The following is a 288358-nucleotide window of genomic DNA, read 5'->3' on the forward strand; positions in this document are numbered from 1 at the left end:
GATGAAAAAACACCAGTTTTGTGACTTTTAATGGCCATGTCCCATGCCATCCTCATCACCCCTCACCTCCCCAGAGATTGTTTCATTAGTTTGACAAGTGGAATGTTGTGGTTTTTAATATGTTTTTACCGTGATTTGCACAGACATCGGTGGCTGTCCGCAAATCCAACATTGTGGGCAGTTAAAAAATATGATGCGCTTTATGCTTTTACCATCCAATGAGCGGGCACATCCGATGTCCGACCAAATAGGGAAGTGGGTCAGCGAACCGAAACCAGATATCACTTATTTTTTTGTGCCTACTTTTTGGCCGTTTTAAAAAACTTCTGGACAAATTTACACCAACTATACAAAAGCACGCTTCCGGGACCAAGCCGTAGTTCCTGCCACAAATTTGGTGAAAATCCATACAGCGCTTTGGGTTTTACGCGTGAGCAACATTTCTTTTCCATTGAGTCTATGGGAAAAAACACACATTTTAGGACCCCCCTATAACTTTGCCCCCTTCTGCACTCAACCTCACCAAACTTCCCAGAATGAATCTGACTGGGCCATATACTTATTTTGCACGGTTGTCGAGGATTCGTCCAGGAGGGGCAAAGTTATAAACCTCCCAAAAAGTGTTCTTCCTAATTAGAGGGCCTGCAGTACCGGTCCTGTAGTTTTGGTTAAGTTGCTCACCCATAGGAAGAGCACTTTTTGGGTGGTGTATAACTTTGCACCCCCCCGGATGAATCCTCATGAAACTTTGCAAAAAAAGTATATGGCCCTGTCAGATGAATCCTGCACAGTTTGGTGAGGTTTCGTCTAGTCAGGAGAAAAGTTATAGGGGGTTCTCAAAATGTGTGGTTTTCTTTCCAAGAGATACTAAGCTGTGTATGAAACCTGTAAGCTTACAGATATTTTTGGTACTATCTGCATTGTACCTTAGAAGCATTAGTATGCCACATTGGCTATGTGAGTTTATTTGTATGGTGGAACAACTATCTGAATGGCAAAAAGGGCATAATATGCCATGATTTGCTTTCTGCAGAAGTTGGTGAAATGGAATGGGTTCAGAATTTGGTATGGATACATATACACATTGGCCATTAGGGCTGTGGTCTTGAGAAACATAGTTGCAGAGATAGTGCATGAATGTTTCCACGTGTTTGAAATCTGAAAGATTTAATTTATAGGGATGTTTTTGGTTTGTAGTAAGTAAATTAGGAATTTTTGTGGATCATCCTGTTTGTTTATGGTACATTTGACCATTCCTGCACTATAGTCCAATTTGTGCCTTATACATGAGACACTGTAAGTTTTGTCTGTGTTATTTCTGGCATTTCTGTGAAGGGGGAGCATAAGTAAACGCAACTGGTCTGAGCTGCTATAGCTTCTGTTTCTATTATTTGTATTTTAAAAGGTTTCATTTTTTAATGTACAGGGTACATATCTAGATGGGGGGTATATCGTGCCCATACCCTGTTGTATTCCAGGATGCAAGGAATGTCGACATTGACTTTGTTTACATCAAAGTTAACTAGGAATAGACCATTGAGTGTTCAGAGATGTGAAATTGCTACGTAACACATACCTTCTTTAAAGACCGTGCTGCCAATGTTAATCAATGTTTGGTCTAGGGTTAGAACTTGTGATATGTGGAAGAATGACAGCATATGCAAGAGATAGAGAAAGTTGAGCGTACATGTCTTTGAAAAGAAGGAAAAGTCTGATTGACCGGCCAATTCTTTTTAAGTTTTAACTTCTACAAGTTTGTCAAAGTAGATATTTACAAACTGAATGTTGTTGGCATGCGGATATGTTTGGAAGCCAACAACTGTACCAACTGCACCATTGACTCAGCCTTGTTCTACTTCAAGGTTACGTTTTAGAAATACTCTGCAGTTCAGACACAAATTCAGTATTTACTCCAATCTGGCTGTGTTGGAAATACATTTTTTTAAGCTATTTAGTCATGCTGTTGCTTGTTGACACATAGGAAGCCTCATACCGTGCACTTCTAGTTTGTCTGTGGAGCTGATATGCAGTATGAGTTGCTTTTCTTTTTTCAACATTGTCTTGTTGAATTGACTACAGCTTGCAAGGGTTGGCGTTAAGGACATACATTTTAGATTTTGTTGAGTTAATTGTTCCATGACATCAGGAGTAGATGTGTTTCACTCATATAGCTCATGGATTAGTCTACTATTTAAGATGGATTTAGCATCTTTAGTGAGCAGACCAGTTCTAATGCTTTTTAAAATGTTAGCATGTGTGAGGTCTGCAGACTGGCTCATGTTTTGAGTTAGTTCTCTGTAGTGAAAGTGTTGCCAGAGATTTACATTTCCAATGCTGATGAGAGTATTGCGGCATTCTTTGTGTCCTAATGTTTTGAAAATAGGTTGCCCTTTCACTGACGTTAACTGTAGGAGGTATCCGAAAACAATAACATGTTTTCCTCCAAACAGTTCTTCATAGTTGGTTTTTAGGACTTTTTGCATTCTGAGATGAATTAAAGCCAGCATGAGGTTGGACACCATGCTTACTTCATCTATCAGGAGCACTTTCATTTGTTTTAGAATTCTGCGTACCTCTGTAACAGCTTCTGCTGACAATACGTGGTATTGTAATTTGTTTTGGTGTTCTATGTGGAGGAGTAGTAGTCGGTGTAAAGTTACACCACCTAAACCTGTGGGGGTTGTAACTACAACCAAAAGGTAATTGTTTGTTAAGTTTTGTAGCAATTTGCTGATTATTTTAATTAAGAATGTTTTGCCAGAACCAGCTATGCCATTAACATACAGGAGCAGAGGTTTATAATTTTACAGCTACATATTTTAGTTTCATGTTTCAAACCATGTTCAATTTCTTGAGTGACTTCTAGCTAAATGGTGAGTTGTTCATCATTTAGCTGAGATTCCAGAACTGACAAGTCTTCCTCAGATTGTTTATATTGATACATGGTATTTTCTACCTCAGTCATGGATATTTCTGCTTCATTTAGAATGAATGGTTCTCCAACTTGGTCTTGTCTTCCTGTAAGGGAAGGTTGACTGCCCCCAGTAGTGTCTTTGTCTTTGTCCAATTGAACTTCAATTTCTTCCTCTTGTTGGTGTTCATTGTCCAACATTTGCTTTATTGTTTGAAATTGTCATTTGTTAAACTGCTTTCATTTGCTTTGAATGCAGCTCCAAATGAGTCATAGTCATCTAATAATAATTTTTCTTTTCTCCAAAGTTTAAAAAGTTGGAGTAGGGCCATGTAATACAGTTCTCTGTGTTGTGGAGATTCAAATGATAACTTTAAATGATTAATTAGACTGGGTTTGGTGAGTTTTACTAGGCTTCCTTCACAAGTTGAAAGTGAATATTTTCCTGTTGTCTCATTTGGTGTGACATTGTTTTTGTAGGTGTAGTTTTGGACAATGTCAAACAGACACGTTTTCCACAGCAGTATTTCTGTTTGTGTATTATGTGTCAAGTACATTGTTTTTAAAATGCCCTGGCTGTTGGGATCATTTGTGGTTATGTTTTCTATCGCTTAGTAGGATGTGAGTACTCTTTTTCAGGATGAAGCTGCTCCAAGGTTCAGCCAGACTATGTGTTCAGATTTGCAATATAAGACTGTACCAGTTAAACGGTCTGTAGCTTTGTAGGACCTGCATTCTCTAAGGGAGAGCATTTGCATACCGAAGCTGTACAATTTCTGTGATAGTGTTTTGTCAGATGATATGCCATCCTATAGGTCCTTTAGCTCTGTTTGCTGAGCTTTGGTGAGACAGGCTGTGACATATCTTGCAACTGTAGTGGCATTGTCTGCAATGTATTGCTTGTCTATGTTTGCATTCCACAAGAAGGCAATGATTGCATTATAATCAATGATGTACTTGGATGCTTTGTCCCTTTTAATGTTGTATGTATTTTTAGGGGATTTGCTTTTTTACACTGGTTTTAACAGAAGACATCAAGCTATTTACTTGCCCTTTTTTGCAAACTGGTCTAGAGAAGCCAAAGCAACAGTTGGTATATTATTTTCCTTTGTTTTTATATCTACGTCAGCAGTATTTGCCACATTTATGTTTTTGGAAGTGTAAACCTTGTGTATGTAGGTCGCTATCTGTGGTTTCTGAAGGGATGTCGCAGGTAAAGTATTTTTCAATAAACTGTAAAACAGTGGTGTCACTATCATGGGCACATTTTGGAGTATATTTTATCCACAAAAGCATGTGGGTTTGTGGTGCTTCTCTGAATTGATATTCTTTTCTCCAAAAGAAGTGTTGCACTTCTCAGAGCAGAGGGGTAGTTTTATTGAAGATAAAATTCAGCATAGCATGGAAGAGATGGTAAAAGTACCTTGATACATTTACAGGGTCAAGACAACAGCGTTCTCCTGGTGTTTTTATGTCTATTCTTTCTTTATTATGGTTTGCAGTGCATATGAAGTTGTGCAAGTCATCCCTTGCGTACTCTGACAACTTAAACTAACAAACCATGTGGGTGGGTCTAGGATCCGTAGCATACATTGTACATCCACGTGACATCGGAACCAGTATTCTTTTGTACCACGCTTATTTGCCAAGAGATTTATGATACTTGACTTCAAAATGGGTAGCGGATATGTTTAAAAGGTTTGTCTGTTTTTAATGTGTGTGCAACTCCATAACATAGCTATTTAACTTTCGAAGAGGAGGTGGAAAATGTATTTGACATTTTGTCTGAATCTGGGGTCTTCAGAATATATACGTAAAGAGCGATATTCTGATGCACGAATGTGTATGGATCTTTCATAATATTTTACTCCTTTTCCTGTAGGAAAGAGTAGAGAAAAAGAATGTGCTTCTACACTTTTTCCTGTATGCTCATTGGGGATCCTTTGGCTTGATGCATTTTGTATGTTTCCAATGCACCATCAATTATGTCTTTGGAGTGCACTCGGTGAATGTTATACTGGTCTAAAATGTTGGCTGCTGTAACAGGATCTATACGTTCAAACTGGCCAGTTTCTGTTGACTCTTGAACAATGTGGGTGGTTTCTCTTACATTTTCCTGTATGTTTATAACTTTGTAGTATTCATTGTTTTCTTTCAGATACTGTAGGGCTTGTCTAACTCTGTTTAAGTCAACTAGTTGTTGTCAAATTCTTTTGTCTTTTGTTGGTTCAGCATTAACTAGTACAATCAAAGATTGATCTATTGGCTGTTGCAGTCCTAAAATTTCAACATTTTCTTTTAGATCCACTTGTAAATATACTACTTTGCCATGGATGCCCTTTAGTAGCTCAGATGGAGCTAAGTTGGCTAATTTTGGTTCAAGGTGTATTATATCTTGAAATGGGTGCACTGTTTGTATTATGTTGCTCTTGTACAAGTTAAGATTGAGGGAGAGCTTTTGGAAGTGGGAATATTTCTAAATTATTAGTGATAGCATGTGTTGGCATTTGGTTATTGTCAAGCTTTGTGTTGCAGTATGTGCACACTCTTGATGGGTTAGTTATTTTGTATTTACCTTCTGCTGTTAGATATTAAGCTAATTGGAAACATTGGGATTCTTCATTATCTTCTATTTTGTAAGCTAGATCAAATATTTGTGTGCTCTTTTTATAACATGTACTATGGTAATAGATACATATTTGGTCTGGTATTTCAGCACATGTGTTTTGAAACTTAGCTATTTCTTTTTTTGTATGTCTTTATTAGGACATTGGTGCTTATGAGGTTTCTGGCAATGTTTCCTAAAGGTACAGAATTTTCTAAGTCAGCTTCAGTTCCTAAGTATTTACGTTGTATGTGCTCTATTTCTTGAAGGAGTACTTTGGGTGTCCCGTGTAGGAGAATGTTATTTCAATTTTGCAGTTCTAGAGCAGGACCTTTTGCACAGTATAGTCGATGCACAAGATTCCGTATAGTAGAATGGTGTGTGTCGCTAACATTTTGATGTGATGGGAACTGCTTTTGCAAGCAGTTTCTAAAATGCAGGCCAATGAAGGTCCTCGTAGACCAGTGTGGCTGCGCACTGGACAGGTGTCTATGGTTTGTAAAGTTTTCATTTTAATTTTGTCTTTTAGTTTGACATAGTGATTGAGGAACTGTCATACAGATTTAAAGGATTGTTGGTGTACATTACACATTGAGCTACATGTCCATTTGTACACTGAACGGTTTGTTTGGGTGAAAGGAGCATTTGGGTCAAAGTTTGTTGGGAAAGTTTTTTCTATAGGGGTTTCTTTTGCCATAATGGTTTGTTCCACCATTTCATACACTCGACCACTATTGTCTATGGCAATTGTTTTTTGTTGTTTTTGAAGTATGGTTCTGTGCTACTTGTGTGAATCCATTTACCATCACTGAAGTTTGAAAAGGTCTCTATATTGACACAGCACATGTTTAGAAGATCTTGTTGCAATTTATTGATTAATTTAGTTAATGGTTTCATTCTATTTAAAATCAATACAAAAATGTTCTGTTGAGTAGAAAAGCACTGCCAATTAGAGCTTGCAGGATTACTCTTCTGTGGTAGTTTTTAAGGGAAGATTGTGACTTTCAGATGTTTTTTAAAAATATTGCGAAGTACTCTACGGTGGAAACATGTTTATAACATCATTTTTTGGATTGCTTTCCTGTGACTACGTTAACACTGGCTGATAGAGGATTGGGTTCGTTAGTAGGTCAGCTTTTCTTTGTACATAATGTTTTACTTTTTGTTTTTGCAAGAGTGCCGTTACTTTCTTTAGGTGTGGCTAGTTTAGTTTTGTTCGGTGAGGTTACTAGCTCTTTTTTTTTAATTTTTTCTATACATTGCTTTAGAGGTGGATGACTATGGGGTGTACTTTTAATCTTATCTGCTTCTCTTTTTCTTTCTTTTCTACAGAGTTGCTGGTTAGTAAGCATTTTGTTGTGTCTGTTGGGAAAAGAAAAAGGTTGCGCTGTAAAGTTGTGCAATGTATACGCATGTATGGTGCATCGATGTGTGGGTGTGATTGTAGAGATGAATCCTGTGCTGTTTGATTGTAAGGTGGTATATTAGGTGTGGGTGGGAAGGCTTTGAGAATACGAGTGTACAGAGGTGTGATGGTGTTGGGTTAGTGAGGAAGGCAGTGGTGTTGTGATGGAATATGTATGGTGATTGTGCTGTTTTGAGGAACAGAGTGGGGGTTGCAATGGTAGTGTGCAGATGGGAATAGAAGGAGTGTGAATGGTGGAATATAATGGGATAGAGTGAAAAAAATGTTGGTTTGAAAAGAGTAGTCTGGGGTAATATGTATAGTGGTACTGTACTGCTATATTTACATACATATACCTGGTACATTAATGTACTTACTTTGTCGGATGCAAAGGGTATTCATTTTTCGGTTGTTGATTGCAGTGATGTGCTTCTTTCCTGTAATTAGAAAAGAAAGTCAGTGGGGATATGTGGAAATGGCAAAGTACTTTTACAATGGAAGGAGGAGTGGTGGGGAAAAAGTTAATGAAATTGGTGGATGGTTAAAAATGGTTGCTTTTAGGAGTATTTTCATGAAAGTTAAGAAATGTGTATGTGCATTTGCAGAAGCTTTGTAACATTTTGTAAAAGAAAGGAAAAGTTGATGGAAGATATTTTTAGTACACTTTTTAATGGCAGACGGTGTCTAGAAGTTTAATGTGTGTGGAGTATATGCATAATTGACAACATGATGCATTCTAGTCTGTAAGTGTTTATGTAGTCCGAGATTTTTGTTTGCATTATGGGACTTGTAATTTCAATTTTTCCATTGTGAAAGTTGGAGTACAAGTCACAGAACGTAGAGAAAAAAGTATGACTGCATAAGCAGCTGAAGATTGGGATGGGTTATGTTAGGAAGCATACATGTACTGTTAATATATTAAACTGGCACACATTGAGTGCCAATTACAAATGGTGTGCAAATCTATGTTTTCTGCTATTACTTTTATTTATTTATTTATTTATTTGAAATATACTAATGGCCAAAAAGGTTTCGTATATACAAGAAAAAAGTCAAACACAATGGGCCTCATTACGGGTCTGACGGTAAGACTGCCGGTGATACTGGCGGCTTGCCACCAGACCCGAAAAGAATTTCCAGCACCTGACTTCCCGGTAACACCGGGGTATTACAACCCTAGCGGCCGGGACCATGGAAGCCCCGGCACTGTTAATAACAGTGCCGGGGCTTCCATAAATCTCTGTGGGCAGGTGCTGATCCACCCGCAAGGTCTCACCCTGGTGGACGGGACGGCACCCACCCACAGAGTCGTACTGTGCCGGTCCGGTAAGAACAGTGCTGGTGGGCTTAACGGCACCATTGTTACCGGACTGGCACAGTTATAATAATCAAAAACGACTTATAATTTGACAAAAAGATACATATTACAACACACATTTAAAACAATTTAGTGATTACACACTACTAAAATTAAATTACTCTAAAATAATCTAGCCATGGATAAGATTAATGCTATTTTATTCAATATTAAAACTCAATTAGATAATATTTTTTATCTTCTGCACATTTCCAGTCGAATTTTACCATATGGTAAATCAAATTATGGTCACACCCGCTCATAAACAACACCCACAGTGCAGTTAGGTTATTAGAATTAAAATGGTTATTATAGCTTTTAATACAGCTGTTTAGTAAATGTTGGAAACTTCTACACTCCATCAATAAATGTTCAATAGTTTCTATTGCCCAGGAGCCACATAAGCCACAGAAACGTGCTTCTCGTGCGAGGCCTATATGGGCACCTTGTGTAATCAATGCCTCATATTACTGAAAGCACAAGACAAAATCAAGAAGGAGGCCCTGGTGCCCTCCCTACCAGCTCTGACCTCTAACCAAAACCCAATTGAGACACAAGAAATTTATGACAATCCCTTAACAAAATTGTTAAATTAGAAGTCAGTAATTACAACTCAATTAGAGCAGCCCACCGGGTTCAGGTTTAAGGATCTACCATATCTGAAATGCTTAACATACTTAAAAACATGCAACCTGCTAGCTGTCCGGGAGAATTACTCCCGTCAAAGTATATCTTGGAACACATGGACTTGTTTGTTCCCTTTCTTTGTAGATTTGTGAACTCGTCTTTCCGAACAGGCGTTATCCCCCAGTCTATAAAGAGCGTGGCAGTTACATAGTTGCTAAAAGAAAGTAGGACCGGAACCTACTGAGGCAGCTAACTTAAGACTTATTACCAACATCTTTTTTTTTCTTAAGCTTGTTGATAAAGCGGCTACCATAAAGTTACAGTCCAACGTCCAGGCAGCTGGCATACTGCATGCAAAACAGTCAGGGTTCGGGAGCTACCACGGTACAGAGATTGCATTTCTGTACTTACAGACGCACATGCTCTCCAAGTTGGAGTATAGCAAGTTAGGGCTGCTGATACTGTTAGATCTATCAGCAGCCTCTGACTTGCTAGATCACAAAATACTATTAGATCGGATGTCAACTGTCGGCGGTCTCTCTAAGGAGGACATTACCTGGCTTCGATCATTCCTAGAGGGCCGCCAGTCAAAAGTGCATTGGGGCGACAGTGCCTCTGACTCACAAATTATAACATGCAGAGTGCCACAGGGGGCGTGTCTTTCCCCCTTGTGATTCAATATCTATATCCTCCCTCTATGTGGTGATCTAGGACGATATCAGCTTTTTTTTGTAATTATGCTGATGATTTCCAGCTGGTTCTAGATATTACTGGTGATCATGAGAAGGACCAACAGATGTTGAACATGGAATACCATACGATAAAATGTTGGAAGTCCACTAATGGGCTCTGTTTGAACGCGGCCAAGACAGAGCTTATGCTTTCTGGCCCTCGGCAGGCACAAACCAATTTAGATCAGAGATATGTTAATTTTATTATTGATGGTAGCCAAATCAAGGTAGTACAGAAGGTGAAGACGTTGGGCACAGACATGGAAGCAAACTTAGATTGCGAAGCCCACGTATCAGCTATTACTACCAGCATCAATTATCACTTTAAAGTACTTTAAATTGATTTCAATGGAAAACCGTACTAAACTCGTGAGAGCAGTCCCACGTGTTGATTATTGCAACAGACTCTTAGGAGGTGCAAGTAAGGCCGAAGTCCAACAGTTGCAAAAAATTCAAAATGCAGCCATACGTATCATCTTTCAGATGAAAAGATCAGAGCCAACGACCACAGCAAGGAAAAAGGTACATTGGCTCCCTGGGGCAGCTAGAATTCAGTTTAAACTGTTATACATATACCACAAGTGCATTTTATGGTAATGCCCCAGCCTACTTGAAGGACAAGGTCAATCTTTACCAACCTAAGAAAAATGTAAGATCAGCTGAGGGCTCCATACTGGAACTTCATCGGGTAAAATGAGCCTGAGCTTTTGGTCAGGCCTTCCATATCCGGGGGCCAGGGCATGGAATGCCTTGCCCTTACAGCTGCGCAAAATGGAGAATCATCTCACTTTTCAAAAGCAACTGAAGACGATCCTCTTTAACTAGCATAAATGTTCCTCAACTCTCCTTCTGCACACAACTATCTCTTGGCGCCTGGATCCCCACAGGCTTTGGCGCGGTATAAGCTCAATAACATAACATAACATAACATGTTAAATTTCAAAAGCATGTACTGTCTGGCTACTGGACTATTAGGATAGGCTACAAGGTAAGTTGGTTTAATTAAGTGGGCACCAATATATTCACAAAATTACATGCTGTTTTGTTTTGTATGCAAATAGTTAAGGTTTTCATTTTGACTCAATGTTATCAGCCTTTTTTTCAAACGAAATTTAACCATGTGTGTCACGCCTCCGAATGATAAGTTACTACACCCAACCTGCCATTGTGAATGGAGGGAACAGAGGCCCCCTAATGTTCCCATTGACTTGCAGTTGTCAATAGCAAGAAATGCATTTATAAAGCCCACCATCATTGTGCCGTTGTTCAGTTTTTGTAATGTATCATAGAACATTTTCATAATGAAATCTTGCAGAATAGTGTTAAATTAAAATTCAAGATACAGGTGTTCGATTGGTAATGTTTGTGGGATGTGGAACAGTCTGTGTATTATCAGGCTTTCAAAACGTTTCATTTCAATTTCTAAATGATGCCACCATATCTCAACTCCCTAACATATAATTGGTCAGATGTTTGTAGAATAAAGGAGCAAGATAGTCATTACAGAAACTCCTCCTTGTCGTTGTATAAATTGGCAGATTGCTTGGACTGTTTTGTTACATTTCGTTTTCGGTTCCGACCAATGCTTGGCCCACTTCAGTGAATATTCTACATGCAACCCGAGGTACTTATAAGAGTATACACTTTCCATTTGGATGCCATTTAGTTTGCAGGTAATGTTCTTGCGCTTGTTAGGATTAGGGGGAACGTCATGATTTTACTTTTCTCTATATTAATTGTGATGCCATTTGTGGCGGCGTATATTCCCAATGCAGAGAACAAGTTTTGAAGTCCTTTTGCCGAATGATCGATTAAAAGCAAGTCGTCAGCATAGGCTAACCAACTTGTACTATGCTGGGTCATTCTTACAGGGCACACTTGTAGATCGATAAAGGCAGTCCAAAGATCTGCTAAATACAGATTAAATAGAGTGGCGGCCACAATGCACCCCTGCTTAACCCCACAATGTGTTGGCATTGAAGTGGAAAGTCTACCCTCAGCATCTATCCTTATCTTGACAAAGGTATTTGCATACAATAACATCAGCATCCTAAATAAGCCTAAAGGGATGTTCCATTGGGATATTTTATGCCATAGTTTGCTTCGTATAGCAGAGTCAAATGCGGCCAAGAAATCGACAAATGCACAGTAAACAGGAGTGGCTCGGTACTTCCAGGCATATTCTATAGAGGCTACCAAAATTATTACGTTATGAGACGTACTTGCTTTCCTTATAAAAGCCATTTGATTTGGAGGGAGTATATTGTGTTCTGTTATCCATTGGTTGGAGCAGGATTTTCGCAAACAGCTTTGCAGGAACATCTAAAATTGCCAGCATCCTGTAATTGGTTGCTAGGTTCCAAGAGCCCTTTATATACACAGGTATAATATGGCTTTCATGCCATGTTTCTGTTATATGGCCAGACACGCCTATATGGGTAAACAGCAAGTGAAGCGCATGTGCCCACATTCCGGGAGATTGTTTTACTAGGGTGTTACAAATGCTGTCAGGGCCAGCTGTTCTCGAACTGTTTAAGTGCTCTATGGTGTGGATTAGATCTAAGGTGGATGCTTTACAGGACCAAGGGCAGTCCGGAAGAGGGAAAGGATTGTCATTCGGAAGGACAATGCCCAGGGTAGAGGCAATATGGAGGACCCAATCAGGTTCTATTACACCATTTATTGTTGTCTTTCGTGTTTCAGTGGCCCTCAAGCTAGACCATATATTGGTATTATCTTTTTTGAATAGCTAATTGGGCGATTGATTTCCACTTGTCAGCATTACATTTTAACTTGTACTCATGTACCCATTTGCGATGGATTTGCTTTGATTTTTTTTTGTATTGGGTGATCTCAGCAGGGGGAAGGGATATAAACTGATGTATAGTACTTCACTTATGGTGCGTCACAGTTGCCATTTGGCTCGAGCTATAGTTGGGTCAAAGTTCACCCAGTTGGTGGTGGATAGAATTGTACGCTCCTCTGCAGATCTATAGCTTCTCTGTGGTTCTATTGATTCTTTCAGTTGGGTTAGTATGTCAGAGAAAATGTTAATCGTGAGGCACACGTTGTTCTTTTCCCATACACAAAGTATTCATTTTCGATAAAGCAACCGCTTCGGTCGCACAGTGATTTCCAAGACGTCGACATGAACTTCGGCCTACACGACCATAAAAGATGTTATGTTACTCCTAAGCGCCAGTGCAGCGTAGGGACACAAGGGGCCTCTGCGATCGTCCCACAAAACAGTCACAGTTAGGCAGCCGGTCACGAGTACGTGCATTTGGCGTGCAAAAAAACCATCACTTGGCATCTGGAAGCAATGGCAATCACAGTAAGGCAGGATGTATCTGTTCAGAAAACATAACAGAAAATATGTATCAATACCCAACCTTTACCAAACAATTTCAAAAAAGACAAAAGGAACGTGAAAGGTAGTCCTTCAGTCACATTGCCAAAATTAATTTTCAGGTAATAAAAAATTAAATCTCGTGATTTCAAAAAAGACAAAAAGATCGGGGAAACTGATACACAAATCGATATGGTCATACATGACATTTTAAAGAAATATTAGCATTGAACATGGGTGAATCTAGTGATAGCCTACAAACGCCAAGAATCTGCACTCTCCATAAGTAAAAAAAAAATGACAACTACACAGAAAGATAGCACGTCGGTTACATTGGCAAAAATAATGTTCTGGTAATAAAAAATAAAATCTCGTTCCGGTGTAGAGTCGTCAAAAGTAAACTTACACGATATTCACTGTCTCCATTGTCTTCATAAAACTAACACAGCACTGTACTTGCACCAAAGAATCTTCTTGAACTGATATTACATGTGCCTTACAAACGTTTTGAATACATAACCTTATGAAATGGTATTTTTTGCAAACTTTCCCTCCCCGCATTCTTACTGAATGTTCCCTTTCGCTCAAGGTCAAAAAACAATTGACCCTTATGGGTTCAGTCAGATGCGTGGGCCTACTGAGCTTGCAACCAAAAAACCAAAGCAAGTGACCTTCGCTCAGAATGCAAATACATTCTGACTTTTCAACAACATGTCTCAACGCATTCATGAGAAGTGCTACTCCCATATACTTGCAGACCCGTTGTTTCCATCAAACACTGCAGGTGGCTGCCTCAGATTTCAAACTCTAGGACGCCAGTCAGACTGCAATATTATTTTAAATGCATTGTAACACAGACGCAGTAAATCTTCGCCTGTACTTAATGGACACTATATTGAGCAGCAACTTCCAATTTACCGTATGACTTTGGTGACAAGAAAACACCATTTTTTGCCTAGCTGCTGCCACATCCCATCCCAGCCTCATTAACCCTCACCTTCCAAGACAGTATTTCATAAGTTTAACAAGTGCAATGTTGTTTTCTTTTATATGTGTTAGCGGCGATGTCCGCGTACACCAAAACACAAATGAAAGATGGCGGGCACAACGAAACAATCTGATGCACTTTACGCTGTTCAACATCCAATCAGTGTACACGTCACATGTCCGCGGACATGACGCTATGGATTAGCCAATCGGTATCTTGTCCGCGGAGCGAACAGGAAAGCCTGACCGTGGGGTGGACATAGATATCACTAATTTTTTCAGACATACTTTTTGGTCGTTTTAAAGAAAAGTACTGGACGGATTGGCACCAAATTTACAAAAGCACGCTTTCGGGACCAAGCTCCTGCCGCCAATTTGGTAAAAATCCGTCCAGTGGTTTGGGCTGTAGCCGTGCGCAAAGTTTTTCCCCCATTCAGTCTATGGGAAAAAAGACGTTTTGGGACCCCCTATAACTTTTCCCTCCCTTGACCAAACATCACCAGACTTTGCAGAATAATTCAGAGTGCCCCATTTACTTTTATTGCAAAGTTTGGTGAGGATTCGTCCAGGGGGAGAGAAGTTACAAGTCTCCCAAAAAGTGCTCTTCCTATGAAAACAACAACTCAACCATAACTACATATTTGTGAAACAGGTCAAGAACACTTTCTTTAAAAAATATAAGCATACCTGTACTATATTTTGTTACATGCTGATCTTGTTGAATCTGGAAAGAGAAATCTTGGGTAGCTGCACAGTAGTTTTTGATGCAGGTGTCTTTCATTGACAGGACATATGTACTCTGAGAGTTCAAGTGTACATCTGAAGTGTTGCAGTGAGATCACAGGGTTAGGTGTAGAGGTTTTGGATGTGATTGGTGGATGGATGTGTGACTCTTTGAAAGTAGCCAATGAGGGAGTGTTAAGAACATGAAAGTGGAAAGGATGGAAGGGCTGACACTGTGATATGGGGGTTTGTGGACATGGATGGCATGTGCCACATCCAGGTCTTTTGAGGATGCCTGGAGACTGTGGGGATCGGCCAATCGGGTTGGCTGGGTGTGGTGTACAGGAAGAGAGGGTAGTAGGAGTTTTGGTTGCATGAGTTGTGAGAGCAGTGACAATGATTATGGCTATGCATCTGAGAAGACAGACTGTGTGGATTCTGGGGGCTTCTTCAATTCAGTCATTGAAGGTGTATGTTGATAATCATGGCATCCTTGGAAATATTGGATTGCCAGAAGTGGGCGTTTTCCTGGCATGCTCGATGTAGCTTAAACTGGGCAAGCTTGCTTTCATTCTGTGACAGTATGGCTCACTTTAAATGTCCAGACATTGTGATTGTCCATTGTGCAGGGGACAGTTTGGGGTTTGTGACTCCAGTTTCTTTGCAAGTTGCCGCTGAAGGATTTTTAAAAAAGCTTAATGCAACTGTTTCCTGCTGCTCAGATTATGTTTTCAGAAGTAAATCAGAGGCGCACATGGAGATGTCCAACACATTTTTTTAGTCCTCAAATTGAACAATCAAGGCAGATTGTCAATAAAGTTGAAACTGCTTTTTTATTTGCTACAGGAATGTCATCTTTTGAGAATTATAATATCAGTTCTCATGGTGTGAATTTTTTATCCCGATGGAGTACACTTTGCAGATGTCAGAGATGTAATTTTTCTTTACAGTCTTAGGAATGTATTGAAGAAGTTCCTGTAAGGAACTTGTCAAGGAAGATGTAGAGTGTACAGTACTATTGTGCATAAAAGCAAAAAAAAGGAAAAAAGGTGTTTGTTAACAAAAGCCCCACTAAAGATAAAATAACTTAAATTGGGCCTCATTACGGCCCAGGGGCTAATGGATTAACGGCGCCGTAAAAGGCTGCGGCGCCGTTAACCTATTAGCGCCTAATTATGAGGTCCCTTTGCGGGACCCGACCTTAACGGCTGGTGTAGACCAGCCGCTAAAGTAGGGACCCGCAAAGGGACCTTGGTGCTAATTACGGTGCCGCAATTTGCGGCACTGTACTTAGCGCCTTCCCCATTCCCATTGAGCCCTATGGGGCAAAATTGGGAATGGGGAAGGGCCATGGAGGAAGGGGGAATTACCGCCCCGCCAACCTTGTAATGGGGTGGTAATTCCTCCTTTCTCCATGGCGGAGTCGGTAATTTACCGGCATGGACCATGGTGCTAATAGCACCATGGTCTTCCGCCAGGGTCGTAATGAGGCCCATTGTGTTTAATTCTCACCCTTCCTTTTGATTGGCCGCGACTTCCATGGACACCTTGGTTGTCTGCAGACGGCACATGCCACATTCAGGTCTTTAAAGGTTGCCTGGCATGGGAAGGGCACCATGGGGATTAGCCAATGAAGTGTTTTGGTTGTGGTTTACAGGAAGAGAGGGTAGTAGGTGTTTTGATTGTTGTGTGTAGGGAAGATGAATGTGGCTAGTGCTCAAGAAAAGCTCACTGTGTGGATGGTGAGAGATTGTTGGGTGAATAATTTAAAAAGGTGTACTGAGTTTTGTGGCATCTCTGGTACTATTAGTTTGGAGGGAGTAGAGGTTTGCTGGTATACAATGTCTGGACTAAACTGGGTGAGTCTACTATCATTGTGTAAGAGTATGGCTCACTTTCAATGCCCACATATTATTGTTCTTCTTTTTGCATTTTGAAGGAAATAGTTTGGGATACGTTACTATGCTATATTTACAGGTTGCATTAAAAGATATGTGCCAAGGGTTAATGGAACTATTTCCATGTGCAAAGGTAATTTATTTCAGAAATACATCCAAGGGAACTGTGGAGATACCCAAATGTATTTTGTACACAACTAGAACATGGTACACACCTTGTAAATAAAGGTGTATGTGCTTTTTTGAATGGTGTGGGCATGGCATCTTTTGAAAATGAAAACATGTAGGTGGATACTGCAAACAATGTTCTGAGTGGTGGAGTGAATTTTACTGATTATGGGAATCAGATGTTCCTTGTAAATATTCAAAATGCACTGAGAAGAGGTGTATGTGAAACACAAGTATAGTGCATATGTAAACATTTGTAAGTAGTTTTAGGAAATAAAAATCAGAAAAGCAAAGAAAAAATCTAAACTGAAAAAAACAAAAAAGGGTTCATTTAAGAGCCACCAGTGTACAATAAATTGTTTAAATTAAGTGGGAACCGCCCCACCCCCATCAATTGGACAATCTGTCCGTGGACACTGCTGGAGTCCACGGGCGGCACCTGCCACATCCGGGTCTTTTGAGGTTGCCTGCCATGGAAAGGGGACTCTGTAGGCCGCGGACAGTCGAGGTGTCCACGGAGATCAGGGGATCAGCAGGTTTCTTGGTTGTGGTGTACAGGAAGAGAGGGTAGCAGGTGTTTTGTTAGTAGGAGTTATGAGAGGATTGAAAATGGCCAGGGCAATGTCTTTCAGCAGGCATAGTGTTTAGATTTTGGGAGACTCTTCGGTCCACTGGGTGAATTTGTATGCTGAACATTGTGGAATAGCCAAAATTCTTAGATTCCCTGAATTGGAAGTGTTCTGCTATAGAGTGCGTGGCATCAAGTGGGTGGATTTGCTCCCATTTTGTGCAAATATTGTTCAATTGAAACATCCGGACTTTATTATCATTCATTGTGGTCGGGAACAGTTCGGGGAACGTGACTGGAATTTCTTTGCAGTTTGCAATGAAGGAGACATTGGAAAAGTTGAAGGAAATAATGCAATAACGCATAACGCAGACACAGATGTGGATGTGTTCTAGTTCATTTGGTCCACAAATGGAAAAAGGAAGGTGCAACGTAAAAAAAGCTGCGTGTGCTTTTGTTTGCGATGTTTGCAAGACATTGTTTCACAATGAGAACATTACATTTGATAGGTGCAACATTTTTCGGCATGATGGAGTAAATCAAACTAATGTGGGGTAATCAGATTTTTGTGGAAAACATTCAAAATGCTTTGAAGCAGTTTTTGTGAAAGTGAGAAGAAAAAATGAAAATTAGCTAAATGTTTTCTTAGTTCAGTTTGTAAAACCAAAAATAAAGAAAAATATATAAAAGCAAAAAACCAAACCCGTTAAGAGCAACCCTTTTTGAAAGTAAAACAATTAAAATGATTCCAATTGTTCCACGCCCGAAATCTTTGGATATCCGCGAACTACTGCGCTGTCCGCAGACTTTGCAGGATGCACAGGGGTCAGCAATCTTTTACCACACTCTATTTTTTAACTGTGAAAGGTGGCTTCTAAGTTAACCTTTGTACTTTTTCAATTTTGTATTTTTTTTATCATTTTTTCTAAAGAGTGGTAAGGGACTGAAGGGGAGGCACGGAAGGGGCACCAACCACAGAGACAAAGGGGCAGGTGGAGAGAGGAAGATGTTGGACGGGCCTTAATCAGGTAGGTGGCAGTGTTTCTCATGCTCCTTCACCGCAGCCTCGAAAGCACTCTGAAATTGCTCCCCCCTACAGAGCAGTGCTTTACAGTACATGCATTCCAGACAGACCCTTATCGACATACTCTTTGTTATTCCCTCTCCAGACATATGGACTGACATATAGTCTCTGTTGTCTCTCCTTTTCCTCTTCTCCTATTACTGGTGGCACCCAGTGGGAGGCCCTCATGGCCCCTTTCCACTCCTCTAAGACCAACATTAATGTCTACTTGAATGGCACCGTCTTGGTGCAGGGCCCTCAGGCCAATCTCCTCCTCCTTGATAGATGCTTCCTGCGCCTTATCAACTTCCTTTCCTCTCATGCTATCCCTTTTTACCCCTCTCTTGCTCCTCTGCTACCTCCTTCCTCTGCCACCTCTTCAGAACCCCCTGATGCTTCTCTAGCCACCCTGTATCCTCCCTCCCGTGCCACCCCTCTGGCAGTCTCTTATCCCTCTCTGATTACCCTTCCTTCTCTTCCTCCCTCCTCTGCCCATCCTCTGGCATTTCTAACACTTCTGCAGGATGTACCTCTGTCCTGCACTCCTACCCGGAAGTCCTTCAAATGTGGCAATCTGCTCCACGTCGCTACTCTCAACTCTTGTTCAGCTGTCAAGCACTCCTCTGACATCTACCATCTTCTGGAAAAGCTTGATTGGGATGTACTCGGTCACACCGAGACTTGGTTCATGGCCAGCTCTGTCACGAGTTTTGACACTCTCCTTCCTGGTGGCTACAAGATCCTCTCTGAATCCAGAACCAACCGTCCCGACAGGGGTGTACCATTGATTTACGCAGAGTGTATCCCTGCTTCTATTATTCCAATGCAGCACTACACCTCCTTTGAATGCCTGGTCTGCAGGCTCTCCAACTCTCCTGGCCTCTCTCTCACTGTGGGCACTATCTACAGTCCACCTGGCCAGGTTGCCCTCTTCCTCTCTGAGTGGGCTGACCTCTCCTCCTTGCTCCTGGCCTCTATCTCACAACTTCTGCTCTGAGACTTGAACACCCACCTGGATGCTACCTGCCCTTTTTCAGGACTCTTTCACAAGCTCTGTGATTATCTCTCGCTCCCTACCTCTCTTTCTCTCTCTCTCTCTCCCTCTCTCTCTCTCTCTCTTCCTCTCTCTTTCTCTCTCTTGTTCCCTCTGGCCTGACTCACTCTGCAGGGCACACCCTGGATGTTCTGATCTCCTCAGACCTCCACTTCTCTAACCCTCTCACCACTCCTCTCTCTTGGAGAGATCACTTTCTCCTTTCGTCCCACCTTTCTCTCTCTTCCCTGCAGGTCAGGCCGACTCCAGCACTGCCACCTACCTTTTCGGGCATCTGACCCATGAAGCGTGTGTCAGTTGAGGCGTTTGTTGCTACTTTCTCTCCTCCTCCTGCACCTTTGGCTGACTCCCACCCGGACACATCCCTCTCTACCCTTCATCTCTCTATCTCTAACACTCTAGATGTCCTTAGCCCTGTCACGAGGATCCACTTGAAGCCCAAATCCAAGTGCAACTCTTGGTACGATTCCAACTTCACCATACTTAAACACAAGTATAGGGCAGCAGAGAGGAAGTGGAAGGCCTCAGGTGCACCCCCTGCCAAACTGGCCTGCTGCTTGCTCCAGAGGCAGCACAGACACTCTGTCCTCTCTAAGAAGAGAGCCTACATCCAAGCCCGCATCTCTGAAGCATCTAACAACTCAGCCAAGCTTTTCAAAATCTGCAAGGAGCTGGCCAATCCTGCTGCAGTCTCTACCTCTCCTGTTCCCTCCCAGGCCCTCTGCACTGCCGTGGCCTCTCATTTCACTACTAAAACTCAGGACAGGACCTGTCCACCCTCTCTTGCTCTACCTCCTCTTCCTCCTCCTCAACCACTCCTGGCCTGTGTGAGGCCGTCTTTCCTCCTCCCTTCCCCTGTTCACCCCTAACAATGTTTCTAGACAAGTCCGATTTATGAAAGTCTCATCATAGCAGGTTCTCCCCTGCATCCAGAACTATCAAGGACCACATCAACACCTTTGCTTAAGCCTTGGCTAATTTCTGCAATCACTCCTTTGCCACTGGAACTTTCCCCTCCCCCTTAAGCACTCTCTTATGCACCCCCTTCTAAAGAAGCCCTTGGCCAATCCTTCCTATCCGGCTAACTATTGCCCAAGCTCCATCTCTCCTTTCCTGGGCAAACTCTTGGAAATGCTGGCTATCTCCCAGCTTTATCTACATACTGAATCTGTTGGTTGCCTCCATAACCACCAGTCTGGCTTCAGAGCTTCCAGAAGCACAGAAACTGCTCTCCTGAATCCCTGTGTAGACTTGTTCTCCAATCTTGTCTCTAATCTCCCTTCTGTCCTCATTTTTCTTGATATATCCTCTGCTTTGGACACGGTCAACCATGCCATCCTGCTCAATCGTCTCTGGGACAACCTTGGTATTACTGATCAGGCCCTGGACTGGTTGACCTCCTTTCTCACCGACCGACCCTCTTAGTCCATCTGGGGTCTTTCCTCTCTTCTATCTCTCTCTCTCTACTTGTGGTGTTTCCAAGGGGTCTAACCTCTCTCCCTGGCTCTTCAACAACTAGCGGGCACCTCTTGCCCACTGCATCGCTACTTTCTGCTCCAATTTTCAATGTTATGCGGACGACACTCAGCTCTCTTTCAGGCTCCCCTAATCCAGCTCTGCTTCTTCTCTCATACAAGACTGTCAAGAATGGTGTTCCGCCAATGATCTCTGCCTTAATGCCAGTAAGACTGAGATCCTCCTCATTGGGACACCAGCTCCCTCCTTTCCTCTCTCTCTCTCTCTCTCTCTGGACACCCACTCTGGGCCCTCTTCCTTCTCCTTTCTGTGAGGCTAAGAACCTTGGTGTCATCTTCGACTCCACCCTCTCCTCTCTCCTCACATCTCTGACATCTCTAAGAAGTCAAACTATCAGCTGCACCTCCTCAGAGGTATTCTTTTTGTCACTTTCCCCCAGAAGCTCACGGTCTCCAGAGCTCTGGTCCTCTCTAGGCTGGACTATAGCAACAGCCTCTTTCTAAATCTTCCTGCCTCTACTCTTTGCCCTTTACAACTTATCCAGAACAGGACTGCAAGACTTGTTCCTGGCCTCATGCACAGGTATTGTATCTTTCCAGCTCTGAAATCTCTTTGCTGGCTCCCAATGGCTGTGAGGATCTACTTTAAGACCCTCTGCATTGTCCACAAGGCTTTCTGGGGCCTGGGACTGCTCTACCTCCAAATTTCTCTTCCCAAACATCTTCCTTCTCGAGTTCTCTGCTCATCCACCTCCAACTCTCTGAGGTTCAGACGCTACTTCAAGCAGAGAGTTGGGGGCACATCTATATCCTCGGATGTGGCATCCCTCTGAAACAGCCTCCCTGCCACTCTGAAACTTGAGTACAACCACCTCCGGTTCCGGAAGCAACTCAACACCTTCCTTTTTGCTTCAGCTTTCTCTCTTCCTCTCCCCTGCTGATGCACTTGACTGCTCCACGCACTTGTCACCTCGTCACCCTCTGAACTCGGGCACAGGGTCCTGCATGTCCAGTTGCCCTCGCACTGCCTCCGGGCTCCCCAGCACTTACGGGTCTGTATCTGCAACCCTACAGCCCCTTCTCTCTGCACTTATGAGCCACCTGCTCGTTGCACTTGTGAGTTAACTGCACTTCCCCCTTCCCCTCCCCCTGGCACTTCTCCCTTTCCCTCTTCCCTGCAATTGCACGATCTGAATGACACATGGCCTAGTAAGATCTTTAGTTTGTCCTCTCTTGTTTCCCCCTCCTTGTCTTGTCATGCCCAGAAACACTTGTGTACAGGCACGTTATAAATGCCACATCATATCATATCGTAGCACTCTGACCCTCGAAAGGTAAGGGTCAACAGCATTCTGTATGGCTTGTGAAGCCACAGCTGGGATCCTCTGCCCAAAAGGAGTATCATTTGTGGTGACAGGAGCAGATGAAGATAATGGGGTGGAGGAGGTCAACCTGCGCTTACCTGAGAAAGGTATTGCCTTCATCAGAGCACTCCGTTGGGCCGATTTGGTGTGGCGCCTCATAGAAGTAGTCCCATAGACATACAAGCCAGGATTCCCATGACTGAGTACAACTTTGCACTCAGTGCATCAAACCTTGCTTGCACGAGCCTTTGCGACATTTCGAACAGTCGTGAAGCATTGCCACACCCAGAACTCACTCAGAGTACTGGTGACAGGGACTTCCTCCACTTCATCCTCTTCTTCTTGATCCTCCTCTGTATCACCGTGCCTTTTCCCCTCTCCAGGCCCTCCAGGTTGTTGAGGTGGTGGTGGTGGGGGTTGGCTGGGAAGGAGGAATGGCCCTAGCAGATGCCATTTTCAGCAAGATTGCATATCTCTCTAATAGCTTTCCAAAGCAGGTGCTGTCTCCTGGATAGCCAGATTAAGAATGAGGAAAAGTAATGGGTGGGTCCCTTTAGCGGAACCGTCCATGGACAATGGATAATACATGGTATTATGTGGGGACTACCGAGTCGCAAAAAGGCCTTGAAAAGTTGTAGAAAGTTGCCAGATCAACGTAGAATGTGTCTGAAAGCTGTGCAAGGGCAACATTTCTACTTGCAAGACCCTAGATTGGCTGGAAAACCACTTTTAAACTGTCCGCGGCCTCGGACACCATTTGCAGACACCGCCGTCATGCCGCACAGGCGCGGTCACATGATGATGTCCTTGGACATCCGTAGGCACGACGTCCCTCCCTGGATACCCTCCAGCCAGTAATTGCAGTGTGCATGCACAGGATGTCTGTAGAACAGGCATGGTGTCTGCAGACTAATTAAAGGTGCGTCACACAAAATCAGACATGTCCAGGCATCCTGCCTGTCCGGGCCCACCTCCATTTTTAGTGCGGACACCGCCAGGTAGCCATACTGTCCACAGGCTAATTAAAAATGTACCACACGAAAACTGACATGTCTGGACGGTGTGCCTGTCCGGGAGCACCTCCATTTTGAGTGCGGACAGCCCGGACAGTCGCATAGTCCATCGACTCATAATGGGAGTTGTAAAAAAAGAAGGTAATACCACACAACAATAAACAAAGCATTTGTAGTACAAAAAATATATTTATTTAAGAAAGGGATGGGGTATCAGTATGGGAAACATAAATGGGAGAATTAAGAATTTGTGTACAATAGGTTCCATCAAATCGTCTTTGATTAAAATGTTCAGAATTTGATGGGGCTGATTGTTGGTGACAATGGGTATAGGTGCACTGACAGTGGTAGGGAACATTTTTAATGACATAATTTTTGACGTACTGTAAAGATCGCTTAAAACCATTACTTAGTTCATCCAATTTTTTAGACAAGTTCATCATTTGAGTATTTACAGTTGGGGATAGGTGTCATACCGCCGAGTTCCTGGCGTCTATGGAGCCGCTGGCGACGCGGAACTTAGCTCCGTTCGCTTCGGCCACGCCCCCTGTTTCCTGGTTTCTCTTCCTCCGATTCTTATTGGTTGGGCGCTCTGCGGCCCGGTGTTTTAACTGGCCACTTCCGGGTCACGGATGCGTCGCAACGCTTCCGGTTTCGTCCGTTAGCTCTGAGTTGCTTGCTGCCTGTGGCTATCTTCCGAGTTTCTCGCTTGTCTGTTGGTCGGGTCCTCGTACCCTGTCCGGCCCCCTCTGTACTTCCTTCCTCCTTCCGCCAGTCCTATCTGCCTTTCTCTCACTCCCTTGGTTTTGCGTTCATTCGCCCGCCTCCCTTGCCCTCCTTCCAACTTGCTTACCCTCCCTCCTTCCCATCTTCACTTACCGCTTTTTCTCCTCTTGTCTGTTCGGCTTATTCCGCTCTTCTGTTTCCTTCTTCCTCTCGCTCTGCTCCGTTCCTTCCGTGTTCCAGTACCCTGCCTTGTCCTGTGGTCTTCCCTCGCCTACCTTCAGTATTGCTTGCTGTGACCTTCCGTGTACCAGACTCTGGCCTGTTCCCCTGGACTGCCTTTGCTTGCTGTATTTGTTACTTCCACTTCTAGCCTTGTGTACCAGATCCTCGGACCGCTTACTGGACTGCCTGTGTTCTGGAGTACTGTCAGGTTTCCTTCTCTTATTCAAGTTTCCTTTTTATCATTTATCCTTTTCAGATTAGCTTTGTGTGGGTGGGAAGTTTTCCATTATAGTTGGTTAGGCTTTAACTTGCTGATTCAGAATCCTGGTTCTGACCCAAGGCAAGATGGAGCCTCACAGTGACAGCTCTGATTGGCTAGAAGACAATGCTGAACAACAATGAACATTCTAAACTGTCACTCTGTGCCTTTCATCATCAAAACCCCATCTGAGAGGACGTGTTTAGTGGCTGCTCCTGCTTTAATCTTAGGCCTGGTGGATTTTATCCTTCAGATCTCAGCAGTTGAGCGGCTACTTTCTTGGGGGTTACAGGAGAAGTCATCAGCTGGCAGGAATTCGTTTTTGAAGATAGGAAAAGCAGGAAATCTTTGTGAATTCGCTCAGGAGATAAGTGACTTTATTTTTACTGTAAATCCGTTCATCTTAATAACATTCTCCTTGAAAATTCGTTAAAAGTAGTGTTTCTACTAAAACTATTGAACTCCCGGAGTGCGCTTGTGTTTCCAGTGCGGTGTTCCTTAGCGCGAGATTTTGACTGTCGCGTGCGAATTCAAGTGAGCGCGTGCTTTCTAGCGTGTGTATTCCGAGCGCGAGTAGATGTTGGTCTCGTGCAATTTTAAACGCGCGTGTGTTTTATAGCGCGGGTGATCCTTTGCGCGAAAAGCTATACGCTGCGTGTGAACTAAAGAGCGTGTGCGATTTCATAGCGCGGGTGATCCTTAGCGCGAGAAACTATACGCTGCGTGAGAACTACAAAGCGCGTGTGAAATACAAAGCGCGTGTGATTTTTAGCGCGGGTGTTCAAAGCGCGAAAATCTGTTCGTCGCGTGCCATGTGAGTGCGCGTGTATTTCCTAGCGCGAGCGTTTCTTCGTGTGAGTATCAATTTGTCGCGTATGGAACAAGGATCGCGTGTGTTTTTTCCAGCGCGAGTGATTTTGCGCGTGAGAATCACTTCGTCGCGTTTGAACTCAATAGCGCGGGTGTTTTTATTTCGCGTGTCTCGCAGGAGAACATTATTGCGCGTGTGGACTATTGCGCGTGTGGATTATAGCGCGTGTGGATTATTGCGCGTGTGGATTTTTGCGCGTGTGGATTATTTTGATCGCGCGTCTACATCCGTTTGCGCGTGTTCTTCAACCAGGAAGATTTCTATGTGAAGTTCATCGATAATTTAAATGGAAATAACCTGCGTGTGCATTTAGCACGTGCTTCCTCTTTCTTCAAGGATTCAAAGACTCAAGATAATTATAAATAGTTTGAAAAGTTTTGAAATGACAAGAAAGAAAATTTTAAAGACAATCTAATTGTACTACCATTGCATGTTGGAAAAAAGACAAACAAAGAACTAAGACTTCCAGTTTGCCTAATGTAAGAAGTTGCTGTGAATTTCAAGTATCTCAAGTAAGAGAGATTTTCAGCTTCTTATCTGCTTCTCAAGAAATTTCAAGAGAAGAACCAGGTATGATTCTTAATTATTAGTTAAGGATTAATGTCTTCCCATTCATAAGGTTAAGTAAGTGAATTAAGGAAGTGTATATGCTATTCTTTATCCTCTGCAGGTTCAGCACTGATTAGCCTTGACGCAGTCTGCCTGGTGTTGTTTTGTTATCCCATTCCCCCTTTCCCTTTGGGGTGTAGTTTACAGAGCTGAATTGAAAACTAGTTCTGGGAAATACATCTCAGGGGGATTGTCGGGGGTTCAGCAGCTTCCGCGGATACAGGACCTCTCAGCCTGACAGAATGAAAGGCCAATAATTTAGTCCGCCCGAGCTGTCATGAACCCCGATGAATCCATGGAGATGTTAGGATCTTTGATTAGGGAGTTACGGGAGGAGTTGAAAATTTCTCGGGATGAAAATGCCTTACTTAGTCAAAAGGTAGATGACTTAAGTGCTAAAGTTACACAAATTCAACAGAGGGGAGAAAGGAGAGAGGATGAGGTTTCAGGGGGCGCAGGTTCTCCACCTGAGTTAGAAAGAGAAGATCAGTTACCACACATACAACGGGCGCCTTCAGTGGCAGAAGGGGTAAGGAGTATAATTATGCCAGTTCCTTTGGCGCCCCCAGAACGTTATTATGGGGATTCCAAGAGATTTAGGGTGTTTTTAACACAATGGCCCTCATTACGACCCTGGCGGAGTGGGTTTACGCCAGCGTTATTCGCGGCGGACCCGTCCGCCCTACTACGAGTTCCCGTAGTGCCATGGAACGTTTTCCGCCTGGTTTTTCCGGGCGGAGAAATCCATGGCGCTACGGGACCTTGATGTTAATTACGCCACCGTATTTTGCGGTGGCGCAATTAACGCCTTCCCCACTCCCATTATACCCTATGGGGCAAAAATGGGAATGGGGAAGGGTAAAATGGGGAATGGGGATTTACCGCCCCGCCAAGGTCGGCATGGGGCGGAAAATCCGCCAACCTCCATGGCGCTATCGGCAGCTTTCCGCCGTGCTCCGCGGTGCATTTAGCACCGCGATTTCCGCCAGGGTCGTAATGAGGGCCAATGTGAATTACATTTTATGAGTAGACCAGAATTATTTCCATCGGATGCTTCTAAGATAACATTTATGTTGTCATATCTTTCTGGGGAGGCATCTGCTTGGGCTGGGTTGTTGGTGAGTCAAAAGAGTGCGGTTTTAGAAAATTATACCAGTTTTTTAGAGATATTCCGAAAAATGTTTGATAGAAGACAGTTATCTCTGGAAGTAGATGGTGAACTTTTAGAATTAAAACAAGGTAATGGAGACTTGATTGCTTATATAACACAATTTAAGTCCCTTGTGTTAGAAAGCAAGTGGCCCGAGGTTAAACAGGCCTCGTTGTTTTATCGGGGCCTTAGAGATGAGTTAAAGGATGCTTTGTCTGGAGTAGTTGAACGCCCTCCTACTTGTGAAGGTCTGATTGATTTGGTTATTCAATTGGACTTCCGTTTGAGTGAAAGGAAGGCAGAGAGACGTCATGGTCAGAGTGATGTAAAGTCTATACTTATAGTAGATAGACCTAAAATAGAGAGTAAATCCAAAGGGAATAATTCATCTCCAAGAATCAGAGGCCCGTTAACAGTGGAGGAAAAGACTAGGAGGAGAGATAATAATCTGTGTTTATACTGTGGAAGAGGTGGGCACTTTTTAGGAAACTGTCCTTACACTCCCAAGAAGACTTCTTCCTCAGCAGTCAAGGTACAACAGATCGCTAATACGGTGCAGACAGCGGTTCCTCATATAACCATAAATGTATCCTTATTTTTTGATTTGGAGTGTAAGGGAAATGGTCCTGTAATGATTGACTCGGGTGCGACTGGGAATTTCATGGATTGGGGTCTGGCCAAATCGTTGGGAATTCCAATTATTCTGAAGGAGGTTGTAGAGCAGGCTAGGGCTGTTGATGGTACATGTTTATCCTCTGGTCCTATTACTCATAGAACTGGTTCTTTAACTTTGGAGTTATCAGGAGGTCACAGAGAGATAATTTCGTTTGAGTTAATTGATGCCCCTTTGTTGAAGATTATCTTGGGCATGCCTTGGCTTACTCTCCATAATCCCCTAATTGATTGGAGTGCTAGGACAATTGACATGCAATCCGATTTTTGTAAAGAGAATTGCTTTTCAGGAAGTCTCTTAGAGGAAGAGGTAAAACAAAGTAATTCCGTGTCTAGTTTTCTGGCTGAGACTGGAATTGGAGGTCATGATGTGGGAGCTGTAGTGGGTCAACTTCCCCAGTGTTACAAAGATTTCTGGGACGTATTTGATGAGAAAGTGGCAGGAGAATTACCACCCCATAGATCCTTTGATTGTAAAATTGAACTGGAGCCAGGAACAATTTTGCCTAGTAGTAGGGTATATGCTCTTACTGAGAAAGAGAATGATTATTTAAAAGAATATTTGTCAGAAAATTTGGCCAAAGGATTTATTCGTCATTCTAAGTCACCTGCGGCCTCTCCTTTATTTTTTGTACCAAAACCGGATGGCTCGCTTAGAACTTGCATAGATTATCGAGCAGTTAACAAAGTCACTATTAAGAACCGGTATCCTCTTCCTCTCATCTCAGAAATGCTTAATCAAATACAAGGAGCAAATATTTTCTCAAAATTAGATCTGAGAGGAGCTTACCATCTTGTACGTGTGCAGGAAGGGGATGAATGGAAGACAGCGTTTAAGACCAGATTTGGGCTGTTTGAATATCAAGTTATGCCATTCGGTCTATGTAATGCTCCAGCGGCTTTCCAATTTTTCATTGATGAGGTTTTTAGAGAATACTTGGATATTTTTGTTGTCGTTTATATCGATGATATTTTGATTTTCTCTTCTGACCTAGATCAACATCAGAAACATGTGCGCTTGGTGTTACAAAAGTTGCGAGAAAATCATTTGTTTGCCAAATTGGAAAAAAGTCAATTCCATACCGATTCTGTGGAGTTTTTAGGTTTTATAATTTCACCTAAGGGTTTAGAAATGAATCCTAAAAAAGTGCAAGCCGTTCTTGAATGGCCCCCTCCTACTAAGGTTAAGGAAATACAAAGTTTCTTAGGGTTTGCCAATTTTTATAGGAGATTTATAGAAGGTTTTTCTCGGCTGGTTGCTCCTATAACGAGGCTTTTAAAAAAAGGAGTGAAATTTGACTGGGACCTTGAAGCAGAAAAGGCTTTTCAAGAGTTAAAACAAAGATTTACTTCTAGTCCAATTCTAATTCATCCAGATCTTTCTAAACCTTTTTTTGTGGAGGCGGACGCTTCAAATTTAGCGTTGGGGGCGGTGCTTTCTCAAAGGAATGAAACTACTGGTCAAATACATCCAGTTGCATTTTTTTCTAGAAAGTTTTCTGCTGCTGAAGTGAACTACACAATTGCTGATCGGGAACTGTTAGCAATAAAGTCCGCTTTTGAAGAATGGAGACATTTTCTTAAAGGAGCAAGACATACAGTAACGGTCCTTACTGATCACCGAAATTTATTGTTTTTAAAATCTGCAAGAACTTTGTCTCCACGACAACTTCGTTGGTCTTTGTTCTTTGCAGATTATGATTTCATTGTGACTTTTAAACCCGGAAGTCAAAACAAAAAAGCTGATGCGTTATCTCGCCAATTTCCTGGAAGTGAAGACAAAGAGATTATAGAACCAGAACCTATAATTGCTCCAGAATGTTTTTTGTTAGCTGGAGCCATTAAAGAAATTGATTTTTTGAATGAAGTTCGTCAAAATATGTCCTTGTAGAAGATGGAGGAGTGGGTGAGACTGGATCCAGCTAGAAAGTTGAAAGACAATCTTCCTTTTTTTGATAACAAGCTTTATGTACCTACTGATGAGTTGAGAGAAAAGGCTTTGAGAAATTGTCATGAATCCATTTTAGCAGGACATCCTGGGTTCAGAAAAACTCTGGAACTGGTTCGAAGGAATTTTTGGTGGGAAAAAATTCGCCAAGACACATTGAATTTTGTTAAAACTTGTGTAGTCTGTGCACAAGCGAAAAGTCAAGTTGGGAAGCCGCATGGTTTATTGGAGCCGTTACCTGTTCCTCCTCGTCCTTGGCACACAATTTCTATAGATTTCATAGTTGATCTCCCTCAAGATAAGGGTTGTACTACCATTCTTGTTGTGGTCGATCTTCTTACTAAAGAAGCACATTTTTTACCAATAGAGGGAGAGGTTACCGTGGAAAAACTGGCTCATAGTTTTTTGCAAGGTGTAGTTAGACTACATGGACTCCCAAGTCAAGTTATCTCTGACAGGGGATCTCAATTTATTTCAAAATTCTGGAGGGCCTTCTGTAAGAAACTTGGAGTGGAAGTTAGTTTGACTTCTGGGTATCATCCGGAAAGTAATGGACAAGTGGAGAGAGTAAATCAAGAATTGGAGAAGTTTTTAAGGTGTTATTTACAAGCTAGAGAGGAATGGGTGGATTTGGTGTGGTTGGCAGAATTCTCTTACAACAATTGTGGAAAAGATGCTACTTCTATGTCCCCTTTCTTGTTGGGTCGTGGGTTTCATCCTCGTTTTCTAAGTTTTGAGGTGTTGGAGGAAGATTCAGGGAATCCTAGAGTGGAAGATCGTTTGTTGATCATGAAAAATAACTTGGATAGAGCAAAAAAGGTTCTGGGAGAAAATAAGTTGAAATATAAGAGATATGCCGATTTGAGAAGAAAAACTGGACCTGAATATAAGGTGGGAGACTTAGTTTGGCTTTCTACCCGATACCTGAAAATTAAGGGGAAGAATAAGTTCAGTACAAGATTTGTGGGCCCTTTTGAGGTAGAGAAAATCATCAACCCTGTGGCAGTACGATTGAAATTACCCAAGCAGTTGAAGGTACATCCTACTTTTCATGTTAGTCTTTTAAAACCAGTTTGTTCAGGAACTAGATTCAGAACACCACCTTCCCCTGTGATTTTGGAGGATTCATCTGAGGAATTTGTGGTTAAACAAATTTTGGATTCTAGGAAAGTGAGGGGAAGGTTGCAGTATTTGATTGATTGGGAGGGATATGGACCGGAGGAACGATCTTGGGAAGATTCAGTTGATGTACATGCCCCCCGTTTAGTGGCTAAGTTTCATGCTAAAAACCCACACAAGATATGCCCAGAGACTGGGCATTAGGAGGGGGGTACTGTCAGGTTTCCTTCTCTTATTCAAGTTTCCTTTTTATTATTTATCCTTTTCAGATTAGCTTTGTGTGGGTGGGAAGTTTTCCATTATAGTTGGTTAGGCCTTAACTTGCTGATTCAGAATCCTGGTTCTGACCCAAGGCAAGATGGAGCCTCACAGTGACAGCTCTGATTGGCTAGAAGACAATGCTGAACAACAATGAACATTCTAAACTGTCACTCTGTGCCTTTCATCATCAAAACCCCATCTGAGAGGACGTGTTTAGTGGCTGCTCCTGCTTTAGTCTTAGGCCTGGTGGATTTTATCCTTCAGATCTCAGCAGTTGAGCGGCTACTTTCTTAGGGGTTACAGGAGAAGTCATCAGCTGGCAGGAATTCGTTTTTGAAGATAGGAAAAGCAGGAAATCTTTGTGAATTCGCTCAGGAGATAAGTGACTTTATTTTTACTGTAAATCTGTTCATCTTAATAACATTCTCCTTGAAAATTCGTTAAAAGTAGTGTTTCTACTAAAACTATTGAACTCCCGGAGTGCGCTTGTGTTTCCAGTGCGGTGTTCCTTAGCGCGAGATTTTGACTGTCGCGTGCGAATTCAAGTGAGCGCGTGCTTTCTAGCGTGTGTATTCCGAGCGCGAGTAGATGTTGGTCTCGTGCAATTTTAAACGCGCGTGTGTTTTATAGCGCGGGTGATCCTTTGCGCGAAAAGCTATACGCTGCGTGTGAACTAAAGAGCGCGTGCGATTTCATAGCGCGGGTGATCCTTAGCGCGAGAAACTATACGCTGCGTGAGAACTACAAAGCGCGTGTGAAATTCAAAGCGCGTGTGATTTTTAGCGCGGGTGTTCAAAGCGCGAGTATCTGTTCGTCGCGTGCCATGTGAGTGCGCGTGTATTTCATAGCGCGAGTGTTTCTTCGTGTGAGTATCAATTCGTCGCGTATGGAACAAGGATCGCATGTGTTTTTTCCAGCGCGAGTGATTTTGCGCGTGAGAATCACTTTGTCGCGTTTGAACTCAATAGCGCGGGTGTTTTTATTTCGCGTGTCTCGCAGGAGAACATTATTGCGCGTGTGGACTATTGCGCGTGTGGATTATAGCGCGTGTGGATTATTGCGCGTGTGGATTTTTGCGCGTGTGGATTATTTTGATCGCGCGTCTACATCCGTTTGCACGTGTTCTTCAACCAGGAAGATTTCTATGTGAAGTTCATCGATAATTTAAATGGAAATAACCTGCGTGTGCATTTAGCACGTGTTTCCTCTTTCTTCAAGGATTCAAAGACTCAAGATAATTATAAATAGTTTGAAAAGTTTTGAAATGACAAGAAAGAAAATTTTAAAGACAATCTAATTGTACTACCATTGCATGTTGGAAAAAAGACAAACAAAGAACTAAGACTTCCAGTTTGCCTAATGTAAGAAGTTGCTGTGAATTTCAAGTATCTCAAGTAAGAGAGATTTTCAGCTTCTTATCTGCTTCTCAAGAAATTTCAAGAGAAGAACCAGGTATGATTCTTAATTATTAGTTAAGGATTAATGTCTTCCCATTCATAAGGTTAAGTAAGTGAATTAAGGAAGTGTATATGCTATTCTTTATCCTCTGCAGGTTCAGCACTGATTAGCCTTGACGCAGTCTGCCTGGTGTTGTTTTGTTATCCCATTCCCCCTTTCCCTTTGGGGTGTAGTTTACAGAGCTGAATTGAAAACTAGTTCTGGGAAATACATCTCAGGGGGATTGTCGGGGGTTCAGCAGCTTCCGCGGATACAGGACCTCTCAGCCTGACAAGTATTCACTCCACGTGTTGCCTCCAGACACTTTCCACCAGCTCTTACCTTTCAAGTATTCCTGGTTCCAAGCCTCCAAGACACCCAACGATAATACAGGGGTTTTTTGTGCCTAAGGGCTTTTTCCCCTCTTGGTCGATCCCGGGGGAGGGGCCCCCTGGTCTCCCCTCTTGGGGGGGGCACGGTGGCTTCCTTCCGGGGTCATCCCTATCTACATAAAAAAAAGGTGCCAGCTCGAAGAAAGGAAAAGAAGGGTTCTTGGAAGGAAGAAGAAGGTGAGGAGTCGGGGGAGGGGGAGATTTCAGAATCCACACTTTCGGACGAAGATATCACCGACCCCGGTGACAGTTTGCGACGCCAAAAAGAGATGGCCACCCGACAGCAGGTACAAGAACTCGTAGCCGCTGTACAAAGTCTAAGTCTGGAGATGCAGAACCTTAAGACAGCTAACGCCACCCTTCAACAGCGTCTGACAGACAGGGAAAGACCTTTAACCGATTTACCTCCACTTCCCCTAGTATCGTGGAAGTTCGATGGATCCCCAAAGAAGGCTAAGGAGTTCCTGGACGCATGCAATCTTCATTTTTCCTTTCGCCCTCAGACCTTTGCCTCAGACCACGCCAAGGTGGGGTTTATGATCACCCACATGACCGGGAATGCCCTGGCTTGGGCTACCCCTCTAGTAAACCAGCCAGACCCGGTTTTACAGGACTACAATGCCTTTAAGGCCATGATTCAACAAACCTTTCTGTGAACAGAGAGTACATACTTGGCCTCGGAGGACCTCCTTGACATCCGTCAGGGGAATTCTGATCTACTGACATACATCACCACTTTCAAACAGGTGGCAGCTGAGGCAGGTTGGCAGGAGCAGGCTCAGTATGCCATATTTCGGCGAGGTTTAAGGGAGGAATTGAAGGACGAACTAGCCCGAATAGAAAGACCGGTGTCTTTTGCCGAACTCCTGACAGCTACCCTCCGAATTGACTTCAGAATGACGGAAAGACGTCAAGAAAAGAAGAAGACCAGGTTAAGTGTACCCCCTCTCGTGGAGACTCACTCACCCGCATCTGTACCCTTCCAACGGACAGCTAAAGAAGAACCCATGCACCAGAGCCCCGCTCAAACCAGAAGAAAGGAAACGGCGCAGGGAGGGTTCCTTGTGTATGTACTGTGGATCTTCATTACATTTATTAAGAGATTGTCCGGAGGTACCGCCCAGAAGGTCGGGAAACGCTCGCCCTCGGTAAACATTGGGACGCATTACCGAGGCGTTGCTCTTAGTCCCTACGCGCCTCTTTCTGTATCCTCTACAGAAACATCTGAGGACTCCCGGTTGATGGTGCTCACAGTTTCTCTCAGAGTAGGCCCCAAGGAAGTAACCACTTTAGCCCTACTCGACTGTGGAGCAGCAGGGAACTTCATGGATACCCATTGGGCAGAACGACATGGAGTCAAGAGGATAGCCAAACGAGAAGATCAAAAGGTGGAAGGAGTTGATGGCGAACCTTTGAGCTCGGGTTTGATCACTCACACCACTGAAGCACTTACTTTGTCCATCCAACAACACACCGAAAGTATCACATTCGATATCATCAGGGCTGCTCACTTCCCTCTTATCCTGGGTATCTGTTGGCTACGCAGACACAACCCCAGTATTGACTGGTCTAGAAACTTACTTAGTTTTCAGTCCTCACTATGCAAATCGGAATGCTTGCCAGAACCAAGATTCGAGACCGTCAAGACCACAAATAGCTGCGAAGTCAGAACGGTACATTGTCTCCCACACTACCTGAAGGAGTTCAATGAAGTGGCAACTGAAAAGATACCCGTCGAGCTCCCTCCACACCGGCCTGAAGACTGTTGTATTGACCTCACCCCAGGTGCATTGGCACCCTTCGGTAGGATGTTTCCACTGTCATTAGAAGAAAAACAATACCTCCGAACGTACCTGGACAGCAACATGGAAAACGGGCTCATAAGGCCTTCAAAGTCCCCTGCAGGGGCATCCCTGTTCTTCATCTCTAAAAAGGATTCAAAGGAGTTGAGGCCGTGAATAGATTATCGCGGTCTAAACAAGGTTACCATAAAGGACCGGTATCCTATGCCATTGATAACCGATATCCTACAGGCTGTACAGGGTGCTACCATCTTTACCAAACTCGACCTGAGGAATGCTTATCACCTACTCCGGATGCAGAAAGGAGACGAATGGAAGACAGCATTCCGGACTCCTTTCGGACTTTTTGAATACCAGGTAATGCCGTTCGGGTTGGTAAACGCCCCGTCGGTATTCCAACGGTTTATGGACAGACTATTCTCCGATCTCCTGTGCCAAACCACATTGGTTTATTTAGATGACATTCTGATATACTCTCGCACTCCTGAAGACCATGTGGAACATGTCAGGGAAGTATTCAGAAGGCTACAGAGAAATCAGTTGTCTGTTAAGCTCGCCAAATGTGTGTTTTAAGCCTCCTCCATTCCTTATTTAGGATACATTCTGTCAGACCACGTTATCACCTAACAAGGTGTCTTCCATCATTGAATGGCCCTCACCCACCTCAGTCAAAGAGATACAGAAATTCCTGGGGTTAGCAAACTTCTACCGGAGATTCATCCCTAATTTCTCTCAAAAGATACTACCCATCACCTCACTCTTAAAGAAGTCTGCAACTCCATTCAAATGGTCAGCGGAGGCGGAAGACAGCTTTGGTAATCTTAAGGAAGCCTTCTGTTCGGCACCCATTTTACAACAACCAAACCAACATCTACCCTTCGTTCTAGAGACGGACGCTTCTTCAGCCGCAATAGGGGCGGTGCTTCTTCAAGAGATCCAGGGTACAGAACATCCGGTGGCTTATTTCTTGAAGACCCTAAACTCCAGTCAAAGGAACTACTCGGTATTTGAGCGAGAGCTTCTAGCCATGAAGGCGGCATGTGTAGAATGGCGCCATCTGCTTCAAGGAGGAAGGTTCCCGTTCACCATAAGGACCAATCATAAGAACTTGCAGGTTCTCAAACAGTTTGAGTGCTACAATACTCGACAGGCCCGATGGGCTCACTTCTTCGCCCAATTCGAATTCCACATAACCTACATCCCTGGCAAAACAAATGTTGTAGCCGACTCTCTTTCCCGCCGGAGTGATTACCTGCCAGAGACAGAGACGCATCTTGAACGGATGGTTCCCCAGTCCAGGACTATTGGAATTATTTCTAAATTCCTTCAGCAGGTACAGGAGGATTCTGGAGGTCGTTTTGAAGTTGAAAGACATTCTAAAGATCTGGCCTATGAAATCAGGAACAGCCTTTACCTTGTAGGAGGAAAACTCTATCTACCCACTCTGGCTTTTCGTACGACCGCACTTGTCTGGTGTCATGATTCCAAACTAGGAGGACACAGGGGAGTGGCTGGCACTCACGACTATCTTCAAAGATATTTCTACTGGCCTACAATGAGAAGGGATGTAGAGCGGTACGTTCAGTCATGTATCGTCTGTCTGAGGAGTAAGTCATCCCGTAAACAACCAAATGGTCTACTGGAACCAAGTGCTGTACCCAAGGGTCCCTGGAGCATGATTTCTACTGATTTTATAGTAGATTTGCCCCGTCTCAAGGATGCACCTGTGTCATGGTAATAGTGGATTCATTTACCAAATTGGCTCACTTCTCCCCATTGCCTGGCGTCCCTACTGCAGCCAAGATGGCGGAAGTGTTTCTCCAAGACATATTCCGGTTACACGGTCTACCTAACAAGATAATTTCAGACCGGGGTAGTCAGTACACCTCGGAGTTCTGGAAGGCCCTGTGTGTCAGACTAGGTATCGAAAGAGCTCTCACCTCTGGATTCCATCCACAATCCAATGGGCAAACCGAACGCCTGAACGGAACCCTGGAACAGTACTTAAGGTGCTTTATCAACTCCCAACAAGACAACTGGTGCACGCTACTCCCTCTAGCTGAATTCTCTTACAATAACTCCACACATGCCGCTCTGGGGTTCAGTACTTTTTTTGGTACTTATGGTTTTCACCCTCGCTCCATTCTTCCTGTCTCGGGCCTCTCTACTAACGTACCATCAGTAGATTCTTCCCTCTCCCTCCTTAGAGAGACACACAAGAAGGTAGAGGAAGGCCTTAAGTCAGCCCAAGCCTGATATTGCATTCAAGCCAACAAACATCGTAGACCTGTACCAGGATGGGATGTGGGTACCAAAGTCATGCTCTCCACTAGATATTTACCTCGCTGGGTACATCCCTCCAAGTTATCTCCCAAGTATCTAGGGCCATATGAGATCATACAGAAAATCAATCCTGTGGCTTTTCGCTTAAAACTACCCAACAACCTCAAAAGGGTCCACCCTGTTTTCCATGCTTCCCAACTCAAGTCATTTCATGCTGACACATGGGCACGACAGGTTAGACAGGCCCCGATTCCTCAGGGTTCCACTCGGGCTGAATATGAGGTCGCCCAACTCTGTGACTCCAGGTATCATAAGGGCAGGCTGGAATATTTAGTTAAGTGGAAGGGCTACCTTTCCTCGGAAAACTCTTGGGAACCCATCACACACATTAATGCTCCTGTCCTACTTCGCAAGTACCACTTGTTTCATCCAGGGAAACCAGGGGGAGGAGCTTATAGGAGGGGGCACACTGTCATACCGCCGAGTTCCTGGCGTCTTTGGAGCCGCTGGCGACGCGGAACTTAGCTCCGTTCGCTTCGGCCACGCCCCCTGTTTCTTGGTTTCTCTTCCTCCGATTCTTATTGGTTGGGCGCTCCGCGGCCCGGTGTTTTAACCAGCCACTTCCGGGTCACGGATGCGTCACAACGCTTCCGGTTTCGTCCGTTAGCTCTGAGTTGCTTGCTGCCTGTGGCTATCTTCCGAGTTTCTCGCTTGTCTGTTGGTCGGGTCCTCGTACCCTGTCCGGCCCCTTCTGTACTTCCTTCCTCCTTCCGCCAGTCCTATCTGCCTTTCTCTCACTCCCTTGGTTTTGTGTTCATTCGCCCGCTTCCCTTGCCCTCCTTCCAATTGCTTACCCTCCCTCCTTCCCATCTTCACTTACCGCTTTTTCTCCTCTTGTCTGTTCAGCTTATTCCGCTCTTCTGTTTCCTTCTTCCTCTCGCTCTGCTGCGTTCCTTCCGTGTTCCAGTACCCTGCCTTGTCCTGTGGTTTTCCCATGCTTGCTGTGACCTTCCGTGTACCAGACTCTGGCCTGTTCCCCTGGACTGCCTTTGCTTGCTGTATTTGTTACTTCCACTTCTAGCCTTGTGTACCAGATCCTCGGACCGCTTACTGGACTGCCTGTGTTCTGGAGTATTCACTCCACGTGTTGCCTCCAGACACTTTCCACCAGCTCTTACCTTTCAAGTATTCCTGGTTCCACGCCTCCAAGACACCCAACGATAATACAGGGGTTTTTTGTGCCTAAGGGCTTTTTCCCCTCTTGGTCGATCCCGGGGGAGGGACCCCCTGGTCTCCCCTCTTGGGGGGGGGCATGGTGGCTTCCTTCCGGGGTCGTCCCTATCTACATAAAAAAAAGGTGCCAGCTCGAAGAAAGGAAAAGGAGTGTTCTTGGAAGGAAGAAGAAGGTGAGGAGTCGGGGGAGGGGGAGATTTCAGAATCCACACTTTCGGACGAAGATATCACCGACCCCGGTGACAATAGGACTTCTCGTTCTGATTTTTTGTGAATGAGGCATGGGTCTTCATGAAAACTAGGTACTGTAAGAGAAATACAAATTATTATTTTAGTATGGTGTGTACAAAATACATTATTTAGTGACATTACAATATCTATTGGTGTCCAGTTAAAGTTTAGAAAACAAAAGGGTTGAATTTTTTTTTTTTATACATTTTTTTTTTGGGTTCCGTTTTTGTAAAAAAAAGTGCTTTTTACCACAAAATAGAAAAAAAATAATTTTTGGGTTCCGTTTTTGTAAAAAAAGTGCTTTTTACCACAAAATAGGGGGTTTTGGCGGGACCCCCCCAAAAACAAAATAATAATAATAATAATAATTCGACCCTTTGGTTTTCGGTCCTTTTGATTCGACCCTTTTGTCATTCGACCCTTTTTTTTTCTATTCTTTGACCTACAGCCATATCCATTGTATACCATTGGAGATGTTATCATCGCTCATTTCTTCTTTTGGGAAGTTCTCTTCTAACCATTCAAGTGTACTTGCCGTTTCTGTGAGAAAAAAAGAGCTTATGTCTTAAACACATGTTTATGTAATGAAAGCTAATAAAACAAAAATAAATACAATGCGCTTACTATTTAGTGGGGATGTGTTGTCCAATAAGCGCCTGGTATTTCTTAATCTGTAGAAGGAGTTGTAGTGAGGAAATGATATGAAGTGTACAATTATGGTTTTTGATTGGTGCATTCCATTATAATGTGTGTTATATAAAAAGTAATTGTTATTTTTGAACGTGATTGTACAAAAAGGTATTTTTACATGTTGTATACAGTAGTTGTGATTTTAGGTATATCTCTTTGTTGGTTTATGGGTACATCTTTTTTAGGTCTCCCCTATGATTCTGAGCCTTGTTAATGCCACCCAACATTTGCGTACTACCGTGCTGTCCTTGGACTGTATACATGCCATATTGGGGCAAGGGGTGTATGATATAGGGAACTTGTAGCAGATTAAAGAGGCACTAGTAAAAACCCATGAATGGGACATTATGGTTAAGTTGCACTAATAAAAACATATGAAATTCAATGAAAAAAAGTTAAAGGGACATTAGGGGTATATGCAAAACTGAAAAACCTCGGAAATTCGCCAGTTATGGTAAGTTAAGCAACCATAACTTGCGCCACCACTGTGCACTGCTAATACTAACACCATGGACATCAAAGATGACATCACAAATGTAATTGATGACAACAATGATGACATTGCATATGAAATTAATTTTTGATGAAAAGTCCCTACAAGGGGTTGTGTTCATAATATTGGTAACAAGATGTTAGGGGTGATCGGGAGACCTATTACAAACTACTCAATCTACAAAAGAATGTACTCACATAAGCAAAACATTATATATATATTAGAGTGTTGTTGTTAATACAGGAACCTAATCATACTTAAACATAGGCAATAGCTGCAGCATGCACCATAGAAGTACAATATTTATAATCTTGTAATTTTGGATAGTAAAATGAATAATGAATGCTACCTTATCAGAGTTTGGAGTAATGTTAAACATGTTATAACTAGCTAACAATTCAAGACTTACTACACACTTGTGCTAGTACAACCAATACGTATGAAGACCCACAATTCATAAAAATCAGAGGCACGTACAGGGAAACTAAAGTAAAGAAGAAAGAAACAGCATCACCAGAAAATGTTAATAAAAAAAGTGTATCTTCATGTATATAAATACATTGTGTGTTTGAGGCTTGCTTATTGCCCCATGTATGTGCGCCATGAGCTTAGATCAAACCCTAAGGAAAGTACTTTAAGAACATATAAAAAGGTTAATGTGTAGATATATAGCACCTTTTAAACTTTGGAAATTCTCATTGTCAGTAAAAACAATAAACTAGCCTAATCATGTCAGTAAACAAAAATAAGTGGCCCAGATATGTGATCTCATCAGTGATGCCATCAATTACATTTGTGATGTCATCTTTGATGTCCTGGGGGTTTGGTTTAGCAGTGCACTGTGGTGACGAGAGCTATGGTTGCTTAGTTTACCATAACTGGTGAATCTGTGAGGTGTTTCGGTTTTACTTGTAACCATAACGTCCCTTTAACAAAGTTTTCTCATTGAATATATAAATATTCGATGAAAACACTTTGTTTAAGGGATGTTATGGTTAAGTTGCAATACTAAAAACCTATGAAATTCAGTAAAAAATGGTTACAAGTAAAATTGAAAACCCCCTGAAATTCGCAAGTTATGGTAAGCTAAGCAACCATAACTTGCGCCACCACCGTGCACTGCTAAGACTAACACCCAGGACATCAAAGATGACATCACAAATATCATTGATGACACCACTGTTGACATCACATGTGCATTTACTTTTCATACAAGGGGTTGTGAATGTAATGTTGGCAAACAAAGTATCAGGACTTATCGGGAGATGCGTACTAAACTACATACTTCATTGTGCAATGTAGTGTTCTAAAGAACATTCCATTGCAGTGTTCTTTCTAGTACAGGAACCTACTCATACAGAAATGTAGGTATTGGCTGCAGCATCCACCATAGAGGTGAAATATTTGTAATTTTCCAAAGTTATATAATGAAACGGTGAATGCTTCTGTATCAGACTTTTCTCTACTGTGAAACATATACTAAGTAGCTAATAATGCATCACTTACTACATATTTCGACTAATACACACAAAACATAAATAGACTACAATGCATACAAATATGGGGCTTATATATGGAGAGGAAAGTAAGCAAACAAGAGGCAGTATCATTAGTAACTGTGTATAACCTACATGATTGTATTACCGCACACAAATTATTGCTGTGTTTCAGGCCTGCTTTTTCCCCTATATATCTACATCATAAGATGCGATTTAATTCTAAGGAAAGTAGTCTAAGAACATGTGAGAATAGCAACATCTAGAAATGTAATACCTTTTGAATGTTAAGTTTTTGACTGTTAGTAAATAAAACCACCTGGCCTAGATATGTCAGTGAACAAAAAAGAAGGGGCTAAACATATGATGTCATCAGTGATGTCATCAATGATATTTGTGATGTCATCTTTGATCTTAGCAGTGCACGGTGGTGGCGCGAGTTATGGTTGCTTAGCTTACCATAACTGGTGAATTTCAGGGGGTTTTCAATTTTATTTGTAACCATAACATCCTTTTAACAATGTTTTTCATTGAATTTCATAGGTTTTTATTAGTGCAACTTAACCATAATGTTCCTGTAACAAAGTTTTTCACTGAATCTACATATATAGATAATGTAAATTTGATAAATGTTTACTAGGATGCCCTTAGTTTATATACATATAACATAGAACATACCGCGGACCATGCGCCTGTTCGCGGACAGACTCAGACAACATCAACACTATCCAAAAACTCAGGAGGTATCTGACATTGTTATATCATCCAAATAAAACACTAAACATGTTTAAAAAGCAGCACATAAAAAAATTACATTCAATAATAAATAAGAAGTGAAACTGTGTATGTAAGACACTAACAGTCCAATTACATAGCATAAGCAACATAGTGGAATATGCCAAAACACACAGTAAATATGCCTCCAACAGAATTACCTCACAGAAATTGCACAGCAAAAATCAACAAGACACTTATGGAGCAGTAACAGCAAAATTTAGCAAGAAACTAGTGAGTACACTACATATATTGTATATATTTATAAACTTTCTGTATTAGGTACACTAAAACTAATATTTTTTTTTACACAGAAATGTCTAGTACTTTGGAATGGCTGGAAGAAACTTTTCCTCCGGATGAAATGAGTCAAGACAGTGATACGAATGGTAGACACTACACTTCTCTATATAAGCCAATCAATAACCATTACTTTATGTGCACTTAACAATTTTTTTTTAACAGACCATACAAACATTAAAAATAATATACCAAGAGAGACGTTAGACAATCCTCTGCAGCGAATGGAGTTAAAAATGGATCTCTTAATGAAAAATGTTATTATTATAAAAAACTTTGTGGAGGACCATATAAAAGAAAAAATTAAATAGCACTGTCCCACATGTACCTATTCCCCCTCTCCATGTCCCAACCAACTATCCCCAAACCCTCCCCAGCAAGAAAAACATTACGATGAGACTTCCATCCCTTCCTCCCCTCCCATCCATCATGTCCAAACCCCTATTTCCGCTGCATTTGTTTCAGTTTCTGCTTCCCCCTCGCTTTCATAATTTTTATACTGTTATACAATAATAAAATATTAAGTGTGTTGTTAGTATATTCCTCTGTGTCTCATTTTTTAAAAAAAAGACATTTAGGGTGTCCGCGGGCTGCGCAGCTATCCGGAATGTCCTCAATTAAACAAAAGGTGGGTGTCCCAAGGACACTATACCTGTTCGTATTGTTGGCAATCAAAATGAAGGTGTCCCTAGGACACACAAGATGTCTGCCTGTCCGTAATTAACCAAAATGGGGGTATCCTAAGGACACTATACCTGTTTGAATTGGCCGTAGTCAAAATAGGGGTATCCGCAGAACACTAAAGATGTCTGCATGTTTCTAGCTATGCAAAATAAAGTGTCCTAAGAACATTTCCCCTGTTCGCAATGTCCATAACCAGAATGAATAGGTCCTCAGAACACAAAGCCCACCCGCCTGTCCGCAAAGTTCTGAAGCACACATTTGTTTTGTTCGGGGACACGCGTAGCACACCCTTGCCCTTACGAACATCGTGCCTGTCCGCAACTGTCCGCCGCACGTGTGTCGCACTTTTAATTAGTTCGGGACTGGAACACTGTCCATAGAACACCTGCACGCATGCGTAGACCCGACCCCGCGCATTTGGTGTCCTATGGACAGCCGTCCCATTCAACAACGTGTCCTCGATGTCATGATGTGAGCGCACCCGCGCTAAGCGTAACAAACACTGTCCGGGCCCGGACATCTAAAAAAGTTTTTTTCTCAGCAATCCAAGGTATTCTCCTGGGAATGTTCACCCTTTCACATGTCCCACACTATGTCCCTGGTGAACTGCATACTTTTTGGAATTTATTTAGCCCTTTCTTGGTGTTCGAAATGTCCAGGGACAGCGCAGATGTCCGCGGACAAATCGTAAAATCTGAGCGTGGGGAATTAAAATTGAAATAGTGTGCCCCATTTCCCTTCTGAGGTTGGCTTTGAAAAGAACCTTTTTTGGGTTTTTTGCAGATGCTTCATACACACCTTTTATTTCATATTTTGGTGTGTTTATTTCCATATTTTCCTCCAAAAATCTTTACATTAGCTTCTCCAAAGCAACCCTTATGTTCCAAAACAGCATGGCATTTCCCATAAAAGGTAAAGACATGCCATCTTCTTTAAAGTAATCAATATTACCAGAGTCAATGCTGTCATTGTTCCAAAAGAACATGCCAGCTCTAAGCATAAAAGCAAACATGCCTCGGTTGATTAAACACCTACCAATATTTTGCTGAGGACAAAAAACAGAACTGTTGTCCCATATTGCCCTAGGTACCAATCCAGAAAAAAATACCTTGGCATTTGGAAGTAGTTTCATTACTGCCTGAACCAAGTTTTCTAGATCTTTTAAAAAAGTAGGTTTACTGACATAGCCCAAATGCAAAACACCACAGTGCAGGACAACCACATGTGGACTGTTAACCCTAGCCATATCTTGGCACATTTCTACCATTGCCTGCAAATTGAAACCAGGCACAGTGCTCCACTCCACCGCCACTCCTTTTACATCAAAATTGTTTTCCACACATTTTGCATACTGCTCCAAACCATTCACGAACATATCTCCAAGCACCACCATCCTGTCTTTCTCCACCTCTGCCATCTTCACTACACACAGCCTCTCTCAATACAAAGCAGAACCTCAATACCTGATTGGCTAATCCTCAAAATACAAACCCATTTCATGCTCCGATGCCCCAAAAAATGCATGTCCTGTCTGCGAACAGCCACGCTGTCCGCTGAGCGCGTAAGTAACACTGGGGCAGCCCTTCTACCCTTTCCACTTTCCTCTCTGCACCATTCCCTCATTGGCCACTGTTAGGCAGTCACACAACCATCCACCAATCACATGCAAGACCTCTACATCTAGCTCGATCATCACAATTCAGCACTTTACATGTACTGTTGATCACTTCGAGTACAATTGCGCTGTAACTGCAAAGCACCTACAGCAACTACTAGTAAACTCTCCAACATTTCTACTTGCAGATTCATGCACATCCACATGCATGAACACAAAGTACAGGTATGAATATTTTTTGCACAGTACATCATACATGCCAACATTCCGACCCACCTGGAAGGGACATTTCCTCTGAAAAATCGGGAGACAACAGTTGTGTCATAAGAATGCATTGGACAAAAATGTATTTTCGGCGGGACAACGTGAAAAAAATAACAATATTTTTCACGGACAAATCGGGAGTCTCCCACCAAAATCGGGAGGATTGGCACGTATGGTACATGTACTTCTCTTCTATAAATGCATATAAACAGAGTAACTGCCACTTACCCTGTGCAACCTGTAAAACAAGCTTACTGTCATTTTTCCCATCTGCTATGATCAAGTGTCACTGGCAAAGTTATCTGCTCTCCAAATTTGTATTTACCCATATTATTAACTGCAATGTGCAAACTGTTATTTTCTTCATTCATTCTATAATTTCTGTAACCACTGCCACTTATTTAACCACATTACAAGCATGATAGCATTTCATGCATTGTAATTCATAAGATGTACATACATTTTCCTTTCTATACATTCTGCATATTTCAATACATTCTATCATTTCAACTTCCTTTACAAATGACTATATTAGTAATCAGACACAACACACACAGCTATCTAACAATAGCCTTTGGCCATGCACCCAAGACTCTAGACCCTGGCCACAACCACCACAGCATAACACACCCATGGAAACAAACACCTAACAAATGACCACAAACCAAAAAAATAATACATCCAACTCAAAACTATCCACTTCAATTAACATTCTAAAAAATAATTACAACCGACGTACAAACTCTTCAATACATACCCTCTTCACCCAATGCTCTTTTACTGACCCAAAACCAACATCATACCAAAGTAAAATAGCCAGTAGTGTGCCCAGTGTTAGTATGTCTGAGTGTTAGTAGGTCCGCGGAGAACCGCAGTGACTACGGACATCGCAAACACATCATGACCTTCTCCCACCTAAACAAATACAGCATTTGACCCATCTCTTACTCCCCCACCCTCTCCAAGCACTCATACACACTAACACACTCCCCAAAATTGGATTTATGCTCCCTTCCAGCTCATGTCCGCGCATCCATTATGCCAGGCACATCGAAACTATTTGACGCACCTCACGCCTCATCCCAGCCAATCAGACAACACGTCACGTGTTCGCAGACATGACGCAAGCCGTTTATCCATTTGGTGTCATGTCGCGGAGCGAACAGGGAAGTGTGTCCGCGGAGCGGAGAAAGATATCACTAATCTTTTTGCCTTATATTTTGTTTGTTTAAAAAAAATACTACTGGACAGATTTACACCAAATTAACAAAAATAATTTTTTTCCCATTATGTCTATGGGAAAAAAAAATATTTTGGGACCCCCCTATAACTTTGCCCCCCTTAACCAAACCTCACTAAACCTTGCAAAGAAATTCCGATTGGCCATATACTTTTTTTGCAAAGTTTGGTGAATATTCGTCCAGGGGGAGTGAAGTTATAGCCTGCTCAAAAAGTGCTCTTCCTATGGGTTTAGCAACTTAACCATAACTACACGGCCACTATCGTGGGCCGTATAATATATATATATATTACACAGACCACGATAGTGGCCGTGTAGTTATGGTTAAGTTGCTAAACCCTTAGGAAGAGCACTTTTTGGGTGGCTTATAACTTAGCTCCCCCTGGACAAATCCACACAAAACTTTGCAAAAAAAGTATATGGGCCACTCCGAATTTTGGTGAGGTTTGCTCCAGGGGGGGCAAAGTTATAAGGGGGTCCCAAAATTTATTTTTTCCCATAGACTGAATGGGGAAAAACTTTGCTCACGCCTACACCCCAAAACCACTGGACAGATTTTCACCAAATTTGCGGCAGGAGCAGCGGCTTGGTCTCAGAAGCGTGCTTTTGTAAAAATTGGATAAAATCTGTCCAGTCGTTCTTTTTAAAATGACCAAAAAGTAGGTCACAAAAAATTAATCATATCTATGTCCGCTCCGCACTTCCCTGTTCGCTCCGTGGACAAGACACCGATTGGTTAATCGGCTTGCGTCATGTCCACGGACATGCAACGTGTTCGCTGATTGGATGGTGAAGAGCGTGAAGTAGCGTCAGATTTTAGGAAACGTCCGCCATTTTGGATTCACGGACAGTGGCCGGTGTCCTCGGACATCGTGGTAAAAACATATTAAAAAACACAACATTGCACTTGTCAAACTTCTCAAATAATCTCTGGGGAGGTGAGGGGTGATGAGGATGGATGGGATATGGCTGCAGGAAGCAAAAACAATGGGTGTTTTTGCCGCAAAAGTTTGCGATCAGTTCGGATGTTCGCGAACAGTCCTGAAAAGTTTACGAAGACCTCAGCATTACAGGGTTGGTGAAATGCAGTTCTTGGGTGGCTTATAATTTTGGCGCCACTTAATGGAGCTGCATGAAATTTTGCATGTATATTCCTGACCTGATTCCGAGTGAGAATGCAACGTTTGGTGGGATTCTGTCATGAGGGGGCAAAATTAGAGGGAGAGTCCCAAAATAATGTAAAGGCTTATAAATGAGGTGCTATTTGACAAATCTACTCTAAATTGGGGAAACTGATAACACATTTAGATATACATGTTTATGCAAATTTGGTGGGATTCTGTCAAGAGGGAGCAAAATTAGAGGGGGGGTCCCAAAATATTGTAAAGGCTTATAAATGTGGTGCCATTTGACAAATCTACACAAAGGTTTGCAAAACGATTATAGATCTAGATATAGATGTTTTCGTAAAGTCTGAATGGATTTTGTCAAGTGGGGGCTAGGTTATATGGTGATTGTCTGTGCATACATTTGACACTTTTGAAAAAATAAAACATGGGTGGATTTTCAGCAAACCTGCGTAAGGAGCATAGGCAAGGACCTACAAGCATGGTTTTGCAAATGTGCCAGTGTTTTATTATTTGACAAGTGTCATAATGTAGCTACAAAAAATAGCGGTATACCTTTAGTGACTGAGGGGTAGCTTGTGGCCATGGGCAGTGGCCAGATTGTCCGGTTCATGGAATAAGGTCATGATCCGGACAATCTGGCTACTGGCCATGACCACAAGGGACAAAACATAGGATTAAAGTGGCCATGTCCACCTGGGACTGGCTTTTTGGTAAAGTTATTCGAAATTAGGATAGATCTGAAAGGGAAGAAAAATGTGCTTGTGGTAATATGGTCATAGGGTTCTCTTTTTGCCTTCTGCAGGCTGCCATGGAAAGTGAAGAGGGGCCCTGTATGGAACCCTCGCCTTCCCTTTCCATGGTGGCCATCTTGGAAAAGGATTTTCCTTCCTAACTCGGGATGCCGGAGGCGTCCCGGCGTAGGAAGAAAAATCCTCTTTTTTAGCACCCCGGGTTCCCTCTTTGGGAACCTAGGGTGCTAATGGCCTTCATCCCCCATTTCAGGGGCTGGAATGGGGGGTAATGGTCCAGAGACCTCGTTATCCACCCTCGCTACGCTTGGGCTGATGACTTGGGCTGCTGGGCCGGTATCCACCGTTCCAGTCCCTGGAACAGAGGATGAACGCCACAATATTCCCATTAGCATAACACAAAATGTAAATGGAAATGTTGGAAAATCTTATTGAGTCCATGTACTTTACTGAGAAATATAAAGTAGATGGAGTCTATACGTGTTTTTTAAGTTCTATTTTTTAACTGTGAAAGGTGGCTCCTAAAGGAATATGTCTTTTGTTGTTTTTGGATGTATTTTTTTTTGGCAGGAGAGCTGAGAACAAAAGGTGGGGAGGGAAATGAGGGAAGAGAACCAAACACTAATATGGAGAGGTAGGTAGACAAGGGAAAATGTTGAGCGTGTGTCATTTCTAAGGTAGGGGGCAGTGTTTCTCATGCTCCTTGATTACAGCAGTGGTGGTGGCTCTTGGGGAGGAGGGATGGCATTAGCTGATGCCATTTTAAGATAAATAGCAGTTTTGCTAAAAGTATGTATTGTGTACTAGATTGATAATGGATAATGAGTAGGAATAGGTGTTGGAGCTGTGCAAGGGAAATTTTGAAGTTGAAAGTTGCTAGATCAGTAGAAAATGCAGTTCTGAACTGTCCACGAAGCAGAGATCTTATCGTGAAGTGCGGACGGGTTCTTGGACATGTCATCATGCCGCACGCCAGCGTATGGTCATGTGGCAATGTCCGTATGGTCCACTATGAAGTCAGATGTACGTGGACGTATACGGATACAAAAATAGTTGAATTAGTTGCAAAAAGTGTATAGAAGTGTTAAAAATGATTCCAGAAGGTGGGAAATGGCAGGGTTTTAAGGTGACAATTTGTAAATAGGACACAAATATTGCTATATTGAGTAAGTATGATATTAGTAAGGTGTAGGAAAATAGCATGCACTCTTAAAAACCCATGAAATTCACTGAAAAAACGTTGTTAAAGGGGTGTTATCGTTAAGTTGCATTAATAAAAACCTATGAAATTCAATGAAAAACGTTGTTAAAGGGACGTTATGGTTTCAAGTAAAACCGAAAAACCCCAGAAATTCGCCAGCAGAGATCTTGTTTTGAAGTGCGGACGGGTTATCGGACATGTCATCATGCCACGCGCCAGCGTATGGTCATGTGGAACTTTCCGGAAGGTCCGCTATGAAGTCAGATGTTCGTAGAGATCTACGGATGCAAAACTAGTTGAAATAGTTGAGAAAAAGTGTATGGAAGTGTTAAAAATTATTCCAGAAGGTGGGAAATTGCAGTTTTAAGGTGACACTTTGTAAATTGGACACAAACATTGCTATATTGGGTAAGTATGATATTAGTAAGTAGTAAATATGGGGCTTATATATGGAGAGTAAAGTAAGCAAACAAGAGGCAGTACCATTAGCAAAGGTGTATAATCTACATGATTGTATTCACGCACAAAAATGATTGCTGTGTTTCAGGCCTGCTTCTACCCCTATATATGTACATCATAAGATGCGATTACATTCTAAGGAAAGTAGTGTAAGAATATGTGAGAATAGCAATATCTATAAATGTAATATCTTTAGAAAGTTAGGTTTCTGACTGTCAGTAAATAAACCCACATGGCCTAGATATGGCAATGAACAAAAAAGAAGGGGCTAGACATGTGATGTCATCAGTGATGTCATCAATGATATTTGTGGTGTCATCTTTGATGTCCTGGGTGTTAGTCTTAGCAGTGCATGGTGGTGGCGTGAGTTATGGTTGCTTAGCTTACCATAACTGGCCAATTTCAAGGGTTTTTCTGTTTTACTTGGGACCATAACGTTCCTTTAACAAAGTTTTTTCACTGAATTTCATAGGTTTTTAGTAGCACAACTTAACCATAACGTCCCTTTAACAAAGGTTTTTCACTGAATTTCATAGGTTTTTAGTAGCGCAACTTAACCATAACGTCCCTTTAACAAAGTTTTTTCATTGAATTTCATAGGTTATTATTAGTGCAACTTAACCATAACGTCCCTTTAACAAAGTGTTTTCATTGAATTTCATAGGTTTTTATTAGTGCAACGTAACCATTACGTCCTTTTCAATAGATGAAGACCACTAGCATCCTAGGTCCTCAAAGTGGGAACCAAGGGTGGTAAAAAAAGGATTTTTCTTCCCAAACCGGGACGCCTGCGGCATCCCGGTGTAGGAAGGAAAATCTTTTACCAAGATGGCCACCATGGAAAGGGAAGGCGAAGTGTATAAAGAGAACACAACAGGGCATCAGCGGGGCGTGTGGGGAACAAGAGGTCAAAAAGGGGCATCATAGGAGGGGGGACAAGAGGAAGACACAGGGCTTGAGCGGAGGGAGAACAGGAGGAAGACACGGGGCATGAGCGGGGGTGGGGGGAACAGGGAAGAGACACGGGACATGAGCGTGGGTGGGGGGACAGGAGGGAGACACGGGGCATGAGCGTGGGTGGGGGGAACAGGGCAGACACGTGGCATGAGCGGGGGGTGGGGGGGACAGAAGGGAGACATGTGGCATGAGCGGGGGGTGGGGTGAACAGGGGAGACACGAGCATGAGCGGGGGGTGGGGGGGACAGGAGGGAGACACAGGGTATGAGTGGGGGGTGGAGGGTACAGGAGGGAGACACGGGACATGAGCGGGGGGTGGGGGGTACAGGGGGAGACACAGGGCATTAGCGGGGGTGGGGGGAAAGAAGGGAGACACGGGGCATGAGCAGGCGGTGAGGGGGAAAGAAGGGAGATACGGGGCATGAGTGGGGGTGGGGGGAAAGAAGGGAGACACAGGGCATGGCGGGGGGTGGGGGGGAAGAATGGAGACACGGGGCATGAGCGGGGGGTCGGGGGGAAAGAAGGGAGACACGGGGCATGAGCGGGGGTGGGGGGAAAAGAAGGGAGACATGAGGCATGAGCGGGGGGTGAGGGGGGAAAGAAGGGAGACACGGGGCATGAGCAGGGGGTGGGGGGAAAGAAGGGAGACACGGGTCATGAGCGGGAGTTGGGGGGGAAAGAAGGGAGACACGGGGCATGAGCCGGGGGTGGGGGGAAAGAAGGGAGACACGGGGCATGAGCAGGGGGTCGGGGGGAAAGAAGGGAGACACGGGGCATGAGAGGGGGGTGGGGGGGAAAGAAGGGAGACACGGGGCATGAGTGGGGGGTGAGGGAAAAGTTCGGAGACACGGGGCATGAGCGGGGGGTGGGGGGGAAAGAAGGGAGACACGGGGCATGAGCAGGGGGTGGGGGAAAGAAGGGAGACACGGTCATGAGCGGGGGTTGGGGGGAAAGAAGGGAGACATGGGGCATGAGCGGGGGGTGGGGGAACACGAGGGAGACATAGGGCATGAGCGGGGGCTGGGGGGTACACGAGGGAGACATGGGGCATGAGCGGGGGGTGGGGGGAACAGGGCAGACACGGGGTATGAGCAGAGGGTGGAGGGGAAGAAGGGAGACACGGGGCATGAGCGGGGGGTGGGGGGTACAGGGGAGACACGGGGCATGAGCGGGGGGTGGGGGTGAACAGGGGAGACACGGGCAATGAGCGGGGGGGACAGGAGGGAGAAACAGGGCATGAGCGGGTGGTGGGGGGTACAGGCGGGAGACACGGGGCATGAGTGGGGGGTGGGGGAACAGGAAAGAGACACGGGGCATGAGTGGGGGTGGGGGGACAGGAGGGAGACATGGGGCATGAGTGGGGGTTAGGGGGTACACGAGGGAGACATGGGGCATGAGCGGGGGTGGGAGGAACAAGAGGGAGACACGGGGCATGAGCGGGGGGTGAGGGACGAAAGAAGGGAGAACCGGGGCATGAGCGGTGGATGGGGGTGAACAGGGGAGACACGGGCCATGAGCGGGGGTGGGGGGAAAAGGAGGGAGACAGACACGGAGCATGAGCGGGGGTGGGGGTGAACAGGGGAGACACGGGGCATGAGCGGGAGTGGTGGGTAACACGACAGAGACACGGGGCAGGAGCGGGTGGTGGGGGGAACAGGGAAGACACGGGGCATGAGCGGGGGTGGGGCAAACATGGGGCATGAGCGGGGGTGGGGGGGACGTGAGGGAGAGAGACAAGTAGCATGAGCGGGGGGTGGGGGGTACACGAGGGAGACACGGGGCATGAGCGGGGGGTGGGGGGAACAGGGCAGACACGGGGCATGAGCAGGGGGTGGGGGTGAACAGGGGAGACACGGGGCATGAGCGGAGGTGGTGGGTAACACGACAGAGACACGGGGCATGAGCGGAGGTGGGGGGGACATGGGGCATGAGCGGGGGGTTTTGGGGGACAAGAGGGAGAGAGACAAGTGGCATGAGCGGGGGGTGGGGGGTACACGAGGGAGACACAGGGCATGAGCGGGGGGTGGGGGGAACACGAGGGAGACACAGGGCATGAGCGGGGGTGGGGGGTACAGGGGAGACACGGGGCATGAGAGGGGGCTGGGGATGAACAGGGGAGACACGGGCCATGAGCGGGGGTTGGGGGGAAAAGGAGGGAGACAGACAGGGAGCATGAGCAAGGGGTGGGGGGAACAGGGCAGACATGGGGCATGAGCGGGGGGTGGGGGGACATGAGGCATGAGCGGGTGGTGGGGGGACACAAGGGCATGAGCGGGGGTGGGGGGAAAAAGGAGACACGGGGCATGAGCGGGGCATGGTGGGGAAAGAAGGGAGACACGGGGCATGAGCGGGGGGTGGGGGGAAAGAAGGGAGACACGGGGCATGAGCGGGGGGTGGGGGTGAACAGGATAAACACGGACCATGAGCGGGGGGTGGGGGGAAAAGGAGGGAGACAGACACGGAGCAGGGTGTGGGGGTGAACAGGGGAGACACGGGGCATGAGCAGGGGTGGGGGGAACACGAGGGAGACACGGGGCATGAGCGGGGGGGTAACACGAAAGAGACATGGGCATGAGAGGGGGGTGGGGAGGAAAGAAGGGAGGCACGGGGCATGAGCGGGGGGGTGGGTAACACGACGAAGACACGGGCATGAGCGGTGGGTTGGGGCGGAAAGAAGGGAGACACGAGCATGAGCGGGGGATGGGGGAACAGGGCAGACATGGGGCATGAGCGGGGGGTGGGAGGGACACGGGGCATGACCGGGGGGTGGGGGGTACACGAGGGAGAGAGACATGGGGCATGAGCAGGGAGTGGGAGGTACACGAGGGAGACACGGGGCATGCGCGGGCGGTGGGGGGAACAGGAGGGAGACACAGGGCATGAGCGGGGGTGGGGGAACAGGGGAAACACGGGCCATGAGCGTGGGGTGGGGGGAAAAGGAGGGAGACATGGGGCATGAGCGGGGGGTGGGGGGAACACGAGGGAGACACGGGCATGAGCGGGTGTGGGGGGAACAGGGCAGACACGGGGCATGAGCAGGGGGTGGGGGGAACAGGAGGGAGACACAGGGCATGAGCGGGGGGTGGGGGGAACAGGGCAGACACGGGGCATGAGCGGGGGGTGGGGGTGAACAGGGGAGACACGGGGCATGAGCGGGGGTGGTGGGTAACACGACAGAGACACGGGGCATGAGCGGAGGTGGGGGGGACATGGGGCATGAGCGGGGGGTTGGGGAGGCACGAGGGAGAGAGACAAGTGGCATGAGCGGGGGGTGGGGGGTACACGAGGGAGACACAGGGCATGAGCAGGGGGTGGGGGGAACACGAGGGAGACACGGGGCATGAGAGGGGGCTGGGGATGAACAGGGGAGACACGGGCCATGAGCGGGGGTTGGGGGGAAAAGGAGGGAGACAGACAGGGAGCATGAGCAGGGGGTGGGGGGAACAGGGCAGACACGGGGCATGAGCGGGGGGTGGGGGGACATGGGGCATGAGCGGGTGGTGGGGGGACACAAGGGCATGAGCGGGGGGTGGGGGAAAGAAGGGAGACACGGGGCATGAGCGGGGGCTGAGGGGGAAAGAAGGGAGATACGGGCCATGAGCGGGGCGTGGTGGGGAAAGAAGGGAGACACGGGGCATGAGCGGGGGGTGGGGGGAAAGAAGGGAGACACGGGGCATGAGCGGGGGGTGGGGGTGAACAGGATAAACACGGACCATGAGCGGGGGGTGGGGGGAAAAGGAGGGAGACAGACACGGAGCAGGGGGTGGGGGTGAACAGGGGAGACACGGGGGATGAGCAGAGATGGGGGGAACACGAGGGAGACACGGGGCATGAGCGGGGGTGGGGGGTAACACGACAGAGACATGGGCATGAGAGGGGGGTGGGGAGGAAAGAAGGGAGACACGGGGCATGAGCGGGGGGTGTGGGTAACACGACGAAGACACGGGCATGAGCGGGGGGTGGGGGGGAAAGAAGGGAGACACGGGCATGTGCCGGTGATGGGGGAACAGGGCAGACATGGAGCATGAGCGTGGGGTGGGAGCTACACGGGGCATGAGCGGGGGGTGGGGGGGTAGACGAGGGAGAGAGACATGGGGCATGAGCAGGGAGTGGGAGGTACACGAGGGAGACACGGGGCATGCACGGGGGTGGGCGGAACAGGGGAAACACGGGCCATGAGCGTGGGGTGGGGGAAAAGGAGGGAGACATGGGGCATGAGCGGGGGGTGGGGGGAACACGAGGGAGACACGGGCATGAGCGGGTGTGGGGGGAACAGGGCAGACACGGGGCATGAGCAGGGGGTGGGGGGTAAACGAGGGAGAGAGACACGGGGCATGAGCGGGAGGTGGGGGGTACACGAGGGAGACACGGGGCATGAGCGAGGGGTGGGGGGAACAGGAGTGAGACACGGGGCATGAACAGGGGTGGGGGGAACAGGAGGGAGACACAGGGCATGAGCGGGGGGTGGGGGGAACAGGGCAGACACGGGGCATGAGCAGGGGGTGGGGGTACAGGAGGGAGACACGGGGCATGAGCGGGGGGTGGGGGGAACAGGGCAGACACGGGGCATGAGCGGGGGGAGGAGGGTAACACGAGGGAGACACGGGGCATGAGCAGGGGGTGGGGGAATACGAGGGAGACATGGGGCATGAGCAGGGGGTGGGGGGTACAGGAGGGAGACACGGGGAATGAGCGGGGGGTGGGGGGAACAGGGCAGACACAGGGCATGAGCGGTGGGGTGGGGGGGATGGCATGAGCAGGGGTGGGGGGAACAGGTGAGACACGAGGCATGAGCGGGTGGTGGGGATAAAGGAGGGAGACACGGGGCATGAGCGGGGGTGGGGGGAACAGGAAAGAGACAGGGGGCATAAGCGTGGGTGGGGGACCAGGAGGGAGACACGGGGCATGAGCGGGGGATACATGAGGGAGACATGGGGCATGAGCGGGGGATGGGGGGAAGAAGGGAGTCACAGGGCATGAGCGGGGGTGGGTGGGAAAGAAGGGAGACACGGGGCATAAACGGGGTGTGTGGGGGAAAGAAGGGAGACACGGGGCATGAGCGGGAGGTGAGGGGGAAAGAAGGGAGACACGGGGCATGAGCGGGGCATGGTGGGGAAAGAAGGGAGACACGGGGCATGAGCGGGGGGTGGGGGAAAAGAAGGGAGACACGGGGCATGAGCGGGGGGTGGGGGTGAACAGGATAAACACGGGCCATGAGCGGGGGGTGGGGGGAAAAGGAGGGAGACAGACACGGAGCAGGGGGTGGGGGTGAACAGGGGAGACACGGGGCATGAGCAGGGGTGGGGGGGAACACAAGGGAGACACGGGGCATGAGCGGGGGGTGGGGGTAACACAACAGAGACATGGGCATGAGCGGGGGGTGGGGAGGAAAGAAGGGAGACACGGGGCATGAGCGGGGGTGGGGGGTAACACGACGAAGACACGGGCATGGGGGATCAGGGCAGACATGGGGCATGAGCGGGGGTGGGAGATACACGGGGCATGAGCAGGGGGTGGGGGGGTACACGAGGGAGAGAGACATGGGGCATGAGCAGGGAGTGGGGGGGTACACGAGGGAGACACGGGGCATGCGCGGGGGGTGGGGGGAACAGGAGGGAGACACAGGGCATGAGCGGGGGGTGGGGGGAACAGGGGAAACACGGGCCATGAGCGTGGGGTGGGGGAAAAGGAGGGAGACATGGGGCATGAGCGGGGGGTGAGGGGGAACACGAGGGAGACTCGGGCATGAGCGGGTATGGGGGGAACTGGGCAGACACGGGGCATGAGCAGGGGGTGGGGGGTAAACGAGGGAGAGAGACAGGGGTCATGAGCGGGGGTGGGGGGTACACGAGGGAGACACGGGGCATGAGCGGGGGGTGGGGGGAACAGGAGGGAGACACGGTGCATGAACGGGGGTGGGGGAGCAGGAGGGAGACACAGGGCATGAGCGGGGGGTGGGGGGAACAGGGCAGACACGGGGCATGAGCAGGGGGTGGGGGGTACAGGAGGGAGACACGGGGCATGAGCGGGGGGTGGGGGGAACAGGGCAGACACGGGGCATGTGCGGTGGGTGGGGGGTAACAGGAGGGAGTCACGGGGCATGAGCGGGGTGTGGGGGAATACGAGGGAGACATGGGGCATGAGCAGGGGGTGGGGGTACAGGAGGGAGACAGGGGGAATGAGCGGTGGGTGGGGGGTAACAGGAGGGAGTCACGGGGCATGAGCGGGGTGTGGGGGAATACGAGGGAGACATGGGGCATGAGCAGGGGGTGGGGGTACAGGAGGGAGACACGGGGAATGAGCGGGGGTGGGGGAACAGGGCAGACATGGGGCATGAGCGGTGGGGTGGGGGGGATGGCATGAGCGGGGGTGGGGGGAACAGGGGAGACACGAGGCATGAGCGGGGGGTGGGGGTGAACAGGGGAGACACGGGGCATGAGCGGGGGTGGGGGGGACAGGAGGCAGACACGGGGCATGAGCGGGGGGTGGGGGGATCAGGAAAGAGAACAGGAAAGAGACACGGGGCATAAGCGCGGGTGGGGGGGACAGGAGGGAGACACGGGGATGAGCGGGGGTGGGGGGGTACACGAGGGAGACATGGGGCATGAGCGGGGGATGGGGGAAGAAGGGAGTCTCGGGGCATGAGCGGGGGTGGGGGAAAGATGGGAGACACGGGGCATAAGCGGGGTGTGGCGGGGAAATAAGGGAGACACGGGGCATGAGCGGGGGGTGTGGATGAACAGGGGAGACATGGGCCATGAGCGGGGTGTGGGGGGAAAAGGAGGGAGACAGACACGGAGCATGAGCGGGGGTGGGGGTGAACAGGGGAGACAAAGGGCATGAGCGGGTGTGGTGGGTAACACGACGGAGACACGGGGCATGAGCAGGGGGTGGGGGGAACAGGGCAGACACGGGGCATGAGTGGGGGGTGGAGGGGACACGGGGCTTGAGCGGGGCGTGGGGGGGACACGAGGGAGAGAGACACGGGGCATGAGCGGGGGGTGGGGGAACACGAGGGAGACACGGGGCATGTGCGGGGGTTGGGGGAACACGAGGGAGACACGGGGCATGAGCAGGGGGTGGGGGGTACAAGAGGGAAACACGGGGCATGAGCGGGTGGTGGGGGGAACAGGGCAGACACGGGGCATGAGCGGGGGGGGGGGGGAAGAAGGGAGACACGGGGCATGAGCGGGAGGTTGGGGGGTACAGGGGAGACACGGGGCATGAGCGGTGGGTGGGGGTGAACAGGGGTGACACAGGCAATTAGCAGCGGGTGGGGGGGACAGGAGGGGGACACGGGGCATGAGCGGGGAGTGGGGGGTACAGGAGGGAGACACGGGGCATGAGCGGGTAGTGGAGGGTACAGGAGGGAGACACGGGGACACGGGACATGAGCAGGGGTGGGGGGTACAGGAGGGAGACACGGGGCATGAGCAGGGGGGTGGGGGGGAAGATGGGAGACACGGGGCATGAGTGGGGGTGGGGGGAAAGAAGGGAGACACGGGGCATGAGCGGGGGGTGGGGGGAAGAAGGGAGACACGGGGCATGAGCGGGGGGTGGGGGGAAGAAGGGAGACACGGGGCATGAGTGGGGGTGGGGGGAAAGAAGGGAGACACGGGGCATGAGCGGGGGGTGGGGGGAAAATAAGGGAGACACAGGGCATGAGCGGGGGTGGGGGAAAGAAGGGAGACACAGGGCATGAGCAGGGGTGTGGGGGGAGAAGGGAGACATGCGGCATGAGCGGGGGGTGGGGGAGAAAGAAGGGAGACACGGGGCATGAGTGGGGGGAAAGAAGGGAGACACAGGGCATGAGTGGGGGTGGGGGGAAAGAAGGGAGACACGGGGCATGAGCGGGGGTGGGTGGTAACACGACAGAGACATGGGCATGAGCGGGGGGTGGGGGGTGACACGACGGAGACACAGGCATGAGCGGGGGGTGGGGGGGAAAGAAGGGAGACACGGGGCATGAGCGGGGGGTGGGGGGAAAGAAGGGAGACATGGGGCATGAGTGGGGGGTGGGGGGGAAAGAACGGAGACACGGGGCATGTGCGGAGGTGCGGGGGAAACAAGGGAGACACAGGGCATGAGCGGGGGGTGGGGGGGAAAGAAGGGAGACACGGGGCATGAGCGGGGGTGGTGGGGAAATAAGGGAGACACGGGGCATGAGCGGGGGTGGGGGGGAAAGAAGGGAGACACGGGGCATGAGCGGGGGTTTGGGGGGAGAAGGGAGACACGGGGCATGAGCGGGGGGGTGGAGGGGGAGAAGGGAGACACGGGGCATGAGTGGGGGGTGGGGGGAAGAAGGGAGACACAGGGCATGAGCGGGGGGTGGGGGGAAAGAAGGCAGACACGGGGCATGAGCGAGGGGTCGGGGGGGAAAGAAGGGAGACACGGGGCATGAGCGGGGGTGGAGGGAAAAGAAGGGAGACATGGGGCATGAGCGGGGGGTTGGGGGGAAGAAGGGAGACACGGGGCATAAGCGCGGGTTGGGGGGAAAGAAGGGAGACACGGGGCATGAGCGGGAGGTGGGGGGAAAAGAAGGGAAACACGGGGCATGAGCGGGGGGTGGGGGGTAACACTACGGAGACATGGGCATGAGCGGGGGGTGGGAGGGAAAGAAGGGCAACACGGGCATGAGCGGGGGATGGGGGAACAGGGCAGACACGGGGCATGAGTGGGGGGTGGGAGGGACACGGGGCATGAGCGGGGGGTGGGGGGTACACGAGGGAGAGAGACACGGGGCATGAGCAGGGGGTCGGGAGGTACACGAGGGAGACACGGGGCATGAGCAGGGGGTGGGGGGTAAACGAGGGAGAGAGACATTGGGGCATGAGCAGGGGGTGGGGGGTACACGAGGGAGACACGGGGCATGAGCGGGGGGTGGGGGGAACAGGAGGGAGACACGGGGCATGAACGGGGGGTGGGAGGAACATGGCAGACCCGGGGCATGAGCGGGGGGTACAGGAGGGAGACACGGGGCATGAGCGGGGGGTGGGGGAACAGGGCATACACGAGGCATGAGCGGGGGTTTGGCGGGGAAAGAAGGGAGACACGGGGCATGAGCCGGGAGTCGGGAGGAACAGGGGGAGACACGGGGCATGAGCAGGGGGTGGGGGTGAACAGGGGAGACACGGGGCATGAGCAGGGGGTGGGGGGGACAGGAGGGAGACACGGGGCATGAGCAGGGGGTGGGGGGTACAGGAGGGAGACACTGGGCATGAGCGGGGGTGGGGGGAACAGGGCAGACACGGGGCATGAGCGTGGGGGTGGGGGAAAGAAGGGAGACACGGGGCATGAGTGGGGGTTGGGGGGCACAGGAGGGAGGCACGGGGCATGAGCGGGGGGTGGGGGAACAGGGCATACACGAGGCATGAGCGGGGGTTTGGCGGGGAAAGAAGGGAGACACGGGGCATGAGCCGGGAGTCGGGAGGAACAGGGGGAGACACGGGGCATGAGCAGGGGGTGGGGGTGAACAGGGGAGACACGGGGCATGAGCGGGGGGTGGGGGGGACAGGAGGGAGACACGGGGCATGAGCAGGGGGTGGGGGGTACAGGAGGGAGACACTGGGCATGAGCGGGGGTGGGGGAACAGGGCAGACAAGGGGCATGAGCGTGGGGGTGGGGGAAAGAAGGGAGACACGGGGCATGAGTGGGGGTTGAGGGGCACAGGAGGGAGGCACTGGGCATGAGCGGGGATGGGGGAACAGGGGAGACATGGGGCATGAGCAGGGGGAGGGGGAAAGAAGATAGACACGGGGCATGAGCGGTGGGTGGGGGAGAAGGGAGACACGGGGCATGAGCGGGGGTGGGGGGAGAAGGGAGACACGGGGCATGAGCGGGGGGTGGGGGGGAAAGAAGGGAGACATGGGGCATGAGCGGGGGTGGGGGGAAGAAGGGAGACAGACACGGAGCAGGAGGGGGGCCGGGGGTGTACAGGGGAGACACGAGCCATGAGCAGGGGGTGGGGTGAACAGGGGAGACACGGGCCATGAGCGGGGGTGGGGGGAAAAGGAGGGGGACAGACACGGAACATGAGCGCGAGGTGGGAGGGAACAGGGAAGACACGGGCCATGCCATGAGCGGGGGGAAAAAAAAATGTGGGACCCCCCCTATAACTTTGCCCACCCTGGTCCAAACCTCACCAAACTTTGCAAAAGAATTCAGAGTGGGCCATATAGTTTGATGTGGATCCGTCCAGGGGGAGCGAAGTTATAAGCCGCCCAAAAAGTGCTCTTCCTATGGAAACAGCAACTTAACCATAACTATATATATATATATATATATATATATATATACATATATATATATATATATATATATATATGGTCCATCAGTAGTTCTCAAAACATAAAGCAAATGAACAATTGTTATGTGGTTCACAAATGATCATCAGTAGCCTCTGATGGAGAACCTATGTGTTTCCTCTTTATTAGACACGTTTCGGTCGGTAGTCCGTCATCAGAAGTGTTTGAGGCTAAAAATTAAATCAACCATGAAACCAGAGTAAGGCTATTCAATTAAACATATTTGAGTTCACAAAAACAAGACTTGCATCCACCATTTGTGTCCTTTCGACAATGTGGTCGTCACCCATGAACTCTGGGTGATGTAATACAGCAAAGGAAACCGGGATTTTCCAGGATTTCAAAGGCAGTGTGTTGCGGCTGAAACCACAAATCTGCACTGTGCCACCTGCACAGATTCTCCTCACCACACACACACACCATGCACTGATGGGCCTTGCATGGAGTGAGTGTGCAGTCCGAACAGTGGAGTGATCACAAGTGGATGCGGCCCTATCCTTCAGACTGGAAACGGTCCGTCCTGTTCTGGTTTGTTATGGGGCAAAAGTTAAGCTTCCCGCGCCCCACCGTCAAACACTAGGAGCATGTAAGCACTGAGCAACTGCCAGTCCAAGCAACAGGAACATGGGATCTCTCCTAACCTAAGCTCATCATTAATTCTCATGCACTTAATGCCACTTCGGGAGGAAGAAATGGGGCTATGCTGTGCTCTGGCAATGCCCAGAGAAAATACAGTAAATGTCTCCTACTTCATTTCTGAGTGTCAAACAGCCTTCAATGGCCCAGTTCCACTGGCAGGCAAATTAAAAGGAAAGAAGTACATTCAACATACTCTAGAAGAGCATAGCATGGCACAAATGTATAACCTAGCGTAGCATAGCATAACAACATAACATTGCATAACAGAAACAAACATAACATAGCAGAGCACATCAAACATAACAATAGATGCCCATAAAGCATTACACAACATACCTGCATTTAACTTTATAGTAAGGTAAGTTACAGCTAAGTGATGAAGACTCATTCCCATTCAACAACTTTATCTACATTTGGAAAAAAGCAGTGTCAAAAGACTAGTGTACACACGAGAGCCACGCCTTTCCCTGCCACCACTGCATGCATTATGTCTGCCTTTGAGCAGGCCGTTTTAATCTCCATCTATCTCTTTTCCCATAGAGCACCAGACCTGTTTATGATGTTTTAATGTGATCACCAAAAGAGACAAATGAATGTAGGACTTAGGAATGAATTGCAGGTGACCATGAGACAAAATTTAGTGAAGTTAATTTGTCACCTCTTGCTCTTTCGGTGACACCAACCAACCCCAACATTTCCCAGTTTTCATATCGATTAGACTTCTTCAGGGTCAAAGCTTATGGTGTAATTTGGGTTCTTGTCCCTAGGGAAAACTCTGGAATCTCCTCCCTGTCAACACCAGACCCCTAGCTTTTACATTTCAGGAAGGTGCTTTAGACCCAATGTGAGGAATTCGACCATCCGCACAGGGAGAGTGCACTCGCCTGGGCTATTTGATTTTTTGTTTATTTCAAAGAATCTATGGTGGGAGATCAACCTCCGGAAAATATGTGGGGCCATTCCCACTGGGGAACTGTCGAGAGAGGGGCGCCTGCTACCTTTGCAAACCATTCCCACACATATTTTCCTCGCTCACCGCACAGCAGAAAAATAGCCATGTACTCTGGGAGGACACAACTTACTAGTGCCACCCTCCACTGTCATGTGTAGCTGACACCTGAGAGCTGTGGGTACATCAAACGCCTCTGGCTGTGGGCAGCCTTATTAGCATTTCAAGGCCCCATGGATTTGCATCTCTATTGTTGCACCTTGCTGGTGCTGGCAAATACTGAAGAATGTTAATTAGAAGCCCTCTGGGAAGACCTCGGTGCAGGAAGTGACAATGCAGACCAGAGACCAACACCTCTTTGTAATGCAATGTGTCAACTTGGTACCAACACCCCTCCTTGGTATGAAAGGGCAGTGAATGTCCTGTCTGGAACCACTCCTTTCAGAGGAGGGAAGTATTGAATTGCAGGAGACGAAGGTCTGCCTGCAACCCCCTACTTGAAAGGAGGCCCATGTTGTGACCAAGTGCCGGATAACACTCAGGTAATTAGGGAGACACTTTGATGTACAGCAGACAGGAAGATGGGTGGGACTTAGAAGTATATGTTGTCATCCTTCCCTTGTTTGTTGCCAAGTGCTCTGATTCTGACCTGAAGCATCACTGAAGATTGTTGGTGGGGACTCAGGATTGGTCCATTAAGGTGGGCTTGGCCTACATCAATTGCTGGGGCCCATTTGGCTTTAAAAGAGGGCTGAACCACCCACTGATCAGATCATCTGAAGACTTTGCAAGGAGTAAGAAGAATGACTCATTTTGACCTGAGCTGAAGTTACAGTCTACGTTACATCTTCCGCCAGTGAAGGAAGGGCAGGATTGCCAAGAAGGAAGCAAGATCCCTCCCCTAAACATCTCCCAGGGAATAGAGGGAGATACCAGTCCAGCAACTCCAGAACCGGTACCCAGCCAACGCACAGCATGCCCTGTTAGGTTCTGACAGCAAGCTTCCTAGGTGGGAAGTGTCAGAGAGTCTCTGGACACAGGACAAGGCTGTTGCTGCAATTACTGTCCTGAGCTTTGGGCCGTCCACCTTGAAAGGACACGGGCCCTGCGAAGAGTCTAGGAGGAGTGCAACACAAGCATCATCCAGCGTCCATCTTTTTAAGGACAATTTCGAGACGTCAAGTCCTCGAACCACTTACGGCTGCACTGCCGACTGTTGTCATGCCACAGTCACCAGAGCCGTCCGATGTGCCTTGACCAGCATTCCAGATCGCCAACCAGCACAGAGACAGCCTGCAGACGTCCGTCCAGCCTCGTTTGCTGAACTGCCTGCTGCCTGGTTACCGCAGCTGTCTCCCGCCACTAACTCTGTCTCACGTGCTGCAAAGCACCCTGGAACTGCCTTGACGCTGTCGAGCACCAAGATCTTCTTCAGCACCAGGTACATTGTGATTCTGCCTCCATGGTCCTTCTCTGAAGGCCCTTAGAGACAGTTATAACCCTTTGCCCCTTTGGTGTTGAAACCAAATAATCTTGAACTATTAGACTGATTACTTTACCAACTACCCTCCTGTCAGTATCCAGAGTGCATCCCTTTCCTTTGTGAAACTGACTGTCCTCTGTGTTCCTTTACAGTGTGGGTTGTAATTGTAGTGTGCTAGAACTGTCTGTTGTAGTAATAGTAAAGCAGATATTTGTATTTTTAGCAGTGTTGCAACTAACCAACGATCCATGACCTTGTAAAAATAAGCCTGCTGTTCTGTCTACATTACCAAAATTGGTCAAGGAGGTCGTATCATTTACTTGTATTCCAATCTTTTCGGACCCCTTCTGGTGTACTAGAGGTGTGGGGGTTGATTGATGGTTTAGGAACCGATATTCATCCCTGGACCATTTGTGCCCCAGAAGTTGATTTGTAACACCCACTTATGATCTACTCCCCACCCCTGTTTTCTCCCCTGGTTGCTCGTAGATCTCTTGCTGCCTAATTGCCCGGCCTTGCAGATGTTAGCTCCTCGCTCCTTGTATTGATCCATTGCAATCTACTTCCCTTGCAGTGCACTTCCTCCTATGAATTGTAAAGTGCTCCTTTATTTCGCAAAGCTTGGTAGGTACATGCTCAATAAAAACCATAACACAAATAATAACAATAATAAAAACAATAATTATCATCAGGGCCCTACTTATTTTTAATTCACTGCATGAGTTATGAGCTATTTTCTGCTGCATGGCAGCTGCCGCGTAGCCTTCTCTGTTCAGTGGTAGAGAACTGATTCACGCCAGTGGAATCCACGATGACTGCCTGCTTGCTCCACCCTAGCAGGCAACTCTCACTAGTGTGGGAAACACTGTGTCTGGCAGGTCAGCTGAAGCTGGCAATCCCTGGAATGGAATGTTCCAGGAGGATACATATGAAGGAATTTCCAAATTCAGGTCATGAGCTGGCAGAAACTCTAAGGAGCAGATGATTAAAGCGCAAGTGCTCACGTGGAACGTACGCGTCAGACACAACACATGAGTGTGTACATAAGACGCATTATATATGTCCATGGTGACCGTGTAACTCCGATTCACCGGGGACGCCACTTTCCTAGTGCTGACGCTTTCATTTCACAATCCATTTCAGTTTGGCACTTTAGTTAAAAATGAGGCAAAACGTTCATTCCTGAAATGCATTATTTTCTTAAATGAAAGGTCAGGGGTGAAAACACTGTGTCCCTCTGATATAGCACCATCCAGGGGCGGACTGGTACCTAGAAATGGCCTTGGAAATGATGTTCAAAGTGGCCCCATTTGCCACATTCTGGGCAAACCCAACACTTTGCCTATGAGAACATTTAGAAATAAAATAGGTTACCACCCGAAAGAGGCCCTGGGTGTGCAGGCCTAGCAGGAAATCTCCAGAGTTTGCTATAGGCCAGTCCACCCGTGGCGCTTTTTGGACATACTAATATACAGAGGAGACCTCGATGCTAGTTTTCTGACAGGTTATGTTAATCGTTATTTATACTGTGCCAATCACCAACCCAGAGGTCTCAAGGCGGTGAAGCGCGTGCGAGTAGTGGCTTATTGTGCTCCTGCCCATGGTCACCAGGCCATGGTCTGAGGTAGAGGAGAACTGGCAAAGATGAGAGAAAGGCTACCAATAGACAGACCCATGGAAAGCCACAATGTGGATGAGAGAAAGGGTATTTGATTTTGGGAGTGCGCGTGCAACCATTGGTAATGGATGGGACAGTTTGCTGGTCGGAGGAAATGGACTAAACCCGCCCAATAAAGCTAAGCCTTTCCTGTAAGGGTAGATTGTAGTTCCTTGCAGAGTAGTGCTCGAGTTGGTCAGATCATGGGTGTGCTATAGACTCAAGATGTGCTCAAGTGTGCCCTCGAAGTGTGGAGGCTTCCTCACTAGATAACCTTTATAAACATCCCGTGGCTCAGAGAGAGAGGATAAGCTGGGAGCCGTCAAGAAGAGTGACAGGAGAGCTTCTGTCACTCTGCTTGACGGCTCCCAGCTTGTCCTCTCTCTGTCACTCTGCTTGACGGCTCCCAGCTTGTCCTCTCTCTGTCACTCTGGTTGACGGCTCCCAGCTTGTCCTCTCTCTGTCACTATGCTTGACGGCTCCCAGCTTGTCCTCTCTCTGTCACTCTGCTTGACGGCTCCCAGCTTATCCTCTCTCTGTCACTCTGCTTGACGGCTCCCAGCTTATCCTCTCTCTGTCACTCTGCTTGACGGCTCCCAGCTTGTCCTCTCACTGTCACTCTGCTTGACGGCTCCCAGCTTGTCCTCTCTCTGTCACTCTGCTTGACGGCTCCCAGCTTATCCTCTCTCTGTCACTCTGCTTGACGGCTCCCAGCTTGTCCTCTCTCTGTCACTCTGCTTGGCTCCCAGCTTGTCCTCTCTCTGTCACTATGCTTGACGGCTCCCAGCTTGTCCTCTCTCTGTCACTCTGCTTGACGGCTCCCAGCTTGTCCTCTCTCTGTCACTCTGGTTGACGGCTCCCAGCTTGTCCTCTCTCTGTCACTCTGCTTGGCTCCCAGCTTGTCCTCTCTCTGTCACTATGCTTGACGGCTCCCAGCTTGTCCTCTCTCTGTCACTCTGCTTGACGGCTCCCAGCTTATCCTCTCTCTCTGAGCTGGGGGATATTTATAAAGGTTATCTGGTGACAGCACCAAGGACTGGCCATGTGCAGGTGGGTGACGTGACCACAGAAGGTAGAAAGGCAGAGGGGAAGACGGTGGGTCCGTATCTTCCAAGGACCACACCTGCTTTCCCCCGGGGTGATGTAGACAGTTAGATGGAGTCTATCATATGCAGAGGGGATTGGTTGGAGTGACTCGACATGATCTGTTATATATTATAATCCTCAATAAATAGAAAATAAGACCCTTGCCATCCCTGCCTCACTTGTCACTAAAGGCCTGGGGAACCTGCGAGTGAATAAATGTAGGGTTGACTACTTACTCCCCATTTGCCCCATTTCACATGTTTGTTCTTATTTTGCAATTATAGCCTAGGGTCAGAGCCAAGGGCAGAAGGAGTGGATGCCAGTGCTCTAATTGGCTACCGACATTCAAATCCAAAGGTATGAAGGGACGCATTTCAGCCAAACCCAACCACATTTAAAGCTGTCACAAACCCTTTTAAACTTGTCTTCTATTTGGTTTAACAGAGGTTTAGTTTACAGCATCAATCATGGCCTCGGGGTTGGGCGTTTGCTCTCCGTTAATGGGCTTGTGGGGTGGATCAAACTTTCCAGAAAAGAAGCATCTTCACTTGAGTCTACGATGCTTTTAATTTAGATGACCAGGGGGCTGGGCTATGTTGTGGTGAGATGGCACTACTTGGATTACTTGGAAGGAGCCCTGCTTAGCGTGGTTAAGTGAGGATATGTATCACCTGTGCTTCAGTATGCTCTGGCCAGGAATGGAGGTGCCACCAGTATTTGGGACTGAATCGCCAGAGCTCATCTACTTCCCAATCGCTATCCGGGCACATGCATCTCGCTTTTTCTCTACACATTCATTGGCGAGCGGTGCCCAGGATAAGTCCGTGTGTGCTCTACTGCTGTTGCGCTAGGAAGTGCTGTGTTAATGTCTACACCCTGGAGTTGGGCCCAGACTCTGGAATGACCAGGGATCATTGACTTCCTGTTCCCCTTTCAGGATCCCACACTTTCCATATCCATGCAGTGGCAGACGGTGCCCAGGAGGATAATTCCCTGATTTTTCCATCAGAACTCTACGGCTAATGCGGGAGGAAGTGCTGTGTTAAGGTCCAGACTCTGAAATGGCGTCCGGCTCAATGTCAGCAAGGAAGACCATCATGCGAAGTTTCAGGAGATCACTAAAACTAGGCTGTTCAGACGAATCTTTGGCAACTTAGATCAACTCATACCACTGGACACTTGAGAACAATGATCTACAGCGTGGTGTTAATTGCTAAGGCCATGATTACTAATGCAAATGGTTGTGTTGTCCCCTATCTCTTCTCTGGCTCATCGTTTCCTTTCCCTTTACTCCTCTTTCCCCGTTTTTGATAGGCTTGCCTCCCACCACCTACCCTTATGTCCCCGCAAGGCAAATTGTCACCTGCAGACACCTTACATTTTACCTTTAAATAAATAAACAATGAATAAGCAAACATAAGTAAATCAAAACTACTTTCCCTGGGGTGGTTATTATGGCTTTAACAGCCCCAAGGTCAATGGGGCCTGATGGCCAACATCTCCTTGAATAGCCGTTCTCAGCAAGCCTAGGGTGAAGCTTACATTCCTGGTGCATCAATATTTAGCCAAACTGGTGCCCAGGGTCCGCGCTGTTTCTCTGAAGTTCTTGGCTACTCGGGCACTTGAGGGCCATTTCACTCGGTTGTGACCAAGCGCCCATAAAGCAGGAAGTGCAAATGGTGAGTTGCCCAAAACACAGCATTTCGGCATTTCTTTGGCCATCAAAGTAGCAGTTCCCCAAACACACACAGGCGTAATATACAGGTTTATATTGCTTCCTTCGTCCTGCGATGGGAGCTAGAAAGCAGAGCATGATGGGGGAAAGGGCCGGGGGCTGAAACTGAATTTGAAAGATAGTGGAGGCAAGCTCCCTGCGAGTCGGGGCTCTAGATGAGGTAAGAAGAGGAGGAGTGCAGGGGGCAGTAAGTCATACTATCTGGTGCTGGAGGTGGGGGCATCAACCTGCTGTACTGATCGGCTGATGGAGAAAGCCTGGCTGGCACACGTGGGGGCTGATGGTGGAAGAAGCTCTTGAGAACACTGACACCCTGCAAAGAGCCTGAGAGGGCCACTGAGAAACCTGGCATAGCACAGAGCCTGAGAGGGCCACTGAGAAACCTGGCATAGCACTTATAGACTGAGAGTGTACTGTGAACCCTGACATAGCACAGAGCCTGAGAGGGCGACTGAGAAACCTGGCATAGCACAGAGCCTGAGAGGGCCACTGAGAAACCTGGCATAGCACTTATAGACTAAGAGGGCCCTGAGAAACCTGGCATAGCACTTATGGACTGAGAGTGCACTGTGAAACCTGGCATAGCACAGAGCCTGAGAGGGCGACTGAGAAACCTGGCATATCACTTAGAGACAGAGAGTGCCACTGTGAAACCTGGCATAGCACAGAGCCTGTGAGGGCCACTGAGAAACCTGGCATAGCACAGAGCCTGAGAACACTTATAGACTGAGAGTGCACTGTGAAACCTGGCATAGCACACTGCCTGAGAGGGCGACTGAGAAACCTGGCATATCACTTAGAGACAGAGAGTGCCACTGTGAAACTTGGCATAGCACAGAGCCTGAGAGGGCCCTGAGAAACCTGGCCTAGCACAGAGCCTGAGAGGGCCACTGAGAAACCTGGCATAGCACTTAGAGACGGAGAGTGCTACTGTGAAACCTGGCATAGCACAGAGCCTGAGAGGGCGACTGAAAAAACTGGCATAGCACAGAGCCTGAGGTGGCCACAGTGAAACAAGGCATAGCACAGAGCCTGAGAGGGCCACTGAGAAACCTGGCATATCACTTAGAGCCAGAGAGTGCCACTGTGAAACCTGACATAGCACAGACCCTGTGAGGGCCACTGAGAAACCTGGCATAGCACAGAGCCTGAGAGGGCCACTGAGAAACCTGGCATAGCACTTAGAGACGGAGAGTGCTACTGTGAAACCTGGAATAGCACAGAGCCTGAGAGGGCGACTGAAAAACCTGGCATATCACTGAGAGACAGAGAGTGCTTCTGTGAAACCTGGCATAGCACAGAGCCTGAGAGGGCCCTGAGAAACCTGGCATAGCACAGAGCCTGAGAGGGCGACTGAGAAAGCTGGCATATCACTTAGAGACGGAGAGTGCCTCTGTGAAAGCTGGCATAGCACAGAGCCTGAGAGGGCCCTGACAAACCTGGCATAGCACTTAGAGACGGAGAGTGCCACTGTGAAACCTGTCACAGCACAGACCCTGAGAGGGCCACTGAGAAACCTGGCATAGCACTTAGAGACTGAGAGTGCCACTGTGAAATCTGCAAGGCACCTAGCACCTTTGAAGGGCACTGAGAAGTTTCAGAAAGTGCCTACTACCTCACATAGGCGCTAAGTAGTCTGAAAAACCCCTGGAACTTCTTGAAGGGCACACATCATGATGGGCAAGGTAAGAAAGAGCGGCAATATCTGTGTTGTGCCATGTCAGTGAAGACGCACACTGGTGTTCGAGGCATGCCTGACCACCCTGCCTTGGACATGGATTGTTTTTCTGCGATTTATTAACATGCATTGAACTGGGGAGTCAATAGAGCAGCCATGAAATTATATCTTACAACAAATTATTCCAATGGACTATAAATTAGGAAGCGACAGACTGGCGGCTCAGAAATAGGACAGCCTCCTTTATTCTGCAATGCAGGCGTGCATCTGTTTGCAGAGCAGTTTGCAAAAAAATTACGAATGTGTCTTTCATGTGCAAAAGCCTTGAGCAAAACGGTCCTTTTTGCGCAATTATCCTTCCTATTAGGGTTCATGCCGACCTAATTTTAGGCGCCTTATTTGCCCATTTGTAAACGGAGCCCTCTTTCTGTAATGGAAGACGACTGCAGTGTTCCTCGCCACAGGCCAACGCGGTGACGGTTCTAATCTACGGCTGCAATCAATGTTTCATGAGGCGGTGTGGATTCGGCTGCTGGGCGGGAGACCAGACACCGGATCTGAATTATGCATCGCACTGAGGGGGGCATTGCACACCTGAAGGATTCATTCAGCAAGATGGCTTTGGGGGAGCATCTGCTCTGAGCCTGAATCCGAGGAACACACTTGCAAGGATGCTCGGCCAGAGGTACGATGCCAGACCCCGCAAAGTCAGGTTTAAGGTATCATCGGCCTACAGCGGGCGCGTGCTGAGGCAGGTCTATGAAGATGGCCAGGAGCTGGCGTCCCCCGAGGAAGACTACCCTCACACCTTCATCCAGAAGTGCTTTGACCCAGCCGACCACCTTTTCAGTGGCAGAGGTGCCCCGGATGCCAATTTCTACCCCACAGCGAGCCTCACCGCCCAGAGGATAAGTGTCTTCAGACAGGGGAGCTCCTACACCCTGGCTGGTGGTCCATCGCTCTTCCCAGAGTACCCAGGAAATGACCAGAAGGTAGGCCAGACATCTGCCTCCCAGAAAAACTGTTTTGGACATTTATTGTAATTACTTAAAATGAAGGGACAACTGCCACCTCCATGACACCGACCAGGAGCACTTGTTTCTGATTCTATGTTCCTTCATCGCCAGTTTTTTTTTTTCCGCCGCTTTTCTTGCCAAAAATGCAGCAAAGTTTTTTTTTTTATGTGGGGGGTGTTCCCCCAAACCCTCTCCCCTATTATTTATTCCCTATACGCCCCTCCATATTTTTTCGATGATTTCTTCGGCAAAAAGTGCAGCGGGCGATGGATGAACATTGTACCCTTTTTATCATGAAACCATTTCCAAAGTCAAACTAGCAGTTATCAATTATCTAGACAGACTATTAGGGCTAGAAGGAGAAAAGGCTAAGAGAGAGCTGAGACGTTGAGTGATCAATTATGACAAGAGAAAAATTGAAAGTTTTCTTTTTTGTAAATTATTTTTGAGGAGTTGTAAATTTGGCATGTAGTATGAGAGTTTTCTTTTAGTGACAAAGTTTTGTAAAAAAAGTTTCACTTGAAACTATGACAATTAAAAACAAAAAGTCAAACTGTAAGTAGGGCTTAAGGGAAACATGGAAAAGAGCTTTCTTTTAGAGAGGCTTAAAAGATGTTGCAGTTGGGTTTAGGCCAGATTTGGTCTAGGGCAAGGGTGCAAAAACGATGGGCATGCACAGTTGGCCGCAGGACCGTCATACTTTCCAGGCACAGAGACCGAGAATCCATGGTTTGGCAAGAAGAGCCGCCTCCTATGACCTTATGCGACACCTTAGATCATAAACATATCCAACTATCCATTGCTCGTGTATTCATCTCCTATTTCTGGGGCACATTCATTTTAGTTGCAAGAAGGCACCTCTATATTTTGCATGATAAGTAATGAAAGTCAAGCAAAAAAAAAAGAAAATCCAAATAGGGAAAGTAGGGAAAATAAGTTCTTCCAGCAGAACCAGAAGAGTGTGGGGAGACTTGATGCGCAGGTGTAGAGGGAGTGAGTTCCACACCACTGAAGAATTAAGGGTTCTATGTCATTTCATCGCCAGTCATTTTTAGGACTGGAATTTTTATGAATACATTTTGCTGAAATAAGTCATCAACATTTTTTTTTTTTACTTTTGGAGGGTTCCAAACCCCCTTGCTCCACCTATTTTTAACTATTCCAGACACCCCCAATCCCTTATCTGCCATTTCCCACACCCCGCCAAAATTTCAATGAATTATTTTGGCAAAGTTCGTCCCAGGGGATAGCTCAGTGGCAACGTGCTCGCCTTGGAAACAAGACGGCATGAAGCAACACAGGTTCGATCCCCGGGTCTGCTCTTGGAAACCTCTGGGTATTAAGCGCATTATAAATATGAAACTAAGACATATTCCTCTAACAGCGCCTTGATGCCCCCAGGCTGTGTGGGTGCTTTAAAAATGCAAACAAATAAAATAAATAAATAAGATAAAGTGTACTTGTAAAAAAAAGAGTCGGACCAACGACGACTGTCGATGAAAGAACGATATACCGAATGAAGGACCTCCTAAAAGCAGGAGAAACATCACGGGTCTGTGTGTAAGGACAATCGTTGAGGATGTCAGACTGTAGTCACTGACCACATGCAGAGCTTGCAAGGTGCAAACAGAAAGGCAGAGCACCCGGCAAACACCGGAAGGCCAACATGGCTAGCTCGAATCTCCCACCTAAGAACCCAAGTAACTAATGCAGTTTAGGCCAGAGTGGTAGATGGGTGCTGAACGCCAGAGATGTGTCTCAGGACCCGAGCCGCTGCCTTCTGCACTGGCTGCAGCCGTCCTGTCGGGTATGAGAGTACACTGATGCATGAACCACTCAAGTGGTCCAGTCGGGGTGACGCAAAGTCATGCAACAATGATTTCTAGTCCGATCCGCAATAGTGCCTGTACATCCTTGAGCGTTTCTATAGAAACAAACGGTTCTAGCAGCTGCGACTCAATAAGATTGCATGTCTAGACCAGCGCTAAAGGTGACGCCGAGGTTGGCCACGTAAGTGATGTGGAGCGGATGTAAAACTTTAGCTCACATGGTAGCTCCCACTCCTCCTAACACATGCTCTGCCAGTGCTCGGATCCTTTGGTCATCAGTCTGCCTTCTCTAGTTATTATACTTTTGACAATTTGTGTCAGTTTAGGGGTCCACTTTGGCCAAATATGTTATCAGGAAGCTAAAAGTTGTTGATGGACTGTCTTAAAAAAAGATTTTGTAAAAGTTAATTTTATGAACTACATATAAATAAATACATACATTTAAAAAAAGACATACAGTAGATATGGGTGTAATCAACATTTTGATGATACTGGTGACCGTGCTTAATCATGCCTTCGGTTCCATGTAATAATGTCGCCACAATTATATCGCCATGCAAAAATATCGCCGAAAAATGGTTGTTTTGTTTTGTGGCAACATTATTGCATGGAACATGCGGGGGACACCCCCGCAACCCCCAAATGTTTTTTTTTTTTTGTATTTTTTTTTTGCCCCTGTCGCCATATGTATGGTCACCCAAATAATATCGCCACGACATTTTCCCGGCGATATTATTTACGGCGACCATATATGTGGCAATATTATTACCTGATAACATGCCTTCTAGCTTGGCTGGCATATCCCTGAACCAAAAGGGGTGACAGCAGAGCCAGTGAAGGCCAGTAAAAGAAGGAGATCTATTGCTAAAGCACCCCCGACCCCCTAGCACCCTCATCCCAGCAAGATCGATAGCATTGGGCGACCCATAAAGTTTCAACGTGGCACGGGTTGAACCATGGACCTGTTAAAGCGCAGGGGCAAGATTAGAGGACAGCCCCTTTCTCTGCTTCTACTCACACCTTGGAACTCCTCGTCTTCTCAGGCGAGATCCTTTGCACGCCACCCTGCCCCCAGGAAACACCATAGAACTGGCCCCTTCTCTCGACCTTGTATGCCCATTCTAATCTGCCACCAGCGCTGTGCTCTTTGAATAAAGAGACGAGCAAGTGTAATTGGGGGCTTTAGAACGGGAAAGTAACATTTTCAAGCATGGCCAAATCAGATCCTCCTCCTCGCAGGGCAACCCCCCACCCGCGTCCACAACTAAAGTCAAACTGCAAAGCATCATTTAGAATATGCATTTTAGGACCAGCGCACACAGCAAGCCCAGCTACCTGTGCGTCTACCATGGCGTCACATGGACATCTTGTGCGAGCGCCTTGAGTGTCCAGTGTAGTCGCTTGATGACGATGGTCGATAACTACTACCCTGTAAAGCCAGAGCTTCACATGATCTTTGAGCTCTTAAGCCCCGATGCTGCATCACTGCCCTGCCGAGACTTCTCTTCATACGGTTTGTGGGGAAGCAGGCAGTGCTACCAGACAAACACACCTTCACAGGTCTCTGTCCTCACGCTACACGACTTAACATGCCCGGGGGCAGTGCCACCATTTTGCTCTGTGTTATTAACGATTGAGATGGCTCCATTCCCATTCTGTACCTCACCCTGTACATTGTGCCCTCACCCAATTCGATATCTTTACTAGGCCAGTATTACATTCATTTCAGCTACAGCTCCATCATTACCGGATGGAGCTCATTAAACTAGCCCTCCTGGGGCCTACTGTCATTATGTGCCAGGCCGCAGGATTTCATGCAACCAAGGTGCCAGGGGGATGCAGTCTTTATATCGAATATTTGATAAAGAATGAACACATATCGAACATTTTAGAACATTTTTTTTATCGAAAATGCATGTAAGGTTTCGGGTACATGGTTGAATATTTTTGGGCACACACTATATATAGATATATACACAAATGTTGAACTTTCTGAAAACTTCTTTCATGTAAGTACTCCCTGATGCCACTGACAATTTCGAGATTGTCTTCTACAATGTTCTGCACTGCGAATTCTCAGTCCACCTGGGAGGGTTCCCATGCACCCAGAGTATCGGAAAGATTATCCCGCCACCCCTTCTCATTTTATATGTCCCCTACTGTACCCCTCATCAGTTTAGCTCTTTCCTCTGCACAGTAGGAGCCGAACACCCCTGGCAGGGGCACAATATGCCCTTTTCCAGAGAAGCTTCTGCTCTCTGAGGCCACTATGGTGGTCAGTTGGTGCAGCATAAATACTTCATAACATGGTATAACATACTCCATAATAGACATAGAAAAGCTTTTTACCTCAAAGCGGTAGCGCGATAAACACACACTGGTGCAGACAATGGCACATGCTAACATTACTAATGTGCTCTTCTCATGAAGGCAACCTTCGACCACACCTCTTTTTATTTCCCAGCAGAACTCTGCATGCTGGGACTTGTAGGCATATAAAAAGTGAAACTAGTAGTTCTGTAATCCAAAGTACTGTTGTCTAAAAAGTCAGGATTGGCTGAAGGTGACCCTATACCATGAGCTATTTGCGAGTTACCCATGAGCAGAAATTAGGAATTAGCTCTACCCAGCGTGTCATTTTCTTTCTTTCTTTCTTTCTTTCTTTCTTTCTTTCTTTCTTTCTTTCTTTCTTTCTTTCTTTCTTTCTTTCTTTCTTTCTTTCTTTCTTTCTTTCTTTCTTTCTTTCTTTCTTTCTTTCTTTCTTTCTTTCTCTGCTTCTTTCTTTCTTTCTTTCTTTCTTTCTTTCTTTCTTTCTTTTTCTCTCTCTCTCTCTCTCTCTCTCTTTCTCTCTCTCTTTCTTTCTTGGGTCTGAGTGGGTGCGCAGGGCTGTAGCTGTCTAGAGAGCCGGGATGTATTTTAGAAATTGCTTGTGGTGTGGGATGCAAGGTAAAGAACTGTGGTCCCTTTTGGAAAGGCGCAGCTGCATAGATAAGAGGTCCACATTGGAAAAGTCAAAAACGGGACCAGTCCACCAACATAAAAGTAGGACTCCAATTCGACATTGGCTGCCAGCACTGCAGTAGCACAGGGATAGCGGTAGACATAGAATGTTATATAGTATGCCATGTGCATAACCTTGGCAGCAAATTCATAACTTGTATTGCTAACTGAATGTAAAATGTGCTGGTGCATTATTATTCCACCCTGGCATTCAAGCCAATGTGCAAAGAGCAACTTGGAGCAGTAACCCACATTGCCAGTTCTCATCAGGCCATCATGGGGGTAGTAGTTGCTTGTGAAGACCACTTGGCTGCTCCTTGTCCATCCCCCATCCCCAACATATCGCTTGCCCCTTTTTGCCTCCGCCATCCCAGCGACTGTTAACAGCAAAGCAACCAGAGAAAACACACACACAGCTGGATGGAGGGGGTAGAAAGGGAGCAGCAGCAACAGAGGTTTCTCTCTGAGGGATCAGCCTGGCATTAGGAGACGTAGATGTGTATCATGTTTGTCAGGAATTCACCCATGAAACTGAGGGCGCATTGTCTGTACAGGGGGAGGGCGGGGATGTGGGTCACTTCTGTCGCGGTGTATTGGCTCTGAGAGATCTTATAAGGGATCAGAAGAAACATAAGAATGACCACAGGTCTTTATATTTGACACATATGTTTGTGATAAAAGGGTTAGATGCTTGAACCACTAGGTATACAATGCACCCTGGCCTGGGTGCTCATTTTTCTTTTCTCAACACGCACCCCAGCACTAAAGTGTCTTTAACAACCTGCGACATAGACTCACTGGGAGAGTGCAAGGATTTTGATGTGAGGATTAAATGATTGTGACACCTGTCATTGCGATCCTTGCAGAATTTTAGAAGAGGAGTTGCTGGGTGGAGAAGCGCGACCTCCGCATAAGGACAGCTGTGCCCATGCCATGCCCAGTCCCCAATGCACAGGCATCTTATGATAATCATTTATATAGGATATAGGATTAGTCTAAAGGCCCAGGTACATGAGCCAAAGTGCAGGTTTTCATTAACACAGTAGGACCACTATATATCCAAGGCAACAGATTCCTCTAGCAGTGACAACAGGCGAAGCTATGCGAATTGACATTACAATAGGACAACTATATATCCTAAGGGAACAGCTCACCCTAGTGGTGACAACAGGCAAAGTTATGCAAATTGGCACTGTCTCTACTGTGCCTGACTGCATCGGACAAACATGCAGGACACACATACATCTGGCATTTTATTATATTGTTAGATGTCTGTAACTAAGGTGAGCAGCGGAGCAGCTCCTGAACACTCATCTGTCATTAGGAATGTTATAGACGGTTGGGGAAACACGTTTTTTCTGAGTACTATGTGTGGGAAATGTAGGTCACCCTCCCAGCCCTCCATTTGAAGGTTTGGTGAGTCATTTGATGCATGTTATTTACATTCATTTTCAAACCTCCAATTCTTCAAATCCATAGTGAAGAAAGGGACTTTTGAAAACAAAATAGAGGTACTCACATGGTGGGTGATGCACAGAGCTCTGGGAACGTGTAGGCCGGCAGAATTGGGATCTCTCTCTGTGCGGGTCTCACTTGCCGAGACCCACAGGTTCAGATCAGATGCCAATCTGGCTCTTCTTGCAAAGATTAAACCAATGCTTAAAGGGAGACACCCGGGAGTTGGGGCGATCCATGTGTCTACACAGATGCACCCCGGAATCTGAATGCTGCAACTACTATCAGCATCTGTGCGCCAGCAACGGATTAAACCTACCTAGTGGGTCATGAGTGACAACAAAAACCCTTAATTCCAAACGGATTGTCATCCTTTAAAGGAGGATGCATATAAGATCAGCAGTTTTAATCATCAGGTTATCGAGCACGAATTTCAATGGACTGTACTAGATAAAGTGACTTGTAATCAATCATCTGCAAAACATAGACAAGATCATGTTGAAAAGTAAGCAGTGGCAGCAGAGGCGTTACTAGGGGGAGCCTGAGGGAGTGTTGGGAAGGGAACACGATCTTCTCCCACCCTTAAGCATTTTCAGATAATGCAAAGACCGCCACAGATACTGTAAGAGACCAGAAGGGAGGGGGTTGCCCTTAGGGCTTCTGCATGATTACATTATTGCAGGTTTTGTATGTGTAGAGCACATGCAGGAATAGCAGCCATCTTAGATATTAGCAGCCATATTGTGGCACAAATCTAAAACGTAACACGACAGCCAGTATTCCAGGCCTAGGCCACGAGCATGAGCAAGGGAATAGGTTGTATACCACACATCAATCAGAAAGGCCAGAGCTGCACAGCCCCATAAAACCCTTCATTGTCCTAAAATGTTGCCAAACTTTGCGCCCTAGGAAGAATGTGCCCTGCAAGGCCACGGGAGGAGGACTGTCTGTGAATGGTGCAATCCTATGAGAAGGAGGGCACAGGCCTCCATCCACCAGCAGCCCCAATCATAAGTTATAGCACCCCATTGCCCTGGCTTTAGGACCCCTGAATGTCAACGTACCAGATAACCCCAGACCACTGACCATAAACCTGTTGGACGTTCGATTGACCAGAAAGATCAGAAAGCAGGGCATTCCTGTCTTCAATCCTTAGTCATGTGATTTGTGCTGTGAGGTGCAGGGAGGGATGAACTTAAGCACAGAACGGGGGTGAGAGACCAAATGCCAGCCTGTCTGGGAGCGAGTGAAGTGTATGAGTTAGTATGACCTCAGTTTTCCCCCTGGGCCCCTGTCAGTTCGTACCAGGTATAACAAAAGCAAGCAATCCCACCACTAGCTACCCTGCTTCCAAAACACAGGTTGCAGATGAACAGCTCCCAGAGTTGTTGCACAAGGCTATTTACACAGAATATATATTAGCCAAAAAACAGATATTGTGGAAAAACATATTTTAATTAATATACATATCAATAAAGTTTTTAAAAACCATTTACAAAGCAGATTTCTGGTTGCGTTTGAAGAGAAAAGAAACAATGCATACACAAATCTAGTGATTATACAGAAATACGACTTTTCATTTAGACCAATGTGATGTTAGTAACAAAGGTGACTAATTGAAAACCATGTGTAGGTCACTATTGAAACATGGAGCGTTGTTACATAAAAATAGATGTGTCTTTCTAAGTTAACAATATAATTGTTATTTGGCTGCCTGCGTGGCATCGCCCACATGGAAGAAGATGGACCATCAGGGCTCGGACAAATGGCATGGCATCCCCTGTGTAGCAGGTGACCTATGTGTAGGTTCTCACCAACCAGCTGCTGCAATTTCTACTGTATGTAATGACATCACTGATGATGCTGTACCGCTCATGCAGATTTCGCCAGAACGTTCCGCGGCAACAGAGTTCTTTGTTGGTACTTTTCCTTTTGTGTGGAAATACAACTTGTTATCCTTGCAAGAGGTGTATTGGGCTGTTTTCCCTAGTGGGTTGTTTCTGGTGTGAGCATCTGGGGGGCTTTCCTACAGAGGCTATTGCCCGGGGTGTTTTGGTTTTAGCCCCGGATAGAAGCTCATGGGCTACAATAAAGGGCTAGCTAGCCTTGAGACCCGACAGTCCTGATATTAGCGCAGCACCAGATCTTTTCCAGACTTAGCACCCCTGAGTGGCGAATTTAAAGAACTGGCACTCATATCACAGGCTTTTATGATTAAATATTACGGTAAGAGCGATATTTCATACAAAGTTAACAATGAAAGTCACGCTCCACACACGACTATTAAGATACATGCACTGGGCTCAACGAAACTCCTACATAGAGCAGCCGAAGCGAAAACCAGGAATGATAACGCCAACACCACTAACCTGGCACTGGTAACATGCAACGGCCGGACCAGGATGGCAGGTCGCCCCAGACACGCGATTTTATACAACCCGAATATGATGCTGTGGGATGCACCCTACCTCCCCCCAACACAGCATATAACATTTGCCACACACTGGAAAGATAGTGGGATAAACCGTTTCAGGGACCTATTTCCTGATAAAGAATTTGTTAGCTGGGAAGAGATCAAGGCGACCATAGGGAATAACCCTTTACAGAGGTTACAATATCTCCCGCTGCGCTCTGCTATGGCGGACACTTGGGAGGCATTTCCAACAGAACCGAAGCCACACCCAGGCTTGGGATATATCCTCACCACAAGTATAATTAAGACATCTGCTTCCACACTGCACAAAAAAGCACTGTTAACCAGGGAGGCCCTTGACTCCAGGTGCTAGAGGATAGTGGGAACAGGATCTTGAACACCCCATTACAGAAACTCACTGGTCACAATTATGTGGACTGACGAAGAGCATATCCTACAATTCACAATACCACCTGATACACTATGAGATACTACACATCACCCACCTCACCCCCACCAGACTCAAGAGTATATATATCCTACAGCAGATGGAAAGTGCCGAAGATGTTGTAGCGAGGAAGCAGACACATTACACGTGCTATGGTCGTGTATACGATTAACTGAATATTGGAAAGACGTGTGCAACGCACTGGATGAGATGTCAGATCAGCCTATAGAATGGGATCCAGGATTCTCTCTGTAGGGAGCAGTGCGCAGAATTAACCACATGTGGCGCAGGTTTCTCAATCTTAGTGTATTATTGGCAAAACGAGTAATATTGATGCGTTGGAAAAGTAAAGAACCACCCACAATGGGTGATTGTGAAAAAGATATGACATGGGCGAATGACTGTGAAGAAGTGTATGCCGGTCTATTACCCACGCCAAACTGTCCCAGAGACATATGGGGCAGATACAGGCAATATCTTCCCGATAAATGTGGAGGAGAAGAAGACACAGATGGAAAGTAATCATTAATGCGAAGCGTACCCAATATGCAAAGATGTTGATTAACTGTAATGATAACATTGTAAAACTGATGAGATGATGATGTAATCTGTGCAAGTTTAAATAAAAATATATATTTTTTAAAAGTTAACAATGAAAGTTTAGATGGGAGGTAGCGTCCCTGTGAAAGCGGCTGTATTTATGTATTCAAAGCAAAGGACCTGAGAACGGGATGACGTCTAACCGGTAACTCGATATAGAAGATATGGTAGCATTCGTTTTCACGCCATTGCATAACTCCTGTGAGGAACAGGGAAGCATATGGGAAGAAATAAAGGCTCTTATTCACAGAATGTTTTCCAATGGGGTTTTGCCATTGTAAAAGGCTTCCATGAATTAGGCCCAAAATGTTGATCTCAACAACGGCGACTTCAATCATCTATCTGCCATTTTAATCGGAGTATCCCACCAATGATAATGGACGAGGTGGGTGAAAATGAAAAAAAAAGTGAACTAGCGATAGTTAATATTATACAAATATTGACCAAAAAGTGTGATTTAAAAGGGAGTATTTTGGGGGGGCGTGGCTTGGCGCCATGGCGAACAGTCGGGTCCAGTGAGAGCTCCCGGCCGCGACCGTGTTCTTGCCCGTAATGCCCCAGTAAAGTTCAGGCTTTCAAGACCAAAGTCGGCGTCCTGCAGAGCCGTGAGGCGGCGGCAGCCCATGCCTCATTTCTGCCGCCCTAAGCTGAAAGGGAACCGAGCTTGAGGCGATCTCCGCCAGCGAGATGTGGAGAAGTTGGCGGCATCCCAAGATGGCGGACAGTGGAACGGCGTAATCTGGCCCTCTTTCCAGCGCCCGGGCCGAGTGGGACCTGTGAGCGCCCGCTCCGGAGCTAATCACAAGTGTTTCTTCCTGCTTCGGCAAAAGACAGAGACTCTGGCACCCCTGCCCGGGGTTGCGCCTAGGTTGGTGCAGTGCCCAACCACAAGAGCTGTGTGTTCCGTCTCCGGACAGGGCCCCGCGAGCCCCCCGATCTTGGAGCGGGAGGATCGAGGCTCCCAGCCAGAAGACCAGAATTTAGGGCGGGGCTCCCCCCTGGCACAGAGTGTGGTGGAGCGCAGCTCTCTCCCCGGGCTTTGCCTCCGGGGGTCCCCGAGGCCCGTGGCGCCGCAACATCAAGGCCAGGGGTGCATCATCTTCCGCGACTCCCGCGACAGCTTCACCAACGGGGCCCGGAACGGATAGCAGCGAGTCCCACCTCCAGATGAATCCCAGCGAGCCCCCTGCCCCGGCGCGGGGAAACAGCTAACTACCATCTGTCGCAGCAGGGCAGGCCTAGGCACGGAGCCTGGCCCCCCTTCCCGAACCTTCCAGCTTCTCTCCTACCGTGGCTGAGTCCCATCCACGAACAGCATCTAACACGGCTACTCCCCCAGCGCATTACGAGGGCCTCCCTGCCCCGCTTAGGCGCGGGAGAATCAGCTCACCAAGTCCTGGTGCCTCCGGTGGCGGCGGAGTGGCCTGACTAGGGAGGAGCGTGGCCCGGAGCTCTGCTCCCTCCCCCTCCTGGTCTCTTCTGCACATGATCGTCTGCAGCCTGCGGAAGCCCAAGGGTGATCCGGGGCCCCCTGTGACCTAGCCGGAGCTGGGGGCGAGGGAGTGTGCCCTCCACTGGTTTGTCTTCAGTGGGGAGAGAGGGGCCCTTCAACGTCCCCGGCGGTGCAGGCTCCGAGGCTTACTCCTGGAGGAAGGTAGGGTGGCACCTGCCGCACAGTGTAAGAGCTTCCCGGACCAGCAAACCAATCTCCCCAATCCGGCTCTGGTTGTGGAGGGGAGATGCCCGCCTGACTGTGAACCTGCCCTGCAGTGAGTCCGGAACACGAATCGGAGGGGGAGTCGGCCTCTGTCTCCGACTACTGAATCCCACAGTCCGGCAGATTTCCTCAAGCCCTCCCTTAGAGACTACCTCAATCCCCAGAAGTAGCGTGCTGCCCGAGTGCGGCCCACCAAGCCCCAAGACTCTGAAAAAGCACAACGGCTGACCGCACGACTCGCCCCGAAGCAGAATCATTACATAAAACTGCCCAGCAGATAGGTGGGGGTGGTGGGGAGACCCTGAGCGCCCCAGTACAGCCCATCTTGGGTGTGGAACGGTCAAACTCCCGCCTGTGTCACAAGAAGTAAATGTCCAGAAATCAGAAAGCATCCAAGCAAACAGACATAGAGACCCTACTATCTACCACTATAGGTGAAAAATCTAAGAAAGGGGAGCGTAACGACATGGCGGGCGTACCTCCAGCCACCCAGAACGACCCACCAACCCAAGGAGTGACGAAAGCGGACCTCCAAGAGCTCCTATCCGCCATAACCAAGGAGTACCAGAAGGGCACAGAAGAACTGAAAGGCAAAATAGTGTCCTTGGACAAAAGGGTAGGGGAAGTCGAAACTAGAACTGAAGAAATTGAAACCACCTTGTTCGAGCAAAAGTTTGAAATTGGGGAAGGGGCTGACAGACTCGCCGCACTAGAGGCCAGATGCGAAGCCCTCGAGAACAAACAAGAAGAGGCCGAAAATAGATCCAGGCGCAACAATATCCGCTTGAGGGGCATACCAGGTTCCCTCCCCGGCGAAGAACTGAACTCCTATGTCAATGACCTATTTCGCTTTATCCTAACGCTCCCAGATGGATCCCCTCTGGAACTAGATAGGGTTCACAGAGTCAGGGGCAGACAAAATGCAAACTCTGCGCCGGACGTCTTAGCGAGAGTCCACTTCTACAAAGTCAAGGAAGAAATAATGAACGAAGCCAGAAGCTCAGCCCGAATTAGCTTACGAGACGCCGAAATATCCCTATACCAAGACCTGGCAGCGTCCACTCTCACAAAAAGGAAAGTCCTGAAGCCCCTCACTGAATGGCTAAGTGAGAGGAAAACAACCTACCTCTGGGGCTTCCCTACAGCTTTAATCTTAAATTGGGAAGGCAGGCCTTGGACAATCCCCTCTCCTAGAGAAGCCGAACGATTCATGAACCCGGAAGAAGAGGAGAGGTCCACCGCCGAAACTGCGGAAGCCTAGGGGAGATCCCACGGAGACCCCACCAGAGCCTGGGTCAGGGTGGCGGGGCGCCGCAGGCCTCGGGGCCCATTTGAGCGGGAAGCTGAAAGACCTCAAGCTGACTTCATCAGACAAATTCGGTAACCTCATCCTGAACTTTATTGGTTAACAGAGGAGGCAATGTTTGCCTCCAAGCAGAGCGACCACACTGGTCCGGCCGAGTGCCCCGTTGGTTAAAGGCTGGTCCGGAAACCTAGTTATTGATGGGGGGTTGGGGAGAGGGGATGGAGGGTGGGACGAGGAGGGGGGGTGAGTCTCATAAAGAGGGGAGCATGGCGGTACCCAACACCGAAGACACGTAACAGGAAATCCTTGGGGGAAAACTATGGAACATTCTACGTAGGACTTAGAAGATGGGATCTCTAGACAAAATACTCACTATCACAACTTGGAATGTTCAGGGGCTCAACGCACCAAGAAAGTGCAAATCAGTGGAACACAAACTTGACCAACTAGCAACTGACATCGTCTTCATCCAGGAAACCCACCTGATCGTGGAAGATGAAAAGCGATACGATTCTGGCGCTACCCGAAATGCTACTTCGCCTCAGCTACACAGAAAAAGAGAGGAGTCGCTATTCTCCTAGGCCAAAATCTCCCATTATCACAGATTACATCAAAAGAGATCTGGAAGGCAGATTCCTGCTCCTGAAAGGTCTCCTAGTCGAACTACAGATTACCTTAGTGGCAATCTATGGACCAAACAAAGAACAAGACCAATTCCTCCGGAGCCTTCTCCCAACCATCACGGCCTTCTCCTCAGGCCACCTCCTAATCGGAGGAGATTTCAACCTCCTTCTAGACCCGAGTGTAGATAAGACACTCCCAGCTTCCAGGGAAGACTTCGGCAAATCCCTGGCTCTAGTCGAATTCCTGCGGGAAACCGAGACAATAGATATATGGAGACTACGCAACCAGGGAGAAAGAGACTACACCTTCTTTTCACATGTACACAGAGGCTACTCGCAGATCGACCTCCTGCTGGTCGCTAACTCCATGGCTCCCTGCGTGGAGAACATCCAAATTGGGCCATAGCAATCTCGGACCACGCGCCAGTCACAATGTCGCTGCTTCTCCACGGAGTGCCCGAACCCACTCAGAGACAATGGAAGCTGCAAGACCACATCCTCACTGACCTAGCGGCCATCACCGGCCTTGCAGAGGCGATTCAGAATTATTTCATTGAGAACACAAACCCAGACACCTCAACAGCAACAGTATGGGACGCCATGAAGCCGGTAATCCGAGGGGTGGCAAATTGATTCCTCAGCCAGACTCAAGCGCCAGAATCTACTGAAGCAACGAAAGCTAGAGGACAGACTCGTAGAGCTAGAAAACAAACTCAAACAGGGTTAAACGAAAACAACGCAATGAGAACTAAAAAGAGCAAAAACAGAGCTGGAGATCCACTTGGCAGACAGAGCCGCCAGAGCACTAACTTACACCAAACAGTACTACTGTCTTAACAGCAACAAAGCGAACCAGCTCCTCGCACACAAGCTGAAAAAGCTTCAAACCAGGAACCACATCCAAGCCCTGCTAGACAAAAATGGCGCCCTACACCACCGGGACCCTGACAAGCTGGCGATAATGGTGCAGCACCACAAGGAAATTATGGCTGGACCTCCGACGTCAACTTCAGCCATTACTCAATTCTTGGCCCCCATCCCAAAACCGCAGCCATCACCTTCACTCCCGGACTTGGAGAGCCCAATATCAGTGGAAGAGGTTCGCGAAACAATCCGTCACCTGAAAAACACAACGCCCGGGCCAGATGGGCTATCCTCAAAATTCTACAAGAAGTTTGCTCTCTTGCTAGCTCCGCAGCTGGCGAACCTATTCAACTCCTTCCTCTCCACGGGCTCTACGACAGCGTCTATGAATGAATCAATAACAGTACTGATCCCAAAGCCGGGGAAAGACAGAACGCTATGTGCATCATACAGACCCGTAACACTGCTAAACAACGATGCGAAAATATTCGCCAAAATCCTGGCAAACCATCTGGCCCCCCTCCTCCCAGCGATCATTCACCCAGATCAACCGGGCTTCATCCCGGGTCGGGGCACCCAAGACAATATCCGCAGAACCATCAACATCATAGAGTCAACAAACAGACTGGGCACAAGGCTAGCAGTCCTCTCCTTAGACGCGCACAAGGCTTTCGATATGCTCGACTGGGGCTATGTAAAGGAAACCCTACGACATTTCGGCTTTGGTCCAAACTTCATAAAATGGGTCCTAGCCATCTATTAAAAGCTGTCTACATGTCTAGGCCTCAACAGGGCCAAATCTGGCAGCATAAACATAACCCGGGGGACGAGGCAAGGATGTCCACTCTCCCCACTCATCTTCGCCTTATCAATGGAGCCGTTCACGGACAGGGTCCGCCGAAATCCATCAATACATGGCCTCATGTTCAAAAAGGAAACCTACAAAATCGCCCAATATGCAGACGATGTGCTCCTCACACTCACCGAATCAGCTGAATCAATAAGAGCCCTATGGTGAACCCTAGAAGAATTCAGAACAGCCTCAGGGTTTACGATAAACATAGCCAAATCAGTAGCACTTGGCATCAACATCCCAAGCACGCACAAATCCAATCTCGAGGAGGAGTTCGGAATTCCCTGGGCAAAAAGCAGCATTAGCTACCTAGGAGTCGAGATAGCCAACAAAACTGAGAGGCTGTATAAAGCAAACTTTCCGGCACTCTTCAGAGCCCTGAAAACGGACATCAACCGCTGGAAAACACAAGAAATCTCCTGGTTTGGCCGTATCACGGCAATAAAAATGAATCTGAGCCCACGGCTGCTATTTTATGCACAAGCATTGCCTTTGGCGATCCGGGAAAAGGCCCTGCGAAAGCTCCAAAGAGAGATCCTGAACCTCGTTTGGGAAGGAAAGAAGTCTTGTATCCCGAAAAGCATCATGCTGCGAAGCTCAGCCCTGGGAGTCTTAGGGGTCCCAGACATGGCAAGATACTGTCTACCAGCCCAATTGGCCCCAGCTTTTGCCTGGAATCTCAGCGCTAACCGCCCCAGGTGGTTACAACTGTAAGAAGATTGGAGTAAGACCCCGCTACAAGCTCTGCCCCATTCCAAAGAACCCAATGGGACCCAAGACTTGGGCCCCCTAACAGCAACAAGGAACACGGTTGCCAATTGGAAAAAGGCAGCCCGCCGGTGGAACTACAGGGGCTCAATGGCCCCCTCACACCAATCCCGGGAGTCTCCCCAAACCAGTTTACGGAGTGGAGGGCCGGCGGCTTGGAAACCATGATGGATTTCTTCGAGAACGGGCACCCCCTAAACTTTGAGGAGTGCAAAGCAAAATTCAAGATCCCGGAAACTGAAAGGTTCCGCTACGCACAACTGAGGCACTGGCTGTCGAACCCACAAGTCAGGAAACAGGGCAGCAGACAATTAACGGCATTAGAACTCACCCTCACAGCAAATCCCCCGAAAGGGAAAATCTCTGCTCTGTACAAAATGCTGGACAGATCAGACCCTACTAAAAAATAACCATACATGCTGAAATGGGAAGAAGACATCGGAAGACCGATTGAACCCGAGGAATGGCAACATATATGGTCCCGAGCACAAAAAAGCTCAAAATGCTTAATAAACAAAGAAAGCACATTTAAAGTCTGCTACAGATGGTACCGAACCCCAGCTATACTAAACAAGTGTAACCCATCGATCCCTGCTCAGTGCTGGAGAGGGTGCTCGGAACGAGGAACCTTGTTCCACCTCTTCTGGTCGTGCCCAAAAGCCGCCCTATTCTGGAAGAACATTTTAGAACAGATTAAAGCAATCACTGGGCTCAACATCCCCTGGGACCCAGGAATCGTGTTACTAGGGGCTACAGGAGACGGCCAATTCCCCCTCACAGGCTGCCTAGCAGACCTATGCTCTCACCTCCTTACAGCCGCCAAAATCGCCATCGCCAGACTTTGGAAAGATCCAGAGGGCCCATCCACACACGTGTGGTGGGCCAAATGCTGGGAAATTGTGGCAGCCGAGAAAGTCACGGCCATCAGACTAGGCAACAAGCCCAAATTTGAACGCACATGGGCCCCCTTCATGGACTATGCTCAGCAACTCCCGGGGATGGCAAGACAGCCCCCAACTCTGCACTGGATGGAAAATCAGGACTGAAAAATAAAACATGTCTAAAACTAGGCCCGAGGCCTGACAGGGCTCCTCTACACCCTCCTGCCACTAGCAGTCAACTAATCTAGCCCCCTAACTGGGCCGAGCCCACTTTGGAAATCCGGTCCAAAACACAGCCGGAGAGCCACACTGACTCCCTGAAACGACGCCATTGTTGAACTAAGAAGTCCTCTGTTCCTATTGTGCATAAAGCTCCATACCTTCCCTCCCCAGTTCCCCCTCCTCAGTTGTTATTATCAATTTTGTTTTTGTAAAGTTAATGCATAACTTGCTATGACTATGTCACATCCAGCGCCGCTTTTCTCTCATGAATGCTATAACTAGCCTACTAAGTATGAAACACTCAGAGAACCTGTATAACTTGTTATGCCAAAATAATAAAAATAATGTTGGGAAAAAAAGGGAGTCTTTTTTATTATTCTATAGGGTTGCTTAAAATAAAAATGGTGTATACACCGTATGGAGGGTAGTATATAATGTAAGCTGTTTTGTATAGTGCCTTTCTGCAACTATTTGTGACATTGCCACACTTGGCTCTGTAAGAAAATGGGGGTATCGTTAGTGGGACAGTGGAAGAGGCAGAAGCAAACCCCGTGGTGTTGATAGGTTAAGGTGAGAGGTAACCTGCTCTTGAGTGCTAATCTGCTTTATATGGCTTCTGTGCAGTTAGTTTGGAGTATGTTATCCATAGGGAAGAGCATAAGATCTGATAGACTACAGTGCTTTAAGTCTGTTAGGTGCTGGTGTGGGAGAGTAGGATACGGCTAAAAAGGAGAGCTTTGTCATACTTCGGTTAGTGTTGATGTGCTAATGGTGAGGCCTGTGGGGACCATCTGTGGGAGTGTATGTGTGTGTGTGCAGTGTAAGGTGGTAGGAGATCTTAGAGTGGAGTTGGTTAGTCAGAGTAAGTTCGGAGGAGACCAATTTTACTAGTTCACGCTGCCCTGACCAACACCCCCACCCTCTCTCTCTCTCGCTCTCTTTCTTCTCTCTTTCTCTAATAGATCATTTGCATCCCATGGTCAACGGAACAAGCATCTGTGAGCTGGTAGATGAGGGGAAGGGGCCGTCTGGAAACTCCACTCAATTGACATAAGCTACTTGCTAATGGCTATTGGAGGAGAGGTCCTCTGTTCAGAGAAAGGGCTGCTTGAAATTCGAGGGCCGCTGTCCCCATTATGCCTCGCTTAGTTTGCTAGTTGGCAGGCTGAGCGATGCCTCAAACCTTACTCTGGCAAGCTCAGGTGCTGTGCTGAGTGGCCTGCTCGAAATCTGTCCATCAAGGGCAGAACTTGCCTTGGGCAGAGCAAGAAGGCATTCGTCATGCAGTCGGTGCAGGGGCCAGACTCCCTGCTGGTTCTTCCTAGCTGTCTACTCTACCTAACACCTGGTTAGAAATATTTAAAAGGCTTAGAACCAGGTCAGTGTGCGGGGCATGAGAGATTACTAATGTAAAGAGATTGTTGCGCGGTAGAGAAATAAGAGTAACCATCAAGTGAGTTCACTGCATACCAAAAAGTGCACATAAGATATCTCAAAAATCAGATATTGAGGCATTTGTTAAAATGTATTCATGATGGAGAAATTCCATACCTCAAGACCACCGTAGCAGGGTGAAAGAGACATGGCTTCTTTAAACAGCATGGGTATGTTCGACATAAGAATTTGAATGAAGAAAATATTAATGACAGCACTATTTTTAGACTTCAGATGTGTCCTCTGATGAACACATAAAGTTACATAAAGAGAAGGGGTGAAACATGTTGATTTATTTCTGTAACAGCAGTATCTTTGAATTTGAAGTCAATAACCCAGATGGCTGGATGTGGAGATGATGAAGAAAGTGCTGGAGAAAGTAGAAGGAGGAAGAAGGGAGGGAGGGGATTAGGGAGGGAGGGAAACAGTGCTTTTGGTAAGTGGTAAGCACATGGTTTGCTAGAGTCAACTGAAGTGGGTGTGCAGGTGCGGAAGGTGTGTAATGGGAGGAAACAGTGGAGAAGGAGGAGGCTAGGAGGAAGAGGTGTAGGTGCTAGGTTGTGCTATGGTAAGTTGATTTGTAAGTTGATTTGTAAAATGCACCTTACACCACAAGTGGTTTCTTGGCGCTAAGGGAATGACCCGGATAGACAAGCAGAGGTTGGAATTATGGAAGACCAGTTGGAGGCAGCAAGGAGGTTAGCATAGTGCAAAAGGGGCGACAGCACTGGGGAGCGCTCCAGTATATGTGTGTGGGTATGTTGGCCCTTTTACCTCTGCAACTGAGAGACATGGCTGCATGCCAAAAGGCACAGGTGGCTCACTAATTCTCCAGAAAGCATACTCTCAACCACCAAGTGTCATGCCTTACGGAAGCACCGGTCCCATTAACGTGAACTGGATTAACCCGATCATGGTCCAGTATTTTGTGGCAAGGTGGCACAACAGCAAAGTCACACATCATATGCCGCGAGGCGGGCAGTGGTAAATGTTCAGAGAAAATCAGATTCAGTGACCACAAATTGCCCTCAGCTGACAAAAGGGGTACTCTCAATGTTACCCGAATACAGAAAAAGCGTGCCTGAAGCAATCCTAAAAGGAACACACCCCAAACAGAGCTGGAGGCAAATGTATTCAGAAACACCGATTTAGCAGCATTGAAAGCATGCAAGGCGTGAGGTGCACGCAGGAGAAAGGCCTCACAGCAGAACACAGGTCAGGCCGGGATGGAAGGGAAATCAAAGAAGAAAGCACTATAACAGGGTCCACCTTGAACTTTTTTTCTACACTAGTAAGTGCAGGGGTCCAAATATTTTCTAGCACTCCTTCCTCACCACTGCTGCCACCACCCATAGCTGCTCCCCACAGTGGCGACATACATGGGGTGGCACTACAGCTCGCACCGGCACATTGTGATGGATGGATGCACTGGCTAGCACCACTTCATAATTAAAGTGACTCAGATACAATAAGTGGCGGGGCCCAAAAATAAGTGCCAGGGCTGAGCCCTGGCAAACACCTCACAAATTAAGCACTGGTACTAGCCCAAGGGATATGGGCGGCACAATTCGGCTTCAGGTTGCACTTGTTCCTCCACAGAAATGTATAAACACAAAAGTTTGCTTACTGATTATGTTGAATTACAACTCACAAAGTGTCTAGGTGTAAATAAGAAATTATACGCTTCACAATGCAGAAAGTAAGGATTTAGTTTTACACCCAAAAGTCTTATCTAAGGTCGACTGAACTCTTGAATTTAGCATTTAAGTTTATCTGAGTGGTAAAGTAATCTCTTCAGATGAAAGAGAAGCAGGAGGGAAGGGATGAGATAAAAGGAGGCAAGTAATAGACGTAAGTGAACAACGATGGGGTGAGAAGAAGGGAGAAAAGATTTGGAGAGCGGAAGGAAGATGATACAAGAGAACAAAAGAAGATGAGATGCAGGGGAAGAAAAAAGGAAGGAGAGAATGCAAGTTAGAAGAGGAGATACAATAAGGAGAGGGATGAAAGAGCACGAAAGAAAAGAGATGCAGTGAAAAAAGGGAAGACATGAGAGTGATAAAAATGAGTGGAAGGGAGAAAGATAAGAGGACGGAAAAGGCAGATGGGCGGAAGGAAGTACTTAGACGATGAGAAGGGAATAATCAAAAGAAACAAAGGAAATGAGAGACAGGATGAAAGACAATGAGGTTACAGAGGAAGAAAAAGAGACAGAAAGGAAAAGCACAGTAATACAAGAGGTAGAAAAGGAGGGAGGAACCTAAACATATTTTCACGCCTCAATTCCTTCTAGCCATCTGTTTTCCTCTCCTTCCCGCCTTTCAGTTCAAACGTCCTGTTTTCTGGAGCCTTTCTTCTACCCTTCCCATCTATCCTTCCATGCTTCCCATCTTTCTTTCAACCCTTCCAATGAATCTATCTCCACTTTCTATTTATCCTTCTAATTGTCTTTTTATCTTTTGTGTCCATTCATTATTTCTGTTCACGATTATTTCCATCCCTTTTTTTAAAGTATCCACCCATGCTATCTGTTATGTTATGATATCTTATGCTATGTTATGTTGTTTATGTTATGTTATGTTACTTGCGATTTACATAGCACTCTATATATCATTAGTATGATCTCAAATCGCTGGTAGGTTAAGCGCCCTCTGGAAGCGCAGTTCAGGTCAGTAGAGAGAGATAGTGTCATAGGGTGCGTGGGTGCAACAGTTATGTGTGCAGCTGATGTAATTGTCAGATAGTAGCTGCGTCCTAGCATTAGGTGTGGTGGTATCAATATCAGTTGGGTGTGTGCAGTCTGGTGGGTGGACACCCAGACTGGTGTCTGGCTGCGTTAGGCCTGAAGGACGTTTATGTGTGCAACTAGCCCGGAATGTCATGGGATAGCTGTGTTTTATTAGGGTGATAAGGTGTTCATGGGGTAGTGTTTGTGTGTGAACAGCTAGGCCGAATTCATCAAGGGTATAGCTGTGTTCTAGTTATCTGATGGTGTATAGTAGAGAGTAAGCATAGTGATCTGCACGTTCACCCTACCCATCCAGCCATCTTTCCAACATTTCAAATGTTCTGTCCATCCATTGTATCGATCCATTGTCCATCTTTTGGTTCTATCCATCTATTGCCCAATCTCTATCACCCCTTTCCTGGGCAAACTCCTGAGAAGCTGGCCATCTCCCAGCTCAATCTTCACACTGAATCGGTTGGTTGTTTCTATGGCCATCAGTCTGGCTTCAGAGCTACCAGAAGCATGGAAACTGCTCTCCTGAACATCCGTGAAGACCTGCTCTCCAACCATGATTCCAACACCCCCTGTATCCTCATCCTACTTGATCTCTCTTCTGCCTTTGACACTGTCAACCATGCCATCCTGCTCAATCATCTCTGATACCCTTTCCTTTCTGATCGACCCTCCTAGGTCCAACTTGGGTCCTTCCTCTATCTCTATCTCTACCTGGGGTGTTCCCCAGGGGTCTAACGTCTCTCCCTGGCTGTTCAATCAATACCTGGCACTTCTTGCCCACTGCATTGCCGCTGTCTGCCCCAACTTTTACTGCTATGCGGATGACACTCAACTCATATTCAGGCTCCCTTCCGCCACCTCTTCTCCTTCTCTCATCTCTGACTGTCTGTCTGCTATTCAGGAGTGGTGTGCCGCCAATGATCTTTGCCTTAATGCCAGTAAGACTGAGATTCTCCTCATCGGCACACCCGCTCCCTCCTTTCCTGTCACTCTCAGGCCGGCCTCTCTTGGCCCTCTTCCTGCTCCCACTGATAAAAACCTCAAGGTCATCTTCGACTCCATACTCTCCTTTTCTCCTCACATCTCTGATGTCTCTAAGAAGTCACACTACCAGCTGCACCTCGTCAGAGGTATTTTTCCTTTCCTCTCCTTCCCCCAGAAGTTCACTGTCTCCAGAGCTCTGGTTCTCTCTATTCTGGACTACTGCAACAGCCTCTTTCTAAATCTGCCTGCCTCTACTCTCCCCCCTCGGCAACTCATCCAAAACAGGACTGCGAGACTTGTCCTTGGCCTCGAGCCCAGGGATCGTATCTCTCCAGGACAAAAATCGTTGAAGATTAAGTTCAAAACCCTCTGCATTGTCCATGAGGCCTCCTGGGGCCTGGGTCCTCAATACCTTCAACTCTCTCTTCCTAAATATCTTCCTTCTCGAGCTCTTCGCTCATCCGCCTGCAACTCCCTCAGGGTCAGTAGCTTCTTCAAGCAACAAGCTGGTGGTAGATCTCTTTCTTCTGCTGGGGCCTCCCTCTGGAACAGCCTCCCTGCCTCTCTGAAACTTGAGGAAAACCATCTCTGCTTCCGGAGGCACATCAAGACCTTCCACTTTGCTTCTGCTTTCTCTCCCCTGCTGATCTCCTGGCTGAAAATGAACCTGCAATGGTTTACCTGGCTACCCTCTGATCTCGGGCCCAGGTCCCATCCCCACAAATTGCACACCTGCACTGCCCCCTTGGCAACCCTTGCACTCCGGGACTGTTTCTGTATCCTTACAGCCCCCTACCAGCACTTGACACCTGATGTCTGTCCTTACCCTTGCATTTGACACCAGCTGGCCAAACTTATTATTTATTGTCTTAATTGTATTCATTTATTTATCTTTGATTTTTTTTTTATGGTTATCTTATGTACTGCACTGCCCCCTCCTCCTTCCCCTCGCACTTCTCTCCTTCCCCCCTCCCCTGCACTTGCGCAATCTCATTGACACTTGGCCTAGTAAGATCGTCGTTCCGTCTTCCCTCTGTTCCCCCTCCCTTGCCTCATCGCGCCTTGAAACACTTGTGTATAGGCGCACTATAAATGCCATATCATATCATCAATCTAATTCTACTTGCACTCTTTTGCTCTCTCTAGCCACCCACCCTATCACTTTGTAGAGCAATCCTATACCTCTATCCTTCCATTATACACACTATATGTCCGCCCATCTATTCATCTGTCCATCCATCCCTCGTATCCATATTTGAATCAAACTACATGCATTCCAATCTTGGCCCACTCACGTGGGCAACGTGAGTTGATCTTGGTCCCATCACTGTATCACTATGGGCCTCATTACACGGAAGGCGGTGGTCCAGGGTGCTATTAGCACCCTGGACCATGCCGGTAAAATAACGGCACCGCCTTGGCGGAAAGGGGATTTACCGCCCCATTCCAAGGTTGGAGGGGTGGTAAATCCCCTTTCCGCCATTGCCCTTCCCCATTTCTGCCCCATAGGGCTCTATGGGACTGGGGAAGGCGCTAATTACGGCACCGCAATTTTGCGGTGCCGTAATTAGCTCCGAGGTCCCTTAGCGGGTTGGTATTTAACGCCTGCAAAAAGCAGGCGTTAAAACTCCAACCCGCTAAGGGACCTCGTAGTACAGCGGTAAGGGTTAACGGTCACCGTTGCCATTAACGGTGACCGTTAACCCTTACCGCCGTCCGTGTAATGAGGCCCTATGTGCCATGGTTAGGCCAAATTAGATAGTGCTCAAAATAGACTGTGCAGCAATGTAAAGTCTCATTTACTTTGAGAAAGGTAGGTAAGAATGCCAGAATGTTCAGGAGAAGTCGTTGTCCATTTTCTTGCTTACAGTGGGGTCATTCCGAGTATGGCGGTAGCTCCATGGCTGCATCCCATACCGGTACCCACTCCGGTTTGGTTCAATGGGGATTTACCGGTCCATTCCGACCCTGGAGGGACTTGTAAATCCCCATTGACCAAACCATTCCCCATTCCCATTTGAGCCCCCATAGGGCTCAATGGTAATGGGGAGGGGCGCAAATAACGGGCTCACGAATGTCAAGCCTGTTATTTGCGCCCTAGTCCTCTAACGGGACCCGTAAGGTACGTTTGGTCTGACCAAACGTACCTTATGGGTCCTGTTAGGGGACCTCGGAATCGGGCGGTAGGGGATTACTGGCACCAGTCTCCTTACCGGTGCCCGGTATCCCCTACCGCCCAGTGCATTTGTTTTAAAATGGAGCTGCCAGTAAGTTACTTTGAAAGGAGAATACAAAAGGCACAATGTTGGTGTATACTGCTCGTTCCCCCCACCCCCACAACAAAACACTTCGTCACTCTAGTTACCATGGTACTCCATCGTCTATTGTTTGAAGTCTGGTCAGTGCATGGCAGAAGGATGGCTCAGGGGCAACGCGCGTGTCTTGAAAACAAGACTACGAACCCGATAGAATAGAAGAGCCCAATTGGATTTCTTTTGAGGAACTGGTTCATTACAATTTCCTTGCAAGTCATGCCACGTCCATCAAATTCAAACTTACTGACTCGTTGCCGAAATCAGGCCCATAATATGAAGAAAGGTGTGTTGACTGTGCAGTGAGTACACAGGAACAGTCTGCCTTTCTCTTTTGCTGTCTATCCAGTGGCATCGGCAGGAATCAAATTCAGGAGGGGCACAGAGGGGGCCCACAGACAAAAGTAGGGGGGCCCACAGACAAAAGTAAGGGGGCGCCTATAAAAGGGCAATGTGTGATGCCAGAAGCACTCCTGAAAAGAATCTTTTGTGCACACCAATTGGCACACCCGGATCTAACCCTTTTTTCACTCCGTTCTCAAGCAGCATCCAAGACGCCAATAGAGGCACGTTACACGTTTCTCCGCGCGATTTGAAGAAACAATCTCTTGGTGCTATAGATTTCTTCCTCTGCACTCACCAGGCGAGCTTCTTTCATCGCGATACGAATGAATGTTATCAGTAAGTCACCGACTCCTGACAGGCGTTTTTTGTGACCAACTTTTCTTCATCCAGCATTTCACAGAGGCTATTTGAAGTCATTGGGGGTCATTACGAGGTGGGTGGTAAGGGATTACCGGCACCGGTAAGGGCACCGGTGCCGGTAATCCCTTACCACCCTATTCAGAGGCTCCTTAGCGGGTCCATTCCCTAACGCCTGGTTTTACCAGACGCTACGGAAGGGACCCGTTAAGGGACTTCAGAGCTAATAACCGTTATTAGCTCCATCCCCATTCCCATTGAACCCTATGGGGGCTCAAATGGGAATGGGGAATGGTTCCCGGAATGGGGATTTACCGGGTCCTCCAAGGTCAGAATGACCCGTTAAGTCCCCATTCCGGGAACACGGACCCGGAATGTGGTAAGGGGGTAGCCATGGCGCTAATAGCGCCATGGCTACCTCCAACCTCGTAATGACCCCCATTGTGTATTATCCTGACAGCATAATTTTGAATGATCTGCGACTTCTGCATATTTCTTTTGCTGGATCCACTTACTAAGAGGCATTGCAATAGTCCAGCCGTGGCAAAATGACAGCTCCCACTAGGGTTTCACAATTTGTTCGCAACACAAGTGGATTTATTTGTCTCAGAACTCTAAGATGATGCTGTGTATTTTTGGCAATATCATTGACGTGGGCGTCTGAGTTCAGAGATGCCTCAAGTACTATTCCAAGTGTCTTAACTTTTTCAACTACCTTAATGGGGCAGTTGTCAAGTTTAAAACTGGCATAAGTTGAGTTGAGCTTATTTCTACCTTGGTTTGTCCCAAAGATCATAAACTCGGTCTTTGAGCTCTTTAAACACATCCAGGGGCTAAGCATTCATTCCTGGATGAATAGGTAGATGTCATTCAGCTTAGCAGTATCAGTAAGATAGTCACCACTTAGATCCATGATAAACTGAAAATCATCTGCGTAATTACTGAAGTGGAGATCCTTTGCTTCTTATAACTCGCATAGGGGCTTTATATATATATGTTGAAGAGGGCTGGGAGATACAGACCCCCTGATGTACTCCGAAGCTGATAGGAGCTGGGTTTGAGCAGGCAGTGCCCCACCATATTCTGGAAGTTCTTTCACACAGAAAAGAGCTTATCTATTCAGTGGCATGGCTGGAACAGTTACCTTAACCTATCCGCAAGAACCGTGAGGGCTGCCTGCGGCGTGGCCCGGAAAGACACAGAGAAAAGTGTTGGGAAGCCGCCCGCACACACCAAAAGAGAAGAAAGCAGAGAGAGGGTGACAAGTGGTGGGAATCCGACAGAGGATTCCTGCGGTCCCGTTTGGCCTGCCAGGCTTCCACCAGGCCGAGGCTCTCCTAGAGGAAAGTGCTCATGCAGCCCTTTTTTACATGTGGCCCACGGTATTCAAGTTATCCGCCTCCTGCCGCAAGAGAATGCCTGAACTAAGAGAGAGTTTCTGCTGCCTGGGGGAGGTGGCCGTAGCTTGAGGGAGATGCCCCTGGGGGGTGAAAGAGAGTAGCATCTGCCACAGGGCTGGTATCCTGTGCGAGCCAGAAGAAAAGCATACCCCACTTCTGCACTGCTGCGAGGGAGCGCAGTTGGGGGCTCTCACCAGGGCAGGAGGGACAGCCCGCCCCCGGGGAGAAATTAAGGGAATGAAGTGGCTGCAGCCATGCAGGAACAGACAGCACAAGGCCGACCGGAACACATTGCACATGTTGCACCCAGACCAGAGACTGCAGAGGTACTGTTTTAAAGCTGGGTCCGCTGTTCAGGGGTGGCACGCCTAAAGTGGTCATAGCAAAGGGGTCTCCGGAAGCTGTGTGCCTGTGGGCTGCCCGTGGGCTCAATCTGAGCTCAGTGGAAAAAGCACCAGCGATGCAACATTCCTCTGAGACTAACAAAGTGTGGTGCGTGCAATACCATGTGCCACGCTGGCTGAGCATCACATGTGCCTGGCCCACTGCCCCGTTACCTCAACTGGACATCCCGTGGCAAATGTGGCCCCCGACGTACCCGGGTGCAGCTTTTCCTGCAGACCCCCAATGTAATGAATTAATAAAGTGTGGAAGATGTGTGGCCCCCATACCCGATGAACAATGTGTGGTGGGAAGCTATTGACCGGCATGCTCCCGCATGCTTAAAGTAGAGCCAGTAAGGTGTTGCACTTGTCGTTGTCAGTTATACCCTATATCTCCAAGGTTATCAACTAGCAGTATGTTTGTAAATATATGGTGCAACCCCACAACTTAATGTTACTATTCACTGTATTATCGTTATTTTGTATTATAGACCTGGCATGGGATTTTGTGACTAAGCCCCTCCTGGGATCAGGCACAGTTATGTGTTGTATACGTATGGGAAACCCCACGTTACACTGTTAATAAAGAGGCGATCTGCTTCCCACGCGCCAGGCAATTTGCACCATGACTCCTGCTGTCTACGTGTCATTTTTGGCACGCGCTGGCACTGCGCAGCATGCAGAGGGCCTACACCTCAATGCCCCTCCACCACTAAGGACCCGGACCACCAGGCCCCATAACACCCCCTGTCTTGTGCGTGCATGCACACACACACTCGAAACTAGACTGAAATGGATCAAACTCAAGTGAAATGCATGAAGTACATTGGCTAATCCCGGCCCACTCTCCTCTTTACTTACTGCTTCAATTGGCTCTTAAAGTGCTACCTGCTCACCTTGTGCCCATCTCGGTCTTCTATTCTGTGCACTCACATGGCCATCTGCATCCTATATGTTGTTCAAATACGGATGGTCGCAATAGAAGACACACTTCTCAAAACGGCATGCCAAGCGCAATGTTACATTGTGAGCGCCATCTTAGTCTGCATTTCTGTGCAGTGCTATCAAAGATGCCACTGCTGTCTGCGTCCCAATCTGTGCCACTCCTCAATATAATTTAGACCTTTTGAAGATGATTGCAGTCTGTACATCCAGACGTGTTCTTTTTGGGCCAAAATTGAGGCGATTGGTCTGTTTTTCATGCTGGTCTGTACTTTTTTGAGAACACACCAGCGCAAGTCATTTTCAGTATGCCCATTGTCTTTAAAGTGCTGGACCAGAGGTGCATTTGTTTTCTCTGTTCTAATGCACAATCTCTGCTCTATGATCCCAGTGTTGGCTTTGGATTTGAAAAAGGCACTGCACAGTGGATTTGGATTTGAAAATGGCGCAGGTTGTACGCCGAAACACGTGTCATCCAAGAGGGGCTGAAAATTCAAAATAAAAAACTTTGTCAAATACAACAGAACTTTTGGATTTGTCATTCATAGCAGAAGGAAATACACCAGTAATTTATCTTGGCGCAAATAAGTGCAGGCACAGTTGCAACTTTTCATATAATGACATTGGGCCTCATTACGACCCAGGCGCTAATGGGCTAACGGCGCCGTAAAAGGCTGCGGCGTCGTTAACCTATTAGCGCCTAATTACGAGGTCCCTTTGCGGGACCCGACCTTAATGACTGGTTTTACCAGCTGTTATAGTAGGGACCCGCAAAGGGACCTTGGTGCTAAGTATGGTGCCGCAATTTGTGGCACCGTGCTTAGCGCCTTCCCCATTCCCATTGAGCCCTATGGGGCAAAAATGGGAATGGGGAAGGGCCATGGCGGCATGGGGAATTACCGCCCCGCCAACCTTGGAATGGGGTGGTAATTCCCCATTCCGCCATGGCGGACACCGGCATGGACCATGGTGATAATAGCACCATGGTCCTCCGCCTGGGTCGTAATGAGGCCCATTGACCACTGCTGCTGTTCTGCAATTGGTAAGCTGGTCCAGGTTCCACTGGTCAAAAGTACTAGTCCTTAACGAGAAACTACAGATGCTACACACCCCACGTGGCCAATGGCCTGTAGGTTTGGGTAACCCCCATACTTGTGGAAACCTGCTTTCTTTTGTGATCACTCTTCTGGTAGCATGTGTCAGGTGTTGACGCAGATTCTTAGAATTCATTTCTTAATTGCTGGAGTATCGGCACAGAATGTCGTGACACACACCAGACTGTTAGCTTTGCCTTTGGGCCTATCTGATTCAAGGAGCTCAGTTCTGTCAGCTACACTTGCTCTTATGAATGAATGTTTCAAGAGTTTTTGGGGTACCTTCCGCCTGCTCGTCAGGATGCTCCTCTGTATTTTGAAGTCTGAAATCGTGGAACAATTCTTCCTTAAACTGAAGAATTGTCCGTCTGCTTATTGTTTTTGAGAGCCTGTGGGTGAAATCTTGAGAAATCTAGACATGTAGAATAGTGTTTTTGCGGTACAAGGTGGTGGCAAGTCTCATCTCTTCTACATAGATAATGAGATTTAATGAGATCTAGAAATGTTATGCCTGTGCTACTGAATTTGCACCTGAAATTGCACCATCATTCACAATGATGCGGACATCTGATGCCATGTTTCACTGCCCTTTATGCGTTTGTGCAAATACGGGGTCATGTCTGCTGATTTCAACTGACTGCACACATAGGATGCACGTCAAAATGCACAGAAAGCTAACACATCCCCCGGAGCCTGTTTGGAATGGTTGCAGGTGAATGCAGTTGAAATCCTCTTTTTATCTTGGAGTGCTCTTTCAGCTGTCTGCGGCAAGCCTCACATGCCGAGTGTATTCATCATATGCCAGGTACAGCCTCAAATGCCAACATATGTATTCCCTACATGTGCCTACAGCACAAACCTGGCTGAGGAAGCACAAAGGCCTGTGATCTTATGCTGAGTAGAGTATACGCCAGGCCTAATCCCTATATGCAGAAGTGATCCTTGTAATGTCCTACCTCTAGTGTTAATACGTTCAGAGGAACAGTCCTCTTTCACTGCAAGTGATAGTGGGCTGCGCCCCACGTGATCGAGGAGGCGGGGTTACCGCCTCCGGGAGTCAGTTTAGTTTTGATTAAAGTCCCGTTAACACCCACGCGTGTCCGCTCCTGATTTATTGTTCATAGTATGCCTGCTAACCATATCCCTGCACATTATATGGCGAGACTACATTGCGAGAGGATAACAATGGCGACGAGGTCTTCCTAAAACGGCGCCGGAGCCAGAAAGTCCTGCCAGCTGCTGTCGCCGACTTCAGGACTCCTGCCATCCGAGCTACAGCACCGGAGCCGTTTCGCTACACACGCGGCGCAAGCATCCGTCAGAATAAGAAGCCCCGGCTCATCACCAGCGTTCGCTCCAGCAGGTACAATTCATTAACCCACGTGTTACGCGTGCCGCGTAATACACGTGGAGACCTGCTGCGCCAGCGCGTGCACCCCGACACGCGTTCAAAGAACTGCATTCAGGCCCAGCACGAGGAATCCTAATACTACACGAGCATCAAGGGCCAGCCACGCGTGCGTGCTCCACAAAGCACGCGGCCCGCTTCTATACACACGGCAAGGCTCGCAGGCCCAACCACGTACGTGTGCGCCTGTCACTCAAAAAAAAAAATAGTGTTGCACCAGAACAATCTACTGCACACGACCACCCTCCTTCCCAATAGCCTTCAATATAAAGTCACACGTTAATTTGCTGTCAAGCAAGGTGCCACTGGCAGAAATAGCCTTCATTATAAAGTTGCACGCTAATTTGCAGTCAAGCAAGGTGCCACTGGCAGGGATCAAGAAGCAACCATGTCTGATGATAACCCAGACAGTGGAACCCTGAGCCCCTCTTCCAGCTCCACACCCCGCCAAGCCACTCACAAAGAGGATTATGGCTCAGAATCACTTCAACTACTAGCCGTGCCACCATTTGACATGACAGACACCAGCAGCCTCGCTCCCAGATGGGCCAGATGGCTTAAAGAGCTGCATGTCTACATAGACGCATCTGGAGTAAGGGAGGAGCGACGACTCAGAGGAATCCTACTCCACTCCCTAGGACCAGTTGTACGGGACATCGTTTTTGAAATGCCTGAATCTAACACAGACACGTTTCAAGGCATCATTGATGCGCTAAATGCATATTTCGCACCACTGCGAAATGTTGACTACGAACGACATATTTTCCACACCTCCACACAGGACAGCAGTGAAAATATGGACAGCTTTGTGATGCGTCTAAGAAAAAGAGCAAAATACTGTGATTTTGACAGATACTCGACAGAAGAAGCAATAAAGTCCCAAACCATTGCCGGCTGCGCATCTCAGGAATTCAGAAAGAAACTACTGCAAAAGAACAGGACACTAGAAGAGATACTACAACTCGCACGAGCTGATGCTGCCCTCACGCAACAGACAGAATCACTTGATAACATCAAAATCTCACAGTCTGGTCCCACTGCATCATTATGCCCCATCAGAACATCAAAAGTATCACACACCACTGAACAAAAGAAATGCTACAGGTGCGGTTTCAAATTTCCGCATGTCGGTCCATGTCCCGCCATCGGACACAACTGTGACAAGTGCGGAGGTGAAAATCATTTTCAATCTGTGTGCAGAAACGTAAATTTCTTCCAGCCGACAGAAACACAGAGGAACACGAGGAAGCTAGACCGACCTTCAACAAGAGAAAGCCCGAGATCTCGCAGGAGACAGTCACCCACACTATCCAGACACCATCTCCAAAGCTCATCCCGCGAGACACCACGAGAGGACAGAAGGCGAGAAGAAAGAAGAGAACACGCGAGCCATACTAGCACCAGGCATGATTCACAAAGGAGATCTTCCAGACAGAAAATCAGACACCTAGAAAATTCGCCTCTCAGAAGACGAGACTCGTACTCATCCTCATCCAGTGGGGACAGGAAAAGGGGATACGTGCACGCTATTGGAAACAGCATTGCCGCTGAATACAGTCCCACTTTGCTATTACAAATAAATGGACAAAACAAAGAATTCCTGATCGACACGGGGGCAACAGTTAATGTCATAAATGATGAGACTTATGAACGCCTCAACTACAAGAAATCATTGAAGGAAGCAGACACGCTAATATATTCATATGGTTCCAACAAGCCTCTCAACTGCCAGGGAATGTTCATGGCACACTGTCAGTACAAAGACAAGCATCAAAAAATTAAAATATATGTCATAAAAGGCGACGTACCAGGTGGCAGCATCTTGAGCTTCAAGTCCGCAATCCAAATGGGACTCATTCAAATCATGTATCAGCTGATGTCGGCATACACGACCAGCCCTAAGGACATGATAAAACAAATGTTTCCCTCCCTATTTAAAGGGTTGGGAAAATTAAAGGACAAGCAAATAAAGCTACACATTAACCCTCAAGTAACCCCGACCGCGCAGCACTACAGAGGCATACCCCTAAACATACAAAGGCATGTGGAAGATGAGATTCAGTCACTATTGCAGCAAGACATCATAGAGCCAGCATCGGGACCAACCCCCTGGGTGTCTCCCATTGTACCAGTGCCGAAAAAAGACAACAAAGACAGCATTCGCATTTGCGTAGACATGAGGGCCCCTAATGTAGCCATAGAGCGAGAACGACATCTGGCTCCAAGAATGACCGATATGATGCACCTACTCCATGGGTCCAAGGTATTCTCCAAGTTAGACTTAAACAAGGGATACCACCAGCTAGAATTACACCCAACTTCAAGGTATATCACCACCTTCTCAACGCACTTAGGCTTGTTCAGATACAAAAGGCTCAGTTTTGGGGTATCGTCGGCTGCCGAAATTTTCCAAAATGAAATCCATCAAGTAATAAAACACATCCCCAACTGTCTAAATTACTCCGACGACATTCTAATTTTCGGCACCACGCAAGAGAGCCACAATGACACACTGAGGAGAGTCTGCATGGCATTAGAAAATGCCCACCTCACACTCAACCCGGACAAGTGCGAAATCAGCAAATCCACTCTAAAATTTTTCGGACACATCTTCTCAAAAGATGGTCTAAAACCAGATCCGGAAAAAGTTCAAGCACTAGTGGAGACTCCCACACCCACATCAGCCTCAGCGGTACGCTCATTCCTGGGAATGGCGAGCTACTGCACCCGATATATACAAGATTTTGCCTCAGTGAGCACGCCCCTGCGGCTGCTAACAGGGAAGCACGAAGAATTCAAGTGGTCGGATACATGTGAAGAAGCATTCCAAGAAATCAAGAAAAGAATCGCAACGGCCTCATGCATGGCATATTACGACCCTGATTTTGACACGGAACTCACAGTAGACGCTAGCCCAGTGGGACTAGGAGCAATCCTAGCACAATCCAGACGCGGAGCATCACCGGACTCACCGAAGAGAATTGTAGCATATGCCAGCCGCAGCCTGTCCAAGACAGAATGCGCTTACTCTCAACCTGAAAAAGAGAGTTTAGCGGTAGTGTGGGCGTGCGAGCATTATCACTTATTCCTCTATGGACGACCATTCACCATAGTCACGGACCACCAAGCTCTCACCACCATCTATGGAAAACCGACAGCAAGAATGCCACCACGAATTGCCAGATGGGGTTTGAGGCTACAAGAGTACTCCTTCAAGATAATACATCGACCGGGCAAGGACAACAATCCCGCAGACTTCTTATCACGCTACCCACTTCCAGCTCAAGATGAGCGTCAATCACACAAAGCAAACCAATACCTAAGATACCTAATCAGCAGTGCACTACCCAAATGTATCACCACGGCACAACTGGTGGAAGCAACCCAAAAGGACATACTGCTCCAGACAGTGAAATCTTGCCTAAAATCGAATCAATGGCAGATCAGAGCAAAAGGGACATCTTCCTTATCCACGGAAGAAGAACTACACTTCCGCACATTCAAACTTATCCGTCACACACTATCCACATCACCAGAAGGACTACTATTAAAAGAAAACAGAATAGTCATTCCAGAAACCCTCCAAGATCAGGTACTAGACATCGCCCATGCAGGACACAGAGGAATAGTGTCCACCAAGAGGCAACTGAGGACAAAGGTATGGTTCCCATCCATAGACGAACGGGTAGAACAACTACTACGAAAATGCCTAGCATGTCAGGCAGTGGCCCCGCGTACGTTCCCTGAACCTCTCAAAACATCGGAGATGCCGCTGCAAGTGTGGGATGAGGTAGCAGTGGATATGTTTGGACCGCTGGCAAACGGCAAATACGTGCTGGTGATCATCGATGAAATGTCGCGATTCCCAGAAGTACACCTCATCCACTCAACCAGTGCACACTCCGTCATACCCGCACTAGACAAGACGTTTGCCGACTATGGCATCCCCTCCAGGGTCAAATCTGATAATGGACCTCCTTTCACGAGCCATGACTTTGCCATGTTCGCAGAACATCTAGGTTTCCAACACCACAAAGTCACACCACTGTGGCCCCAGGCAAATGGAATGGTGGAACGTTTCATGGGAAACCTTAAACGCACACTACAAATCTGCTCCATCACAAATGGATCTTTCATGCAAGCCATCTGCACCTTACTACGAGAATATCGGAACACACCGCATAGCTCAACCGGTGAATGTCCATCAATGCTCATGTTCGGGCGCGTCATCAAAACAAGACTTCCACACCATGTTCGAGCAAAGGATGAGTCCACGCACACAAAGAAGGCCAGAAGCAAAGATCAAGAAAGTAAAGACAGGATGAAGAAATACACAGATGCAAGAAGACACGCTAGACCCAGCGCTCTTTGCATTGGGGACCAAGTACTAGTACGGCAAAAGCAGCTCACGAAGGACATGCCTGCCTTCAAGCCAGACCCCATGACAGTGACTCACATCCATGGGTCAATGATAACTGCCGTGAGCCCTAGTGGCACAATCACCAGAAATTCATCCTTTTTCAAGGCTTTCAACAACACTGACACCACCGTCAATACCTCGACAACAGCGACAGATGACTCGTCAAACACGGACTCCGAGTATCATGAAGAAGAAGGAGACGCTGACGACAGTGGCAGTGAAAGCGACAGCACACCAGCAAAGCCAAACCAGGTACGCAGTCCGTCCAAGAGGGTCATTCGCAGACCCATCAGATGGATTGAAGAAGTTAATTGAAAGTCGTCGAAGTGTTTAGTTAAGGAGGGGGGAGATGTAATGTCCTACCTCTAGTGTTAATACGTTCAGAGGAACAGTCCTCTTTCACTGCAAGTGATAGTGGGCTGCGCCCCACGTGATCGAGGAGGCGGGGTTACCGCCTCCGGGAGTCAGTTTAGTTTTGATTAAAGTCCCGTTAACACCCACGCGTGTCCGCTCCTGATTTATTGTTCATAGTATGCCTGCTAACCATATCCCTGCACATTATATGGCGAGACTACATTGCGAGAGGATAACAATCCTCACCTGTCAAGTGTCCAGGGTATTGTCAGCATATCCAAGTACAGCCTCAACTGCCCAAGTGCTGCCCTCTTATTGCAGGCAAAGCCTCCTAAGCCAGGTATGGCCATAACGTGCAAGATCCAGTCGCCAATATTCAGGTACTGCCATCCTATTCCATCATATGCCATCCTATGCCATGTGCATTGCTGCTGCAGAGATTCTTTGCCATTTACACCCCGTTCCCTGATTTTTCCCCATGGCCTATCTTTCGCAATCTTCCATTCTTGATGCACTCTGAAACAATTACATTTAGAAATTGCAGATCCATCAGACATGGGGAGTATAAAACAGGGATATGTGTATGCGTTCGCTTCTTTGTGGTTCTTGTGCATCATGAACCAGGCCAGTGCAGGCTTTGGGAGCACAGTGCAGGTGTTCGATCCATACCAACTGGTTATCAAAATAGTCAACTCGGCTAGCAAAGAAAGGAGGGGAAGAAAATGGTTGTTCAGTGGTCGACATTCCGGTCCCATAGATCAGCGCCCAGTTAAACTCAGGGTTAGGTGCGCGATACAAATAATAAACAAATACCAATACAAAATACAGGGACCCTCATTCGGACCATTATTTTACACGCGTTTTTAGTTTTGTAAAACATTGTCGATTTTCCTGCGGTGACCAGAAGACGCACTGCAACCTCTGACCCCATGCGTCACAAGAGCAGCTCTCGGAGCAGCAAAGGGAAAGCCAGTGAAACCAGTTTGTGGGCCTGGCGGCTGGCACTGTAACGTCTTCTTATGGGTGATTTATGCTGCGCTACATTGCCAACCAAAGCTGCTTCCAAGGACCTAGAGGAAAAAAGGGGAACGGGCAGTGGTCGAAGTGTACGAAAAAAAGTAGTGGAGCTATGTTCCCTGCTGGCCTGCCCCTGCTCCCCACAAACCCCATTGCCACAACCCCTCCCACACACAATACACCCCCCTAAACACTTGCACCTGCTGTTTAAGGGAATGTTCAGTGCAGTACACTGAAAGTTAAGGTTTCAACTTCTTCCTACACATTTATTTTAAAACAAAACCATTCCAGAACGGTTTCTTTTTACAATAAAAATATAGGATCTGTACAAGCTCATTTAAAAAAGTATAGGAGCACCGCTCCCGACCGCTCCCGCTCACTTTGGCCACTGGGAACGGGTGGATATACACTCAGGCACGCTGAGCTTTGCACATTTTCCGTGTAGCGTAGTTCAAGGTGTGGGAGGCTCTTTCACTACTAAGCATTGGACGCATTCCATAGCCTTGAAAGTGTGCATCGTTCTTGCAGAGTGCTGGAGCTGTCTGCCGTGGGGTCTGAATGGCTTCTCCTTTGGGTCTTGGGAAGGATTGCTGGACGGCTTAGTCTTTAAGGCTGTGCTATTTCCTGTGCTCTGTGCTCCGGCAGGAAGTTGTTGCATAGTTTAGTTCTGAGAACAGGCAGCCTTCCCTCATGGCTCAAATGCTCTCATTGGGTGAGAGTCTAAGCAGGTCTGCCCCTGCTTTGCCAAAGCCAGTTATAGTACCTGCATAAACCAGGGTGAGTGCATAGGCTGCTACGGGAAAAAGGGCTGATCCATGCCTGTCCCTTTTTCAACCAGAGGTTCAATTCTAAATGTCAGTAATCTTTCAGTCCAAGAACCCACTGCTTCCAGCTCCCTTAAGACATTGAGTGTCCGATTAATTGAAAAGTGTGAACAGACCCCGCAAAGTTTGTGCGGCGAGAATGACTTTGCATGCCCCCTCACGCATGAGGCACGATCCGCTTATTCATTGAATCTTCCCTGCAAAGTAACCCTATGCGCACGTTGTGGCCGGACCCCGTGACACGCCCCTTACACGCCCCCACATGAAGCAAATGTTGCCACTAATACCTACCTATGCGCAGTACTCGGTCGAGAAGTCATGCACCCCGTTAAACCTGCGTGGGGTCCACCACAACCAAGCCAACACCCCTGCGACACTTTATAGGCTCCCCCGTAACTGCACACAGCAACCTCAAACCATCCATACAATGTATCATAAAAGCTGTAATTTTATGTTAAATATGTGTGCGAACCCCCATAAACCGTGTCTGCACCCCGTTACACTGCTTACGGTCACCCCTAAGTCCGGTCGGAACCTTGACTACGTACACGCACCCCTAAATCCAACATGCAATCTTACCTCTGCGCTGTGATTCCTATGCGCCAGTGTCTGTACGCCTGCCTTCTGGTGGCAGATAGATCGAATGTTTGCGTGGCTATTTTCTTGACGAGAGTTTGCGCAAACAGATTCATGAATACACTTGGATAAACGCATTTATGTGCGTGCGATGGATTGCCAGCAGCAGTCCCTTGTAACACCCACATTTTCCCTTGACCTTCCCCATTTTGCGAGTTCAGCAAACTACTATCTATGCGCAGGCCATGCGACGCTCTGCGAGGTGTCTCGTGCAAAGCACTCGGACACTCTCAGAGACGTGCTGAGACTGCACGAAGGCTACACTGAGTGCAAAAAAGTCCTGTGCAGTTCGATTCCATGAATTGACGAACAGGGTTTCACGCGCGATTTGGCGCGGAATGTCCCGAATTACCACGCAATTAATTCCATTAATCAGGGCCTGAGAGTCAATACTGTGAATCCATTCCCCTTTCCTCTCTCCACTCCCTGACATTTATTTTACCATCTGGAGAGCAAAAATGATAAATTATCCTCAAGCAAAGAGCAGGGCATAGTTGAATGCGCGGAGCACTCTCTACTCACCAATCCGCCACCCCTCCTGCATCACCTGTAGGTGGCACCTCTGAGGGAAGATGCTTTCTTGCATTTCCATAAAAAGTCATAGTCCCTTTCCTCAAGTTCAGGAAAGAGAGGATTTCTGAGGCAACTAGACAAACTCTGACTTTAAACACACATGGCTCCTAATGAAGCCCTGGTCTCCCTCTGATCTATTTCATGTCACCACTGTCCTCCATCTTTGTTTTCCATCAAAAAGCGTACCATGCAACGCATTTACATTATACATTAGTTTCTTGCTAACCAAAAAGAAAACAAAACTTACACTCTTCCATTTGGCATTCATGAGTGACTATTTCAGGAAAATGCAGACCTTGGCTTCCTTTTTTCTTGGCCAGTGGTCCACTAAAAGGGACAACAGTGTGGTTGCCTGCATAAAATCAATGGATCGACTGGCAGTTTGAAAAACATAACCCCAAAGTGAAAGGCATAATGTGGGTGGGCAGTATGCATGGCATGACTGGGGGATGTTCAAAGAATATAGGTGGTGGTACGGATCTATGTGATCACTGCATGCCTGAAAATACCGCATTCGGAAATTCCTAATGCAAAAATGCATAGAGATCTGTGTCATTGTAGATTGACACAATCCCTGCCCTGCAAGTGCGGGAGACACCCCCTCAAGCCCTGAATCAGTTATACTGCACAAGGAGAGCAGGGCACACCCTAACAACCCCCAACCCCCTTTTGGGATATAATGGGGCTTTGGCATTTTCATCTACTGCAAATGCGCAGTAAACGAACATGCAGGTTTTTTTCCCTACATTTTCGCATGATACCGGCGGTGCATGGCCTTTCTTAGTTTGTGGCTCAATTTGTCGGGTTACTTGACGTGACCCCCTGTTCAAATCCTTGGAAAGCAAATATAAAAAGTTTTAAAAAGAGGCACACTATTAAAAACTCTGAACCAAATCACGAGGGTGCTGCCCTGACCTTTTCATAAGTGTGCAAAAGATTGTTGAGGATACGCTGAGCATGGCTTGTGATGTGCTGCTTTTCGAGGCAGCGAAACACGGCTCAGCGTTACACCCCACTTTGGCGCCGCCGCTTTGGCGTGGGCTGATTTGGCGTGGCCATTTCAGTGCGGGCAGTTCGGTGACGGGAGGATTTGGCGCTGGGATGTTTTGGCGCGGCAGTACATGCCTGCCGTGCGAATAAATGACAAAAGAACGGGCTTCGCAAACAGAAGTGAGCGATAAGGCAATGTCAGGTAAGAAAAGAGGGCAGTGGTTTGGCAAACTGCTACCTTTATTTGAATTTAGAATTTCTACCTCGAGTTACTTTAACATGTGGCAGAATAGTAAACCTGTTCTACTGACCCAGGCCCTGGGCTGCATGAAATGCGGGACGATAGAGGGTCTGGGAGTTTAGGCGCGGGGTGGGGGGAAAACGGCGCGAAAGCGTAGGGAGGGGCATCCGAATGGCGCCACAAGAAACAAAGGCCCAGGAAGGGCAGGAAACAGCACCTGGGAAGGTGCAAAATATAACAACAAGAGGTCAGGGGGTAACCCGGCCGCCCCCAGGAAAGAAAAAAAGGCCGGGGGGGTATAAGTAAGCCTGGGAAAAGGAGAGGCGGCACAAACCAGGTAAGAGCTCACCTCTCTCGGGTAGGCTCTTGGTACCTGGAGAAAGGAAAGGAAAAACATTTGCTCTTGCGGGCTCACGCGCTTTCAACCCTTTCAATAAGCAGAGCTCTTGCGGGTTCACGCATTTTATACAGCGTTCGTCGCTTGAGACTACCGTGGCAACCGAAACGGCACCGGAGCGGGCGAGAGGGATAGTCGTTGCAGTTGCCAAACGGAAGCGTGACCGACAGAATTCAGACAAGAAGGATGGCGGATGGGAGAGCGAAGAGGGCCCGAGAATTCTCAGAATGGGCAAGAAAAGCAGAGAAGGAGTATGGAGCCCAATGGGTGCTGGAAGTAATGCAGAAAGAGGAAAGGGCGAAGGCAACATCCCCCCTACTGTTCATCGAACACAGCAGCAGCGAAGGCGAGGAAGAAGTGCCACAACGACAGAAGAGGGGGAGAGCAGAATCAGGAAGAACAGAGGAGGAGACGGAGACGATGATCAAGAAAAAGAGGAAAGATAAAAAGAAAGGTACTGTAAATAATAATGTTGGGAATAAAATAGTAAAGATGTTAAAAAATTGCGTCACGGTTTCAGGTAAGTCGCCCAGAACCAACGACAGGAAGAGCAAACGCGGGAAGAAAAACAGGGAAGAATGGTTGGGTAATTCTTCAGAGGAATCCAGCAGTGAGGATGAAGAAAGGGATCATCTAAAGGCTTGGGTAAAGTGGAAAGGAGTGGTGAGCAAGGAAAAGCGGAGTGGGGTAGGGGGGGCAGGGATAGAACCCAGAGAGGCCCCGGTCCCTACCCCACAGGGGGCACCAGATGAGCCCAAGGAAGTTCCGGTCCCGACACTGCAAGGGACACCAGTAGTCCCAGTGCCCCAAGGAGCGCCAATTGTACCGACGCTGCAAAACGCGACGGTAGGTCCAAACATAGGGGCAGGGGCAACAACAGCAGCGGCAGCAGTAGAAAATGAGGCACCACTCATGACGAAATATGGCAGGCCAACCATGGGTAAAGACGCACAGGGCAGGTCAATGAAAGCGATGGCCTGGTACATAAATGACAAAGTAAAGGAACAAATTTGGAGAAAGGAGTTGATCGATATATTTACGTTATTAGATTGCCAAAAAAGGGGGATGAATGTAGCAGTCGAAGACATGAAAGAGGATGAAAAGAGTTTACTCAAAAAGGGGCCAGTAGTTAGGAACTTCGATAATTGGATGTCGGCCTTTACCATAATGTCGACAATCATATTACAGAAATTCCCGGAGGACGGGGTAGCGTTAGTTGCTTATCAACAGAGGGTGCTGAAGGTCCATGCAGCGTTTGGTGGGGACGCATGGCTGGAGTACGACCATGAGTTCAGAAAGGAGATGGACTGCTTCCCGGACATGGGCTGGGACGAAGAAAACTTTAACCTCTACATTTTTAATGTGCTGAAAGAAAAATGGGATTCCAAGGAGCGGAATACAGGTGGTCAGCAGAGAAGGCAGTACTGGAAGAGCGATTACAAGACAGATTATACATCTAGTAACAGAAGATACGACTCCAGTTACGACAGATACAGGGAACGGAGTTTTCGGAGCGGAAATTACGGGCCACAAAGAGGATGGCAGAGCAGCCTGCCCCCGACAACACAAGGTGGGGGCAGTGGGAGCCCGAGTACGGCTCGAACAGAACCAGGGCAATGCAGGAGCTTTGAAAAAGGGGTACCATGCAGCTGGGGTTGGAAGTGCAAATTCAGACACAAATGCGAGAGATGCAAAGGCGACCACAGCAGCTCCAAGTGCACAAGGGCCGCAGCTCCGAGCGGCAGAAGACACGAGACACGGAAATAAGAACTGGGGCAGGAAAGGGGCTACGCCGGTAAAGATCGAGAGAATGGAAAGGTGGCTCTGAGATTACCCCGATCAAGAAGCAGCAGAGCAGATTAGGCGAGGCTTTAGGGAGGGGTTTAGCATCCCGTTCACCGGCCAAGGAGCGCAAGACATTCCCAGGAATCTGAAATCAGCAATCGAAAACAGAGAGATAGTGACCAAGAAGATCAGGAAGGAAGTAGAACTAGGGAGGGTGGAGTGCCCATTCATGGCCCTACCCTTTGAAGAATTCTTGTGCTCTCCGCTAGGGCTGGTGCTGAAGAAAGAGGAAGGGGAATACAGGTTGATACACCACCTATCCTACCCCCCGGGGGCCTCGGTGAACGACGGCATCGCTCAGAGCGACGCGACAGTAACATATTCAGATTTTGAAGAGGCAGTGGAATTGGTCAGAAAAGCAGGGGAAGGGGCATGGATGGCGAAAGCGGACATTAAATCGGCATTTCGCCTGTTGCCAGTCAACAGCGGATCACAAAAATGGCTATGTATGCATTGGGAGGGGGAATACTTCATCGACAATTGCCTCCCAATGGGGTGTGCCATCTCATGCGCATATTTCGAGAGGGTGAGTTCATTTTTACAATGGGCAGTGGCACAGGAGATGAGGGAGTCCATGATGGTGCATTACCTAGATTACTTTTTATTTGTCGGCCCCAAAGGGGCAGACATGTGCAAGGCAACACTGGACAAATTCGTAGAAATAACGAGTGAGTGGGGCATTCCGCTGGCAGATGAGAAAATGACGGGACCAACATAGGTGATCCAATTTCTAGGTATAGAAATCGACTTGAACAAGGGGAGGTGTCGGATCCCAGAGGACAAAGTGACGGAGCTACTCAAGACAATACAGGATCTACGAGGAAGAAACAAGGCAACCGTGAAGGAATTGCAAGCACTGGCAGGGAAACTGAACTTCGCAGGAAGAGTCATACCGCAGGGAAAGGTGTTCCAGAGAAGGATCGAGCTGAAGACAAGAGGTGCTACCAAAGGGCACCACAGGGTCAGGCTAGGAGGGGGAATCAGGAGAGACTTGGAAGTCTGGGCCGATTTTTTGCAAAACTTCAGGGGTACAGTGATATGGCGCTCGCCAGTGAACGCGGAAGGTAGAAGAGTGTTGTTTACTGACGCAGCCGGTGGCTTTGGTTTTGGAGCAATACTGGGGAGAAAATGGTGTGCAGATGAGTGGCCTGAATCATGGCAGGTGGCGGAATGGACAAAGAACATAACCCTACTAGAGCTCTTCCCGATATGGGTCGCGTAATGCGCATGGGGGAAGGAGCTAGGCAAGAAGGAGTTGGCGGTATGGTCGGACAACATGGCAGTAGTGCATGTGTTAAACAAGGGAAGTGCATCATGCAGTATAGTGTTGGAATTGGTGAGGGCAATCACACTGGAAAGCCTAAAATTAAATACATGCATAAAAGCGAGGCATATCGCAGGGGAAGAAAATGTGGTGGCTGATGCAATCTCTCGTTTTCAGTGGGAGAAATTCAGGGAGCAGAGACCGGACGCCGACAGGGAAAAAACACCCACGCCACGAAAGGCATAGGTCCCATTGGAGGCACTAGAAAGGAAAGCACGGTTGGCCTCAAGGTCGACTCAAAAGTGGTGGAAGAAGAGCGGAAAAAGGAAAGGGTCATCGACAAGCTGACCAGGAATGCCCTGACATACAAGACGGGTAAGCAGTACGCAAAGAGTGTAAAAGATGTGTTGTTGGAAACAGGTGTAAAAGTGGTGGAAAAAATATCGACGGAAAAAATCTGTGAATTTCTAGAAGGGGCATTTGCCAAAGGTAAAAAGAAAAGCTGGGCAGCAGCGCACCTAGCGGCGGTGGCATATACCGTAAAAGTGGCGGGCATACCGGACCCGACTGACAGCGATAAAATAAAATATGCGATGAGGGGATGGGCGAAGCTAGAGGGGAAGAAGCCAGATAGCAGAAGGCCGGTCAATTTTGGGAAGTTGATAATTTTACTGAAAGTGCTACCAAATACATGCAGCAGCACATACGAAACTGCGCTGTTCAGGGCAGCATTTGCGCTAGCGTGTTATGGGGCTTTCAGAATAGGGGAACTGGTGGCCAGGAATACGGTGGCAGGAGACGGCCTGGCAAGGAAAGACATCAGTATGGGCGACAAAGGGATGTCGATAATGCTAAGGAAATCTAAGACAGACCAAACAGGGAGGGGGAGAGCGATAGATCTCAATTGCATCAGAGAGAAGGACCACTGTCCCAGATGCATCACCAGGGAATTTTTAGATCTGCGACCAGAAATTGACGGGCAGTTATTGATACAGAGGGACGGCAGCGCGCTCAGCAGGTACCAGTTTCAGGCGGTATTGAAGCAAGCGGCGGCAAAGGCGGGATGGGATCCAGCCGAGTTCGGGACACACTCTTTCAGGATAGGGGCAGCAACCTCTGCGTGGGCGGGGGGCCGGGGAACGAAGGGGGTGAAACGAATTGGGGGATGGAAGTCGCAATGTTTTAAGAGATACATAAGGGAGGAACTGATATGATATTTATCTCTCCCGTTTCCACAGAGGTCGGACCCTACAAATCGGCCTGGATAGTGGGGCACTCTTTTGTGACACGGGCAGGCAGGTGGCTGGAAGAGGTGAACCAAGGATTACATTTCAGGAACACAATTACGTCATGGTGGGGCCTCCCGGGGATGCACTGGGTGGACATCCACAACAGGCTATCGGACTTAATAGGTTTCAGGGAACCCCCCGAGTACCTAGTTATACATTTAGGGGGGAACGATCTGGTGAGCACAAACAGGGGCAAATTGCAAAGAAAGATCTGTGAGTCACTGCATAGCTTAGCTCGCAGCTGGTGGAAGACAGAGATTTTTATGTCAGAAATAATACCTAGAAGGATCTGGCATGGGGCACAAAAGAGACACGCAATTGAGATAGCGAGAAAGAAGTTAAATAAATCAGTAGAGAAGTACTGCAAGAGTACAGGTCTGCATTTCATAAGACATGGCTTACACCGGAACAACCTGGACATGTTTCACCAAGATGGAGTGCACCTATCAAAGGTTGGGATGGGGGTTTTTCCAACAACATTTTTAGGGCACTTCAGGCAAGAGGCTGTAGGTAGGGGGCTTTTTTGGGGGGACCTGAGCGGGCGTAAAGGACACCCACTCAGGTGTGGCGGCATGTGCCCAGGAACGAAGGCTCAGGGATAACAAAGACTCAGAAGGAGCCTTGAGCGGCTTCGGAACTGGACACAATATCCCAAAAGCATATGTCTATGTAATGATTTGTTATGATGGATTTTCTGTAAGAAAATAAAATGCCCACGGCCTACAATTTTTCCATACACACAAGTTGTCTGTAATTTATTATTTAGGTAGGGATCTGGTAAGAGCAGCAAGGTGAACCCACACTACTCAGCCTATGACCCAGGCCCCGGACCGCATGAAATGCGGGACGATAGAGGGTCTGGGAGTTTAGGCGCGGGGTGGGGGGAAAACGGCGCGAAAGCGTAGGGAGGGGCGTCCGAATGGCGCCACAAGAAACAAAGGCCCAGGAAGGGCAGGAAACAGCACCTGGGAAGGTGCAAAATATAACAACAAGAGGTCAGGGGGTAACCCGGCCGCCCCCAGGAAGGAACAAAAGGCCGGGGGGGTATAAGTAAGCCTGGGAAAGGAGAGGCGGCACAAACCAGGTAAGAGCTCACCTCTCTCGGGTAGGCTCTTGGTACCTGGAGAAGGGAAAGGAAAAACGTTGCCACCCAACCCACCCTACAAGAGAAACGGAAGAGGTGGGGGTGTGCGGGCAGGAGCCAGGACGCCGAGTACTCCTTCGGTACACGGTACAAAAAGAGGGTGCAAAAGCGGAAATAAGAACGCCGAGTACTCTTTCGGTACACAGTCCAAGTGAAGAAGGAATAGGCAGTAGAGAAGAACGCTGAGTACTCTTTCGGTACACGGTCCAAGAAACGTCGTAGGCGGCATGTGCCCAGGAACGAAGGCTCAGGGATAACAAAGACTCAGAAGGAGCCTTGAGCGCCTTCGAAACTGGACACAATGTGCCCAAAAGCATATGTCTATGTAATGATTTGTTATGATGGATTTTCTGTAAGAAAATAAAATGCCTACGGCCTACAATTTTTCCATACACACAAGTTGTCTGTAATTTATTATTTAGGTAGGGATCTGGTAAGAGCAGCAAGGTGAACCCACACTACCCAGCCTATGCTAATCGAATTCATCATTTGGCTAAGACCGTGTATAAAATGGGCTGTCACCGTAAAGTCCATGCCTTCCATCTGTTGGCACCACGTGTGAAGTTGCGCCCCCTCTCTAGTTATTAGTGTCACACGTTAGGGACTTGCTTGCCCTGCTAAACAGAAAAAAACTAGGAGGGACAAAAAGAAAGATAGAAATACAACTAAAAGGAGGGGAGAATGCTGGGTAGGCAAAAGAGCCACAAGGAAAGTCTAGACCGAAGGAAACACATGCAGAGGGGCAGAAGGGCAAAGTGTTTGCCCTTCCCCCCCTGTAGCACCTAGCTGTGAATCCTTTCATTTTGGTGTGGCCAGTTCGGCACGGGCCGCCGCGCCAAACCGGCTGCTCCAAATCGGTTTGCGCTGAACCGGCCGGGTCGAAATGTCTTGCTCCGTGGCTCAGAGCGAAGCATGTGACAGAAGGTGTGCAGGGAATGCCTGTGGTGATCAGCAGAGGACCTGAGTGTGCATGGCTGACAGTGTCTAGGGCATGTAGCATCCAGAGTGTAGGTGTGCAATTTGGGGAGATTGAGTGCAAAGTGTTGGGGTTCAGGTGTAATAGCATGCATTGAGCACCAACGAAAGGCAACTACTAAGGTTTGTTTATCATGAAGTTCAAACCCCGAGTGCCTTCGCATGGATTTGACACTTTCTCTCACAAGCTCCCCCTCCTTCCACATTCCAGATCTAATCCCTCCTATTCTAAAGCCTCCCCTCAAAATTCTACTAAATTACACAATGCAGAATGTCATGACTGAGTGTATACAGGGCACCGCAGGTAGCGTGACGGAAAGTGAGAAAATCAAGAATGAAGGTGAGTAGCGCCTGATTCACGGTGGGCAAACTGGGGACGAGCCTGTCCGGGTCAGGGGTGAGCTCGTGCGTGTGTGCCTGGTAACCATGTGCGAAGCGTAGCTGAACCGGAGTAAAGCTTGACGAGGACAGTGAAGAGCATTGCCGACAAGGGGCAAAGCATGCCTGCTGGTGTGAGCCCGGGGACAGGGGGGGTGGAGAACATGGCAGAGGATTGAAAAAGTGGGCTTGAGGATATGCAGCACTTGACTGTGGGGTTGTAGTCAACGCAGAGGCTGTGTGGGGGGTCTGACTGAGGGTGGGTAGAGTATGCATTGAGAAATGTAGAGCATGGTTTTAGATGTACAGAACATTGCCCTAGGTGTGTGGAGTATGTCTGGGCGTGTGCACAGCATGGCACAGGATATGTGGTCTTGGTTGGGGGTGGCAGAGCATAGATGAGGGTGTGCAGAGAGTGGTACTGCTTGTCAGCAGACGTGCAGGGGCTGATGAGTGTAATTCAGATTGACTTTGGGTTAGGGCATGCAGGTCATCAGTCAAGAGTAGTGGCAGGATCCCAGCTCATTTTTTAGTTTTGCCTATTAGGTGCCACTTGTGCCACCTATAAACCAAAATGATTGCATTAGAGTCGAGCTTGGGAGAAATGGCACATGGGGAAGGACACAAAGCGTGTATGTGTTGCTTGGTTATTTGCCCACCCATCGCCTGCCCATGGCCATGCTAATCCCTATGGTCATTCACACCCACTTCTTGCCCCTCCCCGCCCAAAACACATCGTTCTGGGGTCTGTTTGAGCTACCTCTATCAAGCCTTATTTATTTTTTATTTATTTATTTGCATTTGTAAAGCGCACAACTTCCCTCAGGCATCGTGGCGCTGTTAAGAAGGCTAACCATCGAACTTTGAGCTCAAACTGTCCCCCAGTGCTTTTTCAAAGCAGTTTTCTGAGAGTTACTGACTTAATAGGAGCTGTAAACGCACTACTGGTTTATTAAGACTGTCAATCAGTTCTGCCTTCAGCCACACCATTTATAAGCACTACGTGTGTCCTTCACTGAAATCCTGTTAAAAACAAGCACTGGCAAAGCAAACAGTTTTGGATTGTGTAAAAGTATTAGGCATTTGCCAGACACTGTTATTGTATGCTCAGCTGTTAGCACCATTTTGTATCTGCTACCATCAATGGCCAATTAATACCACAACAGCAGTGCCTGGCAAATTCCTTTCCCATGCCTTCACAAAAGCCCAAACTGTTGGCATTGCCAATGCGTGTTTCATGATATCGTTGGCTCTATAACAGCGTTGTGTGCTCCTACAAAAGGAGTCCAGTGTGCCCCTGTTTAATAGATCTTAAATGATACCACTGTCTATTGGCCTTTTTCAGAGAGTGCTTTGGGGTCCCGTTGAGGGGGGGATTGAGAAGAGAAGGAGGGATGATGGAAAAGTGTGCAAAGATGGAGAATAGGGCAAGAAAGGTGATAGTAAGAGTTCAGCGCACAAAATGGGAGACAGCAAAGTGTTTATTCGTGCATGCAATGAATGCAGATTCATTTTTTTTTAAAATCTATTTTTGGTATGACACCAGCAGGTCACCTTTTGGCCTGTGCTGGCGGGATGCTATACCCTCCGAATTACTCACCTCCTCTGAGTGTGGGGATTTCGTTTTGACCTGCAAACCTATGTGGGCTGGATGTTCCTTACTCCTTCTTAGAGATTAGTGGCTGATTTTGCTGGTTATTTATGGCTGAATTGGCTAGTTAATGTGCACAAATGCATTGCTCACAAGTGCATAGGGCTACATAAGAAGGCCATTTTGGCTGCGGACGAAGACAGGTGTGTGTGGACACTGACTCTCATAGCTCCTCTCCTTACCCAGACAAGCACAGGAAAAAGGTATGCCGAGCAAGGGACACACTCAGTGGGACTCATTATGAGGTGGGCACTCATTCTGCAATTTTTCTATGCAATTACAGCCAAACTCTTTTACTGTTACTGTCACTTCATCTGGCAGAATTACTGCTCGATTATGTGTGGCTGTAAGGCAACGTTGATCCTCAAAATGGTGATCGACCTACAAAATGTTTATGCAAATTTACCCCAATCAGTAATTCCGCCACAGTAAATCTGCCAATTTTCGGCAGTAAAGGGGAGGATTCACATCCAGCTTCATGCTGGCAATGACTCTGCGGCTTCACCTCCAATCCTGGAATTTGGCATTGTAGGATCATTGGTGGTAATTCTGCTACTGCCAAAAAGTGGTGGTAACAGATGTACTGCCAAAAATGAACCACGCTACTGAACTTGGTATGAGGCACAGTGTTCATCAGGGCTTGGCATGGCCACACCAGGCCAGAAGGATACACACAGTGGCGTCGCTAGGAGGGTCTGGGCTGAGGACCTGGGCCCCTCCTCTGAAATCCTGGCCCCTCCCTTGTATCTTCCCCCACCTCAGCTGGGCTACTTTCTCTGCACTGTCACCAGTGCTGTGTCCGTCAGCACAGCACACACACAGGGCCGCAATCAATGCTGCCACACAACAATGAAAAGCTGTTAAGGCACCGTGCAGCCAAGAGCAGCCCCTCCAACCAGAATGGAGCGCACGAAACCGCTAATGATGTGTCATTAGTGACTTAATGGTTTAGTGCCTACATTCTGATGGGAGGGGAGGTGCAGTGGGGTGTAATAATTGAAGAGTAAGGATGTAGGCTGTACGCCAAAGGCTACCGGTGCGCTAAGATCTCCACTTAAAAAAAATTCTAAGGAAAAAGGGTGAGTGGAAGGGACAGCCTGCTGCCTGTGTACTTTCACTGGACTCCCCCAAACAAAGCCCAGATCTAGTATAAGTGGATAGGATTGGTTTGGAAGTAACTTGAAACACGCACTGCCAAAAAAGGTTATTTTGTGCAAAACAATCCTGTTTACAAATCGTTGTGTTATTTACATAAATCATGTTATGGCCTCAAATACACTTGACTGGTTGGCAAAAGAAAATGTAATCAGGTAATGAACAGCCGACCATCACGTGTTTCGACCTAAACAGGTCGTTCTCAAAGCCTGATTCTCAGAATAGGATTGAATATCTAATAATGGAGTCGTCGGGATAATGGGGGTCATTCTGAGGTTGGAGTAAAGGGAAAAATTATGCCGGTAAGTGATTACCGGCATCGTATACCGCTACGGCCCATTCCGACCAACCAGACCACTATTTACGGCACCGCAAAGTACGATGCAGTAAATAGCGGTCTTGTGTCGCGCGCGCGACACACCGTGCCGATATTAGCGGCATGGCGTAAACCGGAGCTGATCACAAGGAACGCACACATGTAAATAACGGCCTCCTTAAGCCCGTAAGGTACCTTACCGGCATGGAGTACATACAGGCATCTCAGAGAAGGAGTAAAGAACCCTGAGCAGTAGTTCCCAGAGCCACAGGTGCACACAATCAGCACAGGTGTAGTCAATGGAGTCTGCCACAGCACAAAAGGACGACACCCACACACCACACCCCCTCCCACACCAAGATGATACCAATAGTGGTAGCAGTACATGAAGCAGGAGGCTCTGCTTGCAAGGGCACAACCACAAGAACAACACCAACAACACCAGGCCCCACCACTGAGGAGATACAGGGGGAGACGGAGAGTGAGACAGGCCCAGCATGCAGCACCAGTGCAGCCTCCGTCACCACCCCAGTAGCCCCCATTCCCACGCATCAGGTCCGGTCCCTCAAGTGAACCCCTGAGCAGATACACACCCTCTACCAGCTTGACTGTGACACCATCACCACCATAGTTGGCCTGAGAAATTAGGAGATACGTGAGCATCATACAAATACACACCGCTATCCCCGCTCAACTGAAGGTGGTGCCTGTGCCCCACACCCATGCCACAGGCACCTACCAGCACACAGTGGGGCCCATGCATGGCATATCACAACTGTCCATTTCACGGACGCAGAACCAAGTGCTGGATCACCTCCTCAAGCACAAAAGGGGCTACAAATCCCTACCATGGATTACCCAGGAGATATACGATACAAAAGGTGTCCCCGTGCATTGGCAGGCATGCCAAATTACATGGGTGCCCCTGACTGCACCCACGTGGATTAGGCGGACCTGCATGGCATGCAGGTGGCGTATCGCAACCGCAAGCAATACCACTCCACCAACGTGCAGGCGGAATGCAACGCAAGCAAGAACATCACACATCGGTGGGCCCGACATCCAGGACCAACTCATGACTCAATGGGCCAGATGAACTCCACGCTACCCTGCCGCATGGGGCGACATGCAGGATGACATACCTGGCTGCTTGGTGAGTCGTCTGACTGTGTCATGCCAGTGCATCGGTGCCATGAGGTGAGTGCCTGCATAAGCAAACTGGGTTGAAATGATGAAGCCAGTGCACGATGCTCACCCCACCAAACACCGTGCCACAGATCCAGTGTAACGGCACATGAGTACAGATTCCCACATTGATGGAGTAAGGCACACACCTAACACAACATAACCAACATGTGACAAGGCCAAATCCCACAACACATGCACCACTCATTGGCGGCCCCCACACACCGTAAGGGCATATAGGAAGACACACTGCATATGCAGAATGTGGCTGCCTCCAGCATGTCACCACACTGGAGAGTCATCCCTGGGAGTGGATTGAACTGAGGGCAGCAGGGATACCACACCACATCACCGGTTTGGCACACCCATAGGAGTGGTGGAATTCACCATAGTACGGATCAGAGCAGTATGATGAATATGCCACTGACTACAGCCAACACACCCAACTACGGAATCACACAGTACACAGCACTTCATGGATCTAACCTCAAGACTGCTGCATGCACCAATGAAGCACGTACCACGAGATGTACGTGCCATTGTTCATAGACCATCTCGAAGACGCTCCCCCCTACAGCATTCCATTGCACAGGACACATATTGGGGCCATGAATGGGCTAAATGCATCGATGGACATGTGCGTATGGGCATCAATGACCTGCTGCCATGTAAGACAAGTTCAGTTCTCCACCATGACAGTCCAAACACTTACCTTCATTGGCTAAACATGCAGGTGTTGGTGGCTGTCCCTTGACACCATGGTACAGGACCCCTGTCAGAAACCCACAGAACAGGCCCAAGGAGGCCTACAATACTGCCCATACCCGTGCATGCGTGGAGATGAAGCAGCCACTTGGCTTGCATAAGGCACATATGAGTTGCTGAAGCTGGTCTGGTGGGGGACCCATCTACTGCAATGTGTAGGTGTCCAAGACCCCCATGTCATGTGTAAAGCTGAACAAAATGTGCATCCCTTGGAACGTGGCCCTGTCCCCTGACATGGGACTGCTAACACCAGATGAAGATGGAGTGAAGAAGGAGGAGGAAGGGGCAAGACAGCATCATGGAGCCGGTGCACGGGAGGGACATGTCGTGTGGCAAACATTCATTGGACATCAAAACCGAAACACAAGTCAGCAGAGGGTGGCATAACATGGGCACACAGGGCACTGGGTGTGTGTATACTTGTAGACCGTGCACTGTCAGACATCATAATACACATGCTCAATGATGAATGTCCACACAGGTTAAACTTTGCGACACCAACGGTGTATTGTAAATTTAAATGCATAAGTGTAAACATTCCCTCCACCACTACACCCCCACCCCCCTCCCCCCAACTCAGCAACAAACCCTCACCCTCCACCCCCCTCTCCCCAACTCTGCAACAAACCCTCACCCCCCACCCCTCCCCCCAACTCTGCAACAAACCCTCACCCACCACCCCCCCTCCCCACCAACTCCGCAACAAACCCTCACCCCCCACCTCCCTCCCCCAACTCTGCAACAAACCCTCACCCACCCCCCCACCCCTCCCAAATCCGCAACAGTAGTCCCATGGTGACCAGCAAGGCCACATGTGGCAGCTATGCCAACTACTCCATGCTCCCGGGGCCCGGGGGAGGCATGTCCCGGCGGCGCAGAGAATGCAGAGAACGTCACAGCGGGCTTCCGGGGTAGAGCGACTGGATGAGGGGGTGTCCTCTTGCTGAGGTGGCTGAGTGGGATGCGCAGCCTCAAGAGCATCTGCAATGCGTCCAAGGACTTCGCATAACCGGTTCGTACTGTCCGTGACCACCTGACGCATTGCCCTCAGTTCATCTAGCCACTCCACCCTGCCCTGGCGGTTGTCTTCCATCACCTGAGTGATGAGGGCAGTGAGCTGTGCCGCACGCAGTGCATCCAGTGACGGGGTTTCATCCCTGCAGGGGATTGGGCTTACATGCCCTGACAGGGCCTCGACTGGGGGACTGGGCATGGGATTGGCATCTCCCGGTGCTTCGCTACGTGCACATTGGCCAGGTGTGTCAGGCTCCCCTGAGTCACTGCACGACACCTGGGGGACATTGCTGGGCTCTGGGGTGTAGACGGTGGAGTAGAAGTCCTCCTCTGATGCCCCACAGATGGACAAGGGGCTGTCCACGGTTTCCAGGGGGGCCGTGGCTGCCACCTCCCCAGCGATGCTTGACTCCTATGACCTTGGGTTGGGCATTGTGGCAGGCATCGATGCAGGGAGGGATGGGGGTGGTGAACCCTCCATAGGCCTTTGAGGAGCCGGGGTGGGTGTGTCGTTCCGGGCTGGTATGTGGCGGACCCTGCCTTTGCCCCTGGAGGTGGTGGGACAGCTCGTCTCGGTCTCCTCGCTCTCATGCTCACTGCCTGTGGGGGTATAAGAGAGGGACGGCATGAGTGATTGTTTGAGGCGCTAATTACATTAATGGCTGCATTCACATTTCAATCATTTGGGGTTTGTGGCCTTTTGGGCATTGCAACATGTGTCTGGTATGATGTACGCAGGTGTTGGAGTCACTCATCCTGGCCTGGTACTGTGCAGTCTGACTCGCACACTGCCAACCCAGCTGCACAGTGTGCATCATGGGATGTGCCAGTTTGTGCACTATGAGTGATGTGCGTTATGTACTTGCACTTGGCACTTGCTTGGGTAGCAGTTGGCTCAGCATGATTTGGATGGGGGGGAGGGCACCATGACAAGGTGCCTTGGACGGCCCTTGGGTGTGTATTTATCATGTAATTGCCATTGGCGGTGTTGACTTTGGACACTCACCTCCATCAGCAGACGACGGTGCCCCACACTCCATTTCGCCGACGCCCTCTATGGATGCAGTTCCAATCAGTCCAGCGCATGTCTCCTCCCATGCCATGAGTTTCGTGGGGCACCTTGGGCCCACTACGGTCTGCTGTGCCTGACTCCGGTTGGCGGAGAGGATGCTCCGCATCCTCATCCGCAAGTCATCCCACCGCTTGCGGCAGTCCCTGGGGGCGCGGGGGATGGTGCCTACTGCGCTCACCCTTTGGGCAACTTGTGCCCAGATGTTCTTTTTACGGAGCACCGCCTCCCGGCGCATGTCCCCGCTGAACACGACATCAGCGTGCTCCTCCAGGGTGTCTACCATGGCCTGCAGCACTTCCGGGCTAAATCGCTGCTTGCGGAGCCGGTCTGATGACTTCTCCGGGGCTTTTGGCATTCCTGCAGGGTGTGATGGCCTTTTCCGTAGTTCAGAATGCTCCCAAGGGTGCTGCCTGATGAGGATGGCAATGGATTGTGTTTTTAAAGATGGCCTTGGCGCTCCTTCCCGTTCCTGTGCGATGACGATATTTCCGGTTCCGTTATTTAGCGGTGTCCGTAATTTATGGCCTCCGTTATTTACAGACACTGCTATTTCCATGGCGGTATTGTTACTTACGGTACACATCACGCCGTTAAGGGGTTTTACGGGCCCTTTTGCGGCATTTCGCTAAGTGCTTTACCGGCATGGCGCAAAGCTCGTGCCCGCAAGTCGTAATGGCCCGCAATTAGCGGTCTGAGGCCAGATCAGACTCGTTCTTTGCGCCATGCCGGTAAAGCACGGTACTTACCTCCAATCTCAGAATGACCCCCATACATTGTCATTTGTTATGTTTTGCAGGAATGCTGCCATCAGACTGAGGGCGCCGTGTTGCACAGGGGCAGGTGAGGAGGACAGTAGAAAAAGTATAAAAAGTAAAAAGAAGATTTTGTTTTTCGTGAATTGGATTCGGAGAAATCTCCAATAGGAGAAATATATTCGAAGAAATCACATACATCCTGTTTTTATACTCGAGAATAGAAGCTATTTAAAAAGGTAATGATGTAATTATACTAACCCTGTAACCTGGTTCTTTTTAACATTTTGAGAATGTTCATCTCTAATGATCACTGGCAGTGTATGCTGGACTCATAATACGAATGGGACATTTGTCTAACTCAGAAAAGTACATTCGCAAAATTTAGAATAACCATATCAATTATTTCCTATTGCACGCATTTGAAATACCCATAAAAGAAAGGGGTAGGGGACACTCAGCACTAATCAGGATTCCAGGTCGTGTTGCATAAAATCAAAGAGCATTTTCAGAGCATAGAATGTTTATATCTGACAAATATATCTGTGATAGAAGTGATGTATGCTGATTTCACTAAGCACACATTGCTCACTGGGCTTGATGCTTATTTAATTTGTCACACCACTCACCCTGACATAAACTCATTGGAATACCAGTCACTCCTTTGGGGCTGACGTCCACCTTTATATTTTTAGAAGGGAAAGGGGAAACCTGCGCACAGACATCCTTAGAGAATTCTGCATTTATAGCATTATTTCTAAGCTGAACTACTTTGCTCTTAACTCCTTTTGTAATGCTTTGGGGAACCCCTCGAGTCACAAGGCCCTTTTTACTCGGTCAGCTGCCACAGTCTCCATATGTTATGTTATGTTATGTTAAAGGATATTTATACCGCGCACTACCACCACCAGAGTGATCCCTTGAACGTTGTTGTTATCTTACACTTCTGTACCAATACAGTGTCGCAGAGAAGTGCAGTGACCTGCTGTCGCTATATAAAATTCTGACTGATAATAAATAGTTACTTCCATTGCACACCCTGCACCCACTCACACTCCCTATGTTTATTTTCATTTCACCTTTCGCCTGCTCCCATTCTGGCCATCTGTGCCATAAGCTTTCCTGTCTCATTTTACTGCTCTGCCATCTTTGCTTCCATCCTCTCGCCCGTCTCCTGCTTCCCTGAGCGACATTTGTAAGCCCACACTCCTCATTCACACTCCAGGTACCCACAGATCTATGGCTTGGCCAACAGGAGGCATGAAAGCCCTGTACCAAACAGTACACATCAATACATTGATGGTAGCCACACACGTACATAACCAGTACATGGCAAGTTACGAGGCCCTAGATGCACTGAGCTCCAACTTGGGGGTTCTTTACTTTGTAAATAGGCGCGACAGGGGATGTAGAAGCTTTTTCTGGCTTAGCCTGGATCCACAAGTGTTTACACTGTATTTGGGCTACCTTTATGCGACATGGCCGCCGTCTGTTTCTTAAATTAGCCACCCAGAGCATTCGCAGACAGATGGGTGAGGAATGCACAACTGTGAGCTGGCCTAAGCGACCGAAAATCTCAGAAAACCTTGCTTGAAATTGAAGAATGGACAAAGGACTGGTCCAAAACTACATATATCGGCACTTCACACTACCGGATTTCGCTACAACAGTAGCTTCCATATTTTCGATCGGATGCAAATTGCACGCAGGGGACCAGCAACGCGAGCACTTGCATGATGTTGTGTCCCCTACGTTCAATTTTGAACATGCACAAGACTAGGGAGACCAGATTTAAAAACGTAAAAAACGCGACAGGCCATAGACATAGAAGTGGGACTAAAGTTAACACAAATAAAACTGTAGTCCTACTTGTATGTCGCTGGGGGGTGGGGTGGGGAGGTGCTCACATTGGAGGAAAGCAGCCGGGGAGGGGAAGGGAGAGGAAATGGGGGCGTGAAAAGCATTCATGCCCCCATTCATGCGCAGTAAGAGTCGCGCCGGGCCACCCACCCTTCCAATCCTGGGACGGGGTTTATAAAATAAAAAAACTCCTGGGACCCCGGGACGGAGGGCGATTTCCCGGCGCTGTCCCAGGAAAACCGGGACGTCTGGTCACCCCACACAAGGCAAGCGGAATACTAAAAAGTAAAATAGGGTGTGTTCCCATTAACTCTTTCTTTTTTCTCCTTCTCTTGAAGAAATAAATGCAGCCTGCAAATGACGTTTTGCTTTCAGCATTTATGAATGGATTCATATGGAATCCACTGGGTCTTTGGCAGATGCAAAGCCGTCGCAGACTTCATAGGAATCTATTTTAGTTATGCCTGCATGAAAACGTCATGCAGGCGTAAAATGGAACACGAAAAAGAAGGAGGAAGTCAGCATGGCAGACATTTTATCCCGCCTCCGTGCTTCCTCCTCCACCTTGCCTCTTAGGGAATTACGCATTGCTTTGAAATTTATATGGACTCCACCCCCATTTTAATGTGGCTGCATGGGTCTCTGGCTGCATCAGGACACCCTAGGTGTACACTCCTTTTCTCCGTAACCACAACCCCTGTCACTTCTGTGGGTTGGAATCCATTTAAGTTTTTATGTGGCTACGTCACACACTGAATATGCTCTATAAACCCATACATTTGGAGATTATGGGACAGAGGCTTCTTGAAAGAATTCAGGGTTGGGACAGAGTAAGTCACATTTAAAATTAACTCTTATATGTGACAATGTGGCTCTGTAAAGGCCCAGTGCAACAATTCTTACCGCTAAGCATGGCTCATTGAGCAGAAGTGTACCAGGTGGTGCCATTTTGACCTCAAAAACCTGAAATCTGACCACTTTTTAAGGGTGGCGGGTGCAAAAATGGAACCTTAGCTAAACCGATTGCTCCTAGTTATGATGACCGAGAATCAAGATTTTTTTTTTTTATCACACATGGGGGCAAGTGTTATGCATTTTCTCTTTTCTTGTTAAATAACGGCAGCAAAAAAAAAACGACAACTCCCATAAAGCATCATTGTAGAAACACACATAACTTTAGTGCTGGAGATATATAACTAGGAACCTAGTCCAAAATGTCCCCTTTTCTTCCATAGGCGACCTGGACGTCAAGACAACATTTTGTCTCTTCCATCAATGGGCAGCAGAAGGCCCGTAAATCCTGTGTCCAAACATTTACTTCCTCAGAAGAAGACTGGCCTTTCAATCTCCTCAAGGGCCACAAAAGTCAAATGAAGGCTATTCTGTGGGGGAATAGTGGTGGTATAATAATCGCCTCATTGTCTATTGCGAGAATCTCGACTCCCTGACATCATAACTAGTAGCAATCTTTATTTCATAGCACAGCACGGAGACTCTATTTACGCATGTTTTTGTCTAAGGGCCTCAGTTGAAGCATGCTCAATAGTTTTGCAGTAGAATATATGACATATCCTATCATTGGACCAATCAGCCGAGCCAAGACAAGCTCCTACGGTACCCAAATAGAATTACCCCTGTGGAGAGCAGAATCCACCTTACCTAGAGGCATGATCCACGTGACTCATACAGCTGAAGTGGATGAAGAGACGGGTCATTCATGTTCCTTCCTCAATATGAAAAGTTGTGAATTGGGCTTTTTCAAATCCTCAATATGTTATTCGTAACATTGTAAACATCTGACCAGACAAGACTTAGAAACGCAGGAAAGGCTAGTTTCTAAATCAATATTAGACCTGTGTTTTTTGTACTTTGAAGCAAGCAAAATGGCACAACGTAATTCGAAAATATACACTCTGTAAGGTTGAGAGCCCTTACATTACCTCCATGTCACTCTTCCTCGCCCCAGTACATAAAATGAGCCGTCCCACCTGCCCAGGACCCCTTTTTCAATGCTTTTCTTTTTTCCCTGTCCCGACCCCCCACCGCTGTGGATATAAGACCCCACTAGCCCGGTTGGCCTCAGTTAAAAATGTTCCTGTCTCGGGCAAGGGCTTATTTCTATATTTACTTTTGCATTTATAATGCGCGCAGAACCTGGAGGCATCTCAGCGCGGTTACAGGGTACCAGTTACATTTGGCCATTTGGGCCTAGGGTCTTACCTCCGATGGATCCTTTTTTCACTCTCTGGCAAAGCGAGGGGGCACCATTGAGCACCTGTTGGTGGTCTGACTGCACTTGGCTCCGTGATTCTTCTGCATGTCACAGCTCCCAGGAACCCCTGAAGAGCAGGGGGTTGTGGTTGTGCGCTTCCATGTGCTATGCTCCAGCTGAGATCCACACACGTAGTCTCGGTGCACGTTGATGATGTCCGACGCGAGCAGCGGCCCAGCAGATTTAGGGTCACTTCCTAGTGTGTCGTAAGGGGAAGCCCTGAACAGCTATGCACTTCCAGTCCAGGTTTCAGCTCTGGTCATTCCGTGGCACAGGTAAGGAGTGGGAGGAAGGTATCTAGTGTTGTCAGGACAATGGCCCTACCAGTTTCCTGGTTACCAGAGCCACCAGCAGCTGCTCTGTTGGCGTGCTCACTGCACCTTACTTCAACCACACCCCTTTTGGTCTGCTGTAGTAACACTCATATTATTGACTCAAGTTTCTCTGCCAAGATGGGGTAGAATGCTAAAATACGTAAACATGTGGAGCCCATTTTAGCAAGCTCCTCTTCTGCAGAAAGCCCAGGAAGAAAGTTTCTGGGTTCTCTAAGAAGACATTGATACAGATCTTTAAGAAGGCGATTCAGGAGGAGAAGCATACAGCCTCCCCTTCTCTTGTACTCCCCCTCCTCTTCCTCTTCCTCCTCCTCTTCCAGCTCCACTTCTTCATAATCCCTTAGATCTAGAGGGGATCAAAAAGGGAAATATCTGGATATAGACTCTGTGGTCTCTGTGTTGATTCAGGTCACTTACTAGATAGGGTTTACTAAACCAGAATACTTGCCTGCAGACACCACAGGCAGAATTCCTCCTTCTTAGTTTGAAAAGACACTGAAGATTGGCCTCCCTCTGTTGAGGGAAGTCAAGGAAGCGATATTATGTGAGAGGGAGAACATGACAAAGTCAGGGTTCCCCAATTCATGGCATAATTGTATCCTCTCCAGGGGAAGGAGAAGCTTTTGCCCCAAACAGTTCATGTGCATACCATCCTCCCTAGAGGCTGGGCATACTTTCATGGCACCGAATGAAGCTATCTGTCAGGATCCACCCATGGAAGCTATGGCAGAAGTGGAAGTTTACGCCGCAGAGAACCTTCTGCTAGCGGGCCAGCCCTCATCCAACATGGCCGCCTTCATTATTTAAGCAAGCCACGCCCCCCTCTCGGCGCGCTGTATCTGTGTTATTCTTCGTGATACCAGCGCTCGACTAACTCTGTTTATCCACCTCCTGTGCCTTCTGCAGTTCTCTCCCTCGCCCGCGTACCCTTGCGCTTTCTGGCTTTGCTTTCAACCCCTTTCCCTTTCACGGCGCTCGTCCGTTTCACTTTCTTTAACTTTTCTTCGCTCGGCGTCTTGTCATTCACACTAGCGGCTTGCCGCCATTCTCGCGTTTCTACGCGTTCCTCCCTGTGCTTTTCGTGGATCTTGCCGTATCTGGTAAGTGGGGACTTTTCAGCTTTCTTCCTATCCGTACCATTTCTTCTGGGTTCGGAACGTTTCGGGGTTATCCCTCTTCTCTTTTCTCACGAAGCTTCTCTCATTATCTGCTTACCTACGTCCTGCCTATTATCCCACGGATCGGATCCTGCCTCCTTTCCTCAAGCCATATCCATATTGGAGGACGGTCAGTCTTACCTGATCCACAGTTTCCTGGTTCACTCCGGATCACGAACAGCCACATCCACCATTGGAGAGCATAATATTCGTCACGATCTCCGGAAGACTACACAGGGTTTTTTACTGTCCAGCAGTCTTTTCCCTGTTGCGGGACCTTGGCTCCTCGGGGCCCCCCGAGACAGGACCCACTCCCTGTCGAGGTGGCCTCCGAGGGAGCCAGGCCCTACTTGCACGACAGGAAGTCCAGAGACAAACCCGCAAAGGAAGACACCAGGAGTCCCCGAAGGCCTTCCAAGCGCTCCAAGGATAAACAAGAGGAAGCCACAGGTGAGGAGAAGGGTGGTGAGGTTCAACATTCTGACAGAATACAACGCCCAGACAGACACATGGCTTCCCTTGAGCAGTATCAAGAGCTGGTTGCAGCATTACAGGGACTAACCCTAGAAGTCCAATCCTTGAAGACCGAAAACGCAGCTTTGCGCCAGCAAGTGGTCCTACACAGGGACGACCAAGGAGACCTACCACCCATGCCTCTGTCCTTTGGAAAATATGATGGCTACCCGGGCGGTCTAAAGGAGTATTTAGACGCCTGCCACGTATATTTCGCCTTTCGCCCTCACGCCTTCGAAACTGCCAGAGCCAAGGTGGGGTTCCTCATAGCCAATCTCACAGGGAATGCCTTGGCCTGGGCCACCCCATTGGTGACAAGAAACGATCCAGCACTGGCTAATTATGACTTATTTGTGGACCTTTTCAAGAGCAGATTCGAACGACCTGAAGTTCTGTACACCACTTTTGAAGCAATACTAGACGTCAAACAAGGAAACACAGATGTACAGACCTATATATCTCGCTTCCTAAGACTAGCGGCGAAAACCGACTGGCCGGAATCTGCGAAACAGACAATATTCCGGAGGGGACTTCAGGATGAATTGAAGGACGAATTAGCCAGGGTAGCTCGACCTTCGTCATTTCAGGATCTCATGTCTCTCACTTTACAGTTAGAATACCGTCTCAACGAGCGTCGCCAGGAAAGGAGAAGACCTCGTCCCAGTCAACCCTCATCCAGCCTGATTCCTCACCCTACCAGGGAACCTTCCACCCAAGAGGAACCAATGCAGATCGGGGCAACCCGAGGCCCTCTCACGCCAGCGGAACGCAAGAGACGCAGGGACTCGGGTCTCTGCATGTATTGCGGCTCTTCAAAACACCTCCTCAGAGACTGCCCTGAAGTTCCTCCAAGAAGGAAGGAAAACTTCCACCCTCGGTCCTTTGCAAGGGAGGTCTCGGGGGAACAAGACACAGTCCTTGCAACCTTACCAGACCAACAGAACTAAAAGAAGATAACAGTTTGATGGTATTTAGAGTCAAACTTTGGACGACTGGAACCTCATGTGTAGAGGTCTTTGCCATGCTGGATTGCGGTGCCGCAGGGAACTTTATGGATGAAGGATGGGCTCGAGAGCAACAGATCCCTTTTAGGCGAAAGGAAAGGCCCATTCCGGTTGAAGGAGTCGATGGTACCCCCCTGTCCTCAGGCCCGATCCTATCTGAAACGTTGCCCGTACGGTTGGATCTGGGAGAACATCAGGAACTACTGGTATTCGACCTCATAAGAGCAGCCCACTTTCCCTTGGTGATAGGGATACCCTGGCTTAGAAGACACAATCCGCAGATAAACTGGTCTACCAATTGCGTGCGTTTTGATTCTCCCTACTGTGAACAACATTGCAGATCGACCCATCAAGTCAAAGAAGACACGGACAAAGGAACCCCCCTCCTCAAGGTGGTCTCGTCGGTTCCCCGTCAGTATCAAGAATATGCCGAGGTCTTCGAAGACACTACACCCAAACTCCTGCCTCCTCATCGACCAGAGGATTGCGCCATAGAACTGACCCCAGAGTCCACTGTTCCATTTGGCAGGATGTTTCCTCTGTCCCTTTCTGAAAGACAGGCCTTGAGAAGATATCTGGATGACAACCTGCAGAATGGTCTTATACAGGAATCAAGGTCTTCAGGGGGGGCTTCTCTGTTTTTCATTCCAAAGAAGGACACCACCGAGCTACGTCCTTGTATAGACTACAGAGGACTAAATCGGATTACTGTCCGCGATCGCTACCCCATGCCACTCATAAGGGACATCCTAGAAGCCGTCAGAGGGGCTTCTTATTTCACTAAACTGGACCTTAGAGGGGCCTACCATCTCCTCAGGGTGAGGAGGGGAGACGAGTGGAAGACCGCATTTCGGACCCCCTTCGGCTTGTACAAATACAGGGTTATGCCCTTCGGCCTGGTAAACGCTCCTGCTGTCTTTCAAAGGTTCATTGACAAGATCTTCTCAGACATGCTGTTTGTTTCAGTGGTCGTTTACCTAGACGACATATTGATCTTTTCTCAAGAGCTACGGGACCATTGTGTACAAGTCAAAAGAGTATTAAATCGACTCCGAGCAAATCATCTCCTGGTAAAACCAGAGAAATGCCAATTCGAAGTGACCTCAGTCTCTTATCTAGGCTATGTCCTCTCGAAGGAAGGGATCAAGATGGAACCAGGAAAGATAAAGTCTATTCTGGACTGGAAGGAGCCAAGAAGTGTTAAAGAGGTCCAGTCTTTCCTCGGGCTGGCTAACTTCTATCGCCAGTTCATCCCCAACTTCTCTAACTTGATGTTACCCATCACAGGCCTCCTTAAGAAGGGGGTTCAGTACTCCTTTGGTCCGGAACAAAGAAGAGCCTTCTTACAGCTCAAGGAACTGTTTACTTCCGCTCCCATATTGGTACAGCCGGATCAAGCTAAGCCATTCCTTATGGAAACGGATGCCTCAGGGGGAGCAGTGGGAGCCATTCTTTTGCAAGAAGCAGAAGACGGTCTCACACATCCCGTGGCGTATTATTCCAAAACCCTGACCAAGAGCGAGCGGAATTACTCCGTTCTTGAAAGAGAACTGCTAGCCATCAAATTGGCATGTCAAGAGTGAAGACACTTGTTACAAGGAGCAGCACACCCATTTCAGGTACGAACGGATCACCGCAACCTTAGAGTGTTACAACAGATGGAGTGTACCAACGCCCGACATGCCAGATGGGCATACTTCTTCTCTCAATATGAATTTCACATCTCTTATATACCAGGATCAGAGAACAGGATGGCAGATGCTCTCTACAGAAGTCAAGGAGAAGAAGTCAACCATAATCCAGATCACGATCTCTTGTTTCCCAACCTTAAGATCATGGCAGGTGTCTCACTCTTTTTACAAGAACTCACCACCCAATACGGTTCGCTATCTACCGTACCACCCACAGTCAATCTGGCCAATGATAGTTTGTACTACCATGGTACTGGGTTGTTTCTCCCGTCTAAAGGACTTCAGGAACAGATCCTCTCCTGGTGTCATGATGCCCCCCTCGCTGGACACCCCGGTATCAAGAAGACACAGGACCTCATAAGCCGAAGATTCTGGTGGCCAGAACTCCACAAGGATGTTAAGAGATATGTTTCAGCCTGTCCAATTTGTGCCACCAACAAATACCAAACAGGCAAACCATTAGGTGAATTGCAACAACCCATCCTACCCACCCAGCCTTGGGAACACGTGTCCACAGATTTCATTGTTGACCTACCGAAGTCAGAGGGAATGACCGCAATCATGGTAACCATTGATTCACATAGTAAACTGGCTCATTTCTCTGCATTGGAGGGACTTCCGTCAGCTCCAAAAACGGCTTCTGTCTTCCTCCGGGATATAGTACGCTTGCATGGACTGCCTCGAACTATAGTTTCTGACAGAGGTACCCAATTTACCTCCAGGTTCTGGACTTCGTTGTGTCAACAGTTGGGAATACATCGAGCACTGTCGTCCGGCTTTCACCCCCAAAGCAATGGTCAGACAGAGAGACTCAATGCCGGTCTTGAGCAGTACTTAAGATGTTTTTTCAGCAACAGACAAGAGAGCTGGTCTTCCTATCTCGTACAGGCTGAATTCGCCTACAACAACAACTACCACACCTCCACGAGAATGAGTCCTTTCTATTGCACTTATGGGTACCATCCTCAGCAGATGCCTTGGTCAGGAATACAACCCACCAAATCCCCCGCCATAGATGACCGGTTATCGGAACTAAAGAAGGTACATAAGTTGGCGAGAGAAGCATTAGAGGACAGCCAACGATCACAAAAGAAGTGGGCCGACAGAAGTAGAAGACCCAATCCCGATTGGAAGCCCGGACAAAGGGTCTGGCTATCCACGAGATATTTACCCAAATGGATACACACCGGCAAGTTTGCACCACGATATCTGGGTCCTTACCCTATCCTAAGACAAATAAACCCAGTGGCCTACAAAATTCACCTGCCTAAGCACCTCCAGAGGGTTCACCCAGTTTTTCACACCTCACTACTAAAAGAGTATAAGGAGGATCCCTTCTCACGGAAGCTCTGGAAGACCAAAACTCCGACCACGGTAGAACCACAGGAGTATGAGGTGGAATACCTGGTGGATTCCCGATATCGCCAGGGCAGTCTACAGTATCTCGTCCATTGGAGAGGTTTCTCCTCTGAAGAAAGAACCTGGGAACCCAGGCACCATCTGCATGCTCCAAGATTACTGAGAGAATTCCACCTGAGATATCCGGGAAAACCAGGGGGTTTTCAAAGAGAGAAGGGTTATACTGTCAGGATCCACCCATGGAAGCTATGGCAGAAGTGGAAGTTTACGCCACAGAGAACCTTCTGCTAGCGGGCCAGCCCTCATCCAACATGGCCGCCTTCATTATTTAAGCAAGCCACGCCCCCCTCTCGGCGCGTTGTATCTGTGTTATTCTTCGTGATACCAGCGCTCGACTAACTCTGTTTATCCACCTCCTGTGCCTTCTGCAGTTCTCTCCCTCGCCCGCGTACCCTTGCGCTTTCTGGCTTTGCTTTCAACCCCTTTCCCTTTCACGGCGCTCGTCCGTTTCACTTTCTTTAACTTTTCTTCGCTCGGCGTCTTGTCATTCACACTAGCGGCTTGCCGCCATTGTCGCGTTTCTACGCGTTCCTCCCTGTGCTTTTCGTGGATCTTGCCGTATCTGGTAAGTGGGGACTTTTCAGCTTTCTTCCTATCCGTACCATTTCTTCTGGGTTCGGAACGTTTCGGGGTTATCCCTCTTCTCTTTTCTCACGAAGCTTCTCTCATTATCTGCTTACCTACGTCCTGCCTATTATCCCACGGATCGGATCCTGCCTCCTTTCCTCAAGCCATATCCATATTGGAGGACGGTCAGTCTTACCTGATCCACAGTTTCCTGGTTCACTCCGGATCACGAACAGCCACATCCACCATTGGAGAGCATAATATTCGTCACGATCTCCGGAAGACTACACAGGGTTTTTACTGTCCAGCAGTCTTTTCCCTGTTGCGGGACCTTGGCTCCTCGGGGCCCCCCGAGACAGGTCCCACTCCCTGTCGAGGTGGCCTCCGAGCGAGCCAGGCCCTACTTGCACGACAGGAAGTCCAGAGACAAACCCGCAAAGGAAGACACCAGGAGTCCCCGAAGGCCTTCCAAGCGCTCCAAGGATAAACAAGAGGAAGCCACAGGTGAGGAGAAGGGTGGTGAGGTTCAACATTCTGACACTATCAAAGAGGCCATGGATAGGAAGCCAGATGGGGATCTGAGAAAGGTGTACAGAGGGGCGCATCTTTCATTGACAGCAGTGACATAGTCGTTGTATACCATAGAGACAGCTCTTGTGGGATTATGTTCTAGTGCCCGCCCCCTCCCCTCCGTCATACTGGAAGCAAAACAGGAAGACTCTGTGCATGGCACCATGTATCATCCCAATACCGCACCGAAGATATGAGAGATTCTATGCACTCAGACAACCGTATCAAATGTACTCTCGCACTGACGTGGTGGTAGGACGTCGGCATTCACCCTTGGATATAGAAGAGCTGTAAATGAAGTCAGTCCAGAGTAAAGTGACATCATGAAGAGAAGATACTAAGACATACTGAAACGAGATGTGAATGTTTACAGAATTATAATGTAACTGAAGTAACAAGAGAAACATGTATGCAGAGACCAGATATACAAAGAAGATAAGTAACCAGACGAGTAGTGAATGTGTGTAGGCAGAAACGCAAGGTAGATGAGCTGCATAATAGCTTGCTGCAGTAGAAACTATAACTTGAGTAAAGTGGCCATGATGAAAAGATGGATGTCGGTTTGTGTCAAAACTACCTCAGAGACAAACTGGGTCGCAGATCAGAAACATTGCAGAAAGCAGCTTCATGCAAGGAACAAAGAATATCTGTTTTGCTGAGAATTAGGATGACACAGCAAGACATAATTGGAAAAGTACAAAGGGAGTTATCCAGGATAAGCTATGAATGAAGGGAAAATTTCTCTTAGAGTAAGTAGATGTGAAAACATCTACAAATGGCAAGCAAAGGACAATGAAGGGTGAAGAAAGCACATGTAAGACGCACCAACTAAGTCTCTGGAGGTGAAGAGGAGTAATAGCACCCAGTAGTAAATAGCAGGTCGAAATGGACAAATGGTCTAATGACACGTGGTGCAAGAATCGAAAAAAATGATCTATTTATTAAGCCTCAGACGAAGATAGTGGTGTACCCTGACTCCCTTCAAAACCCCAGAGAAGAAAACAGCGAGCAAGGTCAACTGCAAAGGAGAAGCCTTGGCTCATGGTCTAACTGATGAGAGATGGTAGGCTATTTGGCCAAAGTGGGCAGTGTTCTGACGTTGTTCTCTGAACCTGGGTTTCGCTTTGTTCACGTGCTGCTAGCGAGTCGAATGTCCAAGGTTGTATGCTAACCAATCATGAGTGGCCATGTAGTGGCATGCTATACAATCTTGCAGAAACCGATCTGCTGTTATTATATTTCTATAATCAGTATTATACATATTTTAAGGTATTTTGGGGCATGCCTACCAGATAAGGGGAAGCCAGCAATGGTATTAACACTTATACATACTATAGGTATATATGTTCCCTTAACCAATCCCTCTCCATGATAGTTTTACTGTTTGCCACGTAGGATGACATCATAGCTGATGAACATTGAAGTATAAAGGCTTTGTGTATTCAAAACTTAGAACACTGTGTGAGTTTGCATATCCGCAAAGATCCATTGCCCTTTTTCACTATTACAATGGGACTAACCCACTCTGAGGAATCAATTTTCTCTATCACTCCTTCACTTTCCATTTTCCTCAATTCACTTTCTACATCTTTCTTAAGAGCCAGAGGAATGGTACGCAATTTGGCAACTTTGGGAATGGCATCTCTCTTCAAACTAATTTTATGCACAAATCCTTTCAAGCACCCTAACTTGGTGACATTTGTTTGCCCTCTGGACCCCTCCGTGACAGTACTAGAGACAGGTTTTTCACCTTCAACAGTCAACACCTGATCTGGGTGACTTGCTTCAAGCCTTATCTTGAGCTCTGCCTGATCGCTCCAGGACAACAGCTCTCCACCTCTGTTGGCCACATGAACAGTCCCTATGGACTTCCTGTCTTTGAATTGCAGCTCGGCTTCAAAGCACCCTAAAATTTCTATAGGCACATCTCCATAAGCATTTGCTCTCACCACATTCTCGCACAATGTACAACATCCAAATTTCTCCCTCCACACATGCACACTTATCAATGTATAATCTGCTCCACTGTCCATGAGCATTTATACTGGCACACCCCCAATTAGCACAGTTGCATATGGTTTCTTTTTCTTGACCTTACCATCAATGGCATTGACAGAGAAAACACCTTCCCTACCAGCTTCATCAATTGAAACATAATCCTGGTCCATATTGACTTCATGTATTTGACCTGAGGTGGTATTTAAATTCCTACAGCATCTAGTCATGTGTCCCCTGACCCCACATTCATTACATACAATGTGTGTTGCATAACATTCTTTGTCAGATGCTATGTGAGACAAACTCCCACATCTGAAACACCTCCTAGTTGAAGCAATCCTCGGGTAACCAGAGTCTCTGCCACCCCTAAATGTACTATTCTCACTGGGCGGCCTCTGGTAGATGACCATTGCTGTCCCCATACTCTGGTGGAGGGACCTTGACGACCCTCAGGTCTCCTACCCATTTGCCAAGGGCGACGCAAAGTCCCTGCCACACTTCTCTGCATCACTCTCGAAACCTTTTGTATGGCAGCTTCATTGTCATCTGTTTTGGACTTATCCTGAGATGTATTATCCAGCTGGAGAACTTTTATACATTTATCTGTATGTTCTACCATTTTCGCTATCTCAATTGCCCTGTCAAGAGAAGGATTCCTTTCCTTCCATAACTCCTTCCTGATGTTGTCATTAGAACACTTAATCATCAGTTGATCCCTCACATGCTCATCTCGACAATGGTCAAATCTACATTTGATGGCTAAGCCTCTAAGAGCAGTTATAAATTCCTCAATACTCTCTCCAGTTTTCTGAGCTCTCGTAGCAAATTTGTACCTCTCAAGAATTATATCCAATTTCGCTAAAGTCTTTTCATATAGCCCCCCATCAGGGATGTCTGGAGGTTCTGGAAGTTTTTTGACCACTTCCTGCCCTGCAGCGCCTAAGCAGTGAAAAAGAAGCGCCTCTTTGCGCTCATTAGAGAAGTTGGGTCCAAATGCTGCCAGTGCATATTTGTGAAATCCCTCCTTCCAGTCTAACCAACGCCCTCTTGGTTCACCTGGCGTTGGAAGGAAAAATACTGGGGCTGGTATGTTTGCCATACTGTGGATAAGCAGATGTCATCCCCAGGTAACAAACACTCCAAATCGTGGTGCCCCAACCACCTGTACCAAAGATACAATGTGTGTACCCGCCAGGTAGATTTCCACTTTTATACGCCGTTCCAGGTCCAGGATCCGGCATCCGACTAAACAAACAGTTGCCGAAACGTATTACTGACACGACATAAAGATGGCCGCCATGCTTCCAGGTCCTTTACTCTAATTGCGTTCTGACATGACGCAAGGCTGCAACATCAAGGGATCCAATGCGGGAGTTCCTCGCGCTCGCTCTCGACCATTCATTCACCCGACAGCCGGGTTCCATTCAAAGGTAAACAACTCTGACCTCAGGGTGGGACCTCTGCCGGTCCTGTCAGCGCTGACTCTCGTAGTCACAAGTCACAATCCACAGATCAAAACTCCTCAGCATTCGTGCTCCGCTCCAGGATGCACCTTAGTAGTTCACTCCGCTCGGAGACACTGACCGTGTTTCTCGCCTGCAATTCCACATCAAACAGGACACTCCGTCTAAGTGCATCCAAGCCTATAATCACTTATTGCTGCTGCCGGGGACCTTTTCTCCTTGGCCCAATCCTTGTCGCCAATGTTAATAAGCTCATAAACTACACTTCACAGCAGTCCTTTGAGTTGAGAGGTTTATTGAGCAATACATCCAAGAGAAAGGCCCCCAGCTGTGAGCCAAGATATCTGTCTCCCCTCCTGCTCTCAATCCTCCCCCTGGGTGGAATGTGGAACTCTTGCTTAATCATAACAGCAATGGTTCCTTGGTAACTAGGTTACATAGCAGAAGATGACATAACAGCAATGGTTCCTTGGTAACTAGGTTACATAGCAGAAGATGACAATGATGGTAAGTCTAGACACCTCCTAACACCTCCCTTCCTTTTACACAAAATATGAGTGCTGACCTCATGTAAACAAACAATACATTGAACAACTTGAGACTTCTTATTTACATTGCAAACGATACAAAACTGGGAAAGAGACTAGGTTAAAGGCAGTAATGTAAAGTTACCAGGTGTTGTTAACATTTTTGCAAATTGCTATCCTCTCCTTGTTCCAGACCCCACCTCCTTTGACAAGAACAGATGATCCTAAGTCCTTAACAACCTGTTTGGGCTGAGAAAATAGGGATGCACCTTTGCGCACCTTGGTAGGCAGTTTGATCTTAATCCAGTCACCTTCCTCAAGGCTGAACTCTTTACAAGCATTTTTCCTGTCATACTGCTCCTTAGATTTTACACCTGATTCGAATATCTTCTCCCTCACTGCCTCCAAATCTACTCCTACCAATTTTGATTTTCCCATCCAGCCTGGACACATGTGCGAGTTAGGCTTCCTCCCTCTTAGTACTTCAAAAGGAGACACACCCGTAACGTTGTGCGGGGCTAGTCGATACTGAAATGTTCTCTCCATTATGGTCCTCACCCAATCACCTCCTGTGGCCACAGCAATTCTAATGGCATCCATGAGAGTGCGGTTGAAGCGTTCTACACACCCATTGGTCTGGGGATGATATAATGAGGTGTTTACTTGTTCTATACCATGGTTACGCAAAAACTCTCTGAATTCCCTGGAAACCAATTGGGTGCCATTATCTGACAAACACTTCCTAGGGAATCCTTCTCTCCAAAACAATTGCTCCAAACATTTAATGATGCTACTACTGGATATATCTCTTAGTGTAAATATTTCAGGCCACTTAGATAATAAGTCTATGACAACCAACACATAGGTATCTCTCCCACCTCTGATGTTAAAAGGACCTAATAAATCCAAGGCAACCTCATCCCAGGGGACCGTGGAAGGTTTCCTAACGGTCATGGGCACTTTCTGTATCCTAAGACCCTTATTTCCTTCAATACAATCACTACAACTGTTGACCACTTCTTCTGTGTCTTTGTCTAGACTGGGCCACCAACATTCTGCTGTAACTAAACCTTTGGTTTTGGGCAGTCCCAAATGCCCAACATGAGCTAGATCAATTATTAACTTCCTCATTTTGATAGGTACAACCATCTAATGTCCCCTATGTAAATATCCTTTATCAATCCAGAGTTCTTCTTTGACTTTAGCAAACCCACCTAAATCACCAAGGTAATTTCTTATTCTGCTCTGCGTCACTAATGTCAACACTTTGTGGTACATTTCATCCCCAGAACATGCATTGTCCCACTCCTCTTTCTTTACTGAATCATGAACCTAAAATATTTCAACACCCTTCTCACGAGTTGGGGAACATTCCTCAGACACAATTTCTCTCAATACTGATCTGGATAGGGCATCACCGACTACATTGGTTTCACCACTGATGTGAAGCATGTTGTATTGTAATCCTTGTAAGGAAGTCACCCACTTCATGATGCGTCTGGAGACACCCTCCAGACCACCTTTGGTGAATATCCCTATTAGAGGCTTATGGTCGGTGCACACTGTGAATTCTCTGCACCACAGATATCTTTTGAATTTTTCCACTCCCCAGACACAAACCAATGCTTCCTTTTCTACAACTGAATATCTGTTCTCAGGTCCTTTGAGAGATCTAGAGGCAAATGCGATAGTGTGCAAACCTTCCTGATCTTCCTGCATTAAAACTGCCCCAATACCATAGTCACTGGCATCGACAAATAGTAATGAATGTCTACCTTCCTCAAACGTTCTCAAAATGGGTGCATTGGCAATGGCATCTTTAATCTTACAAAACTCCTCCTCACATGACTCATTCCACTTAAAGGTAACACCTTTCCGAGTCAACATCCTCATATTCCTTGACAAATTTGACAGACCTCTAACGAACTTGCCATAAAATCAAACCAGACCAAGAAAAGACAGTACGTCTGCTTTAGATTTTGGTGCTTCCATCTTACAAATGGCTACTATGGCCTTTTCTTTGGGTTTGATACCTTCTCCCGTGATTTCATGACCCAGATATTCGACTTTGTCAGTTTTGAATATACATTTCTCTAGAGATACTGTAAGACCAGCCTCTTTGAAAATGTTCAACACTCTCTCTAACCTTTTATCATGTTCTACTTCATCCTTTCCACACACCAGCACATCATCCTGGTAGCACATGACCCCTCTCTCTAGAAACACACTTGCTGCTGAAACCAATCCAAATGGCATGCGTATACATCTGAAGAGACCAATAGGAGTGATGAAGGCTGTAAGATCTCTGGAGTCAGGATGTAGTTCCACTTGATGGTATGCATTTCGTATGATCACCAGTTTTCGCTACTATATTTGAGCTGATAATAAATTAGTACTTTGCCATATTCTTTGAGTCTGTCTGGTTATTTGGGTCTGAGGCCATTTACTACGGTAATTCCACTCTGCGCATGAGATATGCTCCAAGGTGCTACTGCACACCTGCGATCCAGAAGGAGAGATGGCAGGGAGGATATTCGATTGTCTTCTTAGGCCCCAAACCAGAAGGGAAATTCAGACTCATCATCGACCTGAAGATCTTGAACCGATTCATAGTGGCCCGCCATTTCAAGGTGGAATGTTTACAGCTGGTGATTCCTCTAATCCAGAAGAATTCTCCTTGGATCTGCAGGATGCATATTTCCACATACTGTTATGGAGAAGTCATCAACAATTCCTGAGTTTCTCAGTAGGCGGCAAACATTACCAATTGAAAGTCTTGCCATGTGGACTGAAATCAGCTCCCATGGTTTTAATGAAGGTCTTGGGTCCAGTAGTGGACATTCTTCATATCCAAGATGTCCAGGTCTTCCTCTTCCAGGACGATTGGTTGATCAGGGCTGCATCCCGGGAGGTGTGGTGTCATCATAACTAACTGGCATGCGGAATCGTAAAGGACATGGGGTTTGCAGTCAATTAAGGCAATCTAAATCTACATCAGTTCTGGCAGAAAGAAGACCAGGACCTGGACCGAGGATCCCGATTACTCCATCTTTGGCATTGAAACTACAATGGTGGTGACTGGGTTTTTATTGTCCCAGCCCATGCTGATCACTGTTACCAACGATGCCAGCATCAAGGGCTGGTGCGCAGTTCTGCGGATACAGTAACTTCAAGAGGAGTGGTCGTCGGGAGGCTTCCCGGTCCTCCAACTGGAGGGAGTAAGTGGCTGCTTATCGGGCGTTTCGGGCCTATGCCCTGGCCTTGAGGGTGAAAGCTGTTCTGTTACATCTAGACAAAACCACAACAGTCTCCTACATCAACAAGCAAGGGGCTCCCAGTCCAGAGCCCTCAGCCTGTTGGCGTAGGAACTGGAGACTTGGGCAGAATGGAATCCCCTATCCTTCAGAGCAGTTCACATCAGAGGTGTGGACAACATGATAGCGGAATCGATTTGACTGGACTTTTTCATACTTTGGAAGGACTCAGCACATCTCTGCGTGCAGTCGATTGCCCAGCACGAGATACCTCTCAGAGCATCGGTGTGGCCCGCGCAGAGGCCAGAGCAGGGAGCAGAACAAGCAAAATGGGGAAGAACATGGGAAAATGTGGGCGTTACGAGGGACGGTCCGCAGGCAGTCAAACGCACAGCCACAAATGTGTAGTACCAAGCACATTCATGGACCTGACTGTGCAAGTTCTCATCAGGAAAAGGCCCACGCAAAGCCCTCAATCTTTCCGTCACCCGAAGGCAGGCCTGCAGACACTTGCACATAGGAATCACCTCTGCGCGGTTGGATAGCATGTTGGATTTAGCGGTGCATGCATGCAGATGGGGCTCAGGACTTACTTAGGGGTGCGCGCATGCTGTGTAGCGGTGTGCATGAACGGTTTACAGGGGTTCGCACACAGATTTTCCAGAGTTTTGCCTAAGTCACGGAAATGTGTACGCATGTACTCTGGGTGCCGGTAATAGTTAGGGGGACCCAGCACAGTGTCTGTGAGGTGCAGATCTGGTTGTGGGGGGACCCCACACACTATTTCAAGGGTGCATGTGTTCACGCCCGAGGAGCACGCAAAGCTAGCTGTATCTGTCTCTTTTTGCTTTGCATGTGGTGTGTCAGGAAGGTTCCGGGCCGCGAATTGCATATACAGTCACTTTGCGGGAAACATTCCATGACTACGCGGAGCGCGCAGAAGCAATTCGGCACGCATGCTCGCTCAGAGGCGTTCTCAGCACGCTGCCTTTTCAGGATCGCTGCACACTTTTCCATGAATCAAGCCCTTTGCAGGGTTTTCCCATCCAGGGAATAGGACATTTGGGAAGCTGTTTTCTATCCATTTGCAGCAAGTTTGGGACCATGTGATTAGATCTATTTGCCTCCCCCCAGAACAAGCATTTTCTCAGTTTCTGCTCCCAATTTCTGTGTCCAGGATTGATGCGGAGGGATGCAATGAATATGTCTTGGCCGATGGGCCTCCTGTGCACATTCCTGCCTCTCCCCCTGATCCTGAGGGTTCAACAAATAATTATGGAGCCGAGGTATTGGTGATTCTGGTGGCTCAGTGTTGGCCATGCAGGAGCTGGTTTCTGCTTCTCTTGGAATTAGTTGGCTACCCAGTTTTCCTCTTACTGAAACATCTGATTCCACTGCCTCTAGCTCAGGGATTGGTTCGGTCCTGTGAGGTTTAGAAGTTGAAAGGAAGAGGCTTCCGAAAGGTGGCCTATCCAGACGGTTGGTAGATTCTATCCAAAGGGACAAACAGCCATCCACCCTGAACTCATATTCCAGGCACTAGGGAGTGTCCTAGGCCTAGTGCTCCAGAAATGAAATCAATGCTATTCAGTTGTCCAGCCCCGGAGTACTGCAGTTCTTACTAGAGGGCTTTGACCTGGGGTTAGCAATTTTCACCTTGACGGACCAATGGGCAGCCATTAGAGCCTTTGGAGGCTCTTAAGATTTTAGTCTGGGGATTGCTCCTTGGCCTCCAGATTGTTGCAACGTTTCACTGTAGAGAGCCCCATGGAGGCCTCGGGTTGCCCCGTGGGACCACCCTCTTGTACCGAAACCCCTACAGGATGCTCCCTTCGAGTCTTTAGAAGGAGTTCCTCTTAAGATCTTATCCAACAAGGCAGCGTTCATGGTGGCGATCACGTCAGCCAGACGGCTTGGTGAAATATGTGCCTGGAGCTGTAGACCTCCATATTTACTGGAGGATGGCTTATTTCTTTGCTGCAACCCTGCCTTTCTCTCCAAGGTTTTTTTCCAAACTCCATGTGTCTTAAGAGGTGGTTCTACCTGCCTTTTTCCCATTTCCTCCAACCCAGGAAGAGGTGGGTAGGAGCCACCCAGAGGTCCGCAGAGTGTTCTTGATTTATTTGGAATGTTCTGGATCCTTCAGGAATGCAGATGGTCTCTTTGTCACCTTTGGGGGTAATGAATATGGTGATGTCTACAGCTTTGGTTCCTACCATTAGCAGATGGGTAAGGGATGTTACCTGCTTGGCCTATCAGTCCTCTGGTGTCCCTTCCCCCCTTGGAGACCAGGGCAGGTCCACACGGGTGATAGCAACATCCTGGGCTGAGGCTCAAGGTGAGTCTATTGATGACATTTGCAGGGCGGCCACGTGGGCTAACTGTAAAACCTTTGGACAGCACTACTGTTTAAATCTTCACAGGATGGAGGCAGGTGCCTTTGGTGCTGGGTCTCTGGAAGTTAATAGCAGATGAATCTTAGAATCTGTCTGTATCGGATAATAAAATAGTGCTGGGTGGTTTGAACATCTTGGTGTCTTGTGAGTTAATCGTTCCCATTCAGCACATCCTTTTGTATGCCTCATGTTATGCACTGGAACGAGGAAGAGGGAGATGGAGATAATGTGGGGATTACTTGCCAGTAATCTTCATTACTCATTGTCCAACTCGTCCTCGTCTCAGTACTTCTTTCCTGCCTCTGAATCCCTACTGGCTGAATGGTCCTATAGTTAGAGTAACTGAGGCCAGTCAGGCTAGTGGGGTCTTGTATCCTGAAGGGAGGGGTGGGACAGGGGAAACATAAAGAAATAGACAAGTGCCTGGGAAGGTGGGATACCTCATGTTATGGACTGGGACGAGGACGAGTTGGACTAGGTGCAATGAAGATTGCTGGTAAGTAATCCCCACATAACTGATCCTTCTGAAGGGAATGAGACACATCAGCAGGACTAGCTTTGATGAGAGAGCTGCAAAAGAAGTGTGGCCATTCCAAAAAGAGAGATTGGGATCAAACCTGCATTCCAAAGGCAAGAATATTTAGGTCGTACAGGGGTTTTTTGAGGAATCTCGTTAAAGAAACATTTTTACTAAAGGGCGTTCCCATTCAGGAGTCCTGGCTACTGGTACATGTCTAGAACAGTTTTTGGGATCACTTTCACAAAAATGACCTTGGCTCCGTGCACACTTTTGAGCATAAAACTGCAAAATGAGTACTTTCTCTCTATTATCTTGCAATTTTTCACATTTTTTAAATTATTTTAACACAAAGTATATATGATAGCGACAGATGTCACACATCAATTTTCAAATTTCTTAAATTCTCAAAACATAAATCATTCTCCAATTTGGCATTACCTCATGATTCATGGTTTTCAATCTAAATACAATCTCAAAGCAAAAATACTTGAGAAACATTTTCATGTAGCTCACGTCTACTGTGAAAAAATGTCACACATTCTACATCTTTAAGTCCATTTCCTTTGGCTCAGAGAAACATTAGTCCATATATAAGACTTTATTGTAGCTTCAAGCTAGTTGCTCTTTTGTTCTTGGAGTTCTCTAATGCACGACGCGTTTCGGGCTATAAACGCCCTTCATCAGGTGCGGACAAATGCCTTATTTCAATGAATTAAGTTCTGGAAATTAAAACAAAATGTATATCTGATCAATACCTTCATCCATCTTTTTTTCAAATGATATTTTTACTGATTTTGTTAATTTCGTGAGTGTAAATAAAGACCTGGTGTACCTGAAACTCTGAAGATATTGTCTTCTTTCAAACATCTTGAACGTGTCAGTTCTATTTGTTCAATGCAATTAGGCTCTCAGCCTGCTCCCTTCCTTAAAGCGCAGTGTGCCGTCTTCTGCGTGATCTGTTGACAAGACGAATACCATTCATCTTATAACCGTCTGTTGTTTCAATGTGTGGGGGTTTTGTGCTGGGAACAGTCGCTAGAACATAGCGCTGTGTCCCAGTCACAGAACCCGTGTTAACTAATGTTTAAAGCAGGTTACTTATTCTGTGCCAATATCTTTTTGGTGCTCACCTTGGCGTGACCGTCTTCCTATGTGGCTCTTGTCCTGTCCTTTTTAATCTGTCCCGCTTCTTCTCCTCGGGTTGTTGGTTTTAATCTTCCTCCTTCCTCCTTCTGCTCGTCCTTGTTTGATTATTCTGCCGTTACTCCTCACGTATCTTCTCCTGGAAACAGAGCATGGAGTGCTTGTGTCGCCTTGTACTGGCTTTGCATGTACGTAAGTTTTGTGTGTTGCCAAATGTACACTTTCGCTGTAAAAAATATGGCTTTTTACTGCCAAAGTGTACATTTCGTCAACCACAACGTAAACATTATAAGAATGTGTTCTTCGAATACATCAGGACATCATAAGATGGCGCCCAGTGAAACATAGAGGTTTAGACACCCATGCGGACATAGGAAGAGAGAACGGACTAATTACAACACGGTTACCATCACAACGAACAAAAATAACGTGTACGGGAAGCCAGTACAAGGCGACATAAGCACTCCATGCTATGTTTCCAGGAGAAGATACGTGAGGTGTAACGGCGGAATAATCAAACATGGACGAGCAGAAGGAGGAAGATTAAAACCAACAACCCGAGGCAAAGACGCGGGACGGAGTGAAAAGGACAGAAAAAGAGCCACCTAGGAAGACTGTCACGCCGAGGTGAGCACCAAAAAGAGATTGGCACAGAATAAATAACCTGCCTTAAACATTAGTTAACACGGGTTCTGTGACTGGGACACAGCGCTATGTTCTAGCGACTGTTCCCAGGACAAAACCCCCACACATTGAAACAACAGACGGTTATAAGATGAATGGTATTCGTCTTGTCAACAGATCATGCAGAAGACTGCACAGTGCGCTTTAACGAAGGGAGCAGGCTGACAACCTATTTGCATTGAACAAATAGAACTGACACATTCAAGACGTTTGAAGGAAGACAATATCTTCAGAGTTTCAGGTACACCAGGTCTTTATTTACACTCACGAAATTAACAAAATCAGTAAAAATATCATTTGAAAAAAAGATGGATGAAGGTATTGATCAGATATATATTTTGTTTTAATTTCCAGAACTTAATTCATTGAAATAAGGCATTTGTCCGCACCTGATTAAGGGAGTTTATAGCCCGAAACGCGTCGTGCATTAGAGAACTCCAAGAACAAAAGGACAACTAGCCTGAAGCTAAAATAAAGTCTTACATATGGACTGATGTTTCTTTGAGCCAAAGGAAAAGGACTTACAGATGTAGAATGTGTGACATTTTTTCACAGTAGATGTGAGCTACATGAAAATGTTTCTCAAGTATTTTTGCTTTGAGATTGTATTTAGATTGAAAACCATGAATCATGAGGTAATGCCAAATTGGAGAATGATTTATGTTTTGAGAATTTAAGAAATTTGAAAACTGGTGTGTGACATCTGTCACTATCATATATACTTTGTGTTAAAATAATTTAAAAAATGTGAACAATTGCAAGATAACAGAGAGAGAGTACTCATTTTGCATAGTTTTATGCTCAAAAGTGTGCACGGAGCCAAGGTCATTTTTGTGAAAGTGATCACAAAAACTGTTCTGTTCATATTCAATTCTGTAGCCCAGAATCTGACTCTGTCAGCACCTAAGTATTTCAAAAAATAATTTGGAAAACGGTACGAGACATCACTTTAAAACCAGAAGGTAATATTGAGAGAGGTGTGCTCCTCTACATCATTGTTACTACTGGTACATGCCTGTAAGAAAGAGCTGCATTCACTGTGCAGCATAAAGAACTTGCAGAACATCTGCTGTAAAGAGATTGGGGCTCCTCTGAAAGTACCACCTATCCCAAAAAGCCCAGAAACAATTGCAGACCTTGAAGGTCCATAGTGCCCAAGAGTCCAAAGGAAACGGGCAACTGCCTTCTATCCCTGAAAAGCAGCAGTACATCAACAAAAGGTTACCCTGTTCCATATGAGGTTGAAATTCCTCCCTGAATTATTGAAGCCTCTGACTCTGCCAGATGAAGGACAGGGCAAACAATTGACAATCCCTGTGATGGTCAGAGGGGACACCAGGACCACTCTTGCTTTCTGGGTCTAGAATCCTAAATAGCACCTTGGTATCATGTACACTGTGGCAACGAGTTACAAACCCGTGGACCGCAATGCTGAAAGAATCTATCTGGGGAAGTTCAACAGGGTCTGGACGCTACCTAAAGAACCAGGGCAGCCAAGTATTGAGATGCGAGGAGAACAGGTCTATTTGAAAAAAGGCCCCACTGATTCCAAAAGCTTTGAAACACCTGAGAATTCCGCCTCCAGTCACTGGCATTCTTGATTTTGCCAGGGTGCCAATCCCCTACCAAGTTGCAAGAACTGGGAAGGAATTCCTCCTGCACCTTAACTTGATGGGCAAGATAAAAACTTCCAAATTCCTTTGTCGGGTCCAGCAGAGACTTGGATTTATGCTCCCCCCATACTATCGATGTGCACGACTGTCGCACTGTTCCTGCTTGGGGAAGGAGGTACTTTCCTGTGTATTTGGCAAAAGACAAGACCACAAAGGAACCTACCAGCATCTCTAAACAATTGATGTGACTTTAGTGCAGTGAAAAGACAGCAGAGTGCTATGGTGGCCACCCGGTAATGGATGCTGGACGGCGATGCCTGCTGTGAGTGCCAGAAATTTGATGCATGCCTGTTGCCGGAGTAACAACTAGTCGGCCTGGGTCTGCGTACAGAATGTAAAGATAGCAAGATCACGTCAGCAAGTCTTTTCGGGAAACCTTGCTGTTTCTTTTTTTACCATGCATTAACATACTTTGTATAAAGTATTTTGGAGTGCATAATTTTCTTCTGGGAAACAGTGTCAAGGGCCTTATATTATTGCGGTCAGAAAGGCATGTGTACCAGTTCATAATGGCGTGACGAGGTAAGTAGGCAATATATTAAGTACTTGTCTTTGAGTGCCATGTATCAATTCAATGTATTTATATCTTGCACACATTTTTCAAGGGCTAATCGCCCTTGAAGCATGAGTCACAAAATGTTAGTAAGAAAATGGTACGCGGCTGGGAGATGCGAGTAGATGGAAAAAGATTGGAATATCCAGGCATCCAGATGAAGGGAGATTAGCACCTCAAGGATGCACGGCTGAGTCAATGGTGGGAATCAAATGCAGCAGATGACGGGTGTACATAAGACCACTCAAAAACAAGGGGGGTCCTGGGAGTCCCTCTGCCACGGTTACAAGAGCCTTACCCAGATTCTTTAGTTCACTATCTTTCACAGACGGGACCTTGGGCAATCCAGCACTGAAATGCTAGGCAATTCTCCTCTGCACAATAGTACCAACAGCAACCCCAGACACGTGTTTCAGTCTGGTTGGACCTCATCAGTAGGGTGGAGCTGTGCCTCTCTAAGAATAGTGAGCAAGGGGTCCACGTCTGGATTCCCATAGTTACTTAGGGTGGGGCCCAAGGTTCCTTAAATTATGCAAAAAACAAGGGGGGTCCTTGGGAGTTCCTCTGTCGGACATTAGTGGTTACAAAAGCCTTACCCAGATTTCACAGAGGAGAAATTTCCAAAACATATCAGTCTTTGTCCTGCCCTGGGGCAGTCCAGCACAATTAGGAAGTCGAATGCTCTTGCCCAATGGTGAACTGAAATACCCATCATGGTGGAATCAGTGGGAGGATTATCACATCACAAGCAGTGTTCTGATCTGCTAAGATATAGTGGGCACCTCAGTCGGAAACGCTGACCTTATAGCAGCCGGAGGGTCTTGTATCCTGTATCTCCCTTCCCGTTCACATTGAATATGGCGACTACTGCTTAGCTCTCCAAGTGGAGTATCCCAGCCTGTTGCCCCTTTCTGAAGACCACCATATAAAGTGCTTCGTGCCAGATTCCTTCTGCTTCTATGCATTATAATAACAGATGTTATTGTTACCCATTGTAATGGTATCAACTGGACTTTTGCTGCCTCCTCTACCGATCTCCAGCATCCCATGCCCACACTTAGGCCCTGATTCACAGAGCGTTTTCCAATGGGGTTTTGCCATAATAAAACACTTCTGTAAATTAGGCCCTTAGACTACTGGGAAGAGGAATCCATGCTACATCGGCACCAATTTTCAAGATCTGTGTTTTTGTTTAAAGCAGGAAAGCATTCATTTAGAAGTACTCTTGGTTCCAAATGGCTTGGAGCATAAAAGTCCAGGGCTAGAAAAGAGGGGTCTGGCAACCTGGAATCATCTGTTTGCCAAACCTTCACCAAGTGGTCTTGTTAGACTGTCCAGTGCTTTCCCCTTCCGGAGAGATTAAAGCAGTGAAGCATTGGAACAAAGTTAGGGGTGCTGCAGTACTCCCTTTTTAAAGTTTGGCTTGAATATTTTGAAATTGTGGGATTCCACCAAGAAGAAATTTCAGGAGTGCCGGATCCTGCTTGCAAGTACATCCTCTGAAAAAAGTAATCTTATCACAGTTGCAGACATTTTTATGAGTCATTGTAATTGGTTATTTAGAACGCACTTAATACCCAGAGGTTTCTAAGCGCAGACCCGGGATCGGACCTGTGTTGCGCAGCGTCGTTTTGCTTCCAAGGTGAGCATGTTGCCCCTGAGCCATCCTTCCAAGACAAGCAGGTGATGGCTTTGACATTTTGTTACGAAGTTGGCTCCTTGAAAAACACAACAAACACTGTTCGCTGACTACACAAATACGCCGTGCAAAGGCCTGCACATCCAAAAGAAACGTTTTCCCTTTAGAAAACCTTTGCAAAAATATTACCCTTGCGATAATAGATTAAATAATAGTATTACTACACCTTGGACACCGGTTTGTATCCCGCCACAGCAGACTACCCCTTTCAATTTTCTGTGATCACTAATTTGTGAATGTTGTTGCATTACTTATAAATTAGAGAGATCTGGAATGAAGTGCTGTGTAAAAAATATGATCATATGAGTGAAGCAGGAGTCTGGTAGCGTTCGGCCGAGCGGCCTAATAAAGGAGGACGCAACACCAGAGAGGATTCTACGTCTTTCTTTATTAACATTTACTGCGTGCTGACTTTTTCCTTCTCTCCTCCCTGCTCCCACGTCATTCCCCACGTGATCCCTGTCTCCCTCTTAAAGGGACAGTGCCTGTTAACAGGTAGTTCCCCAGACTGTTTCCCTCTACATTTACTTTTGCATAAAGCAAAGTGGCCTGGATGAACAGGTGGAGATTAGTGAGAACCTCATATTGCAATATACTGTGGCCCATTCCCGGGACTGGGACTACCCACTACAAAGTAGTGCAACCCAGATTAGGCGAACAAAAGAGGCCACTTGTAATATTAGTGATATTGCGTCATTATTATGTGCCTGTTGATTTACCTGGTGCATTCTCAGACAGGCGAGAGAACTCCAAGTCACATGACATTCTTTCAGTGGGCGAAGGGCGTGGACATGGTTGGGATGATGTAGGAATACACAGGCTCCCCGCCTATTCTCACCATAACTTCATGGACCCTCTTACTTCTGGTATACCTTGTACTCTTAACTGTGCATTTCTGACTACAAATATTGATTTTTCGTAGGCAGGTAAACTGGTTTATCAGTGGATGTGAATAGGTTTTTTAACTTAAGTAATTAATACTTTGTACATTTAAACAACTATTAGATCAATTTCGGGAATGTCTTGCCGGTGTGTGTTTCACAAAATGGTGTGGATCCTTTTGTCCCATTTTGTCCCACTGTACTCTACCTCCTCTGAATTGGACATATAGTGAGAAACTTCACACCAAATTGCCTACACTAGGAGTGATGATGTTATAAGGTAATGGGGTTTGGCATGGCAGAAATTCGGATTATTGGGTGGGAACGGCACTGGGTTTTGCTAGCAGGGATCAGGTACTAGGCAGGCTGAGTTAGCGGGAAAAATGTATGGGACGAAGTGGGCGGGAGCGGTTGGCAGCGGGGCTACTCTACTTTAATTCTTTTTTTTACTGTTCCTATACTTTTATTTGAAAAACTAACCATTCCGCAAAGGTTTCGTTTTTAAATAAATGTGTAAGAAGAAGTTGAAACTTGTACTTCAGTGCACGTTCCCTAAAACAGCAGGTGCATTTCTTTACGGGTTTATATGGTGGTAGGGGGCCTGGCAATGGGGTTTGTGGGGAGCAGGGAGCAGGGGCAGGCCAGCAGGGAACATAGTTCCACTACTTTTTTTCGTGAACTCTGACCACTGGAATGGGAGGATTGTGGGTGTGAAACAGATTGGTAAAAAGATTACATGGTGGAGGAGTGGGGGAGCAGGGAGCCGAGGCAAAGAGACTCGCCAGCATATAACGTTTCAGAGATAAAGGAATGTCAGCACCAGGGACGTCATCTCACCAAAATGTCAGGCGTAGCATAAGTGACATAACACGGCCCTTGATCTCCAGTGACATCACCGGAAGTGATGTCATTTGACCTCTCCCCAAGTGACATCACAGGAAGTGATGGCACACAACCTTCAGATGTGTCTAACACCCGTGTTTCCAGGCACTCTCATTTCAGCCAGATTTAAGAACTGAGGCACAGAGGGAGGTGAGATTTGTCCACAATCACACATTGGGTAATGTCATTTTCCAGATTTGACGTGGGGCTTATATGGTATACATCCATATTGCAGTACTTGTATCAGGATAATCAAAATCTCTAATGCAGCGTACAGCTAGTGTATGAAACATCTACAGATCAATGGACACAGAAGTACTCGTTATCTGTGGCATTGATGTGTTAAACGAGCCAAAAAGGCACTGAGCTGGGGCAGTGTGTGCTGTCTGTTTACCCAGCAGCAAAATGCTGCACGAGCAAGGCCTGAACATTAAATAATTGACCAGGATTTAGTATGAACATAAATTCCCTGGTTATAAATATATCTAATATTCCGCTAGAAACCTAGTGTGTGGGTGCAAGCTGAGGCCATATATGTCTCTGTGTGCATTTATCTTCAAGTTATGTGGCAAGCAACCACATGTTATGATATGATATGATATGATATATGATATGATATGATAAGGCATTTGTAACGCGCCTATACACAAGTGTTTCAAGGCGCGACGAGGCAGGGGGGAAACAAGGGGAGACAGACAACGATCTTACTAGGCCAGGTGTCATTCAGATCGCGCAAGTGCAAGGGTAGAGGGGAAGGGAAAAGTGCATGGGGGAAAGGGAGAGGGGAAAGTGCAGTACAGGGTTATTAGCATACAGCATACAGGATAAATAACAAGGGCCAGCTGGTGGCAAGTGCGAGGTAAGTGCAGACAAGTGCTGGGAAGGGGGGCTGTATGGATACAGACACAGTCCCGTAGTGCAGGGGTTGCCGTGGAGGCAGTGCAGGAGAGAGTGGCTGGCCCGAGAACGGTGAATGGCCCATTTGCAAATTCAGTGCAGTTTCAGTAATATTAGCAGGGGAGAGGGGGAGAGAAAGCGGAGGCAAAGAGGAAGGTTTTGAGGTGCTTCCGGAACCGGAGGCGGTTCTCCTCAAGTTTCAGGGAGGTAGGAAGGCTGTTCCAGAGGGAGGCCCCTGCAGTGGAAAGAGATCTGCCCCCAACTCGTTGTTTGGAGAAGCGGCTGACCCTGAGGGAGTTGGAGGCGGATGAGCGAAGAGCTCGAGAAGGAAGATATTTAGGAAGAGAGAGTTGAAGGTATTTTGGCCCAAAGCCCCAGACGGCGTTGTGGACAATGCAGAGGGTTTTGAACTTGATCCTCGCAGTCACTGGGAGCCAGTGTAGTGATTTCAGTCCTGGAGAGATACGGTCCCTGGGCTTCAGGCCAAGGACAAGTCTTGCAGTCCTGTTCTGGATGAGTTGCAAAGGGCGGAGAGTAGAGGCGGGCAGATTAAGATAGAGGCTGTTACAGTAGTCCAGCTTAGAGAGAACCAGGGCTCTAGAGACAGTGAGCTTCTGGGGGAAGGAGTGGAAAGGAAGGATACCTCTGAGGAGGTGTAGCTGGTAGTGTGACTTCTTAGATACGTCGGATATGTGAGGAGAGAAGGAGAGTGTGGAGTCGAAGATGACCCCAGGGTTTTTTGCCTTGCATGTAGGAGCAGGAAGAGGGCCCAGAGAGGCCGGCCAGAGAGCAGCAGGGAAGGAGGGAGTGGGAGTGCCGATGAGTAGAATCTCAGTCTTACTGGCATTAAGGCAGAGGTCATTGGCGGCACACCATTCCTGGATAGCAGAAAGACAGTCAGAGATGAGGGAAGGAGAAGAGGAGGCCGAGGGTAGCCTGAAAATGAGTTGGGTATCATCCGCATAGCACTGAAAGTAGGGGCAGAGAGCGGCGATGTGGTGGGCGAGAAGTGCCAGATACTGTTTGAACAGCCAGGGAGAGAGGTTAGATCCCTGGGGGACACCACAGGTAGAGAAGAAGATGTCAGAGAGGAAAGACCACAGTTGGACCTGGGAGGGTCGATTTGAGAGGAAAGAGGTCAGCCACGTCAGAGCCTGACCAGTGATACCGAGGTTATCACGGAGACGGTTGAGCAGGATGGTATGGTTGACAGTATCAAAGGCAGAAGAGAGATCAAGCAGAATGAGAGCACATGGAATGTTAGAGTCAAGGTTTGAGAGCAGGTCCTCACGGATGTTCAGGAGAGCAGTTTCCGTGCTTCTGGCAGCTCTGAAGCCAGACTGATGGTCATGAAAACTACCAACACATTCAGCATGGAGATTAAGCTGGGAGATGGCCAGTTTCTCCAGGAGCTTGCCCAGGAAGGGAGTGATAGAGATTGGGCGATAGTTAGCTGGGCAGGAAGGGTCGGAAGAGGGTTTCTTAAGAAGGGGGTGCACAAGGGAGTGCTTGAGAGGGGATGGGAAGACTCCAGAGGTGAAGGAGTGATTGCAGAAGTCAGCAAGGGCAGGAGTCAAGGAGTCAATGTGGTCCTTGATAGTTTTGGAGGAACAGGGGTGGACCTGTTTTGACGAGACTTTCATAGATCGGACTTGTCTTGAAACCTCGTCAGCAGAAAAAAAGGGGAAAGGAAGAGAAGGAGAGAGGAAGGGTGGCTGTAGAAGAGCCAGAGGAAGGGCAGGGAATAGAGGGGTTGTCCCCCACAACCCAGAGCTGAACGTAACACCTTAATGTCCTAGGCTTTGGTACATGACTTTTCCTCAATCTTTTACAATGGGATGAGGTGTGAGGAAGGGGAGATTGCACTTCCCTCGAGAGTGGGGCTCAATGCATCTACGATCTTACACTGGCACCTACCCAACCAGAACATTTACACACACACACACTCACATTCCTCAACAAAAAGCTGAGAGATAATTTGCTCAAAATCAAAAAAGGTAGTTTCGGACGGTGTATCACAATAACCAAAACATGATCCAGAACACGGTAGTTGAACTCGAAGAGTAGCCGGAGAGTTCTTCCTACCAATGTATCCCTTTGTACTTCCAAATTAAATACAAAGGAATCAATTAGCCGAAAGATGGAAAACACCACACCAGACTTCGGAGGACGTTCTTTATGGAAACACTACGCCAGACTTCGGAGGATGTGACCACAGTTGACTGCAGAATAGGAAGAAAACTATAATCAGCACAGAGCGAAAATACCTGTATTGCTATAGAATGTCTGGAGAGTAGCAGCAAGAAGGGTAACAGTAGTCTACAGGAATAATGTATATCAATACAAGAATCAAGGATTGATTTACCAGGTTGTGAGGAATGGAGATAGAGATCCAAAGAGCAACTCTGCACAACCCAACCTAACCCTGACAACTCGACGGAACGAGGACGCCTAGGCGAGTGCAGTAGTCTCTAGTCCAGTGCCTGTCCCGACGGAACGAGGGCGCCTGTCGGCCTAGCGCTAATAGAAAGTCTCTAGTTCATGCACTGAGTTTTTTTGGGTCATGCAGGTTCTCTCTGGGTTGTGAGATTATTTTCTTCTTTGAGTTACTCCACAACTGCGATGATGGTAATGCGATGAAAGTTCAGTGTGCAAATGCTGCAGTCAAAGTGTGACGTGGTGATGATAAGTTACTGGTGATAATCTTGAAGGAGGTAAACAAAGGGTTGTCAAAATGTTCCGGATCAGTAATGTTCTGGCAGCGTTGTATAATATTCAGAAGGCAGAAGAGTGGTCACAGACGTTCGAGTTCGATAACTTTTGGGCAGAGTAATGTTAGATTCAGGAGACAAAAGCGTGGTTGCAGACGTTCCGGATTCGATAACCTGCAGGCAGCGTGGTATTATAATCAGAAGGCAAAGAGTAGTCAGAGCACGGGCCGTAATCAATAACCAGGAGATCTTCAGAAAGGAATTCAGGTATGGTCAAGAACAGGGAGGATCAGAACAAGAAGTACCAAAGTAGTACACAAGAGTTCGCCAAGATTTCCAAACAAAATCAGAAGCGGCGAGTGCAGCAACCCAGAAGCGTAATATCGGGTGACCGTGAGCTTGACGAAATCTGCCTCCCCGAGAGCGAGTCACGAGATGAGCATGGAGAGGATGCCATAGTCGCCATGGCAACCTTTGCCACGTGAGTTTCTGAAGAGGGAAAGCGAGTCCAAGGAAAACAACGATGCGGAATGTTCGCGTGGAGAGCAGTATGACGAGAATAGGATATTGTCTTGCAAATAGAAGCTTCAGGTTTGTGTGATGTGAAAGAATGCTTTTTTGGAGATTTTAAGCCGTGGTTTCTAGGGCCAATCCTGACACAGTGCTTGTGTTCAAAACAACTGAATAACTGATATTAGCTGAGTGTTTTAGGCTCAGTTATGCCCTGATGGGGGCGTTTGCAGGCACGCAATCCACGGCCCATTAGTGCAAATCTAAGCCTAAAAAACTCAGCTAATATAAGTTCTTCGGTTACTATTTAACGCATCTATGAATAAAGGATCATTCTAAAACTTTACTTTTTTTGACTGTGACCAAATTCTCTCCACATTTTGTTCCAATAAGGCCATCTAGTGGCAATTTTAATACATGATTACACTTTCTGTGTGGGATTTTGTGCTTTTTTTGGTCCTAACTTGGATGCTACTTCTAGTCTTGAAAAAGACCTAGTAAAGGTTGAAAAGTGTGTTGGCTGTAGTGTTGCCTTACACACTCATACAATAAAGAAGACTAAATAATTTACAAAAGTTCTTGTTGATTACTCATTCAACAATAAAGGAAGGATCTATACAGCCTCACAACATTCTCATGTGTACCCTATAGATCAGTCAGGTAACCTAACACAAACAACCTCTAAAACAAATGTAGGTTGTGCAACATAATTGAATTAATATCAAGCATCATATTGTGTTCTTATTTTTGTGGTCAAAGCATCAAAATCATCAAAATCATCACCCAAATATGACAAACATATACACATGTCACAATACAATATACAAAAGCATAAAAACTGGTATAAAAACAATTATTCAAGTGTTCACTACTTAGAAACTTCACCCAGACTCAGGTTTCCTGATTGAAACAAGTTAATTCAATTATGTTGCACAACGTACATTTGTTTTAGAGGTTGTTTGTGTTAGGTTACCTGGCTGATCTATAGGGTACACATGAGAATGTTGTGAGGCTGTATATGTCCTTCCTTTATTGCTGAATGAGTATATTGTATCCCCACTTAGTAGGAGGGATCAACACTGCAGTGTGGTGCTAATTTCTTGTTGATTCCTCACCAGCATTCTGGCTTGAAAATGTGATTGTACTTAACCCATTATCTGTTTCACTGTGTAGAGCACATGCTTGGTCAGGGCATCTTCTTTTACTACTTGCTCTTTGTGGCATTGGGCATCGCCACACCCGTGTCCAGACCCATGCAGCCCTACTTACACTTGTGTTAATATTCACACAATCATTTTTTGTTGGAGAAGAATGATCTGCCAGGAGCCCAGCCCCCACTTTTTTTTATCTGAGGATGTATCAAAATTGCCTCTGCTATTCCATGATTCCATGTCCAGGATCTATCATTGAAACTCCTCTAGAGCCTCTCTGGATAAGGATATCCAGCTGGCATGTGCAATGCATCAGAGATTATTCACCCAGGACACGTGGCCTGGGACCGTTCTCATGTGGCCAGGGAAAGGCAGACACTTTCTGATCCTGACCCTGGGAGTGGTGTTCTACGGGAGGATCGCATGGGGGAGGGAACCAGGTCAGGAAGAATGGGAAACCCCCTTATAAAATGTTCCCCAAGATCCCAACCTTCTAATAGCCCATTGCAAAGTAGAAACTTTTAGAAAAGCCAGTTTAGATATTGTGGACTATATGTCATATAAATCCCAAAGTACTGGGACGAATAAGAGGACTGCAAAGGCACAGGATTGCAGGTTGCAGTAAAATAGGAAAAATGATCCACACCTGAGGTGGACTGAGAGGCATAAAAAACACCTTCTTTTTTTATTTATTATTAGCTTTTAGTTTCAATTGAGACTTTAGCTATATACATATAGTACATATTTAAAATAAATTTAGAATAAATAGCACAAGATAGCAAGAAAGAGAAAAAGACATTTCAAAAAGAAGAGATGAAAAGAGACTAAATGAAACAAAATAAAAAAATATCAATTAAGCAGAAGAGGAATGAAGCAGTGAATCACGATAACATTTGAACCCAAATTTTCTTCAGTACTAGGTCAGTTCCTTAAAAAACATGAGCCTTTCTTTTTCTCTTCCAGTTTTCCACCTACAGGTGCAGGCCATGAGAAGGAGCAGTAGTAGAAGGAGGGGTCGATTTTCTACCTCTTCATGGCAGCAGAAGCAGAGGTCATTTGTGAGCAGAGTTGCCGGGACCACAGTGGGGTGTGAAGTAGATGCCAGTCCTGAGAGGGTCCTTAATGCTCAAGACCTTATTTGCTGAGCTGGCACTGCAGGAAGCATTGGGAATAGCCACTCTCCTCATGGGTAATGCAGCTGCAGAGGTAGCAGAGTGGAAAGTGCATCTTTTGATAATTTTCCCCCTCATTTGACAAGCACCAGTGGCAGGTGAGCACCGATTTGTTGTCGGAGCCCAGAGAGCCCTGCTGATCACAGGAACGAGTCGTGGAAGGCTGTGTAGGAGAGATTCCCAGACCGTGTGGGGAAACTGAAGCAGAGGACGAGGTGGCAGCGAGGTGAATGGACACTGACAAAATGTGGTTGAATTATCAGACCAAAATACTTTGCACACTCCCCATCTTGGAAATACCTCACATTTCAAGAATTGATCATTCACATATGAGGAATTGATCATTTTCCCTCTCGTTTGACAAGCACCAGTGGCAGGTAAGCACTGATGTGTTGTCGGAGACTAGAGAACCCTGTTGATCACAGATGCAAGTCGTTGAACTACTTTGGAGGAGAGATACCTGGACCACGTGGGGAAACTGAAGCAGAGAACGGTGAGGCAGTGAAGCGAATGGGCGTGTACAAAAGTGGTTCATTATCAGGCTCCCCATCTTGGAAATACCTCACATATGAGGAATTTCACAGCACATGTAGCATCTGGATGTGTGCATGAACCTGCTTCAATCTATTGGAAAGAATGACGTACGACTGCTAGCACATACCTCTAGCCGTTACAAACTTGGAGCATATCTACATAGTCAATGTGCAAATGCTGAAAGGGTCCAGTTGGATGGGGTATTGCTCCTCTCACTGTTTGCAAAGTATGGCCAGCAGTAAACTTCTGGCACGTTAAATGATTTAAAACAAAATCTGTGCAATGTTCTGCCAAATTCGGGACAACACAGTCCTCCGGAATCAGTACTGCAAGACACTCTCTTGATGTTTGTGCTGGGCGGTGCAATTGGTCTAATGCTAGTTTGGCCAGCCCTTGGGGCATGCCTGGTTTCCTAGTACTGTCCTGCCGCCACATTGCATCTGTGGGGGAAATTGAGCACCGCCTTTGTTTCCATAACTCTTGCTCCTCTAGTGGTGCCCTTCCCTGTAGTTCAGTTATTTGTTCCATGGGTAGGGTATTGAAACCTCCTTCACTACCATGTTGCGTGTATGTGTGTATTTATTCAGAGCAGTCACAATGTCCGATATCTCTGAAAAATGTGTTGCCCTTTTTGCTTCAAGTTCTGTGGCCTTGTTGCCGCGATGGCCGATGGGAGATGGAGTGCGGGTATGAGCCTGTCCAATAGTGGCACATGCTGCACTGGTGTGCCATTTGCGCGTAATAAACCATGCTTCTTCCAACGTGAAAGTCCTGCATGTACTGTTGGTGCCGCGTAGGCAGAGTCAGAATAGAGCATTACCGCCTCTTCTTCATGTGTGTCAAGTGCCAAAATCAGCAATACCAATTATGCTGCTTGTGCTGTGAAATGCGCTAGCAATCTCACACTTATCACTGTCTCAAAGCTGTCATTCTAATTTACGTTCACTACTGCTGTGCCATTGTGTCTTTCATCAGTACTCTGATCTATTGACGATGACCAGTCAATTAAGAGACTGATCTCCCCTCCTAGAGCATTTTCTTGAACATGTTGTATTTCATCATAGTATTCAGTGTACTTAATGAAAGTATGCACATAATCACTTTCCTTTACTGGTTCTGCTATAAATCTGGCTGGATTACCACTCGACACCTGACAATTTTAATTGATGGGTTTGATATAATTACTTAATAACTGGAGGTTTTCTGTGTGTTCAATGTGCTTTTGGGCTTTTCAAGTATAGCAAATAGGGCATGCTCAACATATAATGCAACTGTGCATCCTACAGTTATACTGGCAGATTTCTCAATTGTAAAGTCAACTACCGCCAATGCTTGCTCGCAGGGACAATGACCTCTCATGACTGGGTATAAAATCCCACTGTAAAATGCTAATGGTTTGTGCCCGATGGTCGTTTTCTGTGCAAGGATAGCTGTCATCACGAGTCTATTTGAGTGACAAAATAAAACTAATTCTTCATTGTAATCGGGCAACCCTAACAGGGGAGCTGCGCTAATCGCTAGTTTCAGTTCGTCAAAGGCATCTGTCATCTCGCCTGTGCAGGCTATATCACTATTATCTCTCTGTGCCTCATTGAGTCATTTTAAAAGTGGCCTTACATAAGTGCTGTATTCAGAAACCCATGCCCTGCAATAATTGCAAAGTCCTGGCTTTGGTGTCTTAATGATAGCTTCTGCTCTCTCAGGTATCACCGTCCTTCCTTCTTTTGATATTAGCTGCCCTATATATAGTACTCCTTCCTGACAAGATTGCATTTTCTCTTTGTCAACTTTGTACCCTTTCTCTACCAACACTAGCATAAATGTTATTGAGTCTCTCCTGCACTCTTCATCTGTATTGCTGCACACTAAAATGTCATCTACATATTGTATTACTGTGCTGTCAAATTGTACATTTTCCAGGTCCATCTGCAACACTTGGTTAGAGACCGGGGGGGATTGACAATACCCCTGGGATAACTGCGTATGTTTTAGTTTAATCCTGCGGTACGTGAACAAAGTCAAATGCTGGGACTGTTCATGCAAGGGGCTGGAAAAGAAAGCATTCTTTAAATCAATCACGGTAAAATATTTAGCTTTGGATGGGATGTTACATAATATTGTGACTGGGTTTGGAACCAGTGTAAACTCTGCCTAAACAATATTGTTCAGGCTGTGTAAGTCCTGAATAAATCTCCATGACCCTCCTGTCACCTTTTTCACTGGGTACACAGCCGTGTTACATGGAGATCCTTAAGGCACTAATATCCCTTGTCGCAGTAAGGCAGCAATAGTGTCATAGATACCCTAATCAGCTTCTTTTGACATGGGATATTGCCTTACTCGAGATACAATAGCTCCCTGATTCAATTTAATTTTGACTGCCTCCACTCCTTTTAATAGACCAATGCCATATGGACTGCTGGTCCACAATGTGCTTGGTACATATGCCAAATCTTCCTGGAGAAAGGACAGTACTTTCTTTACTAATGATATTCTCTGAATATCTCCCTATTTTCCATTTTCAACTGATATGTAAGGCTTAAATTAAACATTACTTCATCATCGGAGTCATTATCTATAAACAAGCTTTCATCTGTCAGGTCAGCCAATGTATGCCCTTCATCAAGAGCTATAACTGTTCTCCAGTTTGCCCCTTCCTCATCAACTCAGTGTAAAATGACTCTGTCTTCCCTCACTATTACTGCTTCTAACTCAATTGTAATTATCTGCCCTTCCTCCAAATACATAGGTAGTTCTTATTGAAATAAACATTCTGTGGGTAACCTCAATAGTCTGTCCTGTATTCTAGGAAGCCATGCTAACAATATGTGTACCCCATAAAGGAAAACGTCTGGGTTTATGTCATGCCTGCCAGTGCTTCTGTGCGTTTTCCTGCCAGGGGGATGAATGCTTTCCAATTCAAACAGCACGTCGCACATAGAACGGCTGCCAGACTGTACTATTCGCGTTATAAACTATCTGGGAGGTTCCCATGGAGACGGAATTAGTGCAGGGAAGCTGCTCCCAATTTCTGGTTTTCCAGGACTCGCACGTCACGTGGTTTTAGATCACATGCCTTGGGGGGCGTGGCGGTCCCCACTTAAGCACTGCAGTGATTCAACCCGGTGCTTCTGATTAGAGTAATTTCAGGTTGAAGCTTCGGTGTTCCATGCCAACAATCCTTAGTTGCTCCAGCTGCTTATCCGGCATTTGAATTCAGTTTCCCAGCGAAGGCTTCCTTTCCTTCGCATTCATCAGTGCATCACGCGTCTGGGAGTCACAACACATTCTGTGTGTTTTCCTGCATCAGCCTTGTTTATCCGTTGCTCTGAGCACACAGGTAATCAGTGTCCCGCTATCGTCCGCCTGCCTTCTGCGGCTGAGAATTTCACTCATCTGGTTCCGCGGCGGACTGCAACCTGTCCGTTTCATCGCTGTTGTTCTCCACTGCAGTTAAATCATGAAGGGCAATTTTACCCATGCCATCCAGCTGTAGCTCATTACATTAGCTACGGTCCATGCTACACGGCAACCCATCTGCTGTTACTGCATCTCAGCTAATGGACAATACAGTACAGGCTTTCCTTGTGTAGAGCTTGTAACTCGCCTATTGCAGTATTCATTATTTGCTCAGCATCCTGTTTCCATTTACTTACTGGATTGCTCCATTCCCCAGACACTTGGGATTATTTGCAATTGATAAATACTTGGAGTATGCTTTTGCTTCCCATTGTAACTGTGCACTGGACTCAGAGACGCTTTGCTGCCAGTAGTGCACCAGCCCGACACTAGTGTGTCTCTCGTGCCGTCCGGGTTCTAGTCCCTGAAAAACCTTCCTTCCTTACCCGTTTCCTTGGATTCTTCCAGTTCATCGATTTTCCTCTAAGGTAGGAGAATCCTATGTCTAGCAGCGCCCAGAGAGGTTGGGGGTTAGAGTTGAACACTAAATCCATTCCTCTTCTTTTAGGAGAAGGAGAAGAGTCAATCCAGTTGAACCTGCAGCACTGTCACACTGGTCTTCCCGCAAAGGAATACCAGACCCTTCTCAGTGATTCACCGCACTAGTTTTAGGCTCCTCTTAGCTGGTGGGGTCGATCATTGGGAAGGTCTTACTACCACAAAAATCATCAGTCACACCATGGCCTTGCAACTCTATCCAGGACCATTGCCGTCCCGGTGAGCCTCTTTGTTATTTCCTTATTGAAGTTGTATCCTGCAGGCCCAGCATAACAATTTAATGGCACGCCCCTTTGTGCTTCCTGACCATAAAATGCTATTATGAATTCTTGTGCATTCACATAATGAATCCCTGGGGTACAACATATTATCCCCTTGTCATTAAATTATGTTGCCATATTTAATTTACTCATCAAGTCTCTCCCTATTATGTTAACTTGTGTCTTGCATGGATATAATAATGGCGTTCTCCAATGGTAATAGATAGTGTTGTTAAAAGTAACCATAGTTGTCGCCCCAGAACATCTTTGTGCATTCATGGCAATGCCTGACATTGGGACTAGCCTTCTTTAATACAAGCTCGAGTCGGTACCTCTTGTGGGTCTGGTGTAATTGATAGGATGGAACACATCAAGTCTTTCTGTAGTCTGTCCTATTGTAGATACGTGTCCAGTCCTGTGCAAGTGAAAAGGTTCCCTCCCACTACTGTCACACCACCTATTCTATTTGTAGGTGCCTGTGGCAATATATTTGCGTTCCATGGTGTCATTGCATTCTGTTGTGCAAGTGCCTGTGTCTGTATTGGTGCTTGCTGTATTTGCATCCTCATTTTACTAGTCATAATTGTGCTTATGTCTGACGAATCTGGTTACTGACCCCTACGTGCGCTCAATATTTTAGCTCCACAGTTATTAAAAGGTGCTCCGTCATGGTAAGTATTTTGTGCTGTCACCCCAGAATATCCTGTCTGCTTCCAAATGTCATCTGATTGCTCCCCTAATATGGCAGCAAGCAGGCTTTGTATGTCACCTAATGCTAAGGTCATTCCAGCTGTAATTCTCTCTAATTCATAGATCCATTTGTCCACCCCTGACGAAAGTGATGGCAATTTACTAACTAAATTATATTTGTCCATTTGTGGCCATGGGATGTATTGTGGCAGTCCACCCCTTTCTCTAATAAGAGGAATTGTGTGAAACCAGTGCCATGTCCGAGTGCAGCGGCACCCTTTGTCTTTATCCCTGCGCCTGTCATACTCTCTTTCGTCCTGGTAAATTCCTCATTCTATTCACATACAGTGTTCTCTCCTCTAAACTATTACATTTTAGCTTAGGTGCAATCCCTGTTTCAGAACCCCTACTGCATGCTGTCTGCATGCTCAGATCTCTGACACATGACTTCTGTGGGTTTTCCCCATGAAGAAGGGCAGAGAATCTGCAGAAGTAGTTCAGCTTCAGGATTACTTGCCCCTTAAGTGCCAGGCTATTATTGAAGTCTATGTAAAAAGGACGAGTATACTCGTCCTTGGCACTTTTCTAGAAAAATACCCAAGACGAAACTTTACACATACACTTGTTTTTCAGTTTTCAATTTAATTATTTTATTTCTATGAAGATGGTGTGTTTCGATTGTGAAAACAATTGCTGGTGTGCACATTTTTTAAAAGGTTTGTTGATATGTGACTAGCCTCTTCTCTCCCGCTTTCCACTGTCCGTCTTTACTATTTGTTTCAATAAGTCCTTTTACAAGTGCACCAAGATTGGAATATACTTAATATTCTGTATTAGCCTTCTTTCAAAAAGGACATGCTGTTTGGGGATGAGACCATTATTGTTGTGTATTCATTTGTATGTATAGAGGGTTCTTTTTGTTCTAGTAGAGTCCTGTAAAACAAGTAAAGTCGAACGTCTTCAGTTTTCAAACTGCATGTAAAAAATCCTTTGAGAGAAATGTCCATCATAAATTTGATTGGAAGTCTTGATCATCATGTGATCTCTTTTGGGGAACATCTGTAGGCTGTCTTGGGAACTACAGTATTCAGCCTCTATACAATCTATTGTAGGGACCTCTGCAGGCTATCCTTCAAACTGCAGTGTTTAGTCTCTGTAATCTCTTGTGGGGACATCCGTGGCAGTTCTGGGAATTGCAATATTAAGGTTCTGATGTTTGGTGGGAACTAAGGGTGAGAGGTGAAGGAGTGTGTAAGGGTGAGACAGAGAAACTGGTGTTTGTGAACGTGTATGAGCTGAGAGTGAGAGGTGCAGTGCGGTTGTCAGTGAGCGTGTGTGGGTCTGATCGTGAGTGCGAGCCCATGAGTGAGAGGTGGAGAATCTGCACGAGTGTGTATATGTATATTATAGAGGCTTGTGTGCATGCATGTCTGTGTGTTTTAGTGGCAGTGCTGGGGGAGGGGTGGCAGGGCAATGTGGGGACTGAACCTGATCAATATCATGAGAAATGTTTTAATTATCTGGGTTGGGGTCACGGTGGACAGGAGCACATTTGCCCTCTCTCGCCCGTCGCTGGTGGTGTTCTCGAGTAAATGATTTCCATTTGCAACACTGCGTTTCTTTAGGGGGAGCAGAAGTCGTGGTGATGTGTTTTGCAATCGTCACATTTAACAAAATAGGTAATGTGATATGCCAGGTAAGCACAATTTGCAAAGATATTGTGGGATAAAGAAGTCCTTCCAACTACAATACAAGGAGGTGTGTGGGAAGCTCAGGAGAAGGGGAATGAAAGCAAATGGGGGGAAGGGAAAGCAATGAGGGAACGGAAACTTGGGATGGGGAGTAGTGGGGAACGGGAAAAATCTGGTTACAGGAAGGATTGACAAAGGAAGGGATTTGGGTAATGGATAAGAATGGGGGCAAGGAAGGAGTTGGGTGAGGAAAGGATTTGGGGAATGGGAAGGATTTGGGTAATGGGAGAGTTGGCGATTGGGAAGAGTTGGGGGATGGAAAGGCATTGGGGGATTAAGGATTTCAGGTCTGGAATGAGTTGGGTGGTTAAATAAACTTAGGAAAGGGGGTATTGGAAGAGCTGGGGAAGGAGAATGAAAGCACTGGGGATGGATTTGATTAGTAAGGGACGGAGTTGGGGGCAGGCAAAGCATTTGGGAACTAAGATGTGGGACATAGGAAGAACATGGGGAGGGAATGATAGGTAGTTGGGGAATAGAAAGAATTGAGAAAGGAAAACAAAGAGGGGAAATTGACAAAACTGAAGGGGGAAGAAAGCACTGGGGAAGTTAGAAGAGACTCGGGCTTGGCGGAAGGGGAAATGGATTTGTCAGGAGCAACGGGCACCGGGTGGAGAAAGAAATGGGGAAATACTAATCACATGAAAAGAGGGATAGAATGAGAAGTAAGAGAACCAATAAAAAAGGGTATAATGTGAAAAAATAAACTACGGAATAGAAATAGAAGGATAGAATGTGAAGAAAGAAAAAATGTATTAAAAATTCATGATTAGAAAGAAAGAATGAAGAAAAAGAAAATAAAAAAAATAAACTAAAACATAAGTAAATAAATGGCCATGATTAGAGAGGGAATGATTAGGGAGGGAGGGGTCTACCCGGCAGGGTCCTCTGGACACTGATGGGGGGAGGTGCTTAGGAAGCCACACCCAGCGCAGAATAATCCTGAGGTGTGGTGTTGAAACGGGTCACCTGTAAGATAACTCCTGGCTTGATGCTTTAATAAAGCTTGCTGCAGCATTGTGACTTCCACCTTTCAAAACTGAAAACACACAGACATGCATACACACATGTCTCTATAATATACATATACACCCTCGTGCAGATTCCCCACCTCTCACTCATGGGCTCGCACTCACGTTCAGACCCACACACGCTCACTGACAACCGCACTGCACCTCTGACTCTCCAGCTCATACACGTTCTTTATTTCACGGAAATCCCAAGGGGTCCAGTCGGGGATGGGGTGGAAGAGCCTGTCGAGGTGGGAGGTCCAGCATGATGAGTGAGGTGTTGGATGCCTGCAACTATGGGTGGGGCGCAGCTGCGGGATGTCCCCGCTAAGGGTTAGAAGCTTGCTGAGAGTGTGACAAAGGCAAGAAAGAGGGGAAGTTGGAGGTCAAGTCTGTCAGGGCGAGAGAGGATGCAGGAGTGAGAAAGTCCTTAGAGAGCTCAGCCTGAGGGACAGAGTTTACTATATATTAGGGCTACTCACATGACCTTGGGGCACATTAGTAGCAATGTCATGCGATGCCAGACAACCAACCACCTAACACATATTGGTGGTCCTGTGACTTCATCTTTCTCATATTAAAACGTGCCCTTGTGCCATGTCAGGTATGGTATAAGCAACTCATCCAGTCGCGTTTTAATTTTTCTGCTTAATTCTTGTACTTCTAGTTTTGCTTTCCCGCTATAAAAGCAGGACAACACATCTCATTAAAGCAAAGGAAGATATAGGGTCCCGTCAGGTACTCACGCTTCTCTGGGCCATTTTTTCAAGGATTTGCATTCTAGAATCGAAGCTGAATTAGAGGATGTGGCTGTGTGCAATGGCGCCCGGGCCTGGGGCTGGCGCTGCTTCCGCTGCAGGTTTCTGTACGTTCACGCTGTGCCTTTTTTCCTGCCTGGTTGCATTGCGTCTTGTTATTACCTTCTGACTGAGCCCCAGGATGGATCAACTTTTGACAGCCTGGACGTTCTATTGGAGAAACGCTTGCGGTGGAAGACGTGCTGCAAAAATAGCGTCGATTACATCATTTCACTCTAAACTTGTCAACACTGCCATCCTGAGACTGGCGGAACTTCGAGACAGCAGAATAAAGAAAGCGCGCGTGCTGCTGCTGTGTCACCTGAATGCAATTTTTGACACTTACAAAGCCTAGAGCAAAAGTGAAAGGTAAAATCAGACGAAATCGACTTTCCTCTCTAGTTTTGCTCACTGCGTTCTAAAAAAGTAAACACCACCTGAAAGTGATGCTTTGCAGGCAGCATTATTAAAGGCTTACTATGGAATCCACCTGCTCCTTAGCAGATGCGGATCTGAGGCGGATTTTGTACGAATCCATTTGTTTTCATGCTTGCATAAAAATCTCATGGAGTAAAACATTGTACTCTTTCAAGATTGAGGAGCCGAGTACAGCATAGATGCGAACTCTGCTTTGTACTTGCCACCCTCCTTCAGAACACGTTGGAAGAGCACACACGAGCTGAATTGCAAAATGAAGTCTTAAAAGCATTGTGCCTTGCTTTTAGGCTACAAACCGCTCATCGTAAAATGATCCTCTATTTGTTTTATTTAGTCCACAACAAGTCACCTTTCTGCTAGTTCCCAGCATTTCAAAACGCAGTGAGCGCAGAGAAATAGAAACATCAGTAGCCAATTTCAGAAAATGCGGACAGACGTAGAATCAGCTGTGTCATCAGCTGTGTCACTCATGCCGTGAGTGGGTGTGGCGCGAACCATGCTCTCAGAAATGACATTTGCTGAGATTCCCAAATATTTGCTGATTTGGCTTACAGCCCGAACCTGCACAGATCCCCCTTTTCAGTCATGAATCCGTAGGGTTGATTCGTGGGAAAAACATTGAAAAAAAAGAACAGACATTGGGCCTCATTATGAGTCCGGCAATAGCCGTGCCGCTGGAGTCATTTTTTTTACCGGCACTCGGCAATGGGGACTTACCGGGGCATTAAACCCCCGGCAGTCCCGGTAATTCCTCATTGCCGGGTGCCGGTAAAAATTGCTCCCCATTCCCATTTGAGTCCCATTGGACTCAATGGGAATGGGGAGGACGGATGCACCGGCACCATTCATGAATGGAGCCGGTGCATACGTCGACTTCGGCGAGCGGGTACCGTTCCGCCCGCCAGGTCAGACCTGGCAAGCAGAAAGGCACCTGCCTGCAGAACTCCTAGTTTGCCGGTCCAGTTACAACGGGGCCGGTATCTTACCAGCACCGTTGTTACCGGACCGGCAACCTTGTAATGAGGCCCATTGAGATCTGGGCTCAGTGAATAGTTCCAAGTGAAGGCAGTGAATGAACCTGTGCAACAAGAGAGCTTAATAGGTTCACAGGCATTCTGGAGGGATCTACCGCTGAAGGTGACAGGTCTCACTATATAGGAAAATCACAACCCAGCCTTTCCCCCTTCTGAAATTGATAAAATATGTATAGTTGAAATGAACAATTATGAGAGATCATAGCAGACATGTAGACTTGATCAGATATCAGGCATGGCTGTGTCTGCTTTTCATCCTTAAGATGTTGCCAAACTTAGTACCAATGAGTTTTATAGGTTTATAACATTACAAAATAGAGAGTTCATGCTAGGCAGCTACCTCTGAAAGACCCATATGGGGTCAGACACTTGGGGTGGTCAAGGAGGGTCCCCTTTATTAGGAGAGATTCATGTTGCACACACCATGTTGATGATGGGAGGTGGTAGCAAACTTGGATAGTGTTGCAAATCCATATGAATCGAATGGAATTAATTATATGTTACTTTTAGTGTTACAATTATTTAGTATTAGATCTTCATGCACGTAGAAAGATACAATATTAAAACTGCAAATGCAACACAAACACAAATCCACACAATGTGGTGCTTTTCTCCATGGCTAGCTGTTACACATGCATTCTAAAGTAGCAAAGACAATCTTGACGGAAAAGAGAATTAGTTACATAGTAAGACGGTCGTACGAATAGGGCAAGGTTTACAGTCCTTGCAAGGGAACAGATGTTATCTTGCCCTTGTGGTAGAATCTTTAAAGGGGGTTAGTTATTTGTTTGGTGGTAATAAACATAAGGCCCGAGGCCATGGTCCGACGGTTAAGTGTTTTTCCAGGTCATCAGAGGTTGTATGTGGCCGCATAAATTAGAAGGTCTTTTTTAAGGCACCAGGAGTCTGTGGAATGGAGATCAGAATCTGTAGTTCAAAGAAAATCCTGTTTATGCAGACCCTCTTCTATTTGCTAAAATACGTCAGCAGGACCATGTGCAAAATTAAAGGCCTTAGGCTGGTTATTGCTAGCAATGAATTATGTTTTCAGTACTAATGTTTAACCATGCAACGACGTCAGGACCTACTACTACTACAACGAATCCCAAGAAAAGGTGTGTTTTGAATATGATCTGAAGATGATGATGAAGCTAAGCCTGGCCAATGAAAATGGAAGAATTAGGAAAAGGTGGGATTTCTTTGAAGAGGTTTTGTCCAATCATATTTGGAGGGTGGATGGTAATAAAAGTATGTGGGAGTGTTTTAAATTGTTGCAAAATGTATATAAATGTCCATCTAATATTGTATTGTTGAGACTTGGTTTGGTTTAGTTTGGTCCTGCAACACCATCTAACCTCTCCCCAGAGCTTTTGTACAATAAACTCGCTTTATGTAGAACTGTGTACTCACTTCTTAAGTGGTGGGCCTGTTTTTGGTTATGGTGGTTAAAGGCCCATTCCCATATTTGGTGAGCCAAATTGGAGCCCAGGCGTTTCAAGATGTTGGGGATATTCTGTCCACATCTCTCAGCTACGCCACCTCACCACGGGGACCAGTCTTCTGCGCACGGTAAAAAAGAGATCTGCGGACGCCATATTGGTTAAAGGTCAGTGGGCTCCCCAGAGATGTGGTGCTGTGGCTTAGGTTTGTGGAACAATTTGACGAAGCACCACATCGGAGCACCTTGGGTTCACGTGAGTACACATTTGGGGGTGTAAAGCAAGGGGGAAAAAGTGGTTGTTTCTTTGATTTAAGGGTTTTTCTTCTTGTTTTTTTGGGGGGTAAGGGTAGACTTGGAGTGTGGGTGTGAAATTAGTTGAGGTTGCAGGGTTTGGAAAAGTGGGTATTTTTTGATAAAGTGGTTGAACTGTTCTGTGTTGTAAGTCCTTTATATATGTTTTTTACCTACTTTGTTATTTTAGAGGTGTGAGGGGGGATCTTAACCCACACGCCCAATGTGAAGTTGGTCCGGATACTCTTTAGTTTGCTTGCCTGGTTGGCTGGAGCCCTCACCTGAAGGTGGGGTGGTATCTTAGGGTAAGTCCAACTATAGATAGGTATAGATACCTTTCTGAAGTAGGCCTCGACATTCTTTAGCATTTGCCGTGTGGGCGGAGCCCCTCACCTCGATTTTTTTGGCTAGTCAAAGTAGTGAAGGGAAAATTCCTGTAGTCAGGAAAAGACGGCTTTGTAGTAGAGAAGGCCGTATTAGTGATAAAGAGAGCGAGGGCAGCTGTGCTGTAGTGGAAAGCATTGCGCCCCTCCTATGCTAAAGTGGTGGGGATATCTGATAAATATTGGCTGGCAAGTGTTTTTGATAAGATGATATCGTCTGTGTATCAGTGAGAAGTAGAATTGGAGTAAATATTGAAGTGAGGTAATTGTGGTATAGGCGAGTACAGTGAATGAGTGTGAAGTGCGACTAAGCAATTGGGTATGGGTTAAAGGGGGGCTCTTGGGTAAAAAATTGTTTGTGTCACAGGTTCGGCTTGGTATCAGATTTTTGTGAAACTACTTTTTTTTGATAACTTGGGTTGTAGCATGGAGACTCAGTTCAATCATTTGTGCCATGTGTTGCCCGGCTATAAGGCAAGCATTTTAAAATATTATAGGGAATTTTTGCAGAAAAGTAAAGGTAACATGATAAATTCTGGGCCTACGGAGGGATACTATGATACAGGGATATTGAAAGAGCTAAAAGTTAGAAAAGCGGTTAAACATCTTGAATTATTGGAGGATGTATAAAAAAAGCGGGAAGGGCCATAATGTTGAAATTGTGGGGGCAGGGCCATAAAAGGAGGGTGAAGAAATGTATTCTGCACCACCCCCATATGGGTGTTAGACTTTATCACCCGCAGAGGGGTACAAAGTCCCTGAGTTTGTACCACCATTTCCCCCATCAACTACTCCAGTGGTTGCAAGACGGACACAGGTCACGCCTCCATCAGTTCCGATTTCTAAGAAATGGGATTTTGAGGAATGTGGAAGGGTCACTCCTTCAATGGTTAGGGCTGCAGAGAGGTTGAAAACAGAGAGCGGGAAGGGGATAACTCCCCCCAACTGATAGGTTAGCAGATAAATTAAGGGTGGAGGAACAAGAAAGAGTGAGGCCGATAGTTAGAAGAGCAGAGGAATGATTGAAAATGAGAGATTAAGAAGACGTTAGGCCTCTTCCTGCGAGGATAGAGGAAAGACTAGTGGTAGCTGCACAAGAATGAGAAAAGATGAAGGAAGTGCTATAGCTAGCAGAGGAAGAGGTAATGCTGTTATGGCAGCAGATAGATTAAGAGTGGAAGGAAGTGAGAAGACAGGTAAGGGATGTAGAAGGAGGAAGGTAGAGACATGGGCAGGTTCTTGTTAGGTTGAACAACTCAGTTATCAGAACGGTTGAGGTGGAAATGGAGAACAGGGATGCTGCCATTGGTGCAAAGGGTGAGGGGGGAGAACAGGATATTGCACCCTACAGTACTGCTGATTATGCTTCTGTGCCTGTAGAAGGGTTAGGAGATGTAGTAGCCGGAGTAGACAATGAAGTAGGAGAGGAATTGGATGTCAAGCTAGGAGAGCAGGTTGTATGCACCCTGCCACCCGCTCCAGTAGCACTGTGCAGTATCCCGGTGGAAGCACAATATTTCACAGTGATTGACCTGAAACATGCATTTTTCTCAATCCCATTGCATAAAGACTCACAAGACGTGACTTCTTTTTCATTTTGCCAAATTTGACTAAAACACATGCGTTTGCATCAAGGCCACTGTGAGTCCATGTGGATCTTTAATAGGGTCCTCCAGATGGACCTAGGCAATATTGATTTGAAGAGCATTGTGATTCAGTACATAGATGACATTCTGATTTGCAGCACTACAGAAGATGAGTGTAGACAAAATTTGATCCAGTTAATGACCATCCTTGCAGACAAAGGTTATAGGACAGTTGATTTCTCATGAGGGAAAGAAAGTGACACCTGAAAGGGCTGAAGCAATTATGAAAACTGCAAAACCACACACGATAAAGCAGATTCAGCAGTTTTTGTGATCATGTAATTATTTGAGAGCACGAGTGTTTGACTACAGCTCATACGCAAAAAGAAAGCACAGGTGCATATGGAAAAAATAGAATGGACTGAGGAAGGATTTCAAGAGTTAAAGAAAGCAATTTGTACAGCTCCTGTTTTAGGAATTCCCGATTATGCTGAAGAGTTTTATTTTTATTTTCATACACTGATGGGACAGTTATGACAGCAGTGTTAACACAGAGAACTACATTGGGGTACAAACCTCTGGCGTATTATAGTGGGATGTTAGACTCAGTCATGACAGGGCATTTTCCGTGTGAAAAGTCATTGACAGCTGCTACGTTCACAATTGAGAAGTCTACAAGTATTGTAATGGGGTGTCCCATGACACATTTTGTAGATCATGCTTTCTTTGCCATTTTGGAGAAACCCAAGGGTATATTGACATCTCAGAGGGATTCTGTGTACAGAGTTATTATATCCAATCCAGCAATTAAAATTGTCAGATGTAAAATAGTGAACCCTGCCACATTCATAGCTGGACCAGTGACAGAGGGTGAGCATGTGCATGACTGCACACATTATAAGGAGTTCTACGACAAAATACCACGTGTTAAAGAAAACACATTGTCAGGGGGGAGATTCTCTTTATTGATGGTTCTTCGAAAATTGATCAAACACATGGGGAAAGAAATTCTGTTGGCGATGTAGTAAGGCATAGAGCAAACAGTGAATTTGAGGTTGTAGCAAGTGCAAGACTACGTCTTACTTTTCAGCACAAGCGGCAGAATTGGTAGTGCCCATTGCAGCTCTTGAAAAACATGAAGGACAGGAAGTGATGATATACAGTGATTCTGCCTATGTGACATCCACTGTACACGCAGTGCAAGCGTGTTGGAAAAGGAGCGGACGGCACTCCAATGCAACACGTATCACTATTGGACAGGCTTTTTAAGGCACTACAACTCCCAGTAGCCATAGCAATAGTTAACTGCTCTGCACATACTAAGCAAACTGATTTTATTTCTTGCGGGAATGAAGCCTCAGACGCAGAAGCCAAGAGGACTGCGTAAGTATTTGATATTTAATGGTTCGATGCTCCAGATGTTAAGGAAAAAGTGGTTCAGATTATGGTTACAAAAGAAGGATTTAACCATTTATCAAGAGCTCAATTAATGGAAATTCAAGGCAGTGCACCACAGGAAGAGCAAGAATTATGGAAGCGAAGGGGTGTTCTTTATCCCCCACAGAAGCATTGTGAAGACAGAAAAATACCGGAAAGCCGGTAATGCCAGTAGCATTATTGAAGTTAGCGCTTGAACAGCTGCACTACCCTACACATGTAACTAGGGAGAGTCTCGCTGCAGCTATCGCAGAAGACTAGTTTGTACCGAACCTATTAGAACACGTTGCATTTTATGTAGTAAATTGCATCGTATGTCAAAGGTTTCCCACTGGGCATACACTGCGAACAATTAGAGGAGTGATTCCTCTACCTAATGGTCCTTTTCAGCATTTACATATTGATTATGTTTACATGCTGCAAGTATGTAGTGGATACAGGTATTTGATAGTGGTGGTGTGTCCCTTCTCCAGGTGGATCAAAGCAGGTCCTTGTACACACCCTGATACCACTTGCTCAGTGAAGTTTTTAGTGTGTGAAGTCTTTTCAAGAAGGGGAGTGTGTGAAGTGCTGAGATCCAATAATGGGCCAAATTTTGTTAATGAAGTATTTGAACAAATAGGATTATTGATGAACATTAAACATATGTTTCCTTCTGCTTATCACCCGCAAGCAAACATCATATGTGAGAGACTCAAAGGCCTCATAAAGGATATAGTCGCCAAGTTAGAATTGACACTGAAGAAGGGACGGCTATATTAGCGTTATGTCCCCTAAGGAATCATCCTGGTCCGGTCCATCACCTCACACCCCACGAACTAGTGACAGGAAGACAAATGAAAATGCGTTTGACTCTTCCATCGAGGAGCAGAAGTGATGCCCAGAGTACTGCAAAACTATTAGGAAATAAATTAAATGAGTACTTAACATGTGTGACCACTAGTATCTCTGTCATTTCAGAGCAACGTAAGTGCCAGGGGGGTCGGTCTCCGAACACAGATGAAGACCATTCAGCAGCCAGAGTTTCAAAACTATTATCGACACCTACATTTTTTATTGGTGACACAATACTGATTCTGAACTTTACCATGAAGTGGTGTAAACCTAGATTTGTTGGACCATTCGTAGTAGAAGACATTACTCCTTCTGCAGTAACATTTAAAGGCAGAAGAGCATGGATTCACCTCAGTGTTGTTAAAGCTTGCAGTGGAGAGGCCAACGCACCTCTAACGATCGATTCAGGAGCAAGATAAGAAGAATAATTTCAGCCTGTGTAGACTTGATCAATGATGAGGAAGAAGGACGATAAACCAACAAATTGATTAAAAAGTACAGATGTGCACTTGGACTGTGGCTTTCATTGGACACTTCTTATAGATATTTTAGCAGGCTTGCAAATCCGTTTCTTAAGCCACAGAGTTCTTTGAAAACGAACTTTAGAAAGTTTTTGATGAATCGCAAAAATGCCTGAATTAGATTTTGAATTGAATTTTGATAATTGGAAGAGGGAGCAGTATCCCAATTCATTCCTTAATGAGTACTTGTTAGATTGAGTCTATGGTTTTGACAAACGATAATGCCCATAGGCTCTTACTTGCTGTTTTCATATTCATTCTTCAAGCTTATCCTGCTCTTGCTGGGTGTAGTGTCAACATACTTACTTTTCTGCATGATACAAAAAATGGCCCTGCAATAAGGAGGTTGCTTGTGGCGATAATTGAACAGATTCTGCAGCTACCTGATTTACCTGAATTGCCTGATTTAAAAGTTTTTTTCTTTCCTTAAAGTTGTATACAGGCATAATGAGGAATCTTGAAAATGGTACAATTTCAGAAAATGAGCAAGGCCAAGAGATTCCAGAATGGCACAAATGGTGGGGTTTGATATGTTGGTTTCTAATATATGTGTTCATGGTCATGCTTTGCGTTCTTTTATTTCTCATGATTCACCTTTCCTATTATTTCTGTGGTTCAAGCAAAGCAGAAATCCCTTTGATTCTCCCCCCTCCAGGAACTACTGTTGATGTACCAGTTAATAAAGTAGCGAGACATTTTGTGTTATCCCCCTAGAGCAAAGGTGATTTAGAATTGTTCCCATGGACAGCAACCATGTTATTGGCAAGATGCAAAAGTAGGGCAGAGGAAGACAATGAGGGGATAAATAATTATTTAGACAGCACAGCACATTTGGGTCGTTACATGTGGTACCAGCACATGAAACAGGTAGGAGAGAGAACATCGAAGGAGGGTTGTTCTGTTGGCGCTCTCCTACCTTATGCCATGAATGCTGCCCACATTTTCATCACCACAGAAATTCCAGAGTATGATGCCAGATGTCTTGTTCACCTTGCTGCATGTCTGACTCGAGGACAGTTCCAAGGAAATTGGGCTACCTTGCGATGGAGATCAAAATAGTAATTTCCGTTTCAAGATGATTATATAAAAACTACACAGATGGAATGGGAGCCTGCGTGGAAAAGCAAGATGCTCACATATCCTAGGGCAGGACAAGACGAAGTGGTCGTAATAGAGATGAGGAAGATGCAATTTCCTGATAAAATAGAGACACTTTGGGCACCTGCATGTTGGGAACGGTCTCAGATGTTAGTCTATGAATGAGTGAAAACCAAGAAGGGATGGGAAGGAGGGCTGATGTCCTGCTCAGATCACTTGTTGAAGTCAGACTATGTGCAAGAAGTACAAAAAGTAAATGATGAATGCTTAAAAGCATGGGCTGAACACGCTAAACTGCTGACGTGGGTAGAAGATGAATCGGGTCCACTGATTGTGATCCCATTGACAAATATTACACTGTGTTTCTGGAGAGAAGGAAAGAAGCATGTGGGAACTAATATAGGCTGCAAGACTACAGTTAATGTCTCCAAAATGGGAGCAGAAACATCTGTCTTGATGGATCGATACTGGGCCTGTGGACCCAGAGCTTAAATGAAGCTGCCTAAGGATTGGGGAGGAACTTGTTCCGTAGTGATTATTCATGTCCCAGAATTAGTGATTCCTCAATGTGACATGAACATTGGTGAATTTCCAAAGGGGGACCCTATCTAAAGAATTCTATTTAGAATCACTCGTGTTTCTAAATAGAACAAGGAGAGAGAACTACTTTTCAGCTAAATCGATAGAAGCCTTTGATGCTATTCCGTATGAGCACAGATTGTTCAGCAAAACGGCTTCAGTCTTTACAGTTATCTTCATTCCTGGGATCCAGATGATGGGAAATGCAAAGTGGTCGCAAATCACTTGCTGGGAGCTACTGCAGATGATCAATACTACCATAAAGGGATTCAATGCTATCAGAGAAGAATTGAGAGCCATCAGACTGATGACTCTCCAGAACAGATATGTCCTTGACATGATCACTGCGATGGAAGGAGGTGTTTGCGTCAAAATCGGGCCATCATGTTGCATGTTCCCACCTTCTCATGATGACGAGAATGGGACCTTGACAGAGGCCATAAGGCTTTTAACAAACCTGCACAACAAGATGGAAGACGAAACAGAAGACATTGCAGATGACAGTTGGTTTGCATCCATCTTCTTATGGATTTCACACTGGATGGCAAGTATCTTCAAGTTTCTTGGAGCAATCTTGGTGATGATCATGTTTGGATTCTATATGATAAGGATAATAATCGCACAATGCAAGAAGACAACAAAGAAAAGCAGTAGTAATGAAGATCATGATCGATGTCGAATCAGGAGTCAGATCCAAGGAGTTAACAGATGAAGAAATCAAAGACTACATAAAGGCCAGTATTGTAGCACCAGAGGGAATGAAGTTCCTGTATCCAAGAAACCGCAAAAAGTATGTGGGATGATGATTTACTGTAATCTAAATGGCCAGTGCAGCTACATGACCTGCAGTATTGATGAACATGTAAAATCAGCAGGATCCCTGAAAGGAGTACTAAAGATCTGGACCCCAAAGAAGCACCTTTTCAAGAGGGGATGTCTAGATGTGGGGACCTGTGAAGGTGTGGTAGATGAATCAACCAGAGGGGGGTGTGTAGAGGAGGAGCCAAATGCCTCTACAGGAAGTCCCACCCCTCTGCTACCTGTGTGCTGGAGACCAGAGGTTGTGGCAAGTTTGATACCAGTAACTGTGAGTATTCTGAGGAAGGTCTTTGAAACAAGATATCCATTAAGAACACCTTATATGATGTACCCCTGAAGAGATGATGATCTAATGAATGCAGTCCCTGGAGGAATATGAAAATAAGAGAGAAAGAGGCTGGTGACGTCACGAGAAATAAGCATGACGCACTGAGAAGAGTGGTCAAAGAAGAAAATGCATAGACGATATAGAATCTGATGGGGAAATAAAGAATTGAGTAAGCTTTTATGTGTGGAATGAAGATTGATTGCATGTGTGAAGAGTACTGCAGAAAACACAAGTCTTTTTACAACGCGAGTACACCAAGCATTCTTAAGGCTGGCTATACGTAGTATATAGACTGCAGGCGGTTTCGCCAACATATATGTCTATAGGGTTCTGGACATTCGATGATACAATTTAGTAAGCTAGTCTCCATGAAGGAAGACGGATCGAAAGATATGTGTGTCACAGCAAAGAATAGGCTTGAATTCGAAGCAAGACCAAAGAGGTTGTCTGGCTTGATATCAAACACAGGAAGCAGCCAAGAACTGGTTATCAGCTTGTGAAGAACAGTAAATGTGAGAAGCCGAGACATCCCTTGTTCAGTTGCAAAGAAAGAACATCATGAGGGCCAAGTTTTTTCACTAAATACTATTGAATGCTATAATACGAGCAAATTCACGGTCTCTGATCACGTGAGCTGAGGAGGAAAATAGACGGAGAGCATGGTGCACCAGACTGAAGATAGCGAATGCTCACACTCTCTTATATTCCCAGACGCAAGAAGGTACTACAAGGCCAAGTTCAAAGACAATGTTAATGGCAGACGGCATGAGTGATGAGAGATGTTGGGCTACTTGGGCGGGGAGATACGATCAAGTTCACCCACCAGCACCTGGGGTACCAGCTTACGTGCTGCTAGAGCATTGAATATTCCGTAAGGGTACAAGAGTGCCAACCAATTGTAGTAGGCCATATAATGAAAAGCCTTATAGTTTGAGAGCCAATGAAGTGTTGTGTTTCTAATAGCTGTCGAAGATAACTTGCACTATGACTTGCACTTAGGGAGGGCATGAGCGCCCACCTGACTATAGAGATCCAAGCACGATCCTATCCCATATAGAAAGTATACTTAGACATTCCCCTTGAGCCAATCACAATCCCATGTAGGTTTTCTTAGTTTGCCACGTAGGATGACATCACATATGACCAGGTTTTGCTATATAACGGTGATCTTTTATGAGATGCTTTGAGATTATGCTGTGCAACGTCCGTTGATGTCCGTTGTACTCCCTGTTTTAGAAAATTGAGTTATTTGCCAACTTCCTGAGTCGGTCTTTTTGCTTTGTGTAAAGAAGTTATTTTCTATCACATCCATAGAAGGATGTGTTACCTTGTGTGAAAGGACCGCTAGGGTTCAAAATGATGACCAGAATCGCCACATTTCCTTTCAACAGGTGGCTGTGATTCTCCACAACGAGACGCTCCACATCAAGTGACCCTAGTGGAGTAACTCGAACAAATGCTCTTTTCAACATCTCTCAGGTTTGCATGGTTCAATATGAATGAGCACAAGAAAAATAGACAACAATAGTCTATAACAGTACTTCTGTTGCATCCCTCTTCTAATGATGCTTCTTCTGAAAATCAGGGGACTCTCACCCAGCGATTGTTTGAGATCAAGGGCTTTGCCCGTGGAATAATTGTCGAATTTGCAGTATTGTACTCTCTCCCTGAGTCTCATGACAAACAAATTCAAAGTTTCGCCATTAACTTACGTGGTGGTATGGAACACGTGTCTCTCATAGTCAATGTTGCAATGCGGGTGAAACATGCATTCAGGGCGTAAATGACATCCATTTACGAGACAGTAGTTTGCTGAGGCAGTTCATAAACCATGTGTCTCACCGTGGGCCCCAGTGGATGTATTAAAAGTCCTCTTCAAAGTCTTGGGCCACACACCCCCGGTGTGTCGATGTAAGCATAGAACTCCAACAACCACCGAGCCAACCTTGGCCCACCGTGGCCTGAGGCTACTCGTGTCCGTGATGTCGACAGGTGGCACCCCTTGCAGCTGTACACTCACCTGCTGTACTTCTTGTTGACTGGGCGTGATGGGTAGAAAAAGCGAAGGAGTGGTTTGCGTGGATGCAGAGGGCTCTTCAGACGACATCATGCAGGTGTCAGTGTGCTCACCTTATCACTTTCACCCGTGTAACTGATGTTAGTTTGTAACTATGTGTTGGTGCCTCTCCTCTGGCGTCAGGCCTTTTTACACTGTAGTTTCTATCTTCATTTTGTTTGACCCATCATTTGAGGTTGGGGCTCCCTCCGCTGGCTAAAATGCACCATTGCAGTCTTTGCCGAGCAACTGCGTGGAAGTAGAATATTCAAGACGGGTCTAGAGCCATCAACATCCGGACATTCGGATCCACCGAGCGATGTCGCAGTGCGGCCTGGGCGTTTATTGGCAATAACTGGGGCACACTAGGAGTACCAAAGCATATCAAGGCAATACCTGACAAATGATGTTACTCTCTTGGCACAGCATAGCAAAATCTGATAAATGTTGTGACTACCGAGTATATGAGACAATTCTTCACAGCTGACTATAACACGCATATATATGCATTTCTTGATTGATATCAGTAAAGGGTCCAGGTGGAATCCCAGGGAAAGCCCGTACTGGAAGTAAGCTCGCAGGTGGAGAAGTCAAGTGCAGGGGAGAGAGCTCACCAAGGAGATGCTGAGAATCTGGAACTCTCAAGGTTGCTTGGAATGCGATTAGGAGCAGAGCTGGTCAATGGGCCGGCTCTTGTCGGGTCTGATGTCCTGACCAAATTTTGCCGAGGGAAGCTGGGCGCATGGTGAATGATCTAATCCACTCTCTGCTCCTTCCCCCAGCCGTCATTAGTGCGTTTCCTGGTTCTATTTGCTCAGCCAATTCCTTTCTTCTGGCCTGAAAGGGACGCCACGGGAATCAATGGGCCATGAATATCACTGGGGCCGGGGCCATCACTGCAGAAAGCAGGCTTTCTACATGTTGGACTCTGTCTAACTACGCAATAATCAGACGGAGCCAATGCTGCTGTGAACCTTCCTTTATTCACTCCCTTCGATCTCTGCCTCCCCGCCACTCCCGCTCCTCCCCTTCCTCCCTCTTCCCGCTCTTTCCCTCCAGTCCTTCTTAAAGGGGCTGTGTCCCTTTTGTCCAACGTACAACACCTCCCCCGTACTTAACATGGGAGCCCAGTTACATCTGTTCGATGAGCCTCACTGGTCTCCTTACTGTTCGAGGGGGTCTTCCCGGGGATTCTCGGCTTTCGCCGGTCGACTCCACTGGGGGTTCTGCTTTTTCCTCTTCACTGACGTTCTCGTCGGGAGTCTCTTGTGCTTAGGGCTCCTCCAGATATAGCTTTTTGAAGAAAGAGGAGTTGCGAGTGATGTCTCCCAAATCTCCTGTTGCCGTAATCATGGGCCCCTTTATGGCTGTGATGATTCGCGGCTCTGAGTTGTATCGGGTGTCCGTCTTCTTGCGTTGGGTTTGTTGCACCAGGACCATTTGCCCCATCTCCAGTTGTTGTTCTTTCGCTCTCCGTTTGGTGTCGGCCCATTGCTTGGCCCTTCTCTTCTTTTTCGGCATCTCGTTCCCTGATGACGAGGTCTTCCTCAGGGGTATAGTCCTCCCATCGGGGAATGCGTGTCCTGGGTTGGTACCTCACCATGAGTTCAGCTCGTGGCTTTCCCGTGGCATCGTGTGGGGTATTTCGGTAGCTCCGGAGCATGCTGCAGATGGCCTTCGGGTGGGGCGTCTGTTCTGCTGCTGCTTTTTGTCTGGTTAGCTTGATTGTGGCCATAAACCTTTCCACCATCCCATTGGCTTGGGGCCAGAGAGGTGTAATCTTTTGGTGGTGGAAGCCTAGGTGACTTGCGAGGTTTGCAAATTCTTTCCCTTGAAACGGGGAGCCGTTGTCGGTCTTGACGACGTTGGGAATGCCCCATTCGCTGAATAGTTCGTCCACTATGGGTGCGGTTTCCACAAAGGATGTTGACGGCGTTTGCTTAACAAAAGGGAATCTCGAATATTCGTCCATTACTACTAATAGATAGCCTCCTTCTTCTAAAGGTCCATAGAAGTCCATTGCGACCTTTTGCCAGGGTCTTGTCGGGAGCGTGGTTAGTTGCAGAGGGTTAGGGTTTGGTCCTCTCGCTGCCAGTTGGCATGGCCTACAGTGTCTGAGCATATCTTCTACTATTACATCCATGTAGGGGAACCAGACATAGTTCCTGAGGAATCGTTTTGTGTTGTCCATTCCCCTGTGGCCCTCATGTGCCAGTGTTGCTAGGGTCTTCCTTAAGTCCCTTGGTGCTACTAGCCTTCTCCCCCGTAGCAGGAGTCCTTGGTCAGTGGCTGTGAGTTCGTCGTGCATTTTGGCCAGCCGGTCTAGTTCCTTCTGGTTTACATCCTCCCCCCCGGTTTCCTTTGTGTGACGTTCCCTCCATTTGTTGGACCGAGTGAGAAAGACAGCAGCTCTGAGTGTTGGGTCGGCTTTGCTCCTTTCTTCGAATACTGCGGTCGAGATGGTTGGTGGCATGGCATTTGATGACAGGTATGAGATGTATTCTGTGGCTTCCTGGGCTAGGGTGCCGTCTTTGTCCGGTAGGGGGTGTCTGGAGAGATAGTCTGCTGGGTTGGCGTCTCCTCCCGGTTTGTGGACGATGCAGTAGTCGTACTCTTGTAGTCTTATCCCCCACCGTTCTATGCGAGGTGGCATTTTTGTTTTGGGGTTCCCGAAGATTGATATTAAAGCTTGGTGGTCCATTACTAGGGTGAACCTCCGGCCAATAATAAAGTGGTGGTATTTTTCTCATGCCCATACTGCAGCCAGGCTCTCCCTTTCTGCCTGGGAGTAGGCTTTTTCCGTGTGCGACAGGGCTCGGCTGGCATATGCAACTATCGCGTGATGAGCACTGTCTGCGGTGTCGGTCTGGGCCAGGATGGCACCTAGTCCCACTGGACTTGCGTCGACCGTAATGATGGTGTGCCAGTCCGGACGAAAGTATGCCAGTTGTCGGTTGTTGGTGAGGCCTTCTTTTATCCTTGTGAATGCTTCCTGACAGGGTGTATCCCATATAAAAGGTGTGTTCTTCTTTAGGAGGTTGCGGAGTGGGTCAGTTGTTGTGGCGTAGTTTGGGAGGTAGCGCGCACAGTATCCTGCCATGCCTAGTAGGGAGCGCAGGTCTGCCGTGGTCGTAGGTGCTTGGAGATCGGTGATGGCCTTAATCTTGTCCGGGTCGGCTGTTATCCCTTTGCTCGAAAATATGTGGCCGAAGAATTTAAGGCTTGTCTTGTTGATGTCACACTTGTCTTCGTTGAGGGTCAGTCCCGCCTCTTGTAAAATGGAGCAGATGGTTTTCAGCGCTTTGTCGTGTTGTTCTTGATCTTTCCCAAATACTAGGATGTCGTCACTGTAATTTAGTGCGTTCATCTCTGATGCAATGAGACGTCTGATGGTCTCCTGAAAGATTTCGGCAGCAGATGATATTCCAAAGTTGAGTCTTTTGTATCGAAAGAGGCCGTCGTGCGTTGCAAACGTTGTGATGGGTCGTGATTCTGGGTCCAGGACCAGTTGGTGGTAGCCCTGGTTGAGGTTGAGCTTCGAAAAGAATCTCGCTTGATTTAGCCTAATCAACATGTCCTCCAGGCTCGGGCCTGGGTGCCTTTCTCTCTGGATGGCCGTGTTTGGGATGCGCATGTCAACGCATATGCGGAGACGACCATTGTCCTTGGGAACAATTACTATTGGCGATACCCATGGCGTTGGCCCTTCTGCTTTCTCTATGATGTCGTTGAGAAGGAGAAGTTGGATTTCTTTTGATACTTGTTCTTGGAGGTGTAAACCCACCTTGCGCGGGTGTTGCGGTACTGGCCTAATGGTATTGTCGATATGTATTTTGATGCATGATCCTTTTAACATGCCAACTCCTTCAAATAACTTGGGGAATTGGCCCTTGAGGTCTCCCTTCGCCAGAGGTCTGTCGATCATTGCTCTGACGCATTTGTGTGATACTGGCAGTCCCTCTATTACTTCTGACTGGTCGTAGTGTAAATCAATTAAGGCGAGGGCTCTGGCCGTGCGGTAGCCAAGGAGGCAGCGGCCGATGGATGGGCTCTTTATAACGTGTATTGTGGCGGTTACCGTGATGTCCCTGTGTCGCAGATCACATAGAAATTTTCCATTGGAGCTCATTGGCTGCGCCGCTCCCCATTGGAAAATGTGAGTCATGGATTCTTGTAGTGGGTATGAGGAGGCTATTTCCCTGTAGATATCTTCATTCATGACGTTTACCGTCGCTCCTGTGTCAACGATAAAATTGTTTCTGGTATTTCCCAGCTGTATTGTTACTCTGGGAGCTGAGGTGTCTTCGGTTTCAGCACTGAGGAGGCATACGTACTCTCTGTCGTACCCATCTTGTAGATATCGGGCTGTTTTATTCCCTGCTAGCTGATGTTGGGGTGGGGGGTCGAGATATGAGTCTCTTCCTTGTTGGAAGGGGCTTGGGGCTTGTTCCGGGTCTTGTATGAAGTCACTCTGGTGTATGTCATATAGTTCATGGTCTTTCTTATCTGGTTCAATCTGAAGCCCCTCAAGAGCTCTTACGGTGTTTGGACGTTGATAGGCATTCGTGGGCAGTGCCGTACTTCTGTCTCCCTGTCGGGAGTGTTCCATGTGTGTGTCCATCATGCGGGTGGTGGGTCGCGGCCGTGTCGAGCTCCCTTCTGGTAGTAGTTCTTTGCACATCACCTGGAAATGGTTTTCCATGCCGCATCTCATGCAGCGTTGGCCGATGGCAGGGCACGGGCCTCTGTGCGGATACTCGAACCCGCAGCGATAACATTGGCGGTCGCTTGGTGTTCGTTGTGTTCGGTACCTTGGGCTTATCCTTGTCTGTGGAGCTGGATGTCGGGCGTATGGGTGCATTGCCGCTATAACTTCTCCTTTTTTGGGGTTCTCGATGGCTGCTGCCTAGATGTCCACTCTCTCATATACTCTTGCCAGGTCCAAAACTTCTTTTAGGGATAGGGGTTTCTTTAGGAGGTGTTTCCGGAACATGGAGGATACACACCCTTCTATGATGCGTATCCTTATGGCTTCTTCGTCATTAAAGTTGGCGAAGTCGCACTTCGATATTTTTCTTTGAAGGCGAATGACGAATTCTCCTATTGATTCATGAGGGAGCTGGCCACATTGGTTGAAAGTTCATAGTCACGGTTGGGTGAGATAACAATCTTTTCATTTATGGCTTGTCGGAGTCTCGTGTATGTGGTGCGGTCCTGTAGGGGAATCGTACGGATGATATTTTTGATTTCTCTCCCTGCGACGTTTGCAAAGATGCTTAGTATGTTGGGAGGTTCTTGTGTGCCAATTGCACCCACAAAGTCTTCGAATTCCTCCATCCACTCTTCCCATCGTTGGCCCTGGTCGTGGAGTGGGTTCAGAGTGAACGGGGCGGGTCTTCTCATTAGGCTTGCATAGGAGGAGGGTGTTCCTGGTGATATTGGTTGGGCATTGGGATCTGCTGCATCCTGGGCTGACATGATGGCGCAGCTCGGTATGCTGTGGTTAGTTCAGTGGTGCGTGGGCGTTGGTTATTATTACCTCCAGGTGCTGTGTCCTTCTTGGTATCAGACGTTACCTGGGGGAACGCAGGGCTGTCTTTTGTCGCGACTTCTTTTACTCTTAGGTGGTTTATGGTAATGTCACGTGCGGGAGACACGGGGTTCCTTTCTTTGTAGTTAAATTTTGTTGGTGTCACGTGCGGAGACTCGGGGTTCCCTTGTGCCGTGTTGCGGGTTTTCACCCGTTTTATGGTAATGTCACGTGCGAGAGACGCGGGGTTGCCCTCTTTGCCGTGAATCTGGTCAATGTCACGTATTGATAATGTCACATATGGGAGATACGGGGTTCCTCCTTCCTTTTGCTGTGACTCCGTTCGATTTCAGCCCCCTTTTTATTTTTTTTATTTTTGTTTTTTGGCACTGTCACGTGTGGGAGACACGGGGTTCCCCTCTTTGTAGTTGCCCCACCCGGCACCTTACTTGTTAATCGGCGCCGCGGGCCTGCGGGTCTCCTCCGGTCTTCCGCGACGACGGGCGGGCTTCTTCCGGCTCCTCGGGCTGCAGGTCTTCTCCGGTCTTCCGCGTCGCTGGCTGCAGGCGTCAGTCAGCACGCGGGCTGCGGCTCGCTGATGTGTTGACGCTGGGCACACGGGCCTTCCGATCTTCTCCAGGCACACGGGCCTTCCAGCGGGGCGCACGGGCCTTCCGGTCTTCTCCAGGCACACGGGCCCTCTAGCAGGGCGCACGGGCCGCTGCTCACTCCACTGGGCACACAGGCCCTTCCTGTTGCTTCCGGGCACACGGGCCCTCCAGCAGGGCACTCGAGCCACTGCTTTCTCCACTGGGCGCACGGGCCCTCACGATAACCTCTGGGCACACGGGCCCTTTTCGGGCCGCTGCTCTCTCCTCTGAGCACTCGGTCCTCCCAGCAGGGCGCACGGGCCGCTGCTGTCTCCACCGGGCACACGGGCCCTCCCGATCGCTTCTGGGCACACAGGCCCTCCAGCAGGGCACTCAAGCCGCTGCTCCCTCCTCTGGGCGCACGGGCCCTCACGATAACTTCTGGGCACACGGGCCCTTCTCAACTGCTGGGCTTGCCGCCCTCCTACCACTGCTGCCGGCATGCAACGGGTCTCATCGGCTTCGTCGCCAGTGTTGGACTCTGTCTAACTACGCAATAATCAGACGGAGCCAATGCTGCTGTGAACCTTCCTTTATTCACTCCCTTCGATCTCTGCCTCCCCGCCACTCCCGCTCCTCCCCTTCCTCCCTCTTCCCGCTCTTTCCCTCCAGTCCTTCTTAAAGGGGCTGTGTCCCTTTTGTCCAACGTACAACACTACATGCTGGGTATATTATTGTTTTCCAAAATGTGCCTTTTACAAAAAAACTAATTTCCAAACTCAAAAATGCTGTGCGCATTCACTAGTTTTCTTTGAAATGTGTATCTTTATTTGCTGAACTACCACACAAATACTCTGTAATCTGTGTGCCCCTTCCGTTGTGTTTTATCAAAGGTTATATTTATAAAAATGTGATATGCTTGGCAAACTGGTTAATCACAAAAAATGTGTGTTGTGCTGATAGTAGTTATCAGGAAATTAAACTGTGGGTTCACGGGTGCCAACTTTTGATTTTCACTACAGGAGCAGAAATATCTCCACCTCTGCCCTGAATATAAGCAAACGACCAGCCCAACCCATGCCTTGGCCAAACATATTTTATAGCACTTGTTCTTTTATCAGGAATTGCAAAAAGTCATACGATTAACAACCAATTTTGAATATATAACATTTTAGCAATGTTCTCTCAACCTGCTGAGCTACCCTGGTAGCCTTCTACTGTAGAGTGTGTCTATGGATCCGTTAATGTAGTAAAAATCACTGCATTACCAATAGTACTTTGAGTGCACCACTGTCATAGAAGTGATTTAAAGTGGAATTGATGTACAGTGAGGAGTTTGGAACGAAGCAGCATGAAAGAAATTACAACATTTTGAAATTATTATTTTTAACATTTCCATTGAGCAGAGTCCAACTGCCAGCTCTGTCTCCTCGGAACTCCGCCCCCTCCTCCAAACTCCACCCCCAACCCGGCCCTTGTGGATTCTACTTTACATTTTTTCCATTTCCACCACTAATTAGGAGGGAGGAGACCAGGCAAGTGGCCAGACAGCAGCAAGTCACGGGTGGGAAGGGTCAGGGGAGCACCGTCTTTGGTTAAGCGGGTGAGTGGGAACTAGGGTGGGTCGACTGTCAATGAGCAGAGAGCGACTTAGAGGAAGGAAAAAAGGAGGGTCTGGCTAGAAGTACCTTACCCTCTACCCCCTTTTGGAAAAGAAGCCTGAGTCTTCCGATCTCGGAATGCCCAAGGGTACTTCAGGGATTTCCATTACAACCCTGCCGTGGGGGTGGGGGAGCAAAGTACCTCTGAAAGTCTTTGTATTGCCCTCCTGAATCCCCCTCCTCCCTTAAGGGAGGGTACAGACTTTTTCTTGGCAAGCCCTGTTACAATCTCCCCATCAGGAGAGGGGGGGCATTTTTGATGTCGGAACTTGTCACTATACTGCATTTAAGTCTCTATAACTGGTGCATAGTTCCAACGGTGGACTGGGTTAACGGGCGTTCGGCTGTGGGCTGAATCATATTCTTGTTGGTGGGGCTGATTTGATAATGTATACACTTGGGCCGAAATTAAAGTATATTAAACACACACCTCTATGTGTGTGAGTTTAAAAGAGTTCAACTTCGTTTCCCCAGGCTCTGCGCTCTATCATCTCGCTTTGTGTTTTACCGGGACCAAATTGTTACTATGAATGAACACTTGAAGTTTGAAAAATAAAACAGGAACCCTGTGCTCTCCGTGCTGTCTGCTGCCAGTCACTGTGGCACCACCCTTAACCCAGCTCAGCATTCGACGGCAGCAAGCCTGTGAACCCCAGGAACAGGTTGAGAACCTGAGCTCTTTCATAGAGTTGAGGCCACGAGGTAGAGCTCGCCCTATGGGTGTAATTATAGGGGGGACGTAGGGGACAAGTTCCCCCAACTTTTGTAGCATGTCTCCCCCCCCCATCTTTTGGTGGGAGGGCTGGGGAGCCTCATTGTGGCCGCTGCATACTTTGATCATGTAATAGGACAGCTTGAGCATGGCTGAGGTGCACAGCAAGGTTCGTACTGTCTCATTACATAATGCCGAGCTGAGCTCAGCTGTGTGTATGTTTGTTAGTGGGCTGGGCTGCAGGCTGAACCTAGTGAGGGGGCACATTTGAACAATCACATTTGGGGTCAGGGGAGAATCCAGCATTGCAAGAGTGAGGGGTGAGGTGAGCCACGAAATGCAGTGTGTGTGTAAACATTTTAATTTCCACCCCCAAACCGCCCACTCCTGCCCCAATCTACTTTTTTGGTAACATTAGTGGCATATGGCACTTTCACAGATAAACAAAATAAAATATCAGGATCATTTCAGATGCAGGAAAGTCATCTATTAGAGCTCTGTCCAGGCCCTCTGGGGCAAGATACATGCAAACCTCCTAATTTGTACATGGATTGCACCAACAGAAGTGACTTCACAGAAAAGGACATTGCAAGGAGCACCGTTAGTCTTTGATGCATAGAGGCACCATGGAAGTGACTTTAGAATAAGTTGACATAAGTAAGACAAGTGGCAAATAACTTTGTGGTGCACAATACCTATATTGCACTATTGTTATATATGGAGCAACTCTATAGTCATTAGGCTTTTTTATTATAAAAACATGATATATTAACATAAACTTTGAAGTGAATCAGAATCACGTACAGGTGCTTTAGATAATACACAATGTAATTAAATGATTTGCCCAGGATCACACACTTTGGTTAAATGGTGAAACTGGCATGTGAACAATTTAAGCAACTCTGCACTTCTTCCCAGGTTTAGTTGATATAGATATTTAGTAAGGTTTCGCTTGACATTTCATGTGCTTAAATAATTATTTCTGGCAATGCTTGGAAGCAAACCACATAACTTAATAAGCTAGCCTTTCATAGTAAACTAACTGTACACTATATACATTGTCATAGAAATATGTTGAGGAATGAGAGTATGGCTTTAGTTTTATTCTCCCCATCCTGAATGAAAATTCACAATAGCATCATGCAGACTAACGTAAGCCTAACAAATCCTTCTTGGGTTTTAAAGCCATAGTCATTATTTCATAAAGCATGCAACATTATGTACCCTTATCACTTCTGATCACTCCCTCTCATTCACATTTCTAAAGGGACAAAATTCCCTGCTAATAGTCTTCCCCTCCCTCCCATCAGTGCCTAATGGCTCGCAGTGTAATACTCTGTTAACACAGCAACCTGAGGACCCTCTGATTCCCAAAGCTCCTTGGGACATTGTCCTGGCAGCAGGACACCTCTACCATTTGGAAAGGGTAAGGTGTCCTGTTGTTAGGACAATGAGCGTGCTGAGCAGGAATTGCTTGGCACACATTGTCCTACCAGTGGGACGCATTTTCCTTTGGGCACCCTCTTCGAGGGGCTGCACGGGAGTGGCGTCCCACTGACAAATGTCCCGGTCTGACCTCCCGCTCAGTACGCTACTGCTTGGGGTCATTTGAACACAAGGAAACATACCCTAATTTTAATGAGTCAGAATGTTGTAAGTAATTAATGAAATCAGAATAAGCAACCTAATGTGCTGTTTTAAAATCTTGCAGACATCCATTTTGTTTTATGTCCAAATGCTTGTTTGAGTCAGTGCCCTGGTGGCAATAATCACACACCAGCTCTCTTTAGGCTGCTTGCAGGCCCTCTTTAGATAGAGGGATGCAGGCTTTTTAACTGTTGTCAATGCAGTGAATTCCAAAGACCAACTGTAGTGTTATATGTTTCAGAAGACTGGAGTGTCTTTAGAATTGAATTTTAAAGATACGCTACCAGTCTTATGAACAGTTGTTATAACTGAGCGTCGGCAATGGACTCTTGTGGTGTAGTAGTTTAGTGTTATCCCTCAGAGCCACCTTCCGCCATTCCTCCACCCTGCCCCTTTCTTTCAGTTGTCATGTCCCCCCCAACATTTTCAGCAAAGTTACTCCACTGGCTCGTCCTCACAGCAGGTGGGTAATGTTTAATCCCTCCGTGTGGCAGAGGTATGGCAAGGTTGTTATTTGCTATGGGGCGTTGATAGATTTTAATACGGTCGATGGATTTTGAGGGTAACACGTTTTAAACTGCTTAAATAAGAAAGGTTACGAGTTTAATTCCTGCAGAGTGGTTCCAGAAAGTGGCAATTCTTAAACTTTTATGGGCCTGATTCGCAGAAGCGATTTATAATGGTGCAACCCCATTAGAAAACGTTCTGTCAATCGGACCCTTAGTTCCATTTCCACTTTCCTCGTGACAGGCTAATGTTAAGTGTTGTTAATAGTTATCTGAACTGGAAGGGCGAGTTACTGTTTCTCAGACATGTCATGTGTTGCCCTGTGGTTGCCTTCCATCATTATCTACTGTAACTGCTGCAGTGTGTGTGTGTGCTCGCAAATGTTTGTGCACGTGTCTGCACACGCGTGTACCTTCACTGGGATAGCATTGATTGAATCAATGGTCAACAGCACAGCGAGTAGAGCGCTCACCTTGACATCAGTGCAGAGCCTGCCAAGGCAGGTTCGAATCCCGGCAGGGCCAAACTCAGCCTTTCAGCCTTCCGAGGTCGATAAATGAACACCACACACTGTGGGTAATAATAGGCAGCGCTCAGACACCTGAGGTAAATGAGCACCACACACCGTGGGTAATAATAGGCAGCGCTCAGATACCTAGGGTTTGTATTAATTAACGCTCGAAGTAGGGGTGCTGGAGCACCTCCGTAATTTCTGGATGGACCACAGCAGGGGGATGAGCAATACAGATGCCTCTGAAGTGTTTTCCTCTCGTAGCATGTTGAAAGAAAGTCTGATGCTAGGCATAGTTCGCCCTAATACATGCTTGAATAACGTTTTGCTCATCTCTTTAGGCTTCAGAGCGACTTATTTGTCTGACTGCAGAGGGGATTCTGTAGATTTAATCTAGTGGCACCATTACTGATGAAACCAAACATGTTTTTTTTTAATAATGAGGGATTTTAGAGTGTTGAGTATGATGTTTTACAAATACACCTAAAAGATTGTGTATGTTAGGTAATAAAGGCACTGTACCACTCTCAGAAGAGAGGCCAAAGACTGACTGGTCACTTCAGTACTCTGACCTTTGTGCAGAGCACACTAGTTGGCAGTATGGGAAAGTACTACATTCTCAGCAGAGCAGACTAGTTTTGTCCTTCCCTTTTAAAGGTGAGACTGCCTGCACTTTTCAGAAGACTGTTGTGAGCTAAACAGCACAGTGGAAGTTTTGGTGTAATAGACATTTGCAATGGGAACATTTAAAAATAATATAGAACACGGACTACGATTCTCATAATTACCCTCCTGATCATGCCTGAAGTGTTGCCACTGTATACACTTGATAACAGTGTCTCTGTATTATTCAGGAGTATCATACTTTTTAATGTCTCAGAGCTCTTGCTTCTCAGAAGTGCTACTGTCATTTTTATATGACAGTACCTTTAATTCTCAGATGATCTAGAATATGGTACAAAGATTGCAAGTGCAGGAAGTACTGCTATATGTTCTATTTTACAACACCAGCACTTGTTATATAACACTTGCCAGTGAATCACAGCTCTGAATGGGCATGGTGGCTAAATCCCATACTTGTCCTGATGAGCAGTGAGCAGTGTGACACTGTTGCATTGCTGGGGCAGACTTCAAATAAAAGTGCTCGCACTCAGCCAACTTTATTGGCATATTTCTCTCAAGTGCCTACAAGTAAGTGCCAATTTCCTAGGAATGTCTGGCCTGATGTGCATTTAATGTGTCTGAGACTGCAATAGTTCTCCTGCCCTTCTAGTGCCATTGACTTGTTGACATATATAGCCCAGTCAGTTTATGTACCGGCAGCAATGATGCATGTTGAACCCTTGGGTATCTGGAAGTGATCAATGTTGAGCCCATGGATCCCTGGAGCGCATCATGCTAGAATAGTTTGTTCTGTTTGACCTTTAGGTATGTAACCTGCAGCTTACTGTCTTGAGTACAGCTCAGCAAACTTAGATGTGTACTTAGCATGGATGGCACACCTTTAATGAACACCATCCACCATTTTCAGCATGACTAGTGTACCTGATTTGGGAATGTAGATTGGATTAGTTTTCATTTTTTGGGTAATCAGTCCCACCTCGTTATCCCATCAGAGAAGTGTACAGGCCCCTTTGTCAAGAGCTAACCTACATTAGGTTGTTCAGTATGAACATCTCCCAACAAGGATTCTATACTTTGATATGACAATACTAAGGATTTTAAGCAACACTACTTCACTTTTAAGGGAACCATACCAATATTTCTCAACTGGGCTACTCTTCAATGGAACAGTAACCCTCTTTTAGTAAGGGTGCAAAGTTTAGTAGGTGTGCATATGAACGTTTTACCTTGAAATGCTATATTTTCTACGGCCAGTAATAATAAAATTAATAATAATTTCGCATTTATATAGCACTACGAACCCTCAGGTATCTGAGCGCTGCTTAATTACCCACGATGTGTGGTGCTCATTTATCGACCTCGGAAGGATGAAAGGCTGACTCTGCACAGATGTCAAAGCGAGCACTCTACTTGCTGTGCTATTGGATCGGACCTACTTCTCGGCAGGATTGCTATATGGTATTGACAGTTCCCCTCGGCAGGGCTGCTTTATTCCCAATCAGTCTCAGCAAAGAGGCTCTTGTTTAAATGTGTATGGAGTTTGAAATATACACTTACCCTCTGGAGAACACTGGTATGGAGCATGCAATACTGCGCGTTACATTTTTTTTGTCAGTCATTCTGTGAATGCCGCATCTTTTTTTGGGTGGCAATGGAATTCCCACCAGTTTTACTGCACCACCTAATTCCGAGCTGCAAATTAAAGTGGAGACTTTACATCAGTCTATTTCCGGAGTTATATCCTCCACTATTAGGAATTACATTCCCCATATATTCCTCTGGACTGCATGAATGGGGACTAACAATGCTGTAGTGCCTCTCTTAATCTACCTGGAATGCTGACAGACCAAGCAGCAGCTTTGGTAATATAGTTTGGCAGCAATTACCAGCAAACCTGTTTTGAGGTTAATTTACCTTCGAGAAAATCACCTCCTCTATGACTGGCATTTTTATGACACTACCAGTTTCAGAATAATTATTTAATCTTACAGCAGACAACTGTGTATATAGTTTGTCCATGTCATGGAACACTGGCTAAACATTTCATGGTGTTTATTTTGGTCAACACATACCTATAAACTGTAAACAAATAGAAAGCTATTGTGACATAGGACTATGCCAGATAGCGTTCTGTTTGCAGTCGATATTCAGTCCCTATAACAGAGAATTTACTTCTGGCCAGCACACTTAAAGCGTTAACTATTTGTGATGGGCTATTGTGCAAACATGAGCACTTAAGTATCTGCTTTAGTGGGCTTGTTTGTCAAGTAAGAGTTAAAGCTCCAGGAGGCTAGACATACACGTTTTCTAGAATCCTATTACCACCCAGAACATAGTGTGACCAAGTCTCACTATTTACAGGAGCAGAGTTCTGGGTGAGTCTGTGCATTATTTAGAACATCATAATTACTGATTCTGGTTATTACTAGGGAAATAGATCATGATCACTGAGAACACTAGCCTGAGCAAGTCTGAGTATTAGGAAGGGAATCATCTCCAATTACTCTGTAATCCAGCACAGAAATACGGTACTCTGGGTATTTTCAAGACTAAGGCCAATTTCATTACAGTAAACCATGATCAATGGATACCATGTGGTCCTGGTGTAGACCTTTTTAGAGACTGCCCTTACACAGAATATATACTGCACACTATTATATGGCACATAGCCCATGGACAACTCCTTGCCTGCTATTCTGAGGTTCACTATTCCATGGCCCTCCACTCTAAGGGAACAATGTTCACCACTGAATCCTGGTAAACCGATACAGCTGGGAAATGTTGTCACTTGTGGCACTGGAAAGCAGTATATAGAATGAAATGCCCATGTGGAACGATGTAGGCGGCTCAGACGTCTAGAACTATCAGGGTGAGAGAAGAAACATGTGTCTACTTTTCCGCCATTTGTAGTTTAACACTTTGTGGAGATGAACATATCACAAAATAATTCAGATTTCAGGCTCTATAAAATGCGCCCCCACCCCCATCACCACGAGAACGTTACTGTGATTGACATTTACTCTAGCAAGAGTTTATTTTTATAAATAAGGAATTACCGCTGGTTGGAATGATAGGCTTGAACTCATCAATTACATCTGATGGCTCATGACTTGGATTGTTCTGGATGAAAGCCACTTAGTGATCAAGGCCTCAAAGAATAAATGGTGAAAAGCATGATCCTGACCGCCCATCTGGGACACCAGATACCTCACTTAACAATTGTATGCTCCTGATTGAGATTCCCCTTTCAATTGTACATCTGATGTGGCTTTCAAAACCTGAATAAACCACAACCAAGATTGGAATTCACAAGAAGGATCATGGAGCCAACTGGAAACATTGCATTCTCTATAATTATTTAACTGTTTCAGTCATGGCAGGCGAGGCAAGAAGGATTAACATTAGATTCTCATTAAATAAAGCTAGCTGAATTATTAGAAATAAATACTGTATGACATATTGCTTGTATGTGACAATCATGCCTGGTATTATGACATCAATGACCAGCCATCTATGCAATGAAGGATAGGCCCGCTGAGTGACAAGTGGCAGGACCTGCGGTTTCCTGATTGGTAGCCAAGGCACAGACTCTGAATGAACTATGAATCAGAGTAGATGATGCAATGAGACGAGCGAGTGATCACTGGCTACATTAGAAACTGGACCCAATTTAATTGGGCATTACTAGATTTAACCTACCATACAAGCATCATGGGAAGGAAAAAGAGTATTGCTTCCTCACTTTTGGGATTGTATGTTGTCTCGTCAAGAACATCATGCTTGCTGGGGAAGGAACTTTGTTGGAATGCATACAAACAAGGATTTGCTACCCTGTGAACTGTTGTGATCACACAAATATTTTGGATGGCTTCTTTCCTTCTTTTCTTGAGAAACTGAAAGACTGGTCTAGGGCCTTCTTTGCATCAGACATTCCTCAGTGCATTTGTATATGTATATACATATATATATATATATATATATATATATATATATATATATATATATATATACATATATATATATATATGTGTGTGGCTAAAGAAATCATAGGAGATGAATCAAGCTTTTCTTTCTGGGGCACATATTTTGCATTCCAATTATTCTTTAAGATGTTCTAAAAAAACATAATTGTTATAATTTGAGCAGGACACCTTTTGTCCATTGATATCCTCATATGCTTCATGTGGAATTGGCTCTCCTTTACGGTCTTCTAAGGGTGAACAGTTTCATTAGGCATAACTGCTTACTAGCAATAATTCTACTAAGCACAAAATAATGTTCAGAATATTATTCTTGGCAATGTATTTACTGATCATGTTTTATTTTTACATTACACATTCTTCGTGATTTCCATTTTCCCCTGATACTGTATTTATCTTCTGTGGCTTAGAATTGTACATGAACACATGTACTGCTTTGACGCTGTCTTTCTTCTGTCATGTATCTGGGGTTACACACATAATGTTGAAGAAAACATTTTCGGAGCTGTAGAGGACTAATGCATCCAGGGCACTGTGGAGCATTTCAAGGTATTACATTAATTCAAGAGGTCCCTGTCTAGCTAACTTGGCTGTGAAATACATTTTTCTAAACAGCTCATTTTGTTTTAAGACTGGATGGTTCCCCAAATGGACATACCATCACGACACACATCTCTGAAGGTCTTAGCTTGTCTGGTACATTTAATTATTCAGCAACACCATTTGTTCACAACCCCCATCATTTTGGCGATGTGATCCCATTGCCCTGTGGAAACAGAGAAATAATATGAGGCCGGGAAGCCCAAAAGGAAACACACAAACACAGGTTACAAAGAAACATACAAGTGCTTTATTTAAAAGCTACAACAGTTACCAAGTCAATTGACAAACGGATAGCTATTGGGCTCTCAGAATAACATAAAGAACTTCAACGAGGGTTCGATGTGTTAGTGAGAGAGAGCGCACATTGGAATACCCGGGCTTTTTATTCAATTTGTCCAACCCTTGGCCAACCCTCTTGCGGGTTAACCATTCTAGGAAACAGGTCTTTGGGTTCCTTGCCAGGTCAATCCTTTAATATATGCATTTCGATTAGTTTCACTGATATAGTTGTACATTTACATATAGGTCAACGGTAGGACAAGGTCTCAGTTTGCGACCCCGACAAGTGGTCTGCAGGCATATTAATTATTCAGTTGTACGGAGGTCACAACGGCCAGAATCTTACTCAGAATGTCATTTGGCCTCCATTTTGATGTTCAGGGTGACTTCTACATCACAAGAGAACCTAAAATGGCGGCTCAATCCAAGATGGTGACTTACATTACTTTCTCTAAGGTCAAGACCTTGTCGTGGAGTTTGTTCGCACATGATGTTTAGACAACTTGGCGTAGGCCAATACACATACAATTGTTACAATAGGAGGCATAATATTGTTTCTATTCCGACAAACCCTCCTTTTGGCCTATGCCAAGTGCTAATATCATTTCTGATGTCTTTGTAAATAACTCCATGCATTGTCGTCCATACATCCTGAATCGTTATCTGTAATATCTATAGCCATTAGGTCGTTCACCAGAACCTCTTGTAACACAAACTCTTTAGATGCTGTATCCGGGGCATACATTTTGTGCCCTATCGTGCTCACTGCCTGAGCGCAACATCCCCCTAGCATTGCACATATACTGGGTAGACATTAGATACAGCAACAAAGGAATAGCAGGATTCCCAAAACAACCAGTATAACAGAAAGCACCTTCGAACCCCAGGATCGTAGAGAATCCCAGAACCAAGCACTAATACTCCAATCTCCCACAGGAACATGCACTTCTGAACTGAGGACGTGCAAGTTCTGTATTGCTTTAAAAATTGTCGGTGAGGAATCTGGAACGAAAACACAGCAAGCGGACCCCACTAGTTTACATACTCCACCACGTTCTGCCAGGATGACATCTAATGCCATCCGGTTTTGGAGCGCTACCAATCTTATTACTTTCTGTTCCAGTGTCATATTGTAGAGTATATCCGTGGTCCGGTTGATGGTTCTCTCCAGTACTCTTGCTAGTCCCCTAATATTTTCAGAATTTACTATCTGTCCCCAAAATGGCACAACCGATTTTGTTATATCTCCCAATATTTGCCCAGGGGTATCTCCGTCCTCGTCCCGCCGTGGGCGAGCCTTAGAAACTTCCAATGTGCTAGCTATGAATACCCCAGGTAACAGGATTCCTAAATAACAGGTTCCCTGCCAGTCCTTGGGCAACCAGGGAAATGCTGTACTACCGCAGATGAAATAGACAGGCCCCCCTACATACAGAGGCCTGTTCTCTCCGGTCAAATTTACAATGTTCACACAACCTTCAAAATCTCCCATTGACCGAGTGCCATTTTTTTGTACACAGAAGGGGACTGAATCGGGCTATGGTTAATAGAGTAGGAATGAGGCAGAGCGTCCTTATTGCCTATCGGAGCCATTTTAAAGGAAATTAGAGTTTGGAAAGGAAGAGACAGTTTATCAGATGGCCTAATAGAAGCAACATTAGGTTTACTTCTATTTGCAAAAAGCGAGCATCCCAGGGGAGTCAATTCACGTTTCTCAAAATCATTTAAATTAGTTCCATCAAAGTTCCCTGAGATGCTGTCATTCCAACGGCCAAAGAATAGTGCTCTAAGAGAGGCATAGCAAGCAGTCGTTAAAGGTAAAGGGTGAATATACCATCCTAGCCCCTTGTTCCCATGTTGCGGTAAATGGGTGCAAATCCAGCAATTACTCTTATTAAAAATGGCATGCGTTGAATTCATTATTATCATTAAAGTGTTATTATGGTACTTTCGTCTATGCTGGGAGTCCCTGGGTGACAAAGTATGAAGGTGTACAGAGGGAGTCAAAGCAGTGGGTACAATTTCAATTGGCAGAAGAGGCTCTAGAGGATAAATTTCTTCGAAGTACCAGAGTCCCACGGCAGTAACTATACAAATTCCAATTACTATTAACACAACACAGCAATACGTTTTCGGGGCCCAGGCACATTGTTCATTGTCCGAGTTGGTCTCCCCCATATTTACAAGTCCAATGCGAGCAGCAGTGGTGGAGGTGGCAGGCATCGTAGTTTCTCAATCGACGACCCCAATGTTCGTTGCTGGCAACACTACGGTCGCGCAACTTCTTAGTCCTTCCCTAACCCTAGCCAGCAGAATCCCCTTTCTTTCAAAAACTCTCTTTTGCAAGAACAAAAACTCTTAGTGACTCTTTTTCTTCTCCAGATGCACAGGCAAAACCTGTGCCGTAGTTCTATTTTCGTCGTCGAAGGTCGTACCTGGTGATTCCCGGTACTGTTTGATCTGGAAATAAGGTAACGTCACTTCCTGAGGGAAGCAACGTATCAGAGGCGACGGAAGTCGCAGAACTTGAAACAACGTTTTCCGGAAGTGATCTTTCCAAAGAGTGTGGAGACGAAATTGACTGTTCCCCAAGCTCCACGGGCTCAGAGAGATTCTCCGACACACTCACAGCGCTATTTGCTACCCCAGGATTTGAGATTGTAGCATCAGCGAGGGGTTCTGCTTCTTCTGTAACGTGTGGCATCGGGTGAGGAAGTTTCTTGACATGCGTCACGTGGATCCAATGCTTCTTTCCAGCCGCCCGCACTGCTGTCTTGGTGACCAACAGCACCTGGTAGGGTCCCCGCCAGCGAGGCGCGAGGCAGGAAGACCTTTCGTAGGCCTTCACCAGGACCCAACTTCCAGGCTGAATATTGTGTCCTGGGCCCGTAAACCGTACAGGTAAAGCTGATTGAACCTGATGATAAATGAGGTACAGATTTTTAGTCAACTGGTTACAGTAGTCTACAAGCAATACATTTTCAACCTCCCTCAGGGCTTTGGGCTTCGGAAGACCCCAAATATTAGCAGATCTCCCCATCACTACCTCAAATGGAGAGAGCCCAGTCTTAGTTTGAGGTGTGGCACGCATGGCTAACAATACAATAGGTAAGGCGTCCGGCCATTTTAGTTTGGTGCCGGCGCATGTTTTAGCAAGCTTATTCTTTAGGATACCGTTATGTCTCTCTACCAACCCAGCACTTTGAGGATGTCTAGCCGAGTGAAATCGCTTTTCAAAGTGTAACGCTGTGCATATCTGCAAAATTACTGCTGCAACAAAATGGGGACCGTTGTCCGACCAAATTACTCTTGGCAGCCCAAATCGTGGAAAGAATTCCTTTACCATAGTCTTTGCAGTGGTCATGGCAGTAGCATCCTCAACGGGGAAAGCCTCAACCCATTTACTAAAAGCACAAATGATCACAAGGACATATTTTAGATTGTTACACCGTTCCATTTCAATAAAATCAAAGTGGATGACCTGGAAGGGAACAGAAGGAGGCCCAAAACTACCCCTTGGAGTTACTGTCCCCTTCCCCACATTGTGCTGTAAGCAAATCATACAATTTTGAACATAGCGCTGTGCGATCTTCAAAATTTTATCATTTACCCAGACTTGTTCTAGCATTTTCGTGATCTGCTGAGCACACACATGCGTAGGACCGTGTGCCATCGTAACCATCACCAGCACATATGAATCAGGGAGCAACCATTTCCCTTCAGATGTATCCACCCAACACCCATCGTCATCTAGTTTCCCCATCCCTTCGGCCCACCTTTTAGATTGTTCTATCGTGGCATCAGCTTGGATATCTCGCACAGACCCAATACCCTCATCCATTACATAGGCATCTTTTGTTTTGTCTTAGAGCATACATGTCTGCGCTAAGGTCTGTGGCCGTTTGCCTGGCTATCTGGTCAGCAAAAGCGTTCCCTTTTCCCACATCATCTATGACCTTACGATGCGCTGCACATTTCATGATCGCTAACTGACTAGGGAGCGAGAGTGCCGAGAGCAATTGCACTATCAGGGGGCCATGCTGAATCTTGGCCCCATGTGAGGTTAGGAACCCTCTATCCGACCAGAGCCTCCCAAAGTTGTGAGCCACCCCAAAGGCGTACTGGCTATCAGTATATATGTTTACTGTATGCCCTTCGGAGAGTTCACAAGCTCGGGTCAACGCTATAATCTCTGCGGCCTGCGCGGAGTTATGCGGAATTCTCTTAGTTTCAACAACCGTACTCAAGGTAGTAACTGCATAGGCAGCTGTAGATGTACCATCTGGGAGTTTGAAGCAGGAGCCATCACAAAACAGCTCCCCTTCCGCATTGCCCAAAGGAGTATCTATAAGGTCTATCCTGCCCTTCGTTTCTTGTTCAGTAGTATACAGGCAGTCATGTGATTCTTCGTCACCGCAAACAGTATTTTGCGGGAAAGGTAGGAGTTCAGCTGGATTAAGAACACAACACCTCTTAATTTGAATGTGAGGGGCAAACAAAGTTAATTCATACCTCGTCAGCCGTGCAGAGGTGAGGTGCTGTGTTTGGGTTTTATTCAATAGGACATCTACAGAGTGAGGTACCATCAGGATTAAATCATGGCCTAGGACCATTCCCTCACTCTGTTTTACAGACGCGGCAGCAGCAGCGACAGCTCACAAACATCTTGGCAAAGCACATGTGACAGGGTCAAGGGCGGAAGAGTAGTATCCGCACGGTCTATTCTTCCCTCCGTGTTGCTGTGTTAACACAGCCAAAGCACATCCATCACATTCATGCACAAACAACACAAAGGCCTTATTGTAATTTGGAGTACCCAGAACCGGTGCAGAGCATAACGCGGTTTTGAGAAGCTCAAATGATCGTTGATGTTCCGACTTCCATGCCTTCTTCGTCAAGGCCAACATCGGTTTTATCACTAGTGAGAAGTTCGGGATCCACAGCCTACAGTAAGAAGCCATACCTATTAAGGCTCTGACTTCCTTCTGTGTATTTGGAACAGACATGCCAGAAATGTGTTTTATTCTTTCAGGTGTCAATCTTCTCCCCTCCTTTGACAGGAGATAGCCTAAATAGTCGACCTCCTGACAACAATATTGACATTTTTTTAGCGAAGCTTTATGACCGTGTTCAGCCAAATGAATAAGCAACAATACAGTGCCTTCTTTACAAGCACTTTCAGAATCTGCAGCTAAAAGCAAGTCTTCGACATACTGAAGCAGTGTACAAGTAGATGGCAATTCAAGGGTGTCAAGCTGCTCTTTCAAAGCCCTACTATAAATGCTTGGACTTTCAGTATAACCTTGAGGTGCACGAGTAAATGTGAACGAACGTCCCCCCAAGGTGAACGCGAACAAATATCTACTCTCCTTGTGTATAGGAATACTGAAGAAAGCATTCTTCAGATTCACAACACTAAAGTGCGTAGCTGTAGCAGGGATCATCGTTAGTATCGTTGTCCCATCGGGCACAATTGGAAATTGTGGGGCGACAACTTTATTAATAGCACGTAGATCAATTATGAAACGGAATGGGATTGCATTGTCGCCTTTCTTGTACACGGGTAAAATCGGGCTGTTACATAAACTACTTGCAATCTCTTCAATCACTCCTCGATGCACAAAATCGGAGACAATGCACTTCAAAGCACGCTCGCCCTCAACTGATATTTTATATTGCGGAATGCGTGGTAGTTTAACTCCATGTTTCAAAACTATTTTAATGGGTTCAACCTGTAGTACCCCGACATCATTGTCGTCGACCGCCCACAAACATTCCGGGACAACGCTAAACTCAGGAGGCAATGGTCGAGTCAAAAACTGAGAACTGGGAAGTTGCTGTGGTGAAACCGTCAGTCGCACTCCGTCAGAGGAACAATGAATTACTGCATTTAGTTTTTTCAACAGATTTAACCCCAGCAAATTCTCTCCACAGTTTGAAGTCAAGAGGAATGGACAGTGGTCCGTAAAGGGACCCAAAGAAACAGGCACCGGCGAAGAAACCGGACAAGCGACTGGTATGCCAGAAAACCCTACAGAAACATTAGTTTGCCCTGACAGGGGAATGTTTGGAACCCGAGAATGATCAATGGAGCACTTCTGTGCTCCAGTGTCTATCAAGAACTGATGTTTCCTATTCCCCACTAACAATTCAACGTAGGGACCTTTTTGACTAACGGGAATAGGTGAGGGTTCCAAACCCTGCTTCGGGCAATCCTAACGAAATAAAATGTTGTCCGAAGGAAGCTCTTCAGAAAAGTAGGCAGCAGATGGGTGATCAAATATGTTTCTCGTGTCCACACTCGAAGTCTGATTTTCCTGTGAAAAAGGTTGCTGAGGATCTTGCGAGAACTGACCTCTATCAGGGCCCCCCACTCCGGGGCAACCTCTACGTCGTCTACCCATACTCCCAAATGTGTTGTTTGACCTTTGTCGAAGGACGGGGCACTGTGCACGCCAATGACCTTCCTGGCGGCAATAGGCACATTGATTAATATTCACAGGACCCAAGGGAACGTTCCCTTTTGGAACATACTGACCTCTGGTCTGTGAATTACCTCCTCTGGGATTTCTAACAATTTGTTGTAACAATACTTTAGTCTTCAAATCTCCTTTCCTCTTCTCTATTCTCTCTTTTTCATTATTAACACGGTTCTCATAATACTGAGCCATGTGTAAAACTTCAGATTGGGATTTCGCCTGCCAAGCGCTCTCAGAGGACATAATCTGTGACTGGATGTCAGGCAACAATCCACGTACAAATTTGTCCACAAAGAACCTTTTCCCAGACTCTGTGCCCAAGTCCTGTCCACTGAAGTCAGAGAATACCTGTTCGAATCTATTATAGAATTCGGTGGCACCTTCAGTTTTTCCTTGCACACAGGCCGTAAGCTTGTCCCAAATAATTCTTTTCTCAGGAATTATGGTTTTCAATTTTGCAACAATTCTATCAGGCAAAGTGAGTATTATCTGAGGTGGTTTCTCACCAGCTGGTCTTTCCCCGTCAAACCTAGTCATGTTAGCCCACGTATCTCCCAACCCTGGCACATCGTCTATTGTTCGAACCTGCTTCCATAAATCTACGGGCAGGAGTACAGGGAATAGCAAGTCAAAATCACTTAAGGTGAACACAGAGGACTGCAAAACGGATTCTATCTTTTTGTAGAATCCTGTCGGATTTTTCCTAATATCGGGAATTGATTGTCTAATAGTGTTCACTTCCTGTCGCGAAAACGGGACGTGAACAAATTGCGATACATAATGTGCAGGGATGTCCACAGCGGGTGCTCCTGTCCCTACGTTAGCGGGAATCTCAACCTTTGGGACAAATGTCAGAGGAACCTCTCTCATTGGCAACTGAGATATAGGTAACTCTGACCGCTTACTAAGCAACAGAGCCAGGTCGAGCGCTAAGGCAGTTGAAGAAGTGTCGGGCGAAAAAGCCCTTTTGCAAATACCCAATAACTCTATGGGACAACTAACCTTCTTCCTTACACATTCATCCTGCAGGTACTGTACCATTACCTGAATCACCTTCCTCTGCATTTCTACTGTATACTGACTATACGTGTCATATACTTCATCCAGCGGTATCGATGAATCCGAGATCCATCGAATCGCATCTTTGGTACAAATTCGTACTTCCTCAGATGCCGATTTACGACACAGAAGGAACCGTTTCTGTACATACATACTGTCGTCTTCACCATCCTCATCCCGTAATCTTTCTAAGTCCCTCCTATACTCAAATAACCTCTCAAAATGACCATGTACTTTCTCCTCAGTGTCCCTCAAAAGCGCTAAAGTATTCAGATCCCTCAACCCTTGTGGGAGATCCGTATTATGTAATCTACCCCACATTACACATAAATGAGTCCCCAAACCTTCAATAAAAACATTTTTCTTGGGAAAATTGCCCATATTTGATAATGTGGAGAAAACGTCAGCTTGATCACCTCTCTCCATACAATGCTTAGCCCATGCAAATAATTCCTGTTTCTTTCCTGCAGAGACAGTATTTCGAGTAACAATCTTTGACCCCGCACCCTGATCAACTTCAGTCAGTACAGAACCACTCGGAAGCGGAGGTGCGGGCAAATTCAATGGAGGTGCGACTATCGGCGCAAGGGGAAGGGGTGGTAGAGTAGGTGGAGGAACAACAACTAGAGGAATAGGAACAATAGGTTGTACAGGGGGAACAGGAATAACAGCAGGAATAACAGCAGGAATGGGCAGAGCACCAGGGAGAGGATCATACGGAGGTGGCGCAGAGGCACCAGGCCTGCGTTCGTTTAACAATTTATCAATAAATTCTTCGGAAACATGAAAATCTTTAGAGGGATAGATTTTCTGGATACCGAGTGAGAAAGTCCTATCCATATTTTTGACTGACTCTGAATGTTTTTCCTTATCATATAACAATGCCTTTTCGGCATTTGTTTTATGACGGCGTGCATGTTTATCCCTACTTTTAAGCTGCTGCAACGCTTCTTTTTTCCAATTCCGCAAAACATCAAATGCTGCAGGTCTGGCCTTCTTCTTTAGCAAGACCGATTCTAGGTATTCAATACGGGGGATCTCAAACTACCATTGATTGGCCACTGAAATTTGGAGGCATGTCTGGTTTGTCTGTGCCAAATATCATTAAATACTATACTTCCAATGCCATGCTTACAGTACATAGTACACGCCGGCGAACCCTCCTGTGGTGCCGGGCGGCTAAATTCCAAAGATTGTCGATCGCTGCGGAACAGAGCCCTAAAGCAGCTAGACAATTTCCCAGGCATTTCACAAAAATTGGTGTTACCTGGTCAATAATTGTGTCTGCAGATACAATACGCCAAATTCAAATTGTCAGGGTTAAATTAAGAGTAGGGTCACGACTACACCTGACCAAACCTAAGGAGGACCGTACGGTTTACCGAACTTACCTAACAAATTTTACCTTGTGTTTGGTGGTTTCGACAAATCTGCCCGGCTCAAAAATGGACCCTCATCAAGATGCCGTGACAGACCACACGACTATCGTCCAAGGATTGGATCGTGCAGCGCTGCCGAGGTATCGCGTCTCGTTCGGTCGGGCCCGCAGTATCACACCGTCCGATCCCGGTTCGATAGTCTGCATCAATCCTTCAATGATCCGGCATCAATCTTGAGGGTCCCTATTCGGGCGCCAACTGTGGAAACAGAGAAATAATATGAGGCCGGGAAGCCCAAAAGGAAACACACCAACACAGGTTACAAAGAAACATACAAGTGCTTTATTTGAAAGCTACAACAGTTACCAAGTCAATTGACAAACGGATAGCTATTCGGCTCTCAAAATAACATAACGAACTTCAACGAGGGTTCGATGTGTTAGTGAGAGAGAGCGCACATTGGAATACCCGGGCTTTTTATACCATTTGTCCAGCCCTTGGCCAACCCTCTTGCGGGTTAACCATTCTACGAAACAGGTCTTTGGGTTCCTTGCCAGGTCAATCCTTTAATATATGCATTTCGATTAGTTTCACTGATATAGTTGTACATTTACATATAGGTCAACGGTAGGACAAGGTCTCAGTTCGCGACCTGACAAGTGGCCTGCAGGCATATTAATTATTCAGTTGTACGGAGGTCACAACGGCCAGAATCTTACTCAGAATGTCATTTGGCCTCCATTTTGATGTTCAGGGCGACTTCTACATCACAAGAGAACCTAAAATGGCGGCTCAATCCAAGATGGCGACTTACATTACTTTCTCTAAGGTCAAGACCTTGTCATGGAGTTTGTTCGCACATGATGCTTAGACAACTTGGCGTAGGCCAATACACATACAATTGTTACAATAGGAGGCATAATATTGTTTCTATTCCGACAGCCCAGCAGCCCCACTCCAAAAATTGTTTCAGCATTCCTGAGACATTTTATATATAAACGAGCCACTTCCTTGCACTGGTACAGTAATTGGGGCTATAGCCACCACCCACCAAATTGTGAACTATGTTGGCGTGAACTAAGTCACCTACAGTGCTGTCTGCAGACAGGACATAACACAGATAATAAATGATGTCTGGGGCGGCCCGGCAATTACTTCTGTAAAACACTTCATTCTTAGCAATAGCTGTGCTTTTTCGTATGCATTCTTTTTTAAGCAATGGAAATTGTGATGGGATGTTAGCACTAGTTTTTTATTTTATTTTTCAAAATTCTATAACGCAGACATGGCTAACAAAAGCATCAGAGCGCTTCATAAAAACATGGACAGTATAGGAAAAGAAAATATTACAATAATGTTGTAAACAAAATAATTTATACAAACATTACATAACTCCAAAATGTCTTAAAACAGTTCAAAGGATGGCCAGTGGGGTTCTAATTCAGTATTTGTACTTGCATGCCAGGGGAGTGTTTAGAAGGGTGAGAGGGGACAAGACAGCTCATCTTCACACAACAGTCCTTAGGGATCTGGTTTCAGAAGTGGAGGAGAGAGGTAAGGCTGCTTTTAACATTGAATCTTCAGCAGAAGAGTCTCACTGAGAGTTTGCGTTAATGAGAGATTTGGACTCAGCAAACATATTACTATTTTCCATAATCATTTACATGAGACTTCAGGGAATATTTTAAGGCAGCACACGGCATAAGGTAATGAGTTAAACAGTTGCTGTTTACTCAAATCCCTACAAGAGTCCCATTCAGAAAGGTCTCTAATGTGTGCTGTCATTGAAGCTTACACTGCTTAAATGTGCCACAACTGCTCCTTGGTGGGAAACTCTGCCCCGATGCTGTCTGCACTGCAGATGTTAGGTAGGGGAAATACTTGCCCTGATGCTGGCAGTACTTTATACTTATTCTGTGATTCTGACGCTTGCACTGTTGTTGCCTGTGCTGGACCTGTTGTGGGAGCGAAGCCTCCACTGCTGTTATTTGCTCTGTTGCAGCTTTCACTGCTGTCTGTTATTTGCACTGTTTCTGTTTTGTGTGGGACACTTATTCTAATCTTTCTGTGCAAGGTAACTTGTGCTGTTGTTGCTTGTGCTGGCTCAAAGTTGTGCATAAAGTTTCCATGGCCACTTTATCTCATGTTTTTTATGCAGGAGGGAAGGCTGCTTGCTGTGCTCTTTTCCTACTGTGTGGCAGGGAGGGCTTGAACTTGCACCCTTCAACAAGGGAAGTGTATAGTGCTGCTGCCTGTGCTTAACCTGTTCAGTTAATGTGCAGAGAGTGTTTACTGCGGCCTTTGCTGAACCAATGGTAGCCATGAGCCAATTTGCATGACGATTGTCTGTGGTCTTTGCACGCTGCAAACCTTCAGCACAATGGGGTGCCCATGCATTTAAGTAACAGGGCTTCCCAGACGGTTTTCATCAGCAGTGGCTACAAAGGTATGAAACCATCACAAGTAGTAGTAGTACGCTTAAAAAAGTTGGAAATGGCTGAATCACATGAATGGGGGTCACTTTTATGTTGTTGTGGGCCACTTTTTATTTGACTGCCTGGGCTTGTTTCTTGTCCCAGTCCGACCCTGCATAGTTCTATGCTACATGGCATGTGAAAGACTGGCTACTGATCATCAGATAGAAGCAAAATGGCCGGGCATGAAGCAGTTCACATTTAACAGTTGTCGACCACCAACGAATGAATAAAAGGATCCCCCAGGGACAATCCACTACCGGAAACCCCGAAAATAAAGATTCCATTGATTCCACGTCAATAAACACATTTTTGTGAAACTTTTTTCACAAATACCAATGCACTGTGCGTTACAAGTTGCCGCAAATATGAATGAGTATTACCAATTCCCTTGGTGTAATTAAACATTGATAGGTCTCTCTGTTTTCTATAAAGTCTTCCGATGTTTTAGATTTTGGCAAAATTATCATCTACACCCGGAATCTGAAGATCATCCGCACCCCGGCAGAAAAGAGAGACACCCCACCAAGACAGTTCAGGCAGAAGGAAGAGGACTCAGGAGATGTGGCGCCTGCATACACAGTCGGGATGGAAGGAGATGGGGTTGAAGGTCACAGGACACTGGAGGATGGGAACGGTCCATATGAACCCAGCCGATACTTGCCGGTAAGTAAGAGACAATAGTCTCCGCCTAGCACCACTGTTCTATCTTGGGCTGATGGGTCAACAGCAAAAGAGAGATTCTCCCCAAGGTGGGGCTTTCTGAAACACCTATCAGGGTGGCTGAGAGCCAGTCTGGTGTTGGGGTTAGTTTGGGTGCGGGTGATAGTATGCCCATTTATTCATAGGGCGGTTGATCTCTAGGAGTGACCACTAAAAATGAAGACTGTTTGGAGAAGAGAGACGGGACGGTTTCCTTCTGAAGTTCCAAATGCCATTTGGTTTTCGGTCATGAGTTTCTCGCACCCCAACATTGTCCTGTTCTCTGGATACTTCCTGTTTCATATAATCCGCCATTTTACGATTACTGCAAACAAGAGGGTGAATAGTACATGAATGCATTTATAAAGAGCAAACTGTGCTAGAGAGCCAAAACACTGTATAAGGAGGGTGGGAGTAGGTCCCTTTACCTCAGAAATGTTTCTGCAGCATGGATTTTGCATCTCAATTTTTTGAAACGGGTGACTCAGTGGCGTGACAAGGGTTCCCAACTGAACAGTAAAAGGGATTGCCGGAACAAGAGTGGAAAAGGGTCTGTGGAAGAAGGAGCAGGGAAATAATTACCCCAATCCAGGGAGGATAGGCAAATAAAATTTACTGAAAAGCAGGTATGGCGTGGCGGGGAAGGGTTGGCCAAGGTTTTTAATTTTTAACTTCAGCACAGTTTCTGTGACTTTTGGACTGGAGTTTGGAATTAACAGGGAAGGAGCGGTAGCGTGTCTCAGTTTCTCACGGGAGGAAAGCATGTTTTAAATGTAAGGGTCCCTTAATCAGGCACATGACTGCAACGTAAAATATGAACTGAATCCCTGTAAATTGCTGTTTGATTGATTTGATGGCTTATATATCTTGGAACTAACTAACGTCCACCCTCCGCACCCCGCCTTTTCTCGCTCTGGTTGTTTCAGGAGGAGGATGCTGTCCATCGATGCTCCCAGTGTCGGGGATCAGGCTCGGCCCCATGCTCTCTGTGCCATGGCAGCAAGTTTTCCATGTTGGCCAACCGATTTAAGGAGTCATACCGGGCTTTGCGGTGCCCGGCCTGCAACGAGAACGGCCTGCAACCCTGTCAGACCTGTACCGTGTGATGTCTATCATGTCTCTGTGTGGCATGCACAGGGAGCCATTCAGCTGGGCTAACGTTCTCTTTATTGTCTCCCGCCGGCAAACAGGACACCTATGCAGTGGTTATAGCCCAGCTCACATATTCCAGCCCAGGATATCGTAGCTACCCAAACAGGTCTGGCATCATATCCATCAAATGACCCAGGCTGGTTTGCGCAATGTCCGGACACTAAACTAATTTAATGAGGAACTCAGAAACATTAATATTGAAACAGGAGTGTTTTCTCATCTTCCACTCTTCCACTGGCATTTCCAGGGAGTTTTGAAATTATCTTTGAAGAAGCATGTATTGGATGTGTGGCACTGCCATTTTAATAAGACACCTGGGTCTTTTTTTGGAAGAGGTTGCTTGGTCTAGTCCAGGGGTCTGAAACCTTTGGCTCTCCAGATGTTTTACTGTACAAATCCCATCAGCCTTTGCCAATATAGTGAATGGTGAGGGATCCTGACAGTTGCAGGAAAAACCATCTGGAGAGCTGCAGGCTGCAGCCTCTTTGCAGTGAGTAACAATGATCCCATAGCTCCCATTAAATGTGATCTAAAGGGAGACGTCTGATGAACCCAGTATCACCCCTTTAAACGATACTTTTGATGTGTGTATGGAAGACCTAATTTACAACTTTGAAGACACGGGTATGTAACTTAGAGAAGTCCAGATTCTAAAATGGCTGTCATTACACAACAATGATGAAATATGTCAAATCTCTTTTGAAAAGAAAAAAATAGCTTATTTAGTTAATGCCATGTTGAATTGTGTACGTGTGTGTGTGTGTGGGGTGTGTGTGGTGTGTGTGTGTGTGCTGTTTGCATGTGAAATGTTGTAATGAGGTTGTCTATACAAATGATCAACAGTTATAATATTCAGATTATCATATAACAAGAACTCAAGACCCACCTCTTCAAGGAGTCTCTCCCCCTCAACACAAGGCCATCACGTCGCCCCTCGCGCCACCTGACTCGCTAAATGCCACCTGCCCCTCTCCTCTCCACCGCCCGGTACAGATGTACCCCTCCTATGTGCCCTTCTGTATCCTACCCCCCTGCTGTATATCTCTTCTGTTCTTGCCACTGAAAAGCGCTCTGTTATGCATCTGTAAAGTTGTACACCTCTGTATGGTGCCCCGTTATGTGTCTGGATTGGTGTGCAGCTCTGTAAAGCGCTCTGTTGCTTCTCGAAACTAGGTCTGCGCTCAATAAATACCATAATAATAACAACAACAATCTGGACCTTAAAAATGCTTGGTGTGACTGGAGGAACTGCAAATGATACCTACCCATATTTAACAAAAAATTAAACCCTACATTAAATAGACTGGACAGTGTTGAATCATAATAGGTTTAATACATTGAACATAGATTCTTTTTAAATGGGCAAATAAAAAAAAAACAAATGAAGGTAAACACATATCTTTAAGTGCAAATAATATATTCAAATGTTAAAACTGAAGGACCGGGAGTGCGGGGGGCTAGATTCTTTTTGACTAAAACCCGGGGAGGCTTGACTCTTTTTGAGTAAAAGATCCGGGTGTCTTGATTCTTTTTAAGGAAAGTACCCAGAAAGCTTATCTCTTTTTGATGCTGGCTGTTTCACCTTTGGCATTGGTAAATTTGGTAAATTTCCAGAAACTGCACCATCTAATGTCTCTGCATTTATAAAATGCACACCACAAATTGAAATATCTTAGTGCTTAAATAGTACATACTAGTGTACAGGCTTGTGTACACGGGACAAAGTGCAGGCTTTCATTCACACAGTAGGACCATTATATATCCTAAGCCTACAGCTCCCTCTAGCAGTGGCAACAGACAACTCTACGCAAATTGGAACACTGTATATCCTAAAGCAACAGCTCCCTCTAGCAGAACATTATGTGCGTACAGGCAGCCTCTATTGCGCATGACGGCATCGGACAAACATACACCTAGCCTTTTATTATTAAGTAGATAGTTATTATCCAAAGCATTAGTTGTTATTTTACTGATTTCAGACAGAAGAGCCGAGTTCGCCATGATAGATTCAAACCAGTGGGTGATGAGTAGATCACCAGAAACCGCAAAACCACTCACATATCCTAGATAGCAATTATGCTACTGGTTGAGTTCCAGTCATTAAAATGTGTTTATTTCATTTTCACATAAACCATTTGCAAGATACAGGATTCACTAGTTTACAGAATACACACAAATAGCACACAACCAATATCTGCAAGGATTCCATACTAACAGATTAAAAATGGGAAAAAAAATGTTTTCATTTATTTGTATGCAGGAGGAACAATGCTCTTGTGAACACAAAAGAGCGTACAATAGATACGAAATCAGATTTGACCGAAACAGTGGGCTTCTTACAATGGGGTGAGTTCAAGCTATTTTCTGACCAGGTTGTGGGGGTGTGGGGTGAATAGAACAGTCACCACAGACAATGCATAAGTGGACATGCATAGATTAAGGAAAACCAACATTGGACATTTTTAAATGAAAGTAGGCGATACAGCAAGCTGTTCTTGGGATGTGACCATGTTGGGAAAAATGTGATGACAGGTGCCCAGTGGGTCTCCCTAAGCGAGAGGTATTAAAATACATAAACATATTCTTTGTTTTTTGTAAGAACGGTATCCCAAAAGTCGCACATCCTTATTTATAGACACACATTTACTACTAACATCATCAAAAAGCAAGAAGACGTTCTCCTAATCCGAGACACAGGTGTTGGGAAAATATTTAAATCACACCCTGCAACAATCCTGGATTTAGGGACCATCAAGCTATTCTTTAGAAACTTGGTTTGGATACGTCTATTGTTTTCCACCTTGCCAGTTCTTCATACCCCACTACAGGACACAGCACTGCACAGAGTCTGCACTGTACAGAGGGTATAACGCTGAGAGTTACCATTTAAGTAAACCTAGCATGCCACCGTTTGCATGGAGAGCATGGAATGATACATTTTGGATGTGACTTTGCCAATGTAAGTCAGATGCAAATCTTAGACTAATGTAGTAAAGTTGGCCCACTACAGGGAATTCAGTGCCTGCAATTCATTGAAATTGGCATAGCTTCAGCAGTTCTGCCGCATGTACTCCTAAGGCATGATTTCACAGAATTACGATTGAGATTCCTGAATCTCATAAACTTTACTTTGGGTGTAACCAGCATTGTCAGTGCATCATCCCAGCCATTTGCCGAGAGGGGAAATGACATCTACAGTAGGATACAGCTCTCTTGCACCACGTGTGAGGCTGGAATGAGCAGGTTCTGAACACACCTCTGCTGTGAGGAATGGAATGAGGCAGTTCTTTTTGCAGTGGGGCCGTATCTGACTGGATTCCAGGGCATATCACACCTTCATGATTATACTCTATAGACAGCAGGGCTGGCCTTAGGACAGGGCCACCCGGGCGGCCGCTCGGTGTGCCATTCAACGTCTCTCCCGAGCTGGCGTGGTGGGAGAAGCCGCGGAAAGCGCCCTATTGAAATGAAATGCGCCCCACTCTCCGGGAGGGGTGCATTTAATAACAATGGGCGCCGATGCTTTCGCATCAGCGTCTATTGAAAAATGTGCTCCCCCCCCCGCATGAACAGGGGTGCGCGGGGAGTGCCACATTTTTCGTTTTGCTGCACAGAGTGCTGCGGCCGCTGAGGCCAGCCCTGATAGTCAGATCTTTACTCTCATATTCCTCATAACTGCCCATAGAATATCCCACTGAGCGCAACATGATAGATGTCTATGAAGGCCGGCACATTCTTCCACCCTTCACCTTAGTGTACCCTTCCATTATCAGATGGAGATTTAGGCCCTGAACCCCAGTTCTGAATGTTTTCCTGAAGCCATATTGGTAAGAGGTGTTCCCACTGGAACCAATCCTTACAGTGCTTTTAGCAGGCGCTGCCGAATCAGAGTTATGGGGGGACAGCATGCAGGTCTCCCTCTACGCCCTTTCCTTGAATATTGGGTGTATGACTACATTGGCCTGAAAAGGGGGTAGATATTGAGCAGTCGGGATAGCTTTAATTAGGCTGGCTATCACAAAGGTGCAAAGATCCAATTTCTATTTAAACAAATGGATTGGTATCCCTTCTGGCCAGGCTGTCGATACTCACCCTTTATGTGGAAAGGTTGTCTGCAATGCCTTTTACAGTAACCGTTTCAACCACATTTCACCGGGTACTTCTCCTGTGAACACCATGCGGAAGCGTGCATTAGCTCCTGGCTGTGTTAATTATGCAGAGTTTGGGCACGGGCTGCACACACCTCAGTCAACAATCTTCAACGTACTTCGCACCCTTCCTTTCCATTAATGGTATGTCATTTTATTACTTCGTGAAATGTGTATATTATGTGGGTTCCTGCAATGTTTTGCAATGCAAGGTTTCCTGCAGCTTCCGCAATAGTATCCTGTCTGATGGATAGTGAGTGTGACATTGATGCAATTTGCTATGTGGGCTTTATTTTTCTTCTTTTCTCTCTTTTCCTTCCACTTTGGGACCACTAATGACTTCCAACATGTATAGCATGCTCAACAGGTGTGCATAATTAAATTGTCGATATGTTATGCTGGTATTACTTTTGGACACGCATGTGATTACTTATTGGGGTAAAAAAAAAATACAATTTGAAATCATAGTCCCAGTTTTCACCCCAGAATCATTTGCACATATGAAACGTGTAGGTCTGCATAAGTTACTGACGAGGCACCAAAGTTTCAAGGAAAAGCTCCAACAATGCCTTGGCCTTATGTAAAGCCACGTGAAACGCGCCGAAGCTGAAAAAATTTCGATTCCGGTTTGGGAAAAAATTGAGAAAGAACTACATGGGATGGAAAAGAGGTGCGTAGTTGCAAATGGTTGCATTGTGTGAGCTAGTTGCCAGCTTGCCCCATGTGCATGCTGGGACATATAGGCCCAAACATTTACAGAAAATAAATAAACCCACAATTTCCAGCATTTAAAGTGATGTTGGCTAAATGTATTCAATGTGCTTCTAGAGTATGAATCTAGCTGGACAGCAACGGAGTGCTGTAAGGGTTAGAGCGCCTGTAAGGAACTGTTTCATCAGCTAGGTCTACATTTCCATCCTAAAAAGCCAGGACTGTATAAAACGGTCTCTGGTGACCTGGGATCTTTTGACACCTATGCATTGTGTAAGGGTGCAGAAGTAAGGCTCAGAAACAAAGGTGGCATTGTTTTGGTTATACACCTTTATTTAATGAAAAGGGTTGGGAAAATAGCTTATCTGTCCCTGAAGCTAAGAGAGGTTTCGCTGCCTCAAAGAAAACTAGTGAAAATGTCAGGATGGCAAAATAAACATTCAGCCACTGTCATGTCCCAAAGACCTACTTCTGACCCTAACACTAATAACCTACATCAAATGTGCAAGGGTGTTCTCTTGCAAGTAAAGTGGTAATGACAGTTTTTCCCAACAGAAAAGTTCCCAATGTCTCGTGTGATCAAAACGACAAAATAAATGTTCCACAATGTATAACTCGAAGGATTAGGGGTTACCTCTGTTCCCCTAGATTCCTTCTAGTTCTACTTTCCCTTTCTTTACCTCCTTGGGTGCCAGACCCTGTATCTTCTTGGATGTACAGCACTGTACTTTAATATTTTCATATGGGTGTGAGTTCTGTATTGAACCAGCTTGGTGTACTCTCCTGCCAAGCATAGGTTTTCTTCTGATCTGTCTTCTTTGCTTTCAGTGTCACATACCCTCTTTTTCTCAAATTCCCATATGGGTGTGGGTCCCAGACTCACAATTTGTGGTCACAATAGCTTGGTTTACTCTCCTGCCAAGCATATGCTCCCTTCTGTGCTGTCTCTGCTTCTCTCAGGGACCCAGACCCTCTTATTGTTTGGCTCTCATATGGGTACGGGTCCCAGGCTCGCAAAACTCTTTGGTAATAGCTTGGTTTCCTCCCCTGTCAAGCATATGCTTCCTTCTGTACTGTCTCTATTTCTTTCAAGGTCCCAAACTCTCTTATTCTCCTGCTTTCATGTAAGTGTGGGTCCCAGCCCCTCTTATCTCGGGTTCTGCAGTTGTTTTGCGACTCCTGCCGGACCTCTGAAACCTTTCGGTCTGCCTGCATACCTTTTTCTATAGTTTGTGTCTTCCAAGCAGTGGTGCTTCCCTCTGAGGATCTGGCAGCGTTTAAGCATTCTCTGCAGTCGGCAACACCTTCGCCGGTCAAACGACGACTGGGTTTCTCTTCTCGGTCACTCCGCCAGACCCTTCTCAGGATGGTGCTTTGCTTTCAGGCAGCTTTCCAGACTTTGGGGCACCCGAAGGTTTGCTTGGCTAGCATGCAAATGGGCTCCTTCTCCTTGGACTACCTTTGTGCACCCGTTCGCCTCAGTGCACAGCGTCTCCTGCAACAGTCCCCTGTTCGCCGTGTCAGAGTCTCCGGGTTTCCTCGTCAGAGGATGGCTCTCTCCATGTTGGCTACCCTCTTTAGTTTGGTATTTCCCTTGACCAATAAAATGTGGTGAGAGACTAGACCGTTCAATCTGGTTCCCTGGAGTGATCGTCATACTCCGGGTCATCTTCTTCACAGTACTGGTATTGGAGTTATATGGGAAACAGTTGATATTTTCATGGCCGCTATTCAGGTCTAACATACCAGGTTGGATGACCTCACAATAGATGACATTGGCACTGATTGATAACAGGGAAGGAGCGTTTGGCTTGGGGAGGAGGGAGGGTCCAATAAAGCAGAGGAATACCACGTTCTCTGGGTATGGACATCCCTAATCCCATAAGGGGCTTCCCTCAGGGGCACCACCCCAAGGGGGACTATTGTACAGTGGATGCACCGCTCTGGCCCCATGGGAACGCCCCCCCCCACTAGCGGAGAAGGAACAACATCCACAGATTCCTCACAACTGTTTTTATCCCACTGCACACTAGAGTTTGTAGTCATATTGTTACAAATCATAAAAGTGAAATTGTTTAGTAAATGCAGACAGTTAAGAAATCCAAATAGAACCAACATAATCTTAATGCTTTATTTCTTTCATTCTTTCCTGCACTATTAGATTTAACGAAACGTAACCACCCACGTTTCCATAGATTATCCCATTTCCTTTCATGGGCGTCTTGAGTGTGTGTTTTTTTAAGATCAAAACCAATTGCTGTCTTTATTTCCTGAGCGAACCAGCAAATTACCGGTGTGAAACACTAAAACCTTCCCTTTATAGTTGACATTTTAAGGATTTGCAGACTGTAAATTCATGGCGGCTTGCCACTGAACACTTCACCTAATATTTTACAAGGAGTATTCACACACCAGAAATAATGAATTGTCATGATTAACCAGAGATGTCTCGAAAAAAGAAAATGCATTTTTTAAAAATCTGAATGTTTCATTTCTGATTTTAATGTATAAGAATGTTTTATGTCACTGTAAATAAAGATGAGAAGACACGCCTGATGTCTAAATCCTCAATCAAGGCTGCTTTGATTATGTGTTGCTGTGATGCTTCTAATAATTGCTTGTGTCTTTTTCCAGAAGGTTCCTTGATACAACAGCCTTTTATCCATTTTAGGGAACAGCACCTCAAATATATATACTTTTCTGTTACACGGCAAGGAAATATGTGCATGGGTATCGAGGAGTCTTCTGTGCAGTGGTGACTGGTGACTTTTTGTTTTTGGCACATATTTGCAACAATTAGCAACTTTATTGCAAAAATGAAGGTTGCAGGTAAGAGAGAGTTGGGAAGAAGCATATCTAGTTAGCATGGCAATAGGCAATGCTTGTTATGCATTGCTTGAAGCTCTCATTATTATTTGTTGGTGGTTCATGGTATATCAACCAATCAGAGGATGTGTTCTTGAATATCTGCCAATTAGGATTTAGGATTTATTGAAGGGGCTCTTACTACTTAAATGGCAAGCGGGCGGCACCTGTGAGAAGAAACACAAGAAGAAGCCAGCGATTGCCCAGCCAATTTCTGACTTCCTCCACTTGCTTGCCCTGAGTGAGTAGTACCCTTTGTTGGCATTCCATCCCAGCATCCAGGCTGACTTCTCCACGCCTCCACCAATAGGGGTCAGACTGTTTGGGCTTCGGCTTCCTCTCTGAATGGGCCAACCATGCCGCCTCCCTCTCAATCTCTTCTTCCAAACTCCTCCTCCTTGGTGACTTCAATATCCACTTCAACTCCCTTGAATCATCCACCGCACACTTCTGCTCCCTCTGTGACTCCATCTCTCCCACTATTCTACCTTCCAGCCCGACCCACCCAGCCAGACGCTCTCGATACCCTCGTTTCTGGTGACATATCTATCTCTGATCCGGTCACCACCCCATCTACTGGTCTGGCCACTCAGTCCTCTCCTCCCACCTGGGGCCTCTTGGCCCTCTATCCGAGCCCCGCTCAGCACTGCCAGCCTCCTTTGGCATCATTCAACCGATGAAGCGAGTTGCAGTCGCTGTGTTTGCTTCCGCCTTCATCCCCCATCGCACCCCTGCCTTTGACTCTCCCTCTGACTCCCTCCTTGCTAACCTGCACCTCTCCATCTCTAAACCCTTGACATCCTTGCCCCTGTCATGAGGATCCGCCTAAAAACTGCCTCCAAGAATAAGCAAGTGGGTTTACCCTTTGGCAAACTGGTCTACCGGCTGCTCCAAAGGCAATATAGTTTCTCTATCCACTCCAAGAAGTGGGCCCACATCCAAGCCCATATCTCTGGAGCCACTAACAACACAGCCAAGCTTTTCAAAATCTGCAAGGTACTCACCAATCCAGTTGCAGTCACTCTCCTCCACCCCATCTCCACTCCCACACCTGCTCCCCTGCCTCCCTTGGCTCCCTGCCTTCTAGCCCCTGTACTCTCCTCCCTCCTACCCATAGAACCGGATGAGATCTCTAAAGCTGTCTGCTCTATGAATGTCTCCTCCAAACAGGTGCGCCCCTGCTCTTCTAGAACCATTAAGCCCAACAACCCCTCCCTCGCCCCGGCTTTCACTGACTTCTGCAACCACTCCTTCACCACTGGCTCTTTCCCTCTATCCCTCAAGCACTCCCTTGTTCACTCTCTCTTACAAAAAGCTGTCTGCTGACCCCTCCTGCCTGTCTAACTACCACCCTATCTCCACTACCCCATTCCTGGGTAAACTCCAAAGGCATGGAAACTGCTCTCCTGAACACCCATGAAGTCTTGCTCACAAACCTCAACTCTAACTCTCCTGCTGTTCTCATTCTCCTTGACCTCTCCTCTGCCTTTGACACAGTCAACCATTCTATCCTCTTAAAACGACTCTGTCATACCCTCAGCATCACTGACTGGGCACGGGATTGGCTGACCTCTTTCCTCACTAATCATCCCTCCCATTTGCAACTGGGCCCTTTCTCCACCACCACCACACTTTGTACCTGTGGCGTCCCCCAGGGCTCTATCTTATTGCCATGGCTCTTCAATATCTATCTCACCCCTCTGTATCACCTGATCTCCTCCTCTCCTCATTTCACAGCTTTCTTTCAAACTTCCATCTACTAGCTCCTCTTCCTCCTCTCTCATCCTTGATTGTCTGTCCGCCATTCAGGCATGGTGTGCAGCTAACAACCTCTGTCTTGATGCCATTAAGACAGAGATCTTTCTCATTGGGACACCTGCACCCTCCTTTCCTCCTACCCTCTGGCCATCCTCTTTGGCCCATCTATCCCCACCATCCTGTGAAGCCCAAAACCTTGGGTCATCTTCGACCCCACTCTCTTCTCCACCCCTCACATCACGGACCTTACCAAGAAGGCCCATTCCAGCTCCACCTACTCAGAGGCATTCTGCCTTCCCTCACCTTACCCCAGAAGCTCGATGTCTCCAGAGTTCTGGTCCTCTCTAGGCTAAACTACTGCAACAGCCTCTTTCTCAATCTCCCTCTTTCCTCCTTAGGCCACTCCAGCTAATCCAGAATAGGGCTGCAAGACTTATCCTTGGCCTCAAGCACAGGGACCATATCTCTCCAGCCCTACAATCTCTCCACTGGATCCCGGTGGCTACAAGCATCAAATTCAAGACCCTCTGCATCATCCACAAGGCTTTCTGGTGCCTGGGACCACGCTATCTCCAACTTCCCCTCCCTAAATACTCCCCCGCCAGAACCCTCCACTCCTCTAACTCTTTGATTGTCAAATGCTACACCAAGCAAAGAGTGGGGGGCAGGTCTCTCTCCGCAGCTGGTGCCTCCCTTTGGAACAGCCTCCCTGCCCCTCTCAGACTTGAGCCGGACGTCCTTAAGTTCCGGAAACTGCTAAAAACTCTGCTTTTGTCTCCCTCTTTCCCTTCCCTGCTAATGACCCCACTGCTGCTGAGACCGGTGGGCTGGTCCTCATGAATACCAGACCCTTCTACCCAGTCGATACCAGCACACCTCTGACCTCCACTATACTGCCCCTGCGGGCCCTTGCTTGACGGTTCTACATCCCACCCTTGGCAGTCACCCGCACTAGCACTAAGTCTGAGGCCTCCTCCTTGGCTTCTACTTGTCACTTCTCTCCCAGGCCCCTCACCAGCACTGGTCCATTCCTTGCACCCCCACCCATCCTTATCTCCCGCACTTCTCTTCAATGCACTTGCACGTCCGAATACCACAAGGCCTAGTATGACCAAGAATGTACATTTACGGTTTTACTAATGTTTTTTTCTCTTCCCTGTTCCCTTTCCATTTAGCTGTGTGGCTCTTTGAAACACAATTCTGTTGTATAAGCGCCTAACAAATGCTCAATAAAATAAAATAAAAATAGGCTTAGTGCTGAGAGGTCTATAGGGCTGACTCCATTTGCAGTGCCAGCCGACAGAAGTGCATTGTGAACATATATTCCCACAACACACTGTATGGAATGAAGCAGAATGCATTCTGGAATATGTAGTCCCAGTTTGGGCCAAGCATTATAGCATTATATCACTACATATCAAAACATGACCGCTATTGAGGCATTCACGTAGGCTAAGGAATCCTTAAAAGAGGGCACTGAACTTCCATCTGGCCAGCACAACTTCATGCTCCACATTTAGCCATCTCTTAATATTATCTATCATTTTAAAATAGACTTAAATGTGTTCTATCTAGGGGACAAGCAGTGTTATGCATAGCAGAATAGGTGGACTTGCCTACATTTTACATCGGACAGCTCAGTTATATTATCAGCGACACAAGGACGAAAGGTTGAGATGGACAGTATGTGTTACTATCACCAAAGTAAATATATGTGTATGCTCATGTTGATCAGTATCAGAGAGAGGAAAGGCTGTGTGCTCTCGCGAGGATAGCTCAGGGGCAACGTGCTCGCCATGGAAGCAAGACGACATGGAGCAACATCGGTTCGATCCCCGCGTCCGTGCTTAGAAACCTCTGGGTATTGAGCGCGTTATAAATAACCTATCATATAAACACCGATCTTTCCAACAAGTGCTTAACACACTGAGTTACCTGCTGGGCCATTGTGGCACTCAAATGTATCAATGTTCATTTCAGCTGTGATTATTTCTTATGACTATATCTCCCACAAAAAGTGAAAATGCTACCTGCGTTTTGCACAGGAGGCACACAAACTGTATGTACTACAGTGGCCATGTAATGCATAACAGGATTCATTGTTCAGAATGTAACATACTTGTCAGCCGCCTCCAGGCTGTGCACTGTTCAATATCATGACATGTTATTTATGTAGTGAAAGAAAATGGGCACTGGCTTCTTGTTATTAGGCAGTCATGTGGGGGGCCTACCAAAGCGGATGCTCTGGCACATTTGTACTCGTCCATAAAGACGTCTCTGACCCTCCCCCTCACAATTCCTTCACGGCTCCTCATTGGGGCATTCTATGCACTCCTGTGTATGGATCCGACATTGCAAATCCCCACCGTTACACCATCCATCTCTCCACGGACAGAAGGCCCTTGGCTCACTATCCCAGCTCTAATGTAAAGTACATTTTCCTTACAGGGAGCAGTTCAAATGGACTTTAGTTGAGAATTCGAGTCGTGCAGATTCTTTCTGTTTTTCTTGTTAATGAAAGTGAAAACAGCCAGAATATAAAGTCATAGCTCAAGCTGTCAAGTATCAGGTGTGAGCGTTTCAACCGGCTCTGCTTTTTAAACCAGGTATTTGTAGAGTCACTGGCGAAACACCAGTCAGCAGATCCGGCTCTAGCCCCCCGAAATGTTGGGCTATGTTGACCGGAACTGGCTGACCTGCAGAGCCGTGGCTGGACAGAATAGCACACAGACGTTTAACTGGGATCTATGTGATCACTGCGCCGCCCGTAGCCGAAAATGCCGACGCCAGTTACAGCGCAGCGCAGTGAACATATAGATCACTGTGCTCGCTTCCCCCGGCCTGCATTACCCTTCCCAACCCCCACCACACTTACCTTTATGGCGGCACACTTCTGTGTGTGCCACCTGCACCCTACTATCCCTGCGGCGTCAGCTCCTCCCACTAACGTGGGTTAGAGCTGGCCCTGCAAGGTGCTTTTCTTTTTTTTTTTTTTTTTACATGTCCCCCACAACCCCTGACTCTTGTTACGGCGCCCAAGTAGAGCCGGGAACACCCCCGCAACCCTTGCTCTGCTTGGGCGCATTAAATATCACCTTCATTTTGTGCGCCTCCAAAGTCGCAGTGACTGCGGGGGGGTGCACAAATGAAGGGGGACATTTTAGTACGATTCCGTTTAACTACACCTGTGGCTTTGCTGTTAACAAAGGCTGTGCAAATACCAACCTAAACCATTTCACTGTTAGCACCTGCGTTCATATGAATACTGTTTTTAGGCAACTGAAATGATGATGGGGGTTAGTACTTGCATGCCAGGGGAGTGATAGGAAGGGTAGTGGGTGGACAGGAAACAGCTCATTCTCACAGCAGTCCTTAAGTGTGTGGTTTCAGCCGTGAAGGGGAGACTTACATGCTTGTAACATCTTCAACTTCATCAGAATAGTCTCATTAGAATGCGTAAAGAAGTTGGATGCGCCCACACAAGTAAGTTCGTCCGCCCCTCCCTCGTAGTCTCTGAAGTTGGAGCCTCTCCGAAAATTTGAAGGTTTTGCCAACTCCTCCCTCCTCCCTCCTCCCCCACCCGAAATGTTAGCCTAGGTGCACCCCTGTGTAGAGTCATGTTTACCATTATCAATGCAGGTCACTTAGGGGGTGTGGGTGTTATGTCTGGACCCCCACGGCACAGGGGCCAGGCACATGGATATGGGACATCTGCACGGGCCCTTAGGAGGGACTTGTTATTCCGTAAAGGGGCACAACATCACATTCCTCCTTTTTCATAATGAACCAACAAAATACAAATATCACCGGACATCAAGGAATCACCAGTTATGACCAGTCGTACACAGATCACTTGAGACTCGTAAATTGAAACAATAATGCCATACACTAAGGCAGTTACAAACATAAAACATATACTGAGCACTATCTTCACATTGATGGTGACAGGGAGGGTTGGTGGACTGCTGGTGGCACGTTGGTAGTTCTACCACATTTTAAGAGACCCTTAATTAAAATGGAGTGAGTGGAACTTCAAACACAGAATGACGCCATTGTCTGCTACTGGCACCATATAAAGCATACCAACAACCTGCAGGAGCACAGCTTCACATACACTCTACCAGGGACGATTGAAGGATGTACTTAACCTGTAGGCTCACAGCATCCAGAAACATCCTAGTGAGTCCTCTTTAAGCACTTGCAGGTTGCAGGAAGCCAGTTTATACTTGCACAAGTGAGCTGGGTGTTCTCTCAGACAGGCCTTTAAGATAAGTAGCGATACCCTGGAGATGGATGGGGATGCAGATTTTATTCATACATCAAAAATCAAGACAGCAAAAATAGTTTGGCAAAGTTTATCTGTTTTAATGTCAAGTATCTAAAACAGAGAGTACAACGAACATCAGCAATCGCTCGATCCTCTGACTCTACTTATTTCATAAAAAACTGGGCTTTTATACCCACAATTGGTCATCATTGACGTTTTGACCTCCGTCATTACCAACCTCATCCTACGTGGCAAACTACAAAAACCTAACGGAGGGTGTGATTGGGTCTAAGTGAAGTTTTAAGTATAAGCTCTATATCTGTATGGAGTAACGAAAGAAGGTGGTAGGATAATTAACATCAGGTGTGGCAACTAAGCCCTCCCCTTAAAATGGCCACTATGAACGTCACTAAATGTACGACGTCCCATTGGCTACACAAGCTACAGGACCCACAACTACATGGTGCCCTACAATTGGTTAGCTCCTAACCCCCGTCAATACTTTTCCACCTACGTCTTAGCAACTTGCAGACTGAACAACCAGGTGGGGGTGATCTCGTCTTAGCACCCGCTTCCCACCAATTAGCATATCATCCATCATCACCTCAATGGTCCAGTGTCAATTAGTGTTTGAAGTTTGGCCTTGAGTCTGTACTGTGTTCTGAGAATGTTTAGGGAGCACGGGCACCAGCCAGCCTTCGTGCGTAGGTGTGACCATCTTGCCCGTCCCACTTTCCTTTACCATGTGACTGGACATCATGAAATCAAGCTTTTCAGGTATTTGATTTTATTCTCCAATAGTCCTCTGACGTCTTTTGTTTTTGCTTGACCTCTCTGAACAGGAGCCTCTGTTCTTTCACGTTAATTGTAACCAATGTCATCCAATTCCAGTTTGATAAGACTTTGGCTTTTTTGGCTCAGTCAACTCCTTAGCTGAGCTTTTATTCAGCTTGATTCCATTGCTTTTCTCAACTGCAACACTTAACTGCAACACTAAAATGAGGCCTTCTTGCTTTGTTCAGTACTGCTTATATGCGTAGTGGAAACATCCATCCTTTACTTGTCCATATGTATCTATATAGGTATATGTTGGAGCTTGCCGCAGTCTAACTATTCAAAAGCATGTGGCTAGCTTCATGATTGCTTTGCTGCTTGCGTTTCATTGCATCTGTACACATTTAAACTAAGTATCTTCATCAGATCTGTGACATAAATTTCTTCACCTTGATCCCAAGTTGTTACTTATCCTTGATACCTTCTTGATGGTTTATAAATCGTCTGCATCTTCTGGTCTGTATATCTCTTCTATGGGTGTCAATTCGATTTTGTATGACATCACCATTCATCTTTACCTTTTAGTTTCTCTGCTTCTTCAGAAATCCCGTTAAAATGGCCATCATATTGTCTTGTATGCAGGTATGGTTTCCTTAATGGGTACTTTACCTCCCATATTCTCTTAGGTATAGGTACTCTTATGGGTACTGCACAGAGTCCATGCTGTTCTCTTTGCTGGTTTAACTGTTCAGTATATGTCACATACTTTGGTTCATATTTTTCAGGTACTGTAGGCGTGGCAGTTGGAGTGGGGGTACTTGGCTCCTCCTCTACACAAGTATCAGTTCAGGACAGTCGATACCACCAAGCCGCACCTGGGGGCACAGGGGCGACACCTGCCTGGTCCATTGATGGTGGGGATGGCAGCAACACTGGTGGCAGGGCATCTGAGGCCACTCATTTCACTCCCTGCTTCCAGGAAGAGGCTGCTGGCACAGAAGGGCACACAAGCACTCGTACAGAGCTGCAACCTTGTTTGCTATTTCCTTCTCCCAAAACCTCTTGTAGCAGGGCACTGGTGGCAAGGTGTCTGGGCCCCACCCCACTTTAGCTCCCCCAGGTACGAGCTGACTTTATTAGGTGCTGGCACTCCCAAAACACAATTATTCCTTTGTGAACAAAAACCCTCTCCAAGCTTGGAGCAAACTAGAAGAAATGTTTGTTAACGTTATTGTCTCCTGTAGTTCCTTTGCCCCTTGCATGGAGCCCTTCAAGGGGACAACTCGCCTGGCTATGCAACTCTGCTGCGACCACGGAGCACATAACCCACTGCCCAGCGACCCGTGCCCACATGGAGAGCGCCAAACAGCAGAGAGCAGGCAAGGCACTGCCGAATTCCTCTCATGAGCGGGACTCGTGTTTTCCAGTTATTTCTTATTTTACACTCCACGTCGGAGCGCTGCATTATTTACTGCCGGTCGGCCCAGGAACCTCATTGCGCGTGCCCTTTGTTCACTTTTCTTTTTCCTTCCAAAACTCTGAGCTCGGAGTAAGACAAATCACTGCTGATGCTCCCTTTCTTTGCTCTGACATGAAGCACTACATGTGTCAGCATAGGCCAGCCCTGGGAACACTATTGGGGTGAACAGGCTACCGCACAACCCTGTCTCCCTACATTCACATTTCATTTAGCTCGAAACCACAGCACTTTCTGTGGCCCAGGATAATGGCAGATGGGGCTGCCAGTATGGCAGAGTGGTGACAGGCACAGCCCTGCCTCATCAGAGGGCGTGAGCAGCCTCTTTTCCCCCTGGGAGCACATGTGGCCTCTCCACCCCCAAATAAGTTGGTTGCGACATGGAGCACGTTGTTTTGCAACACTGGTGGGCCCTGGAACACTCTGGGGCTGCCAACAAGGCAGGCACAGGCTGCCACCAACAGTAGTGTTAGCAATAGAGCTCAGATCGTGGAGGTGACAAAGAACTCCAAAACTCACCACGCATGGCCCGGTGCCCACAAGAGAATGCTGACATGGCAGAGTGAGGGCATGCTTGCTTTTCCTTTTTATCTTCTTCAAACTCCAATCGCGCAGCATACTCCCAAGCAGGGCGGGCAGCCGCACCAGCATCGCGGGGCCACAGGCCCTCTCGTCGCCATTATTATGTCTGGACGACCAGGGCACAGGGTCCAGACACATGGTTGTTGGGGGCACCCAGCCGACAGCCCAATAATAGGGATCACCCTGTTAGCCTGGTATCACATGGACGCACCAGATGCAGTTGCCACGCAGGGGCTCCGAGACACAGATGCAGAGTTGCCACGCAGGGGCTCTGCTAGTTACAGGTGGGCAGCGTTGTCTCAGCACTGGCACAGCGCTACAAAGAACACTCATCATGCAGGAATCTGGTGGTGCTGACTGATGAGTGGGAAACAACTCATGCCTTGTACTACATTGGTCACATGGTCACAGACATGTGACATCAGCACAAGCGCTTAGCAGGGACTCGTTATTCCTTAAAGGGGCACAGCATCACAGTGGTGGGGGGAGGGGGAGGCTGGCAAAAGAGCTGAGCAGGCGTGAACATACTGAGCTCTGTACAGTGATTCCTGTAGTGTTGCCACCATGGGCATAGGACATGAGGGGTATAGGGGGGGACAAATCCCCCCACAAGTTTAAGTGGGGTATACAGTGGCATTTATCCCCCCCCAGTTTCCCCAGTTTGTGTGTCTCTCCGCCTCACCATTTTGTGTGTCTGCAGCGTGTCTCTGTGCAGTCATGCGTACAAACTTCAGACTCTGAAGTTTACACGCAGTTCAGACAGTCAGCAGCAGTGCCGCAGCCCGGGTATTGGTAATGGTAAACAAGATTCTTAACTCTGCTGTCTGCTGCGCAGCTCGCTCATGCAATCCCCCTCCCCCGTGCCTGCACATTTGGAGCATCACGTGCCCAGGCCGGCATACTGCACGTGCCCCTGCGAGTACGCAGCCTCAGCTTTAAAAGCCACTAGCCAGGCAGTGACGTGTGCTCCTGACTACTGACAGCGTGAGAGAAGTATGACTCCGCCGACTCGACCTCCTGGAGACTGGAGACTGGAGTCCTGAGGAGAGACCTCACACTTACTCAGCCTACTAAGTAACATAAGTCAAGTCAAAGTGGCGCCAGGCAGGTGTGTTTTCATGCAGTAGTGCCACATCAATGCAACGCTGCCTGTTTAGTCAATGTTTAGAATTCAGGAAAAGCCAGCAAGCCCCTTAATTCATCCCACTTGTTAATTTGCACGCAATAAATTGTAACACTTCCCTGGCTTTCCTGTATGGCACCTTTAAAGCTGCATAAACTGCTGATGGCGCTGAATGGGTGGCGGGGGGAGGTTTGTGCGGCACGGTTTCTCACCACACAAACCTGCACTGCTCGTTGACACGCCGTGGGTCTAAGCAAAAGATTGTGCACCGCTGTGAAGTGCCCCCCCACCCTCTTGCCCTGTCTGACACCCTGGGAGGTGCAGTGCAGGCCGGGCCGGCATCAGGTGTTGGGGGAGGAGGATTTAATTAGAGGGAACGAACGAGCGACCGTCATATTTAACACACGCCATGCGTGTTAACTGTATAAATATTATATTTATACAGTAAACACACGTGGCGCGTTGAAGTTAAAGGAGCTGTTAGGGCTTCCTCAGAGTGGGCCCGCCCCATGCAGCCTTGCATGCCCCCCGTGGGCAGGCAGGATACTTGCCAACATTCTGTGACTAAAAAGTCTAAGATGTAGGATTTTTCAAGTTTCTAAAATATTACTTAGCATAACAATAACATCACAGGAAATTACAAACCATACATTGTTGGCTCCACTGGAGCATTCCAAAATGCACAACCCATCAAACAGCACAACATGGAGAGATGTTGAAATGTTTACAATGTATAATTTAGAATGTGGTGGGGGGGTTCTGCGGCACGGTTTCTCACCACACAAACCTGTGCTGCTCGTTCACACGCTGTGGGTCTAAGCAAAAGATCATGCAAAGCTGTGAAGTGCCCCCCCCACACGCCCATGTCCTGTCTGACACCCTGGGATGTGCAGTGCAGGCTGGGCCGGCATCGGGTGTTGGGGAGAAGGATTTAATTAGAGGGAACGAACAAGCGACTATCATATTTAACCAAGCCACGCGTGTTAACTGTATACATATGATATTTATACCGTTAACACATGTGGCGCGTTGAAGTTGAAGGAGCTGCTATTCCTTCCTCAGTGTGGGCCCACCCCATGCAGCCTTGCATGCCCCCGTGGGCAGGCGGTATACTTGCCAATATTCTGTGACCAAAAAGTCTAAGATGTAGGATTTTTCAAGTTTCAAAAATAATACTTAGCATAACAATGACATCACAGGAAATTACAAACCATACATTGTTGGCACCACTGGAGCATTCTAGAATGCACAACCCATCAAACAGCACAACATGGAGAGATGTTGAAATGTTTACAATGTATAATTTTGAATGGTAAGTTAACACTAAATTTAATTACCCCCTTCACAGAAGGTAATCACACAGAGCTGCTAGGCAATGTTTGCCACTCCTCTGTAGCATCAGCCCGGGTAGTACATATTTATTACTGCAGTGAAGGTGGAACACTGAACAACATGGAGACTGATACCCTCAGTCTGATAGGCAGATGCTGTGTGATGGTGGTACGCTCTGCCACTTGCCTTCACTGGTGGTTCACCTAAGGTCTGCCCCTGCAAGAGTGCAGGGCAGAGTCATGTAACTGTCAGGTCAGTGGATTGATCTGAGCCCATCACTCAAATGTATCACTTATCCATCCACCGCATGGACGGATTAATTGCCTTAGAGTCACATACATTACCTGCCACTGTAAAAAGCAGTAGGATCTGTCACCCAAATCTGTAGGCGGTACGACTGCTTAAAAAGCAGTAGCCCGCCTACTGCCTAAATCAGTAGGGTTGGCAAGTATGAGGCGGCATAAAGGGCCAAAACCGCTGTCAGTCTGTCGCCATGCTGTTTGCGCTAAAGTTGAGCGGCAGCCATTCCAGACCTCTTATACCCTGCCGGCCTCCAAAGAACAAACCTATCATACCTTTGTCTTGCCCTTTAGGCACTGCTCAGAAAAACAAACATGTTTTTGTGCAGGACCTGCCCCTACACGACCCCACAAGAATTGCACTGCCTGGCAATCAGCTGCATCTTGCTAGCTGCATGTCCCTGATTGGCTCTGGTAGTAGCATTACTGTGCTTCTTGCTAGGAACTTTGTGAGTTTTGAATTTGAATCCAAACTTATATCTCTTTACAAGGGGGCAGTGTCTTTGCCCCCAGACGCACAGCCACCACTGTTACATCTATCCATAGAGACATGTGCATACAAGCTTCTTCACAACACCACCCCAACCCTCCTCCCCCTGCACCGCCCCCAGGGAAGAACATCTTTCTTACCAATCCAACAATGTCAACCTAATAATGTGCACCCAACAAGTATCAACCCCCACACACTCAAAAATAAATACTTACAAATATTGTAATTTTAAGCAGAGTTCCCAAAAATAGGCTGCACGCACGTTAAACCAGAACATTGCACTCAAACAATGTGTCATAAATCATAAATGGTATCACCCCATCACTGTGCATCCCAAAATGCTGAATTTCCACAGCCCCATTTCACTGCATATATATGGGTGGGGGTAAAGTTAATAATAAATGTGAGCGGTTATGGGGGGGAGGCTGCACAGGGTCTCCTCCGCATATATATGCAGTGAAATGGGGTAAAACAAAAACCTCTGCATTTTGGTGATGCACAGTACAAAATGTGTAGTGATCACATAAAGGTAAGGAAGTAAATAGAAATTTCTGGTTGAATCCACCACTTTGTTCATAACTTTTAAGTTACTTACCTTAATGCAATGGGTCTAATACATCAAATATATTTCAAAAAATATATATTCTTGAACCACACATTTGTGTCCCAACAAATGTCATGCTACTACAGTTAGTCTTTTTGGGACACATGTTAAGTAACTCAAAAGTTATCAATAAAGTGGTGCATTCAGCCTGGAATTTCCACTTACATACATGGATAACGCGCCCAATGTGATACAATAAAGGAAATGCTGTACAGTTTGGGTGTTACACTTATGTCCAGCAACAATCACTAGTACTACAATGCTAATACTAACAAGGGATCAGTGACCGTGACCTGGCCAGTATGGGCAGCAACCACCCGTGCCTTATCTCTCATGAGTGGGGTATTATTTCACCCTCTGTGGTCAGATAAAGGTCAGCATTGATGGGCAACAGTAATTTGATACCCTTCTACACCAATTTCTGCTTGGTGAGTCGCTTGGTGACTCAAGTGAACTCTAATTTAATTTCTGTGATTCGTACATTTCCATTAAGTCAATTACTTTTGCAACAGTGCAGCCCTTCTCAGCTTCTAGCCCACTATGCAGGTGCATTGAATCACGAAAGGTTTAATCATGGATATTCCTGGCAGAGCCAATTTGGATGATTCTTATTCTGCCGATGCTTCATATTGGTGCTTTCCTGTCCCGTGCTGCATTCATATGCCTCAATTCTTTCAGCGATAGCAATCCAGTGAAGCCTAACGCTCTTTCCTGGGCAGGTTGCGGACGGTTCCCTGTTCATAATTAAAGTGCAGGTGCCAAGGCCTTACGGGGAGGCAGGAGTTTGTGCTACCTCTGCACAAAACCCACAGGAGATCCTGACAGCAAGGCTCTCATCATCTCGCCCATAGAATAAGGCAACACATTCCTCTCTACCCCCTTCAAAAGGACTTTATGTGGCAGCTTGCGTAATCACACGCTCTTCTCAATACAATTACACTCACAGTGCCGCCGCACTGGTCGTTTTTCACAGGCTTTCACTCCCAACTCACCTTCTCTACGCAATGTTCTACATCATAATTAAGGCCCTCCCCATCAAGAAGACATTGCCAGTAGCCTAACAATCTAACTGCGCCATGAGGCTACAATTCCACTGAAATCTAAGCCCAAGTCAGGCTGGAAATCTCTAGGTGTAAGAAAGAGAAGACACACAAAGCCCGTCTTAACTGTATGACCAAGGATTTAGCGTGCTCCCCGAGGTACGTTAGACAGTACTTCTGCAAATTTAAAAAACGGTAGAAAGGGTGCAGAAAAAAAAGAGAGGAGCAAGGGAGGGGAGAGATGGGAACAAGAACGGAGGGCAGATGAAAGATAGGGATGGTTTGCAACACAGGGTGACCAGTATGTGCAGGGGACAGAGGGGTGCAGAAAAGACCGGAACACAGGGCACGCCAGGAATGGTGGGTGGACACCCAATCATTTGGGATGAGCTAGGCTCAAGCCATGAAAGCCTTTTGACCTGGGAAGTGGTAACATTTTTACGTGAACTGAGCCTTCTGAAGTGAGACGCCAACTTGAAGGATTTTGTACTCTGAACTGCTTTTCTTTTTCTTAATTTTCTTCTGTTTTCTTGTCTTCTTTTCTTTTGGTTTATACAGTGATGGTATATGTGATTTAATACGTACTGCTATTTTAATTTTGTGAAAATTCGAGTTCTTTGACTAAAATACAAAAAATAAATTTAAAAAAGCAAAGTCCCAAGGTGTCCCCTGTCTCCCCCCCTCCAGATGTTATGGGTCTCCTAAGCCCCTGGTCCCCTCCCTTGGTAAACCTTTTTTCCCCAGAAGAAGTTGCTGATCCAAAAATGAAGATGTCATCTCAGAAGCTGATAGAAAATCAGGCCTGGGCCAAACAACGTCACCAAGAAAGTCTCAACCAGTTGGGGCAGGCCATCACCACTGAGTCCTCCCACATGGAGTAGTCCAACCCTACCATGAGGAGGATAACATTACAGCTTTCTTTACTAAATGAAAGGTTGGCTGCACAGTTTCAGTGGGACGAGTACCTGAAGTTTTGCTACCTGGCCCCTCTACTAAGGGGAGACCTACAGGTCTCATATCAGCACATAAACCCTCTGGGAACTACTGCCTTTGTGAAAATAAATCATGCCCTGCTAGAATGGGTAGGACAAAATGAGGCCTTCTTTAGGTAAACATTTTGAAATAGCCAACTACTTCAAAATAAGAGTCCTCTAGAACTAGCTGGAACAATTCTAAATGTCCTGGGGCACGGGTTAGGGAAGAAGAATCTACCTGAGGCACTCAGGGCTATTGCCTGAAACAATTCACTCAGGAATTACCTCCATCCCCCCAGAAAGCTATCCCCCAACAGCCTCAATCTTCCGAAAACACTTCTGTACAAATCGTTCAAGCCCACACAGGGAAACCAGAAGAGAATTTAAGTCACCTCATACTGGAAACCCCTAGAAAGTTAGAAAACAACCTTTCTACTAAATCCCATATGAAAGATGATACTGCTCAGAGACCTCTGTCTCTCGCTATACAATCTACCCTAGGAGAAGGCGTAGGCCAAACCTAGTCCTTTGCTCCTACCTTAAATACATGTTTCTCCTGTGGAGAAAATGGGCATTTTGCCCACCTCTGTCCAAAACAATCAGGTAGAGGAACCCTTGGCAATTGGGTGGATGGGCACTGAAAAGTGGGAAGAAGAATAAGGGACAAAAGGACAGAGCCTAGAGGAAACTGAGGTTTGTTACTGCAAACCTCAATCATTTCAGGGACAAGAAACAGTTAGGGTTAATAACATCCTGGCCCAAGCACTGATCGTTTCGGGAAGCTAACAGACAGCTTTATGCTATGAATTAATCTACTGAGAAGATCTAAAGGGGACACAACTGGTAAAAACTACATGTGTCCACGGAGACGTAGAAGCCTACCCCTAAATTCCCATTTGCTTTGAAGTTAGATGACAACACACCAATATACAAACAGCCATCGTGCCCTGCCTGCCAGAGGAAGTGATCAAGGGCCGGGAGGATAGCTCAGGGGGGAAATGTGCTCATCTTGGAAGCAAGACGACGTAGAGCAAGCCAGGTTTGAATCCCGGCCCGGCGCTTAGAAACTGGTTCACTCCGGTATTAAAAGCATTAAAAGAAAAATTATCAAATTATACTCATTGGGACTGATTTTCCTACTTTTCCAGATCTACTACGACCATCTCCTAAACAAAAATCTCCAAAATACTCTGAAGAGGGAGTCGGAATCCTAGGAAACTCCCACCCCCTCCCATCAAGTTCATGACAAGATGGAAAGCCAGAAAACACTGCAACCCCCCATTCTATTTTGGTCGAATCCCAAATGCACAAATGATCAGCGAATACACTGAGAGGTGCTCTCTCAGCCAGACAAACAGACTAGGTGTGGTGCAAATCTACAAATGCGTGAGTGAAGAACCAAATGCTATGGTCAGAGACACCTATATGGACAGACTGGACTAAGCACCAAGAAGCCATGTTGCTGACGTCATTAGAGACACCACGACATAGCAACAGCGTTAGACATGAGGCACACGTGCAGTCCGCACAAACATACACTCAAGTATTGCCATTAGCCAAACACAGTAACGCAGAAACCGCAAGGCACAAGAGATCCTGATCAAGCTTGCTGATTCTTAAAGCCAATAGTCGCGTGGGCACACAGGACTATATATGGAACCTGATCAACCCATGTATAGCTGATTTATAGAGAATGTAGTATAACATGGACAATGTAGAAACCGCATTATAAGGTTTAGGAAAATTTCAGCAGGCCTCGAATCATTGAACAAGAGACCAGCAGAGTTGTTCAGGCTGCACAGGGAGCAAGATGCGTGAGACAAGGCCCACAGTCAAGGACAAGCGATACAAAGACATTCCAACCCCCAGACGACAAAGGGACCAGATGCAGAGAAATTGAATAAATCTTCATAATTCGGAGCTGCAGAGCTCAATTTCATGGTCCCTAGACACGTGATGCAGCTAAGGCAGACCATGGACAGTGATCGGTGGTGGGAAAAAAGAGCGGATCCCAGACAGCCAGACGCAGACAGCAACAAGTATGTAAGAAATGTGCAACAAGTGTTGCGATGTGCAGCACATGGGGCCCCATTACAACTCTGGCGGTAGCCGTGCAGGTAAAACAGGCAGGCTGCCGCCAGAGTTAGCATTTTTTCTGGCACCTAACTTCACGGAATCACCGGAGCATTACAGCCCTGGTGGTCCAAGAAGTCAGGCGCCAGAAAATGTTACTCTCCATTCCCATTTGAATTCCGTAGGACTCAATGGGAATGGGGAGGACGGAAGCACCGGCACTGTGTGCAACAGTGCCAGTGCTTCCGTCAAAGTCTGTGAGTGGCTGCCGTCCTGCCCACCAGGCTGACCTGGCGGGCAGGATGGCAGCCGCTCACAGAGCTCGGAGTGTGCCAGTCCGGTAACAACAGGGCTGACACGCTTACCGGCACCATTGTTACCAGACCAGCACACTCAAAATGAGGACCATAAGGCAAAGGTGGTGTACACAAGTTTCAATACAGACACATAATCGTGTGTATCACCATAAAAAGGTGCACAGTGAGCTGACAACCCTTTTGCGTCCCAGGCCAACTCTAGCTAATCACAGTTTAGCACTCCAAGGGTGGCTAGCAATGGGCAAGAACCAATGGTAAGACCACTACTCTGCAACAATGTATTAGTTAGTGAATTGGGGATGGGACAGACAAGCCACCTGACATGTAAGAGCCAGTAGAATAACAAATATAGGTACCCATATAGATTATTAGACTCCTGACGACCAATCCTGCACAGCAATAGGTTTTTGGAGAACAGCCCAAGTGATGACGGAGTGGTGACATGTTTTTAGGACAAAACTGGTCTGTGCGTATTTACTGTGGGAAATGTTGGAATTTTTCTGAGTTCTTGTATCAATCTCTGTTGGTTTTGTCTGTAATGAACCACAGTTTGAACTTGCCGTTGACTGAGTCCTCTGTCTATACTGGGGCAGGGAGTTGGGCCCTCCAAGTCTGCGGACTTCCAACATCGCTCTGGCATACCTGGAAGTCTTTCCCAAACTAGTTGGTAGCCGAATTGATTGTTTTCTGCATGAGCTCAGCACACAGTTCTCTCCCCCGCTGCAGAACCTGAGAGGATGCAGGACCCTGGCATATTTCGAGAAGACGGGGAACGTGTACCTGTGGAAAGGCCGTCAAGAGCCACTTTGGAAATCAACCTGCCCGAAGTCAACAAGGAGTCCAGGCAGATCAGGACAGGATAGTGAGACCCTTCTGGGGGACAGGGCAACCAAGCAGCGCCAGCAAACCACAGAGTGTAAGTATTGACCCAGTCGAACTGCAACTGTGCGTGTGAGGGAGGATATTGAATAGTGTGGAGTATTGTCAAAGTATTGTCTAGCATTGTCAAAGTTAGTAGGGACAGGAGCGGAGGTAGATGTCCTTTCTGTTTGTCTAGGGAACATTCGAGTATAGAGGTAAGCAGTTCTGGTGAATAACCTAGACTATTGACTCGAAGACAAGGATGGCAGATGTTGATATGCAAATAGTGGTTTCCTGGGGGTTGGGCATTTTAGCTCGGATCATAGATGACAGTATCCCTGTAAGGGCTAGCAAGGGAGCTGGCCTAGATTGCGGAAGGTGAGTCAGCTGGTTAAGTCTCCTGGATTGAGATGTTTTGCACGCTAGGCGACACTGCGAGCACAGTTCGATCACAAGATATTATTGGTGTACTCTGCCTTGAGGCGGGAAGACAGCTGTGGGGTTTTGTGTGTTTTGGGAGTAACGGGTTATAATAGTGTGCACACGGTATTTGATTTTTTAGCACTACCTTGTTAAGTAAATTGGTGACGTCACCCATAGGTTTGCACATAGGACACGGAGAGCATGTCAATACTATTGAGTGAATACATGGCTTTCCTCCTTACATATTAAGACCAAATTATGACCTTGCATTGATGGCAAGCAAGGGGGATGTTACATCTCGAATTTGGACGGATGAACCATCACAACTGCCACACAATGGTAACAATGGACAGTAACAGCTATCATCAATGCCACTTTAACTATGGGTACATTTTAGCCAGGGCACATTGCATGCCAGTAATTATTGACAACCCAGGAGTTGCAACTGGCAGGCCATGAGAGCCTTCATTTCACAACTAGCAAACAACATTATTTTCGGACAACAGCACTATCCCAAATTAAACAAGCAAATGGATGCAATTCATACCACTGCACCCGCTAACCCAGCACACAGGGATTGCCAACATTAATTCACATTGGGGAATATTCTTCATCACAAACCACCTCAGGAAGGAATATTTTAACTTCCATTGGGGCAGCGACGCTATTCCAAACTAAACAAGCAACTGGATGTAAACTATACTAATGCACCGATTAACCAAGTACATAGGGATTGCCAACATTCATTTCCACTGGGAACCATTATTTATTTTAATCCACTTAAGGAAATAATATTTAAGCACCACCCGTGCCGCTGCTACTTGTAACGCATGCATATGTCAACAGTGATATAAGCGGCTGTGATGTCATCGCGCAACATGCCTATCACATCAGATGCCTCAGTGGGGTATAAATATAGAAACAAAATGGGGCCCGCGTGCATCACACACACAGGTTGCCAGGGGTGAACATCCTCCAAGGTAAGGATATCACAAAATAGTTGTATGGTTTACCATACTTTTTGGTAATGATTATCTTAGGCTAGCATAACTTAAAAATTTACTAATTTAAGTTGGAAACTTTAGAACCAAAACCAACAGTTTATTATATCAGAGAGTCAGAGAACTCAACAATACATTCATGATGCTCTCCTGCCTTTTTGCAGGAGCATACATATCACGAAATAAGAAAGGACAACCTGCTATATCCTTGAAACTAATTCAGGGAATAAGCTAAAGAGGTAAGCTTGTGGCAATAATCACTCATTAATCTCAGTCAATAATTCATAACATGTTTAAATAAGGATTTATCAAATAAATAATATATGTTTTGCAGCTGTAAGAGAAGAACCTAGCATAATAATCAAACTAACCAGGGATTTTCAGACAAGCCTTACCCACAGCAAAATGGGTAAGTGCCACTATGATCCTTTTTCCTATTCCGTGAGGGATAGCAAACAGCTCATAAGGTATTAACTTGTATATTCCAATTTCAATCTGCAAACATTGTTGAGTCATACACCATATCTCACCACACAATGAATTGGGAGGCTTTTCTTGGTACCACTGGAACCAGAATTTATTATCACAATGGGATTCCCACTACACATTAAGATCCTTCACTACCACTTACATTACCTAATCAAAATTTAACCTTTGACACCATGCATGGATTTATTATTAATTGAATGACCAAACCACTAATTGTTGAACCAATAGTTAAGGATTTGGGGTGCTTCACAGACTCCACAACAGATTTAATAATTATCTGTCCATTGGCACCTACAGTAAGGCACTAGGTGGACAGAAAGATGTATGCGCAACAGGCTTGACAGAAAGTCATGTGCTAATTATTAGTTTTTAATATTTGAGTTTTCCCATGTTTTTGTTTATTTTCTTTTCTTCTCCCTCCTCAAACCATGATCCTGGTTTGTATATATGATTTTTTATGTATGCAAATGTGAACACATACTGGTGCAACTAATATCATAATGTGTGAATAACAGCCTTGAAAAAGACCTTGGGCTTCATTACGAGTTAGCCAGTAAGTAATCCTAATTACAGGCATGCCGGTGCTACCATGTCCGTGAACTCCAGCTGCTGAAAACACTGGCTGATTCCATGTTGGTGTTCACGCGCATTCCAGAATGCCGGATACGGTGGCACTGGCATGCTAAATTCCTACCATGATAGATCCCAATCCTTATTTAAATGAGCCAGCCCTTTGGCTTCACCATTTCGCTACCAAACCTACCCCCAACCATCCCTGCACTATTTCTTCAAAAAATTTGAGGCTTGGCTCGCGCCTGTGCCACCCTCATCGTCAGCAACTTCCAACAATAAACAACTCAGCCACACCTGCACTCCAAAACACTGTGTGGTGTTCAGATACTCAGAACCTGGCTGCTATCTCACCTTCCAAGGCCTACTCCACTGCCACCTGTACAATTTTGCCTCAACACCCTTCACCTACCACGCACTACCCACCCAGCCGACCTTGTGCTCCATTAGTCAGGAATCAAAGATTAGCCTCCAGATGTCGCCACTGGTCTTACCACCAAAATAACCTTGCGACCTACAAATGTCCAACTCTGGCAAAAACCTTAGTACACGCGACACAGCGGGCTGACATTACATCTCTTACACAGGACACTGCAACTTCTATTATCAAAGGTGCACTTATAAATGCACGTTCCATCCAGGCTCATGCCTTAGATATCGCAGATCTCATTGTTACTGAAAACCTTGACCTTCTGGCAATCACGGAAACCTGGCTGCATGCAGCCTCCGGTCCCACCTTGACACTGGCCATTCCTGACAACTATTCAATCATCAGATGTGGCAGATACACCAGCCAAACTAAGGGTGGGGGACTGGCTGTTATATTTTGGAGCTCGCTCAACATCAGAACTGCCAATAGCCTTAAGATGCCCTCAGCGGAACTATTGTCCACTAAACTACCTATCACACCCAATCACACTGCCACAATACATCTTATCTACAGGCCCCCAGGACCTACCTCTTCATTTGTAGAAGACATATCGTCTATACTAGCCTCTAGTACTAAGCCTAACTCTCAAATTATTATTTTGGGTGACCGTAATCTAGGCTTCCAGGATAAGAATGACCCCAAAGCCACTGACTTAGAAAATGTCCTTGCAGACTTTGGCCTTACCCAACATGTTAATGAGCCTTTCTACATCAAAGGTCGCACTCTAGATTGGGTCTCTGATGTCAACTGTGCACTCAGCGTCACTTCTGTGACGCCGTGCGCCTGGTCCGATCACCACAAAATATCCTTCTCCATTAACTCCAGCCCCCCTATAGCTAAACCTTGCTCCTCCCACTTATACGCGCAATAAAAAGGATATTACGGGCGAGAAACTACTCCCGCTCATCCTCCCTTTACTGAATTCGGCATCCACTACCTGCTCTGATCCTAAAGCATTAGTTCACACTTATAACCGTGCCATGCTTAAAGCTCTCAATACTATCGCTCCCATCAAACTGCGCAAACAAAAACTTAGGCTCCACCTCAATTCCTGGTTCACCCCTTACTTACGCGACTTGCGGAAAGAAAAAAGGAAAGCTGAGGCACACTGGAAAACATCACCCTCGCTTATTAACAAAAGCAACCTCCTGTCTGCCTCACTGACATGCAAACAAGCTATCCTAGCTGCAAAAAAGGAAGTGTACAACAAAAGGATCATTCAAGCCCAATCAAACACCAAGGAACTCTTTAAGATCCTTAAGGAACTTGAGTCTCCTGTTGCCCCACTTGATACGTGTATCCATGACACTGAGTGGGGCGCCAATATCCAAAAAGCATTGCTAGACAAAATTGCCTTGCTCCAGACCAAAATCAATGGAAAAAAAAGCCTCCTTTCTGACTCAACTGGCAACCCCATGCTCGACAAAACCCCTGTACCTAAACATGCCTCTAAGCCATTCAGTTTCTCACCTCTCACCATTAAGGAAGTAGAAAACATCATTACAAAGCTCAAGCCCTCCAACTGCCAAGGTGACGCTTGCCTGGCTCCAATCATAAAGGAAGCGGCAGATGATCTTGCCCCATTTATTACCTCATTCATTAACGCATCATTTGAATCAGGAACTGTACCCGACAACCTTAAGGATGCCTTGGTCATCCATTTAATGAAAAAACCTAACCTTGACCACAGTAATCCATCTAACTACAGGCCTATCACCACTGTCCCCTACCTTCTCAAAATCCTCGACCGAGCGGCCTACCTCCAAACCCAGGATTACCTTCAAAACAACAATCTCCTCAGGCTTAGACAATCAGGGTTCCGTCCTAGACACGGCACGGAAACGCATTAATAGACCTTAAAACTCAAATCGAGGACTTGAAAGACAAGGGCAAACAGGCGCTCCTGCTCCTTCTTGACCTCCCAGTGGCCTTTGATCTGGTCGATCATCAAATCCTCTGTCACCACCTTAGGATTGCTGTTCACTTCTCGGAGGCATCCATATCATGGGTCAGCTCCTTCTTAGCTAACAGAACTATGAGGGTTTTCTCTTCCTTAGCTGCTGCCGACCCAGCTCTCATCCCTTGTGGAGTACCACAAGGATCCTGTGTTTCTCCCACTCTTTACAACGTCTTCACTAAACCACTCTTTGATATTCTAGACTATCTGGGTGTCTCCTACACTAATTATGCGGATGACACCCAGATACTCATCCCTATCACTGGTGATTATGCAACTGATGCCAAAGCGCTCAACACAATCTATACCGTCATTCAGGCGTGGATGGCTCATCATGGGCTCTGCCTTAATGATGAAAAAACAGAGCTAGTCATCCTAGGCTCCCAATCTAAATTTACCAAGCTTGACCCCAAATATAACTCCTTTATTATTGACGGGAACAACATCAAAGTCTCCAACTTCACAAAAACTTTGGGAATATATCTCGACTCCACCTTATCCCTCAATAGACAAATTAATGCAGTTGTATCGGACTCATCCTATACATGTAAACTGATCACAGCCTGTCGCCCATTCCTGACAACTGGTAACTGTCTGATTCTAGCCAGAACCCTCATCGTGTCCAGAATCGACTACTGCAATGCCCTCTATCTAGGGACTAGTCAAAGACACCTTGACAAACTCCAGGTTACGCAGGACAACGCCATTAGGGCTGCACTTAACATACCTAGGCATTCTCATATTTCAAACACCAGATGCAACCTGCACTGGCTACCTATCTCTCTTCGCATATCTCTCAAAGCACTTGTGCTTACTCACAAGTCACAGCACAACGCAGCCCCCGCTTACCTGGCCACATGCTTCACACAACACACTGCAGCCAGACCACTCAGATCTGCCCAGGCACACACATTGGCGATCCCCAGCTTCAAACTTCGGACTGTCAAGGGTTTTGACCCATGTTGAATCAATAGACTGGGTAGATGTGGGGATGAGCTGTCGCCGCCCATTATTCTATCCCAGAACAAACTAAATCAATAGACTGGGTGGATGTGGGGATGAGCTGTCACCGCCCACATTCACGCCAGAATCCAGGAGAACTGCGCAGTTTGCGCACACCAAAATGGTCACCTAATCTGCCACTCACCAGTGCAAAGAAAGGTGGTTCTGTTCAAAATCTGTTTTTTTTTAATGTCAAAAAGTTGCTAAAATCATGGGCACAAGACCACTCTAAAGATACAACCTTCTTGTGGGGGGTTCCACATCACCACTCTACTGTAAGGATGCCATCAAAACAATGTTAAGCAAGGGTCCTATACTATCAAGCAAAATACCACTCTATTGAAATGCAGTAATTCAAGACAGATCCCAAAAATGGGCGCAGTACCAGCTTTGTCCACAAACCGGCGCTAGCGGTCTAAACTCTGACAGGGAAACTGTATTTAGGAGTTGCAAGAGGGGCAGGGACTTCAAAGCCTGTTGGTTAATTAAAAATCTTAGCCACCTGCTGTTCCCAGAGGCCAAGAGGCTGAGAACTCTTAACACCCTAGAGACTCACAACAGGAGGCAGGATATCAGATGGCCCTTCTGAGTGAGAGGGAGAGGGTTTCCCCTTCAGCCTGGAGGAGAGAGACAATAGCCCCTTTCAGTTGAATGGGGTACGTTAATTGTGAATGTTGACTGTAAACAGAGCTCTGCCTGGGAGCAGAGACATGTGATCCCTGACCCACCCAGCTTCAAGGGGCGGGCCAGACTTGAGTGTGGATTCCTATTGCAGCAAATATATATTTTATAGAAACAGTGATAACTTATTGTAACCAAACGACAGGAATGCACAACTTTGAGATTCTTAGTATGAAAAATGCCCTCACGATTTGAGTCCAAACTCCAATTTCTACGGTGTTCTAGGACCAAACCCCGCTATTTATTGATATTACAGACACCGGGTTTATGCTAGAAACCTAGTAAATAGCTGGAATGTGTGTAGAAGGAGGGTGTACATTGGTGTAATTTTTGATACAGATTTAACATTGGTAAACCAATTAAAAACTAAATTAAGTTGTCATTTTTTAATGCAAGCCCCCAGGAAGATCAGAGTCGGACAAGCATGGACCATAAGGAATCTGTAATATGTACATGTAATTTCAACAAATTGTGTATCTAGGAAATATGTATTTGGGTCAGAAATAGATTTGTGTGCAATTTGACAAGGGGAGGTTCCTCTGACCATAAAATCTACAGCATCACTCTGACACTCCATTTCTTCCCCCCAATCAAGGGAGAGAGGAAAGCTTGGCCAATGATAAGTGAGAGGGGCAGGCTTAGCTAGGCCCAGGCACGCACCCATTTTCAAAACACATAAAAGGAACATTGAAACCCAGGTAGAGACATTCACTTTCCACTTTCTTGCGGGACGCTTTGCCGGGAGACTTCAGACTTCACATCCAGAGATCCAGACTTCAAATCCATCAATCTCCAGAGACCAGAAATTAACTCCAGAATTTGTAGCAGAGAGGCCTGAATCCACAAGCTGAATCCTCTTCAGCAGGCCTCAAAACCAACCAAACTATTCAACAGCCGGGCGAGCTGTTTGAATTCTTTGCCAAAAACATTTGCAAGAACCTGTAGCAGTATCCAGAAAGCAGTGCTGTATCAGGAACCAGAGAGAACCAGAGAACAGATGCTGTGAGCAGAACCGCCAGAAGTCCCGTTCAACCTGTTGACCAGATCCGTGACGAGGCCCATTCCTGTCCAAAATCTAGTGTGAGTACCCAGCTAGCACTGTGCCAAAACCAATCTCTTAGTGTAAAATAATTTTATTTTATTTATTAATAATGTGTTACAGTTTATATTTAAACTTTTCACATACTGATAAATTATATAAAAATCACATATAAATACATTATAGAATATAAAACTAATGAAAGAAAACCGCATAAGGAAAAAAAATAAAAAAAATAAAAGAGAAACCTATTACATATTACATATTAATACTGACTTAACTAAAGGAGATTTAAGTTACCATTAAGCTCATCATAGTTTAACACTTATTGCTCTTGCTGTTCTTCTGATCATTAAACATTAATAACGATTACCCATACTGAGGTACATGGAACAAAGGATCATAGGTCTCTGCAGAAGTCAATGCCATAGAGTTTAGCAGGTTCATACAAAGATGTTCAGAGTTCGTTCAATTTCCAACCATACTCTAAAGGTGGCAATCTGCAGCTGCTTACTTTGAGTGTTTGTGATAATCTAATTAAAACTATTTTAACCTATTTAGAACTACCTCATAGGAATCGTGTGTGTCATTCTGTCCTTTTTAAAGCTGAAAACTGTCATCTGCCATTTTGAACTTTTAAATTTCAAATCCGAAAAACTACCTTCACAAAATCGTCTGTATCTCCGGAACTGTTTGTGCTAGGAGCGAAATTTGTCTTTTATCTTAAAGCTAAGATTCTAGGCTTTCCAACAAACCTAGAACCGCCTTGCTACTCTTTATAGGGCCTCCATAATTACGCTCGACGCACGCAATTACATTTGCAGCGATTTGACATTTTGCACAATTTCAGCCACGTGTAAAAATCAGCAGCTCCTTGCTTTTCTTTGCTAAAATTCGTTTTAACCTGCTCATAGAGCATTGCTAAAGTGAGCCTGAACTAATATAAACTAGCTATCACTCACCCTGAACCTCTACAGGGAATTAAAATCAATTTTAGCATCATTTCACTTCATTGCCACCACATTCAAAGCATTTTGGGCCTGTGTTTTAAAATCATACCTGTTTTTCTCTAAGCTTGCTAGGGGGGGACTGAATTTCGTATTGTATTTGATTGCATTCCTGAGAACTGTGTGCTCTCCTTTCCATCTCCTTATATTGCATAAAGGGGGGGAGTGAATTGTCCAGGAAAAGTGATTACATTGTCTTTTGTTGAAGCCATATCCAGTTATTTTCTGTACTGCATATCATTCATCATTGCATTGTCCTTGAAGCCATAAAGGCATTCTCTACCACCTTATTTTTCTTTTCCTATTCATAAGTAACCAAGAACTGTGCTACTGTAGGATTACCTATTGCTGATTACTGCTCATATTCACAAGTGTGCTATCCATTATCAATTTATTTATAGAAGTGTGATATATATATATATATATATTGTTTAATTTTTCAAATAAACCTTTTAAATTTGCAAAACAAATCTACTTCTTGGCTCAGTGGGGTCAGGGGGATTCTAAGAGAGGGGTGTTATACAAGGGTTCATCATCCAGATTATAACTTGCCATAAAAATATATAAATAAGGGCTTCCCTTGGGCATCCCAGACAAGGCACTGACTTAGTGGGATTGCTTGATTGGAGTCACTTACAGGACAGCGGGTGGTGCCAGTTTTCCTGTCCTGGCAGCGAAGCTCTGGAACTCACTTCCTAACGTTCTGAGAAACGTGCCTTATTGCTATTCCTTCAAAGCTAAAACAAAACTGTGGCTACACGAATAGGACGCCTTAGACTCTACACTACAATCCCACAGCTAACCCTTGGGACTCCGTTCATAGACTGACCTGACCTATACTGAGATTCTGAACTCTTTGTATATTTGTTTAAATGTATACTGGATGTATTTATTTGTCAGAACTGTACCTTTTGATTTTCATTATCCGTGTTTACTCTACTATGTTCATGCTGTAAATTGACTTCATTGTAAAGTTTGTTCTCTGATTGCTATGCTGTAACTTGTAACTGCTCCCTAAACATGCGCCCAGAAGCCCTTAGGCAAGGTGCGAACTATAAATAAACAAATACAAATACAAATATAAACCCTCCCCCAAAAAGCCAACAGCTCCCAATCCGGCATCATGCTCCAGGTTCCACCGGCACTGGTAACAACAGTGCCGCAATTACCGTGACTGGAAATACAGTGATCGCCGGAACAGGAACTCGACTGGCGGCCATTAATAAAACACAACCCATTGCAATCCTGAGAGCACAGGACACATACCCATATCCTGAGCACATATATTGCTAATTGAAGATGACATCAAGAGTCAGTGTAACCCGGAGTCACAGGCCACACTTTAGCGAGGCTGAACTAAACATGTTGGCGGACACCATGGTCCAACATTCAGACCAACTGTTCTCCACTGACCAACGCAGGCAGGCAGGCACAGCTCAGAAAAAAGACCATCTGGGAGGAGGTTGCACAGAAAGTAATAGCAGTTGGCACACCACCTGCACTTTGTGTGAATGACTTCCGCCTAAGGGTGCGCAACCTCCTGTCGGCCCAGCGCAGCCAGGGCATGGCCACAGGTGGCGGCCGTGCATCCCCCATCCACCTGCATCCCTGGGAGGAGATTGAAGGTGTTGGTGCTGCGGAGGCTGGGTCCATGACATCCAAGGAGTCTGGTCAGTACACATAACCCCAATGCCACATCAACCTCCCTGTTCACCCTGCACACAATACATCTGCAAAACACGTCAAGTGCGCTGTGCACAACACCAATACAGCCCTGCTGGCGCCTCCACCCAACCTGCAACCTGGTTGCACACAACGACATACACCTTCACCCCAAACCTCACTCATACCCGAATAACTCATAGAACATAGCACAGGCACCCTGTATCACCAACATAACATGCTCCTGCTGGCACTCAGACACACATCCCCCTGCCACAGCAAAACTGGTGTGTTTCCTCCATGCTAGCCCAGGCACAAAATCACGTCAGTGCCAAGCACCTACACCACCCACAAATGACCAGCGTCACAGACCAAGGAAAGATGTGACTCCCTTGTAGCAGCCAGCCAGACCCATGTGCGCACATTTCCACCGATTGCTGTAAGTGCTACAGGCAGCAGGCACATGGGGAGCCCATCCATCGCACAACCCTCCACAAGACGACATCACACAGCTTATGTGCCACACCCATAACACCCTACCCATAAATTACAAGTACACCACAACAGTATCTCCAGCACACCACACACCATGTAGGTACATCACACATACACCTGCACAGTATCCATGACACAAGCATGTGTGCACCATGCCATGTCCCCCACCATGTCCCTGACACAGCACAGTCACCAAAAAGCCAAAGCATTAATGTCTACCTCATCAATCCACACTCTACACTGACGCCCTGCCTTTCTGACTCCCTCAGGCAAATCATCTGTCAATGAGGATGTCCATCCCAGCACATCAGGGGGCACCAGGCATCGACCCCAAAGGACCACCACCACCTCAACCCAGGACTCCACAGCCTCAACAGGCAGGCGTGCAACTGCAACCCCAGCTGCATTTGTCCAGCAACCGCAGGCCCCTGTGGTCCCTCCTGCACAGCCACTGCAGGCCCCTGTGGTCCCTCCTGCACTGCCACCACAGGACCCACAAGCTGCACTCACCCTGGCAGCCCCAGAAGCAGCAGTGCCGCCACCACCACCACTACCACAAGGCCGTGCACATGTGTGCATTGGAGACGACACAGCTGACAAGGGTGGTCTGGAAACTGGAGACACGACAGACCAGAGCATTGAGGAGACCCTGCTCTTTAGCGCCATGGGCCCAATGAGCCCCCAACATCCCCCCTTCCCCAGTGTGAGGGATATTGAAGGCCACCTCACCAGGATGGAGCAATGGCAGGATGCACTCATATCCCTGGTGCAGCAGCACCTTCAGGAAGCCCAGCTCATGCGGGAGAGCATGCAGGCCAGTGGCAGACATAATGCATGTGCACTTGGTCAATGCACACATGCCATTGTCCAGATGTCATGGAGGATAAGGGAGGGCAACAGCGTGATGTCTTCCATTGATGAAAAAAAGTCCATATGCTCCAGGCCTTCCTGGACCGACGGCCCATGGCACTACCACCCGCTCCATCTACAAGCACAACACCAGGTAGTTCTGTGCAGAGCAGCCCATGGCGGCTTTCCATGCGGCTGTCCCGCCCTGCACACAGACGCACACCGGAGCCAAAAAGGGGATGCAAGTAGGCGATGGGTGCATACGTGCCCTGTCTGTGACTTGTGCTAATGTACATTGCAAAACATTACAGGTGTTGGCCAGAGAAATTTGGGGAGGAGAAGTGGGGAGGGATAGTTGGGGAGAGGGAGTGGGGAGGAATAGTTGGGGAGGGGGAGTGCGGAGGGATTATTGGGGAGTATAGTATTGGGCGTTAAGTCATTTCACATTTGTATATATTTTCTTATCACAAAATATAGTTGGTGTTGAAAAGAAAATGAATGGACATTGATTTTTTAGTGTGAGTGATTTTATTTATGTGCAGTGCCCAGTGCCCAGTGCACTAGCTGCCCTGTGCAGCGTGTGTCACAGGTGATTAGAAGTAGTGCTGTATAAGTTCATCTCATGTGACATGTCCATCCATGCTATCACAGCCCTGTGCAATTCACAGCTCATCATCACTGTCGTCCTCAGCCACTGGTGGGTGCATGTCCATGTCGGGGGACAGAGAGACTTTGCGCCTGATATACATGTTGTGCAACATGGCGCAGGCAAGCACTATCTGTGCCACTTTTTCAGGGCTGTACATTTGTGCTCTACCCCGGTCTGCTCAGGCACCAGAACCTCACCTTTAACAGGCCAAATGTCTGTACAGTGGTGCACCGAATATTCAGATGGGCACGGTTGTTGGCCTGCTCGTGGATGTTGTATGGTTGCCTCACTGGAGTCATCAACCATGGCATCAGAGGATAACCAGCATCACCTGCACGGGAGCAACAGAAAGTGTACAATCTCATACTTCTGCCCATATCATGTTAGCACAGGCTGTATAGTGTTAATTTGAGAGGACAAACATGCACATGCAAAAAGCAGTTTAGCAAGCATACGTTCGAGTTCAAGTACCATAAATGCACTTCAGTCAGTATGTGTGTTGGGTGTGTGCTGTGCGGTGGCATTCACATGACCCATTCACAGACAACATGACCTCTGACCCTTCAGTACAGCTGACACAAATGGATGTGCTGTATGTGTAATTATTGTGTTACAAAGAAATAATACAGATATGTCCATGTACTAGGGTACTTGATTTATAATGAGATGCATGTGTGCTTCTGTGATTCTCAAAGGCAGGGGACCTGCCCAATTCGTGTGCAGACAAATGCTGTTATGTGGGTTGAAGCATAAGTATTATCTGTGCATCAGGTGTTGTGGGTTTGCTTGACTATGTTTGTGCTTCTTGTTGTCACTTTGGTGTGGTGCATTCTGGTACATGTAGTTCTTTTGTCCATTGCTGTACAGAATTGATGTTGTCATGCATTCACTGAATTTCTTTAGAAATTTAACACACGCCTGTCAAGGCCTTGCACTCAGGCATGCTATTACTGTGTAGCACCTTGAGTAATACCTGTACACTTGCACTTGAATGCACTCAGAACACAAAGTAGGTTTGTCTCCCCTTAACTTTTGTTACTTTACTTGTTGTACTATTGTCGCAATTGATGATCCTTGCTCTTATTCATGGTCTACCTTCCCCTTTAAAAGACCAAGGGAAGTAGTCACAAGGAGCAGCAAGTATTCATCCTAAAATGTATACAAACATCTGGTAGTTCTGAAAATACTCCAATTTAATAATGCATGAAAAAGCAATGTATAGTTTTTATATATAAGAGAGGTTTTCCTATGTGACTGACCCTCAAAAATGGATACTATGTTGCCATCATCATAGCTAGCCAACTTCCCATATTATACCTATTTTTCATAGGGGTCGTAGCTATACTTCTCTCTAGTTGTTAATAAAGTGCTGACTCAGTGCATAGATGCTGACAAAAAAGTGTTAAGTGTCAACTACAAGTATCTTCCATGAATAGATATATTACATGTCCCAAAATATCTTGTTTATCGTATTTTTGACGAGTACTTATATCTAATTCAGTGAAAAACTGATATTCGTCTTACTCAGGACAAAAACACCACAGGCCAGTGTTTATCAATCTGTATACGAACACATATATAAAGTTGGAATAATATCCAGGCTTTTTCTTGTTCGAATATTCATTTAACATCCATTTTAAATCAATTGGGGACCATAGATTCTCCAAAAGTAACAAATATTAAAATTACACTGGCCCTCATTACGACCCTGGCGGAAATCGAAAAACGATGGCGGAAATGCAATACCGCCATCGAATAGCGCTCGGTGCGATTATGACCCGTCACCGCAAAGTACGAAGCCATTAGCGACACCGTAGTGAACGCCAACGCTAACTGCACCAAGTACGCGCGCGCGCGCCATGCCAAACCGCAAAAACCACCATGGCGCAAGGGTACACCAATTCCGACCCTAGCGGACATGTACCTAACGCCATCAAGCATGGCGGAATGTACCATACCGCCATGGTGAGAAGTACGGCATCGCGAATCAACCGTAAACGGCCCCACTGAGTGCCTGTACACCGCTCCCTGCCCACAAAGTACAACTCCCCGTAGGTGCAATGCAACCAGTGAAATGTACAAGTCACCCATGCATGCCAACGAACAAAAGAAACACAACAGGGGCCAATGGGAGCTGCAGGGCACAGATGGCACGAATACAGAAGCCATTCCAATGGACATGACCACAGTCCCCCACCAAGAAACGCACGCAAACACAGGCACCTGTGACCAGCAACATTCCGAAAATCACATCATTCCACCAGTCCACCTGGCTGACCGGCATCTGTTACACAAAACCCAATCCCCCGCCCCTGAGCATGACAACATTCAAACAGTCACATTGGCAGCCCCCATCCCTGACCTCACGGGCTTTGTAGGCAAACGCGTCCAGTACAGTACCACGCAACTATACTCCGAAGCTGGAACCCAATGCAGATCTCCTCACAATACACCGCTCCCCAAATAGGAATATGCCACATCACTTGCAAAGAAGAACGCTACACGGGCCAAATCAGAATAGAAATTTAATGCACATCAAAATCACCAAGCCCATACAGCCATCAGGCCATGAACTCCAAAACACTCTTCACCATTGTGGGCTGCATCCGCAAGAAATGACCAGCCACTACTTGTGTGACGCCCTGTTCCCTCATGGTACACAGAGCCACATTCACGTACGAAAAGGCAACATGGAAGCGCACAGAACCGCAGGGCCGTCCCAATGGGGAGGCACTAGTCCAGCTGAAAGGCCGAAATGTTGCTCCGAGCCACCAGTACTGCGTAAGGGCATGTGGCCCATTGGCGATCGTCCCATAAGATCGTAATGCTGCTCCACTGATTAACACGAAGCAGCAGGTGTCGGGAGTAAAACCCATCTGCAGGAGTGGCATACAGATGGCAGTGGCAAAAGGGGAGGAGATACCTGTCAACCATAAGAAAAGAAAAAGAACAGAATGGCCATCAGAACTACATCCGAACAACTCACTTCAATGATCACACTAAATCCACAGCCATATGCATGCTAGCCCACTCCAAAGGATCATCACCACCCCAAGACCACTTGCGACTCATAACCATCTATATCGAGGTGCAAACACCATCACAAACGAGTGTACCTGTGCATGCGTCTGTGAAAACACAATCCATCAGATGGGAATGTTAACGTGCATGGACACAAGTGTCTGAGGGCGCGTCGAGACAGGGAGGGCTCAACAAGGCCAGATAGACGATGGTCCCACTATGGCAGCCCTGCATCACATAGCGTAGGGGAGGCGGATAGATCCCAAGAAGCACTGTACATGGCAAACTCTGTATCAAATCACCTGCCCATGCATCCATTCATCATTCCCTCATCCCGGTATGAAAACGCCTGAATATTTACTCACATGACATTAGAAATATCCATTGAGTCTGTGCGTCATGCAGCCTGCAAAATCCACTGTGCCCCAGCCCGTAATTCCAGTGTAGTGAAGTAACATGTATTTGGGAACGTCCGGCCTCATCGGCCACTTCGCTATTGCGCATCCCAAACTATTCATGTCAATCATTGCATCCTCGCCATGGCCCCTGTCCCAAGGACATTGAACAATAGAACGTTATATTTGCAGTCAGACCTGTGGGCATCTCCTCGCCGCTAGCTGATAACCGAAAGCGCCGGCCTTCGAATTCCTCATTTGCAACATCACGTCGAAGAGGCATCTGTGTCCGCTTGAAATCACAAATCAAACCATCTAGTGCGGCTGTGTGTGAAAATGGCAACTGCCTTCACCCACAAATGGGACGCCCCGCCCGTCGGTGCAACTCGGTACAGTGATGCATGAGGGCCCACCGTTACCCGAGTACCACGTTCCACTGACCCTTCACAAGTCTGTTCGCGACTGCACAGATAGTATGTGAAACAATGGGACCACAGCAGAATGAACATGTCAACCAATGTTACACGGCCATCGGGTACAAATACATGATTGCAATAGCAAGATGCCATTCCCCGAATTGCAGCGTTGTGCGCGGGACGTGCTCGGCCAAAGGGGAGAGCAGTCTGCACAGGTGGAATGAATCACCACAGGTGGAGGCCATACAGCCTGAAAACACATAAATTGCACACCCAGTCTCCTCCCACACCCACACCGAAATGCTACCGGCAGGACTCGCGATGTTGGCCCTGGGGGACCTGATAGCACTGCAAGTACTCCAACTCCAAGAAGAAGACGAACACCAACTACAACCGGCCGCACGGAGGAGACGCAGGAGGAGGAGGAGGCCAAGGCAGGGCCAGCAAGGGCCGCCAGCACAGCCACTACCACCACGCAGGCAGCCCGCAATCCCACGCCTCCGAGCACATCCGTTCAACCTCACTGATGAGCAGATCCACACTCTCTACCGTCTGGACCGGGACACCATAGCCGCCATTGTGGCCATGACACAGGCTGACCTTGTCAGCATGATAGATAGCCCAACCGCCATCCCACCCCTACTGAAGGTGGTGTCTGTACTCCACTTCCTGGCCACAGGCACCTACCAGCACACAGTCGGACAGTTGCATGGCATTTCTCAGCCACTGTTCTCACGGACACTATTGCAAGTGCTCGATGCCCTCCTGCAGCACGCAGACGACTACATCTCCCTACCACGCTCGGAGCAGGAAATTACCAACACAAAAGTGGGATTCCATGCACTTGCCGGCATACCGGGTTGCATTGGTGCCATCGACTGCACCCATGTGGAATTGGTCGTCCCACATGCCATGGAGGCCCAGTACCGCAACCGAAAACAATTTCATTCTCTGAATGTACAAATGGTGTGTGACTCCAACAGGATCATTACACATTGTTGTGCCCGATTCCCTGGATCAACCCATGATTCTATGGTCCTGAGGAACTCTAGAATACCACGCTACATGGAGCGACACGCAGGGAACAGATCATGGCTACTCGGTGAGTCTCATTTCATGCATGATGATGTGGGGTATGTGATTCGGCAATGACCTGGCAGGAAGGGGGGGGGGGGGTGTGTGCGTACGTAGCAATGGCATTCCACATCATACGTTTCTCGTCCACATACAGGTGATGCTGGATATCCACTGAAGAGATGGCTCCTCACACCAGTCCGGAACCCACGGGACCAGCATGAGGAGGACTACAACCATGCCCACTCACGTACCCGTGTAGTCATAGAACAGGCATTCGGCCTACTGAAGGCTCGTTTCCGCTGCCTCAGCAGGTCTGGCGGGGCACTCCTGTACCGCCATGAGAAGGTTGCAAAGATGGTGATGGCATGTGTCATGCTCCACAACATGTGCGTACGTAGAAATGTGCCCATGCCCCCTGACGCAGAACTGCATGCACCTGAAGATGGTCAGGATGAGGGTGGGGATGTGGCAGCACCTCAAGGAGTCGGCGAGGCACAGGAGGCCCGTGAAATTCGTCAGCATCTCATTGATGTATGCTTCTAGCACTCACGCCTGGTGGCTGATACATGGACACGGGACTCGTGGCACTGTGTGTGTCTGGGACATGCACAATATGGACTGTACGCCTATGAGGGCCTAGTACACAAAGATCATTGTCCACACATCTCATTGGTTGATCGTGCATTGTTTATGGCATATGTGATATCATGTTCAACACCCTATCGACCCGCCACCCAAGTGAGCCCAACACACCCCCTCCACCCTCCTACCTCCCCCCCGAACACCAGTGTCCAAAGATGCTCATTGTCAGTGGGCAGTCGCTATTGCAAGCCCCCTCTGCGGGTATCAGGGGCACCCCTGCCTGTGGAGCGCAGGTTCCTCCCAGATCTACGTTGGGGGCTGCCCTGGACGGAACTTGCAACGGATGATGTCTCTGCCTGCTCACGTCCATGCATGTCCCTAAGGGTTTGTGAGAGCTCAGTGAGCACACGGCGCACTGCGGCAAGTTCGGCACATACGTCTTTGGACGTCGCATGCAGTTCCCCCCTCAGGCTCTCGGTGCTTCTCTCCATTTGGACTCTCAGGCTCTCGGTGCTACTCTCCATTTGTGCCCTTAGTGTCTCTGTACTTCTCTCCATTTCTGCCCTTAGTGTCTCAGTTGATGTTTCTATGTCTGCCTTAGTGCCCCCACATTCATCGGCATGGTCCTTGAGGAGCGTGGCCAGTTGCTGCTGTTGCACGATTAACTGGTCGAGGGACTGTTGCCTCTGCTGGGCCATGGCCATTTGCGGGGGTGTCACAGAGGGGCTGTTGTCCTCATGTTGCCTTGCCACAGGGCTTGTGGGGGATGGCCGGTCGTCGTCTTGTGGGTGCCCCTGCGTGGTATCCTCATGTTGTACGGGATGGGACAGACAGGGGGATTGGGAGAGGTCATGGATGGATCTGACTTCGACATCCCCGTCTTCTGTGTCGGAGCATGCTGCCATCAATGGGGTGTCACCTATGGTGCTGCTGCCACCGGAGCCAGTGCCTTCTGTGGCATCCGTTGGGGGGACCTGTGGTGGTGGTGGTGTGGGCATGCTGGCTGCTGGGGTGCCTGTTGATGTTCCCTCCTCTGTGCTGCCACCCGATTTGTGCTGCTGCCGTGTCTTGATGCGTGCAGCTGAGGTGGAGGGTCTTTGGCCGTTGCAGGTGTGCTGGTAGGGGTGTCCTGGAGCTCGTCGTTTGGATCGGACCCTGTGGTGGAGTAAAGGAGGGTGAGGGTTATTGATGGGTCTGTGGGAATTGGAATGGCATTGTATCACATGCATTGGGGTGGTACCTGAGGGTGATTTGGGTCGGGGCCTTGGAGGTGCTTTCATTTGTGTGTGGAGTGAGGGTGCAGTTGTGTGGCAGCCTGCAGTTAGGGTGTGCCTGCTGCACGTGTAGTGCGTGTTTTAGGGGTTTTTAATTATTTATGTATTTATTGTGGGTTTTAACGTGCGCTATCAGGCCGATGTGTGTGGACGTTCTCCTGGACATGTGTTTCTGTTGCACTATGTGGACGCATGGTACTTCACATGATTGGACATTGTGGATTTGGCATTGTTTTGTTTGGGCCACCTACCTGAATCTTCGGATGTCTGCACTCCTTTCTCCATCCCTCCGACTCCCTCTATGCTCTCCATTCCGATGGTGGAGGCACAGATTTCTTCCCAGGGGGTCAACTTGATGGGTGATTCAGGACCGCCCCCGGTGGCTGTGGCAATGTTGCGGTTGGCAGAGAGTATGCTGCGGACGCGTATCCGCAGGTCGTCCCATCGCTTACGGCATTGCTGTGAGGTGCGGGGTGCGGTCCCCACCGCACTTACCCGCTGTGCCACCAGAGCCCATATGGCCTTCTTGTTTGCAAGTGCCGTCCTGGTCATTTGCGTGGAGAAGACGGCGGCGGCATTCTCCTGGAGGGTCTCTGTTAGCACGGTGAGTTCCTCACGGGAGAAGTGGACCTGCCGCTTGCGGTCGCACGCTTTCTTCGCTACTTTTCCCATTTTTCTTGGTTTCGCTAGGGTGGATGACGGGTTGGGGTGTGTCTCAGGGTAGTGTTTATAGTGGTTGTGTGGATTTCGTGGTTTTATGGGTGTACGGCGGGTTGTTTCCCGTTCCGGGCCCATGTTTTTACTTCCGTTTCCGTATATTTCCGGTCACCGTACTTTCCGGTAGGCGCACACTGCGGTGTCCGCTGAGATGGGTGGCGGTATTGCACCTAGGGCGCCGTACGGCGGCGGTGTGGGCCGTTTTGGGGTCATTTCCGCCATCGCGGACTTTGCACTTCCGCCATGCCGTGGTGCTCGTGCCCGATGGGTCGGAATGGGCCGCACTTTGCTCCTTCGTGCAATGGCGGAAACGCTATTTACGCTGTGGCGGTCCGGTCAGTCACTTTCCGCCAGGGTCGTAATGAGGGCCACTATGTTAAAACCTGACCGAGCCTACAACTCGGATCCACCGAAATTAGTTCATTATTTAAACATCGAAGAACAAAACAAATTGTTAGCCTTGTTTCTTCAAATAAGGATGTTGAGGTCAATCACTTCATACTGCCACCCCAATAAAAAACAGATAATGGGCAATTTATATGTGGAGACACAAATAGTGGAAGACTGGGATTAGAACTATCCCCAGTTCAACCTGATTTGCAGAATTCTAAAAGATAAAATACTATGCTTTGTACCACGGGCAGACTTAACCCACCTCCATTTGTGTTTTCACTGAAGCGTCACAGCTCTTATCTGGAAGCCAATATGTTGTAACTACCAATGGGGCCCAATTGAAGACCTTTTGTTTTCTATTTTGCTGTTTTCCTGTAGCGAAATAGTAGTCCGAGATTGTCTTAACAGATGGGAAAGATAACCCCTTTCCAGGAGCCTATCTTGCATTATGTCGGCCTGAGTCGTGTAATCCTCAATTCTGGTACAGTTGCGTCTGGCTCTTAAAAACTGCCCATATGGTATGCTTTCTCGCAAGGCTTGAGAATGAAAACTGTCAAACTGAAGAATAGTGTTTCTATCGGTCTCTTTGCAGTAAAGGTCAACTATAATCTGTCCATCGTTAATCTTAATTAGAAGATCCAAGAAAGATATAGATTGGTTACTGACAGCCATCGTGAACTTTAGGTTGGTATTCAGTGCATTAATCCAAAATAGGAAATTTGTATAATCGCCCTTCGCTTTGTCCCATATGATGATGATATCATCTATGTACAGTTTGTAAAATTTGAGGGCAGGCATAAATGTGTTGGTATCATCTAGGATGAATGTTTTCTCAAATTTCCACATGTATAAAGTCACGTAATTGGGGGAAAATGCTGCCCCCATAGCCGTTCCCTTGATCTGCAAGCAGAAGGCTGTCTAGAAACTAAAGTAGTTCTTGGTGAGGGCTACTTCTAAATATTCTATAAAAAATGTGCTCAGGATTTGATGGGGACCTGGTCTAAGGTCAAGAAATTCTTTTATTGTATTGAGCGATTCTAGTTGGGGAATGTTGGCGTAAAGAGATTCCACATCCAGCGTAATCAGCATATCTGTCTCTGAATTGAAAGGAAAAGGCTGACAATGGGTCTCTAGCATTCCAACTCTAGCACCGGAACTGCTGCAGTTAGAATTGTATAAACAGTGAAAATGGACTTCAATTTACACTATTTCGTGGGAAAGTAGCATAGTCATAGAAACAGGACTGTGGGATCGCATCAGCTGTATAAGCGTCCACACTGATGTTACTAAAGCGGTATCAAGTTGTAGTCCCAAAGAGTAAACAAGATGGACAAAACGTACACAAACACTCAATTTTTGTGTTTGTTAAAGGGCACATAATCTACAGATGTAAAAACACTGCTGAAGTATTATAGGTATCTGTAATGCATCTTGAAAAGCCAGGGCAGCAATTGATAGATGATATATTGTCTACAACTAGTTTGGATTGGTGATTTCTTAAATTGGATAATAATCGAATCTCAGAGCCTGACATCATTATTGAGCTTAGGGTGTTGTACATCCATCATTGTTCACAATGCGCTAGTCTAGCAGCTTTACTGTGGGAATCAACACCCTCGACCAGCTGAAGTGCCCACCATTTAAAATCGTCACAACTGTGATTATATTCAAGAAATAGGGCTACTAATGGAAATGCTACAGCTTTGATTTGAATCTTGGATTTATGCTCCATTATCCTTACTTTAATGGGTCTGGTGATTTTCCCAATATATGTTTTTAAGCAGGGGCAAATAATGACATAGATAAAAAAAATTGTATTGCAAGTCGTGTGATGTTTTAAATACTAAGACTTGCCATTCCTAATGACCAATGTAAATGCGGTTATTGATTTGCATTGGCAACAAAATCTGCACAGAAAATGTCCGCATATAGGCTTGGATCCCCAGAGAGTTTGATTAGTCGAAGGATTTTTTGCCATAATGGCTCTATCCGCTTGTGAGAGCCAATTGTTCAGGTTTTTACCTTTTTTAAATGCATAAATTGGGTGTTCCCAACATGGATTGTTAAGTTGCAGCAGATGCCAATGTTTGGAAATAGCTTTCTTGATGTCATTGTGATGCGTGTTTGTAGGTCATAGCATAAACTAGTCGCGCCTTGGTAATGTTATCCTTATTGTTCTTAGCCAACAGTATCTCCTGATGTTGGTTTTTGGCCCTTTTCCGAGATTGTCTTAACAGATGGGAAGGATAACTTCTTTCCAGGAGCCTATCTTATATTATGTCGGCCTGAGTCGTGTAATCCTTAATTCTGGTACAGTTGCGTCTGGCTCTTAAAAACTGCCCATATGGTATGCTTTCTCGCAAGGCTTGAGAACGAAAACTGTCAAACTGAAGAATAGTGTTTCTATCGGTCTCTTTGCAGTAAAGGTCAACTATAATCTGTCCATCGTTAATCTTAATTAGAAGATCCAAGAAAGATATGGATTGGTTACTAGCAGCCATCGTGAACTTTAGGTTGGTATTCAGTGCATTAATCCACAATAGGACATTTTTATATTCGCCCTTCGCTTTGTCCCATATGATGATGATATCATTTATGTACCGTTTGTAAAATTTGAGGACATGCATAAATGTGTTGGTATCATCTAGGATGAATGTTTTCTCAAATTTCCACATGTATAAAGTCACAGTATTGGGGCAAATGCTGCCCCCATAGCCGTTCCCTTGATCTGCAAGTAGAACGCTGTCTAGAAACTAAAGTAGTTCATGGTGAGGGCTACTTCTAAAAATTCTATCAAAAATTTGCTCGGGATTTGATGGGGACCTTGTCTAAGGTCAAGAAATTCTTTCATTGTATTGAGCTATTCTAGTTGGGGGATGTTGGAGTAAAGAGATTCCACATCCAGCGTAATCAACATATCTGTCTCTGGATTGAAAGGCAACCCTTCTAGATGTATGATCGCATTGGTGGTATCAGACAGCTATGTTATGGTATGTTACTTGACATTTATATAGCGCCTTATATGTCATTGGTATGACCGCAACTCTGGTTTCTCTGACCTGAGGATAAAGTTCAAAGCCTCTTTCTCAATAACAGTCTCTTACTGTTGAGGGCCTGTCGTAACAAACATGAACCAAACTTCCTTTCTTCTCAGGATTTTCACATTCACAAGTTCTCACTCAGTGTTCATCATGGGTCTCCCTCCTTCAGGCTCAGACCCCTTTTTACCACAATGTTCACAATTGGTCTACCTCGTTCGGGCTCAGATCCCTTTAGCACAATATTCAGACTTGGTCTCCCTCGTTCGGGCCCGGACTATGAATCTCACTTTCTACGTTTTCCTCTTTATATAAAAAAAACCGAAGAATATGCAATGGGTTTTGCTTAAACCGTCGCAGGACCACTTTGATTTGTTTCACACAATGTTCTTGCCAATTTTCTACTTTCATTTCTGCCACTTCTTGGCTAGACACCTTAGAGACCTTTGATTGAGCACCCTTGTGGTGCCGGACCACTCTGTCACTGTCACTGTCACTGGTATTGTATCTTGCTCCTTTCTTATTCAAACATTCATCAGCAATTAAGATTTATTTGCGTCTTTCATCACACGTGTTCCAATCTTCATTCTTGCGCTCTTTATACAATGTTGCTGCTTGCAACCTTGATTTCAACACAGACCGGATTTGCATCGGTTCCCCAACTCACTGGCTGTGTTGATATCTCTTGCGCTGTTTTAATCTTGAAGTTAAGAACTGTACCACGGTGGCTGCTGTTCCTCCTTCACTGAGTCAGCCATGCAGGAGGGCCCAGGGTATTTCCGACACACAATACAGGATTCTTCAGTCTGGTGTCCTGCCCTTATGCTTTCCAATATGAAGGGTTCTGGAAAGTAAGGTCTTGTTACAGAAAAGGTCAAGGGCATTTTACGTCTTTCGTACCATTCTTGGTTTGCCATCTTCCTTCCTTCATTCAGCTGCCATTGGAAAAGTACTCTCCCTTTGTGTGCTTTGCCTCGCTCAGAGTGTGCTCGTGTGCTCCACCCTTTATCCGTGTGGGCAAGTTTAATGGAAGTTTGGTGTGAGTGATTACCAGTAATTGCCTGACCATAGTAGTGGGACATGTCAGGTACAATGCTTGGGTGTTAGTCTGTTTTCTCCCAGAGTGGGCTGTCCGTTGGAAAGTGTTAGTGAAGGGGAAGTGTGGTACAGTTTCTAAATATCCTAACTGGTAGGATGGGGTAAAAGTGTTACAGGGAGGGGGATACCGCTTCTCGCCATCAGGTGTCCCACTCCCCGAAGACCCCTCATCCAGGTGATCCTCCTGCACTGGTCCACCCCGAGCATCTGGATCCAAAGGGGATGGCCACACATTCTGGTTTCTCACAAACCCTTCCCCTACGTGATGTAGCTGCATCTGTTTCAAAGGAAAACTGAGAAAGGAAATCGACGTTCCCCTGGTCTTTACTTGTTTTGTGTTCCACAGTGAAACAGTAGGGTTGCAGGTCTTAGAAACATTGCATGACTCGAGAATTAGATTCATTTGTTGGCTTATCCATACTAAAGGTGAGTGGTTTGTGAACAATCTGAACTTCCTTCCTAAAAGATAATTGGCCTCATTACAACTGTGCCGGTCAGGTAACAACAGTGCTGGTAAGTCTACTGCCACTGCTGTTAACGGACCGGCACAGTACGACTCTGTGGGCGAGTGCCGTCCAGCCTGCCAAGGTCAGACCTGGCAGACAGAGCGGCACCCACTGGCAGAGTTTCACGGATGCACCGGCACCATTATTAACGGTGCTAGTTCTTCCATGGTCACAATTCCCATGGAGTCCTATCGGGACTTACAAAATTACTGTTGCCTGACCTCCTGGACACCGGGGTCGTAATACTTCGGTGTTACCGGGAAGTCAGTTGCCAGTAATTTCTCACGGATCCGGCGGCAAGCCACCGGTATCACCGGCAGGCTTACCGCCAGATCCAGAATGAGGCCCAATATCTTAGATGGGTGATTGTCCATTTGATGGCAAGAGCCTCGAATTCCAACACAAAGTAGTTCTTCTCCCATGGGAAGAGTTTTCGACTAGTGAAAAGGATAGGGGGTTCTAATCCATCACTAATTTGCGATAAAACTTCTCCTAACCCTGGGAGAGAGGCACCAGTTTGTAGCACAATACTTTCAAAAGATCTACTACCTTTAGGATAGGGTTCTGAGACAGGGTTTGTTTTAAGTTGTTGTAACATGCATCATCCTCATCAGTCCAATGAACCTTTTGGGGTTCAGTGCTCTTTAATTTATCTGTCAACCTAGCTCTTCTATCTGAGAAATTTGGGATAAGCATAGAGTAATAACAAATCACACCTAGGAAAGCCATAAGGTGTCTCTTGGTCTAAGGCGTGGGGTATCTAGGATGGCTTACACTTTTTCCCGTTGGGGCTGGACACTGCAGTTCCCTACAAAGAAGCTGAGGTATTTCATAGCAGATCGAGCAAGCTTACATTTGGATAGAGTGGCAGTTAATATGGCTTCTCTGAGGGTTCTAATAATAGTAGAAAGATGAAAAAGATGGTCTTCGCAAGTCTTACTATAAATGACTATGTTGCCAATATAGACCGCACAGAAATCAGAATAGGGCTGTGATGTAATAGTCCCAGGGGCATCGAGAAAGCTGTCTTTTCTTTATCAGGTCCATGTACAGGGACCTGCCAATATCCTTTGATTAAGTCTAAGGTTGGCAGGAATGTGGCACTTCCGAGTTTATCTATTAACTTATCGATGCATGGCATAGGCTAGGCACCGAAGGCGGAGATGGCGTTGACCTGGCTGAAGTCCATGCAAAACCTCCAAGACTGATCAGGTTTACTTACCAACCTAATAGGGAGGGACCATGTGCTTGAAGAGGGCTCAATAATGTTTGCCTTCAGCATTTCTTTCACTTCCTCAACCACTATTTGTTTTAGGGTTTCTGGGAGTCTGCAGGGTCTTAAATGGTTTTAAATGGACCACTTTTCCCTTTAGAGTTCTGATATAATGATAAGTACCATACACTCTTCCTGTTTTTTTGCAGAATACATCGGGGAATGCCAAAGTCAGGTCGTTTAAATCTTCTTGCTTCTGTCTAGATATGTCTTGGAGAATAAGCTCAGAAGTTCCGATCTCCTCCAGTACCAAACAAGACAATATCGAGGTGGAGGCAGCAGAAGGATTTTCTTTCCACTCCTTTAAGAGATTTACATGGTAAAGGTGGGTCTTCTGCTTCCTGTCAAGTTGGGCTATTTTGTGGGTACAGTTCCCTGTTTGCTCTAGTACCTTATAAGACCCATACCACCTTGAGACAAGTTTATTTTCAGAGGTTGGTAACATGACTAATACCTTTTGTCCTACTGAAAAGGATCTTAAATGTACCTTTTTCTCATTGGTAGACTTCTGTTGGGCTTGAGCTTTTTCCATGTAAGTGTAGACTAGATTTCGAACAAATTTCATATGCTCTCGCAATCGGGTAGCTGTTTGTTAGATGGGAATAGGTGCCTCCACCTTCTCTTCCCAGGTCTACCAGAGCATGTCTGAGACATCTCATGGTTCTCTACAGTAAAGTAGCTCAAAAGGAGAAAAGCCGTTAGATGCCCAAGGGGTCTTTCTTACTGCAAATAGGGCCCAGGGGATGATGCTATGACAGTCCTTCCCATCCTTATCTACCAATTTTCACAAAATCAATTTAAGCGTTTGGGGGTGGTAACTGAGGTTCTTATGGTAGAAATGTGTAGTAATTCCTTGACTTCAACCATGGATCCCAGCTCATAAAATTGGATCCCAGATCCATTAAAATTTCCTTGGGGAAACCAACCCTAGAAAAGAATGGTAATATATGTTTTAAGATTTGCAGGGTGGCATTGTTCCGCATAGGGAACGCCTCTGGGAATCGGGTGGTGTGAGAAACCTGAAGGTGTCTCACCCGCTAGTCCCTGTGGATCTGTCATCCAGGTGCCAGGCCACAGCCATCGCTATTTGATCCAGTTCCTGGGGGTAGACCAGTATGGGAGGATCACCTGGATGAGGGGTCTTCGGGGAGTGGAAGTGGGACACCGAAGGGTGAGATGCTGAATCCCCTTTTCTGTAACACCTTTTCCCCATCCTACCAGGTAGGTTACCTGGAAGCTCAACCCCCACCCACCATTTTCCGACACAAGCACTTTCTCACAAACAGTTCATCGTGAGCGACAACGGACTAACACAAGAGTCGTATACCTGACATGTCCCAACACCCTGGTCAGGCAAGGTCAGGCAGTTACTAATCATTACAAACACCTGACTTTCATCACACTTCAACAATCGTATAAAAGCCGGAATACGAAAGCACCCTATGAGCGAGGAAAAGCACACAAGGAAGCAGCAGTTCCAGAGTGGCGATTTAACAGTAGGAGAAAGGTGGCGAGACTGAAGATGGTTGCAAGGAGGGAAGTACCTTTGACCTCGAGAAACTGCTATTTTCACGGGCCTTGGAAAGTAAGAAGCCTAAGACAAGGAACTAAAGCTGAACAAGTTTACACTGTGCATCAAAGGTATCCGGGATACTCCTGTGTCGATAACCCAGGTCGGGAGGAGGGATTGCCGCCACGGTACTGTCTTGCCTCCTGCAAGAAAGCCACACCAGTAAAAGCAGCACAGCCGGTGAGTCGTAAAAACCGATACGAAATCAGCATGTGTTTGAATCAAGGTTGCAAGCAGCAACATTGTATGAAGAAATCCACAAAGGAGCGCATGTGAGGAAAAAAGGGCATGTGAGGAAAAAACAAACAAGCGGAAACTAAAGGAGTGAATGCACTTTGAAAAAGCTATACCCGATACCGTATATAGAGTGGTCTGGCGCCATGTCGGTGCTCATTCAAAGGTCTCTGTTAGGTATTCAACTGAAGGGCAACTGCATTGTAAGAAAGGAACTTTGTATCGAAGTGGTCCTGCGACAGGTAAAGCTAACCCCCCTGCACATTCAAAAGTCTTCAATAAGTATAGTGAATTGCTGTGAGGAAAAGGGCTCAGCAGGGCTATTTTCAGGCCGCTGGACCCAGAAAACTAGGTTGTTGCATGCTATTTAAACTTCTCCCCGGCCGGTGTGGGTTGTTGCTGATTGTTGGTGTTGCAGGCATGGACCAGAGGAGACCAGGATGGCAAACTGGTGAATCTGGGCCCAGGTGGTGAAGAGGGGTATGGGACAGAACGGACGGAGCTCGGAGGTGTTGTTGCTCCTTTCCTCTCCCTTATGGAGGCACGGAAAGCATTTCTTAGACGACAGGCTCGCTCGCTCAATGTCGGAGCTGCTTTGCCTGGAGAGGTGCCATCCGACCCCCGCCCCAGGCCTCAGTTAAGAGCAAGAAGGTTCTGGTGGTCAAGGGTAGGGAACGGGGAAAACGGTGGCACGGTACTGAGTGCCACATGTACTACAAAAACACTACCGCCTACCATGTACTCTAATCAGTGAAAGCAATGTGGGAAGCAGAGGACTTGTCCACAAGCGTTTGGGTTTGAACCTGAGTTCTCAGGGAACACAATGTGCTTTGTATTGCTACTTGCTCAAGTCAGCTCATGAAAAGGGCATGCAAACCTTGTACCAGCTAATGTGTACAAACTGTGGAAGTAATCACTAGTGGAAAGCATTAAGGAGTCCAGGGGAGGAGGGGGTGTGAAGTGAGTCTATGTAATGACTCATGTCATCATTTGTTGTGTTCCATGTCTCATGTTGTGTGCTATTGCTTTTTCAGGGATTTCCTGGATGCCATGTGCTTTTGTTAGTCACTCTTACTAGGGAATGAATGGTCTGAGGTATAGGTTCTAGAGGATATTCTCCTAATTTAGAAGGATTATGTGTTGCTAGTAGGAGAGAGGTCAAGAGGCTGTGAACCCAATCCAAAGAGGATTATTGGCATTGCCCATGTTTTATGTTGTGTGTGTTTTTTCCCTTTAACTCCCCATACCCATCCAATTCACCAGTCTTAACCCTCTTTCCGGTTACCCTAAAACACCCCCGTCCCTATCCACAACTTCTCCTTAACCATCTTCCCCCCATTGGCTGTCCCGAGGTTACCTGTTGGTACTAATCAGTTGCCTGTGCCAACCAAGGCGGGAAGGGTTAACTATATTTGGCTTCCGTGGTCAGGAAGGAGTTGCAAGATACTCCAGGGGTGTGACAATTGCAATTGGTCCGAGCCCGGCTGAGGCAGACTAATTGAACTGTGGAAAAGGGATCTGAGCCTGGCTGAGGGGGATCCAGGGAGAGACATCCCAAGGAATATGATTATATGAGAAAATAACTTTTTATTTTGTTTGGTACATCAGGCCCTCTGAATCCAGATACTTTGATGAAAAAGAGACTTGCGCACAGAAGGCCCTGATGCTGGAATTGGGACTGTATCCTTGTGTCAAGAAAGCCAGTGTGTGTGCTTGGCATGAGTGAACTGCCTTGCCCCATGCTGAAAACGTGGGTAAGGGAGACCAACGGCCCGAACATCCTGACTTATCATTTTGTGAACATTTCTTTCTTTTTCATGAACATACCCCCCACACTATTTGTAAAGTAGTATTAAGGATTGGCAATAGTTTTATTTTTAGTATAGGCCCTTTTATTTTGACAAGACTTCACTAGGACTGCGTTATTATTATGTGATGGTCATAGCTTGCTCCCATGTGAAGATTTAGGTTTAGGTAGGCGTTTTTCACCATCTTCTGAAAGTTCAATAAATACCCTTAAACTGTGGTCACTTGTGTCTGTCTTGCTTCAGTACCATGTCTTCCTTACATATGGTGTCAGAGTGGGATGTGCCTCAATTGAAACAAATTGGGGAACCCTAAAATTTAGAAGCTTAGTCATAGAGCGTTAAACCCATCTATTTCCATGAAAGAATCAGTAGGCTTTGATATCTGTAGCAGTAGAGAGGCTACTATCCCTCCTGGGAAAAGATGAATGATTCCCACAGACTTGATTTTAATACCCACTCCTGTGTTTTATATAAGATTGGCCACAGAATCTGGCCTGACTTGAAAGTTCGGTATAAATGTTCTAGCAGGCATCATTGATCCCAACTTCCGAGGAGACATAAAGGTTCTCTTACAGAATTATGGTGAGATACCATTTGGAGTACATTGTGGGGACCGAATTGAATAAGGAATTCTGGAAAAGACTCTATTTCCTCATTTTAAAGAAAGTGAACCAGACAAAACAGAAAGAGGTACCTTTGGCTTTGGGGAAGCTGATAAACCTTCTAACATCAAAGGGAGAAAGGGAGAAGAACATACCATCTAGACCGACTTGGCCTTCACCCAGTGAAACAATCCAGCCCTCGCTGAAGCTTTTTTACAAGCTATTCCAGAAGTGGAAGATATAGAGCAGGGCAGCCCTTTTTTCTTCCTAAAGCAGGGGTTGCGATGTAGAAAAGAAGGCTTAAGTAAAACTCAGTTAGTAATCCCCAAAACCCACCGAAAGATCGTACTAGAGATTGCATATTCCCATCTGACCGGGGGGTACTTAGGACAATCAAAAAACCCAGGGACACATCAGTGGGAAGTTTTAGTGGCTAGGGATCCATACTGATATAAAAACCTTTATTCAAACGTGTGAAATATGCCAAAAAACAGCACTCACATCCCATTGCTTGCCTCTCTGAATCCTTTATCGATCATAGAAATCTGTTTTTCAAGAACCAGTATGGACATCATTGGACCTCTAGAAACATCTAGACTGGGCATCAAATATGTCCTTGTGACTGTTGACTACGCAACCGATACCCTGAGGGATTCCCCACGTGGAACAACATTACTCAACAAATCCTAAAGCACCTCCTACTGTATTTTTCCAGAGTTGGCTTTCCTAAGGAAATCCTGATGGATCAAGGTTCAAAATTTATGAGCAAGCTCATTGCTGAAGTCAAAGAGCTACTCCCTATTACCACCTTTCGAATTTCTGTGTACCATCCCCAAACAGACGGGTTTAGTAGAGAGATTTAATTAAATGCTTTAAATTATCCTAATGTTATCCCAAATAAAGCAAACACAACAGTTTTGAAACACAGTGCTTACACTAACCTGGATCAGAAGATGTGGGGAGATGAACTTGAGAAGTATCCCCCTAGGCCCTACACCCCCCTGCGCTAGATGACAGCGAAGGGAAACCCAGTACCCACAGGGAAACCCTCCTGGGGAAGAAAACCCTTGATGTCATCCGTCTTCTGTCAAGATGTATCAGCTGTGGCGTTGTATGACCCGATGGAGTGTCTTCTCTATGAGGACTTCAGTGTGGACTGCCTATTAGATAGAAAGGAGGGAGTTAGTATATGTTGGGTTTTGGTGTTGTGGGGGCAGGAATGAATATTCCCTATTAGCCAGACCGAGGCAGTAGGCATCCGTATTGTATGTGCAGTAGGATAGCGGGCTGAAAGAAAAGAACTGCATGGAGGACAAAAGGAGTTAATTAACATGGCTCCCTATTTTGAGCGTAAGAAGGAGACAGAGAGGAGATGGTTTCCTACCTCTGGGCTACTGTGGATGAGAGAGTAATGGGAAGCAGATCGAGAGGTAGTCGGGACGTGAATTGGGTGTTCATGAGGTCTGCAGACTGAAAGGACAAAAGGGGTGTCAGCATTCAGAGCTGAACCTAAGATGGGCGTAAGTGTGGGATGCTATAACCCACTAGTCTATGCCCTGCAACATCACTGTGTGCTGTGTGCATCAGAAACAACAGAGTGGCTGCCAAAAAGATCTTTGCGCTAAAAATCTCTGAAAGTGCGCAGGAAAACCTGAAAAATAGGCCGTCAATTCATTTTTCCTATGTCAGTGGTAACACAGGAGACCACTGCCAAAACCTATCATTTGGCTGCCCACAGAGGAAAATGAAACTACTTGAAAAAGCAGTGCTGCATTGCAAAGGAAAACCCAGAACTGCTTTAAAAATCTGTTTTTCCTTGGCTGTGGAAAGTGCAAAAATCATGGTTCCCAAACATTGCAAAAGATCCAACATCCTTGTTGGGTGTTAAACATCACTTTATTTAAAGAATTCACCTAAGCACAATGTCAGCAGAAACATATTTTGTCAGGAGAAAATCCACATTCAAAGATGCTTGCTTGGGAAAATATGTTAAAAATGGGCGCAGTACCAACGCTCGCCTGTGTCAGAAGCCGGCATTTACTTATACTGTAATTTAAACTTGTACATTAAAATCAAACTATGGAAAAGAAGAGACTTCCCATCAAAAGCAATATGGGTGACAATTCAATCTCTTTGTTTTAAAAAGGCTGGAATTAAGAGATGTGTGGCTATATTTGTAAAAATGTAAATTGTATTTTAGAGAAAGACTATTTTAAACATTGTTTTAAAAGTAAGTTAAAGCCAGCCACAGTGAGCTTCAAAGACATTCCACAGTTTCTCCCAAACAAAGGAATTTCCCCCCTTGCCCTCTGCTGAAGAACTGGCAGGGAGGTGTGAAAGGAAATGGGAGGGGACTTTGGCCTATTGCTCTGACAAGAAACAAAAGACTCCCTTGAATGAAAGGAAATGCAAATGAGGGTGTGACAGAAAACAACTGCTGGCAGGAAGAAGCCTGGGACTGTTCTGGCCCAGCCAAAACCTTGGGGGCGGAGACAGACAGTTTTGTTTATTCGGAGAGCACAGAAAATATCTTTTTGAAAAACCCTCATAGAAAATTGAACAAAATTGGTACAAATCTGTAAATATAGTGTTGTTAAAATGAAATTTTTGCTCACGTTTTAAAACCACTCTGGAATTTGTGCGATATTCAGAGACTGAACCACAAACATTTTGATATTGTAGCAGTTGTGATAATGTTAAAAATATGAAACTTCACAGGAGTATGCCCAGATGTTATGTGCATGTATTTGGAAAAATGTGTACAGATCTGATACTGGGTAACCAACCAAAAGCGAGAAACACTGTCATTTGTGAACCGAAACTCTTAGGAAGATGAGACTTGGACAGATACATGCCTTATTTAATCTGCAATGTAAATATGTATTATTAGCAAGTTGATGATACTGGAAATATGTTTCATATGAAAAACAGATTTTCTGTGTAGGAACAAAGGGGAGTTTTTTCTCTGGATTGTAAATTGCAGCATCACTATGACACATGATGACACTCTGGTTGCTTCTCAAATCAGGAGAGAGGGAAGACTTTCACCAATAGGCTTCTTAGAGGGTTGGGAAATACATAAATAGGGACTGTTGAGGACCTAGGAAGACACCTACCAACAGATTTACTGGTGAAGCGCTCTGCAGGAAGAACCCAGATTAAGACTACAGAACCCAGATCAAGACTTCAGAACTCTGAAAGCAGAAGGCCCAATCCAAAGCTGAACCCTTCTCAGCTGGCCTTTAAAATCTTGCAACCTGATTTTAACCCCAAACTTCCAAGGGGCACAACCAATTCAACAGCCGGGCTGTGCTGTTTTTCTGCTTCTTGCCAAGAACTCTAGCTAGAACCCAGAGATCCAAAGCAGTAGAGCAGGGCTGTAACCCAGAACCAACCTGTCAAATCCAGTCCAGGAGGAAGTGCAGAGACAGAGTGCTGTGTTGAGAGCAGAACTAGGTGCCCTGAATCCTGTCTGGTGGCGAGCAGATTCCAGTCCAAAACCCTTGACCAGATCTTTGACGGGCCTATTCCAAAACCATAGTTGTGAGTATTTAGCATAGAACTGTCCATAGCCAATCTCTTATCTTTAAATAAAAGTAATCCAACCCATTCTAACATATACAGACTGCATTCTATTTTGTCTGTTCTGAATCCTTCTTTCATCCATATAATCCTGTGATAATTGTAGTGATAAATCATCTTTGTGCTAATATATTTTGCTGAAGAAAGGCAAGTGTCGCAGCGGGCAAAGATCAGACAGAGGCGCCTTGGGACTGGTGACTGTACCGTTGGTATCTCGCATCTTCATAGCCTCTCTTAATGTTAAGAAATCCTTGTTTGTAATCTTCAACAGCGCATCTCTCATTAGAAATCTTGACTCTTTTTGAGAAAAAATTGACCTTTACTAAAATCTCTGTAACTTTTGAACCGTAAATGCTAGAAACCGCATTTAAACTCCTTATAGTGTTGCCACAATCGCGTTTCCCGCACGCGGAAATAATTCCTGTGAATCTGCATTTGGCTAAATTTCAACACATTTAAAACAGCTATTTCTTTGCATTTAAACTCTGAATTCAGTTTCCTATTTACTAGTCATCCCACCATCATTGCTAGTGTTTACCTGAACCTATCCAAAGTGGCTCCCCCTAGTTCTGAAGCCAATTTAGTGAATTAAATCCATTTTCAGTGTTTTTCCCATTCATTACAAAACCACATTTAAAAGCACTGGACCTGTTTTAAAATCATTCCTGTTTTTCTCTGCTTGTTGGGGGGAACTGGGATTGAAACTGCATTTGTAGAGTGTTTATTCCTGAAACCTGTTTTCTTTCCTTCAATCTACACAGTGCATATTAGGGGGGGTTGAGTAGTATCAGGGGAAAAGCGTGATTACATTGCATTTGATTGACTCCATATCAAGTTTTATTTCTGTGCTGCATTAATTTCCTATCATTGCATTTCATTGAACCCACACAAAGTTTTATTCTATGCTATATTATTATTTTCATCCATACTCCTATTGATTAAAGAGATTGTAGATTGTTGTGATATCACCCATCGCTGATCATTGTATAAATATTAATAAAGGTGATATCTAGATACTGTTCATATTCATAAAAGTGTGATACATGTATGGTTCAAATCCATCAAATAAATCTTTTAACTTTGCAAAACAACCTACTTCTTGGTTCAGTGAGACTGGGGGGGATTCAAAGAGAGGGGCGTGATATAAGGGTACATTGTTCAGAAATAAAAGAACTTTAGACATAAAAATATATAATTACGGGTTCCAGTTGGGCATCTCACGCTAGGCATTGACTTAGTTGGAGTTCTGGGTTCAAACCACTTACAGATGCGAGAGAGAGCCTGAATACTACCTTTGCTAGGCACCCATATGCCGTATTTGTGATGGATCGTACAGCGTTTAAAGTTGTTTGTCAGGGAATGGCTCTGAGATTTTTCTGATGCAAACTCTGAACTGCCTACGTTTTACAAGAACAATAATGACATTAGGGAGTGAGAGAGACTGAAGGAACGGATCAGTGTAATCCGTCTGTGTAATGCTGCGAGGTAATGGCATTCGTACCGTTGCCTGGTAACGCAGTATCATTCCAGGAAGTAAAGCCGTTGCTGTAGCCTCGACGGGAATACAATGTGATTTCACAGAGTGGTGCTGGATAGAGTGAAGAAAGGGGAGATTAGGCACAGGCTATGAAATTTAGAGGATTAAAAGTAGTATTAGGAGCGAACTTGTGATGCGTCAGCTATGAGAAGTGACGCGAGGCCCTGCTGGAAACACTGCCTCATAACTGTTCTTGCTTGGAATAGAGGGCGGAGCCTGCCATGTCTCTGGGACAGAGGCTACAATGCTGTTCACCAACAAGGGCGCCATGTTGGGAGACCCACAAAGAACCCCATAGATTCACCTCCATCGTCGTCAGAGGGACCATCAGGGTCTTCCGGCCATAACACCTAAGAAAGTTAGTAGATAAAGACGGGAAGGACTAGGACTGAATGATCCCCATGGCACTATTTGCAGTGAGGAAAACTCCTCATGCATCTACTGGATTCTCTTCTTTTGAACTACTCTATGGTAAAGAACCTAGAGATATCCTGCATATGCTCCGGGAGAAATGCGAAGAACGAGAAGAGCCAATCATTCCCCTCTCGCAAACCGCTAAAAGATTGTGAAAGCATATGAAACTTGTTAGAGATCTAGTCTGTTCTCATATGGAAAAAGCCCAAATCCAACAAAAATCCACTTACGATAAAAAGGTGAGCTTAAGATCATTTTCCATAGGGCAAAAAGTACTACCCCTCTTACCCATCTCGGAAAACAAGCTTGTCTCTAAGTGGCACAGGCCATATAAAATACTGGAACGAACAGGAACCTGTACTTAAGTAGCCCAACCTGACAGGAAACAAAAGGTCCATCTATATCATGTAAATCTCTTAAAAGAATGGAAGGAAAACCTGTCGGCCACCCATGCCATGATACTATCCTGTTTGATATCAGAAGAGATGGACAACTTTGAATTTATTATTCCTAAAGAGCTATATATTCAATAACAAGAAGATTTAAAAGATTTAGTCACATTGTTTCCTGATGTATTCTCAGAGAAACCAGGAAGAGTAAAAGGCACCTATCACTACATTAGAACACGTAAGGGAAATGTAGTCTGTCTAAAACCATATATACTTCCGGAAGCCCGCAGATACTGGTTGAGGAAGTGAATGAAATGGTTAAGAGCCAATATTATCGAGCCCTCTTCAAGCCCATGGTCCTCCCCTATCGTACTGGTCACCAAACCTGACCATTCCTGGCGATTTTGCATAGACTTCCGTCAAGTCAATGCCATTTCTGAATTTGATTCATATCCCATGCCACGCATCAATGACCTAATTGATCATCTCAGAAACACCTCTTTTCTATCCACCCTAGATTTAATGAAAGGGTACTGGCAGGTCCCAGTATATGGGCCTGATAAGGAAAAAACAGCTTTCTCAACGCCCTTAGGACTTTTTCAGTTCAAAGTCTTCCCTTTTAGGTTACACTTTCCAACGACTTATGGACAACATATTACGGCCCTCCTCCGATGTATGTGGTGCTTATATTGACGATATTGTCATTTATAGTAAAATTTTGGAGGACCACCTTTTCCATTTCTTTACTATTATTAGAGCCCTCAGAGAGACCGGCCTAACTGCCAATCCATCCAAGTGCAGACTGGCCCAGTCAGCAATAAAATACCTCTGCTTCTTTTTGTGGGGAATGGTAGTGTACAGACCCAACACGAGAAAGTGAAGGCTGTCTTAGATACCACTACACCTAAAACTAAAAGATATCTCAGAGCATTTCTAGTGTTAATTGGTTATTACTGCAGGTTTATCCCAAACTTCTCAGACAGAACAGCTAGGCTGACAGACAAACTAAAGAACGCTGAACCCCAGAAAATTCCTTGGACTGACGAAGATGATGTATGTTACAACAACCTAAAACAAACCCTGTGCCAGAACCCGATCCTAAAGGTAGTAGATTTCTCAAAAGAATTTGTATTGCAGACAGACACCTCCTTTACAGGGTTAGGAGTATCTTATCACAAGTCTGCAACATATTAGCACATCCTATTCTGTTTACAAGTCGCAAACTTTTCCCACGTGAATAAAATTAATCTGTGCTGGAATTAGAGGCCCTTACCATCAAGTGGGCCATTATCCACCTTAGATACTACCTCCTAGTTCACACTAGTCACAGACCATTCTCCACTAGTGTGGATTAGCTAATGCAAGGACTCCAACCCTTGAGTCATGCGATGGTTCCTAGACCTCCAACCCTACTGTTTCACTGTGGAGCACCGAAAAAGGTAAAGACCAAGGGAATATAGATTTCCTACCCTAGATCCCCTTTGAAACAAATGTGGCTTCATCGCATGGGGGAAGGGTATGTGAGAAACCTGAAGGTGTCTCCCTAGCTAGTCCCCGGGGACCTGTCATCCAGGTAGCCAGGGCATGGCCATCGCTATTGAATCCAGTTCCTGGGGTGGACCAGTGCGAGAGGATCACCTGGATGAGGGATCTTTAGGGGGTGGAAGTGGGACACCAACGGATAAGATGCGGTATCTTTCAAAACCTTTTCCCCTTCTACCACGTAGGATATTCCGAAACACTGCCCCCCCTTTTCCAACATGGACACTTTCACACACCACAAAGAACAGACTAGCACCCGAGCCGTTTCCTAACCTGTCCCAATCCAAGGGTCAGGCATGGTCAGGCAATTGACCAAAATCACACACACCTGATGGTCCTTTCCCTTCCCCCACAGGGATAAAAGGTTTAGCACAAAAGGACACTATGAGCAAGGCAGACCGCACGACGAGACAGCTATCCAGGCACGGCAGTTCAAGAGGAGGAAAAAGGCGGTGAATATCGAGAGGCTGACAAGGAGAGACACGACCTTGCACTTTCCATCCCAGACCCGTGAAATCTCAGCAGAAGGAACCGCTCAAGTTTGTTACAGCAGATGTCAACTGTACACAGAGCATGCCTACTCCGATAAGCAGGACCAAGGGAGGCACATGCTACTGCAGTACTGGCCTTGACTCCAGATATTCTGAAAAGCCAAGCAGTTCATCACAGCCGGTGAGTCAAGGGGAGAACCAATGAGAAAACCGAACTGTGTTGAACAAAAGCCGCAAAGTAGCAACTTAAGGGAAGTTCAAAGAACTCTTAGAATAAAGGGGAGACCAGCTGCAGAGGGTTCCGACACAACGTGGGTGCTTACTCGAGAGACTCTGGTCAATCCTCTGTTTGTTGAAACTGCTAATACCAAAAGCCCTCAGGAAGGCCGCAAAGGAATGGTCAAAGTGGTCATACAGGGGTCTTGCAAAATCCTCTGTACAGTCAAAAGTCTTTGATCGACAGGTGATTGAGAAAGGCACGATTGATAAAGTATGCAACAGTGAACCCGGCAGAGGGATACTGACAAAAAGGGGAGAAGCCTGAAGTTCCTATGAACAGTGTGTTGACAGAAGTGAACCCAACTGAGGGATGTCCACAGTGAACTGTTTAAAAAAGTTGGCAAGAGTGAACCTGGCAGAGGGAGGCTGACAGAAAGGGGCGAAACCTGATTTTTTAAAAAAAAAACATTGAGATTCACAAACCAAGGAAAAGCCATTGTAAACCAGAAAGCGGGAGGCTGAAAATTGAGAAGGGTCTGCGCCCGGAAGAGGGGAACCCAGGGGGTGAGCCATTATCACCCTAACTACTGTATAAAAGGAACATTTTGGTTTGTTATTTTTTGACCCTCAAAGGCAAGAGACTTTTTGCAGGAAAAAGAGACTTGGCCATCAAGGTTCTTGAAGGTGAGAGCGGGACTGTCATCTCGTGCTGATGAAGCCTGAGAAATGTATTGTTCTCAGAGGTTCCACCTTATCCCATGCTCAAAATATGGGGAAGGGAGACCCCGACTACTGCATCCTGACACATTACTTGTGAACACTGCTTTCTTTCTCATGAATCCTATCCCACACTATTTTTGAAATTAGCGCAAGGATTGGCAATAGGTTTTTCTTAGAACAGGCCCTTTTATTTGACACAACGCCACTAGGACTGCCTTATTTTCATTTGATGGTTGAAGCTTGCTCCCATTTTAGATTTAGGTTTAGATTAGGCGTTTATCTCACCCACTTTTGCAGTTTAATAAACACCCTTGAACTGGGATCACTTTAGTGTTGTACTGTTGCCACCATGAGTTCATTACACTCCCCATGGGGTCCTCCCACATTAAACCACCCGTAGCGGGACTATTGGGTAGCAGCCGCACCTCCCTACCCTCATGGAAAGGTGGTCCCCTCGGGGGAGCAGTGACGAGAGTAGGTGAATCATCACAATACCCAGATCTCCAAGTAGTGGCATCCACAGCTGCTGTTTACACCATTCCCACTCAAAATGTTCGATGCCTTTGGCATACCAAGAGTGGCGAAATCAGACAATGGTCCTCCTTTTGCAGATCATGATTTTCAGCATTATATTTTTTTACATGGGTTGCAGACACAAGCACAGAATGCCCCTTTGGCCACAAGCAAATGGCACAGTAGAACATTTAATGAGTAACATGAAAAGAGCAGAACAAGTGTCACATCTCAACAAGACCCCGGTGGAACAGACCCTGTGCCAGATCTTGAGGGATTATAGAAACACTCCTCAATGAACAACAGGCGTGTGCCCTGCTGTTGTTATGTTCAGGAGACCCATCATGATGCGTTTACCACAAACTGCCACACGAAGGGAACAAACTTGACAAGATAATACAAAGCAAAGGCACAAGGGCCAAGGAAGTCACGAAACAGTAAGAAGAGCAAACAGTAATCAGACAGCAAAGTAGGTGGTACGGTGCTGGTCTGACAACCCATGGCCCATAAGGCAATGTGGCTGTTGAACCCTGACATTTTCTTTGGTCACAGAAACTCAGGGTTCCCAAGTCATAGCTGGTGATGGACTAAAATAAGTTAAGAGGAATTTGTCATTCTTCAAAAGAACACCCAAGGCCCTGAGACAGCAAAATTAACATGTCAAGACTTACTCTGGTGACAACACTCTGAGAACGAAACCAGCAAGAACAAAGACAACAACTTTAACATAACAATCTCACCCAGTAAAAGAATGAGAAGTCGGACCTGTGGATAGACTGATGAAATGGGTTAACAAGTTCAAATCGAGCCAGGGGGAGGTTGTAGTGTCTTACACTAACCCTGCCTCATCCTTATAGGAGGCATTGGCTAAGTTCAGACAAGAAATTACGAGGGTGATAGTAGGATGGGGTGATAGTAGGATGGAGAAGTGGAGGCACAGGATCAGAAAGGACAGTTTCCGGTGCAGAGAATCAAGAAAGAAGTACACCTCAGTTTTGGCTACATGACTCTTTTATGCAGAGCGTACAGATTGCAACACTGATTAAATGCTCCATAGTAGTGAGCATAAAAGTTCCTGTCACTGAGGCTGGAGCGTCATAGAGTAAGCAGTGGGCCGATAAAGAGGGACTTGAAGGTACTGCATAGATTACCCTGTGGATCCTGCAAGGTTGCACTAGTGGGGATTTAGTAAATTAAAACTGATTCAAAGCGCATGTTTACGGTCTTCCAAAACTGAAAAGAGTCTTTTGACTCTAGTTGTATTTTCAGTTGCGTGCAAAATGATCAAAAGCTTCAGTACAATCTATGAGAGTGTGCATTAGACAATAGAATACTATGGTGGCCAACCATCCTGTATTTTACGGGACGGGCCCAAATTGACAGGTTGTGTCCCATGTCCCGCACACACCCCCGGTGGGACAGAGAAAGTCCCGGGTTTGCTTTAGGCCTGATCAAAGCCTTTCCAGCACTCGCTCATTCTTTTGAGTGAAAGCTGGAGATAGGGGCAGCAGAGGGCTCTCCCAGGGCTCTGGGAAACATCTTAACGTGTTGCTCTGTGGCAACAGAGCATTATCGTAGGAGAAATTAGACATAGATGGGATGCAGGGGGGCTATTAGCAGGAACTTGTGTCCTATAAGAAAGGAGAATGGTGGTTGATGACAAATGAGAAAGGTGTATAACTTTGTGAAATAATGACCGCTTTTATCTTACATTACTTTGCATAGTACTACTGTGACCTTTCATGCAGGATGGGGAAAATAAAACTAAAGCCATACTCTTTTTGCTTAACATGTTTCCATGACGATTTAAATGGTGCAAATGTAATCCTGAAAGTGTAGTTTATTACATAATATGTGCTCTTTTAAAGCATTTATATAAACACATTATTATTTAAGCACATGTAACCCAAAACAAAACCTTAATAAATATGTATATCAACAAGACCTTGGTAGATATGTGGTCAAGTGCTGAAATTGCCCACATCTCGGTTTCACAATTTAATGAAACTGTGTGATCCTGGCATATAATTGAATCTGTGTTTTATCTGGAGTCCCTATAAGTGATTCATTTCATAGCTTATGTTATGATAAGCTATTGTTAAAAAAAAGCCTGACTATAGAGTTGCATCATATGTAATAGTAGCCATTGTTGGGATGGAAATGAGTCTGTCCCACCCCCCTAGGCGCTTTAGAGTAAGGCAAATCCCATAGGTAGCCGTGTAAGGTGCAAGGGGGGAAAGGACTGTGTTAAGATCCCCAACACGGATACAATATCAGTGGTCTTATAGATGCATATATTTAGTGCGCGCATAGAAAGAGATGCCATTTTATAGTTATGGAAGACACATGCAGCCCTACATGGCTGCACGGTAAATGTAGGCCTGACAGGTAAACATGTACAGGCCCAAACGCTGAGGACAGATGAGCCTACGCTGCTAATTCCCACATAAATTACCCCTTGTTCCCTCACTATTGCAATTGTTTAGTATCACAGAGAGGAATGCATCCTGCAAGGCCATGAGACAGCACCAGGCTCCTTGCAGTGCCCATTCATCACAACCAGGCCAACAGCAGAATCCCTAATCCCCACCCAGCCCACCTGGAATGATAGCACCCACCATTGACCCAGTCCAAGAACCCCTGCATTCCACGACAGTGAGTTACCCCAGCCCATCAGCCATAAAACCAATGGTCATAAAAGAACTGAACACGTGCAACCATTTCACCTTGTCCCATAGAAACACCCTTTGTAGTACGAGGTACAGAGAGGGATACATTATATACCAAAACTAGGGTGGAAGCCTTGGGTGCACGGAGCGTGATATAGACAGAGCACAGAATGTGTGTTTCAGCATGATTGTATTTCTTCCCTCCCCACTGGTGCCAGTTCATATGCCTCTCAGGTGCATGCCATAATGATGTGGCAGTAGCCCTAGCTCACAAAGAGTAGCATTGGAACAGTAACATTTGAAGCACCTGACCTTCAGTCTCTGAAGAAATGAGCTCAGCTGACCCATGTGGGGAAAGACAGACCACGAAGATGTGGACCAATCATAGCCTGGCATCCCCTAGGGAGCAGGACCATGTATAATGTATTACCATTCAGCTGTGCAGGTTTAGAGCCTATGGAGGACGTCATTAGTGATGCTTTCAACTTTTATAATACATGCTAAATGATAACTGAACCAGAACGTTCTCGAGCCGCAGAGTCCTCCACTGACACCTTTACAATGAAACCTTGTTATACTTGCAAGCAATCTCTTGGCCTTTTTCCCTAGAGGGTTGTATTCTTTCTGGTGTGAGTGGAACAGGGACTTGCATTCATTTGGTCACCCTGCCGACGTGATCCCAGCGCCCCCGTACCTGCGGTGGTTATCAGGCGACCTCTCCGGAAGGGCCGCACCCACCTATAGTGACCATGACGAGCCCCAAAACGTGTACTCCCCAGTGGCCGTGCAGGAGCCATTTTTGCAGAATACTGCCTGCTCTTTGGCGCGGGGTACGCCCCAAATAGAGGTGCAGGCCATTGTTGGAACCCATGAACAGAGGCATTCTGGTGAACATGCGCCTGTGAGTATAGCCTGCATGGGATAACAAAGAAGGGTCGGATGTATGGAGCAGTGTGAACAGTGTGAACATGCAGTGATTGAAATTGGGAGTGAGGTATGCCTGGGGAGTGTGTTGATTTTTTGTTTTTTTACACATTTTTTAAGGATATTAAGGAAAAGGAAAACAGAAGAGAGGGACCCTCCCTGATTGAGGGGCGAAGGTGGCACCACAATTATTGTTTAAACAATAAGGGAAAAGAGGAGTATACATAGGAGCACTGGATAAGTAGAGAGCTCGAGAATCGTAGTGGTTGTTGTTTCAGTTTGTTATTTTAGTTTGTTTTGTTGGTGTATTATATGCTGTAAGGAGAAGGCCCAGGAGGGGCGTATATGTACCGTGTGTAGGCGTGTGAGGGGAGCGTGAAGTGTGTATGTGTATATAAAAAGTTCTAACTGGGAATAGAGGGATGAGGAAGTGAACTGACCATTTTCCTTTTTTTAAAATAACATTACGTTGCAATGTTGACAAAACTGAACTGCATATTTTCTGACTGGACTACTGGTTAACTGTGGCGCAACAGCATAGGCGTAGCCCCACTATCAGATACACGGAGGATGCGACTATGGGGGGAGAAATGCTAAGAGAGCACATGTGCAAGGCTGTGCTTTGTATTGTGAGAAGATTAAGAAGTATCACAACCAGTGGGTGACCGAGACTAGAGGAGGAGGGATACCCCACTCCTGGCTAGACGAGGGCTCCTTTGACAGAAGCGTGTTAGAACCCATGTCTGCCTTCTTGACAGCAAAGTATAAGGGTAGACAGTTGCAGAATAGAAGGGAAGTATTGAACCTCTGGAAAATGTTTGAGGATACAGAAGATCCTAAGGGGAAGGAGCAACACATGATAGTAAAAAAGATATAAGCCCAGGAGAAGGCGGGAAGAACTTGGTGGGGACAAAAGGAATATATCCACTAGCAACCTGTCCTGCGGAGGGGTATAGAAACCTAACATATGTGTCTACGGGCATGAATATTGTAACACCAGCCATGGTCCCGCCTCCACCTTATGTTTCCCCTCCGGAGGTCACCACACACACTGGGGTAAGCGCAAGAGACCTAGAAGTAGCACTTACATTGACACAAACAGAGTTAGCCAGACTACGGGCAGCATGTGATGTAACAAAGACAGACACTCCAGTGCAACTAGCAGGGGATGAGTGGAAATCAGGAGACTTCTTATTTAGAATAGACAACGTGCTCATAAGAACCGTCCACGTAGAATGTGATGGAGAGACAGACACCTTGGGTTACGAAAATGTAGGGTCACGGAGAGGGGATGACGAAGAGTGGAGCAAATTCGATGAGGTTGAAGATGATGAGGAAGGAGACGCAGAGAAAGTGCCTCAGTGCATCCTTCAGAGTGGAAAGTTTGTGGGTGGAAAAAGAAAGATGAGATTGCAAATTCCACTGATACACAAGGGAGCAGGGAGATCACAATATGTACCCTGGGCACAGATGGACAAGAATAACCTCCTCAAGGCACTCCCACTACTTACAGCGGCTATGAGGAAGTGGATATATGCTTTTGAAAAGAACACAGCGGGGGTGCCCTTGGCAATAGGAGACATTACAAGCTTATTGGTGGCCACAGTTGGGGACCAAGCTGCAGATGTGTGGGTGAAGGCAGGGTACCCGGGAGTAATATATTGTAACGACGCCCATGATGGAGCCTCATTCAACAGGATCAGAGCTATGGTATGGGATGCGCTTCGGTGAGCATTCCCAGACACTCCAGATTAACAGTCCATCATGCAGTGTACAATGGGGAATGATGAGGTTGCTGCGCAATTTATTCTTAGGGTCCAAGAGATGTGGAGAGCAGAAACAGGCAAGGCCTGGGACCAGTCAACTCCCTTTTTCTATTTTATAGTTAAACAGGGCCTACCAAAGGTTGTGCAGAAAGCACTCGACAAAATAGCAGGGATCGAAGCAAAAGTGCGGCTCAAGATTCAAAGCATTGTAGTTCACCATTGTAGGAGAATAAAAGAGCGCGAAAAAGGAAACGGTTCAGAGGCCACAGGCAGAGGAAGCAAAATGAGTGCAAAACAAATTAGCTAAAGTAACTGTAGTGGCGTCAGGGCCAACACCGACACAGTGGAAGAGGGAGGGAACACCCCTAATGCTACGAATGCCAGAATACCCGCGTTGTGGGCTGAAGGTGGGCAAGGACAGTGGGGCGGAAACCCCTAATCCTATGGCCCACAGTGGCAAAGAGGACAACAGCCAGGCTGAGGTTGGTTTGCGGGCAAAGAGGAGGTGGGTTTGGGGTTATGGGGCCAAGAGAATGAGGTCTGGGGTAGTGTTGGACATGTGGGAAGTGGGGCATTTGTTTCGAGAGAATGCTGGTGCAGACAGGGTATAGGGTATAATTACAGTCAACAAAACTACGGCACCCTGTCACAAGGGACCCCTCAGGCTCCACCCCGCAAAATGTCCATGATACCGTATGAATTCCATCAAGCCTACACGCAGCTATCCAGACAGTTACCCTGTCCCAGTACACTGTGGCACCCGCAACAGGCGTTACAGCATTATCAACACCGCCCCAACATGCAGCAGGCAGGAAGCCTGAATGCCTTTGGCGGCGCGCCTAATGGCACAGTGGCCCTGTTTCAAGGTGCTACAGTGGTAGGGGGAAAGCCTTTGTCATTCCCTGGTGCTGACACTCACCCTGATTAGGACAGCCCACAGAGAGCGCTAGCGTGTCAAGTCCTGTCAATGACCCTAAACCCAGAAGAGAAACCGTTGGTGGCGGCAGAGATATGGACCAAACAATTCATCTGCATGGTGGACTCAGGAGCAGAGAAGTTGTGCATTAGTGAAGGTGACATCCCGTTATCAGGCAAAACCTTCAACATGCAGGGATTCTCTGGGGCTGTTTTAACAGTTCCATACACAAAGGATTTAGCTGTAAAGGCGGGGGAAGGTTGTGAGGGCTCCCCTCTTGTATTCTGAGAGCTCGCCTGTCAGCTTGCTTGGCAGGGATCTGCTTAGCAAACTGAACTCCTGGCATGTGCTCAATGGGGTCAATGCTCGTGATACATACAATGGCATGTGAGGTGGTGGTACGAGGCATCCCTGCTAGCGCATGACATGTTCATTTACGGCATCACAATACTCACACAAGTTGTGTCGCTGGTGTCGGCCAAAGGAATTGTGGTCCTAGATACAGATACTCACGGATGCCAATGGCGCACAGTTTTATGCATTGATCCCACTGTACCCCTCAAGGAGTTGACAGATGCCAAACTTTTTGACGACAATGACATGGAAATAATACTACAAATGTACATCCCCTGTGAGATTATGGCACCGTACTGAAGGGTACAGAACCCCCTCATGGGTGTTTTCATGCCTCCCCGGTTTAGCCAAGCAGACTTACAACAGGTCCCCACACAGTTATGGACAAACGACCCACACGAAGTAGGGATGCTAAAAGAAGTAACCCCAATAAAAATCACATTAAAGAACGGAGCAGTGTTGCCCCGGGTGAAGCAATACCCATTATCCAAGGAGAAGGAAGAGGGTAGCGGAGACACAATACAAGCCTTACTACACCAAGGGATCATAGTACCCTCTACCTCACCATGCAATACGGCCATATACCCCATTAAAAAGGAATCAGGGGTAGCTGGAGGATGATCCAGAATCTCTGCCCCCTCAATGACGTAGTACAGAAAGAAATTCCTCTCATTCCAAACCCGACATCCATTTTGTGCAGTATCCCCAAGGAAGCAACCCATTTTACAATGGTTGATTTAAAGAATGCCCTTTTCTCAGTACCCCTGCACCCAGACTCACAGTACCTCACAGCATATATAGATGGCGGAAGGCGCTATGAACATACTCATTTGCCCCAAGGGTACTGTGAGTGTCCCAGCATATTTAACAGGATACTGCACGAAGACTTAGGCAACATTCAGGTACCCAGCACAGTAATTCAGTACGCAGACGATTTATTGGTGTGCAGCGACAGCGAACAGAACTGTTGCAGAGTCTCCATTGTCCATTTATAACTGTTAGCCCGGAAGGGGTATAAAGTCAACAAGGCCAAGCTCCAATATTGTCAACATGAAGTGCTCTATCTAGGGCAGCTCATTTCTGCAGACAACAAAAGAATAATCCCGGACGGGGCAGCAACAGTGCATGCCATGCCCAGGCTAGTTACTGTAAAGGACATGCACAAATTCTTGGGGTTGGGTAACTATTGCAGGGCTTGGATTCTGGATTATGCAGCATACACAAGACCACTCTTACAGGGCCTCAAGGAAGCACAAAAAGAAAACGGTAAAATGGTGGGGTCTGCAAACATGAGTCAGAGTTTCAATGATTTAAAGGAAGTGATTTTCGACAGCCCCTGTTCTTCCCAGGCTACAAGCAGGAGTTTTACATATTCTCACACGCAAATGGTACACTTATGACAGCAGTACTAACACAGAAGAGCACAATGAGCCACAAGCCAGTGGACTACTACAGCGGTACACTAGACTCATTGATGCAGGCTCAATTTGCAAGCGAACAAGCTCTCACTGCATCTGCCTTTGCAATCGAGAAGAGTTCTACGATTGTGATGGGGTGCTCAGTTACTTTGTATGTGGAACACTCAGTATTTGCTATCATAGCACCATCCAAGTCCACTCTCACATCCCAGCGAGCAAAATTATTCCTCTCAAGCCCACATATCCATGTTTTTTTTTTTGCATTTTTAAAGCGCTCACACAGCCCGCGGGCATCGAGGCGCTGTTACAGGAATCGTTTTTTTGGTTTTTTGTTGTTGTGTAATTGTTTTTTTTTAATCTTAGTTGCGTATTTATAACGCACTTAAATACCCAGAGGTTTTTTTTTTTAAGCACAGACCCGGGGATCGAACCTGTGTTGCTTCGTGTCGTCTTGCTTCCAAGGCGAGCACGTTGCCGCTGAGCTATCCTCCCAGGACAAGGTTGTAAGGTGAGAAACAGTGAATCCTGCCATGTTCCTGATGGAACCGTGCACAGATGAAGACTTGAAGTGACATGACTATGCCATCTATGAGGGCAAGGAGGATGATATCTCCAAAACCAAAGACAGCCCTTTAGAGGAGGGCAAGGTATTTTTTGTTGATGGCTCAGCAACAATCAACCAGGACACAGGGCAAAGACATGTGGGGGTGGCAGTGGTGCGCCTAGAAGCAGGTGACTATGTGACACTAGCGTAGAGGAGCAGCTGCATGCTTCTGCAGGAAACCCCACCCTCTTACCTCCCATATGTTGGAAGCCTGAGATTGTGGCGTGTTTGATACCAGCAGTTGTGTCGATACTGCAGCGTATATTTGAAAGAAGTTACCCATTGTGACAACCCTATCGAATGTATCGCCCAAGAGATGACTATCTGAGGGAGGAACTCCCTGAAGGAATATGAGAAAAGAGCAAAGAAAGAAGCCTATGACACCATAAGAGAATATGAACGACGTCTCAGGATACTGGTCAAAGAGGATGTATGGTTCCTACAGAAAATAATGACGATGTAAAGAGTCAAGTGAACTACTAAATACGAAAAAGAAAATTACACATGCACAAAGTGCTGCAGAGAATCAACCGTTAAATAATTATACAGACGCTGAAACGCAAGGTAGACTAAGTCATCATAGAAGCTGGCTGTATGTAGTGAATAGAATTCAGGCAAAGCCGCCGCTGTATAGAAGCTGCACATCAGTATCATGAATTTTAGTAAGTCAGGATCTATGAAGAAAAAAGGGAAAATTGTGTCGCAGTAAGAATACGCTGAACAGTAAAGCTGCACAGCAAGGTGTTCTGGCCTGAAGTAAAGACTTCAGGAGCCATTGTCGGCTATCTATTCTGGAAGGATTAATCATCTCTTGTTAAGGTGCAAAGAAGGAACACCAAGAGTGCCAGGTTTTATTCATTTAAGACATTTAAAACCTGCAAAATGGACCAAATCGTCGTCTCCTGTCACGTAGGCCAAGGATGAAAATAGAGTCGAACTTGGAGTCGTACAACACGAAAGTGAGTGCCCCCACTCCCATATATTCTCAGAGACAGGGATACTTTGCAAGGCCAAGTTCAAAGACTATCTTCATGGCAGAAGGTTTGGCTGATGGGAGATGTTGGGCTAATTGGTTGGGGAGGTAGAGTCAAGCCCACCTCCTTGCACCTGGGTCTGGACTTACGTTCTGCTAAATGAACCGAATGTTCCAGACATGGCACAAACGTGCCAACCAATTGTAGTGGTCCATATAACGAAGGACCTTATAGGTTTAAGACCAATGAGAAACTGTGTATTTAATGTTTTTGAAGATTACATGTTTTAGAGGTAGCCATACATTGTCCACCTGACAGTGGGCAGCCAATCACAATCCTAGTTCCTATATAATGGGCCTCATTACGAGCAATTGCCCATTCACGGGTG

The 288358-nt window shown here is 46.5% G+C and overlaps 1 protein-coding gene across 1 annotated transcript; it reads left to right on the top strand.

Annotated features, from left to right (window-relative positions):
- Positions 1-70763: 70763 nt before the first annotated feature.
- On the top strand, positions 70764-220401 carry GRXCR2 (glutaredoxin and cysteine rich domain containing 2). Its single transcript, XM_069652451.1, has 3 exons — positions 70764-71088; positions 211567-211797; positions 212760-220401. The coding sequence occupies exons 1-3, from the start codon at positions 70768-70770 to the stop codon at positions 212937-212939; spliced, it is 732 nt and encodes a 243-aa protein (XP_069508552.1). The 5' UTR covers positions 70764-70767; the 3' UTR covers positions 212940-220401.
- The last annotated feature ends 67957 nt before the right edge of the window (positions 220402-288358 follow it).

Source organism: Ambystoma mexicanum, chromosome 3p (genome assembly GCF_040938575.1).
Source record: "Ambystoma mexicanum isolate Mex_15411 chromosome 3p, UKY_AmexF1_1, whole genome shotgun sequence".
Lineage (NCBI taxonomy): Eukaryota > Metazoa > Chordata > Amphibia > Caudata > Ambystomatidae > Ambystoma > Ambystoma mexicanum.

Excerpts from the sequence above, each read along its gene's own strand:
- GRXCR2 (XM_069652451.1), top strand. The coding sequence starts at position 70,768 with ATGCTCGGCCAGAGGTACGATGCCAGACCCCGCAAAGTCAGGTTTAAG. Across the intron at positions 71,089-211,566 it reads ACCCAGGAAATGACCAGAAG|TCTTCCGATGTTTTAGATTT; the intron begins GTAGGCCAGACA and ends TTTTCTATAAAG. Across the intron at positions 211,798-212,759 it reads AACCCAGCCGATACTTGCCG|GAGGAGGATGCTGTCCATCG; the intron begins GTAAGTAAGAGA and ends TGGTTGTTTCAG.